We start from the raw sequence: 242,056 nt of genomic DNA on the forward strand, positions 1-242,056 counted from the left end.
TAATTCTTATGCAGAAATTCAATTCGCTTAACATTGTTTCACTTAAAGTCACATTTTTCAGGAACATAACTACAACATTAAGTGAGGAGTTACTGTATCTGCAAAAGAAGCAATATATTTATTCCCTAAGGGGTAAATCCACACTCCAGCAATCAGCCCAAGTGCCTGAGCTGGATGCTTGGTCCATTCTTGGGGGAAAAGCATACTTCCCCCCGCCCCAGGAGGAAAGACTAACAAATGACCCATATAGATCTGCGGATCCTCCAGTCGTACTGCCAGCCTGCCCCTAACACACCCTCTGCACTGCTTTGTATTCTATACATGTCCTTATACTGCCCTCATTGCCTTAGAACCTGAGCACCTTCCAGTAGAGCATTAAGTGATATGACTAATACCTGTCATGTGTGGTTTGTTGTTTCTCTTATCCACTCCTCAGGGAAAAGGTTCCCTGCCATGGATATTCCTCTGTGCCCTGTCTTCCAAAACCCTGCCCCATGCTGCACTGCAACCATACTATTTTCATTGTCATGGGGCCCTCCACACCTGCTGAGGTTAGAGCAAGATTTGCTGTTGTATTCAGGTTCATTTTCAATCCGTGGTCTCAAAAAGAAGAAGTTTTACACCCTGTATTTGGTGGTTTCTTCGTAGGGACCAAGGAAGGCATTCACCAGTGCACTGTAACCACACTATGCCATATATTCCAGAAACTTGCCGTTAGGTCCTTCCAGGGAATACCTTTTCAGTTCAGAAGGCATGCTAGATACATTCAGCAACAAGCAAGCGGCAGCCGGGTATGTGGGAGGTTGAAGGAGAGGAGTTATGGCTGCAGCATTCCTACGCCCCAGCTATTCTCTGGCTGCTGCTTGTTTGCCGCCTGCCAAGTGATGAAAGGCTATTCCCCTTGTAGCTCCAAGCTCAAGCCACTGCTCCTCCATTCCTGCAGCGTACTCGGCCCTGACATAGGGATGAATATAGCATATAGTTTCAAATCTTTTGGTCTTGTTTGGTGGCTTTTGTCAAATCTAAGAACTGTCACCAGCACTCGCAGTGGTTATGTAGTCTGGGGTTAATTCCTGATGCCCTTTTTCCATCAAGTAGTTTTAGGGTACAGTAGATATTGAACTGGAGGACAGCAGACTAAGCTATTACTGACTAAGGTTATGGCTACAGTACTATAATCACTGTATTCATATGGTGCAAATAAGTTTAACTAGCCATTTCAGGGAGCATCTCCATTTTTTTGGCAGTTTAAAATCTCTAGCAAAATTTAAGCCTTCGCTAATAGAATGGAGAGCAAGCTGCCAGCTGTTACCCCTGAAGTGTCAATGCTCCAGGGTGGGGATTGGGTCACTATGCAGACAGATTCAAGGCCTATAGTCCACCCCTCCAAAATGACAAAATACAGGTAGTTCTGCATGAGCTAAATCTGAAGCATGAGCCTCCATTTGCCCTTATTTCTTTCCCCCAAGTTTATTTCTGTGCAGCCAGGAGACCCGCGCCCCCCCCCCCATGCTGCTAGATACTGATGAATGTACTGCTTTGCAAAATATGATGATTAGAGTTTTTAGGATTTCCTAATCTGGTAATTCAAGTCTGTGGCCCAGAAGCAGAAGTGAGAGAGGCACACATACATTTTAGTTGTATCTGAGATATTTATAGAATTCTAATTTCTAATTTTTTTTCTTAATTCTGCTGAATCAGACTCTGAGAATAGGTTATGGGCTTTTTGCGGCCCAATAGCTCCTCTGGTGCTGCATAACTAGGGAGGCTCCTCTTGGGCTATACAGCTGAAGTTGCTCCGTATTCCACTCCTACGTGGAGGCATCTACATAAAGATAATTTTGGCCAGGTATAGTGATGAGAGTCATGAGAATTATTTTGGTACATCCCCATATGCTCTAATGTAATAGGTGTGTTCTCTCCTGGTAGATTAATTGAACTAGGGAACTCAGCCAGGGCTTATTGAACTGAACATTGCCCCCACCCACCCCAGCACCCAAAAGAACTCAGAATCACAGTGGAAAGAGGAGGAGGGAGCCCCACTTTTGGTTGAGGGAGGCCACCAACTACATGATTGGGAGAGAGGGGGCTGGAAGGCAACATTGCCATAGAGAATATTGGTGACCCTTATCCTTTTTTGGAAGGTCCTTCAGATAATTTTCAGTCCATGTAACAGTACTCAGACCCAAACCAATATGAATGTATTCATAAGAACATAAGAATGTCCCTACTGGGTCAGACCAATGGTACATCTAGCCCAGTATCCTGTCTTCTGACAGCGGCCAGTGCCAGGTGCCCCAGAGGAAATGAACAGAACAGGTAATCATCAAGTGATCCATCCCCTGTCGCTCATTCTCAGCTTCTGGCAAACAGGGGCGAGGGACACCATAGCCATTAATGGACCTATCCTTTATGAATTTATCTAGTTCTTTTTTTAACCCTGTTATGGTCTTGGCCTTCACAACATCCTCTGGCAAGGAGTTCCACAGGTTGACTGTGCATTTTGTGAAGAAATACTTCCTTTTGTTTGTTTTAAACCTGATGCCTATTAATTTCATTTGGTGACCCCCTATTCTTGCATTATGAGAAGTAAATAACACTTCCTTATTTACTTTCTCCACACTAGCCATGATTTTATAGACCTCAATCATGTCCACCCTTAGTCATCTCTTTTCCAAGCTGAAAAGTCCCAGTCTTATTAATCTCTCCTCATATGGAAGCTGTTCCATACCCCTAATCATTTTTGTTGCCCTTTTCTGAACCTTTTCCAATTCCAATATATCTTTTTTGATATGGGGCAACCACATCTGCACACAGTATTCAAGATGTGGGCGTACCGTGGATTTATATAGAGGCAACATGATATTTTCTGTCCTATTATCTATCCCTTTCTTAATTATTCCCAGCATTCTGTTAGCTTTTTTCACTGCCGCTGCACATTGAGTGGATGTTTTCAGAGAACTTTCCACAATGACTCCAATCTCTTTCTTCAGTGGTAACAGCTAATTTAGACCCCATCATTTTATATGTATAAAAAGTTGGGATTATGCCTTCCAATGTGCATTACTTTGCATTTATCAACATTAAATTTCATCTGCCATTTTGTTGCCCAGTCACCCAGTTTTGAGAGATCCTTTTGTAGCTCTTCGCAGTCTGCGTGGGTCTTAACTATGTTTAGTAATTTTGTATCATCTGCAAATTTTGCCACCTCACTGTTTACCCCTTTTTCCAGATCATTTATGAATATGCTGAATAGAACTGGTCCCAGAACAGACCCCTGGGGAACACCACTGTTTTACCTCTCTTCATTCTAAAAACTGACCATTTATACCTACCCTTTGTTTCCTATCTTTTAACCTGTTACCAGTCCACGAGAGTACCTTCCCTCTTATCCCGTGGCAGCTTACTTTGCATACGAGCCTTTGGTGAGGGACCTTGTCAAAGGCTTTCTGAAAGTCTAAGTACACTATATCCACTGGATCCCCTGGGTCCACATGCTTGTTGACCCCCTCAAAGAATTCTAGTAGATTGGTGAGGCATGATTTCCCTTTACTAAAACCATGTTGACTCTTCCTCAACAAATTATGTTCATCTATATGTCTGACAATATTGTTCTTTATTATAGTTTCAACCAGTTTGCCCGGTACTGAAGTCAGGCTTACAGGCATGTAATTACAGGCCTGTAATTGCCAGGATCACCTCTGGAGCCCTTTTTAAAAATTGGCGTCACATTAGCTATCCTCCAGTCATCTGGTACAGAAGCTGATTTAAATGATAGGTTACAGGCTACAGTTAGTAGTTCTGCAATTTCACATTTGAGTTCCTTCAGACTCTTGGGTGAATACCATCTGGTCCTGGTGACTTATTGCTGTTTAATTTATTAATTGTTCCAAAACCTCTCTAATGATACCTCAATCTGGGACAGTTCCTCAGATCTGTCACCTAAAAAGAATGGCTTGGGTTTGGGAATCTGCCTCACATCCTTCATGAGTGAGATTTCATGAAACACTGCAGCAAAAGCTTTACTAAAATCAGTGTACTCTATTTCCTGCATTCTCTTCATTCACTCGTCATTTATTTACTGCAGTCACTTCATTTGTTGGACTCATGGGTCTTCACGTTAAGGATTACTCACATGAGTAAAGCTTGCTGGATTGGACTCCAAATTTGTATTTATATCAAAAGAAGCTATCCAGCTTGTCTGTCATGCTTTGTTCTGGTCTTCTGATTCTAGAGGGGTGGGAATTCAAAAGGTCTTAGCCTTGACCTAACTCTGCTCCAATCAAAGTCGATGTTATTCAATGGCAGCAGACTAGATCTAGATGTTCACTGACTTTTCCCCTTACTATTTGATCCATTATTTTGAGGGAGAATGGGCCTTAAGTTAGACTTACCACTTACCAGTTTAATCCTGGCTATGTCAATCTTCTTCTCTTTGTTGTACTTTAGTGCCACATTTGCTTTTCTCTGACTATTTGATGTCTCCCCAGTTCTCCATGGCTTTTAAAAAAATAATTATCAGTGGTTTAATAAATGTATTAGTCCATTTCCTCAACACCTTAGGTGTCATTAATACCCACAAATTTGTAAATGTTCACATTTTCCAAGCATTCCCTTGACTGTTCTTTATTGATAGCTATTCCTACAAGGTATTCATTACTTTCTAATTCACCAAATCGCCTATCTTTATTTTTTATGTTAAAGAGAGATTTTAACAGCAACTCTCTGACATTTCAGAGTCATCATTGATTTCTTCACTCATTATAAGTGAAAATCCTTCTAGTCTAGAATTTTCCCCAATATATTTATAAAAGCCCTTTTTTAGACCACTTAACTCCTTTGGCTGGCATTCATTTTGGCTTTCTGCTGCCCTCAGTCTGGATCCATTTACACAACCAAAAAGGATTCTATATGGGCAGAACTTCCTTGATGGTATAGAAGTGGGGATTGGCCTCTGTCAGCATTATCTTGTCGTCATTAGGACCTTATGAAATTTCTCTGTGGTTTCTCCACAAGGTCTTCGCTCTGCAAAGTTTTAGGATTGGAAGGGACCTATGGTCAGGGATTGAGACAGAGGATCAGACACAATATTATTTCCTGATTAGTCCCAGGATTTCAGTGGGGAAATCTGTTAGGAAATCAATGGTGCTCAAAGCATTATCTCCTGTGGGACTAACAGGAAGGCTGAGCTAATGGCAGCATGACTCCTGCTAGAGCCATTCTCTCAGATGAGAAGGTGGCCAGCAGAGCAGAATGGAGGGCCATCCATCCAAGCAGTGTTCTAGCCCCCATGGAGTCACACAACTGAGAACCCTGCTCATTCTCCACTCCCACAATTCCTTCTCATCAGAAGAGATTCTGTTCTGAGAATGCTGTGAAGCCTCAAACTCTCTGGTCCTTTCCTGCAAGCTCCCACATGGGAGGAACTAATCTGGCACTGTGGCTTTCCTTCTCAAACTTTAACTAAGTCTATATATTTTTGTTGCCTTCCTTTTCTATTTTCAGTACAGTTTGTTTGTTCAATAACCCTGCAACAACATACACATGTATAAACCTTACATACATACATATCTTGTATTTGACAACGGACTTTTTTTACGCACATCTGAACTTTGTTTCCCCCCTGTGGAAAAGGCTATGGGGCTCACTCTAAAAACCTGGCAAATCCTAAGGGATCCACAGGGAGATGCAGGAAGCCAGAACCAACCACTCAAAAGCCCTGCACCTCCACACAGGCTCTGGCATCCCCATCTCTGACTCCCCGACAATAAAGCTTCCTAGGAGTCATGCTACCAGAGACTCATTTCTCACAGCTGTCCCCAGGACTCCTGGGAGAAAACTCCAAGGCAGGGTAGTTAATAGACAGACCATGGGCCAAATCAAAACCACCAAATGCTTCTGAACAGACCGCAGAATCTTTTTTATTTTTTATCATCATCATCATTATTATTTTTGTATTATTTTCTCTGGAGTCTGGATCTTGATTATACCTTGACCACAAAATTTGGACCTTGACAAAAAATATTTGATTACCTCTGCTCCAAGGAAAAGACAATGCAGCATAGGGTTATAAATCTTATCTGGAAATTCTCCAGTTGGCAAGGTACGTCATCCCCTGTCCTCAGCTTGCCTTTTTCTTCTACCTTCTTAGTGTACCCCAAATGGTAGAGAATCTCATATGGGGCCCAGATGAGGGAAGAGGGGAATGATGCAGTGAACACAGCTGTGTCTCCCCTTCTGTACAGGAGGGAAGAGAACTGTATGCAGATGGTCTCCTCCATGCACTGATCTGGTGGGGCGGGTGGTGATTTAATCTGAGCCATGCTATTTGTCTATAGGGTCCTAAATATAAAAGTAAATCCCTAACAGATGCAGTGCTGATGGCACCACAGTAGCACCAAGATCACAAGACAACCATGTTTAGAAAAAAGATTCACGATGAATAACTCAATCTATCCGTAACATCATACACATGTACAAACCTTACATACATACATATCTTGTATTTGACAATGGACTTTTTTTAGGCACATCTGAACTTTGTTAGCACCCCCAAAACAGCTGATTTATGGGAGAGGAAGAGTAAAGAAAGCAATTTCTCACAATCATTTGATGAAAGCTACTTTTAACATGCATTGTGGGAATACTAGCAATTAAAGATGGAAACATTAATCATCAATGATTCAAGTGAGTGGCCTACTCTCAGGCATCCCTGTATGGCCTCAGGGGATCCCTGTAAGTAGCCCTTCACCTCAATTTCCCCTTTCAAGGGGCTTCTTAAATAAACTCCACACAAGCTTTCATGAGTCTAATGACAACAACCCTCCTCATGGTCTGATTTTATTGATATGTTCACAAATAAACACAAAAGTCTTTCACCCCAGTCTTAAACAGGGAGCAACCCCTCCTCCCCAACAGCCAGCTAGCTTGCTCAGTCTCTGCCCATCGCCCAGCAGCTTTCTGCTGTTCTTTGTTTTAAGAGGAGAATCAGGTCATCCCTGCTCAGGTGTGCCTCCTGAGTAACTGGGATAGGTTTGCCCCAGACTTCTAACCCTTAAGGGGCAAACCACCCTGTTAAAGTGACCAACTGCAGTTTTCCAGGTCACAAATTCTGAGAATGAAACAACATCTGCTAGGCATCTGTGTAGTATTTTAGTAGTGGTATGATCTGTAGTTTTACATACTGTTGCCCCTTGGCTCAAGCAGTTAGCCCAGTACCTGGGGCCTTGACAGGTTGTTTCCATTAGGAGGAGAAACTGATAATATGATTTACAATAATATATATTTCCTTATATACAAACAGGATTGCACCAAGGAGCATATACCAAGTCCGGTGTCCCTGAACACAGTATGAACAGATAACAGCAGACACTTTTCTTGTTCAGAAATCCAAGTCTGCCTTTCTAGCAAGTACTGTTCTCAAAAGAAGCTCGGTCTCTTAGGGCTCATCTACACCGGCAATTTACAGCGCTGCAACTTTCTCGGTCAGGGGTGTGAAAAAACACCCCCCTGAGCACAGCAAGTTTCAGCGCTGTAAAGTGCCAGTGTATACAGTGTACCAGCACTGGGAGCTACGCCCCGCGTGGGGGTGGGTTTTTTTAGAGCGCTGGGAGAGCTCTCTCCCCGCACTGTGCTGCGACCACACAAGGCACGCTAAAGCGCTGCCAGTGTAGACTAGCCCTTAGCTTCCATCCCAGGCCATCCTCACTCCTGCTTCCCCTGCTGCTGTCTGCTATGGCTTTCTGGTTCTTTTCTGTTTCTGACACCCACACAAACATAGCTACAACCAATCAATGTCACAGCCCCTGCCTTTGCAATCAGTTCCCAGAGAAGGCACTTCTCCCTGAGTTATTCTTGCTCAGGCCTTCCCATGTGGCCCAGTGCCTAAGCGGTGACTTCTGTTGTTTCAGCTACCTTACTCCATAAAAGACTTCAATTGCTTCTTCCATTTAACCTGAATAAAAGGTGATTAGAATGCCCACCAGCTTTAATGAGGTCTGTGATTGAATAGAGATCAAATACAAGATTGTTGGCAGACATTAACATTTTTCAGCATAATAGTATCTATGGGTCTGATTGTGCTTCCATTGATTTCAACTGGGGCAGGATTGGACCCACTCAATAGATAGCGTAAATTTAGCTCTGCCAGACATTTTATAACAGCTATGGGCCTGTCACTTGTAGGCAAAAGTTTGGCCCTAATTGGTTTTCCCTACATCAAGCCAGCCAGAAGTGACTTCTACACTAAATACCACAACCAGGAACAAAATTAATTTTCATATACAATTTCACAAATGTCAAATTATCAATATAAAATACAAGACAGATTATAGAAAGCTAATTCTCACAAGAGCACAGTAAAATTCAGATTGCTAAAATAACTCAGCCCCAACTTCCATCGGAGACCCTGCCTATACTTTCATGATGCAACCTGGCTTTCATCAGTGGAAGACTTTCATTTCTGCACATATGCCCTGATTTTTCCACTGTCTTCTACCTTGTGTAGTCATTTACATCTGTGCAAAGCAGTTGTAAAAATGTTACTAAATTAAATGAACAGCACTTTATAGCCACCTTTCACTGACTATGCACAGCTGTAAATGTCAACACAAGGCTCAAGGCAGGGGTGAATTGGGCACACACACAGTTGTTGCTAGCAGGGTTCTAGCACAGTCTAAAAGAGCATTGTAAGCAGGAATTATTTTTCCTTATAAGTGAATTATTAGTCATGCTATGCGACAGACTGTCTCCCCACCAAGTGATATATGGTTCCATCTATACTATGAATTCAGCAATATCAGGGGACCTCATTAAAACACATCAGTCCCCTCCAGGGTTCCATTATGCAATGTTGATGAGACCCAGCTGTGTTTTAAGAATTAAGCTCTTTCCCACAGAATGGAACAAGTCAGTGGACAACTATCTTTTAAGTGGGACCCCCCAACATTGCTATATTTGAAGCACTATTTTATCCTATAGTTCCAACATGGTTCTCAGATAAAACATCCCTGTTGACACTACTCAGGAAAATAATGTTAAATCCCTGTTAGCAAAATCCCTGTTAGCAAAAAGCATGTTTAAACATGAGCATAGTTCTGCTCTCAGTGCAGGCACAGCCTAAATATTTGGCCTCCCCCATGGAAGAGAAATGCACACTCCTGACCTACATGAGGAAAAACAGCTGAATTAACCCTCCCATTGTCAACCACCTACAATTAAACCAGTACATTTAGGGCAGCAGAAGTTTATTTCCTAAGTGTGGTTTGTGACCTTGTGCAACCTCAGTGCCTGACTGTCAACTGTATACAAACTAAACATATGGTGATATTGGCAATTACATTTACAAATATGTTACTCAGTTGTTGGGATTTCTTCACTTGCCCCTCAAGAGAAGCACATAAATAAACTGTTTTTCCTTACCGGCTTTTGCTTCCACTTGACCAGCATTTTATTTTCTTGTTTCTCAGGTACTGGAGTCTGAAGGACTTAGACACATGGTTGGATGTTTACCTGAGCGTTTCCATTGTGACATCAAGATTTTGGCAGGATGTCACTATGCTCATAGGTCAACACTGCTGTTTCCCCAAAGGGCTCTGTGGTGCCTTAATTTGCAAGACACAATGTGTGGGTGAGGGAGACACGGGGGGAGGTGTGCACATGGGTTTTACACTAATCTAGCTCCAGTCTCCAGGGCCATTCTGTCTGGGGGCATAGACAATGGAATGAGTGTGCTGGAAAGCAGTGCGGGCCATTTTTTCAAGCTGGAGCATGTGCTTCACCGCACAGCTGCTGCAGTCTGCTAACCTGTGCAGAAGAGGAGTAAAGCCAGGGCACTCAAACTAACAGCCCTGTAGTTTAAACAGCAGGACACTGGCCGCAAGGCATTCTCCGTAAGGGGTCTATGAATTATAACTTACCTCCTTTTTTAGTCCACTGGATTTGGTGGCCCTCTTGGTATGCAGCAAGATTCGTCTATTCCCCCCCGCAAAATGTTGGAGATGGGAAGGCGGTTTGGGGGATAGAGGGATGTTCATGCCTGGATTAGCCAATCCGCACTCAATTTACTTGCACAGGACTCCTGATCTCAAAGAGGCCCTGACCAGCTTTGGGCCTAGGGTTGCCACCTGGTCCGTTTTTAAAGGGTCCGGACAGTTTTTCTCCTTCATTGCTATTTGCAATGTTCCTTTTTTCCCTACTTGTAATTTACAAGTTATTTGTAAGTTATAAGTCAGTAACATCTCCCTCCCCATTGAAACCAGCAACAGCTGCTGCACACATGAGGTGGAGGGGGTGCACCAGCGGCTGCTTTCACTATGGCATGCAGGTCACATAACTGCTGGGAGCATTCCTAGAGTGGCACCTGCATTCCGCTCCATATGCCAGGCCCTCAACCTGCTGGCACAGCCTCTGAGGCTTCTGCTCCTCTCCTTGCCGGAAAGCAGGACACACCCTGTAATGGCATGCTAAATTGTATTTTCCTGTTCAGCCACATGTAATATACCTTAACAAGCTCGCAACAGCTGAGCCATTCTTGGCAGTACATTAAAGGGTCTTATCATGAACAGAACTTAGAGGGAATCTCTGTGACCAGTCCATATCTGGTACAGAAAGCTGACCTGTTAGTAGCAGCCCTGCAACCTACTGTTTATACAGTGTACATGACATGGAGTCAGAAGCAAACTAGTACCACAGTGAACAGAAACAGAAGGAACAAAGCAATAAAGGTTGCAAACAGAAGGAGGGGAAAAAGCAACAAATTTTGCAAGATTTCATTAACATCCCACTGTTCAATGCTCCAGAGAACTTCAGCTGTGTTAAACCTTCCTAATGGAGAGACTGCAAACAGTATTTTGCAAGATTTCATATTACAACCAAACTTCAAAAGGAAACGGGAGATATTCAGGTATGCTCTTTAATTTATGCTATGGGGAAGCAAGCAGAGCATATCTTTAAATCTTTTACCTTTGCTGAAGTTAGTCACAAAGATGACTGTGAAAGGATTATGGCTATGTTTGATGCATGTTTTATATCTCAGATAAATGTGGTTTATGAAAGAGCATGTTTTCACCAGAGAATTCAAGAATCAGGAGAAAATGTTGATCTTTCATAAGCACTCCTGATTCATTGGTTAGAAATTGTGATTTCGGGACAGCAAAACATTAAAATATCAGAGACAGGCTGTTTATTGGGTTAACAGATGCAAATCTTTCACAGCAGCTACAATTGAAGAGCGACTTTACCCTATACACAGATATTCAAATAGCAAGGCAGTCTGAGCTAGGCAAACAGCAAAATCTAGAGCAACTTGGAAAAGCTGAAACTAGCTTAGAAGCCGTATTCTTCAAGCTGGCTGCCTCAAGCAGATTCTGGCAAATTCTTTTAGCCAAAGAGACTTCAAAACTGACTACATTTATCACCCTTTGGAGAGTTTGCTTTTGAAGACTACTCTTTGGGATTACTAGTGCACCTGAAATTTCCAAAGAGAGATGGCAGAACTGTTGGTGAAAAATGGAGTTGTAGTTTTCATGGAGAATATTTCGATATATAGGTCTTTAATGGAAGAACACAACAAACCCCTCCATGAAGTTCTAAGTCTAATATGTCAGCTAAAAAAAAAAAAAGTGCATTTTCAACCTTCCCCAAATTGAGTTTTTGGAACAGACAATAAACAAAGATGGAATCAGTCCTAGGCCTGAGTAAGTAAAAACAATTTGAGAATTGAGTGCACCAATGAATGTGCCAGAACTGAGATACATATTGGGGTTGGTAAATTACCATGGTTGATACCTACAAGACCATCCTACAGTGACAAAATCACTGAATGACTCTATTAAAGTCCAACATATTGTGGTTACAGGGGCCAAATGATGAAAATGCCTTCAAAAAGATAAAACAAATCTCAACAGCTCCAGTTCTCAAGGACTATGATGTGAACAACCCACAATGGCCAGCAAGGATGCAAGCAGCTATGGCCTAGGTGGTATATTGTGTTCCCTCTGAGGTGCGTGGCTGCACAGGAGTCCATCAAAGGCTGCACATATAGGTGAGTGTGTAGGGTGGGTGGGGGCAGTGGAGTGAGGTGAGGGGCAGTGATGGGGGTTTGGGGAGCTTGGGCCATGCAGGGCTATGGGGGAGGGGAGAGAAGCCTTGCCCCAGGGCTGTGGCAGGGAGACAGGGCTCCCTCAGCAGCACTGTCCACAATTTATTAAGCATTGCAATTTATATTAAAATCTGATCTTGGAGCTTACATTATTTATCAGCACTGAAAACTGCTACTTCTCCCACAACCGAACAATAGAAAATGACACATTATTTTTCTTTCTCTAGTATAATTGAGTTGAAATGTAAAATAACTTTTTAAAAATAGCTAACACATTTAAAGAAATACATTATTTCTTTCATTGAGAAAAATTACCTGACCTCTGTGCTCTTACCCTGTGCACTTGGGGCTCGGACTACTTTGTCATAAAGCTACTATTAGAGAAATAATAGTATTAGTACAATTTCTCCATTTGTAGAAAGGAGATGATGATATTTACCTGCTTCAAAATAGTTACTGTGTGGCTAAATCAAATGTATAAACTTATCTGATGGCCTCAGAAGGAAGAAGTGCAAATTATTAGTAGTTTTATTATTACTCCTCCATTAACTGTGGGGGGGGGGGTTATGTGTGGACTGGATGGTTCAGGAAACTGATGGGATATAAAACTTTTGTTAATGAGAATCCAAAGCAATACAACAATATTAATAATAATAGCTTGATATTAATATTATTGTAATGTATTACGTATTGCTTGTCTTTATACTTCCTTCTCTTTTCCTTCACTCCTTTATTCCCTTCAGTTGACTGTATATTTTGGTGTATCTTATCCTCCTTCTTTTTCTTGTTTTCCCACTCACTGCTCCCTCAAGCCTGCACACCCGCTCACACTCACTTCCCCACACACCCACATATCTGTTCACACACACTGTCCCTCAGGCCAATAAAAGGTACCTACTCACACTTTTGGGGATGTCTTTCCGATGCTGGGAGGAAGAGAGTATTTCTTGTCTTTATGAGAGAAGGGGCTGCTGTAGAAAGGTCCTTTTCTTTTCTCCTGGAGGAGAGAGGCATTGAGCTAGATCTTAGGCGTAGGGCACTGTTCTGCACTCCGTTTACTGTGCTTACTTTAGTCTTAGACCAGGCAGTGAGCTGAGTTGCAATCAGCCACACATCATGGGTTCTGCTGGAGATGGGGAGAAAAGGGAGGGAGCTGCAGTTGGAAGCAGGGGAAAGGGAGGAGCAGAGTTGGTCAGTAGTTTCTCTGAGGACAGGAACAGGGAGGAGAGGGCACTAGTATCCTGGAAAGGGCAGAGGGAGGGAGCTTCAGAAAGGAAAGTAATTGTTTGTATTTGTCTCCCACCTGCCATAGGTAGCATCAGGGTCTCTCCATAGAGCATTGCTTGCTCAGGTGACTGGGTATTTTTATCCATATAAACATGTAATATTTTTATGAATGCTTATAAACTCTTGCCTAGTTATATCTATTAGCAGTGAGTTCCACAAGTCAATTATTCATTATGTTAAAACATGTTTCCTTTGATCAGTTTTAGATGTGTTGCTTTTCATTTTGATTGAATGCCACCTTGTTCTTGTAATAAGAGAGGGTAAATAGGAGCTCCCAATTTACCTTCTCTATCCCATTCATTATTTTATGCAACTGTATTATATCCTTTCTTACCTATGCACTCTCTAATCTAAATATTACTGATATTTCCTCGTATGGAAGTTTTCCCATGACTTTCTCACATAATCCGATGAAGTCACAATGGCTCCCAGATCTCAGCATTACCTCAATATTTGTGCTGCACATAACAAAATTCATTCCGCACATGGATGGAAAAAATTAGAGGGAACATTGGTGGTGTATTGTTGCAAAAACATTGATTTGAGTTAAAGCCAATTGTATTTTACTCTCATACACTCACAGAAGCATAAAAATAATATAGACATATTGAAAAAGGAGTGACTGGCAAGCATATGGGCACGTGAGAACTTTTTTTCATATATCAGTATGGATTAGACTCTTATACATCAATAACAGACCATATACTGCTTTAACCCTCATCCATGGAAAAATCCTGAATCAAACACAACGGAGACATCAATGTCTTTTGATAAAGTTAATGTGATTTAACCTGTTTGCTAAATATGTTGCTGGGAAAAATCTGGTGGTAGCAGACACTGTCACGGAGCCCAGCATCTCGTTCAACTACCTGTGAACTAGAAGATGATGATGTAAAGCAGATATGGATGCTATGGACACATACACACCAGGATCAGAAAAGAGACCACACCAGCTACAACAAGCAACCCTGAGACATACACACAACTTTTAAGAAGTTCTAAGTTATATTAGGCTGGCCCAAGTATCTAAAGGAGACTAAGGAAGTGACAAGAGACCACTTTGTGGTACGTGGACAATTAAGTGATTCAGATGGACTCATAATTAAAGGTGACTGCATCATAATTCCAAATGAAATGAGAGGAGAAATCCTAAATCTTTATATCTTTCATGGATCAGGACTAACTAAATGGGCTAACTAGTCAGTGTGGAAGCTGGGCATCAGCAAGGACATAAAGAATGAAGTATCTGCATGTGAACATTGTTTGCATTGTGTTGGTCTGTTAGTTCTGCAATCTTTGATAACAGCACCTCTACCAGACTGACCATGGAAGACACTAGCTGCAGATGTATGCAGATTCAGAGGATATCATTACTTGGTAGTAGTGAACTTTTTTCGGGTATATAGAAATAACATACTTGAAAGACATAACATGTTGCAGTGTCATTGAGAAACTGAAGTGCACTTTTGCTCACTTCAGCATTCCAGAACAACTAATAACAAACAATGGACCACAATTCATTGCAGCAGAACTTGTCATTCCCAACAAAATATGATTTTGATCTTATTACTAGCAGCCCACATTACCCACAAGAAAATGGAAAAGCTGAGAGAGTTGTTCAGGAAAGAAACTCCTACGGCAGGAAGATCCATTTCCTTGCTCTTCAGAGCTATAAATCAGTGCCAATAGTAGTTACTGGATATAGTCCAGCACAACTCCTAGTGGGAGGACAACTCCGAACTACCGTTTCAGTTTTGGTAAAGAACCTATCTACAAAGTGGCCAGCCATGAAGAAAGCTGCCAAATTAGATTAAAAGGTAAAAAGAGCTTACAAATGCTTTGGCATTAGATGTTACTCAGAGAAATGCCAGGTCTAGAACCTGGTGACCATGTTTGTGTTAAACAGGATGGAGAACTTCAGCTGATGTAAAGAAAAAGAACTGACTGCACAGGTCATATGTGATAAAGATCACCAGTGAGGAGCTAAACAGAAATTTTTGACATCTACAGTGTGTTCCTCAGAAAGAACAATCAACCGAGAAAACTCTACAGATAGTGGATGCAGAACAAGAAGAAGACTCAAAGATTCCAAACCAACCAGAAACAATCTTTGCAACTAATAGACAGCCAGATGACCGAGTTGTTACACATTTGGGTCATCTCATTAGAAAACCAGCATGATTCAGAGACACTTAACAGACTGATCCATATTGAACTTTAAGATAGTATGATATTGTAAATGGTAGAAATGTCATACAGTAGAACCTCAGAGTTACAAACACCTCGGGAATGGAGGTTGTCCGTAACTCTGAACAAAACATTATGGTTGTTCTTTCAAAGTTTACAACTGAACATTGACTTAATACAGCTTTGAAACCTTCCTATGCAAAAGAAAAATGCTGCTTTTAACCATCTTAATTTAAATGAAACAAGCACAAAAACCAGTTTTCTTATCTTGTCAAATCTTTTTTTAAACTTTTTTTCATAGTTTACATTTAACACAGTACTGTAAGGTACAGTATCTTCTATATTTGTCTCTGCTGCCTGATTGTGTGCTTCCAGCTCCAAATGAGGTGTGTGTGTGTGGTTGACCAGTCAGTTCATAACTCTAATACTCATAACTCTGAGGTTCTATGGTACTTAAAGGGGGAGATGTAATGGAATGCTAAATTGTACTATGCTGCTCAGAGAATAGGTGGAACCATGTTTAACAGACTTCACCATAAGACTTCACAACACCCATTTCTGGCAGTGTATTAAAGGATCTTATCGTGAACACAGCTGGTGTGTCTCTCTCTGAAAAGGAAGCTCTGTGGCCAGGCCCTATCTGGTACACAAGCCTGACCCACCAGTAGCAGCCCAGCAACCTACTATAGTCAAGGTGTAAATGATAGACCCAAGACTTGCCGGCAGGGTGGAGTAAAGAGTGGGGGTCAGGGTGGGGGAGGCAGGGGCTTCTAGGAGGAGATGGGAGGGGGAGCTCCCTGGATTGAGGCTCCTGGGAGGGAGCAGGTGTAGAGACTAATGGACTGGGGGGTGGGGGGCAGGCCTAGGGAGCACCTGAGAGGGAAACAGGAGGGTCAGGCTGGTGCGGGGGGTGGTGGATGTTTTTTTTCGCCTCTCGGAGGTGGCAACCCTATTTGAGTCTTGGCCAGGTTTGGCCCGGCTGCTACCTATCATGACATATGACTGGTTGGGCAGGCCAAACTTCAGTGAGTAGCACTGTGACCTGGTGCATGGGGCCGCAGCACACTGAGATTTGGTGCCCTAAGCAGATGCACAGGTAGGTTTCGCACCCTAGGCAATTGAGGCTCTTCTCAGCATTCTTCCAGATGTCCATGGCAAACAGAGCCATATAAAAGTAGAAGGGCTTCAGGGAGGGGTCCAGTTTTTCAGGTCTCTTTTCGGGGTTCCACTCATCTTTGATTTGTTCTGCCTCCTTGCTGGCATTGGCATCACAAGCCATCAGAGTCACGGTGTCCTCTTCAGGGTCCTGGTAGGTGGCCATCCTGGCACCCAAGTTCACCCTTCTTCCCAGGGAGAAAAGAACCAGCTTTCCTGCTCACTCAGCTGGCTGGGATGATTTAGTTGGGGATTAGTCCTGCTTTGAGCAGGGGGTTGGACTAGATGACTTCCTGAGGTCCCTTCCAACCCTGTTATTCTATGATTCAGCTGCTGAAGCCCAATCCCACAACCAGCTTTTCAGAGCCCGTCCCTTATTTGTATTCAATCAGCTCAAACTTGTGTCCAGAGCCAGCTGAGACTCAGTGCCCCTTTCCCTGAGGAGCTGGTAAAGTTCTTCTTCTCTGAGCCTTGCCTGCTTGTCAAAGGCCAGCAAAGTGTCTCTGGCTCAGGAGGCTCAGATATCCAATGCACTAACTTACTTGCTCTTTCCAGCCAGTTCCACTCTGAGCAGGAAGACTTTCTCCTATCGCCGTGGGGCCAACTGTGCACCATCAAGTTCGTTTCTAAGTCACATTTCATAAATACATGTGATTAGCCTACTTAGAAAATGTTTCCCAGAGCCAAAGAAGGGGTTAGATTTTTTTTTTTTTTAAATCAGACTGTCATTTATATTTAAACTAAATATTCTATTTTTTTTAAAAAAAAGTCTTCTCTGATCTTTCCCTGCCAGTTTTGAATAATTATCTTATTTGGATATTTTGGGAAAGATTTGGTGGGCAGATCTGATCTCTCAGTGAAAGGTGGATGCGTTATTATGCCTGATGTCCAGTTAAATGTAAAAAACAATGCTAAATCCTGTGGTGACCTGAGGTTCTGAAGGCTATCTGATTGTCTACAGTGACAGGAAGCAACCAAATCTCATTGCAAACCTACCATGTTATTTGGGAGTGGCTGGCACCCATTCAGGTACAGGCATTCATTTTAATACTGAGCTCAAATCTGTTTGTGTGTGTTTAGTGAGCTGCAAACATTCACTTCCAATGGAACCAAAACCCTGGTCCTACACTGAAATGAAGAGGTAAAAGAGGGAAAGGATTGTCATACAGGGTGCTCTCTCCCCAATTCTCAGATCTGTCTATATCTTTCTGTATGAACATATTTGCATTTATAATTGAGTGTCTTGGCAAGCTAACTGATTACATATTAGGCAGTTACACATATTAATAAATGGAGATATTCTAATATTTACAGACTGTATATTACATGCTTTGTTTAGTTTAAGGAAGGTGGGGAGGACCCCAATTTCCATAGCATGAGGGAGCACAAAATTCTTTAATCCAGCCCTGGGGATGTTCCCCTTCTCGACTCAAGTGGATAGTCTGTGTTTGAGGCTCTGTGGGTGATCTAGTTAGGAGCAGAAACTAGTGATAGTCAGGTCTTTCTTTGAAGCAGTATTGTTTATTTACAAAGAATGCACAAAGTCCTGTTTCTCTGAATGCAGAGGGAATCAAATAGCAGGAAACAGATTCTTTTGCTCACAGCAGCAAGAGCACTCTTTTCAGCCTGCACCCTGATCCCAAAACAACTCCCCCCAGCTTTCTTCCGGAGTCAGCCACCACACTGTGCTTTCAGGTGCTCCTTCAGGCTGTCTCTCTTACTCAGGGCTGGTCTACACTAGGAAATTAGGTCAGTATAACTAGGTTGCTCAGGGGTGTGAAAAATCCACATCCCTGAGTGATGCAGTTAAACCGACCTAACCCCCAGTGTAGACAGTGCTAGGTCGAAGGGAGAATTCTCCCCTTGACCTAGCTACCACCTCTTGGGGAAGTGGATTACCTATGCTGTGGGGAGAACCCCTCCCATCAGTATAGGCAGCGTCTTCACTGAACATCTGCAGTATTTTAAGTGTAGACGAGCCCTCAGTCTGTTCTTATCTAGCCTCAGGGCTTGTGTACACTTAAAATGCTGCAGTGGCATAGCTGCACTGAGGCAGCTTCACCACTGTAGCGCTTCAGTGACGTTACCAGATTTGCCCGCTACTTTGGGGTATGCTCATTCATTATGGTTACTCTTCTGGGGGGGGAGGGGTGTTTCTGTAATTCTATTAATGTACTGCTTGTGTCACTTGTGTTTTCATATGGAGCTCTACTTCTCCCTTCTGCAAGTCCCCTCCCAATGGAGCTATCCTGCAGGACCTAGGTTCCCCAGGGCAGGGGTCCTCCAGCCCCAGAACCGGATGAACACACACACACACACAAGTCTGAGTGGACCGGGTCAAGCAGCACTTCCAAGCTGCCACCTTCATATGTCACAGGTTCAGCACATCCCTATCCCCACTTTCACGTTACAATTGTACTGGTAGTAACCCACTTGATGAGAAAACCCCACAGTATTTTTGGGCGCTACAGGGATCTTTAGCTTAGGTAAGAGAAGCGTTGCTGCAGAGTGAATGGGGAAGCTAAAAACACAAAAGAGTAAATTTCAGAGAGAGGGAGGGAGGGAAGCAACCAGGTTAACCATAAAAGTTATTTATTGAAGAATAGTGATAACTACACAATGAGAGCCTAGACCAACATAAGAATTACATTATTAAAGGTTAATACCTGAGGTAGAAAAGAAAACCGAGAGGGATCTCCCCCACTCTATGAAGCTTGAACTGGTTGGGGTTCCCAAGTGATGATGGTAGCTCATGGTCCTGAGTGCTGGAGACTGGCAGAGCCCGCAGCACGATCAGTCAGGAGAAGATGAAATCCCAGTGGAACTGATGCAGAGTTTGGATCCATGCATCAGAACCCTTACCCTGAACATAGGTAAGGGTTTTTGTAAAGAAACAACAATGGTTCAAGGGAGAACACTAGATTTGTTTATGGGTAAACTGATGACTCAAGAGTTTTCTTTCGACTAGATAATAGGAGCTGATCACTCGTGGCTATGGGTGGGGTTTTCTTCCATGGAACTCACAATGCAATTAGGCTGCTTCAGTATTTTGGATATCAATCAAAGATTTATTACTAGAATTGGTCTGATAACTGCTGAGCTGGGTGATTGCAAGCATAGGTTCATTAACATATGGAGCAGAGATCCCCCATGATGCAGTGCTTCCCTGCTTTTCTGGTCCCAGAGTTCAGTGTGGTTCTTGCCTTGGAATCTCTGTTCTCCATTCTGCATGCTAATGGAGATGCCTCCCTGCCCCATCTTTGATGCAGATGAGGCTAGGGGAGTTGCCTTTGTTCTTGTCACCCGTGTCAGGAGGGGTCTAGGTGTGTCTCCCACCACCCTTCACTGCTCTCTGCAAGTCTTTTCTCTGATTGGTTTTGGTTCAAGCAGAGGCTGGGGGTGGGGTGTCTTTCATGAGTCAGACAGGCTGGATACTGCTCCCTGGTTCCCCAAGAACACAGAGATGACTGGTATCAAAGAAGACACTACCTATGCTGACGAGAACGGGTTCTGCCATTGGTGTAGGTAATCCATCTTACTGAGGGGGGTAGCTAGGCTGACAGGTGAATGCTCCCATTGACCTAGCGCTCTCTATACTGGGGGTTAAGTCGGTTTAACTGTATGGCTCAGGGGTGTGGATTTTATCCTAATATAGACCAGGCCTCTGTTTCTGCATGATCTCTCTTCCCTGGCCTCCACACCTACCCAAAACAATACTCAGCCAGTAGCTCCTGGGCAGGTTCATACATAGCCTAAAACAAAAAGGTATGTCTACACTGTGCACTTTACAATGGCACAGCTACACTGCTACAGTCGCACCGTTGAAAGGTATGCAGTGTAACCACCCTTTGTCACCAGGAGAGAGCTCTCCTGATGACAAAATAAAACCACCCCAATGAGGGGCAGTAGCTTTGTCGGTGGGAGAGTGTCTCCCCCCGATGAAGAGGTGTCCACACCAGTGCTTTTCATCATTAAAACTTTTGTCGTTCAGGGGTGTTTTTTTTTTTTCTTCACAGCCCTGAGTGACAAAAGTTTTAACAATGAAAGTGCAGTGTACACATAGCCTTAGGTAGGGCTTATGCTTACAGTTATGTTAATTGAAGGGTGAGTTCACACCTACCAATCTCAATGGGTTTTAACTCACCCCATAACAAGGTTTCATCTGGCTCATAAAAGGGAAAATGGCATGGCGGTCACTTCAAGGTCTGAAAGGTTTTTTTAGTCTATGTTTTAAGGTTTATTTCATATATTTTTGGCATTTAAAAGTTTGTAATGTGCCCACAACACAATACGTTTTCATAAAATCTCAATGGGACTAATTGTGGGTGTAACTGCTTATCAATGAGAGTATGGGGGTCTGTGCACAAATAAATAAATATTTACTTTTCCTAGTACTTGCTTCTTATGAATTCAAGAATAATCCTAGCTTGCAAAATATTTATATTTTAAGGCAGTGAGTCCCCTGATCCTAAACTTTTATAGGTAATGCTGATATGTCCAGCAAAGAAATGCTGGACATATCAGCAAAACCTGTAAAAGTTTAGGATAAGAACATAAGAATGGCCGTACTGGGTCAGACCAAAGGTCCATCCAGCCCAGTATCCTGTCTACTGACAGTGGCCAATGCCAGGTGCCCCAGAGGGAGTGAACCTAACAGGTAATGATCAAGTGATCTCTCTCCTCCCATCCATCTCCACCCTCTGACAAACAGAGGCTAGGGACATCATTCCCCTAGGATCAGGGGACTCACTGCCTTAAAATATAACTATTTTGAGATATATTAAAGCTGCTCTTAAAATATAGTTGTTTTAGACACAGTTTTGAGCAAGATGACATTTCACTTCATATTTTAACTGAGGAGCTGGGTGTGGCTGGCATATCTCATCAGGACCCATCAGCTAATTTGTGCAATATGTATTTCCTTTATCAACATTGTTTGTTTTAATACTCACTTTAAAAAAAGTTGATATGTAACATTGTGCTGCACCACATGAGTTACATTAGTTGCATTATATTATGCAGTGCAATAAAATGTCAAAGGCGCTTTCAAGGTGAAAAGCCATGAGATGACTCATCAACTGAAAATCATGAAAAACCACAATTTCCCCCAAATTGTGGTTTGGAGCTAAATATAGCCTTTAAAGAAAAACAATTTTTTAAATAACCGGCAGTCTGCAAAACACTGTAGATCAGTTGTTCACTACAAAAACTTTTTACTGTTATTGGAGATAGTGCTGTGGATGTTAAAAATATCTTCACTATCTGCAGGTCATTGGTATAACCATATTGTTGTTTTTATGTATTTATTGGTTTTGTATTGTGATCATACTAGGAACCCTGGTCAGGGACCAAAATCCCACTGTGCTAGGTGCTGCCTGTTCTAAAGCTCCAGATTTTTTGCTACACTACTGAAGTATGGGCCTGATCCAAAACCCATTGAAGTCAACTGTCTTCTTTCCATTGACTTCAGTGGGCTTTGGATTTGGCTGTCTGTCTCTTGAAACATTTCCAAAAAAGCCTAAGATAGAACCAGATGTAAGTGTAAAATGTCTGCTGTAATTTAGATTACACTAAAGCTGCATCCTCCGCACCCAGTCATCCCCGCTACAATGGACCTAATCCAGCTACCACTGATGAATGGGAGTTTTGCCACTTCCTTAAATGGAAGCAGAACTGGCCCCAAAATGTGGTAATCTATTTCTGAATAAAGAAACAGGTATATAGACAATTCCATTTCACAAGCTACATGCAGCTATCTATACTGTCTATTAATTTGAGCACTGATTCTTTCTTCAGTTAGACTTGTGTAAATCAAGAGAAACCCCACTGAAGTCAACAGAGTTAAGCAGTGAAAAAATGATGCAAGAAGAGACTGAGGCCCAAAGTTCCTAGAACTAAAATTGACTGTGGGAGAGAAGCTCTGGGGGATGCATTCCCAAAAACTGGAATAAATTACTAAATCCAATGAATCAGGCACCCATATTGTTTAGTTTAAGAAACATTTAATCTTTATTTTAAGGAACCATTCTTGCCTATATAAAATAATGTGGCGTAGGTTCTGTACTCTGCTAAGGTCCTTTTATATCGCCTTATGGAGTGGAAGGCAAATATCGCCGAGCAGGTGTAGCACAGGGTGGTACACAGCTCTAAACTGCTTTCTTGCATGCAGAGAGAGAAGGGAGGTGAGATAATATCTTTATTCGGACCAACTTCTGTTGCTAAGAGAGACAAGCTTCTTCATGCATGCAGTTGGGAGTGGCTGGAAAACACCAGTTATTCTGAGCTATCGAAGAGCTACTCTAACTTATGTCAGGAGGCCACATTGGCCCCGATAGCTGCTCAAAATACGGGAAGTGCAGCATAGGATCTGGCCCTATGTCTTCTTAATGTTATAGTCATCTGCCATTTTAGACTGAGTGCCCTGCATTATACTGTTTCCACTGTAGTGAAATATGTACAGCTGTGTGGTTGATCTACCTATGACCATCATGAAGCTGGATGTATATCTCATGAAGACAGTTGGCTCCAGCCCCTTGGTGGAGCAGTTGTACACATCACTCTGATGTGACCTCCCGCCCGCCCCCCTGCCCATAGAATGGCTTTCTGTCACTAGAGGCCCACACTTCGGGCCCAACTAAATCAACCCCTCAGTATTCATATGCTAGGGTACACAACAGAAAACAGAACACTCTACTCTGAAAATGCTGGTCTAGTCACCACCTTTGGCCAGATTGAGGACATTGACTAAAACATGGTTCGATCCTGTTCGATCTACAGTACAAGACTGATCCATTTTTTAACAATGTTTTGTGCTACTATTTTGTAACTCGATTCCCCAGCAACTCTCTGTAGTGTAGATGGGCCTAAACGGCTAATGTGGGGAAAGAGAGAAACCAGTAGAAAAATGCAAACTCACAGGGAACACAGAAATAGAAGTAAGGCCCCAGCAGATTGAAAACATGCCCACTGCCTGACTAGATCCTAGAACACTTTCTGTTTGGAGGAGTCTGGTTTTTTTTTACTTTTCTGATCAAAAAAGAAGAGAAATGTGGTTCTGATTACTCTGAGCAGTGAATAACTGACCAATGAATTTCCAAGTAGGATTCCATTTTCACATCGCCCAATACAATGTTGTGAAAAGTTAATTGACATGATGTCTACCATCTGCCAAAAATATATATATTAAAAATAGTAGAGAGGATACTGAACATGATTTTAAAATGTGAAACACATGCTGTACATTGTTGTCCTATCAGCGATCAAGTTCCTGGCATGTGTCATTAAGTTGTTAGACTTGTGGGGGTGGCGGGCGGGTTTAAGTAGTCATTCACAGTGATTATGTTTGACTTGAGGAGTGCAGTGTTACAACAAGTGAACAAGAAACTTAGGCATTATTCTTCAATTGTTAGGGAAAGGGGTACATTTATGATAGATTATTCAGATGGTTTCAAATTTTTATGTCCCCTCAAAAAGAAAAATAATTTCTGAAAGGAATATTTCTTACAATGTCTTTAATTTCATGACAACCTAGCCACTTAGAATGCAAAAAATATTTATAGTGTCCAAGCATGTAGAATGCAGATTACAGGACAAAGAGAAAGACAATGGCTCAGCCTCAAAGAAATTACAATCTAATTTTAGATGTGGCATGATGGCAAAGAAGGTAACAAGAAGTAGGGAAAGAATTCGTGAGGTAGGAAAAGGGTTATGCTAATAAGATTATGTGGTTATGTATATTTCTAGAGGATTCAATTCAAAGTTTATATTTTTGTTTAAGTAATGATGATTCTTGAGTCACTTCTTTTGGTCATTGCAGAAGTGAGTCATAAGAGATCTGAATACGCACATAGTGACTTGGAAGTGGGAGATCAGTTCATGTGAAAGCATCACAGTAGAGAAAGACAAGGAGAAGGTTGCGTGAGAAGCAAACAGATGGGGCATTGTGGGCAACTTTAGATTCCTGAAGTTTTTAACTACTGCTGGTGTTCCTGATCAGCAAAAGTACATAGGATATTACCTAGACATTGCCATACTAGATCCGACATTTCAGCAGCAGAGGCCAATTCCTCTGAAGGGTGAAAAATATCTCATCGGCCAGTGGTGCAATTCTATACATTTGCAGAGACATTCCTTCCTGACCTCTGCTGCTCTGAAGCATGAGATTTTATTAGCCCATTTTAACATGTATCATAGGGTTGTCAGGGTTGGCCGCAGTAACTGGCCTCTACCACAGAGGGGCGGGAAGAGCAGCAGCTGCGGCTGGACCCACATGGAGGAGCTGCTCTCTGCTCAGCTGCTGATGCCTGACAGAGAGCAGTGGCTGGCTTCCGGACATAAGTGCTGACATCTACTGGCGCCAGTGGGTGCTCGACCCCCCCCTCTGCCCCCGCCCCCTCCCTGCCCCTATTCAAACTCCTTCCGCAAATCCCCGCCCTGGCCCTGCCTCCTCCCCTAAGCGCGCCACGTTCCCGCTCCAACCCACTCTTTCCTGGAGTTTGCTACAACTGTTTGGCAGCAGCAAGCGCTGGGAGGTGCAGAGCACCCACTAATTTTTCCCCATGGGTGCTCCAGCCCCAGAGCATCCATGGAATCGGCGCCTATGCTTCCGGATCAGGCTCCAAGAGGTAGGTGCTCCCACTGGGGAGGCGGGGGATCTTGTCCGCCCCCCCTTTTGCCCTGCCCCCCGACTGCCCCAGCCCAGACCCTCGCTAGGTGGACTGGTCCCTCCCTGCCCTGGTGCCTTGCTCCAGGGACTGACCCCTGCCGTGTCCCACTGTGCCCCAACCCCTCACTATGGGGACCGACCCCCTCCCTCCACCCCAATTGGGCAGGCTCCGCATCAGCTCCTCTGAGCGTGGCTCTGCATGCAGCAGGCGCGTCCCTGGAGAGGGGGGAATTAGCGCAGGGGAGAGAGGAGTAAGCAGAGGGCGGGGCCGTGGGGAAGAGGCGGGGCAAGGGTGTTCGGTTTTCAGCAGTTAGAAAATCTGCAACCCTAATGTACCACTACAGTTCTTATTATTAGTCATAAAATTACTCATCCTTTGCAGAAATCCTGAGGTGCAACTGACCTATTTGATAGAATGCAGGCCAGGCCCTCAGTACCAGCTATGTGGTCGAACGAATGTTACCCTACAACTCTGTGGTGTCATTGAGAAGATCCTGCAAGGGGTCCTGTACCCAGAGCACCCAGGGGTGGTGAGAGTGCTCAGCACCCCACACCACTGCGTCAAATGCTTGTTTCTGTGAAGGACTGAGCCGGCTTGGGACTGAGCATATAGAAAACATCATCCAAGGCCAGGGGCGGGGAGTTATATGGGCCCACAGTGACCATGCTCCAGGAATATTCTGGGCCCTGGGGGCCCGGCTCCACCACTGTTCGTGGCTGGGTCTCTCCCCTGACCCCGCCTGCCATCCCTGCACGCCTCCCCCGGAGTGTCTCCCAGCCACCCCCAGATAATTTAAAAGCACTCCAGAGCCCCCGGCTGCCACCACCAGCAGTGCAACGGGGCTGAGGCGCCTTCCTGCCCTCACTCTGCCCCAATCCCGGAAGCAGCTGGCACATGCCTGCAGCCCCGGGGCGGGGTGTGTGTGGCAGGGTTGTCTCTGTGCACTGCCCCCGCCCCAAGACCGACTCCACAGCTCCCATTGGCCAGGAATGGCAGCCAATGGGAGCTGGGGGGCAGTACCTGTGGGCAACAGTATGAAGAGACCTCCCGGCCCCTCCCCCCGCCTATGAGCCGCTGCCAGAGGGGTGTGCCGCTCACTTCCAAGAGCTGCCCAAGGGAAGCGCCTCACCCTCTCCCACACCCCAACCCTCTGCCCAGAGCCCAAGCCCCGTCCTGCACCCTAACCCCCAGCCCAGAGCCTGCATCCCAGCTCTCTCTCAGAGCCTGCTCTGCACCCTAACCCCCGCCCACAGCCTGCACCCAAACTCCCTCCCAGAGCCTGGGGGGGGGCGGGGGGTAAGTCTTGGACCCGCTGGGCTCCACCAAAACGTATACAAACCGGCCGCCCCTGGCCAAGCCAACCCCGCTTCAGGCGCCCTCCCAGCTCCTACAGTGAGGTGGCCTCAGCCCCGCAGCTGGGAGCTGGGGGCCAAACTCCCCGGGGTCAGGCGAGGGGAGTGGCGAGCCTGTCGAGCCGGCACTGAGCATGCGCCCAGCGGGGCAGTGGCTCGGGCTCTGAGCTCCCTGGTGGGTTGGCTCCTCCCAGGGTGGGTCCCCCGGGTGAGGCGGGGGGGAGGATGCACGATCTCCCCCTCCCCCCCCCCTCTCCCTGCCTGTGGCCGGGCTGGAGCCTGACAGGGCCCCGCCCAAGCTCCAGCGCTCCCTCCGCCGCCGGCCGGGCTCCGCGCGCGCGCCGAGTCCTCCCAGCCTGCAGGGGGCGCGGCGTCGCCCTCCCTGCGACCCGCCGCCTCCTCCTGCTCGTCGCCGCGCGCGCGAGCCGCCTTGGCCTGGCCCAGCCCAGCGCAGCGCAGCCCCAGGGAAGGCGATGGCGGCCTCGGTGTTCTGCTGCCTGCGCTGGTGCGGGGACGGCGGCGCCGGGCACATCCCGCTGAAGGAGATGCCCGCCGTGCAGCTGGACACGCAGCACATGGGTAAGGGGGCGCGCCCCGCCCCGGGCAGGGACCCCCGCCGCAGGTCCCTTTCGCCCCGGTGGCGTGGGGGTGCGAGCTGGGGGTGAATAGTAAGGGTTTCTGGCGCCCCTGAGCTCCGTGGTTATTATTAATGGTAGGGGTGTGGCGCTTTCCCGGCAAAGAAGCGGCAAGGTGCCCGTGCTTTGCCTCTTTATATATTTTAGGGAAGTCTGTTGTGCCTGCGGGATGTCTTTAGTTCTGTGTACGTGGCAACGTTTTAAAAACCGATGTCCGAAAGTGGTCGTTAAGAGGGCTAGAAAACGATATTTAGAAGAATTCCCCCAAACCCCGAGGGCTGTCCCCGCTCAGGTGACCCCATTACGGAAGAAGCCTGGCTGAATCGTTAGGTGTTACAGTCTTTCACAAAGGTCACCAAACGCAGGGTCTGTCAGATCAACAAGGCAGCAGATTCCACCGTTGATTTGCTTTCGCGGAGAATGCCCTGTCTGGGCACAGTCAGCCTGAGTATTTATTATTATTTTACATTTATATTGCAGCAGCCTCTAAAGGCCACAGCCAGGTTGGGCCCAATTATGCTAGGCACTATACAAATATTTGACAAATGACCGTCCCTCACCAAAGAGCTTATGGTCCAAAGTGATCTTAGTTATATAGTAGTGAGGTTATGGCACAAAAATAAATGATCTCTAAGGCACACAGAGGATATGTCAAAAACAACACATTGCATTTCATTTGGAAACTAATTGCAATTTCATCGTCTCTGAAGTACTGGTGTAATATGATCCCAGCATGAAAATGTTGCTAAATAACCAGGCAGCAGTATTCTGCTCTAGTTTTAGTTCTAAAGCCGGGACTATAAATTGCTGGTCTACCAGTATGATTATGAGTACTTGTGGCACCTTAGAGACTAACCAATTTATTTGAGCATGAGCTTTCGTGAAGTGAGCTGTAGCTCACGAAAGCTCATGCTCAAATAAATTGGTTAGTCTCTAAGGTGCCACAAGTACTCCTTTTCTTTTTGCGAATACAGACTAACACGGCTGTTCCTCTGAAACCTGTCAGTATGATTATGTTGGTTGGGAAGTGATTTTTTTTTTTAACTGACATTGTTAAAGGTACCTTAAACCTATGTAACTTATTACCTTTCCCATATGGGAATAAACTATACCGGTATAAGGGCTTGGCTACACTTGCAAGTTACAGCGCAATAAAGGAGCCCCGGGTGCACTAGCTCACTACCCGTCCACACTGGCAAGGCACATAGAGCGCTCTGACTCCACGGCTACAGCGAGTGGAATAACGTTTGCTGCGCCCCCGCTGGAGCGCCATGGTGCCAATGTGAATGAGGTGTTGCTTTACTGCGCTCTGATCAGCCTCTGGAAATGTCCCATAATCCCCTTAAGTCAAGTGGCCACTCTTGTCAGTGTTTGGAATCGGCTGTAGGTATGCAGAAATGCCCTTGAAAACTCCATTTCTGACAGCCGGCTGCTTATCTCCTCCGAGACAAAGTAACCATTACTGTGGAATGCTGTCTGTGAGAGAGAGAGAGAGAGAGAGGCGGGTGGGGGGGTCTGCTGCTCTCTGAATTTACAAGACAACATGCTGACATGCTCTCAGCCCCCCAAAAACCCACTCTCTCTCCCCCACATACACACAACACACTCCCTTCTCACACCCCACCCCACCCCCATTTGAAAAGCACGTTGCAGCCACTTGCATGCTGGGATAGCTGCCCATAATGCACCACTCCCAATGCCACTACAAGTGCTGCAAATGTGGCCACGCCAGTGTGCTTGAAGCTGTCAGTGTGGACAGACTGCAGCGCTTTCCCTACTGCGCCCTACAAAGACTGGTTTAACTCAAGGGGCTCTACATCTGCAAGTGTAGCCATGCCCTAAGTTACTGTTATAACTGTGTCCATGCAAGGGTATGTTTGCTGCATTAACTATTTTAGTATAGTTAAAGTGGTACAACTTTTGTGCTAAGACAAGGGTGGAGTGGTCTTCCGCTGTAGTCCTGCGTAAAGGGCATTGCAACAAACCAATTAAGAAAGGCCTACTCCTTGCCAAACAAATATTTAAAAAATCATCTTGGCTAGAAAACATCCAGGCATCCTCAGAAATTATTGGACTGGCTTTTGAGGACTTTGTCTTATCTGTGCCTATACTGACATGCTTATTAGAGCTTTTGAGCAAAAATCTTCCACGGGAGAGTGTAGTATTTAGCAGAGCTCAATGTTCTGATCTGTGTGCTGGCAGGTACCTTTTTAAAGGAAGCTCGCAATCAAACCCTTAAAAGGAATCTTACTTATTGATTAATTCTTGGTGACCACAACTCATGAAAAGCCTTCTGCAGAATGTGCCTATCCTTCAGTTCTAGACCAAGAAAAGGAGGTGATTTAGAGAAAGGCATGAGCCCTGCATCCCCTTTCTCTTAGTGAGTGTCTTTCTAATTAAATGATTGTAAGCTATGCTGCTGGGATATTTGAGGAAATGTTGTAATCAACATGCTGCCTTAAAGCCTGAGAGGAGAAATTAAAGAATATAGATTTTAAATAGATGAACTCTAGCTGAAAGATGAACTAGCCTATAAACACATCCTTTCTTTACCTGAAAGCACTGCACAACCTAATTCTGATAGACTAATGGAGCTCTTACTTGGGGTTGAAAGAGAAAATAGTTCTTGTTGTTTAGGGGTTTTAGTGGATGTCTCCAAACTTTAAAAAAAAACAATGTTTTTTGAAGTTTGTGTATTTTATTTGTATATGCAGGAACAGATGTCGTCATTGTCAAAAATGGCAGAAGAATATGTGGCACGGGGGGTTGCTTAGCCAATGCACCTTTGCATCAGAACAAGAGCTATTTTGAGTTTAAAATCCAATCCACAGGTTAGTTAGCAAAATTATTTTCTACTTTAGATTGGGATTTGAGATTTGACTACAAGCAGGCAACGCATCTGCACCTTTGGTAATTAAGTGCACTTCATCTTTGGACTACTACCATGAGAAATAACACACTTCACAAATATCAAACTTTTGTAAGACACTAAACTGTCATCTTGTAAGAAAGATTTGTCATTTTTCTATTTTGCTGCTTTGATTTATTAAAAACAATAGTAATTGAAATGACTAGAGTTGCAGTATTAAAACACTACCATGTTTGAAAACTCTTGTATATATGTTTTTTCAATAAACCTAATTTAGAGCTACTTTCTGCTAAATTCTTTTTTATTTATATTGCATTATGAGCATGTAAAATACTGTGTACATAGCTCTTGTACTTTTTGTCCAATAATATTTGCTGTCTGTCTACATTTATTTGCTATTTTAGAATGGATCCAGATTCTTCTCCTTTAGCTTCTTGTGGGAATGATTCTGTGCTTAGAAATGCAGCAGAGAACTCACAGCTTGGGAGTGCGGGGCTTAAATGTGGTTTTAAGCCACCTTTGTGTCCTCCCAGTTCTGGGCTGGTTCTGGGACTGAAGCATCCCCAGCATAATTTAGACAGCCCCAGGCTGCCGTATGAGCTGCTGCACTGTCTGAAATCACTGGTGTATATATGCTGTGGCCATGACCCCGGCATTCCCCCTATGCCAAGGCTTGCAACTGTGTCCTCAGAGACATCCTTTTGGTTATCTTCTGCCGTTCCTTTGCCCCAGGAATCCTCCCCCAGTGAGAACTGCTGCTCTAATCATTTTAGGTGATAACTGGGTCAGAGTGAGGGCTAAGACTTTTACTCCATAACTTTTATTTTGATGGCTCATAAAAGAAAAACGCTGAGATACAGCATGTTTTGGAAGGATATTTTTAAGTCTGTCTCAACCTAGTGAATGTAATTGCTAATGCTTTTCAAATTAAAATTCACTCATGATATTGCTGTCATTGTGGCACACACCTGGAATATATTTCTTACTCTCAGTGTGAGATTTCAAAAGAAACAAATAAGTGTTCACAGAATATCGTCGTCATATTTTCAGGGGTTTGGGGTATTGGAGTTGCAACCCAGAAAGCAAATTTGAATCAAATTCCACTTGGTCGAGATGTGCATAGTTTAGTGATGAGAAATGATGGAGCTCTCTACCACAACAACGAGGAGAAGAACAGGCTGCCGGCAAACAGCCTTCCCCAGGAGGGTGACATTGTGGTGAGTTTCCTTAGTTCTTGTTAATGTAAATTTGTTGCTCTGTCTAAATAGCTCAACAATAGATGTTTCTGGGATTTTCCAAAGCAGCTTTTGCTGTCAGCACTGTTGCAAGGCTAAAGGGAATACAGTGAATCCTTGTGAAAGGCTAGCTTTCCATGCAAACAAGAAAATTAAACACAGAATTTTATTGAAGCCCTGAAAAGTGAATATCTGATAAAAGGATTAAACCTATTAAATTAATATGCTTGCAGTGCATCAGAAGGTAATATTCAGTAGATATTGAGTTGTAAAAAATGTAGGCTTATTAAATGAGTACTTCTAATATTTCATACTAAAAATCATTATAGAACAATGCAACCCTTCAGAATTGTAATCATTTAGTAAAACATAGTTATGTATTTATCATGAGGTCTTGTGCCAGTAATTCTCCCTAAGTTAGGCATGTTCCTTCCTCACTGTCTTTTCTAATCCACATCATTAGCAGGGGCATAGTTGGAATAGAATTTGGTTCCAATACTTTTTGGGGAGTAATGGGTAGAGGAAAGTGCTGTTCAGGGTCAAATATTCCTTACTTTTCTTCTCCCCAACTCTCTCTCCCTTTCATAGATCCCCCCCACCACCACCTTTTCTGGAGAAGTAAGATAGACATGAAGGGGCTCATACCCTCTTGCCTGCCCTCTTGTTCATCAGAAGTACACTGGCCCTTTAAGTGTTTGCTCTTCTAGCCTTTCAGTTCAGCTCCCACTATCCTCGGATCCTTATGCTGTCTTCCTCCTAGGCGTGGCAGCAGGCCCTTAGAGAGTCCAGTCTTCCTGCTACCTCATGGTGTGCAGGAGGAAGGATACCCATTTAGTCTGGTGGGTTTTCCCCTGCAGTCTCACTCCAGTCCTCAAGAGGTTTCTAGTCCTGCTCCTTTGGTGGCTTCATGCCAGTTTACTGCTGATGCAAAGTAGTCCTGTGCCTGGATTGCTTATTTCAAGTGTGGCAGGTCAATTAACCACACCTGGGGAGGTAGCTATTCTGTCCCTTTACCCCTTAGTGACTGTGACAGAATGGGTTTTATATACCCCATCACAATAGTGCTTCATTGCTACCCACTGCTACTAGGGTTGATGAATTTGCCTATAAACCTGACGGGGCCATCACCCGTAGAGATTCCAAGCTCTTTGTGGCTGGGCTCCCTGCTCAAAGATGTCCCAGAATGCACTGGAGATTGAGATGAGATTGTACCCAGGGAGCACAAGAGCTCTTTGTTGGTCTATGCTTGGTTAGCAGGCAGAGGGAGTGGCCCTAGCAGCCTTGGAAGAAGATTTGTAGCAAAGGTATTGGGATAAAGGGGTTGTATTTTTAGTCAAGCTGGGATTCAATTTAGAAAAGAGAGAGAAAATTAGACTGGGGATAGGGAGAAAAAAATGTTGGAAAGATGAATGAGAGGGACTTGGGAATCTATATGGCTCATGCTCCCTCTCACGCCTCAACACTTCTAAAATATATTTAAAATTACCCTGTATATTTAAAGGGGTCTACTGTATTACTACTTTTTTAACATTATTAGAATTTTTTTTATATACACGGAAGTGTTAAGATTAACATTGTTTCTAATACCAACTTTTTCAATATCTTTTATTAATTGCTGATGTTTGTGAGTTTCATATACATAGATTATTGCCAGGTATCTGAAGTTTAAAAAAAAATCCCCTGCTTAGGTGGCTTGCTTGGGAGAGAATCTTGCTGTGTTGCAGTCTCTTTAAAGGCTCACTCAAACTATTTAGTCTGCAAAGCTGAAGTTAAAACACTTGAAGGATAATAAGTAACAAATGCATTACTTTGCTAACTGCCTGAGCTCTGTAGATTCACAATTTGAGCTAAGTTGGTTAGCTTCTGTTCGTCAGATAAGTCGATTGTTATTGCTGCTGTCCCCTGATTGGATAAGCCTGCAAGCACTTCTGGTGCTTGCGAGTTCAAATATAATTAAATATTCTTAATTATTGACTTTTTAAGCGTCCAGAAAAATGGTCTATTGCATTCTTTTAGGAGACTGTGGTTTATGCCGTCGTATTAGAAACTGCCCATTGTGTCCAGCTAGATTAGCTGTAAAAAAGAAATAGTTGTAAGCATTCTCACGTATATCAACTTGATGATCTTATGTTAACATTTCCTATTTTGCCTTATAGGGTATTACATATGACCATGTAGAATTAAATGTATATTTAAATGGAAAGAATATGCATTGTCCAGCTTCAGGAATCAGAGGGACTGTCTATCCTGTAGTATATGGTAAGTTGGGTTCTCAAACTTTTTCAGTGTGGTCAATCTTAATAGCAATATTCTCTCAAACCACCTATTAGTTTTAGTCCTGTGAATATTGTGTTATTGGGATTCTGGCTGCCAGACACCACATTGGTTAGAATGGGAGAACAGACTTTTGTTAGGTAGCTAACATGTCATCTTCCCATTGCTTTGGAAATGGAGTTACAGTGGAGAGAATTTAGACTTCGGGAGTAGTCACAGTAGTAGACAACGGGTAGTGGTCAATGGCTCCATGTCTAGTTGGCAGCCGGTATCAAGTGGAGTGCCCCAAGGGTCGGTCCTGGGGCCGGTTTTGTTCAATATCTTCATAAATGATCTGGAGGATGGTGTGGATTGCACTCTCAGCAAATTTGCGGATGATACTAAACTGGGAGGAGTGGTAGATACGCTGGAGGGGAGGGATAGGATACAGAAGGACCTAGACAAATTGGAGGATTGGGCCAAAAGAAATCTGATGAGGTTCAATAAGGATAAGTGCAGGGTCCTGCACTTAGGACGGAAGAACCCAATGCACAGCTACAGACTAGGGACCGAATGGCTAGGCAGCAGTTCTGCGGAAAAGGACCTAGGGGTGACAGTGGACGAGAAGCTGGATATGAGTCAGCAGTGTGCCCTTGTTGCCAAGAAGGCCAATGGCATTTTGGGCTGTATAAGTAGGGGCATAGCGAGCAGATCGAGGGACGTGATCGTTCCCCTCTATTCGACATTGGTGAGGCCTCATCTGGAGTACTGTGTCCAGTTTTGGGCCCCACACTTCAAGAAGGATGTGGATAAATTGGAGAGAGTCCAGCGAAGGGCAACAAAAATGATTAGGGGTCTGGAACACATGAGTTATGAGGAGAGGCTGAGGGAGCTGGGATTGTTTAGCCTGCAGAAGAGAAGAATGAGGGAGGATTTGATAGCTGCTTTCAACTACCTGAAAGGGGGTTCCAAAGAGGATGGCTCTAGACTGTTCTCAATGGTAGCAGATGACAGAATGAGGAGTAATGGTCTCAAGTTGCAGTGGGGGAGGTTTAGATTGGATATTAGGAAAAACTTTTTCACTAAGAGGGTGGTGAAACACTGGAATGCGTTACCTAGGGAGGTGGTAGAATCTCCTTCCTTAGAGGTTTTTAAGGTCAGGCTTGACAAAGCCCTGGCTGGGATGATTTAACTGGGAATTGGTCCTGCTTCGAGCAGGGGGTTGGACTAGATGACCTTCTGGGGTCCCTTCCAACCCTGATATTCTATGATTCTATGAGTAGGTAGCTTTCATAAACAGTCTACTTGCTGCAGCAGGGACTTGGGCACCCTGGTCTGTACCTTTTTTTTTAAACTTCCTCATCCTTTCTCCATGCCTAATCCCACACCACTGAAGTTTTAGGCTTCGGTGTGAGGTGACTTTTTATTGCCAGACTCCCTCGCCTGTCATCATCTTTCAAGAGCTGACATAAATTCCCAAGAATTTCCATGCTTCACAATGGATTAGTTTATTGCTATAACACCTGATGATTTGCAAATTACATTCAGGTGACACCTCCATGTTACAAATTACAAGTAATAAAACCCTTAATTTAATGCTATGTATTCATAGGCATCTGAAAGGAGAAATTGCTCTCAACCATTTAATTTATCGATGTTTCAGACCAGAATCGTAGAGATTTTTAAAATAAACTCAGTACAGAAGTTAAATGATGTCATGTATGGGAACTTATAACACAAGTCAAATTCAAAGTTGCTTCCTTCAGCAGCTGAACCCCAGGCACATCTGCACAAATATTAAAGTGTAAAGTCAACACACACATAACACAAGATAGTACTTGTGAGCTCAGTTAAGGCTGCTGTGGGAAAAGCCAAATATCTTGACTCCAGGATATCGAAATGCTTGACCAAAATATTATATTTGGTTTTGTTGTTCGTTCTTTTTTCTTTTTCTTTTTCTTTTTCTTTTCTTTTTTTTTTGGTGGGGGGGGGAGGGTAGGAGGAATTGGAATTGATATACTGCTGTCACATGAGGTGTGGCTTAGAGGAATGTTTCTTTTAAAGACTCATTAACTAAATGGATCTGATTTTTCTGATGAGCAGTGCTACACTATGAAGTATACTTCTCTAAAGCTGCCTGTGAAGTATTGCTGCAGTTAATGATCTGTCAGAATTTCCATTTTAATCCTCTAATACTCCACCTAGAATCAGGCAGAAAGTCTCGTGGCAATATTATTGTTTTGAATGGTTTATTTTTAAAATCCAGGTGTCTAAAAATAACAGTCAAGCAGGGTTCTGATGTCCTAACCTCAGCAGATGGCTTGACACCAAGCAGGGGAATGGGAAGCATGTCATAGAGATGCATCCTCTTTCATGTCTCGCCATTACCACGTTTGGCCTGTGGACTTCCAAAGTAGTGGAGGGGGAAATGAGGGCCCTAGAAGTTGAGGAGAGTTGCTTTAAGGCTTATTAGCACTCTCAGTAAAATTCATAGCAAAACTTTCACTGATTTCAGCGAAGTCTTTTGCAAATCTAAGTATTCTGTAGGAAGTAAACATGATTTGGCCTTCTTGATTAACCAAGAAGATCCTATTTGTCTTTACTGCATGGATGTTACTGATATATTGGTGAATATCCTTTGTGTTTCAGTTATTGTGGACACACAATGTATTGATGTATATAATCTAATTTGGTGTCATGTATAGTCAAAATAAATGCTGTTCTCCTCTAATTATTTTTCTCTTTGCTTCTGTCCTACAGTAGATGACAGTGCCATCTTGGATTGTCAGTTCAGTGAATTTTATCACACTCCTCCAACAGGGTTTGAAAAAATACTCTTTGAGCAGCAAATCTTCTGAACGTCTTCATACTGAAAACTTGCACCCCTACACTGTTATAAAGCCTTTGCCATCTTAAATAAAGCTTCACGTTTACCTGTAGGAAACACATCTGTATTTTTTAGTAAAGTACTTGTGACTGTTGTCTGAAGAACCAAAGTGTTAACTGCAACACCAGAGAATTGTGTTACAAATGGTAGATTTTGACAACTGTTTTGTGATGTGAAAATCAGTGTTTTGGGGCAGTTTTCTGATTTGTATTTGATGTAAATGGAAACTAAAGGGTATAATTGCCACAGTATTAAATGAACTTTTGGTTTCAATTTGAGCTTTATAAAGGGAATAATTCATATGCGTGACAGTATGTTTCCATAAAGCTACAGGGATAGATAGTTGTCTCATGATTTTTCCTGTTCCTTCCCACTCAGAAGTTATGTACCTTGTAAAAAGAGAGCACTGTGCTAATAGTCTGTTTGGATTGCTATGTCCTTGTTTTGCACAATGACTAATGATACGATTGGCAGCTAGATTTTGTTTTTTCTTTTGAAACTTGTAACCTACCCATTTCTAGTTGTTAAACAGCTAATATTCCTCTTGAGTTTAGATAAATCTCATAGCTTTTCATTTGCTTTAAGTGTGACAGAATACTTTTTAGTAACAGTCAAAACATTATTTTGTTGTAAAAAAGCAAACCTAAACACAAGATGTATTTATGAAGACCATCATGCTGTGTTACTCTGGTGGCAGAGTAGGTACAGATTGTTTAATTGTGATGTATACAATGGCAGGGATGGTATGTTGGATATTACGATGAAGCTTTACATCTAAACTGTAAATCAGATTCTTTATGGAATATTTTATTTAAATGTTTTTTTTCTGGAACCAGTAATAAAATGAATAATGGTTAACGTGCTGTTCCAAAACGTGATTCCGATAACTATAAAAGATCAGGTGATGCTTTCCTTGTCATGTATGCAGTATGCTTGTCATGTGTGCAGTATGCACCTTTTCATATTTTTTGCAAAGAAAACCTTTTTGTATATCCTGGTGTGTGGGGGGGTGTGTGTGTGTGTATTAAAAACTTTTAGTAAGATTTTTTTTTTTGGCTGTCCATGGACTAACGCATTTATATGATGAGTGAATGCTGTGATGCCTTTAAATATTTGAGGTTCTTTTATTCTGAACTTTTCAAATACAGCTGACTTTCTCTGAGCCTTTCTTTCGCTTCATAATTTTCTATATTTGTTTAAAGACTTCTCCTTGGCCTCAAAGGCCCAACGTTTCCTTTACCATGCTGTGATCTCCCAGTGCTGAAATTGACACAACAACAGATGATGCCATAAGGCCTAGCTCATATCTAGAGCATGATGCCTCTTCAATAGTATCGTATAAGATTAGGAATATTTGGGGATTGGGGTGAGAATGGAGAGGGTTAAATGCTCTTCCCCTGAAACTTGCAATATTAGCCACTTGTGGAACATTCTTTTGGGGCATGACTGTCTTTGTGCCATATATCAGCTGAGACAAATCATGATGCTTCTGCAATCAAATTTGTCCATTCTTGAAATTGGAAAGGAATTTATTGGGGGGGGGTTGAATTTCCATTCTTGATGCTTCTCCTTTAGTAATGTCTCCATGGTCCTTTGTGCCATGTGAAAGAATAGGAAGATGAAATGAAAGTACTTGATATGGAATTAAACTTGCTGGTATTTTTTGGGGAAGGGAGAAGTATTTAAAGAAATTATAACCACTGTATCTAACTTCAAAGAACAAATAACTAAAAAATGTGTTTTTAATTTATTAAAGAATACTTAACATACAGGAAGCTGCCATCCTGAGTCTGATGTAGAGTAAGACAGAGAATCCAGGTCCTGTTTGAAAGCACAGAGAAGACAGTCTTCAAAATTGTAAATTCTACTTTTAAAATGTTTTGATAAACGTAAGTGTTTAAATCAGTTGTTAAATTATCCAAAAAAAATTAAGAGCTTACTCTTACATCTTAGGAAGTTGCTGATTTCCCGTTATTTTAAATGTAATGTGAATTTTCTGTCCTATTGTACATATGGCTTTCCTCCTCTTATAAAATAACACATTGAGAGTCACTTGAGAACCATATGAAGTAATGGAGAACATTGCATTTACTGTTTGTGAATCTGTCAATATGTAGAAAGAGTGCACTTTTTACCTGCTAACGATAATCTTAAAATACTTTGAAAAAGTAGATGATACTGTTCACCTATTTTACAGGTGAGAAAAGAGGCACAGAGATTAAATGACTTGGCCAACATCTCATAGCAAGTCAGTTGAAGACCTAGAAATAGAACGATGCTTCCAGTCCTATGCCTTGTCCAGTGGAATGGACTGTAATGGATGCCTCTAAAAATTGCTCTGGTAATCAATTTTTAATAATAGAGTTAGCTAAATATTTACCAAGTAGTAAAGGTGTTAACCAGAAAGAATCATCATTGTTTTTAATTGGAAGTGTTAAGGCTTTTCCATTAATTATTGTTTGCACCCATGTTTGTTTAACCTTTGAATGTTCAGACATAGGCAGCCTGCTGTAGCAATGTGTAACACTTTATGCTGTACGTTTTCTAGTCCTTGGCAGCAAAATTTTCAGTTGATAGGTCTGTGCATCAACTACTAAATAGGCTTGCCAGAGCATGTAATCCAGTTTGCATGTTTATCAGCAGCATTCTTATTTATACAGTACGATGGCTGTGTATGGTATTTTGCAGATAAATAAAATGAGGCTCCTATTTCAAGGATCTTAAAATCCAAATTAGATCGCATAAAGTTAGGAAGGACGAATGAGGAGAGGGTTGGGAGGACAAAGATTGTAACAATGTATATCGGGAGATATCAATGTTAAGTATGATGATCAAGATCTGATGCAGTTGTTTGCAGTGAATAATTCAATTAATTGAACCCTTGTTTCTGTTGGTAAATTATCCATGATCTGATTTTCACAAGTTTACTCGTTATTCAATGAAAAGTTTATGCAAACATACTTCAGCTTCTATGAGCCATCAAAGAAGAATTTGTTGTTCATGCTGTTCAATGGGTCTTTCGAGTCCCATGAATGCTTCTACTCCCAGATCCATACAGAGCCTTCAAAGATGGCTTTGCAAACCCTCTGGTGATAATATACCTGAATGAGAGTATATGCAATATTTTCCCTTTATGCAAACTTGCTTTGCAACAAAAAACAAGGAAAAGAGATCTGAATATGATTGATGTGAATGCTTGAATTTTATTCAAATGAATGTTTATATTATTGCGGTGTTATTTCAGCTCTTATCCATCCACACTGTGTTGATTCCTCTTTTCATAGCTGCAATTGATTAAACTGGAGATTGAGATTACAGAAATTCACAAGAGAACACACTACTCCTCTGTACTTGTATTCTTCCGCATTTCTTTACATATCAGCTCACTGTAGACTGGGCAAAATCACAAATTATCCAGATTCATATGCATTTTTGATCTACCTACAACTGTAGTTGCCATTCCTTTTGGCTTTGTATTAACTAAAAATTTAATTTAAATTCACATTTCCTTTAGTTTGTTTACAAAAATGTTGAAGAATAGCTGCAGTTTTGAAGTGAGGATTCATTAGATAATATTTTGGCCAACTAAAGATTGTGGAATCCCACGTAGCTGGAGCTTTCATCTGGCATTTATTGATCAGATTTTATACCTTGACCACTTTCTCTGGCGTACACTCTGCTGACTTGCCTATGACAAGCAATTTTCACCAATTCATCTACATTTTGCCAAAGTTTATTTTGGCCCAGATATACTCCCAAACAAAACTAGTGCAACGGTTATCCATGGTAACATTTTTTCACTGATGAAAAGAACCCAAGTTATCCAATTCCAAGTTCAGATATTTTAAGGCTGAAGGGAATTCAGATTTCCCAGCAACAGAGGTTTTAACATGTTTTGCTCGCCAATTGTACTGGAGCATCTAAGAAATATGACTCAATCTTTGTTTCTTGCAGCTAAGAGCTCTTTTCTGCTGAACTGCCAGACTTTTCCATGGAAGTGACTTGGCATCCACTCTTGCTTACACTGTGAATATAATCTTGAGTTAGACTGTGTGCACAATTCAACCATATTATAATTTTCCTTAACTTGTACTGGAAGTAGAGAGCAGTGACGTTAGATTTATTTATACAGCGTCTCATAAGAACGGCCATACTGGGTCAGACCAAAGGTCCATCTAGCCCAGGATCCTGTCTTCCGACAGTGGCCAATGCCAGGTACCCCAGTGGGAATGAACAGAACAGGTAATCATAAAGTGATCCATTTCCTGTCGCTCATTCCCAGCTTCTGGCAAACAGAGGCTAGGGACACCATCCGTGCCCATCCTGGCTAATAGCCATTGATGGACCTATCCTCCATGAATTTATCTAGAGCAGGGATCAGCAACCTTTGGCACACCGCCTGCCAGGGTAAGCCCCCTGGCGGGCCAGGCCGGTTTGTTTACCTGCTGCGTCCGCAGGTTCGGCCAATCACAGCTCCCAGTGGCCTGGAGAGGTGAACCATGGCCAGTGGGAGCTGCGATTGGCCGAACCTGCGGATACGGCAGGTTGCCGATCCCTGATCTAGTGCTTTTTTGAACCCTGTTATAGTCTGGGCCTTCGCAACATCCTCTGGCAAAGAGTTCCACAGGTTGACTGTGCATTGTGTGAAGAAATATTTCCTTTTGTTTGTTTTAAACCTGCTGCCTATTAACTTCATTTGGTGACCCCTAGTTCTTGTGTTATGAGAAGGAGTAAATAACACTTCCTTATTTACTTTCTCCACACCAGTCATGATTTTATAGACCTCTATCATATCCCCCCTTAGTCGTCTCTTTTCCAAGCTGAAAAGTCCCAGTCTTATTAATCTCTCCTCATACAGAAGCCGTTCTATATCCCTAATCATTTTTCTTGCACTTTTCCAATTCCAATATATCTTTTTTGAGATGGGGCAACCACATCTGCATTATTCAAGGTGTGGGCGTACCATGGATTTATATAGAGGCAATATGATATTTTCTGAGTTATTATCTATCCCTTCCTTAATGATTATCAACATTCTGTTAGCTTTTTTTAACTGCCGCTGTGCATTTGAGTGGATGTTTTCAGAGAACTATCCACAGTGACTCCAAGATCTTTCTTGAGTCGTAACAGCTAATTTAGACCCCATCATTTTGTATGTGTAGTTGGGATTATGTTTTCCAATGTGTATTACTTTGCAGATGAAATTAAGTGTTAATAAATGCAATTTTGTTGCCCAGTCACCCAGTTTTGTGAGATCCTTTTGTAGTTCTTTGCAGTCTGCCTGGGACTTAACTCCCTTGAGTAGTTTTGTATCATCTGTGTATTTTTCCACCTCACTGTTTACCCCTTTTTCCAGATCATTTATGAATATGTTGAATAGGACTGGTCCCAGAAGAGACCCCGGGGGACACCACTATTTACCTCTCCCCATTCTTAAAATTGACCATTTATATCTACCCTTTGTTTCCTATCTTTTCACCAGTTACCAATCCATGAGAAGACCTTCCTTCTGATCCCATGACAGCTTACTTCTCTTAAGAGCCTTTGATGAGGGACCTTGTCAAAAGCTTTCTGAAAATCGTCTGAAGTGTCTCTCATACTAAAATGCTGGAACTTCAGAAGATAATGGCTATTCATGAGAGATTTCAAGGGACTATAATGTTCCTTGAATCTTCTTATACCACAGCCCATCTCACTGATCACAGCGAAGGACATCAAATGTCTAAGCAGCTCTTCTTCCTTGTGACTAAGGGTATGTCTACACTATGAAATTAGGTCAATTTTGTAGAAGTCTATCTTTAGAAAGCGATGTTATACAGTCGATCATGTATGTTCCCACTAAGCACAGTAGGTTGGTGGAGTGCATCCTCAGTACTGTAGCTAGCATTGACTCACAGAGTGGTGCACTGTGGGTAGCTATCCCACAGTCCCCGCTGCCCACTGGAATTCTGGGTTAAGCTCCCAATGCCTGATGGGGCAAAAACATTGTCACAGGTGATTTTGGGTACATGTCGTCTGTCTCCTCTCCCTCCCTCCTTGAAAGCAACGGCAAACAATCGTTTTGCACCTTTTTTCCTGGGTTACCCATGCAGATGCCATAGCATGGCAAGCATGGAGCCCGCTTAGCTCAGCGCTGCTGTTGTGAGCATTGTAAACACCTTGCACATTATCCTGCAGTATGTGCAGAACCTGGCTAGGAACTGCCAGCACAAGGACGATTGTGAGGAGAACATGGACACAGACGTTCCTGAAAGCACAGGATGTGGCAATTGGGACATCATGGCAGCAGTGGGGCAGGTTGATACAGTAGAACCCCGATTCTGAGCCCGGCAAACAAACACAGACTGGTGGGACCGCATAGTGTTGCAGGTATGCAATGATTCCCAGTGGCTGCGAAACTTTTGCATGCGTAATGCCACTTCCATGGAACTTTGTGAGTTGCTTTCCCCCATCCTGAAGCACAGGGATACCAAGATGAGACCTGCCATGACAGTTGAGAAGCGAGTGGTGATAGCCCTGTGGAAGCTTGCAATACCTGACTGCCACCAGTCAGTCGGGAATAAATTCGGAGTGAGCAAACCTACCATGGGGACTGCTGTGATCCAAGTAGCCGAGCCAATCAGTGACCTTCTGCTAACAAGGGTAGTGACTCAGGGAACCCCATCATAGAAAGCCATCCACTATGACCTGCACATTTCCCAAACTGTGGTGGGGCGATAGACTGAACGCATATCCCTATCTTGGCACCGGACCACCTTGCCAACCAGTACATAAACCACAAGGGGTACTTCTCAATGGTGCTGCAAGCACTGGTGAATTACAGAGGACTTTTCACCGACATCAACATGGGATGGTCAGGAAAGGTGCATCTTTAGGAACTCCAGGCTGTTTGAAAAGCTGCAAGAAGGGATTTTCTTCCCAGCCCAGAAAATTACCGTTGGGGATGTTGAAATGCCAATAGTTATCCTTGGGGACCCAGAACATGAGAATGGCCATACTGGGTCAGAACAAAGGTCCATCTAGCCCAGTATCCTGTCTACCGACAGTGGCCAATGCCAAGTGCCTAACAGGTAATGATCTAGTGATCTCTCTCTTGCCATCCATCTCCATCCTCTGACAAACAGAGGCTAGGGACAGCAATCCTTACCCATCCTGGCTAATAGCCATTAATGCACTTAACATCCATGAATTTATCCAGTTCTCTTTTAAACCCTGTTAGGGTTTAAAACCTCCTCAGGCAAGGAGTTCCATAGGTTGACTGTGCGCTGTGTGAAGAAGAACTTCCTTTTATTTGTTTTAAACCTGCTACCCATTAATTTCATTTGGTGGTCCCTAGTTCTTATATTATGGGAACAAGTAAATAACGTTTCCTTATTCACTTTCTCCACACCACTCATGATTTTATATACCTCTATCATATCCCCCCTTAGTCTCCTCTTTTCCAAGCTGAAAAGTCCTAGCCTCTTTAATCTCTCCTCCTATGGGACCCATTCCAAACCCCTAATCATTTTAGTTGCCCTTTTCTGAACCTTTTCTAATGCCAGTATATCTTTTTTGAGATGAGGGGACCACATCTGTACGCAGTATTCAAGTTGTGGGCGTACCATGGATTTATATAAGGGCAATAAGATATTCTCCATCTTATTCTCTATCCCTTTTTTAATTATTCCTAACATCCCGTTTGCTTTTTTGACTGCCGCTGCACACTGCTTGGACGTATTTAGAGAACTATCCACGATGACTCCAAGATCTTTCTCCTGATTAGTTGTAGCTAAATTAGCCCCCATCATATTGTATGTATAGTTGGGGTTATTTTTTCCAATGTGCATTACTTTACATTTATCCACATTAAATTTCATTTGCCATTTTTTTGTCCAATCACTTGGTTTTGTGAGATCTTTTTGAAGTTCGTCACAGTCTGCTTTGGTCTTAACTATCTTGAGCAGTTTAGTATCATCTACAAACTTTGCCACCTCACTGTTTACCCCTTTCTCCAGACCATTTATAAATAGGTTGAATAGTATTGGTCCTAGGACTGACCCTTGGGGAACACCACTAGTTACAGCTCTCCATTCTGAAAATTTACCGTTTATTCCTACTCTATGTTCCCTGTCTTTTAACCAGTTCTCAGTCCATGAAAGGATCTTCCCTCTTATCCCATGACAGCTTAACTTACGTAAGAGCCTTTGGTGAGGGACCTTCTCAAAGGCTTTCTTGAAATCTAAGTACACTATGTCCACTGGATCCCCCTTGTCCACATGTTTGTTGACCCCCTCAAAGAACTCTAATAGATTAGTAAGACATGATCTCTTTTTACAGAAACCATGTTGACTTTTGTGCAACAATTTATGTTCTTCTATGTGTCTGACAATTTTATTCTTTACTATTGTTTCAACTAATTTGCCCGGTACTGATGTTAGACTACCAGTCTGTAATTGCCAGGATCGCCTCTAGAGCCCTTCTTAAATATTGGCGTTACATTAGCTATCTTCCAGTCATTGGGAACGGTAGCTGATGTAAAGGGCAGGTTACAAACTATAGTTAACAGTTCCGCAATTTCACATTTGAGTTCCTTTAGAGCTCTTAGGTGAATGCCATCTGGTCCCAGTGACTTGCTACTGTTAAGTTTCTCAATTAATTCCAAAACCTCCTCTAGTGACACTTCAGTCTGTGACAATTCCTCAGATTTGTCACCTACAAAAGACGCCTCAGGTTTGGGAATCTCCCTAACATCCTCAGCCGTGAAGACTGAAGCAAAGAATTCATATAGTTTCTCCGCGATGACTTTATCGTCTTTAAGTGCTCCTTTTGTATCTCAATCGTCCAGGGGCCCCACTGGTTGTTCAGCAGGCTTCCTGCTTCTGATGTACTTAAAAAAGTTTTGTTACTACCTTTTGAGTTTTTTGTCTAGCTGTTCTTCAAACTTCTTTTTGGCTTTTCTTATTACATTTTTACATTTAATTTGGCAGTATTTATGCTCCTTTCTATTTGTCTCACAAGGATTTGACTTCCACTTTTTAAAAGATGCCTTTTTATCTCTCACTGCTTCTTTTACAGGGTTGTTAAGCCACGGTGACTCTTTTTTAGTTTTTACTGTGTTTTTTAATTTGGGGTACACATTTAAGTTGAGCCTCTATTATGGTGTCTTTGAAAAGTGTCCACGCAGCTTGCAGGGATTTCACTCTAGTCACTGTACCTTTTAATTTCTGTTTAACTAACCTCCTCATTTTTGCATAGTTCCCCTTTCTGAAATGAAATGCCACAGTGTTGGCCTGTTGAGGTGTTCTTCCCACCACAGGAATGTTAAATGTTATTATATTATGGTCACTATTTCCAAGTGGTCCTGTTATAGTTTCTTCTTGGACCAGATCCTGCGCTCCACTCAGGACTAGATCGAGAGTTGCCTTTCCCCTTGTGGGTTCCTGTACCAGCTGCTCCAAGAAGCAGTCATTTAAAGTATTGAGAAATTTTGTCTCTGCATTTTGTCTTGAGGTGACATGTACCCAGTCAATTTGGGGATAATTGAAATTCCCCACTATTATTGAGTTTTTTATTTTGATAGCCTCTCTAATCTCCCTTAGCATTTCATCATCACTATCACTGTCCTGGTCAGGTGGTCGATAATAGATCCCTATTGTTCTATTCTTATTAGAGCACGGAATCCACAGAGATTCTATGGAACGTGTGGATTCATTTAAGGTTTTTATTTCATTTGATTCTACATTTTCTTTCACATATAGTGCCACTCCACCCCCATCCCCGACCTATTCTGTCCTTCCGATATATTTTGTGTCCCATTGATTGTCCTCACTCCACCAGGTTTCTGTGATGCCTATTATATCAATAACCTCCTTTAACACGAGGCACTCTAGTTCACCCATCTTATTATTTAGACTTCTAGCATTTGTGTACAAGCACTTTAAAAACTTGTCACTGTTTATTTGTCTGCCCTTTTCTGATGTGTCAGATTCTTTATGTGAATGTTTCTCGTCTGATCTGGCCCATACTTTTGTCCTCTTTCATCCGCTCCTTCTGACTAAAACCTAGAGACTCTCTATCAATAGACTCTCCTCTAAGAGAAGTCTCTGTCCGATCCACGTGTGCCTCTGCAGCAATCGGCTTTCCCCCATCTCTTAGTTTAAAAGCTGCAGCCTTTTTAATGTTAAGTGCCAGCAGTCTGGATCCACTTCGGTTTAGGTGGAGCCCATCCTTCCTGTATAGGCTCCCCCATCCCAAAAGTTTCCCCAGTTCCTAATAAATCTAAACCCCTCCTCTCTACACCATCGTCTTATCCACGCATTGAGACTCTGAAGCTCTGCCTGCCTACCTGGCCCTGCACGTGGAACTGGAAGCATTTCTGAGAATGCCATCATAGAGGTCCTGGATTTCAGTCTTTTTCCTAGCAGCCTCAAGTTGGCCTCCAGGATGTCTCTCCTACCCTTCCCTATGTCATTGGTACCTCCAGGTACCACGACCACCAGCTCCTCCCCAGCACTACACATAAGTCTATCTAGATGCCTGGAGAGGTCTGCAACCTTCACACCAGGCAGACAGGTCACCATACTGTTCTCCCGGTCATCACAAACCCAGCTATCTATGTTTCTAATGATCAACTCTCCCATTACTAACACCTGCCTTTTCCTAATGACTGGAGTTCTCTCACAATAAGGTTACCTCTCTGGGGAAGGGGATACCCCAACATCATCTGGAAGGAGGGTCCCCACTATGGGAAGGTTTCCCTCTGTTCCCATTGACTGCTCTCCTTCTCTGGGCCTTTCATCCTCCTTAACAGCGCAGGGGCTGTCTGACTGGAGGTGGGACAAATCTACAGTGTCCTGGAAAGCCGCCTCATCATGCCTCCCTTAGCTCCTCCAATTCCGCCACCCTGGCCTCCAAAGTCTGTACACGGTCTCTGAGGGCCAGGAGCTCCTTGCACCAAATGCACACATATGCCACCCGCCCACAGACAGGGCAGGTAATCATACATGCTACAATGAGCGCAATAAACAGGATAGCCCCCGCTCTGCTGCTGGGCTTCTACCTGCATTTTCTCCTACAGTTACCTAGGTTAATGATAGGAGTTTTGTTTAAATCAAGACGTTTTGATTATAGTTTAGTGTAAAGGTTTTAAAGAATGTCAAGTGTACCTTGCCTCCTTCCCAACTCCCTCTCGAAACTCACCTGTTAGTGGCCCCTGTTCACAAAGCTGCCTGGTTGCTTGCTAACTGCTTTATAGAGCCCTGGCCTCCTTGGTAGCCCCACCCCCCGACTAAGGCTCAGCCAATGAACAGAGGCTTCTAGATTTCAAACCTTGTTTAGAAGCTCACAGCTTCCAACTGCCGGCCACAGCACACGGTCCTTCAAACAAACAAACAGACAGACAAACACAAGCTTAGCACACATGTAACCCCAAAACTCAAACACACACTACAGACAGCGACTTACCCCAAGGGTCCCGTATTTGCTCGTCCTTCACCTGGAGAACTCCCTCTCAAAACTCCCTGTTAGGGGCCCCTGGTTGCTCCCTGTTCGCAGCCTACCCCTTGCTCTCATGGCTCATGAAGCCATACACAGGCAGCCTGGACAATAGTAAGGAGCAGTTCAACTATAGGCTGAGCAAGTGCAGAATGGGGTAGAATGTGCCTTTGGAAGTTTAAAAGCTTGCTGGCGCTGTTTGCTGACTAGGTCAGACCTCAACACAATCAATATTCCCATTGTTATTTCTGCTTGCTCTGTGCTCCATAATATCTGTGAGAGTAAGGGAGAGACGTTTATGGTGGGGTGGGAGGTTGAGGCAAATTGCCTGGCGGCCAATTTTGAACAACCAGACACCAGGGCAGTTAGAAGAGCACAGCTAGGCATGCTGCGCATCAGAGAGGCTTTGAAAAAGTTTCATGACTGGCCAGGCTACCGTGTGACAGTTGTGTGTGTTTCTCCTTAATGCAAAACTGCCCCCTTTGTTGAATTTACTTCCCTGTAAACCAATCGCCCTTCCCCCCTTTGACTACAGCTGGCAAAGGAAATAAAGTCCCTATTGTTTTGAATCTATGTATTCTTTATTAATTAAAAAAAAAGTGAGATCACTGACAAGGTATCCCAGGTGGGGTGGGGAAGGACAAGGCCACATTGCTTATTATAGCCACGCTACAAAACAAAGCTATTTGAATGACAGCCTTCTGTTGCTTAGGCCATCCTCTGGAGTGGAGTGGCTGGGTGTCCGGAGCCTCCCCTCCTTACCCCCACCCCCACATTCTTTGGCATCTGGGTGAGGAGGATATGGAACTTGGTGAGGAGGGCAGGCCGTTATACAATGGATGCAGCAGGGGTTTGTGTTCTTGTTGCCTTTCCTGCTGCTCCACCAAATGCCTGATCATGTCCGTTTGCTCCCCCATTAGCCTCAGCATCTCCTCCAGCATATCTGATCATGCTCACTGAATGCTTTCCTGGCCTCTGCCACCGAATGCCTCAATGCATTCAGCTGTGCCCTATCAGTGCAGGAGGACTGCATGAGCTCGGAAAACATGTCATCCCGAGTGCATTTTTTTCATCTTCTAATCTGTGATAACCTCAAGGATGGAGTTGATACGGGGAGCATAGAAACATTTGCACCTGCAGGGGGGATAAAAAGGGAGAGTAAAATTTAAGGTGATACATTTCTGAGAACAAAAGGGAGATTCTTTCACAGTGAATCAAGCAATTCACAACAGACAGCACATGTCCTTTAGGTACAAGGTCGCATTTTGCCTTTTGCATTGAGCGCCTGCCAGTATGGTGACACATCACACACGGCTGGGCAACAGAATTCGGTTTCCAGGCAGCCATTGTAAGCCAAAGGGTATGGGGAGGTTGGCTTCTTCCACCTTCATAACATGTGGGAATGGGTTCAAACTGCAGCGCCCTCCTTTCCCATAACAAGCAATGCCAGTTGGTTTGCCATTTAAAAGGAGGGGCTGTGGTTTTGGGGTGGATGTGCAGCACACCCTTCCCCCCACCGTGTGGCTATTCTCCAGGATGATTCGTTTTAGTCAAGCGCAAACAGACCAGCATGCACGGGGTCCTTTTACTGTTCCCTTACAAAAATTCTCGTATTTCAACCAGGTAACCATGAATGATATCACTCTCCTGAGGCTGACACAGAAAGATAAAGACCAAATGTTGTATGAATGTGACCAGAACACAGGACCATTCGCTGCCATGCTTTGTGCTGCAGTGATTCTAGACTACTTGCTAGGCGTGGGAAAGTGTCCTACCGTGGAGGACGAAATAAGGCACCCCTTCCCAGAAACCTTCTGCAAAGGCTTTCAGAGTACCTCCAGGAGAGCTTCATGGAGATGTCCCTGGAGGATTCCCTCTCCATCCCCAGACACGTTAACAGACTTTTCCAGTAGGTATATTGGCCGTGAATGCATCCCAATTCTTCAGGGAAAATCAAACATTAAACGCTATTGCTTTTAATCCCTGTAGTTTAGTTACAAATGTGCACTCACCAGAGGTGCCTTCTCCGCCTTCAGGATCTGGGAAACCGCCTTGGGAGGGTATTGGCTCCAGGGCGATGAAAAGGTCCTGGCTGCCGGGGAGAACGGATTCTCCGCTTGCCTGCTGCGCAGTCTCCTCCGCCTCTTCCTCATCCACAAAATCCTCCTCCATGTTGCGTGAGACTTCCCCCTTGCAGGTGTCCACAGACAGTGATCGGGTACTGGTAGGGTCCCCCCCTAGAATGGTATGCAGCTGTCAAGGTTCCTCCCCCACTCTGAACTCTAGGGTACAGATGTGGGGACCTGCATGAAAAACCTCCTAAGCTTATCTTTACCAGCTTAGGTCAAAACTTCCCCAAGGTACAAAATATTACACCCGTTATCCTTGGACTGGCCGCTACCACCACCAAACTAATACTGGTTACTGGGGAAGAGCTGTTTGGACGCGTCTTTCCCCCCAAAATACTTCCCAAAACCTTGCACCCCACTTCCTGGACAAGGTTTGGTAAAAAGCCTCACCAATTTGCCTAGGTGACTACAGACCCAGACCCTTGGATCTTAAGAACAATGAACAATCCTCCCAACACTTGCACCCCCCCTTTCCTGGGAAATGTTGGATAAAAAGCCTCACCAATTTGCATAGGTGACCACAGACCCAAACCCTTGGATCTGAGAACAATGAAAAAGCATTCAGTTTTTTTACAAGAAGACTTTTAATAAAAAATAGAAGTAAATAGAAATAAAGAAATCCCCCCTGTAAAATCAGAATGGTAGATATCTTACAGGGTAATTAGATTCAAAAACATAGAGAACCCCTCTAGGCAAAACCTTAAGTTACAAAAAAGATACACAGACAGAAATAGTTATTCTATTCAGCACAATTCTTTTCTCAGCCATTTAAAGAAATCATAATCTAACACATACCTAGCTAGCTTACTTACTAAAAGTTCTAAGACTCCATTCCTGTTCTGTCCCTGGCAAGAGCAGCATACAGACAGACCCAGACCCTTTGTTTCTCTCCCTCCTCCCAGCTTTTGAAAGTATCTTGTCTCCTCATTGGTCATTTTGGTCAGGTGCCAGCGAGGTTACCTTTAGCTTCTTAACCCTTTACAGGTGAGAGGAATTTTCCTCTGGCCAGGAGGGATTTCAAAGGGGTTTTACCCTTCCCTTTATATTTATGACAGCAGCTGATCATAAAAGTGGCATGTATGGGGCTCTGTCCCGGAACAACCATTTGCCTCCTTTGTCTTGTAGTATGCTTGCATGAGCTCATTAACTATCACACAGCACTGCTGTGTGTTCCAGGTGTAGATTTTGGCAAATATATTAGCATTTCTTCTTTTTGATCAGAGTTCTGCCTGCACAGATTCTTCTCCCCTTCAGCAATCAGATCCAGTGTCTCCCGTTCACTCCATGCTGGAGCTCGTTTGCAATTCTGGGACTGCGTGGCCACCTGTGCTGCTGAGCTCGCCATGCTGACCAAACAGGAAACGAAATTCAAAAGCTCCCAGGGCTTTTCCTGTGTACCTGGCTAGTGCATTGGAGTTGAAAGTGCTGTCCAGGGCAGTCACATTGGAGCAAACCGGGATAGCTCCCAGAGGCCAATACCGTCGAATTGCACAACTCTGCATCTGCACTATCCCAAATTCAACCCAAGAAGGTCAATTTTAGTGGTATTCCCCTCGTCGGGGAGGAGTACAGCAGTAGATTTTAAGAGTCCTTTTGGTCGATGGAATGGGGTTGGTTGTGTAGCCACTTTGCTTATAAAATCGACCTAACCTCATAGTGTAGACCAGCCCTAAGTGTCAGACTTTAGGATCTTGTGGGGAGATGCAGACCTATTCTGCAGACTCATCTTGGCAACCAGATCAGATAGGTTTCTCCAGCTCAGGGCCGTAAAAGGCTCTGAAGGAGAGCTAGGAAGTCTGGATGGAGAGCAGGGAAAAAACAGCTCTAGTATGAGCCAGCTCAGGAAGAAATTAGGTGCTAAGGTCTTAGGCTTTTACATATATATAAAGATTTATAGGATGCCAGATTTGGAGGCTTCTCCAGGTTGATGCCTTTTGTAAAAGCTCAAGATAGCACCATTGCTTCACCTTTCTTTCTTTCTTGGTTAAATGAACCACCTCTAAAAAACACAATTGAGCATCTCTAGTCTCAAGATCTCTTTTCAACCCCTTTAGTTTTGAAGCTTTTGTTTGGAAACTGTTGCTATATTTGATGTCAGTAATCTGTTGTTTAATGCCTTTAGTCCCATACCTGTTCCCATTGTGAGGGAGGACGGAAAGGGAGCTAACCTGGAGCTTGAGAGACTCAGGTTCAATACTTTGCTGCACCACGGGCATCCTATGTGTTCTTGGATAAGTCATTTAGGCCTAGATTTTAAAGGTATTTAAGTATGGCTTTGCTCAGCATTGCAAAGCCTGAGTGACTTAAATGTCTGAATCCCATTTTTTAATGCAGTTTAGCCACCAAAGTCCCACTGACTTTCAATGAGACTTTAGACTTCTAAGGGTATGTCTACACTACGAAATTAGGTCGAATTTATAGAAGTCGGTCTTTTAGAAATCGTTTTTATATAGTCGATTGTGTGTGTCCCCACACAAAATGCTCTAAGTGCATTAACTCAGCGGAGTGCTTCCACAGTACCAAGGCTAGAGTCGACTTCCGGAGTGTTGCATTGTGGGTAGCTATCCCACAGTTCCCGCAGTCTCTGCTGTCCATTGGAATTCTGGGTTGAGATCCCAATGCCTGATGGGGCAAAAAACATTGTCGCGGGTGGTTCTGGGTACATGTCATCAGGCCCTCCCTCCCTCTGTGAAAGCAATGGCAGACAATCGTTTCGCACCTTTTTTCCTGAGTTACCTGTGCAGACACCATACCACGGCATACCACCATACCATGGAGCCCGCTCAGCTCACTGTCACCGTATGTCTCCTGGGTGCTAGCAGACGTGATACTGTACTGAGGCTCAGCCAGAGCCTGAATCCCAACACAGTGCACCAGCGGAGAGCGGTTCACAGTCAACGGAAACAGCCCCCTCCCCTACATCGCTTCCAGAGGGACCAAGCATAGGTCCACAATCCAATGAGGAACTGATGTCTCCAGCATCAAGGGAACAGTTCCAGACCGAACAGGAAGCAGATGAAAGCCTCCAGAGAGCTTGGACGGCGGCACGGAGCAACCCACCGCCTCTCAGCTCTTCTAATCGATCCAGGTTTGTTGTAGAAAGAGAACTTTTATACAAGGAAACTCTTTCTGGTGGACACCAGGAAGACTGGCATCCTCAGAGACAGTTGGTAGTTCCAACTAAATACCGGGCCAAGCTCTTGAGCTTAGCCCACGATCACCCTAGTGGCCATGCTGGGGTGAACAGGACCAAAGACCGTTTAGGGGGGGTCATTCCACTGGGAGGGAATGGGCAAGGATGTTTCTACCTATGTCCGGTCTTGTGAGGTGTGCCAAAGAGTGGGAAAACCCCAAGACCAGGTCAAAGCCCCTCTCCAGCCACTCCCCATCATTGAAGTTCCATTTCAGCGAGTAGCTGTGGATATTCTGGGTCCTTTTCTGAAAAAGACACCCAGAGGAAAGCAGTACATACTGACTTTCATGGATTTTGCCACCCGATGGCCGGAAGCAGTAGCTCTAAGCAACACCAGGGCTAAAAGTGTGTGCCAGGCACTAGCAGACATTTTTGCCAGGGTAGGTTGGCCCTCCGACATCCTCACAGATGCAGGGACTAATTTCCTGGCAGGAACTATGGAAAACCTTTGGGAAGCTCATGGGGTAAATCACTTGGTTGCCACTCCTTACCACCATCAAACAAATAGCATGGTGGAGAAGTTTAATGGAACTTTGGGGGCCATGATACGTAAATTTGTAAATGAGCACTCCAGTGATTGGGACCTAGTGTTGCAGCAGTTGCTCTTTGCCTACAGAGCTGTACCACACCCCAGTTTAGGGTTTTCCCCAATTGAACTTGTATATGGCCGTGAGGTTAAGGGGCCATTACAGTTAGTGAAGCAGCAATGGGAGGGATTTACACCTTCTCCAGGAACGAACATTCTGGACTTTGTAACCAACCTACAAAACACCCTCCGAACCTCTTTAGCCCTTGCTAAAGAAAACTTACAGAATGCTCAAAAAGAGCAAAAAGCCTGGTATGATAAACATGCCAGAGAGCGTTCCTTCAAAGTAGGGGACCAGGTCATGGTTTTAAAGGTGCTCCAGGCCCATAAAATGGAAGCATCGTGGGAAGGGCCATTCACAGTCCAGGAGCGCCTGGGAGCTGTTAATTATCTCATAGCATTCCCCACCTCCAACCAAAAGCCTAAGGTGTACCATATTAATTCTCTAAAGCCCTTTTATTCCAGAGAATTAAAGGTTTGTCAGTTTACAGCCCAGGGAGGAGACGACGCTGAGTGGCCTGAAGGTGTCTACTACGAAGGGAAATGTGCTGGTGGTGTGGAAGAGGTGAACCTCTCCATGACCCTTGGGCATATGCAGTGACAGCAGATCAAGGAGCTGTACACTAGCTATGTGCCAATGTTCTCAGCCACCCCAGGACTGACTGAACGGGCATACCACTCCATTGACACAGGTAATGCTCACCCAATTAGGGTCCAACCTTACCGGGTGTCTCCTCAAGCTAAAACTGCTATAGAACGGGAGATCCAGGATATGTTACAGATGGATGTAATCCGCCCCTCTGGAAGTGCATGGGCATCTCCAGTGGTTCTAGTTCCCAAACCAGATGGGGAAATACGTTTTTGCGTGGACTACCGTAAGCTAAATGCTGTAACTCGCCCAGACAACTATCCAATGCCACGCACAGATGAACTATTAGAGAAACTGGGACGGGCCCAGTTCATCTCTACCTTGGACTTAACCAAGAGGTACTGGCAGGTACCGCTAGATGAATCTGCCAAGGAAAGGTCAGCCTTCACCACACATCTCGGGCTGTATGAATTTAATGTACTCCCTTTCGGGCTGCGAAATGCACCCGCCACCTTCCAAAGACTTGTAGATGGTCTCCTAGCAGGATTAGGAGAATATGCAGTCGCCTACCTTGACGATGTGGCCATATTTTTGGATTCCTGGGCAGACCACCTGGAACATCTACAAAAAGTCCTTAAGCACATAAGGGAGGCAGGACTAACTGTTAAGGCTAAGAAGTGTCAAATAGGCCTAAACAGAGTGACTTACCTTGGACACCAGGTGGGTCAAGAAACTATCAGCCCCCTACAGGCCAAAGTGGATGCTATCCAAAAGTGGCCTGTCCCAAAGTCAAAGAAACAGGTTCAGTCCTTCTTAGGCTTGGCCGGTTATTACAGAAGATTTGTACCGCAATATAGCCAAATCGCCGCCCCAATGACAGACCTAACCAAAAAGAAACAGCCAAATACTGTTCAGTGGACCGAAAAGTGTCAGAAGGCCTTTAACAAGCTTAAAGCGACACTCATGTCTGACCCTGTACTAAGGGCCCCAGACTTTGACAAACCGTTCCTAGTAACCACAGATGCGTCCGAGCGTGGGGTGGGAGCAGTTTTAATGCAGAAAGGACCTGATCAAGAATTCCACCCTGTAGTGTTTCTCAGCAAAAAACTGTCTGAGAGGGAAAGCAACTGGTCAGTCACTGAAAAAGAATGTTACGCCATTGTCTACGCTCTGGAAAAGCTACGCCCATATGTTTGGGGACGGCGTTTCCACCTGCAAACCGACCATGCTGCACTGAAGTGGCTTCACACCATCAAGGAAACTAACAAAAAAATTCTTCGGTGGAGTTTAGCTCTCCAAGATTTTGATTTCGACATCCAACACATCTCAGGAGCTTCTAACAAAGTGGCTGATGCACTCTCCCGTGAAAGTTTCCCAGAATCAACTGGTTAAAATCGTTCTTGAGATGTAGAAAATATTGTTAGTCTTTATGTACTTGGTAGTATATTTAGAGATGCATGTGTCTTATTAACTCTGTTTTTCCTAGAGCTCCAGGAAGAAATCCCAGCCAGTGTTTCACCCTAGCTGAGATTTGGGGGGCATGTCATAAATATAAAGGGAAGGGTAAACCCCTTTGAAATTCCTCCTGGCCAGAGGAAAATTCCTCTCACCTGTAAAGGGTTAAGAAGCTAAAGGTAACCTTGCTGGCACCTGACCAAAATGACCAATGAGGAGACAAGATACTTTCAAAAGCTGGGAGGAGGGAGAGAAACAAAGGGTCTCTGTCTGTCTATATGCTGCTTTTGTCGGGGGGGTAGAACAGGAATGGAGTCTTAGAACTTTTAGTAAGTAATCTAGCTAGGTACGTGTTAGATTATGATTTCTTTAAATGGCTGAGAAAAGAATTGTGCTGAATAGAATAACTATTTCTGTCTGTGTATCTTTTTTGTAACTTAAGTTTTTGCCTAGAGGGATTCTCTATGTTTTGAATCTAATTATCCTGTAAGGTATCTACCATCCTGATTTTACAGAGGTGATTTCTTTACTTCTATTTACTTCTATTTCTATTAAAAGTTTTCTTGTAAGAAAACTGAATGCTTTTTCATTGTTCTCAGATCCAAGGGTTTGGGTCTGTGGTCACCTATGCAAATTGGTGAGGCTTTTTATCCAACATTTCCCAGGAAAGTGGGGGTGCAAGTGTTGGGAGGATTGTTCATTGTTCTTAAGATCCAAGGGTCTGGGTCTGTAGTCACCTATGCAAATTGGTGAGGCTTTTTAACAAACCTTGTCCAGGAAGTGGGGTGCAAGGTTTTGGGAAGTATTTCGGAGGGAAAGACGTTTCCAAACAGCTCTTCCCCAGTAACCAGTATTTGTCAGCGGCTAATCCAAGGACAACGGGTGGAATATTTTGTACCTTGGGGAAGTTTTGACCTAAGCTGGTAAAGATAAGCTTAGGAGGTTTTTCATGCAGGTCCCCACATCTGTACCCTAGCGTTCAGAGTGGGGAAGGAACCTTGACAAGTGGGTACACTCTTTCATGGTAAACCTTGCTGTTAACATTACATACATAGCACATGGGCTTTTGTTCTAAGGTCGCATTTTGCCTCCCCCCACCATGTGGCTAGCCCCTCCCCACTCCCCGTGGCTAACAGCGGGGAATATTTCTGTTCAGCCACAGGCAAACAGCCCAGCAGGAATGGGCACCTCTGAATGTCCCCTTAAGAAAAGCACCCTATTTCAACCAAGTGACCATGAATATCACTCTCCTGAGGATAACACAGAGAGATAAAGAACAGATGTTGTTTGAATGCCAGCAAACATACACTGCAATGCTTTGTTCTACAATGATTCCCGAGTACGTGCTACTGGCCTGGAGTGGTAAAATGTCCTACCATGGTGGACGGAATAAGGCTGCCCTCCCCAGAAACCTTTTGCAAAGGCTTTGGGAGTACATCCAGGAGAGCCGCAAATGCCAGGGCAAATTAATCATTAAACATGCTTGCTTTTAAAACATGTATCCTATTTTAAATCGTACACTCACCAGAGGTCTCTTCTCTGCCTGGTGGGTTTGGGAGGCAGCCTTGGGTGGGTTTGGAGGGTACTGGCTCCAGGTCCAGGGTGAGAAACAGTTCCTGGCTGTCAGGAAAACCGGTTTCTCCGCTTGCTTGCTGTGAGCTAACTTCATCATCATCATCTTCCTCGTCCCCAAAACCTGCATCCGTGTTGCCTCCATCTCCGTTGAAGGAATCAAACAACATGGCTGGGGTAGTGGTTGCTGAACCCCCTAAAATGTCATGCAGCTCATCATAGAAGCAGTATGTTTTGGTCTCGGACCCGGAGCGGCCGTTTGCCTCTCTGGTTTTCTGCCTCAGCTCCTTAAGTTTCAGGTGGCACTGCTTCGGGTCCCTGTTATGGCCTCTGTCCTTCATGCCCTGGGAGATTTTGACAAATGTTTTGGCATTTCGAAAACTGGAACAGTGTTCTGATAGCACAGAACCCTATGCAACAATCAGATCCTGTACCTCCTGTTCAGTCCATGCTGGAGCTCTTTTGCGATTCTGGGACTTCATCATGGTCACCTCTGCTGATGAGGTCTGCATGGTCACCTGCAGCTCGCCACGCTGGCCAAATAAGAAATTGAAATTCAAAAGTTCGCGGGTCTTTTCCTGTCTACCTGGCCAGTGCATCTGAGTTGAGAGTACTGTCCAGAGCGGTCACAATGGAGCACTCTGGAATAGCTCCCGGAGGCCGATACCATCTAATTGCATCCACAGTACCCCAAATTCGACCCGGCAAGGCTGATTTCAGCACTAATCCCCTTGTCGGGGATGGAGTAAGGAAATCGATTTTAAGAGCCCTTTAAGTCGAAAAAAAGCTTTGTCGTGTGGACGGGTGCAGGGTTAAATCGATTTAACGCTGCTAAATTCAACCTCAACTCCTAGTGTAGACCAGGGCTAAGGGATGTCTACTCAGCAAAGAAAAACCCGCGGCTGGCCCGTGCCAGCCAACTGGGACTCAGGCTGCAGGGCTGTTTCATTGGTGAGTAGATTTGGGGCTCAGGCTGGAGCCTGGGCTCTGTGGGGTGGGAGGTTCCAAGAGCTTGGACTCCAACCCAAGCCCAGAAATCTACAGAGCAATGAAACAGCCCCACAGCCTGAGCTTGAATCAGCTGGCTTGGGCCAGCCGTGGGTTTTTCTTTGCTGTTTAGACAGACCCCAAGTCATTTTTAAAAATGGAACTTTTAGTCCTTTTGTATCTCAGTTTCCCATTTTAGAGATGGGGATAAGAACACTTCCCTACCTCACAGAGGTGTTGAGGATAAATGTATTGAAGATTGTGAGGTGCTCAGATAACTACAGTGACGGGGGGCCATGCAAGTACCTTAGTCTGTTTTGTCTCTGACTTCTTTGGGAGGAGGATTGGGCCCCTGTTAAGCTGTTTCCCTATTTCAGATCTAGTTTAATTTAGACAATTTTTTCTGGCTACTTGTAAAGTTATACTTCACCATCATGTATTAAAGCAAGGAATGTGCCTATAATTTTGTGAGTGTGGATTGTTTACTCCAAATTTACTGGCTCACTTAGTCATTTGCAGTAGTGGTGCTGTCATTGGTTCTGGGATATGAGAGAGACAAGATAGGTGAGGTAATATCTTTTTTATTGGAGCAACTTCTATTGATGAGAAGACCAAGCTTTTGAACTCCACAGAGCTCTTCTTCAAGTCTGTAAAAGGTAATCAGTGTCACAGTAAATCCAGGGTGGAACAGATTGTTCAGCATAAGGAGTTAACACATGTTGCAAGAAACCATTCAAAATCTCTTGCAAGTGCATTTGGTATCTGCAGAGCAACATTCTATAGATGCAGTTGTAAGTCTATTAGCCCTTACAAGGCTTCCTCTGTGATATTATGGATATCCTCCAATTCACTTTTGAATCCATATTTGGGGCACTGCATTATGATGTGTTTTGATGGTTTGGATGTTCTCACCACAGTCGCATGAAGTGGAGTTTTTTGATTTTCCACTTGGGCATCATCAAGTAGCTGCATCTTCCATGGCTTGTTCTGATGTGGTTCAGAGTGGTCCGAAGTCTGCATGGCAGGTGGAAACTGAGAGGGCAGCTTGTTGAGTTAGTAATAATGTGCTTGTTTGGAATGGTAGACGAGATCCAGACACTTTGCCATTCCCTGACCAGATCCACAGACATGAGGTGGTCACGTGGTCCATAGTGATTTTTGCAATTTCAGGCATTGTTGGGGTATATTATTCATAACCTGCCGGATGGGAAGTTCTGGGTAGTCTTCGGCATGTGTAAGTTCTCATGCTATGTCTCAATGGATAGCTGGAGGTTTGACGTTTGCAGATGCAGAAAGCCACAGTAGAGTTGTTGATTTTAAAGTTCTCATAATGATTTGCATAGTCTGATTCAGCTGCCTATCCAGAAATGGGGCATGGCAGCTTCTAGTCCACATGGTGCACAGTACTCTGCAACTGAGTACACCAGGACCAACGCCAGTGTTTGTAGCACTGGGACACCTGGATCCCCAGTTTGTTCACGCTAACCTTTGAATAATGTTAACACGAGTCTTTGTTTTAGTTGCTACTTTCTTTACCATTTAACTTTACTGTACCATTCATAATGAAACGGGTAATTAACATCTCTGCAGTCATAGGATAAAGGAGAGTTCGTGTAATGACAGTGTTGTAATGAGATATAAAACCTGTGTGTCTCACTGAATCTATGATTTTTGGTGTTTAGCAGAGTTATGAATTTAAGCTCCCAGGCTTGTCTTGAAGGCATTGTGCAGGTTTCTTTTGAGGATGAGGACTGATAGGGCGGATATGGAGTGATTGTTTTGTGGAACATGTTTGACCATGGGTATTAGGGGTTGTCTTTTATCATTTTTCTGTGAGAGTTCATTTGAGAGCATAGTGATTGTCTCATTTCATGCATGTAGTTGTTATTGGGTCATTTGAAGCACTGGGTAAGGTACACCACATATTGTGATAGGCATGTGTAGGACCCATGGATCTTGAAAAGTGTGTTGTGTGGGGTTTTGGTCATTGTGGCAGTGGAGATATGGCTACAGGTTTTGCATCTGTTGTTCTGGCAGGGTCTGGTGCTGCTTTGATTTGCTACATCTTGGCCTGGGAGGAGCTTGCGTCTGATGGCAAGGTTGTGGGGTGTTTATTTGAAGGCCAGAAAAGGGGTTTCAGGAAATATTTCTTTCAGGATGTAGTCCCCATCAAGCATGGATAGTAATTGTTTGATGATACCCCATATGGGTTCCAGTATAGGGTGGTATGTGACAACAAGGGTGTTCAGTCAGTGTTTTGTTTTTTTAACATATATTGCAGCAGGTTCTCTCAGGGAATTAGGGTGGCCCGTTTCATGATGCGATCTGCTTCTCTGGTGAAGTGTCTTATAAATTGTGTTAAGGTGTGTACCTCAGACTTTCTCCTTCGAGCATATTCTGTGGTATCCGAGTGCCTGGCTCTAAATAACAGATTTCTTGGTGTATCTGGGGTGGTTGCTGGATCTGTGAAAGTAGCTGTGGTGATCTGTGGGTTTCTTGTATATAATTGTATGTAGGGTTCCATTGCTGATGCTGGCATGGGAGTGTTCTGGAAAGAGTTTGGTGGGTGGGTGAGTGTATGGTAATGGTGGTGGTTGAAATTGTGGTGGAAATCCAAGGGTGTTTAAGTCATCTGATCAAGGGACGAAAATATCATTTCAGGTCTATCATCAGTTTTGTGTTGCATTTTTCCAGAAATTCTTCCTCAAGGTGGCCCAGCAAGAGGTTGGCATATTGGGGAGACACCTTAGTACCCACGGCTGTTCCCATAGTTTGGACAAAATGGTTGATTGTTATAAACTGCTGCTGTAAGTATTATATGTAATCAGGAGAGTTGGTAAACCAATAGTCTGACGCAGATTTCCTGTGTGACATTTGGCAAGTCACTTAAGCTCTCTGTGCCTCTTTCTGTTGGGTACAAAATGGAGAGAGCTCTCCCATCGGCATAAAAAAACCACCTCCGCCAGCAGCATAAGCTATGTGGGTGGGAGAAGCTCTCCCACCCACATAGCGCTGTGGCCACTAGCACTTTTGCCGGCCGAACATGTGTCACTCTGAGGGATGGAATATTCACACCATGAGCGACATAAATGGTAGTGTAGACATAGCTTAAGGCACCTAAATTTGGGGGTTTCTGAGCTTAAGCACCTTCGTGGACCTGGCTCTTTGTTCTGTACAAGGAAAGGTTTTGTTACTTCAAATCGTTGTGTGGCAAACTTTCAAAAGTGGTCTCTGTTGTTGGGGGTGCCAACTTTAGACAGCTAGAGACTGATTCTGAGAAGTGCTGAGTATGTGTAGCTCTGATTGACTTCAGCTGTACTTGTGAGTGTTCAACACCACCTCTGAAAATGAGGATGAAGGCTGTCTCAAGGTAGGGTCTCAAGTTACCCAGAGTTAGAGGCCACTTTTTAAAATTGGTCCTGTATATCATTTGAAGATTTGAGTCATAGGATTGGGCCTACCATAATCAGGAATGGATCAGCATCCTATCCAAGGAGGAGCATTTGAATTACTTGACTGTCCTTTCCAAGGGAAGAAAGTGGCACACCAAAAAAGTTCCCACAATGTTTTATAGTTTCATTCTTCTTATTTGGTACCAAAGATGGTCATGAAGTAGTTTTGACCATTCGGACTCACATGGCTAGTTTTGGCTGCATTACCTTTACCAAAATACTGTAGTATTACACAGTACCAACCCTAACCCTTCAGTAACACTGTAGGCAGAGGCCCTGTCTACACGAGAACTGGGTTAACATTTCTAGCAAACCATGCTTGAATACACTTAAATGCAGGCTCCGCGCTGGGCTTTAACTTGACCTTTTTAGCACATTAAAGGCAGCAGCCCAGAGCATCAAAGATATTTAGGTTCCTAAGTCCTATTGAAATCAACAGAAGTTTGGGGCCTGAATACTTTTGAGGAACTGGGCCTGCATGTCTTGTCTACACTAGACTTTTGAACATGTTTTAACACCTTAGGGCTTGTCTGTGCTAGAAAGGGTATAGCTATACCTGCCACTCCTCCTAGTGTGGACCGAGCTTATACTGGCAAGAGTTGTTTCGCTGGTATAATTTATACCAGCTCCCCAACCAAAATAAACTATAGAGGCAAAAAGACTTTTTTTTCCTAGTATAACTGTGTCTACACGAGGGCTTTTGCCAGCATGATTGTCAGTTAGGCTTGTGATTTTTCCCATACACACCCCTAACCAGCACAGCTATGCCAGCAGAACTTTTAAGTGTAGACCAGGCCTCAGTCTCGATAAAACCATCTGGTCTACTCACAGTGTTTGTGCTAGTTTAACTATTGAGGTAGTGGGTGCAATTTTTTACCCAAATAGGACTATACCAAGTATATAAAGCCTACGATGTCTTGAATTGGTATAGCCTATTCCCCTTCCCTTATGGAAATAAGCTATAGTGGTAAAAGTACTCTTATACTGGTATACCTGTCCACTTGAGGGGTTTGTACCACTAAATACTGGTATAGTTAAAGTGGTACAACTTGTGTGTAGACAAGACCTAAGGGTGTTTATCAATAGAAACAGTACAATCCACTAGGGCCTGGTTTACACTTAAAACTTAGGTCAACATAGCTACAGTGCTCAGGGTTATGAAAAATCCACACCCCTAAGTGCCATCGCTACACTGACCTAACCCCCAGTGTAGACACAGTGAGGTTGATGGAAGGATACATCTCTTAAACCCTTAAACTCAGGGTTTGAGTAATACATATTGCTTAGCACAGGCCCTCTGTGCAAAGGTGAATTTCACCCTGAAATGGCTCTAGTAATATGACTGATAATGCATACAGATCCAGGATTCTATATGAGTATTTTTTATTTAAATATAGGGACGATTTTCATACAGTGGGCTACATGCAAAGAGGAAGCTACCTTTTTCCCTTCACAACTGCAGCATGTAAACAGCAATCCTGTTGGCTTTCTGTGCTCTACTGTTTGCATCTGCATTTGCAAACAGCATTGCTGTTTTCATCTACATCTACATTTTAACAAATATTTCTAATCACAATGACCAAACTAGGATAGTTATAGAAAAATATCCCTTCATAAACATTACATAATGCTAGAGGAGAATCTTCTTAATTGGCACTCTGATGGAAAGTGAAATATTCGAATTAAGAGACGAGCCTGATAATCAGGGGTTTGTGGGAATACATTGTCTTGGGAGAGATCACTTTTTTTATTTCCTGAGTCACTTTTAAAAAAAGCTTTGTAGAAAACATTTAAGAACTATATTAAGGTACAATCAACTCATTTAGTAGTCCATAATAGAGCACTGACACAGCCTGAAGTGAACAAGGGCCCCACTGTAGGAAATGAATCCCAGCAGATGCTAATTCACACCTGTAAAGTGCTGTGAATAGAGTAGTGATTGTAGAATTCTCCCTTCCTTCTCCCTCTGATTGACCATTAAGGGGTTGAACAAATTTGTAGTGATAGCAGCTTAATGACCTATTGAGGAAAACTTTAAGTGGGAATTGACGCAGGAATGGAGAATGAACAAGGGAAATATGATGCTTCAATTCCTGAAGCAGCAATCAAGAAGCAGTGTGGCTGCAGGGGCCAGGGAAAGTGCTAGTGGCTTTGATTTTTGGCCCTAGCTACGCTATTAATACATCTGTGTTATACAGCCCAGTTTTGCTTCTACAGCGTAATAGATGTAACCATACTTAAGGAATCTCACTAAGGCTTTGACATAGGAACTGTGTTTGTTCCAATTGTACTAACTCTCTCCTAGCTGTGTGTCCAGCCTATACATGCACACTGGGGGTGTGTAAAGGCCCTTCACTGGGCCTCAATCCTCAGAAAGCCTCAGGGGTGCTTAAATCAAAGAGAGGCTCAAGGCATCATTTTGATCTGAATACGAAATCTCCCAAAGTTCTGGGTGTCCAGATGCAGGGGCAGAGTTGGGCAAACATTTTCAGACAAAACCTCTTTTTGCTGAAAAATGCAGATTTGAGTTGACAAACACATTTTGTGAATTCATGTTCAATTTGCCAAATTGCTTCTGTCGAAACACCCCTAGAATGTCAAAAAAGAATTAAAATGTTTTGTTTCACAATTTTCAAAAACAAAATATTTTGATTATTTGATTCAAAATTAGTTTGTTTCAAATTTTACTTCAATTTTATTTTAAACAGTTAAAAAATCAAAACCAAAATATTTTATTTGCTCCTCAATGAAATTTGTGACTTTTCAGTTTGCTGAAAAAATTTAAACATTTTCATTTTGAGTTGACCCAAAACAAATTCTCCAGCTCCTCCAGTTCAGCCAGCAACCCGAAAAATCAGTTATTCTCTCAGCTCTATTACAGGGGTTCTTATCTCCAGTTTTTAGATTGACTAATGAACACCCACTCTGTCAGATGTTATAGCTTATGCTTGTACATCAACCTAGACAATTCCACTATTTAATTTAAAAAAATCCCAAGTAACTAGCTAGCAATTTTCGTATAACACATACTCCAATTAGCAAACCATCTCTTTGATCTAAATGTAGTTAAAGTATAAAGTGGGTGGGTGTACAACTTGTTGAAAAAACATTACTCAGAGTAGTTATCAGTGGGTCACTGTCAGATTATGGGGCTGTATCTAGTGGGGTCTCACAAGGGTCTGTCCTGGGTTCAGTACTATTCAATATTTTCATTAATGACTTGGATAATCGAGTGGAGAATATGCTTATAAAACATACAGATAATACCAAGCTGGGGCGGGTTGCGAGCACTTTTGAATTCTAATCCCATTTCCAAAGGATCGTGACAAATTGGAGAATTGGTCTGAAATCTACAAGATTAAATTCAATAAAGGCAAGTGCCTGGTCCTGCATTTAGGAACAAAAAAATCAAATGCACAGCTACAAAATGGGGAATAACTGGCAAGGTTGTAGTACTACAGAAAAGAATCTGAGCATTATGGTGGATCTGGGGGTTATAAATTGAATCTGAGTCAACAATGTGGTGCAGTTGCAAAAAGAGTTGATATTCTGGGGTATATTAACATGAGTGTCATATATTAAGGGCTGTTATAAAGAAGACAGTGATCAGTTGTTCTCCAAGTCCACTGAAGGGAGGACAAGAAGTAACGGGTTTAATCTGCAGCAGGGGAGATTTAGGTTAGATATTAGGAAAAACTTTCTAACTATAAGAGTTTCTAAGATCTGGAATAGGTTACTAAGTGAGGTTGTGGAATCCCCATCACTGGACGTTTTTAAGAATAGGTTAGACAAACACCTGTCATGGATGGTCTAAGAATACTTAGTCCTACCTCAGTGTGGGGAAGGAGGGCTGGGGCAGGACTAGATAACCTCTCATGAACCTTTCCAGCTCCTCATTTCTATGATTCTACACCTTCAGGAACAAGGACAGAGTAAGTAAATGCAAAAATACTGCTAAACAAATAGGAACTGTCTCTTTACATTGTGGCAGTTTACAAGCCTAAAGGAATGAATCAATACCTGTTGACAATATAAAGCTTACTATTTATAAATGGACTGTGCCATGCAGCCACTGATTATCATTAGACTAATTGAAATAGGACTAAATAAAGCTTCTACTCTGTGTCTGCCTATGTGCTGTTTATCAATAAAGAACTAGCGTTCGGTAATTTCTTTAGTACTATATGCTTCTTTATCACAAAGTCTGCCTTATTTATTGGTCTCTCTCTAGTGACTAAACCAAACTGCATCAACAATGCATGAATTTACTTTCCTGTTTTTCTTAAATTTGTTAAAAGAGCAAACTCTTTTCCATTAATTGCAGCATATTCCTTCAGCTTTGGAATTTCAAAATGGAAAGGTTGCTTAGGGGACGGCATAGGGATATGTATAAATCTGAAAACACATTGAACTCAGAGAGTGAAATAAATAAATGCTCTCTCTGCAAGAGAGCAGTTAGTTTCCAGTAGGAGAACCTGAATCTCACACAAGCTGCATCAGTGTTCGCCCTGTACCACAGATCCTAACATATGCAAAGTAACAAAAACATACCAGCAAACTGCAATGTCTCTAGTACTTCTAATTGCCATCTTCTCCTGTTGCCCTCTCTAGTGTTCTCAAATATGTATAACACCTACTTCTGCTCAGTAGCAGAGATGGTCAAGAATTCTTTGATTAAACATTTTTCTGTCAGGAAATGCCAGTTTGTGACAACTGAAACTCTTTGCGTCAAAGGGTCTGTTTCAACGAAACTTTCATCCGGAAAGATTTCTCAGGTCCAGGATAGAAGTTCTACTCAAATCCAGAGCGAGCGGGTGAAAGCACCTGCCAGCAGTTAAGGCGCACAACTGGGATGTGGAAGACGCAGGTTCAGGTCCCTGCTCCAAACCAGGTAGAGCAGAGACTTGGAGCTCTGTCTCCCACATCCCAGATGAGTGCCCTAACCACTGGGCTATTTGTTCTTCTGTGGTCTTTCTCTCATATTTTTCATTAAAAAAAATCTCTTTCATTCCAGTGTGAAAAAGGAAAAAATTCAAAAATTTTCCAGGGACAGGAAAACAGTTTTCCACCCAGCTCTACTCATCATTTGGCATTAGGAATGATAGCTGCTGATCCACCTCCCTGGTACCATCAGCTCCCCACCCCCGCTGCACACATAGGCTTAGCAAAGCCTCATGTGTGAGGTCCATGCTAGAGGGAGCAGTGGCCAAGCCAAGGCCCTGTGGAATTTAGCTTGTTTTGTCAGCAGCCCCCCTAGAGTCTCAGGGATCTGCACAGTCTGGTGGGAGTCCCTAGTAGTTCAGCTCCAAAGTAGAAGCACTGACAGGGCACCTTGGGGGTGCTCCTGGTGGCCAGAACCAGTGCGGGGCACAGGGCCTTGGTGCAGCAGGCCCTGAACCCTTTTCCATGGGAGAGAATTGGGCAGGACAACAGGAGGGAAATATTGCAGTGGTTTCTTTCCAAAAAGCTCTGTCCTGTGGTTTTTTTATGTGGTGGGGGGAGATCTGGCCCCTTGTCTTATTAGAACAGCTGGTACACCGTGGCATTCCTACTCCTCTCTTCTGTAAGTTATCATTACTTCTGGAGCACCACCGGCGTTCATGGCATCCTCTAAGCCAGGGGTTCTCAAACTTCATTGTACCGCAACTCCCTTCTGACAACAAAAATTACTACATGACCCCAGGAGGGGGGACCAAAGCCAAAGCCCAAGGGCTTCATCCCCAGGTGGGAAGCCTGTAACCTGAGCCCCACCACCCAGGGCTGAAGCCATCAGGCTTTGACTTCAGTTCTGGGCGGGGGGGCTTTGAGCCTGGGTGGTGCAGCTCAGTCTTCAGCTTCAGCTTCATCCCCAGCAAGTCTAATGCCAGCCCTGGTGACCCCATTAAAATGGGGTCCTGACCCAGAGTTTGAGAACAGCTGCTCTAATCGGTGAGGGGTGGCAAATACAAAGCAGGTCCCTGCCCCAGGAGCTGACGTACTAAAGACACCAATAATATCTCTCCCTCACTTTTATTTTTTAAGTGAACCACTTTGTGCCTCAGAGTAAAAGAACGTACATTGCATGGAGCCATCCAACCAGTCACGCATACCCAAACCTGTCAAGTCTCAGGTTCATTTCGTGACTTGTTTCATTGTACTGTTAGAAAATGTGGCTATACCTTCTACTTCTCCTGCTGTGTTAGTCCCATCCTCACCCCTATATTCCTCTGCATCTTTTGCTGCTGAAACTTCCACATAGGGAAAGCCAACATAGGGAAAAAAAACAGGTTAAAGAATATTTAGATAAGTTAGATGTATTCAAGTTGGCAGGGCCTGATGAAATTCATTCTAGGGTACTTAAGGAACTAGCTGAAGCAGTCTCATAATTGTTAGCAATTATCTTTGAAGACTCATGGAAGATGGGTAAGATCCCAGAGGACTGGAGAAGGGAAAACATAGTACCTATCTTTAAAAAGGGGAACAAAGAGGACCTGGGGAATTATAGATTAATCAGCCTAACTTCAATACCGGGAAAGATACTGGAACAAATTTTGAGAGATCAGTTTGTAAGCACCTAGAGAATAATAGGGTTATAAGGAATAGCTGGCATGTCTCAAGAACAAATCCATGCCAAACCAACCTAATTTCCATCTTTGATAAGGTTACTGGCCTCGTGGATGGAGGAGGGGAGCTGTACAAGTGAAATATCTTGATTTTAGGAAGGCTTCGGGGACAGACCCAGATGACATTCTCATAAGCAAACTAGGAAAATGAAATTACTATACGGTGAATGCAAGACTGGTTGAAAGACTACTCAAAGAATAGTTATCGATGGTTCACTGTCAAACAGAGGATGTATCTAGTGGGGTTTCACAGGGGTCTGTCCTAGGCCCAGTACTATGCAATATTTTCATTTATGACTTGGATAATGGAATGGAGAGTATTTATATAAAGCTGGGAGGGGTTGCAAGTACTTTGGGGGAAAAGATTCATATTCAAAAAGACCTTTATAAACTGGAAGATTGGGCTAAATTCAACAAGATGAAATTCAGTAAAGACAAGTGCAAAGTACCACACTTAGGAAAGAAAAACAATCATATACTCAAATACAAAATGAAGAATAACTGGCTAGGCAGTAATACTACTGAAAAGGATCTGGGATTATAGAGGACCACAGATTGAATATGAGTCAACAACGCGGTGCAGTTGCAAAAGAGACTAATATCATTTGGGGAATATTATTAGTGTCTTATGTATGACATGGCAGGTAATTGTTCTGCTCTACTCAATACTGGTGAGGCCTCAGCTGGAGTAATATCCAATTCTGGGTGTCACTCTTTAAGAAAGATATAGACACACTGAGGAGAGTCCACAGGAGAGCAACAAAAGTGGTATGTTTTAGAAAACCTGACCTATTAAGAAAGGTTAAAAAACTGGGCATGTTTAATCTTGAGAAAAGAAGACTGAAAGGTGGACCTGATAACCGTCTTCAAATATGTTAAGGGCTGTTTTAAAGAGGACAGTGATCAATTGTTCTTCATGTCCACTGAAAGTAGGACAAGAAGTAATGGGTTTAATCTGCAGCAAGGGAGATTTAGGTTAGATATTAGGAAAAACTTTCTCACTGTTAAGGTCTGGAATTGGCTTTCAAGGGAGGTTGTGGAATCCCTCTCTCCGGAGGTTTTTAAGAACATGTTGGACAAATGCCTGTCAGGGATGGTCTAGGTATACTTGCTCCTGCCTCAGTGCAAGGGACTGGACAAGGTAACATCTGCCGGCTGGAGCTGAGCCCTTGCCAGCTTTGGGACACAGGGGGAGTGAGGGCAGGGTTTCGGGGGCGGAGTGTGGGCCGGGCCATGGCCTGGGATAGGGGATGCATAGCCTCCCCTGGCTTTCGATACCCTCTGCCCATGTTAATAACATAGTAAAAGTGCCCTGATTGGTTAATAACTTAGATTTGTTATTAAATCGCATGTTTTAATATGCCTGCAAAGAGCCACAGGACACACATTAAAGAGCCACATGCATCTCAGGAGTCTCAGTCTGAGTATCACTGATCTAGTCCAATAGCCTGCCTCTGACATTAGTCAGCATCAGATGAAAGTGCAAGACACCCTGCAATAGGCAGATGTGGGATAACTTACCTCCAGGGAATTTTCCTCCTAGCCCCCAATAATTAGTGCTTATGCCCTAAGGCAGGAGAATTTATATCCTTTTCAAAACTCTTCTTCTTGTTGTTGTTTTTAAACATCTTACTGTTCTATCTGGGTATTCTTGTTATCCATAGAAATGTTTGATCCTTTTCTAAAGTCTGCTAAGCTCTTGGTTTTAATGGCACATCTATTTGCATGGGTCAAGGTGGGCTTTTCAGGGGGCATCAGATTCTGGTTAGAGCTGAAGTTTTATGTTGTGCTGGCAGTTTAATTTAATGTAATTTATGGCAGGGGCACTTAGATGTCCACTTACACACACACACACTTTTTTTTAGGAATGGTGTCCCTAGCCTCTGTTTGCCAGAAGCTGGGATTGGGTGACAGGGCATGAATCACTTGATTATAACCTGTCTGTTCATTCCCTTTGGGGCACCTGCCACTGTCCACTGTCAGAGGACAGGATACTGGGCTTGATTGCCCTTTAGTCTGACCCAGTGTGGCCGTTCTTATGTTCTTAAACCTAAATAAATCAATTTCCAGTGGCAATTAGTGTCACAGACTCCTTGTGTGTTGTGTGAAAGTGAATTTCTTTTAATCAGTTTTGAACTTGCCAGTTTCACTGAGTGTCCCCTTGTTATCAGTTAATGTGACAGGATGAATAGAAGATCTGTCTACCTTCTCCAAAATGCAAGTAGCCACCTGGGTCCTCCTCCATACTGGGCTCCAAGAGTTGCTACCACTTCTGCAGCTGGACCATAATTTTATGAGCAAAAAGGCTAATGTAGATATCCTCTAAGTATCAGAGCCAGGACATGGAGCCATGAACTCCTGCTTCACAACACACTCATTCCATACCTCTCTGATACCCCAGTGAGATAGACAAGCTCCAAAGGCTCACTGAGGGAAAACTGCTCACGCCAGAAGCACCTGCTTCAGTTTCTATACCAGAACAAGCCCATATTGTCTATGTAAATAATGGAGGTATATTTACAAGCCACTGGCAGTTGCACAGGATGCCAGCTGTTTCTCCCAGGGAGTTTGACAGGATCCCTGGTGAATTCTAATTCTGATCAAGGTCCTAAATCTAGTATCATGAATCCCAGGGACAGGAATACCTGAATGTGATTGGGCAGAAATTCCTTTCTCTCAGCTTCTTTGGACTGAGGGAAAGCAGCTGAACCATAATGGTGGCTCAGCAACCAAAGCCAGGTGGTTTCTTTAACCTTAAAATAAAACCAATGATGGGAATGCATAAGAGGCCTAGCGGGGTCAGAGAGGGAGTTGGTATGTCATGTTACAAACAGTAACTGCTAATGAGAAGCAAAGACTGAGTGCTAGAAAAATTAGACTTTGCTATGGACCATGGGTTTGTTTGTTAACTGCATGAGAGCAAACAGAGCTGGGGATTGTGGACTAATTTTAAAAATGCTGCATCATGAAAAACTAAAAATAAAACCAGGAACATGAAAGGCTTTTTTAGCCTGGAACTTCTGCCAAATGAGTCTGGCCTGCTGGGCTGACCCCTGCCTTTCCTCCCAGACCTGCTAGTGTTAAGACAAACATTGGAACACCAAATAGTCAGAGGGGGAGGAAAACATAAGGAACAAAATAGCTGTCTTTTGCAGTTTCTGTTTTCTGAAGCATAAAGATATATTAACTAGAATGTCCTAAGTCTATACTCCCTCCCAAAGAGAGAAGCAATAAAGAAATACTAACAAGCGTGTCGTATCTCCACTGAACATAGATTTGCACTTTCCCAGTTTTCCCCATCTTGAACACTCATTGCGTTCTAAGTAGCTTCATATTTTCTGAAATTTCTATGCACAGTCAGCAACTATGACTTGTGTAGCAATTAACTTCCCTTTACAGCTCATCATTCATGGTGGTGAAGATTTGAATTCTCATACTGTTTCATGTGGTATAAATGCAGATAAAAGAGTTTGGAATGATAAGCTTCCACTAATGGAAAGTGCTAATACTGGCCCCACATAGAGGTAGGAGGCAACAGTAATTAATTGTCCCCTCAGGCTTGCCCTACCTTGCACCCCATTTGCCATGGGCCCTTGCAGCAGCTGGATCGTAGGAACTCCTTGGCCATACCTTCTCCCTCCTCAGCATACCCTGAACATGCCTCTTGCACCAGGGGCTCCTGTGAAGGGAGGGAAATTTATAGCATGCAGCTCTCACTCTGTACCTGATGGACACGGTTCTCTGTCAGGAACTGTAGAAGGAGCACTGTTGCTGCCCAACCACCCTCTTGAGTGTGGTGCAGCTGTGGCTTGCCTCAATTTCCCCTTCAGCAACGTAACAGTGAGATTACTTATACAGCCGAGTCAGGGAGAAGCAAGACATTCGACAGCAGTATATCTCCCTTTAGTAAAGCCTTCTGAAAAGAGAACTTATGCGGTGGTTTAAAGGCTCTTATCTTAGAGCCCAGATAAAACAAATTCCAACAACAAAAGTCTCTGGGTTTCAACTGCAGCCAGGACCGGCTCTAGGCACCAGCAAAGCAAGCTCCCCTTTATTTTATTTTATTTTTTTTTTTGCTTGTGCAGTTGCGCTCTCGGAGCTTGGGGTGGCAAAAAACCTAGAGCTGGCCCTGACTGCAGCTTCTGCTGCTGTTAAGGCCACAAGCTTCTCCACTGCCTGGAGAGCTCTGCAGTCTTCCCCCTGCTTGCTCAGGATCATTCTCAGGTCTCCCTGCCCACAAACCTTTGCAGTCCACTCACTATCCCTGCCCTAGAGCACAGCTCCTATCTACCTAGTTCAACCTCCCTGGAGCTTCCCTCCTCTAGAATTTCCTCTTTTCTCAGGAGCTTTTCCAACTGAGCTCTCCTAAGGGCAAGTTACATTTAAAATGCTGCATCATAGAATAATAGAATCATAGAAGATTAGGGTTGGAAGAGACCTCAGGACATAGGCGCCAACTTCCTCTCGGCCCTGTGGGTGCTCAACACCTCCCACCCCAGGCCCTACTCCTGCCCCACCCTTGTCCCACCCCAGTTCCACCCCTTCCCCCAAGTTCCCATCACTGCCCCACCTCTTTACCGCCTCCTCTCCAGAGAACGCCGCATCCCCACTGCTCCCGGAAAGTCCTAAGCGCCGCCAAACAGCTGTTAATGCAGGGGCAGGAAGTGCTGGGAGGGGGAGCACCGGGGTCACGGTGCACTCAGGGAAGGAGGGGGCGGGGGGAGCTTGGCTACCGGTGGGCGCGGAGCACCCGCTAATTTTTCCCCGTGGGTCCTCCAGCCCTGCAGCACCCACGGAGTCAGAGCCTATGCCTCAGGAGGTCATCTAGTCCAACCCCCTGCTCAAAGTAGGACCAACACCAACTAAATCATCCCAGCCAGGGCTTTCTCAAGCCAGTCCTTAAAAACCTCTAAGGATGGAGATTCCACCACTTCCCCAGGTAACCCTCCTAGTGAAAAAGTGTTTCCTAATATCCAGCCTAGACCTTCCCCACTGCAACTTGAGACCATTGCTCCTTATTCTGTCATCTGCCACCATTGAGAACAGCCGAGCTCTATCCTCTTTGGAACCCCCCTTCAGGTAGTTGAAGGCTGCTATCAAATCCCCCCTCACTCTTTTCTTCTGCAGACTAAACGAGGCCAGTTCCCTCAGCCTCTCCTCGTAAGTCATGTGCCCCAACACCCTGATAATTTTCGTTGCCCTCCACTGGACTCTCTCCAATTTGTCCACATCCTTTCTGTAGTGGGGGGCCCAAAATTGGACGCAATACTCCAGATGTGGCCTCATCAGTGCCGAATAATCACTTCCCTCAATCTGCTGGCAATGTTCCTATGAATGCAGCCCAATATGTCATTAGCCTTCTTGGCAACAAGGGCACACTGCTGACTCATATCCAGCTTCTCATCCACTGTAATCCCCAGGTCCTTTTCTGCAGAACTGCTGGTTAGCCAGTTGGTCCCCAGCCTGTAGCAGTGCATGGGATTCTTCCATCCTAAGTGCAGGACTCTGCACTTATCCTTGTTGAACTTCATCATATTTCTTTTGGCCCAATCCTCCAATTTGTCTAGGTCACTCTGAACTCTATCCCTACCCTCCAGCATATCTACCTCTCCCCCAGTTTAGTGTCATCTGCAAACTTGCTGAGGGTGCAAACTATCCTATCATCCAGATGGGGTACTCGGCTTGATACTGAGACATTGAGCCGTTGATCACTACCTGTTGAGCCCGACAGTCTAGCCAGCTTTCTATCCACCTTATAGTCCATTTATCAATCCATACTTTTTTAACTTGGTGGCAAGAATACTGTGGGAGACCATATCAAAAGCTTTGCTAAAGTTAAGATATATCATGTCCACTGCTTTCCCCATATCCACAGAGCCAGTTATCTCATCATAGAAGGCAATCAGGTTGGTCAGGCATGACTTGCCCCTGGTGAATTCATGTTGACTGTTGCTGATCACCTTCCTCTCCTCCAAATGCTTTAAAATGGATTCCTTGAGGACCTGCTTCATGATTTTTCCAGGGACTGAGGTGAGGCTGACCAGTCTGTAGTTCCCCAGGTTCTCCTTCTTCCCTGCAGCTGTGCCGCAGTAAGCTTAAGGGAATATGCTCCTATGCCAATGGGAGAGCTCTCCCACCAATGTAGTTAATCCACCTCCATGAGCAGTAGTTATGTCAACAGGAGAAGCCCTCCTATCAACAAAGCACTGTCTACATGCAGAATTTTTCCCACCCCCAGCAACACAATTATACCAATATAGGCCTGTAGTGTAGACCTGGCCACAGCCTTTCATCAGGCCCAGCTGCTCCTTGCTTAATTAACTGCCTTCCAGCTACTTAGGGAGTTAACTAGTAGGTCAGTGTTGGTTCATTCTCTTCAATGGAGCCTGTCTCTGGTAGACTGGGCACCTGATTCCCTGTAAAAGGCCAGCCCTGTGACCGACACAAATGAACTGGGGCCCCATTATGGGTGGCCTTCTGAACTGAGTAGGTTGCAGAAGGCTCTGGATACTGGCTATGCAGCTGGGGAATCTGTTTATGAAACACACTGTCTTGCTGCAGAAAGGTATTCTAGCAAGTTGAAGAAATGCCAGGGTGGGAGAGGGTAAAGAGAACAGCTCATAGAACAGAGCTCCCTATACCACTCACACCCTGGAACCCGTATCTTGGACCTGTTTTACCCTCCCTCCCCAGCTACATTGCCTTTAAGACTCCCACAATCCAAGGGATAAAGCAATCCGCTTGCACAGCCTTCTCTATACATTTTAACACCCCATATTTCTTTTTTTTTCTTATAGCCAGAAAAGTGAGTTGAATATATTCTGGGTATCCATTAAGGTAAACCCCACATGGTTAACAGTGTGTAACATAAAGATGTATAACACTGGATTGTTTTAATTTCAGACTTTTCCCTCATTCCACCTTATTTTTACTCCCCATATTTACTTTGTTCCTGAGGATGTCAATATTTAGAGAGCCAAATAAAAGATCAACATATGAATTCATAAATGCAAAAGGACTGTTATTGCCAATAAGATGAAAAAGGGTATAAATAGCGTTCTAGAAAATTATTTAAAATCAAATCTATTTTGTGGGAAATAGGCAATTGGATTGACCATTCTAATGGCAAAGAGATTATGCTGGTTGAAATTAGTATATCCAGATTTGAATTTTCTTATCAAGTGAAATAAACACACAATTTGCTGAGCAATTTGATGTTATCCAAACAAAGTTTGGCTGGAAAAATGGTTTGACAATAATTATTTTCACACAAACAGTGCTATAAGAGACTGAATTTGAACTTTTTGAATGAGTTATGTTATACCTATTTTTAGTGATCTCTGTATTTCAAGATTCCTTTCCCAAATTGAGAGGAGTTCTAGCAAGATTTGAATGTGACTTTATTTAGTCTTATGTTTTCAGATCATACAGTGAGTCTTAGGCCAGATCTACACACCAAATTACCGATGTAACCAAAACTTAGTTATATTGGTACTAAGTCCAGTGTGGATGCTCATAATTTGATTTAATCATGGCTTATATCGGTTTAGTTGAGGGGAATTCCTTACGGACATAAACTAAATAGACATAACAGATATAAACTGAATTAAGGGGGTCCTCACAAGGCTTTGCACCCGTTTAACTAAACACTCCTTTAGTTAAGCCGCTGCAATGTCTATGTGAAGACCAGGCCTCCAGCCCCAGGCCTACAAACCGTTCATGCAGGCAGGCCTCTTTGCCTGCATAGAGCAAGTATAAGATCAAGGCCTTATTGAGGTACACAAGGCTATGCAGACACTCTAATTTCAATTTAAACCAGTTTTATTTCTGTTTTGCTATGCTTACGCTACTTAGCCTATGTTGTCATAGCCCCTTAGTGTGGATGCATGGTATGCAGAGAGAAGGAGTTTTTCTGCCGGCGTAAGAGGAACATTTCGCTGAATGATGTTAGCTATGTTGACAGAAGTGCTCTTCTGTTAACATAGCTGTGTCTACACTGGGGGTTTTGTCACCATAGCTGTGTTACTGGGGGGCGGGGTCCTTTTTCATACCCACCATCACCCTGGGCGGCAGGTGAAGCTTCCCCTTGGGGAGACTAGCCCCTGCCCTGTCTCTTCTGACTGAGGCCCCACCCCCCACTCACTGCTCTCAGCTGCCCTCCCCGTAGTCCTTGAGGGGGTGGACACTGAGAGCTCGGCTCCAGCCAGGGTCAAGCTCTCAGCCCTGGGCCAGGACACCATGGCAGAGCTCTCAGCCCTAGCCAGAGCTTCAAGCACGGATCCCCTCCCCAGTTCCACACACGGCCCCGCCCCCATTCTGCCACCACTCCGCCTCTTTCCCCTGAGGCCCTGCCCTCCGCTCGCTCCTTTCTGCCCCCGAACCCTCCTGCAGCCCCAACACCAGAAAAGCTCTGGGTCACAGCAGAGAGTCACAGCTCCTTCAGCCCTGGGGCCATGGGGAGATTTTTCTGGGGTCCCCAAATTGTCTGGGGCCCATGCAGTAATCTGTGTCCCCCCCGGCCCCTCCCCGGTGGCGCAAGGTTTGAGGGGGCTCAGCCTCCCCCAGCCTCCCTTATGTGCCGCCCATGCCCATCACCAACATAGCTATGCTAATATAAGTTTGAAATATGGACCAAGCCATAAGAACTGGTTTAAGCTAAACTGCAATAAGCCACTCCTAAACCAAAACTAGTGTCCACATAGGGCTTTGCTCTTATTTAAAATCATACTTTTGGTTAAAACAGTGCAATGTTTTCATATAGGCAAGCTCTTAGTGTCTTATCCAGCCCTACTCTCTCCTGTCTGCTCCCACCCAGGGAACTACCCCTCAATTAGTCATAAAATTATCATAAGACTTTAGTTTATTTAGATTTATCAAAAGATAATAAAGATGCCTGTCCTAAGCTCCAGCCACATTTGACAATTAAACATAAAAATCTGCCAAGCAAACAATGATGAAACCTGCAGCAACTGACCAACCGTCACAGCAAAGGGAAAAAATGTAGGGGGAAAATATCCCACCCTCCCAAAAAATCAACTCGCAAGCAACATCTTCCCAAATGACTACAGGTGTCAGATTGCCTTGGGATCCCTTGGCGATTTTACAAGATTACTGGTCAAGGATATATACACACCACAAAACTCTGAGCTAATAATATGTATAGATGGGTGGCTGCCAGATATGCAGACTCAGAGTTACAGAAAAGACAAGAAGAAAAGGAGTACTTGTGGCACCTTAGAGACTAACCAATTTATTTGAGCATGAGCTTTCGTGAGCTACAGCTCACTTCATCAGATGTATACCGTGGAAACTGCAGCAGACTTTATATACACACAGAGAATATGAAACAATACCTCCTCCCACCCCACTGTCCTGCTGGTAATAGCTTATCTAAAGTGATCAACAGGTGGGCCATTTCCAGCACAAATCCAGGTTTTCTCACCCTCCACCCCCCCCCCACAAATTCACTCTCCTGCTGGTGCTAGCCCATCCAAAGTGACAACTCTTTACATAATCAAGTCGGGCTATTTCCTGCATAGATCCAGGTTTTCTCACATCCCCCCCACCCCCATACACACACAAACTCACTCTCCTGCTGGTAATAGCTCATCTAAACTGACCACTCTCCAAGTTTAAATCCAAGTTAAACCAGAACATCTGGGGGGGGGGGTAGGAAAAAACAAGAGGAAACAGGCTACCTTGCATAATGACTTAGCCACTCCCAGTCTCTATTTAAGCCTAAATTAATAGTATCCAATTTGCAAATGAATTCCAATTCAGCAGTTTCTCGCTGGAGTCTGGATTTGAAGTTTTTTTGTTTTAAGATAGCGACCTTCATGTCTGTGATTGCGTGACCAGAGAGATTGAAGTGTTCTCCGACTGGTTTATGAATGTTATAATTCTTGACATCTGATTTGTGTCCATTTATTCTTTTACGTAGAGACTGTCCAGTTTGACCAATGTACATGGCAGAGGGGCATTGCTGGCACATGATGGCATATATCACATTGGTGGATGTGCAGGTGAACGAGCCTCTGATAGTGTGGCTGATGTTATTAGGCCCTGTGATAGTGTCCCCTGAATAGATTTTTTATGGCTGATTTAGAACAACGCTTCCTCAGCTCTCGTCCCCTAAAGCCCCTACTCTACTTGAGCTATATTGATGACATCTTCATCATCTGGACCCATGGAAAAGAAGCCCTTGAGGAATTCCACCATGATTTCAACAATTTCCATCCCACCACCAACCTCAGCCTGGTCCAGTCCACACAAGAGATCCACTTCCTGGACACTACAGTGCTAATAAACAATGGCCACATAAACACCACCCTATACCGGAAACCTACTGACCGCTATTCCTACCTGCATGCCTCCAGCTTTCACCCTGACCACACCACACGATCCATCATCTACAGCCAAGCTCTGAGATACAACCGCATTTGCTCCAACCCCTCAGACAGAGACAAACACCTACAAGATCTCTGTCAAGCTTTCTTACAACTACAATACCCACCTGCAGAAGTAAAGAAACAGATTGATAGAGCCAGAAGAGTTCCCAGAAGTTACCTACTACAGGACAGGCCTAACAAAGAAAATAACAGAATGCCACTAGCGGTCACCTTCAGCCCCCAACTAAAACCCCTCCAACGCATTATTAAGGATCTACAACCTATCCTAAAGGATGACCCAACACTCTCACAAGTCTTGGGAGACAGGCCAGTCCTTGCCTACAGACAGCCCCGCAACCTGAAGCAAATACTCACCAACAACCACATACCACACAACAGAACCACTAACCCAGGAACTTATCCTTGCAACAAAGCCCGTTGCCAATTGTGCCCACATATCTATTCAGGGGACACCATCACAGGGCCTAATAACATCAGCCACACTATCAGAGGCTCGTTCACCTGCACATCCACCAATGTGATATATGCCATCATGTGCCAGCAATGCCCCTCTGCCATGTACATTGGTCAAACTAGACAGTCTCTACGTAAAAGAATAAATGGACACAAATCAGATGTCAAGAATTATAACATTCATAAACCAGTCGGAGAACACTTCAATCTCTCTGGTCACACAATCACAGACATGAAGGTCGCTATCTTAAAACAAAAAAACTTCAAATCCAGACTCCAGCGAGAAACTGCTGAATTGGAATTCATTTGCAAATTGGATACTATTAATTTAGGCTTAAATAGAGACTGGGAGTGGCTAAGTCATTATGCAAGGTAGCCTGTTTCCTCTTGTTTTTTCCTACCCCCCCCCCCCCCCAGATGTTCTGGTTTAACTTGGATTTAAACTTGGAGAGTGGTCAGTTTAGATGAGCTATTACCAGCAGGAGAGTGAGTTTGTGTGTGTATGGGGGTGGGGGGGATGTGAGAAAACCTGGATCTATGCAGGAAATAGCCCGACTTGATTATGTAAAGAGTTGTCACTTTGGATGGGCTAGCACCAGCAGGAGAGTGAATTTGTGGGGGGGGGGTGGAGGGTGAGAAAACCTGGATTTGTGCTGGAAATGGCCCACCTGTTGATCACTTTAGATAAGCTATTACCAGCAGGACAGTGGGGTGGGAGGAGGTATTGTTTCATATTCTCTGTGTGTATATAAAGTCTGCTGCAGTTTCCACGGTATACATCTGATGAAGTGAGCTGTAGCTCACGAAAGCTCATGCTCAAATAAATTGGTTAGTCTCTAAGGTGCCACAAGTACTCCTTTTCTTTTTGCGAATACAGACTAACACGGCTGTTCCTCTGAAACCTGTCAGAAAAGACAAGAGCTTCCAGATAAAACTGGGGGTGTTTCAGAAGAATTTGGGACATACTCTAAGGTTCCAATCATGCATTGAGCTCCGTGTGGGCACAGAGTTCTACCCATGCTGAGCTCATTGCGGGATTGGGCCTAAATGACTGACAGATGGCTTGAGATTGGTACCTTGCACCAAGTGTGGCTACCTCATTTAGGATTTGAGAAAAGAGATCATTCAGATTCAACAGAGACCAAAAGAACATACATTTGTCTTTATTATTGGTAAAGTCCAATTCTCAGTGTATACTAAAGATAAAAGATGACTTAAATAAGTTAAGTTTCAGAGTAGCAGCCATGTTAGTCTGTATTCTCAAAAAGAAAAGGAGTACTTGTGGCACCTTAGAGACTAACAACCGTAGAGATTAACAAATTTATTTGAGCGTTCCACTGAATGCATCCGATGAAGTGAGCTGTAGCTCACGAAAGCTTATGCTCAAATAAATTTGTTAGTCTCTAAGGTTCCACAAGTACTCCTTTTAAATAAGTTAAGTGGCTGGAATGTACTTATTGGACCTGGCTTTTTTGTCTGTGATGATACTCTCTATATGGAAAAATTGAGAAGTATAATTCTTGATGATTTGGTATAACTGTGTCATTAAACAACCTAAAATAAACAAAAAAATGCTTTTAGAAAGTTTATACCATTTCTTGTTACAACCATTTGTCACTTTCTGTCCAAGACCCACTGATGTTTTCTATGCACCAGAAGGGGTCATCATACTGTAACTTATTCCTTGCTAAGTTCATCTAAACACAAACACTGTCAATAGTTCCCTACATCAGCCTCTAGGGGGAACTCAGTCTCCAAAGCCAGGCAAAATTGCGAAAGGGTTTTTGTCATGTAATTTAACAACTGCTATTGCATGCCTGTTCATTTAACCTTTATATCCGATACTGCAGGAAGAGGGATGAACAAATTTAAGACATTGACATTATGTATACTACAGCAATCTTCAAAGACACCCTCATCTCTTTACAAAACTTGAATACATGATTCATGTCCAATAACACTAAACCTTATATATGCGGCTTTGTTCACTGGATCTACAACATATAAAAATTCATGGGCACTGACGTGTGTGCATATATATTAAAACATTAAAGTTAACAGGAGTACAATGAACCTATGTTCATTGCTCAAGGAGGATGATTTACAATGGTTAGGGGAAGCATACCTTTGAATTTCCTGCCTTTTCTGAGACTAAAAATCTCAGTTGTAAAGTTGCATAGTAGTCACGTACCTTGGACACCAGTCCTGAGCTTGAAGTAAAAATCTATTCAATTTTGTAGCATATCAACAGCCTGCTGATTCTCTTGATGGCTGAAAGAAGGAGACGCTGATGATGATATCTGGAATATCTTCACACCTGTAAATATGGCTTCTACTGTTTGGTAGCAAGGAAAGGCAACACTTGAGTCAAAAGGTGGAAGAAATCAACAATCAGAAGACTCCTACTATAGAGAGCAGAGACCCTGTTACCCAAGGCCCACAGACAGCCAGGAGGAGGAAGGGAGACAAAGGCCTTGTCTACATGGGAAAATGCACCAGTTTAACTTAAATCAGTTTTTAAGCCAATATAGTTAAGCCAGTGCAAAAGGCTGAGTAGACACTCTTTGAATCCCTTCACTGGCTTCCCCTTTTCTATAGCATCAAACATTCACTTTCAAGGCCCTTCACAGTCAACCCCCACCATACCTATCATCTTTTATTCTCTCTAAAGCTGTCAATACCCGCCTCCAGCTGGCCTGTGATGCCAGTCTCAGCTGCTCGCTTGTTACATTTTCTAACATCTTCATGCTTTCTCCCAGGCTGCCCTTCACAGCTGGGTAGTGCTCCTTGTAAAAATCTGCAAAGCTACCTACCTTCAAATCCCTCCTCAAAACTCCTCTGCCAGGATGCCTACCCAAAACTTGACAATAGGTAGGCTGCCAGTGTGCAAAGAGCACTGGCTGTCACACTAAGCAGTGCTGTCGTATTGTTTCTTTGTAGTCATCCGTCTGTCTGTACCCATCTGCTATCTCTTGTCTTGTACTTAGATTGTAAACTCCTTGGGGCAGGGACCTTCTTTGGGATGTGTTTGTACAGCCCTGAGCACTATGGGGTCCTGGTCCATGATTATACAAATTATAAATAATAGCCATAATTTTTCAGTTTAATTTAAACCTGTTCCTGGTCAATGTAAACCAAATCACTCTTACGCTGAAATAAGTTTCCACCTATTCTGCTTTATCAATTTAAATTCACATCTTAGGTTATACCAGTGCAAATTTCCTGCTTAGATAAGGCCACAGAAAAATCACTCCTCTGACTCCCAATAAGATCTGCAGGAATGATCTTAAAAAAATTCACAACTGATCTCACTGCGAAGAATCTAACTGCAATGAAATTGACAACCTGTGCACTAATATCTGGGCCAGTTATGTCTTCTAAAATCCAGTAATCCAAATATGCCTTTTAAAAACTAACTACACAGACTTTAACTGGATTCTTTGTTTAGCTATCCTTCAATCTGTTAACTCCCTGCTGTCCAGAGAGTAGTTGGCAGGATCAGGGCCTAAATTAGATTTAAAACAGCAGGGTTACAATATAAAAAGGACATGATAAGACAAGGTAAACATGGAAGATCATGACATACTATTGTGTTTGAACCTATTCTGTTACTAGCACTTAAGTTTTAATTAAAAAAATTAATGCCTGGGACAGTGTCCAGAAAGAGGGCTGAGGTGGATTTAGCAATTATTTTGAAGGACAGATAAAAGACAAATGACTCATAAATGAGAAGATAGCAAAGACAGTTCAGCAGCTGACCTAGGTCTGAGGAAATCCCATTGCTGGCTCTTGGTTTTTTTAGCCTTCAGTATTAATTATTGTATCACTTCACACCAGACAGTGCTTTTCATGAGGGAACTCAGTGCATTCTTTTGCCATGTGGCGCACTGGTGTCCTGAGCAGTTATTGGTGATGTGGACTAGTTCAAACCTACCATTCTGACAATTATTCCGATTGCTGTGTTGTTACATACGCCTATCATCATGGTATCTGTCACAGCTGTGAATGTCCTTTTTGAAGCTTTCTTACCATTTAATCTTCTCTTTTACACATCTACGAGAAATACAACTGTATTTAGAATCCCCTTGGATTGCAATTCAGGAATTAAGGAGAGCCTGTGCAAGGCATCTGCCATATAATTAATTGTTCCACGGCCTTCTTTTTGGGCATAAACTGAAATCCGGATACTAAACAATGTTACTACTATAAATGATTCTTTACATATTTTTAAATAATAATTAACTAATGAAATTACAAGCCCAAAGAGTGGGGGTATAGGGAGGAAATAAATTAAATCTCAGATATTGACTTTTACTTATTAAATATATCAATTAGAGTTCTATCAAATTTACAAAGAAAAAGTTTGAATTTCACCAATTCCCTCTCTCTTGGGTATTTCTAAGGCACCTATCACTGTGATTTCTAATCGCCTACATGGAGATCATTATTACTTTTGACATAGATGTCAAAGGTTAGATATAAGGGGGAAATATGTCTTGAATAACACATGTCCAGCCTTTAATTTCTAATAATCTAGGAGGAGTTCACTCTGACTTCAGTATCCCCAAATTATAGTTATGGTGATCTATATCAAAGTAGCAATATTGATACCTAAGGAAACCTACTAAAGTCTAAGACTAGAAATAAAAATTTTAGCTATCAAACAAGAAACCTTTGTTGAAATTAAGCCTCAATCTTTTGAATATTTATAGTAAACAGAAGTGTTTATAATGTTATTTTTTTTCTAGCAACCCATCAGGTTTATAGCCATCAGTCAACTCAGATTGTGCATACTGAGAGTAGAAAGATCTCCTGCATGACTGTCACAAATATAACCTTGCTGTTATCTTTTGAAGCCTAGATCATTGTTATCTCTTCAAATACAAGGAAGTCTTTTTCTCTTTACACTGATTGAACTGTACCAAAGATTTACCAGGTATTCTCTATACAGCTTTTAGATAAACATTTTTTTTTATCTGTAGCATCCACACTATTTAACAAACTGTTACTTATTATCAGGGACAACAGAAAGGCTAATGGAATGTTGGCAAAGCCTGTGACAACTTTGTGCCAAATATGTGGAATTTCTGTAAGTGGGGAAGCTGGATTTTCATTTTCTATTCTATTTGGCCTTACTCTTATTTTAATATTGAATTTCTGAATGCTGAAAATGTACCTGGTGCTGGACAGACCAGAAGGGAGACAGGAAGTTTAATGTTTAAAAAGGACAAACAAAATAATACTCCAGAACAGTGGAGCAGGGTGAAAGTATAATGGTACCAGAATGTTTTTCTTAAAGGTGACCTGCAAAGGACTTTTTAAAGATGGTGCTTGTACCTCTGTTTGCTTCTTCATGATATATAAAAATGGTATGAAAATTTTTTTTTTTACTGTTTTCCCTCTTCTGCTTGTTTTGTACTTTGGAAATATCAGAAATATCAAATCTGGTCTTCTGTAGCTTTGCTGGACGACATCCCTGGGAAGTCTTGGGTGCGTATTGTGATCTCTAACACCTTAGTTTATTGGAGTGAAGGTACTGAATCTTTGTGCAAAATGTTAATTACTGAAGTTAAAAAGATGTTAACAAAAACAAACTTTAAAGAATCTAAGTGCTCTTCTACACATAGTTTTGTAATAGTTTAACTACATTTGTATTTAAAAAAAACAATTTGAGTTAAATCAGTGCAATCCCCTATTGGGGACACTTCACACTGGAGGCTGGGTCACACCCAATTTAAATCAGTTGTTAATGCCAATTTTTTTTAAACCAGTAGAAAACTATGTATAGATAAGCCCTGAGGGGGAAAAAAAACCCTCCTACCCCCAACCCCTCTCAGTTTCTCCATTCACACACTTGATTCTTGTGATGTCATAATTTCATTAGTACTACGGACATAGCTTTCCAGCCTTGACACAGTGTTGCCTATTCTCATTATATTTGATGTTTTACTTAAAGCCCCAGCAGCTAGTGACAAGTCATGAAGTGAGAATCACACCTTTAATTAAAAAAAAAAAAAGTTTCTAGCCTTCATGGTTGTGGAGAAAAGCTTAAAAATACAATCTGAATGCACTCCAGAGGCTAAAAACCAGAAGGCAAATAAAAAGAATCCCAAATGTATTGTTTTTAAATCTTATACTTTTGACTCAATCACATGATTCTGAGGGGCTTGAGTGAAAATTTTTGAACATCTGGGTTTGGCAACACTGTAGGGGCCTGAATAAGCATGTAAACAAATAAAACAAAAATACCTTCTTCCAGACCTCCTCTATGCATCATATACAAAAAAAGGATAGGTTTCAGAGGAACAGCCGTGTTAGTCTGTATTCGCAAAAAGAAAAGGAGTACTTGTGGCACCTTAGAGACTAACCAATTTATTTGAGCATGAGCTTTCGTGAGCTACAGCTCGCTTCATCAGATGAAGTGAGCTGTAGCTCACGAAAGCTCATGCTCAAATAAATTGGTTAGTCTCTAAGGTGCCACAAGTACTCCTTTTCTTTTTGAAAAAAAGGATACCAGCCCTTTTCCCTCCTCACCTTTCCAGAGCACCTTAGGGTAAATCTTCACTGGAGACTTAACTCAGGGTATCAACACATGGGCTAGCTTAGCCTAGGTGTGAGCAATCACACTGCAAAGCCCTACTGGAGTTCCTGCATCCAGAACTGGTGCAAGCACATTGTGGAGGCCCAAAGCAGGAATATTGTTGGGGCCCCCGCCACAAAGTACTAAAACAGGCAAGCTCTTATAATAAACAGCAAATAGGGGACCCACTTGAGCTACGCAGGGCCCTATGCAATTGCTTAGTCTGCTTATGCTTAGACTGTCTCTGACTGCATCCTCACTGGTGCTGCACTTCCCAAGGGGTGTTGCTAATGCTACTGGGGGCATTACCCACAGTTCTTTGTCCTGCAGTGTGATAAGCCACTTTTGTGGGAAGGTGCTGGAGGATAACCAGCACTCAAATGGTTTAGCCTGCTTCCTCACTGCAAAGGTTTTAGCCTGCAGCCCCAGATGAGCCAGCCAGCCTGCGTTAAAAGCACGACTAAACTTGGGTCAGAGGGTTGTGTGTGTGGATGGGAGGGGTTTGGAGCAACACCCAAGTAAGACCCTGAGTTAACTCCACAGTGAAAAATCTACTCTTAGATTATGCTTTGCTAAGAAAACTAACATTTATAGATTTCATGGGGAAAGCGTGTGAACCTAATACCAGCTATCATTAGAGAGTTGTTCAAAAGTATTAGTGCAAGCCTATTCTAAAAAGTGACTATGTACAATGGTATCACCTTGCTCAACAGATCGGACCATGTAGAACAGACCCCTGTGTGTGTTTAAAGAATAGCTGCATACCTTAGTGACTGAAATAAAACCCTGGTATTATAAGCACTTATGTATGTGCTTAACTCCATGCAAATGAATACAGCCATTGGATTCAGTCAGAATACCTGTGTAGATAGGCGTTTGCAGATAAGGGTTTAAGATTTGACTCCTTTTGGAACTGCAAAACCAATTCGGTTCATAAATTCAGATTACAATAGGTTCAAAAATGAAGTGTCTTTTCTGCCGCTGGACCACATTTTTTGTGTGAATCCCACAAAACCCTGTGATTTGTGACTTCAGTATCCAACCCTTTTGTCTGTCCAACTTTTTATAAACTGAAGTTGCTGAGACTAGGAAATGTTGTCCTCTATTAACAAACAAACAAACAAACAAAATCAGATGGAATATTTTATCATTTGCAAGTTTTAAATAGGCAGCATTGTTACCATGGAATGTCTTTTCAAATGAGCTGAATTTTAGGATACGACAGCTATCTCAAGCTGTGCTTGACACATGCTAGATATTTGTTACTTTAGACATAAATGGACTTGAGTTTATATCCCAATGAGATGCAAAAGGGGATGTGTGCCTTGTAACAGATTCAAACAACACTGCATCAGTCATTCTCTCACAATTTTCTATGCCACCAGAAAGGCTAGTTTTATTCTTTTTAAAGCTTATTCTGGAGTAAACATTAAAACCTATTTGTAGAATGGAAGTTATAAGAATCTATCTTTATTTTTAACACACTTTTTGTGTAATCTTGTTAAGAGCTGTGCAGCTAAATGACCTCAGGCCATGTTATAGATCTCACAAGCCAAACCGGGTCAGGTGTTCAGGTCAATATTTGCATGGGAGACCATTAGGGAAAATCCAGGATTTTTAAGAAGCTGTATTGATTTTGACCTTGTCCTTTCTACAAAAAGGTATGTTTTTACTCAAGTTAAAATCCAAATGAAGGACAGGAACTTGATCTCCTAAGTGCTAACTCATGTGAAAACTACAAACTGCTCTGTCTTTCTTCACCAGGATTATACCTCAAGTTAGTTAACTCAAGGGAGCTAACTCCAGTTAAGAATACACAGTTTTTCTATAGTGAAAATAAGGCCTTCATGGGTAGCCCTCTCAATGGCTACACTAGGAAAAGAAGAAAAGGAGTACTTGTGGCACCTTAGAGACTAACAAATTTATTTGAGCATAAGCTTTGTAAGCTACAGCTCACTTCATCGGATGCATTCAGTGGAAAATACAGTGTGGAGATTTATATACATAGAGAACATGAAACAATGGGTGTGTTTACACACTGTAACCAGAGTGATCACTTAAGGTGAGCTATTACCAGCAGGAGAGCTGGGGGAGGGGGGAAGGGGGAAGGGGAACGTTTTGTAGTGATAATCAAGGTGGGCCATTTCCAGCAGTTGACAAGAACTTCTGAGGAACGGGGGTGGGAGGGTGGGAATAAACATGGGGAAATGGTTTTACTTTGTGTAATGACCCATCCACTCCCAGTCTCTATTCAAGTCTAAGTTAATTGTATCCAGTTTGCAAATTAATTCCAATTCAGCAGTCTCTCGTTGGAGTCTGTTTTTGTATTTTTTTTTTGAAGAATTGCCACTTTTAGGTCTGTAATGGAGTGACCAGAGAGATTAAAGTGTTCTCCAACTGGTTTTTGAATGTTATAATGCTTGATGTCTGATTTGTGTCCATTTATTCTTTTACATAGAGACTGTCCAGTTTGACCAATGTAAATGGCCCCTCTGCCATGACAGGCTGAGGTAATCAAAGCTGACACACACGGGATTGCAACCTCAGGTCTGTGAGTAGCAGCAGTGTATGATTCTAATTTGAGGTGGTGATGGCCTGAGACCCTGATTGAGTGGGTCACTTGAAACCAGGAAGTTGCCAGTTAGCCAGGTAACTGACACATAGACACATAGCCTGAGTCACAAGCAGTGTTGCCAACTCCCATGGTTTTATTAAGTCTTGAACTATTTGGCATTTGTCTTAAAACCACAGTGCCTGGACTCAGGAATACAGGGCAAGCTCAACTTTCATTTAAAAAATGTTTCCAGCTTCCACGATTGCAGAGAAAAGCCTGAAAAACGTGCCCCAAATGCCCCCCAGCAGGAGAGAAATGCAGAGTCTAGGTTGGGGGAGCTGGGAAGGAGACATCTAGACATCCTGCCTGGGTACTGAAACTAGGGGTACAGGGTGCTGCAGCACCCACTGGCTTGAAGTGGTTTCCGTTATACACAGGATTTACAGTTTGGGTCAGTGGCTCTCAGCACCCGCACTATACAAATTGTTCCAGCACTTGCATGTGCTACAAAAGCCTGGCATTGCCAGGGGCAGCTGCAACTCTTGCACCTCCATAGGAGACCGCCATGAACAGCGCGCTGTGTGCACGCCACCGGCAGAGTGGGCTGGGCGACCCACAGCACAGCACAATGCGGCTCACAGAGACTACAAGACCCAGGGTGCCACGCGGCGTATCGTCTCGAGGCTCCAAGCCGCACTGCATGCCGGGGGCTGTAGTCTCCGCCGCTCGCTACTCCGAAGGATTACGCGTTATGCAAATTAGGCGCCCCTCAAATTAGCATAAAGCCACAGCCGCGGAGCCGGGCCTGAAGCAGAGGAGGCGTGTTCGACGCTGTCACATGCCTCGCGAGCCGCGCTCTCCGTCACTCAGCAACGGCGCGTGCCCCTGCTTTCCATCCCCCCTCCTCGCGCTCGTCACGGAACGTCCCTTTCCCCCGCCCTCTCCCCCCTGCTCCCCGCGAGCCGCCGCCGGAGCCGCCTCGCAGTAGCTGGGAGCCGCCGCCGGAGCAGCCATGGCCGAGAACGCCGCCGCCGCCGCCGCCGCGGGCCTGGAGAACCACCGCATCAAGAGCTTCAAGAACAAGGGCCGCGACGTGGAGGTGAGTCTGGGCCGGGCCGGCGGGTCCCGCTCCCGCCGGAGCCGAGCTCGGCCGCGCCGCCTCCTCCCCCTTCTCCTCCCCCTCCTCCGCCCCGGGCGGGCTCGAGGGGAGGGGCCCGCACCCCGCTCCGAGCCGGGCGGCCGGCGGGCCCGGCGGGGGCGCAAGGAAAATGCCCTCCGGGTTTTTCTTCTCCGTCATGCGGGCGCGGCCTGGGGAGGGAGTAGGGAGCCCGGCAGGGGGTGCGCGGCCGGCCGCGCCTCCCATCGCCGCGGGCCTGCAGCCTCCCATGGCGGCCGCCGTCTCCTCGCCCCACGGCCGGGCGGAGATGGGGGGCTGCCGGGCGGGGGGCGCGGTCGCGCCGCTCCCCGCCCCGGCTTGTTCCACATGGGGCTGTGTGAGGGGTTGGGCCTGCCTGGGCAGGCGGCGGGATGCGCCCGTGTCCGTGTGGCCCCCTCCTCTCCCGGCTAACCAGCTGCCGCCTCCCCTCCCTGCCCGAGGCTCAAAGGGATCGGCGGCGCTTGCAGGGGCTGGACAATGGGGCTGGCTGCCTTTTGTGTCACCCCTTCGGGTAGTAACAACACCCCTTCCCCCAAACACCCGGCCGCAGGTCCCTCGCACGTCGGGGCTGGTGCGAAAGGCTGCTCTCTCAAATGTTGTAGGCCTGCCTAGGCCGGGCTATAGGGGCCAGTGGCGAAATTGCAAGGGCCGCTCCCACACTCAGCTGAGCTTTTTTATCACACACATGGTGATGGTCGCTTGCTTTCCTCCTAATTCTTGCTTAAATCCCCCAAAGAAGGTTCTTGAAATGACGGCAGTAGCTTAGCAATGTAGATCTGCTGAGAGTCTCCATCTGCTTACATCAGGCAGTACAGAGGGATATCCTTCCTTAATACACCTTTCAAATCTGAAATGCTGTCTCTTTTACAAAGGTAACTGAATCCCCGAGGATATTGTTTAGGTCTTTTGACTCCACTACCCTTCAATACCATAAGCACCTTTTATTGTAGCCACTGTGAAAAAGAGGAGAAATTCTGAGGGGCTGACATCTGTCCTTTTCTAGCTAAAATAATGAGGAAAATATCTCTCTGAAGTGAAAGTTAATCTAGGATGAAAAAGGGAATGGTGTTCCTCAATTATGTTGCTGTATTTGATGATTATAGTATTTAAATAATCCAAAATAGACTTTGAATTTACACCCTTTTAAGGTAAATTTTGAGTTGGGGCAGAATTCACACCCTTACTACTATTGTTTGGGTGGAGGCAGTGCTTTGCAGACCTGGTTTAACAGGAGCCATGTCTTTGTAAAGATGACATTCAAATTGTAAGCTAGTCTTATCTTAATTTCTGTTCAAGTTGGTGGTGGTAAATCTCCCTTGCACACAATGCTCTTTCCATGGAGAATGCGATCTTTTTACAGAAAGGCTTTCTCTCTCCATTTTTGGGAGACAATTTAACAGTGATAATTAGATTAGCCAAAAATGTCCCACCCTTACACCTAGTAATTGGCCTCTGTCTTTTGTTTTTTTCCCCTCATTTTCAATCTTGGGCTGTATTTTTTTGTTTGCCTCTCCCTCTGTCTTTTTCTTTTTCTTTCTCTCTCCCTGTTGAGAATACTGGCTTTGCTTCAGCAGTGCTGATCTTAAGCTTCTGCCTTCCCAATCACTGGCCTGACTGGTTGAAGAGCAAAGCAGGGGCAAACAGAGCAGTTTCTGCTATGTGGGGACCCTCAGTCGTTTAAAATTGCCTGATATGCAGATGTGTTTGAAACTGGTGACCACTGCGGAGAGGGGATTTGAGGGCTTGTCTATATGGGGAAATAGGCAGGCATAGGAATAGTTATACTGGAATAGCTACAGTGGAGTAACTCCCTCATGTGGACACACTATTCTGGAATAATTACTGTGCTTTGGAAGCCTAGTTATTTCAGAATACAGTCAGTGGAGTTATACCAGAACAGGCTGTATAGACAAGCTCTGAAGTCTTACTTTTCAAGGTGATGGGTCACACTGCTTAGCGCTTGTCAAGTCGAAGGGTGCAGCCATGGTAAGAAAAAGGGTGCTTAGCTTAAACCTGGTAAGGAAACCTGTTTCAGTTCAGCATTGATGCACATACCTCAAAAATATCCTTCTTGAAAGGAAAAGTATAGAAGTATGTAAAAGTTGCTCATTGACACAATTAATTTAAGGTTAGAAGTGTGTTTTAAATGAAACTTAGAATCTGATGGGGGGGGGGGGGCAAAAAGAATCAAAATCCTAGAACATATGGCTTGTTTTTAATGTCCATGTTCCAGTAACTTTGATTGTCATTCTTTTTCTCGCTGTCCAGCGTATCCATCTTGAAGTAAACAATAGAGGTATCCTTTTTAATAGCTCTACCTAGCTAGCTATTAGGCTACCAGAATATCCAGGAGATTATTTTAGAAGAATAGTCCTTGTTTTGCCCCAAGACATTATGTACTTACTATCTGGTGATGCTGATGGATTGAGCTGTTTCTGAATAAAAGGTACTGTTTTTTTACGGGGATGTTCCATTGATTTAATAAACTCTATGCTATACTGGGCAAAGCAATAGAGCTCTGTGTGGGACTAGCGTAGAGAGCCCTGCAGCAGGACTGAGATCCCACAGGACCTGCTGTTATAGTGGGAATGGGATTAAAAATAGTACCACACAGGGCTCTACAAAGCAGTTGTCTCCGATAAGATTGTCGATCTGGTAACTGATATGGTTGAGAATTATTTGGGCTTTGGCAATTGTACTACAACAGAGATGTCCTCCTTTATAGGAGATATTAAAAATGAATGTAGAGTATATTGTTTAAGTAACCCTCTTCCTTTAGCTTCTATTCAACTAATATTATTGAATACTGTAAAATCACTTTTGGTCAGGTACAAAATGTTCTGGCAAACCAATATACTTATTCTTTTCTCAAATTATAATTAACATTGATATTTTCACTGTTGGATCTGCTATGCTGTAAAACCTCTTCTTGTTATAACCTGAGTAGTCCTTACATTTTTTTTTAGGGAAGAATCCTTCTATATGCAAAAGGACTGGTTCTGTTGTACAGCAGGGCCAGGTCTTTGAGAGAGAGCACAGTGGGACTATGCAGTATCCTGTGTACCACAGAGCCAAGTTTTGCAGTCCCACCTCTGTAGGAGAAAAGAAAGGGATATGTTGGTGAGCAGTTGTGTGGCCAGTGGATTCATGAACTGTACAGTCTGCTGACTGCAAAAGGACGGACCACTGGACTGCCCTGGTTCCAGACTTGGGGAAGAATTGTCTCCCTACCCCTGTGCTGGTTGCCCGTGAACACAGCCAATCTACTCAAGCTATGCCCATAGACTCAGAATTTCAACCTATGTGTAGTACTGTTAATATCTCAAAAAAAGTGGTCCTTCCAAAAAATGGATTAGTAACAGTCTAACACCAAATTGTAACCATGAAATTAACGTATGTTCTTTGTTTTATAAACAACAAAAAACCTTAATTGTTGCAAATTGCGCTGTGAAGTACTTTTTAAACATTCTTTTCAGTTTTAAAATATATAGGAAAAGACTCAGATTTTCAATTTCTCAATATATGAGCAAATGCATGGCGTTTGCTTGTGAGAGCCTGCAGTGATGCAACACTTAAGTTGTGTAAGCCTTTTTTGGAGTTTGTAACTTTGCTATTTAAACTGGGCATGTCCTGTAAAGTCTCAAAACCACCTAAAGGTATGTCTACACTAAAAGCATTACAGATGCAGTGCTGCAGCTACTCTGCTCTAGTGTAGACACATGTTATAGCAACAGGAGGAGTTTTTCTCTTGCTGTAGTATATCCACCCCCTTAAGAGGCAGCGGCTAGGTTGACAGAAGAATTCTTCCTTTGACCTAGCAGTTTTTATACTGGGGCTTACTTAAGTTGACCTAAGTTTTAGGTGTAGGCCAGGCCTTGTACTAACAAAGTAATATAAAGTACAAACTGTGATATATTTTAAGTACAATCAAACCTTTTAATTTAGAAAAGCAGTTATAAAACATCAAGTGGACACTGAAATTGCAACTAAACTGACTTTTTAAAAAAATGCAATTTTGATGTTGAGGTTTCTAGTTTGCTCTCTACCTGCAACCCCTGCACCTGTTCCCTCAACCCTATCCTGTCCCAGCTGCTAACTTCCCTGACTCCTGTCAATCCTTTCTTGCCTTGCCTTAACTTCTGGCCTGGTTCTGGTCTGTTACACTCATATTTTTGTTTAGAGCCATAAATAGCACCCATGCACAGTCTCATGGTGTCCTGCCAGTTATTTAAAATTACAGATCACACCATTTCAGTTAGCTCATCCCTTCTACCAACAAGCAGTCATAAATAAAAACATACAAAAAAGAAAACCATTAAAAGAAAGTTACGTAGGTTGCAAAGTAAAATAACAAAACAACCCTTCCTACCCCAAAGTCAGGAAATGTGTGATCTGCAAGGTTACCCATGCACCCTTCTGTGTCCATCCTGCACATTCTATGTGAGGTGGGGAAAAAGTATGTGATCATGTAATTAAAATTGTTACAAAGCATTACATAAGAGGCGAGAATTAAGGTTGCATAGGCAACTATTTAAGGCATTTCCTAACTTTTGAGAGCTTGACTTTGCAACCTACATTTTTGTAACTTTGGAGATTTTTAAAATGTCTCTGCCTTTCTCATGTACAACTGTAACAACCCAAGTCACGAATCAGAAGCATTTGAACCCTGAACTATCTGCCCTGCAGCACAGGTTTCTACCACTTGAGCTACATGATTGACTACATTAGGTGGTAGCAGGAGATGGCTACTTTCCTGGGGAGGGGAATGAGCTGCTGGTGTTACCCCCAGACTCTGGGGGTAAGAGTGAGTAGGAAGAGATTGGTACAGCTGCATTTGGGACTTACAGAGGAGCTCAGCTCTCTCCCCCATACCTGGAGTTCAGGGATTTCCTTTTTCATACAGTGGCTCCAAGAAGGGGCTGGATTGCAGGGGCATGGGAGTGTAGCCTAGAGTAGTTAAGCACTGTAACAGGTTACCTAGGGAGGTTGTGGAATAGCTCTCAAACCTGTTCTTAAAAACTTCCAGTGACAAACACTTGTCAGGGATGGTCTAGATCAGGGCATCTCAATCTTTCTTTCTGAGCACCCTGCATACATGCTATTAAAAACTCCATCGCCCACCTGGTTTTCTGCATATGAAAACCAGGGCCGGTGTTGGGGAGTAGCAAGCAGGGCAATTGCCTGGGGCCTCATGCATCAGCACCGGAATGGGAGGGACAGGGGGGCAGGGGACCATGGTCCTCCCAGTTTTTGAAAGTGGATGGGCCTGTCCTGTCCACTTTTCACCCCCATCCTTTCTTCCCCCGGAGGCCGGGGGGAGGGGTGTGTGTGCTGTGCTGCAGACCATCTATCTGAGAGCAGCGCCTGGCCCATGCCCAGGGCAGGTGGAGGGTCTGCATCTCCTCTCAGCTGCCTGACTGCTCAGCTCTTACAGCTGTGGTTCCGATGCCTTGTCCTCCGGCTGTAACTGAGTTGCGGTAAGAGGTGTGTGAGGAGCTGTGAACCCTCCATCTGCCCTGGGCAGGGGCCCAGGGGCTGCTTTCAGTCCCGCCCCCTTCCCCCCCCCCCGACCCTGGGCAGGTGGAGGGTCCATGGCTCCCAGCCCACTCCGGCTTCTGGCTTGGCTGAGGGTGGGGCTTCAGGCAGAAGGGGCAGGGCTCCTGGCCCATAGCCCCTCCCTCACTTTTGGGAAGGCTCTGCTAGGGCTGGCATCATGCTGCAGGTGCCCCCCTGCAAAGCTACATTGCTCAGGCTTCAGCTTCAACCGCGAGTGGTGGGGCTTAAGGCAGGGGCTTCAACCCCATATGGGAGGGCCTTTGCTTTCAGCCCTGGACCCCAGCGAGTCTAATGCTGGCCCTGTTTGGTGGCCACGCTGAAACCTGCTTGTGGCCTTCCAGGGGGCCTCAGATCCCTAGTTGGGAACCACTGGTCTAGGTAATACTTAGTCCTTCCTCAGTGCAAGGGTGTGGACCAGTTGACCTGTCATCCCTTCTAGCCCTATGTTTCTGTGATTCTGTCTCTGCCATTGTTCTTATGACTCTGCTGGTTTCTAGGTGTTCGCAGTGTAGTGTCTGCTTCAGCTGTTGCAGCTTTGGCAGCTGTATGGGCCCAACTCTTCAGAATGTTTGCTCATGTTCAGTTATTTTGGCATGCTGTCAAAATTTTCCTGCTGATCGGGGCAGTGTCAATTTTTTACACCTTATTAGTCAGCCAAATCTGAACAGAATTTCATGCAGTAAATGAAAGGTATGTCTCTAGATCAGGGTCTTTTTTTCTGCCAAACTTCAAAAGCCTTCTGCAAGCAGTGGAGATGTTAGAGCTTCTAAAAAGGGTTGTAAGAGTATTTTATAATGGAAAGTGTTAAGCAAATAAGTATTGCTACTAGTTTCCCATATAATAACACTCCCACACATGGGAGAGTGAAAAGCACTAGCCACTGATTCTGGCCTCTATTATGTTAAGGGGAACATAGCATCATTACTTCAGCTGATCGCAACTGATACAGTACATCGTCTCAGAGCCTATCTCATGTTGTTCCCAGGGCAATTGGCGTAGATCCCAGAGCACAGGTGTCGTGTGCTCTCTAGGACAAATTGTCAAATGAGTGGCTGCCCTTCTATACCCATTCCCAAATAGATTTAAAATGTAGTCCTATGTAGAGTGCATCTCCAAACATACTGTGGTCTGCTCAGTCTCCCTTGACTCAAGTCTTCAGGGTGGCTTTTTGAGGAATGGATAGACAAGAATATGCTTGTATTTTGAAAGCATGGGGCTAGAAGAGAGCAAGAGGTTAGTGAAGGATAGCTCTTCAGGAGCTTCTTCTCTGGAATGATTCACCCAGTTCTAGTCTACCTCACAAAACAGCTAATAGAACACAGTGGAAAATGTTTAACTTTTCTGCTAAACTAAAATGTTAAACTTCATGGAAGTCAAATCTGCTATACAGTGGAGTCGCATCTTACATGGGGGTTAGGTTCTAAAGTCAGTGCGTAAGGCGAAAATTGCGTATAGTCAAAATTACTCTTGAAAAATCCCTTAAATTGCCCATAAAGTACAGTATACACTCCATCACATTAAGATTGGGATCAGCATCCATAGTGCTATGTATCTGAGAACATAAGCCTTGTGTACATGGCCTTGAAACAGCGAATCACGCTTTGGTTGGGAGGATGGAGGGGGTATTGTGGGGGAGAAAGACTACTTCAACATTGTTATGCACAAACTGGAGTGCCGCAGAGTGGCCAAGAGCATTGTCTACGATCAGCAACACTTAATGCTGCCATCACCCAAGCCTTCTTATTTGGTTGCCAGAACACAGGCAGGAGATTTTTGTTCTTGCCTTTTAGGGCACAGGGATTTGCAGCTCTGTAGAGCAAGCCCAGCTTTATTAAATGCCCAGTTGCATTGCCACAAAACAGTCACATGGTCTTTAGCTGCTTTGAAGCCAGGGGCTTGTCTTTCCGATTTCGAAGTGTAAGTGTGGTTTGGGCATTTTTTCCAGAAGAGTCCAGTCTCGTAAGCATTAAAAATTTGTTCCAGAAGATAGCTCTTTTCTTCTATGACTTTCTTTAATTGTTTGGGGTAGGCTTTTGCGCCTCTTCATTGGCAGATGCAGTTTCACCAGTAGCCTGCACGTTTTTGAGGTTGAAGCAGTTCCTAAAACTGTTAAGCCAACCTTGGCTGGCTTTGAATTCCTTCTCATTAGAAGGCTGTCCCTCTTTGGCAGGAGGTTTGAACAGCACGTAGAGGCTAAGATCCTTTTCTCGCAACATGTTGCCATCGATAGGCACATGTTTATGGCTCATGTCTTCCAGACATAAGTTTAATGTCTTTTCAGTCTTCACGAAAGTCTTATCACGCACCTGGCTCGTCACCTTAGTAGTTATTGGAGCACTTGATGCCATGCCTTGATGAATTTCTCTCTTGAATCTTAATTGCATAGATGCTAGATTCGTTGCGGTCATATCTACGCCCGGTGTTGGAGACCAACATACCATATCAATAAGGCTGACACAGCCAGTTTTTCCTCCAGCTTTGGAACAGATCGCTGTTTCTTCGGTTGAGCACCAGATGAAGTAGTTGGCTTGTGTTTAGGGGCCATGTTGTACAAAAAAATACACACAGTATCTTTAAACACTAGAATCGCACTCAGTGTGGCGAGATGCTCACACTATGAGAGGCACGTGGGAACTGAGATCGACTGAGGGAATAGCAGATTCACGTCTCTCATCTCACGCTCACTCACGCATATGGTCATTGAGTGGAATGGTGGGCAGAATCGCCCGCACTATTTACAGGTATCTTTTTTCTTTTTGCAGAGAGCGTATAGTTGAATTTGCATAAATTAAATACATGTATGATATGACTTACTTGTACTTTCTTTGATTAAAAACATTTCAAAAATAATCTTATGTAAACATTACTTTTTTTCAGTATGTTTAAATACTACTTTTCTAGATTTGCTAGAGGAAGATCTTTGTCAGTTTTTTCTGAAGCTACAAGTGAGCATCTTCAGGTAAAGGGAAACAGCCCCTCATAATGTGCAATGGTGTGAACTGCGTGGAATTAGTTGAAATATGGGATTGACTATATCAAATTCTTGACCAGTGATTGACTAACTCTTGGTAGAGTAGTGACAGATGTAAGGTCTAATAGCTCATAGTCTAAAAAAAGCATACTATATAACTGGAAAGGGTGGAAACGTCAAGTTTCTAATGACATAGCATTTGCTTCTAAATACTGGCTGGTTGTACAATATCCATCTCTAAATCTCATTCCAGTTACTCTTGCTTTTCTCTTTATTACCCACTCAGTTCTAACAACTTTAGCAGCTACTACCTCTACCATCTGGAATGCCTCTTATTAAGTGTAAAAATTAATCTCTAACTCCATTAGCACCCTTTTTTGGCTGGGAGACAGAGTTGTCAAAATTAGTTCGGGGAAAATGAGGTAGTAATTTCTTTCAGGACCAAAAACTGTTTGGACCATTATTATTACAGTAGTCCTAAAAGGTCCTAATCATAATTCTACAGCAACTCTCTCAAATTCTTAGGAAGATAAAGTCCCTATCCCGAAACACATAGATACTTCATAGAATCTAAAAAGACACATGTACAAAGAGCATGAGAGAATATGCAGCAGACAGGTAAAATGGTCAGGCTGAGGACATGTCATCTTCAGTTTTTTTCTTGCTTAATTTTGTTTGTTGGTGTTGTGAGGCCAGGAGTGGGCTGAGTATGACAGGAAGGGAAGTTGTCTGGGGCAGGAGCTGTTTTCTAGGTCAGGGGTTCTCAACCTTTCTTTGAGGCCCTCTCAACATGCTATTAAAAACTCCACAGCCGACCTGTGCCACAACTGTTCTGCATATAAAAGCCAGGCATTAGGGGGTAGTAAGCAAGTCAGTTGCCTGGGGCCCTGCATAGCTAAACTGCTCAGGCTTTGGCTTCAGGCCTAGGTGTGCTTGGGGAGGTGGGGCTTTGGCTTTCTGCCCTGGGCCCCGATGAGACTTATGCCAGCCTGGCTTGGCAGACCCCCCCGAAACCTGTTCACAGCCCACCAGGGGGCCTTGGACCCCTGGTTGAGAACTGCTGTTCTAGGTTACATGTCTGAAGTGTCTCACACTGTGGAACTCTGATACTCGACTGGGGTACCTAGGATCTACTGTAATAGTATAAGTTACAGGCTGGGGGAGAGCAATGGTCTCTGGCTGGGCTTTTCCACACCTCACTGTTAGGGGAAGTCTCTGCACTTCTTGGAGCTGCTGGCTGTGCCTCAGCAGGTGTTGGTCTGCTTCCCCCAGCTAATGTGGCTAGGATTCTGGGATCACATGCCTACTCTTTCAGGACAAGTAAACTTCTCCAACCATTTTGAAACTTTCGATGCAAGTACAGCGTGGCTACTAAAATACAGCAAGCACAAAATACCACCTACATGTTGCACAGACATTTGTATTACATGAGTCAAATTATTTGAGCATTTCTCATTGAATCAATCACCTTTCACTGAAAATTTATTTTCCCCATATTCCATCACTTCTGTGGCTGTTTTTGATAGTGACTTCAACTGCAATTCTGTGTCCATGTTTTTTTATACTGGTGATTGTCAAACTACAGAACAAATGGTCCTCTGAGATAATTGGTGGAAGTTAACACTACCCTTAGTTATGTTTCTTTCTGCTTGCAGACTTGGTTTCTATGTGATAGACTGTCTTTGCAACAAGATCTCAAAGGTTATGCTTTTCAAGAAAATATGGAAGCTTTGCAGTATCGATGTACTCAAAAATTAATAAAAAAATTTCATTGTTGGGTTCCATACTCAGTAATGGATATATCATACTTGTTCAATTTGTTGGGATTTGACAGAAAAAATTAATTTGAAAATCTTGTGTATCTTCACCAGTAGTAACGTTTTCATGGTCCTGATCATGCCTTCAACACCTATGTAATCCTTTAGTCTTCAACGGGCATAATCTGAAGACCAGTGGAGATCAGATATTACTGTGATACCTTGGAAGAAGGCTGGCCTTGTGGCTAAGGTTGCGGGGTGGGATTCTGGAGACCTAGGTTTGATTCCTGCTCTGCTATAAACATCCCTTGGACAATTCACAATCTTTCTGTGCCTCAGGTACCCATCTATAAAATGTTATAATAGTACTTCATAATGCCCCTATGAGATATAGAAGATAAACACAGTAATAGTGGAAAATACAGTAGGGGTGTGTGTGTGTGTATATATATATATATAAAATACACACACAACATGAGAAAATGGGTGTTGCCATACCAACTGTAATGAGACCAATTAATTAAGATAGCCTATTATCAGCAGGAGGAAAAAAAACTTTTGTAGTGATAATCAGGGTGGCCCATTTCAAACAGTTCACAAGAAGGTGAGAGTAATAGTGTGTGTGGGGGGGAATTAGCATGGGGAAATAGTTTTTAATTTGTGTAATGACCCATCCACTCCCAGTCTTTATTCAAGCCTAATTTAGTGGTGTTCAGTTTGCAAATTAATTACAATTCTGCAGTTTCTCATTGGAGTCTGTTTTTGAAGCTTTTTTTTGTTGGAGAATTGCGACTTTTAGGTCTGAAATTGAGTGACCAGGGAGGTTCAAGTGTTTACCGACTGGTTTTTGAATGTTATAATTCTTGATGTCTGATTTGTGTCCATTTATTCTTTTGCATAGAGATTGTCCTGTTTGCTCCTCTGCCATGTAAACTGGCCATTGTTGTCACATGATGGCATATATCACATTGGTAGGCTCGTTCACCTGAACATCTCTGATAGTGTGGCTGATGTGATCAGGTCCTATTGTTGGGTCATATTAAAGAAGTTCTGTATTAAAATCACAAATGAGTTTGATTCCCCATAGTTTAGGTTCCAGGGTATTACTAATTAAGAGGTCTCTTGGTTTTGAGTACTGTTTCTCTCCCTCTGTGTGAAACTTGCAAGCTGCTAATTGTGTTAGTACATTCTAAGATTGAGTCTGTTCTCAAAGCAATTCTTTGTAACAACTACTCACAGAGAGAGACTCAAAGCAATAGTCTGTAACAACAGAAACAGCACCCAAAGACTCCCCGCCCTTTTGTTGTATTCATCTTGCTTTGTTAACGGTTAAATAGAGGATGGATGCTTGGTGTGGATAATAACTGAATGAATGAGCAGGGAATTGCCAGCCTAAGAATCCAATGTCCATCAGCTGAAGAAGGCATCAAGTGGAAATAACCAGAGGACCCCCTGAGGGCAGATTGGAATCCACCCAACAGCCTCAAGAATGGGAGAATCAAAGAACAAGATAACATCTGGCAGCACGGAGCCGTCAGGAATGTGCCATCTGTTGATTCAGCAACAGCATGATGAAGCAATTCCCATAGACTGGCATAGGAAGAAATTCCTATAAAAATGGAGTCTAGAAAGTGAGAACTTTGGGGTCTGATTCTGCAAACCAACTTCCAGGAGCATCAAATGAGCATCTGACAAGGCCCTGCTCCCTTCTCATGTCCAGGCCACCTGGCTGGCCAGTGGCTTGGCATGAGCAACTCTAAGGCTAGTAACTATGATAACAACCTTGCAGAACGTGTATGTGTATGAATGAGTGAATAAATATGAAATTGAATGGAAGTTATAGCTATAACATAACTGCTTACTATGATTCTTTCAGTATTCACAGTAAATGTGGCATTTTGCCTTTTCCCCTTTAAGATCCTGCTGGTTTTTATGTTATTGGTATAACACTATGATGTCCCTTGAATAGATAGATAGAGTTGGCAACGGGCTTTGTTGCAAGGATAGGTTCCTGGGTTAGTGTTTTTGTTGTGGTGTGTGGTTGCTGGTGAGTAGTTGCTTCAGGTTGGGGGACTGTCAGTAAGAGAGGACTGGCATGTCTCCCAACATCTGTGAGAGATGGATTGTCCTTCAGGATAGGTTGTAGATCCTTGTTGATGCTTTAGTTGGGGGCTGAAGGTGACTGCTAGTGGCGTTCTGTTACTTTTTTTGTTGGGCCTGTCCTGGAGTGGCTTTCTCAATCTTTCTTTACGTCAGCAGGTGGGTATTGTAGTTTTAAGAACACTTGATAGAGATCTTATAGGTGTTCCTCTCTGTCTGAGGGATTGGAGCAAATGCAGTTGTCCCTTAGAGCTTGGCTGTAGACAATGGATTGTGTGATACGGTCTGGATGAAAGCTGGAAGCATGTCGATAAGTATAGCAGTCAGTAGGTTTCCAGTATAGGATGGTTGTGAGGTGCTCAGATACTACGGTTCCGAGTGTCATAAGAACCTAGATACCTAGTGTAGGATTGCTAGGTGGCCTCTGAAGGCCTAGTCTCAATACAGTTAGGGCTTGTCTACACTACCACATGGGGTCAGTCTGAGATGTGCTACTTGAATAGTATAGCTGAAGTTGATGTATGTAGTATCTTCACTACAGTAAGTCAACAGCTGACGCAGTCCCATCAGCTCTGCTTGTGCTCCTTGGTCCCGTGGAGTACCGGAGTCAATGGGAGAGCGCTCGGCGGTTGATTTAGTGTGTCTATACTAGATTAGCTGCTGGATTGATTGCTGCCCGCCGATCCTGCGGGTAGTGTAGACAAGCCCTTACATTAGATAGACCAAATTCTGGCCACAGATTTGTTTAATAAAATCTTTATTACTGGAGACCCATGAGATGGAAAGAATACACCTTGACTGATGGAGCCTAGGATGACTCAGTGGGGCTGGCAGTTAAAAAAACATCCGTTTAGTAGCAAATTGAAGGAATTGAATCTAGAAATCCAGTGAGACAATGAATATGGAATCCTGTAATAACTCTTCTAGTCACTCTTAGAATAGACCCACCCTTTAAATTCTGCAGAGAACACTGGCCAGAAACACTTTGGAGGGCACAGAAATTCCTTACCCATGCATTTCCCACATGAGTCTGTCAGGGTAGGGTACTTTCTGTTTGACACAATTTTTACTCATTTACTCTTAGTAATTATATGTAGTAGTATATTATATTCACACTTCTAAGAGTGAATATTAAAATATAAATGTTTATACAATACGCATTTAGATTTGTTACCTAAAGACAAACTTCAAGACATGCACCACTGACAAAAGATGGGCAGTGTGGACGTGAACATCTGCAGTAAGTACTGCAGTGGCTGTAAGTTGACCTAACATAGGTTGACTTAATTTTATAGTGCAAATATGACTTTAGACTCCTAAGTCTCTTGTACTTTTGAACATATAACTGTAAGTATCCAACCCATCCCCCTTCTGCTTCAAAATCCACAATATAACCAACCAACCCATAGCACCATATTCACTTCCCATCCTAACTTTACCAACCAAGCACCTGAATCTGGCTCCTGCTCTTCTAGTGTGGCATCAGAAAAGAGATTGAGTTTTAAGCATTGCTTATTCTCTAGGTGTTCCAGTTAGTTAGTGATGGGGCAGGCTGGGCTGGCACAATGGTTACCATAGTCTCCAGTTCTGTTTATATTGCTGTGATTGGGAGTCTTTCATTACAGTACATTTAAAGTGTAGAATTCTAACCTAAGACTACACCTTGGCTCTGTATAATCTTGATCCTCATTGTAAATGATTGAAAAAAATTGTAGTTAAAATGGAAACAAATTTTAGTTACTGCCAAATTAAACTTGATTTTATGGACAGAATTTAAATTTGATATTGAGCCACCTTTCTGTGCCCAAAAAATGCAATTTTAATTTATTTAAAAAAAAATCTTGAATCTTTACATCTCTTCTCTCTCAGAATGACAAATGAGGTAATATCTGAAGAAACAGTTGGTGACTACTTTAGATACACTTAAAAAGCAAAATTTGTACTGTAGCCAAAGTGGAGGCAAGTGTATGTTCCAGGGGCCTAGAATTCCTATTCTGTAGTCCCTTAAGAATAATCTTGTATGATTTAGTAAAGTCCATATGTAGGATAATCTAAAATGGATTTTTAATATGAATTTTAAATATTTTGTGTACAGCAGTGGCACAAAAAACTTTCTGAATTTGATTCTACACTTAACTATTCCTGGTGCCGTGTACCATAGTTATCCCACACCAGTTTTAAATGGTGTTTGTAACAGATTCAAATAGCTGTCCAAACAGTTTGGCTGGTCAGTATGGATGGGGTCAAGCTTTTTGTATACAAAGTTTTTGGTTTTTGGGGGGTGGGAGGGAAAGGGTTGTTGAGTTCTTTATTCTGTGCCAAGACATTGTTTCTAAACTTGATTCAGTCGTATCTTGAGTGACATACATATTCTATACTACAAACTAGCATCTTCATTTTTAGATTTTTTTCTTGTCATAATTTCTTGTCTAAAAATCTTATTAATACAGAATATACCTCTTTTGCATAATGCAAGTTTAAAAAATAAATCTTGGCATATAGGCTACCATTTCACAAATTGTAAATGTGTTTTTGCTGCAGAATGTCTTAAATTTAATATTTAGGTAAAGGAATAAGCATAATCTCTTCAATCTATAGAATTCAAGTTTAAAGATTCAATAAATCTTAATTCCTATCCAAAACTTCAAAGCAATTTGTTTTCTATGTAGGCCAAGTTCATGACAAATTTGCTTCTGTGGATCTAATGTTGTGAAATAGGAAATGCTGGTGTTGGCGACATGGATTTAAAACTGGTTTGACCTGAACAGGTTATTTCAGAGTAGGATTGTTAGAGCTGACATTTGGTCTCAGCATTCATTCTAGGGGCATCCTTTTCCCCACAAACCTCTGGCCAGGGTTTTGCTGATAGAAAACATTTATATAGGGTTGCTTGGGCTGTTAAATCAACCTATGTTAATTGCTGATATTTTTTTAATCTCAGGATTAATTGCAATTTTTTTAAATTGTCTGCCTTAACACAAATATATTTATAGTGCAGTCAGGAAGGTATAAGGGGTTCACATGGAGATCTTCACATACAGTACTGATAAATCCAGTGCGACTTTTCAGTGAAGCTTTTGTTCTATATGATGGAACTTTGTCTAAACAAAATTAGAGTGGAAATGGTAAGGAAAGACTCTTGTCATGCATGCTTCATGTCAGATTTTAAAGAATATCTAGAGATTGATTCCTGTCCTCAAATAAGAATAATAAAAAAAAACCCTAACCCATTTTAAGTGTAGGCACACCAGATTTTTGTTTATCTCCGTGTCTTCTTTCATTAAAGTTTCTTATCTTGCTGAAGAAAATGCTAAAGAAATAACTTAAGCAATGTTTATTTCAAATTTCAACCTCTACTTTTAAAACTGCCTATTTCAGAGCTTGGCACCTCCCTGTTGAAAAGTTTTCATATTAAATCTTAACATTTTTATAGGTAATTTGTCCATTATAGATACTGAATCGGAAGAGGAAATCTTATTTCTTAGTAGTGATATAAAATGTCATATGGACTTAACTGCCAATTAAGTGTCAGATCATTTAGGATGTCCTCGATGTGCTGTAACATTACTGCTAACTTAAATGAGCACTGTTGTGCCATAATAACACTTGGTGAATAGTTTTTTGCCTCGCTGTGCCTGAGGTGAGCAACTGTAGTATGATGCATAAGTACACGATACCTTGTGCAGTGTGCTCAATTTAGAGACTCTGGGGGATATAACTTTATTTGGATCACTGTTGCTATGCTGAATTTCCATCTCAGAAGGCATAGGATCTAATTACTTTGCACTTTCATACATTTTTAACTTGTCTTGGCAGTGGCTCTGATATAAAATAGAACTATAACCTACTAATGAGTAGGAGAAAGTTAGTTGTAAAATAGATTGTGGCTCATTTTTCAACTCAATCAGTAATTTTTGGGAAATTTGAAAATTTCAGTATCTGTTACAGGAGTACTTGGTCCCTAAGTTTCTAGTGTGACAGTGTATGCATCCTTGAACTCCTCTGATTGGGATGAGAAAAATGTTTTGAGAAAGTTTATGGCAGATATAGAACAAGTGTGTATCATACTGCTGCTAAACTGACAGTGCCTCTGCTTCTAATTTGTAGGTGTAGTGCCAGAAGTATGGTATTCAGACCATGGTACTATCCTGATTCTAGCACTGAGCAGGAAGATCATATTAGTACTTTGAAAATAGTTACTTTCTTTAATATTTTTATGTGCAATTTCAAATTTATCCTGAATCTAGGACTTTTTAGAAAGCTCCTATTAACCCATTGAGTATTTTCAGTAATGTTAATTTGAAGCAAGCATAGATGTCCCCTTAAATAGTGTCCTGGGACAAAAATAGACAAAACAGGAATTAGCCGTACTGCTTTTAAAATCTGTTCAGAGGAATAAACTGCAAACTTTTTCATTGACCTGTAGTCTAATATTTATATTTAAATTATACATGGAGAGATCCAGGTTAGTTCAGTTACAAATAAGTATGCCATTGATATGCATTTGTCACATTGTGTATTTTTTTAAACTGTCAATTATTAAATTAGCTTAAATTTTTGTGACAAGCACTACATATGTTTGTACAATCAGATCTCCTGGGTACTTGCCAAAGATACAACTAGTAATTCATTAAGTAAGCATGCATATATATTTAAATATTAAATCACATTCTTCATTTAATACACTAAGGCACAGTAAAGGGAAGACTTATTGAAAAAATACATTGGATAACAAATTTATATTGTATATCCAGTTGTGCAATATGAGGAAAATATTTCAAATGCCATATTTTACATTTGTTTTTATTGTAAATACTGTATGTTTAAAAGAAGCAATATATCACTGTGGTGGTGAACGGAGGACTTCCAGCTCTTTGGAAAGGTTATCACAAATGATCTACCTTAAATGTGAAGTGTGTTTTGCATTTTAACTTTTTAAACAGTGCAAGCCTCTTTCAAGGCTTTGCATAGTTTATTTCAAGAACGGTTATAACTTCTTGGAGTAGACTTCAAAATTTTGATGTAACTAGACATTTTAGAGACTGTCCAATGGCTAGACTTCTGTTTTGGTTTCTTATGACATGCCTATCACAGTTAACTTCACAGACTCCTGGTTTAGACTTTTAAGGTTTTCCTTCTTCTCTGGTCAGTACTATGTTCGTTTTATAAAAATAAATAAATAAAATGTAGTGAGTAACTAATATTTAGGTGTAAATATCTATACAAGATTCTAGGTCTCAACACACCATTAGTAGTACAACAGAATTCCTGTATCATTAAAATAATTCAAATAGGAACTCAAACAAAAAAAATCCTTTCCACACAGTCTATTTAAAAAAAAAAATCTTACAGCGTGCTTGGAAGGTCACCAAATTCAGGCTATTTTTAATAAAAACAGTGCGTTGGGGCAGGGTGAAGAGCAAGTTCGAGTCCTGGCATTCTCCAAGAGATTGCCTTGCCAGTAGCCACCTCTTTTCATTTTAAAAAAAAAAAGGGGGGGGGGGATTCCAACTCTGGCCACCTCAGCCATAGCAGTATAGCACAGGGAGAAGGGCAGTACCTCAGTTAGAGAACATGCATTGTTTGTGGGAAGCGAGGTCAAAGTGCACTTCATGTTGAATCAGAAAATGTTGAGGTTCGTGGTTGTGTTTAGTTACGGTTGGGGTGATGTCATTAGTATTGGGCAAGTCTGTGTTTAAAAAAAACAAAAAAACAAACAAACAAAAACCTTGTCTTTCTGTGCACATGGTCTTCATTCACTGTAGGTAATTGTTATATGGATCCCAGTGGCTGAGGCCTCCAAGGATGAGGTGGAGTTTTAGATGTGGTGGGCAGAGACCATTTAGATCCTTGAAGATAAAGATCAAGAATTTATAGGTGATGTGGTTGCCGATAGAAAATGGAATGAGCAAAATACAGGGACTTTGTGCTCTTGGTTACCATGTGGCTGAGGAGGTACTCTGCTGTGTTCTGCACCAGTTGCTGTTTTTCAGAGTTGATGTTTTCAGATCCAAGTACATAGTATTTCTCTAAATGAATTAGAGGGTGCAAGAGGCAATATGATAATCAATGATGGGATGCAATCTCTAAGCCAGCTGGAATAGTAGAGTGTTTCTCAGAGATGTTGCTATGAGAGCCCAGTGTCAGGGAGGAGTCTAAAAGGACCCACAGATTGCAGTCTGTCTGTCCATTTATGTACATACATCCTCCACTGGCACTGTGGTAAGCTCTTCAAAGTGCTTCCTTGTACCTACACGCATAACCTCAGTCTTAAGTGGGTTAAGCATCAGCCAGCTTTTCTTGTCTATGTGCTGATCTCAGGCAGATATTGGGATAACTTGATTACAGATGCTGTAAGTTGTGAAGGACAGATAGCTGTTTTACCTGTGTATGGTTAACATTTGAACTCTAGTCAACTTTTTTCCTGGTGGTTACATCTAAATATTTATAAGACCAAAGAGAACTGAGCCTTGTGGCACTTCACAAGGGAGTACTATATTAAACTATTCAAAAAGCTTTCTATCCTTCAGTGTACTTGTTTTCTGCATTCATAATGAAGCTTTTTACCATATTTGTGGGGTATTTTATTTTTTTCTTTAACCCTGTGGTTCCCAAGATCTGTGCTGGGAAAGATTCCAAAATTGATTACATTTTGTTTATAATTGAAGTGCTTTACACTAAGCCCTCTTCTGTTGAAGCTACTCACAGAAAGCTACATTTTAAGTAGCTTAGGAGAACACTGTTTACAAATCTGTGTACACTGTTTTTCTTCATATATAATCTTGATTTTTTTTTTGCTTTGCAGACAATGCGAAGACACAGAAATGAAGTAACAATTGAACTGCGGAAGGTAATTTGATCTGCTTTTGCTTATTAGCTGGAAATTTTCATAATTTTGACATTCATCTATTACTATTGTTTCTACTACAAGCCTCTGTTCAAGGCCCCATGTCCTACAGAGAATATTAGGCTTAAATTGTCTTATGGATTCTAGAAGTATGAAGTATTTCTTCACTTCCCCACTCCTCCTAGTTGTCTTGCCCTGTTGCCTACTTTTAGCTCAGCTCAGCTCAGCTTAGTCAACTTATAGCCATTGCTGTGTGTATTTAATGGGGCATAAAATTCAGTTTAGTATTTCTGCCACCAAATTTTCAATGTACCTTTTGTATTGCAAAGCATTAGAGAAGCTGTCAAGAAGCTGTAAGCTTGAAACTTTGGAACGGAGCAGTTCTGGCACTTCAGAAGGTGTGGGAGGTCTTGTTTTTGGCTCTCAAGCCTGATCTGCAGTACTTAATTAGGTTGACATAAGTTGCCTTGCATCAACCTATTTGTGCATGCGCCTACACTCAGATTTATCTCCAGGTGATGTAAGCACCCTGTCACACCAATACAGTCTATATACCCACCTCCCCAAATGGTGTGGAGCCATGATTGGTCTATTGAGGTCAATGCAGTGCAAGCATAGACACTGAATGACCTGTGTCAACCCTAACTGTCCTCCACCATCAGTCCCACAATGCCCCATTCCCTGCAACAAGTGACTACTCTGGCCACAACTGTAGACTATCTCTTTCTCAGGAGTCAGAAAGCCACCGTACCCCCTCCCACCCATGCCATTTAAAGTCCCCCATGTGTGTTTGTTTTTTAAATGCCATTTTCTGATTGCATACTTTGGCAAGCACACCTAGCAGCTCACCCTTGTGTGCAACTGCCCAACTGACTGTGGTGGGTCCATTCACTAGATGTGGTGCTGCCTGCAGTAGACGGGAGGTATTGGATCTTCTGCCTGTGGGAAGAAGAGGTTTCAAGCACAGCTATAGATCAGTTGTAGAAACATGGACATCTATGAACAGATGGCACATGGGATGCCACCCAACGGGTGTAATGGGAATCGGCAACAATGCAGCGTGAAAGCAAAGAAACTTTTCAGTAGGGAGATCACAAGGCCAACAATAAATGAGGTGGTGCCCTTTACAACAAGCTGCATACCATTCTTGTTGGAGACAAGTCAGCCCTGGGGCCAGTATTCTAGGCAGTAAAGCCAGCATAGAGGCCTGTACGTATCAGTGAGGCTCATTCAGAGCCCAAATATTATCTCTAAATGTGAAGAGAAGTCTGAGGAGGAAACTAAATGTCACTCCTCAAAAGACTGCATAAGGCCTTCTCTACACTACAGAGTTTTGTCAACACACGTTAAGCAGACAATAAAAAACTGGGATAATTAATCACTTGTACATGTTCACACTAAGCTCCTTTTGTCAGCAGAGTGCGTACACTCTTGGTGCTCTAGCATTGACAGTGAGAGCAGTGCACTGTAGGTAGCTATCCCACTATGCTACTCGCCACCTTCTAAAGCTAGGAGTTGTGGGAAGGCAGAATGGATCTCAGTGCATCATGGGTTTGGGTTCAATGTCCCATGCAGTTCTTTGTCCCAACATTCCAGGGACTTCCAACTGCATTTCATGGAATTTTTCAGTGGCCCCTCTTACGTGCCTGCCATCTCAGTCTGAAAGGATGGATCCTCCACTGCTCTCTACTGTTCTGAACACGTCGCAGATGGTCATGCAGTATATCATGAGTACCCAGTCTGAACAGGAATCAGAGTTGCCTGACCTGCTGTGTGCCATGGAAAGAAACACCAGATTACTTTTGTCCTTCATGAAGCAGCTGAATACTGTGGACTCTCATGTTTGGGCTCAGGAAACAAGCATTGAGTGGTGGGATCACATCATTATGCAGGTCTGGGGTGACAAGCAGTGGTTGCAGAACTTTCGGGTGTGGAAAGCCACCTTTCTAACTGGCAGAGCAATAGATGGCACACTTATTCCAGTTTGGCCCTGGACCATCCTGCAATGGAATACATCAATAAAGGGGGTACTCTGTTTTATTGCTGGTGCTTGAGGATCAGCATGGGCGTTTCACTGACAACATGGGGTGGTCCAGGAACATGCATGACACAAGTATCTTCAGGAACACTGGCCTGTATAGAAAGCTCCAAGCAGCAACTTTCTTTCCTGACCAGAAGATTCCAGTTGGAGATGTTGAAATGTCCATAGTGATCCTGAGAGACCCAGGTTACTCCTTACTCCCATGGCTCATGAAGCCTTACATGGGAAACTTGGACAGCAGCAAGGAGCACTTCAGGCTGAGCAGGTGCAGAATGACCATGGTATGTGCCTTTGGCAGATTAAAGGCAGCGCCAGTGTGCTTTTATGGCAGATTAGTCCTAAGTGAGAGAACATTCCCATGGTCATAGGAGCCTGCTGCACACACCATAATATTTGTGAGGCTAGGGGTGAAAAGTTTTTCCCTCAGGGTGGAGTGCGGAGGTGGATTGCCTGGCTGCTGAATTTGAGCAGCCAGATACCAGGGCTATTAAGAGGGTCACAAGCAGAAGCTATTCAAATTGGGGAGGCTTTGAGGCAACATCTTGATACTGAGCCCCAGTAATGTCATGTCATACAGCACTCGTCATGTTTTGTTAACTTGCTGTCTTGCATGAAAATTGTGGTGATTCATGACCAGGATTTTTAGTCAACAAATGATCAAACTGCCACTGTGTATTACTAATAGCAGCAACCACCATGTGTAGGAGACTCTGAAAGATACCCAATCTTTATTAGAGTTTGTTTTTATTAAATGCCAATTAACACACACAAAAGACTTGGTGGGAAGGGTGATGGCAGTGTTGTATCTCATAACTGTGTAAGTCAAGCTGTCATTTTGGAAGCTGTCCAAAGGAGTGGAGTGAATGGAGTATAGAGACATTCCAGGAAGTTGCAAGGAATGTTTGGGAGGAGTTTGGGGCAGGCATGGAAAGCAGTTCTAGATCAGCTGCAGGAGGGGGACAAGCACATGTGTTCTATGTGGGACATGATTAAGGTCTTCAATATCTGTTTGCTCCTCATCACTTTTGTCATCCGCTGCTGACCCTTAATGCACTCCTCATGCTCCTTTCTGTCCTTCAGGGTCTTTTTCCACGTAGTGTTCTTTTTTTTGGCCTCCAGGTATTGTAGCATCTCTCTGAACATGTCCTCCTTGCTCCATCTTGGTCGCTTCCTTTTATCTGGTGGATGCGCTTGGCTGGAGTGTTGGGGGTTCCCCCGAAGGTCATATCTGCAGTAGCACAAGAAACAATACGCAGAAGCATGATTGTTAGTTCACACACAGCATTGAATCGCTATAGTGAAATACACCTCTTAATATACCAATCACTTTCTCACTGTCCTTTGGCAAGCAAACATCTCAGCGAATGCTCTGAATATGGCGAGTTCGGCCTGGGCATTCAGGAAGGGCCAAAGGGTCTAGGTGGTTTTTAAGGGGATCTGTGCAGGTGACTAAGGACAATATTATAAATTCTGCCACTGTTTTCCACAGGCGGGGGTGATTGAAGCTGATATCTTACTCCTGAGAGTATGCAAGGGTACATCTCCTTACACATGCAGTTTCAGATCTGGTTCCTATGCTGTTCACCTGTGTGCTGCTTTGGTCCCTGCACAAGTGATTGCTGAGTGGCGTGGGCAAGTTTCCTACAATGGGAGAAGGAATAAAGCAGCTCTGCCAAGGAACTTTCAGCAGAGGATTGGCAAGTACCTGGAGGAACGTTTCCTGGAGATCTCTCTGGAGGTTTCCCATGAAATCTCAGTGTGTATCAACACACTGTTCTGCCACGCTGCTTAACTGCACAGGGGAATATGGAGCATGCAGAAACACAGCTAGTCTTGCACATTTCTATCCCTTCACCCATTTCTAGAACATACAGAGCAAAGAACATAGTTACCTCTTATAACCGAGCAGCATCAACACAAAAAATCATTTGCCCAGGACTCTCCTTTCTTGCATCATGCGCACCAGAGATGGACTGCTGGGACTGGCCAGACCCCTCCAGAGTGGAAAAGAGGTCCTGCCTCACCACACCACCAGACTGTGATGTGTGCACCACCTATTCATCTACGACTTCATCCTTGGAGTTGAGTCCAATGTCTGCTACCTGCTGCCCCATCAAAGTATCCACTGGGCTTTTGGTGGTGGAGGTGGGGTTGCTGCGAAGGATGGCATCTAGCTCCTTATAGAAGTGGCAAGTCTTTGGCACAACACCAGAGCGACAGTTTGCCTCCCTTACCTTCTGGTAAGCCTGCCTCGGCTCTTTTATCTTCCTACCACACTGCACAGTGTCCTGTTTGTGGCCCTTATCCAAGAAGCCATGAAAAATCTGCCTGTAGGTATTGAAGTTCCTACAACTGGAGTGAAGCTGGGACTGCACAGCCTCCTCTTCCCATAGTGCCAGCAGATCCAACAACTCAGCTGTGCTCCAAGTGGGAGATTGTTTGCTGCATGGAGTCGTCATAGTCAGCTGGAAGATGTGATGTGAGCTCTCCATGCCGAGCGAACAGGAAGTGGAATTTCAAAAATTCCTGAGCCTTTAAAGGAGCAGGGGCAAATGCCTGTGTACCTGGGTGCAGGGCAGTGGAGTTCAAACTGCTGACCAGAGCAGTCAGGATGGGCGTTGTGGGATACCTCCTAGAAGCCATTTATAGCGGCATAACCAACCGCAGTGTCTACGCTGACATTTTGTTAATCTGACTTTGCCACAAAAAGCTCTTGACCTCTTGTAGAGGTGGTTTTATTTTGTCACGAAAGCAGGAGAGTTGTTGGCAGAAGTAGCATTGTAGTGTATACTTCACCACTGTTTTGTTGACAAACCATGACTTTTTGTCAACAAAACTATGTAGTGTAGGCAAGGTCTAAGTCCTTGACCAGACAGGGAATGAGAGATCCAGTGCTAGCCTTGGTACTGGTATCTGCAGCTGAAGTCAGCAAGGGCCCAAGATACAATCTGGAGTGATTTCAATCACCTCTAGACATTCACCATGCCAAATAAATGACTGGTACCAATGCCATATTACTCTACAGCACTGCCATTCAAAGAGGAGATACACTCTGCCATCCTTTTTGCCTGCGTTGGACAGAGATCCTCTTTCTGCTTCCATAGTGACCCAAAGGATGTCACTGGGGAGCCCTTATTCAGTCATGTCCCAGAATGGGGCAGGAGTGGCACTGAGGCAGACACCCTGAACCAAGCCAGTATCTATGAGCATGTCACCTTGCTCACGTTGGCCTTACTGGAACTGTCGTCATGCATCCAGGAGCAGATCCCTTTCCTGTGTTTCCAGAAAGGGTAGGAGATCATGTTCCCAATGGCTTTATTGATTAGGCTGCCCGCATCAGAACCACGTATCGGCTCCCAAGAGCAAGAAGCAATGAAGGAATTACAGCAACCCTTGTCTTATCTGTGGATGAGACAGTGACACCAGCCCTAGCAATTGTTTACTTTAAAGCTTTTTAGGATCTCCTGTCTTGCATTGCAGATACCCTGCATATTGCAGCTGTATTTATATACATGAGAAGTCTCTCTCAATTTCTTTGGTATTTTGACAACCATAATGCGAGCCAGAGTTGCCCTCCTTGTTAATGAATGGATCCTGCAACCAGCCTAAGGACTGTAGCAAATATTCCACACACACACTTCCACCCACTTGGAAAAGAGGTAGAGAAGAGATGTCAGGTGCCCTCAAAGGGCTTTGAACACCTTTTATGCCTATCCAAAACCATGGTCCATGGTTGTTTTGGCAAGACAGGAAAAAATGTGTCCACAAAAGGAACACTGAAGGACAAAGACCCCAGTGAGTTGTAACTTTTAGAGTGCAAGGCATATTAATCAGCCTCTCTCCAGCTCCTGTTGGCAAATAAGCCCTGGTAATTTGCCAAGTACAACTTTCTCACCTGGAAGAATGCAAAATCAAACACCAGAACAGGGATGAGATAAAGGAATATTAAGGAGGGCGAGATGGTTGTGGGAATGTCACTACTGGCAGCCACTGATACATCTGGTACAGCTGCATAGTCCATGGCTGTCACTATGACACAGACCTCATGGCTCTAGGAATCTGGCGCGCTGCACAAGGTACAGGCCACTGTAGAAGACCTGCCTTTCAGGGGAATGGAGCTCTTCAGACAGAAAACAGACTAATTATTCTGCTCCCTTAAGGACTCAAGGTCAACAGTATGGTTCTCGGGGATTTATATTTCAGCCCCCCTATACTAAACATTGCAAGTACCATTCCCAGCAGAGGACACTGTCCTACTCTTGGGGACACTAAACAGAGTATCCTCAAAGGCAGCCCAGGTATTCCAGGGGATGGCCATCTTCCACCTCCTCTGCTAACCTGGCTCCTTCTGAGGCAGCAAATTTGACAGGAGAATTGAGTCTCCCTGGAGCCTGGACCCACCTTCAGGAACCATCTTGCACTCTCGGGGATTGGTGGCCATCATAGCTGACACATGGGCCCTATACGTTTCCACACATAACTCCCTACCTGCCCCCTTCCCTGTTCTTTTTCAGGTACCCTTTTCACAAGAGCCTAGCACAAGCAGAAGTGACCTTATTGCTTCATCTAGGAGCCAGAGAAGAGGTACCTACTGAATACAAAGAAAGAGGCTTCTGCTCCCATTTCTTATCCTGAAGAAAAAATAAGGGACTTTCTTCTCTTCTAGAGCTGAGAAGACTGAACAAATACATATGCTGCCTCAAGCCAGATTAGGTCATCCTAGCTATGTTGCTTAGGGCATGAAAAGTCCTCACCTCTGAACCATGCAGTTAAGCTGACAACTCCCAGTGTAGACAGTACTAGGTCAGTGGAAGAAATCTTTCGTCAACCTAGCTACCCCCTCTTGGGCAGGTGGATTAACTACAGCAATAGGAGAATCTCTCATCACTGTGGTGAGTGTGTCTGCTTAAACCCCTACAACGGCACAGCTGCAACACTGAAATTGTGCCACTATAGCAGTTTAAGTGTACACAGCCTCAGATTCAGGATGGCAACGCTTACCTCATTCATCACATTTCTTCAGGCTCAAGACTGGTTCATGGCTCTCAGCTTACAAGAGATGGCTTCCACATAGCAGTCTATCCGGGTTACAGGCAATACCAAAGATTCACAATGGAGCCTAAATCGTACCAGTATTAGGTACTACCATTGGGGCTTTTCACAGCACTCAGTTATCAAGTGCCTAGTGGTAGCAGGGGTCCATCCTCAGAAGGAAGGCTATTCATATTTATCCTCACCTTGATTGGTTGAGGGCACATCCCAGGAGGAGACAGCTGCAAGCCTGTAATGCCATTTTTGTTCTTACGTGGGTCTCCTGGTCTAATATGAAAATCCTTCTCTTATCTCATCACAGACAGTAATTCAGAGGAGCCTTGACCATGTCGACAAGCACATACTTGCCTGAACATAGATTCCTGTCAATGCAGTCACTGTTAGAATAGAAACATACATGACTATGACAATGCTGATGCATATGGAGTTGTTCAGCTGTATGTTAGTATTGCTCGTGGGGGAATTCTGTGCCACTTTGCATGCACAGAATTTGTCCCCCGCAGAAAAATCCCTTTCTGACAGGGAAGCAAAGGGAAGCCAAAAGAGCGGTCATGCAACCCTCCCAAGCAGTATGTTTTGGGTGCCCAGGACAGCTGGCAGAGAGGTAAATCACTGTGGGGCAGGGGATGGGACTGGGGAAGACCCAGCTGGTGGCTTCTACCCTGCACCTGGCTCAGGTACTAGTCCCACCTGGGCTGGGGAAGATGGGACTACTTCCCCCATGGCATCAGCGGCCATGTCAGACCCACTCCCAGATTTCTCCTCTGGCTCTGCAAACTCCCTTACCCCCCACACTTCATGCACCTCTCTGCTCAGTTGCAGGGGGAGGGATCATTGTACAGGGAGCTGCTCCCCCAACCCCCATGCAACCCTCATACCTAGGGCCTCATGCCTAGCTTCACCCCCTCTGCACCCAGAACCTCTTCCCCCAATGAGCTACAATCCCCCTGAACCAGGACTACCCTGATGAGGCACCCGGATCCCCACACCCTCCCCCAAGCCCCCCTACTCCAGTGTCTGAACCCCCTCACTATTTCCCCCACAGCCAGACCCCCTGCTGAGCCCAACCATCTTCACCTGGCCCCTGCTGCAGCATCCCATTACCGCTGCACCCAGAATCCCCCACTGAGCTGCCCATAACCAGGTTGTCCCACGCACAACCCTCTCAACCCACACCTGGATCCTCCTACACTAAGTCTCTCCACACTTGGATCCTTCCTTGTTGCACCTGCCAGCCGACACCTGATGCACTTGGCATGGAGGGGCAAGGCCCTGGGGTGTGTCTGGGGCAGGCCAGTTCCTTGTTCTGTGTCAGGGTTGGGTGCAGCCTCACCGCTGAATCTGTGTCCGGAGGGGGCTGCACAGAGGTGGGAAATCAGTGGCCTGTACTCCCCCCAATGCCATGCTGGAGCTTCCACATTTATTTGACAAATAAAAGTGCAGAATTTTAAAATATTGTACACAGGTTTTTTTGGGGTGCAGAATGCCCTCAGGAATGTAGTACATACATGATGCTGCCTGCCAGATTTCACCTACAGTTACACCAACTCTGGCTCAGATTGATCTATTCCCCAGCAAAACACCAGACAAGTAAAAATGCCATGGTTCTGCCTCATGTCATTGCAGAGCTGAGATCACAATCCTAGCAATGTAGGTCTGAAAAGGGACCTCAAGAGGTCATTTAGTTCATCCACCTTCCCCTCTCCACATCAAAGCAGAACCAAATATATAGTCTTGCAGCACAATGTAGTAAAATCTTATTCTGTGGGCAAGTTAGTAATAGAAAGGTAGGAGAGGTGTCATTTGATTTGTAAAAATCTGCAGAATCATAATTTCACTGCCGTTATCCTCTGTGGTGTGGTATGGGGGCTTGCTGCCCCTCTGGCTCTCAACTCCAAGTCTTCCAATTGATGAAAATTTTGGTAATTGTCATTAGAAATGGGACAAGTTGGGTATCATTCAAAAGCCCTTCCTCCCACAAATACAATGGTACCAAACATAACAAATCTAGAATAGTTGTATAGATATACATTTGAAAAAAAGTTTAAAAAATGACATTTTAAATGATACTTTAACACAGAGATCTATTGCTTACATAAAGAAAATATTTACCTTCAATAAGCCTAGGGAAGCTAGTCTTGACAGGTACGACTAAAAACATTTGTTAATGTAATCAGTGTCATCGCTGTCTAAGGCAGCACTGCCAAACGTTATCACGTGGATCCTTGTCCACACATCTCCAGATGAGGCTGGCTGCTAGCCAAACACTGCAGGGAGGTGAGCATCTAGTCTTTGCACCTGAACATTTGATTAGCTGAAAGATTGATTTGGGAGCACATGATCTTTCACACACAACTGGTGTGATCAGTCTATTCTTCACGATCCATCCATGCTTGGTAGGGGAGGATGGTTTTGATCTTTCCATTGCCTGAGGATTTGCCCTTTTTTATAGCAGGTATAAATGCAGCCCTTATCAGTGGGAATTTTCCTCCATTTGTCTGCTTTGTGGAAAACATCCACCAGTGTAGCTCTGCATAATGTCATAATTTTGGTCTTTAAATGGTAAACTTTGCATACAAACAGCTATGCAATTATGACCTTGTCAATAACTGTCTGTCATTCTGATCACCTTCAGAGTGTGGAGGGTGACTTTGGAGGCTAAATCAAATGTCTTCCAGTAAAATAATTTGGTCTTTCCAACAGTTATTTGTAGTGGTATATTACACATATGTAGCACAGTTGTATGTGTTGGAAACCTGCCTTTCACTCAAGCCACTTGCACATGCGGTTTTGCAATAAAATGACAGCCTTGTTCTCTGTTTGAATACTGTCATATTTGCTGGTGAGTAAGTCACCATGACCACCGAAACACTATTTAAAGTAGTAGTACAGGTCATGTGGGATTATTTTTTCGAGTTTGGCATCAGCTATGGATCCCTGCAACTCCCATTTACTGCAGGACAAAATGCTTTTTCATAAAAATTCAGCAGCTGCAAAGATCCTTCATATTACTGTTGATATCAGCACTTTCTTTTGATAGCCCCATGTCTTTTGCAGCTTTTAAGGACATGCGTTGTGATTCATTTATGCAGCTAGGATTGCTAAAAAGTACATCTGTATCCCACAGTTCATCTTCAGTAAGTGCTTTAAGAGCCTTTCTACTAAGCATTTGTTCCTCTTCAATCCTGTTCAGAGCACATATTTCTCTTAACTTCTGCTTCAGCCATCACCACTACTTTCCCATCCATTAGAGCCTCTGTAAGGCAATTTATGAACTCCACAGTTTGCAGCAGTAAAATCCGTATTTATTTCTGTTGCTTTTACCTGTTGACATAACACATTAGATATTCTTAGTGTAGCACTCAATATATGTCATATGCTTCGAAATCTTTTGGGTCAATACATCTACCTAATTTTAATTCCATGAAACGTTCTCACTAAGAATGACTGTTTCATACAGTTTCTCATCTGTCTCTTGTTGAAATTGTGCTTAATGGATGCCTTTGGGATTCTGGCTTGCTGCAGAAGAAGCAGCTGTTCGTCTCAAAATGCAAGCCATGGGACCTAGTATAAGGCAAGTCTTGCCCATGGCTGGCACTTATGCCAGCATCTTAATTTTTTTTTTGTTTTTTTTTTTTCCTGATGCTCACTAACCTTGCCAAATTCTGTTTCTGGGAGCAATTGTAGCATGTATGGTGCCACAGAGCATTGTGTTTAACCAGTCCCTCCATGGTGATATTCACCAAAGATTCAGCTACTGTTGGTACTAATCTCCCCATTGATGTGTAAAAATGATAAAGACTAAAGTAAAAACCAGGATTTTGTAATAAATTACTTTTGGAGTGTAATTATGGTACATGAAGTATGTTATGTAACTGCATAGCATTTGTAGTGGGATTCCAGTAATTTATGGCTGGATGCTGATGTCTTAATCAATGCCTTGTAACTCTTTTTGCATAATAAAGATGATAATCAGTACTGTTGAACCCCTTCTTCTTTGTTTTGCTAATGATGGCAAATCAATTTGAAGTACTCCTTTGATTTGTAGTATACTGTAGCATTAAAAAACTTAATGAAGTATCCTTTTCTGAGCATTAACTGATAACACAGTATTCTCAGTTGAGGGCCAAAATTTAACTTTGTAAGGGCGGCATGTTTGATATGCCCGTGTTAAAGTATAATTAAAACACAACATAATTGTTCTAGATTTGTCATGTTTGCTATCATTGTATTTGTGAGATAAAGGGCTTTTGAATGATACCCAAGTCAAGCCATTTCTGACTGCATTGTATTGTCAAAATTTCCACCAACGGAAGGATCTGGAGCTGTGAGCCAGAAGGGCAGCAAGTCCCTTGAGCCACACCCTGGAGAGTAACACCATTGAAATTTTGATTCTGTGTTTTTTTGTTTTTTTTTTTACAAATCAAATGACAACTCTTTCCTTTCTGTCACTAGCTTGCTCACTGAATTACACGTGCTCCCAGACTACTCGTGATGGGTTTGTCTAACCCAGTGGTTCTCAACCTGCGGGCTGCTTGCAGACCAATCAGCACACAGCTGTGGCTCATGTGACATCCTCAGGGCCGTACAGGTAGTTTATATATTGTGTGGATACGGCCCATATAACACAGAGAAAGCTGCATATGCAGCCCACAATGGTAAAAAGGTTGAGAATCACTGGTCTAACCTGTTCTTAACTTCCAATGGCAGGGATTCCAAAATCTCTCTTGGTTAAACTATCCTAGAATTTAATGTCCTAACTATAAGGGTAGTTTTTCCTAATTAACCTAAATCTCCCTTGCTGAAGACTAAGCTGATTGCTGCTTGTTCTGTCTTTTTTGGATGTAGAGAACAATTGGTCACTATCCCCTTTGTAATAGACCTTAACATACTTGAAAGCTGTTATCAGGTCCCCTCTGTCTTCTCTTCTCAAGACTAAACATGCCCAGTTTTTTAATCTTTCCTCATAGGTCATGTTTTCTAAAGCTGTTATAATTTTTTGTTCTCATCTGGACTCTACCCACTTTGTCCACATCTTAAATTGTGGTGTCAAGAACTGGACACAGAATTCCACCTGAGGCCTCATCAGTCCCAAGTAGAGTGGAACATTTACTACTTCTTGGGAGTTGGTCCCTAAATGTATTCCAGTTTAATAGGACTAAAATGGGAGGCCCAGATAATCTCCACCAAAGAATATTAAAGGAACTGGCACGTGAAATTGCAAGCCTAGCAGCAGGGATTTTTAATGAATCTGTAAACTCGGGGGTTCTACCCTGTGACTGAAGAATTGCTAATATAGTTCCTATTGTTAAGAAAGGAGAAAAAAGTATTCTGGGAAACTACCAGCCTGATAGTTTGACCTCCATGTAGAACTTGCAAGAGTTGAGAAGGACAAACTATAAGGGGCACCAATAGTCGAATCTTTAATTAGTTTTGCTGCCACTTATCACAGTTTGTAATACAGACCTTCCTCCTGCTGCATGCACAGCTGACGCTTGAATCAGGGTGCAGTGTGCCATAAATGTGTGGCTAGATCACCAAGTTGCAGCTTTGCAAATGTCCTGAAATGGGACACCCGCTAAAGATGCTGTAGAGGCTGCTTGCATTCGCATGGAGCACACTGTAACAGCCCTGGGAGGGGTAAGTTTTGCTATTTTACTGCATTCCAATATGCATCCCAAGACCCACTTAATTCCCTGTGAGGGTATAGCTTAGCCCTTTGCTCTTTCTGCTATGGATGCAAAGAGCATCAGAGACTTCCTTATGATCTTGGTTCTTCGCAGGTAGAACTCCAGGTCACATCTGAGGTCAAGGAAGTGTAGTTTCTTGTTCTCAGGGCAGGCATGGGGTTTCAGAAAAGACACAGGTAAATGAATTGACTGGTTGATACGGAATTCAGACAACCTTTAGGAGGAATTTGGGATGTAGCAAGCACTGTTCTTCTCCTTGTAGAATACTGTCCGAGGAGAGTATGCCATCATGGCCGGTAGCTCACTGACCCTTCTGGCCAAATCAGTGGTTACTACGAATGCCACTGTCATGGCGTACATTACCATAGGTTCAAAGGGCAGGCCTCTGAGAGCTCACAGGATGAGGTTAAAGTCCCAGCAGAGTGTGGGTTTGATAACCAGGGGGAAGGTTCTGATCAAGCCTTTCATAAGCCATACTGTGTTAGGGAACATGAAGATACAGTATCCCTCCACCGGGGAAGGACTTGCAGGCTAGGTAGACTGCTCTGAGTTCCAGCAAATGTATGTGCAGTCTAGCTTCTCATTGTGTCCATGTACCCTGGGCTGTGTGGTGGTCCAGGTGGGCACCCTATCATGTAAGGGAGGCATAAGTCACAATGGTGGCCCTCAGTAGGGGAGGGGTGAAGGGGGTTATTACCAAGACCTTCGATGCATTGGACCACCAGGCAAGAACTTTGGAAGGAAGATAACTCTGGAGTCAATGTGGTCCCGGTCGGCCTGTGGATTAAGTGGAGCCAGGCCTGGAGGCAGAGCCATGCGGCAGTAAGAGGGAACTGGAGTAGTGTTGATCCGCACCACCCCTTATATCCTCATTCAGGAGCATGAGGGAAAACACTGTGCATGTGTGAGTCAACAGACACTGCTTGGAGAAAACTTCTGGACTCGAGCACATGGCACGTATAGATTCTCTCAGACTTTAAGGTCAGAATGGGGCCATTGTGATCTAGTGTGACCTCCTGTACATTGCAGGCCACAGAACCTTACCCACCCACTACTGGAATAGACCCCTAACCTCTGAGTCACTTAGTAAAGTCCTCAAATAATGATTTAAAGACTAAGTTACAGAGAGTCCACCATTTATACTAGTTGAAACCTTCAAGTGACCCAGGCCCCATGCTGCAGAGGAAAGCAAACCCAACCCAACCCTCCCCTCCCCTAGGGTCTTTGCTAATCTAACTTAGGGGAAAATTCCTTCCTCACTCCAAATATAGCCACCAGTTAGATTGTGAGCACGTGGGCAAGACCCACCCACCAGCCACCTGGAAAATAATTCTCTGTAGTAACTCAGAGCTCTACCCATCTAGTGTCCCATGCATTATATGCATTTCCTTTGTCTATAAAAAAAAATCAGTTATCTTTTCAAAGAAGGAGATCAGGCTGGTCTGGCATGATCTATCTTTTGTAAAACCATGTTGTATTTTATCTCAATTACAGTTTACCTCTTTGTCCTTAACTACTTTCTCTTTCAAAATTTCATACACTGACTTCCACAAGATGAGCTACCTGTCAACCACGTGTAGAATATACACTTGAAGGAGAAGAGGAGGTTATTTACTCTAACTGGAGGTTCTTAGTCATGCATGGTCCCTATATGTATTCTATTACCCACCCTCTTTTTCCGTCTGCTTTCGGCTTGATTACATTGCAGTAAGAGGAGGAACTGGAGTGGCTGCAACTCACACTACCCCTTATACTCTTGTTTGCTAGCATGAGGGGAGACAGTGTGTGTGGGTGGGTCAAAGGGCACTGCTTGGAGAAAACTTCCAGACTCAGGCACATGGCATCCATGTACACCCACAAGTGCAGATAGGGACCACATCTCTCCAAGAACCTCCTAGTTACAGTAAGTAATCTCCTCTTCCATGTCTTACATACTATGCCCCAAAATAGTAACCTGTTTTTGCAAAGGCATCACATTGTCTCATATTCAATTTGTGGTTCACTATAGCCCCCAGATACTTTTTCTGCACTAGTACTGCCTAATCATGATAGTGACAGGATCCCAAGAATGTGTGGGGAGGGGTGCAGTTCTCACCCTCCACTGTGAAGACTTCAGTGGTTGGAGAGCCCACATGGACAATGGTCATATGCAAATGACTTGGTCCTGAGAAGACTTGGGGCTCCAAGTCATGGTCCTGGAGTGCAGGACCATCAGGCTAGTCTGCATGACTTTCTTCCTGTTCAAAATTCTACAGAGTAGATCATGATGGAAAACCTCTCTGTGATGCACTACATCACCAAGCAGGGGGAGACACGCCTGTCTAACTGTCAGGAGGCCATCAACTCTGGACATGGTGCTAGTGACCTGGGATAACCAGGTAGTTCATCTTGTGGAAGTCAGCAACAAACAAATATGAAGAGATCCTCAGCACACAGTCTGTAGCCAATCACGAGTGGTCCCTATGAAATTCTATGATACAGCCTAGATTTCATCGTAGAGAGGTTCCCATGATAGACCTGTTTGCCACCCAGGACAATGCCAAGTGTCAGTTTGTTACATAGAGGGCATGAGCCTGGGATCATTGCCAGGTGCCTTTTTTCTGCAGCAGAGTCCTGGATGCCTTTATGCCTTTCCATCTATATCCCCCGGTACTCATGGTAACTTCCAAAATCAAGAAACAAAGCCACTGTTCTTCTCATGGCTCTGTCCTAGCTGAGGCAGTTTTGGCTGACAGACCTGCTGCAGATGTCCATTCAACTGACGATCCTGCTCCCAGACTGTCATACACTCCTGGCACTTGACAGCCTGGATGTTTGTTGGTTGAGTGCCAGACATAGACTGCTCCAGACACGTCGAGAGATCCTGATACAGAGCAGGAAGACTACCACCAGATAACTCGTTAATCAGAACGGAAGGGCAGCTGATTGGTGCCGGTCAGCAGCACCTGAACCCTGTGCAGGCTTCAGTACTGCAGTCCTCTGACTGCTTGCTGCCTTTGTAATGTTCCAGCCTCTTCAGTCTACTGATTCATCTTGCAGTGAGCTTGGCTTACCGTCTGCCTGTACAGTTGTTCTGGATTCTCATCTAATGGCATCAAACTTCCTCAAGGCCCTGTTAAATGCTTAGTCACCGGAGAACCTGCAGCTGCCTGGAACATCAGCATCATCCTCTTGACTTATGGGCTGCCCTTCGAGCCCACTTATTAAAGTGTTCCTAACTTATTTTTCCTCTGAAGACTCTTCCTAGCTGTGGTTGTTTTAGCCAGGAGGAAGAGCAACTGCTGAACACTTATGGCTGTGACCCTCCCTTCACGACACTTCATAGGGATAAGGTGGTGCTTAAACCTCACACCAAGTTTATCACAAGGTGGTCTCTGAATCTGATGGAATTCCATCAACTTGCCTGTTTTCTTCCTGAAATCCAGCTCTTGGTTGGGGAGAAGTAGTTACATACACACACTGGGTGTTTCAGCAGTATGTTACATTACTACATTGACAGAACAAAGCATTCTATCTCCCATTTTATTTCTGGCTGCTTAGAGGGCCAGGCCATCTGATCACAAATAATATTTAAGTGGATAACACAGTGTATCTTGCTGGGTTACTAGTTGACTGGTGTACCTCTTTCACTGAATATCAAAGCTCACTCCACCAGAGTTCAGGTGATATTCTTGTTCTGCTTTAGGAATATACCAATTAAGATCTGCAGAGTGGCAATGTGGAGTAACCAACTGACTTTTATCAAGCTTTAGGCCTTGGACTTAGCTACCAAAGCAGATGTCAAGTTTGGAGTGATATGACAATCTTCTAATGGAGCTGATACTCCCCATGCCACCATCCAGGAAGAGTGCTGTCCCCAACAGTGGAATCTAAACTGACAGATACTTAAAGGAAGAACAATGGTTGGTTACCCTACAGTAACTGAGGCTATTCAAACAGTTGTAATCCACTGTGGATCTCACAATCCATCTTCACTTTAGGAGTTCTCCACTCCCATGGGACTGAATTGCAAGGAAACTGAGGGATTATCCTGGGTGCTTCTCCTTTATGCCCTTGCACAGGACCATGAGGTGTCACAGGGCACTTTCATGGTCTCAATGTACACTGCTGTTCAAAATAATCTGATCTCATGTGCATGAGATTCACACTAACAACATCTAGAAGAGCCACAGTTAGTGCATGGTATGTAACCGTTTTTTTTCACATCTAAAAAACTACTTTGCTCACTACAAATAAGTGATTACCATCACCAGTCCTGTTTTTGCAGGCTAGAAAATAGATGCCTCTGCTTCTGTTAAATTTAGAAAGTTCATTTTCACTAAATTCTTTAGCTGTTTCTAGTCTGATCTTCCTAGCTTATGTTTCTCTGGCAACACTTGGAGAAAATTAGATCTAATTTTCTCCAAATATATAGTTTTCTTTAAACACTTTAATGCAATCCTCATTCCCAAATTAATAAAACTAATTAGTGTAAACACCGGTGGGACTTTCAGCCCAGTTTTGAGTTGGGTCCTGAGACATGGAGAGCGATAGAAATATGGCCTTAGCCACTTTTGTATCCTCCTTTACGGCCCAGAATTTGGAGACCAGCCCAGAGTATTCAAAGCACACTCCACTGCAGCCATGTTCCGTTCTTTCCCAGGGAGCACCGCTACACTGGGGGCTGAGTGGGAGGGTGGCATAGGGCTCTGTGCCAGCCCTAAGCTGGTGGGGTAAGTCCCAAACATCATGAGATTCCCTGATGAGGAAACCTGTCACTGGAGTGGCATAAAGGAGACAGATGCAAGCCTAGTAATCCACAGCTTGAATTTTGAAGGATCTGACGGATCAAATTTGCAATAAACAATCTGTTTACTGAAAGGGAAAATCCAGGTAACTTAATACAAATATGTTCTTAATATTGTTTTCCGAATTCTCAGATTTTAGTTTATAATTTCTTGAATCAAAGAACCTGAAAGAAATCACCATCTAAAGAAAATTCTGAAGTTGTCTCCCAATTCTTACTTCCTTTACATTTTCCTGCATATAGGTTCTGAAACAAAATACATACTTAAGTGCCATTGAAATCAACTCAGGGCTGGTTTTGAGAACAGATGCCTACTTTTCATCCCCATCATGTGCCTTTTGCTTAAGGTCCTCCAATTCAGCAAAGCATTGTGGCTATATTGGGGCCTTAAACTGGAGGCACACAATGGGGATGAAAAGTAGGCATATGCTGCATTTAGTGCTATTTTCTTTACCATATTGCTGTATGTAAACCTTTTCCTTTTTTTTTTTTTTTTAAAGTTTCAGTTGCAGAGTCTATAAGTGGCAGCAGAACTAATTAAAGATTCGACTATTGGTGCCCCTTATAGTTTGTCCTTCTCAACTCTTTGCATCTTCTAACAAGGACAATCACAGCAGAAGTTGGCCAGAAAATGTATGGAATGTTGAGTCTTAGTGTAGCCTACTTCTCTGCCTTGAGGTTAAGCCTGTTACAGCTTCACTGCTTATGTTTCTTGTAGTCTAAATGCACGTGGGGACCTTCCAGAGATGGAGTTATGGTTGAGTGAACAGAAATAGGAATTCTCGTCTGTGTTCTGCCTTTTAATAAAATATAAATTAAAATTCCAATAAAAGGTATTACCTCATCTACCTTGTCTCTGTTAATATCCTAGGACCAACATGGCTACAACAACACTGCATTCTGCATTTCAGTCACAGTGGCCTTGTTTACACTGCTGGTGGTTGCTCTCTTGTAGGCTTCCATAGGTGAAGCTGTATCAGTGTTGACAACAGTAGGGAATTTTTGCAAACTCTCTCTACTGTAGATAGGGCCAGTAAAGGCTTTCCCCATGAGTCTTTATGGGTGAGTTATAGAGTAATCCATTTTATATTGCATTGGTCAGAGGTTGGGGTGGGCCTAAAATTAAATTAATGTGTTTATAATACAGCAGGATGTCACCTATGGAAGTTTTAGTTTAGTTACAGGAAATATTATGAAAGAGCTACAATTAGCACCAAAATTTAAGCTTTGCTTGGAAGGCCTTGCTTCGTGTCAGTTTTCACAGACAAGGATCACTGTCACTGGAATTGTAGTCATTGGAATTGTAGTCACTGAAACAGAAAAGAATTACTGGCATGAATTGATTCTCTTTCTCTTCTCCCCCTGCCTCCCCAAATACCTGCCTCTACTTCTACTTTTTCCTGTCTTTGCTTCCTGTTTTTGATTTTTGTTAAAGTCCAGCTGCCTCAGTGAGTGTATTTTGCTTTCTTGGAACGCAGAGAAGTTTTGTGTAAGAGTAGCTCATGGTGTTACCAACCAAAAGTTCAAAAATCACAAGCCAGGCCCCCTACCCCCCCCATCATGAATTCTTTTTCAAAGATTATTTTGTGGGTCATTTTTTAATTCCCCTTGCTCAGCCCCAGTGTGAATGTTGCACCCCTCCCAAATTTGTAAAATAATATTATTCTGGCCCCCCTGGAAGGAACTCATCCAGCTTCTTCCCTAAACTCAAAATTAATTCTGTGATTTGCCACACAACTGGCTCTTGCCCTTCAGTGCACATCTTGCATTGCCAGGGGCTCTTGATCCCCTTCTCCCATGCCTGGGAGGGTAGTTGCAATTAGGTTCTCTTCTCTCTCTTCCTAGGTCTCGTGGGGCAACATCAGGTTATTCATCCCCTTTTCTCTCTCTTTCCAGGCCTGAGGGAGGACAGCTCCATGGGTTCTTCATCCTCTTTCGCTTTCCAATCCTGCTGTTGCACAGAGGGGGAGGGGAGGAACAGAGGGAATATTGACCCATTTTTCACAGGCAAGGGGAGGAGCAGTGCTGCACTGAGTTTTCTGTGGCTTCTTCCTTCTGCCCCCCTTGTGAGAATGGTGTTAGCTGCTCCCTCTTCCTTTAGGAGTTGAGGAGTTTGGAGGTAGCATAATGGCTTGTCTGCCTCAGGCTACAGCCCTGATTGGATTGCTCTTTCCCAGGAAGTGGGGAAAGCAGCCAGTCAGAAGGTTGTTTTTTCTCTTTCACTCTCGATCGTGCTCTCTCTCTCTCTCTCTTCCTCCCTCCCCCCCATGCACAGGGCTGGAAACCACATGAAGATCTGAGCTGCTTGTGTCCTCATGGGACTGGCTCCAGTAGGAGCCAAAATCTCATTATTAATTATGAAATTGTGAGAGTTAGCAACACAGCTCAAATGCAGTTCTCTAATGCTGAGGATGCAAAAGGGAGATGGCCTGGTGATCTCATGGTAGCACATCAGAGTTCAACAGCAAGCTTGATTTTTTTGGTCCCTGTGAAGACAGAAACTGAGAACACTGTGGCTCCAACTCCTAGCCATTCTAGTGCCTGTCTGAAGCAGGTTGAAGGAGCAACAAAGGACTATGGAGAGAATTCTAGAACTGTCCAACTCCATAGAGCCTGCATAAGAATAAGCTCTTTAGGATAGAGAGAAAGGGCGCCTGAGAAACCTACCACATCCCCTAAACGATCTGTCCTTGCCACTGAGCAGGGGAAACAGCCTTCCCAAATCAGGTCTTTCATGCTGTTCATGATTCACACAAGCAGTAGGAAAGACAGTTACATTTACTCAACTCAAGAATTGCCAAGGCTGAAACCAAGTCAGTGTGGTATTAGTATCTGTTTAAAAGGATATAAGCAAATACTTTGTCAAAAACTAACTCAGCCAAAGAGCAGCACCATAGGCATTTGTTGCTTGCCTAGTGTAGAAACGTTTGACACAAGCCTGTATGTGGACTCAGTCCTTTAATTTGTGCTTAAAATGGCTTGTGTGCACAATGCCCATTTTTAACATTTTCACAATTAAACCTCACAAAAAAATTTTAAACACTCAGAGCCTGTCTGCACTACAAGAACCGCCATGCTTTTGATTTTCTGTCATTATAGAGCCTGTTGCTGTGGCAGACAATTTTGCTAGGTGGATGGTTCTTGTAATGCAGATAAAACCTGACTGGGGGTTTTAACCCTGAATTATAGCCTGGGCAGAAATTAAACCATGTTAGTATGTTTGTGAAAACTGTCCTGGGCCTCCTGATTTGTGTTTGACATGTATACAGGTTATGCTTTCCAAAGCACAACTAGCCTGGTTCTTGAAATAGAATTGGGTTTTCTAACGGTAGTGTCACATGAACTGCAGAGGAAAATAAACTTGCGCCTTTTCCAAAACACTGTGATGCATAAAGGAGGGTATTTTCATTTTTGGGGCTTGTGTTTCGTTCCCTGGTTGGAAAAGCCTTAACATACTGTTATTCCCCCATCCCAGTTGGAGAGTGGAAAAGCTATTCTGTTCATGTACAACTTATGATGATGTTCAACTTGAGTTGTCTAAAGAGTCCTCCAACCAAAGAAAGGGAAATAATGTCATGATTTTTCTAATGTAAAAATCAAATACAGAAAACATCTAAATAAAATCAAGCCTGAACTATCTTTATGCATCATAAATAAGGGAACAGTCACCATATCCATTAAGGTGTGTATAGCTGTGATGGGAGCCCCAGGGTACAACCTCGAACTGTGGGACTACTGTTTCCCCCTTAATCTCCTAGCCTAGGCTGGCTCTCACAATGCTTTGCTCTAGTGACAAGCAGCAAACACCTCCAGGCGCAGTTATCACTCAGCCACCGGCATGCAGTAGCTGACCCAGCTACATTGCATGAACACTCTTCAAGCCTCTAATGAACTGTATGCAAGGAAACACTAGCAAGTCTCCCAAGCCCCCAGCCTTGCACTCCAGAAATATACCATCAGGCGCTGCTTAAGACCGTCTTTTGAACAGTGCAAACTTATTAATTAGGTCACTACTTTGTCAAAGGAAAGTGGACATGAATCAGCCTTTGTAAACAGAACAGATTTCTGAAGTACTTTTGATAAACTCACTGGTAAGGATAAAACATTAAAATAAGTTTGACTACAGAAAGATAGATTATAAGTGGTAAGCATGAAAGGTCAGAGTTAGTTACCAAAGAAAATAAAAAGTAAACATGCAATCTAAATCCTAAACCTTATTAGACTAAGCAGTATTTGCATCAAGAAGTTTTTCTCACCCCACTGGATGTTGCAGGTAGGTTACAGCCCTTAATACACAGGCTTTCCCTTTAAGCCTGGGACCAGTCTCCTCAGTTCTAGTGTCTGTCTTTCTTGTTTCCTTCAGCATAAATGGGGGAGGAGAAGGGTAATCTCATGATGCCACTGTCTCATTTTATACCCTCAGTCCATATGCCTGGAAAATACTAGCCCAGGCATGTCCTGGTGGACCTTGTTAAATCAGGGGATGTCTACACTGGCAAGTTTCTGCACCACAAGTTGTACCACTTTTATTAAACCGCTGTTGCATCACCACACTGCTACTTGTGATAGTGGAGTGCATCCACATTAGAAGCTCTTGCAAGGGCAAAGAGAGCAGTGTATAGCTATCCCACTGTGCAACTGGCCACAGGGTGCTTTGGGAAGGATTTGCAGTACCTCATGGGGCAGGCACAGTGTCACATGACGCAGGTTTCCCAATCCCATTGTTCCATGGGCATCCTACTACATTGTTAGCTGCTTTTCAACTGAAGTGTATGGGGGGCAGAGTGTGTAACAGGGAGTGTGTGTGTGTATGGAGGGGAGAGACTATGTTTTGGGGGACAGAGAGTGTGTCAGCATACTGTCTTGTAAGTTCAGACAGCTGCAGGAAGCAACTAGTTCTGAGGCAGGAGGAGGGGGGAAACCACAGCTCCCGCCTCCGTCCCCAGCTCTCTGCACAGCAATCTCTCTTTCTCTCTCACATACACAGACACAGACACGCGTTCCTGCACCTGCCTCTGTGTTCAACAGTAGGAGCATTCCACATTAACGGTTTGCTTTCTGTCCCAGAGCAGATCAGCACCCCATGCAATGGCTGTCAGAAATGGAGCTTTGAAAGGGGAGGGGCGCATGCCTCCAGCGCAGCCAAGTTCAAAATAACAAGCAGAATGGCCACTTGAGGGATTATGGGATATTTCCAGAGGCCAGTTGATTGCTTTCTGCGCTGTAATATGTTTACACTGCCAGTATAGCGCTGGAGCCTCTGTGCTTTAAGGTTTATGACTCGTCAAGGTGGTTTTTTTGCTGCAGCTGAGGAGTTTCTGCACACTAAATGGCTTGGCAGTGTGTACACCTCGGGAGTTACACCACAGAAAGCTATTTTACTGTGCAGTAACTTGCCAGTGTAGACAAGGCCTCACAGAGTTGAGCAATCCCCATTGTGTGATGCTTGTGCAACTCTCATACAGAATTGTATGTCTCTTGTTTACAACTCCCTTGCTGATTAATGGTCATTTAACGCCCACCTGGGTGTGGGTCACTTCCTTTGTTGTCACTGGAGAACTAGCTGGGGGTGACTCCCAAAATCACAACATATTTCAATAACCATACAGCAGAATCTCATAATTTCATACACACTAATGATATGCATATTTTGACAGAACAGTGGGTTTCAGCACATCATGACCTTTCATATGGTATCTTACAAGGCATGCTTTGTATGAAATATCACAATGACATATGAATGATGAATATGGGGGTTACAGGGTGCTCTTTTGAGGTATAGTGTGACACCATAGCATCATCGTTTGGAGGGGAGAAAGTGTCTTTCTTTAATTGCTTGCATAATGGGGAATCAAAGTTTTTGGAATTAAGACAGTGCAGTTTGCTTGTTAAATATTTAACCCAAAATGAAGATGGAAGTATAGTACAGTTGCAGGAAACTATGCACAGAACAAAAGATAGACCATGTCTAAAATGTGGAAGAAATAGTTTTTTCTGTGGAAGAGAGTTTTTTTCTGGTGAATAAACAAACTTGGAATAAAAATCTCAACTACAGATAAAACATGTTCCTTTGGCATAGTCAAAACCTTTATTTGAGTTTTTTCCTCATCATATAAAGATAGAAAACTTAGATGATAAAATGTAGTAAGCAAGCTGATTAATCAGACTGTGAACATTTTGTGGATGCTTTAACATTGAAAATGCTGCTTAGTCAGAGAAGCTCTCTGAGTAGTTACTAAATAAATCACTATGTTGCAGGGTACTGTTTTGTGAGTAGAAACTGTTGTTAATGCTGCAGTGACCAGGGTCTGTCAGTGCCAGTGTGTTGGAGCATGTTTGCTTACACCTAGGATTAAAATAGATGTAATCAGGATATCTGAGCAGCTTGTAATAGTCTTATTTACAAACTAATTTTAGTCTTATTTGACTAGGACATCATTATTCATTTCCAATTTAAGTGACTGTTGAGGCAGAGCTATGTGTGCTATAAACTCCATGTAAAATATTGACATTTCAACTGAAAGGTGTTAACTATCTATTTTATGCAATGGATTGTAGTATTTTGTCATGGTTCACAAGATACATGCTTATATATAGATTTAAATCTATTTTAGCGTGAGACAAAATGAGTGACTTACAGCTGCCCTAATGTAAAACCAGTCTGGAGTTCCAAATCTCTTTATGTAAACAATCTTATGTAAATATTTTTAAAGTACCTCTGTTTGACTAGTCTGTATTGATAAGCATTAAAGTGTCTTTAATATCTTTAGAACAAAAGAGATGAACATCTTTTGAAAAAAAGAAATGTCCCTCAAGAAGAAAGTTTAGAAGACTCAGATGTTGATGCTGACTTCAAAGCAGTAAGTTGCTTGATTCTGAATCTGCTTCTAAAACTTAGTTTCTTTGGTAGTGTCTAGAAGACGTTTGTTCTGTTATTCCCTTGAGTTTGAGTCTTATGTTCATTTTGAAATTGCCTGAAGATGGACAGAAAAGGGAAATCCAAGCAGGTACAACTCCAGTGAAGTAGTGGAGTGGCACTGTTCACCATCATTCAGATGTTTAGTCGACAATGTTTCAGCATTAAATGTCATTTTAGTAATTTGTTGCTAAATGATCTCTCTTTCTTTTCAAGCAAAATGTAACACTAGAAGCTATATTGCAGGTATGTTAAACTTAATATCTACAGTTTCTTGAATTCAGAATTTAAGTCTCATTTGATGGATTTCTGAATTTTTTATTTGTGTATTGCAGAATGCCACAAGTGATAATCCTGTGATCCAGTTGAGTGCTGTCCAAGCTGCAAGGTAAAAAAAAAAAAAAAAAGCAACATGTACACAGTTGCGACAAAAATTTTCCTTAATGAAGTTATGTACTCATCTGTCTTATTTAATTTTACAGAAAACTGTTATCGAGTGACAGAAATCCACCTATTGATGACTTAATAAAATCTGGAATTTTACCAATTCTGGTCAACTGTCTAGAAAGGGATGATAAGTAAGTATACATTTTTTTCTTTTCCACCTTTCCTCAAGTTTTATGATTAAAAGGCAGCAGTATTTCAGATGCAAACTTATGACCATGTCCCACGTATGCTGTGGCAGAAATTCCACAGCAACATTGATCTTGGTTGCTGCACTCTTCCCCTGGCTGCCTGTTTCACCAGCCTACACTTTTGGCTCCCTTCACTCTTTCTGCAATATGGACTTCAGCTCTGGCTCCACTGAACACTACAGGGAGCATGTGCTGCTATCTAACTTCTCTTTATAGGGAAAGCTGGAGAACAAAAGGTAGCTGCAGGCAAGTCACAGCAGGGCAGAGTTCAGAGGGATATGGTGAATTCCTTTGCACCTTAGAAAAATGCCAGATTCCACAATCACAGAATCATGGAGTCCATGGCTCTGATTGGGGAGTTGAGGCAGTCCATAAACCCTCAGCTATTTTTTCAGACTCTCTTCACTCTCAGGCAGGCATCACTGCATTTGTTTACACTCACTTTGAGTTTTCAAGGTTACTTCTGCAACCATAAATTAGAAACATTTTTAAACGCAAACAGATTTTGGAGTTCAGTTCTGCAGCTGCAGAATCATAGAATACACAAGGCCCTGCTTGTGACTTGCTCAGCAAACCATCTATTATAGAAATGCCTGGTAACAATTTCATAATTAGTGTTGCATTATAAAATAGGCTATCAGTGCCCGTTTTTCTGCAAAAGTAGATGTCCAACTGGTGTGACATTTCACACAGTTCATTTTTGTCCTTTGAATTTTCAGTGTAGTTTTTATATGGCTTCTTCGTAAATTTGTAGTAGGGAGTCTTTGAAATTGGACTCTGGATGAAATTTTTCTTGGGCAGTTCTCTTATTGTGATCCATATCTTTTTAAATATTGTCTACAAAATTTGAGTAGGGATATAGATCTGATGCAGTAGGTAGTTAAAAAATTAAGTTGGAGTTAGGATCATTTTTAGCTGCTCTTCGTGTTATAATTGAAAGTTTATGCACTGTACATACAGACCTGACTGATGGGGAGAATAGGGAACTGAGTGCACAGAAGCCTGATTGATGGAGGTTGGGTGCACGTAAAACCTCCACCAGAAGCCATGATTTACTGTCACTTTCTCTTACAACAGAAGCGATTATGCACAGCTATTATCTGTTAGCAGATGCTCTTTTTGTGTCCACAATACCCATTCTTTTCCTACACCACCTCCAATTAAGAATGAACATATCTAGGAAGCTATTTCACAAAAAACTCCAAGAAGCAGTTAGGGTTACTACCTGTGCAACATACCTGAAACAAATCAGTGAAAGCAAGGAAATGAAAAGTTAAGTCATCTAATAATACATACTCTGTACTCCTGCACCCACAGGCACACATCTTACTATTATCAGAACTACCATACCATGCTCTGCAACCTTAATTCTGCCCCCTTGTATAAATGCTAGCCCTCCATCACTCCCTTTAACCACAATCTACACACAACTCTTTACCAAACTATTACTGTGTATTTGGCTAGACACATGTCAGATGCAACATGTGTGGTCTCAGGGAAAATAAATACATACACTCTATATACACTCATATTCCTAATTGATCCACAGAGCTTCTTTAACAGGCTTTATTTATATTCCCCTGATCTTGTTGGTGGAAGTGTGATGGCATTTTACTGGCAATCAGTGATATGGGACAGACCAGTTCTGTGATGCTTTTACACTGCAGTGCTCCTGTGACAAATTTATTCTGCAACTTTCATCCTTTCATTAATCCCAACAAATGGGGTCCGTTGTAGGTGTGCGCGCTCGCTTGCTCTCTCTCTCTCTCTCTCTCACTCACTCACTCACATAGTTGCCAGGACTGTGCTTTATATGACCAGACCATCTGTTTGGTCCAGTTATTCTGTAATTTAGTGATCATAAATGAGCTGTTTATGTTAGGCCATCCAAAGTAGTCCATCTAGAGATGATTATTTCTAAAAATAAGTCAAAGCTGAAACTGTGCTGTTTATTTTTCTTCCTTTCAGATTTCTTCTTTTTGAAAATAAGAAATATGCAAATGTAAAAAATGAATATAATATATATCTAATACCTTCTAGATCAGCAGCTCTCAAACTTTAGCAACCCAAGGACCCCCATTTTGATCTAAAATTTTTCATGGATCCCCAAGTCGGGTTCTAATTTTCCCCAGGGGTGCTCAACCCTTGCTCAGTCCCAGGCCCTGGCCCCACTCCATGCCTTTCCCCAAGGCCTCACCCCCACCCCACCTCTTCCTGCCCTTACCCCTCCTCTTCCCCACCTCTTTCTGCCCTTCCCTGAGCGTGCCCCATCTCAGCTCCTCCCACCCCCCTCCCAGCGCCTTTTGCACACCGCTGAACAACTGTTCCTTGGCGTGCGGGAGGCACTGGGAGGGAGGGTGAGGAGTTGATCAGTGGGGACAGTGGCCGTGGACGTGACTCACGGACCCCCTTGGAGCTGGACAGGACTCACAAACCCCCTGGAGTACCCTTTTGGACCCCCAGGGGTCTGCGGACCCCAGTTTGAGAACTGCTGTTCTAGATAACTTACAGTATTTTACAGTGAAATTACCAACACCGTGTTAGCCAATGCAACCAATGTTTTTTCTACCACTTATAGAAAAAAGCAAACTAAACCCCACAATCCCCACTGAAAATGTGGCAAAACCAAGGACCCTTGCATCTTGCTTTCAAACATTCACTCTGTTGCACAGAGAGATTATGGGCATTCCATAATGGGTGTTCTGAGAGCAGCCTGCTTCTGTTTCCTCACGCTACTCTACAGGACAAACACATTGAGCTGACCAGCCCTAAAAGACTTCAGTTGCAAGTTAAAACCTGAAATGGTCTGTATGATCATTTAAGATGTTACATGACAGTTAATTTTCTCCCCTGTATTGTCAGTATCTACTTTAACTGTGTACAAACTCTTGTTTTTGAGCCTAACTCTCCCCCCAACCTAATAACTTTGGACTGAATTTATGTAGTGATTTCAACAAGGGCAGGAGGGATTTGAAGAAGTTTGGTTATTTTTCTGGTATTTGCTCCCTGGGCCCTGTCATGGGCTACAAGAATTGCAGAGGCAGCACACTCATCCCTTGGGGAAAGATAATGGACTTCTCCAACTAATTAAGGAGTGACATGGCAGGGATGGAATCCCTGGCTAGAAACATGGTGATCAATACAATAAGTATAGCATGTGTGGTGGGGAGGAGTGTTGCAGATCTTAAAGATATGTAAGACAAATGCCTGCAGGTTTTGGAAACGGCAAATACAGTCCCATACTTCTGCATGCTTGTCACCCTCTTGTCCGACCTCTGTCAGCTCCACAGGCCAATCATAGCTGCTTCATGTGATTAACAGCTGGTCCCATAGCATGTGGAACAACTAGTGCTCCCTTCCACTTCACTGGAATGCGTGGGGTTAGAGCATGCAAAGTCGGAGCAGGCTGAGGAATAGCAGCTCCTGCCCTTCCACTCCCCACCCAGTGAAGATCCCCCAGTGATGTTACCTTCCCCCCAGGCCTCAGATGGGGACAGAGATCACCTAGTGCTGGTCTCTCCTCCCTCCCAAAGCTTAGGGGAAGGGGTATTTGTATCAGCTGTGTGTGTGGTGGGCTCTGCAGTGTGTGTGGATCTGTCAGATATGGGGAGGTGCCTCAGTTGTGGGGGGTGGGGAGGACAGACTCAATTGGCTTGTTTTCAGCAGCGGTAGGTAGTAGATGAGGCTTTGGGAAGTATACTTTTTTTCCCCCCCCTTCTGGCCTCTGGATGCTTACTAGACCCACCCAAAAAAACCCAACTACTAGTATTTAAAAAAGTCTTGTGTAGATTTTTTGTTGTTCCTTTAAACTTCTCAAGACTTCTGAAATGACTAGTCATTTGGTTTTTTTTAACTACAAAGCACAGTGTTAAATTCTGCACTTTATATATATATATATATATATATATACACACACACACAGCTAATAGCAGTAGAGGGCAACCATATAATAGCCTAACAAGCACATTTCAAATTACTGCTAGACTTAATTTTGTTTGTTTGTTTTGTTTTTTTACAGTCCTTCATTACAATTTGAAGCTGCGTGGGCACTGACTAACATAGCATCGGGCACTTCTGCACAGACCCAAGCTGTGGTACAGTCAAGTAAGTGCTAAAAGTTGCTCATTTTTGGGATATGTGGATGTTGCTGGGTAAAGGTGAAAAGTGTCTTCCATTTGGAATTTTATATTAAAACCATGAAAAAGAAATTAGTAGAAAGGTGCTAGAAATAATAGTCATGCTTTTGCTTGTAACCCTTAAGGTATTTCCCAACAAGGATTAGTATTACTGGGGGGGGAGGGATAGCTCAGTGGTTTGAGCATTGGCCTGCTTGTGAGTTCAATCCTTGAGGGGGCCATTTAGGGATCTGGGGCAAAAATTGGGTATTGGTCCTGCTTTGAGCAGGAAGTTAGACTAGATGACCTCCTGAGGTCCCTTCCAACTCAGATATTCTGTGATTAGGAAATTGAGGCCTGAGTATGGAAGGTTGAAGAGTCATCTTATGAGCATCACAGAAACTGTTAATTCTTTGTCACTCTTAAAAGATATTTCCTGAAATTGAGTGCTGTTACTCTCCACAGGACTAGAACTAGAAGGCTTAATAAATAATTATTCCTACTTTAAAAGATGCTATAAATGTTATAGTTTTAAAAATGCTTTTAAATACAGATAGCTGTGTCGTGGTTGCACAGTTGAAGTTAGTCAGGAAATGTAATTGTTGAAGATTTCAAACTGAACCTGTGCTCATGTTAAAGCTGCTATTATCTAGAATTCTTGTGCTCATCATGACATCCTTATGTGTTATGTCATAAGCAGTGATATATGAAGTTGTGTATTTAAGCAGAGTAATAAGAATAGGAAATCCGTACATATGACACAGCCTAATAAATGGTTTCATGTACCTGACCACTGAGAGGCATGAGGGGAACATGTCCTCTCCCAAAATCTGGTTGGATTTCCTGCTCAGCTAATACCTGGCAGGGAAAATGCAAGGGTAGCATCAGTCCTGGTGTCTACTGTACTTTTAATGCGAGGGGAAGGGAAAGTGACTCAGGTGTCAATAGCTATATTTAGTTTCAGGAGAGAAAATGAGAATGAAAAGTGCAATGTCTGGAGCTTCTGCTGTTTCCACAGGAAGAGAGGGGGAATAAGAAGCAAAACTGCCTCTGAGCTGCTGCTCTTTTAAGGGGGATGGGGAGTGAGGGAACAAAGGGTGCCTTGCTGCTGTTGTAGAAGGAAAGAGGCTGTGCTTTTATTTTGCTCTAGCCTAGGTACAGAAGGAGCTAGGAGGCTGAAGGCTGCTGGCAATCAGAAGAGAACACCAGAAAAGGGGCAAAAAAAAGAGATGGGGACCTGTAATAATTGATTATTTTAAAGAGGTGAAAACAGGGATGATTTTATTGATTTTTAGAGGGGCAGATAATGCATGCAATGTAATTTGGAAGACAGCATTAATTTTGTTTAGGAGAAGAGATGCATTAATTTGCTTGGTGGGAGAATACATTTTGTGGGGGGAATTTGGTGTGGAGAGATTAATTGAGCTAGAATTTATTTATTTATGGGGCAAAGATATGGAGGGAATAGCTGACTAGATGTGACTGAATGTGAGGTTGAGGGGGATGGGAACTGAAGGATTTGAATTACTTTCCTGCAGTTTGGCCTGTACCTTCCAGAGGAAAAGGGGGAATGAAGGGGTAAAAATGGTAACTGTAAGCTTCCCCTCCCTGCCTATCTCCCATGAGCCCAGCTACCCTTTCAGCTGCAGCTTGTGTCTCAGCAGCCATGTTCATTTCTTTCTTTGCATTTTGGTGGGGGGTGAGGGTAAGAGGGTGGTAGCTATATTAGTCTCATAATTAGAGATTTTCAGCAGACAGTGGTGGTTTAGCCACAAGCTGCAGCTGAAAGGCCAGCCAGGCTTGTGGCAGACAAGATGTAGAAAGGAATTAAGTCCAAGGAGTCTTTTTTTTTTTTTTTAAAGTTAATAAATATATTCAGAGTATCAAAGAAAAGGTGTTTTTAACTTTCCCTTGTCCTTCCACTAGGAACTGCTTTTCATAGTCAAAAGGTACATTGCATAAATCCCTCGATCAATTTTTAATATTAAATTAATGAGAGAAAAAAGGAAAGGAACATAAACTCTGGCAAGTCAAGTGTAAAAGTTTATTTAGGTAGGCAAAAAAAGAATTTGAAGAGCAACTAGCAAAAGACAAACTAATTTAAGTACATCAGAAGCAGGAGGCCTGCCAATCAGTGGAGGCAGTGGATGATCAAGGTGCTAAAGGATCACTCAAGGAAGACAAGGTTGTTGCAGAGAAGCTAAATGAATTCTTTGCATTGGTCTTCATTGCAGAGGGTGTGAGGGAGATTACCACACCTGAGTCATTCCTTTTGGATGATAAATCTGAGGTACTCTCCCAGATTGAGGTATCAATAAAGGAGGTTTTGGAACAAATAGATAAATTAAACAGTAATAAGTCACCAGGACCAGATGGTATTCACCCCAGAGTTCTGAAGGAACTCAAATATGAAATTGCAGAACTACTAACTGGGTATGTAACCTATCATTTAAATCAACCTCTGTTACCAAATGACTGGAGAATAGCTGATGTGACACCAATATTTTAAAAAGGCTCCAGAGGCAATCCTGGTGATTACAGGCTGGTAAGCCTAACTTCAGAACCAGGCAAATTGGTTGAAACTATAGTAAAGAACAGAATTATCAGACATACAGATTAACACAATTTGGGGAAGAGTCAGCACTGCTTTTGTAAAAGGAAGGCATGCCTCACCAATCTATTAGACTTCTTTGATAGGGTCAACAAACATGTGACACGGGTGAGCCAGCGGATATAGTGTACTTAGACTTTTAAAAAGCCTTTGACCAGCTCCCTCATGAACTTCTCTTAAGCAAAGTAAGCAGTCATGGGATAAGAGGAATCAGTAACTGGTTAACGGATAAGAAACAAAGGGTAGGGATAAATGGTCAGTTTTCACAATGGAGAGAGTGGTGCCCTGTAAGGAATCTGTACTGGGACCAGTGCTGTTCAACATATTCAAAAATGATCTGGAAAAGGGGTAAACAGTGATGTGGCAGACGATACAAAGTTTGCAGATGATACAAATATAGTCAAGATAGTGAAGTATAAAGCTGACTTTGAAGAGCTACAAATGGATCTCACAAAACTGGGTGACTGGGCAACAAAATGGCAGATAAATTCAGTTCTGATAAATTCAAAGTAGTACACATTGAAAAACATAATCTCAACTATGCATACAAAATAATGGGGTCTAAATTAGCTGTTACAACTCAAGAAAGAGATTTTAGAGTCATTGGGTTAGTTCTCTGGAACATCTGCTCCATGTATAGCAGCAGTCAAAAAAAGCTAACAATGTTAAGAACCATTAGGAAAGGAATAGATAAAATGGAATATATAATGCCAGTATATAAATCTATGGTACACCCACACCTTGAATACTGCTTGAGTGCTGGTCTCTCTATCTCAAAAAAGATATATATTAGAACTGGAACAGGCACAGAGATGGGCAACAAAAATGATTAAGGGGTATGGAATAGCTTCCATGTAAGGAGAGATTAAAAAAACAGGGACTCTTCAGTTTGGAAAAGAGAAATGCAAGTTTAGAATTTGCAGTGTTGTCAAAATTGCAGAGAAACCATAAAATCCCAGGATTGCACCTGCAGTTTTTCTCATGTCTCAATGCTAAAACAGCTTTTTCAAGGATTTTGATACTATTCAGTGAGATAGTTCTCATGCAAATTATCCCAACAGGCTGTTTGCTGTCAGGCTAGACAGAGTATATACAGTGATTTTACAAAAAGGGCAAGACTTAGATGCCAACTGTGTGTGCTCAGTGATTTTTCAGTTACTACTTCTTCAATTGTCTTTTTCCAAGTCTAGTAATGTCTGTAGACCTTAGAGTTATTTCCATTCCGGGTGTCAAACTTCAGCTATTTTTGCTCCAGCTCTATTGAAAATAAAGTATAGTTAAACTTTACACTTTTTTGTGGAAGAAACAACAAAAAACCCTCTAATTTTGTTCTTTAATTACTTAAACAGATTTTTGCAAAAATTCACTTTCTGTTGGAGGGCAGATGTGAAACATTTCATCCCACTTCTAAAAACACAAAAGTTGTGCTATCAAAAGAAAAAACACTTACTTGATCCTCCCCAGTCCAGACATGCTGGCTCCGTGTTCCAGCAGAGTTCTTTCATTGAGCCATTGATTGTAAAGAAAGGCAGGCAAGAATATTCCATTAAAAGTAGGACCCGGTGATCCAGGTAGGACTGAATGTCACAGCACCCTAGGGAAGTGAAGTTTTTAGGTGTCAGTGTGTTAGATGTCCCTCATATCTGTTGAGCACTGTTACTAATCTTGAGGCAACTTTAACAAATTCATTTGCAGTTCGTCTTAACTACATGGAATTTTTCCATAGATTTTGTTCATTAAGCTGTTCAAATTTTTTGGTTTACTACTACCTCATGTTAAATTATCAATAATAAAATAATTGTTGTGTTCACTAATAATAAAAATTTTAAAAAAATGTATATTGCAAATTTTCTATTTAAAAACTCACTTTAATTTTCTTAGCTTTTATTATTTTAATGTTTACAGCACTCACAAGAGAAAATACTAACTCATTCACCAGCTTATTAATCAGTTTTAGTTTGCCTGATGGGACTACATGATAAAGTATGATAGTGTGCAAATTAAAAGTTTTCCATTGAGACTCCTCATGCTTTCAAGGAATGGGTTGTGTGAGGCGAAGTGGATGCCTCAGGGGGAATAGTACCAATATGAATTCTTAAAGAGGTGGTTTTTCCAGGTCATGGTTTTTGAAGCACATTGTCAAGGCAGCATGGGATGCTTATGTTTGTGCTCTGGTTATGCACCTGGTTTGTGGGTAAATAGAAGATCCAATTTCCAGGATGCTGGACTTTGTACCTTTAACTTAAAATTTTGTTTAAATGTATTGACTCCCACCTTTTGGGAGGGGAGGGGAGTTTAGGTGCAGGGATCATTGTGTAACATTTGGTTATTTTCTGAAAAGAAACATTTTTGAGAATTTATGTATAGTGCTAACTTAAATTGTGAGGTCTTAATGTCAGGCAAAGTTATGGAATTATATAAATGTTTAATAGTAATAGACTAAAATAATGTGTACGGTTTCTTGTGTTCCACTAACAGAGCCGAATCTTTTCATTCTATAGATGCAGTACCCCTCTTTTTGAGACTGCTTCACTCACCACATCAGAATGTTTGTGAGCAAGCTGTTTGGGCTCTTGGAAATATTATAGGTAAGTGTTAACTGTATTTTCAGAGGTACTTGAAATTAAATCAGGGGACACATAAGAATTTTAGATTCTGACTTTTGAACATTGGCATTACCATATGAGACTATGTTTCCTCTGTATTCTCTGGTTTCATATAATTTTCCACATGGCAAGAATCCATATGTATATACTAATTATTAAGTTTGGAGAGTTAGTGACTTCATTTGCCCTAAGAAATTTTAATATCAATTTTATGCCTCCTAAAATATTTGTATTAAACAACGGCTTTTGGTACTAAACTTCTGGTGAGGAAACATAGAATATCAGTATCCCAACATAAGTCATTGCATACATTTCAAGGTTTTCCATCTTTAATGTAATTTTTTTTAAAACAATTTTCATTTCTGTAGGTGATGGTCCTCAGTGTAGAGATTATGTCATATCACTGGGAGTTGTCAAACCTCTTCTGTCCTTCATCAATCCCTCCATTCCCATCACCTTCCTTCGGAACGTCACATGGGTCATTGTAAATCTCTGCAGGAATAAGGACCCTCCACCGCCTATGGAGACAGTTCAGGAGGTAAATAATTACGATAGGACTGATTTTTAAACCTTATCTTTGGGCTACAGGACAATTTTTTTTATGCTGCTGTATGTGCTACAGAGTAATGCATATTTTATGATACTGCCTGGTATTAATTACCAATTAATAGAAGTATCAAAGTGGTCTATTTATGTAATCTAATTGGAGGTTATAACTAAGCTAATTATACCATTTGAGAGGGTGAATACTCACTAATTAGTCTTTGGAAAATATGTTGAAATAGACTGTTAAAAAGTGAAGACTGTAGAAAGTGTTAACTTGCAGAGTTAGTTTAATTTGCAGTTTCATACTTCCACCAAACAAGAGACTACTACAAACATGGTTCTGTACATACAAATAGCTATTCAAATGAAATTACTTCTAATTATGTGAAATGTAAGTAAATTAGTAAGTGGATGTGTCATTTTAATATATATTTAAGTTTTGAGTACTTATCAAAAATATATAGTGTCAGTGATATGTCCCCATTTTAAAACGGAAGCACCTGAAAATACTTGACTACCCAGATATATGTGGGGCGGGGGATGCAGACTTGAAGACAGTTTCTGCCAATTGTAAAAAGAGGGATGCTGTTTTACTGTGGATCATACTACCAACCTATTTAAAGCTCTACTTTGTTTACAAATATATTTTGATGTCTATAGTCTTTGAAGCAGTTTGAAGTATCATTTTAGTGCAAAATGAAATACGATGGAACTTCAGAATTGAGAGACAGTACAAGCAGAATACTTTGGTTTAAAAGTGAGAATTTACCAAACAAGAGTTTTATGTATTGTTGTAAGAGTGACTTTGCTCTGGCTCTGCACAAATGCATGTAAAAAAACCCCATTTTATCTTGATCCTAGTAACTTCCCATTAAGTTTGCTTGTTTTCCCTGAAAATGTTCTCTTCTCTCTCACTCTCCTTTAAAGTATAGCACTGCTGCAACTTTATTTTGCATTTGTACAAAATTCCTGCAAAATATTTAATTTTTTTATGACGTTTGAGTGAATGCCATTTGTTAGGAAACATAGGTGTATAATACATGAATAAATCCATACTGTTCTACATGTCCTATTGTAACTTGCTTTTACACAGCTGATGTTACTTTGTGATGGACAGGTGCCACTTTAATTATTGATAGTTTATTTTTTTCAGATTTTGCCAGCATTGTGTGTTCTTATATACCATACAGATATAAACGTAAGTAAAAACAAGACAAATACCTTAAAATTTTGAGTATTTGGATATTTTTTCTTTGTTTCTCTAGAGACAAAAATGTTTATGGATTGTATTTAAATGGTAAACTTGTTTTGTATGTTAACATGAGTATAATTAAGTAAACACACTACTGTCAGAATTTTCATAATGATAGATTCCGGTCAACAGGAGAGTAAAAGGGGAAGCACAAACATTATTTCTGAAATTTAGAACCTTTTTACCCTTTACATAGTAACTATGTACACAGAAGTTAACTGTGTAGGTTGCAAAGTCAAACACTTGAAATTTGTGAGATGCCAGATTTACGTTTGCCTGTGCTCCCTTAATTCTGCCTCTTGAGTGTCCAGTTTATGAAATGTACGGAGCACAAGTCCGATGTGAAATACAGTTATGGTCATTTAATTAGACTGTATCATAAGATATGCAGAAAGAGGCAGAATTAAATTTGCAAGGGCGGCATAAATCTGGCCTAAATTTCCTAACTTTTGAGTGCTTGACTTTGCAATCTAAATAACTTAACCTAGGAAATTGTCTACAAAAACCTACTTTTTAAAAAGCAAAGAGGTAAATTCTGTTGTGCAACTGAAACAATCCATCATTCATACTCTTTAGGATTTGAATACCAAACCTTCAGCACTGCAACACACACTTGAGCTCCAGAAATAACTACATTACCTAGCCACAGGACACAACTGCTATGCCAAAGGGAGGAATGGGCTGCTGGGGCAATGTGCTGGGTCTTAGGAGGAAGTGTGGCTCTCTTCCCGCCCCGGGCTTGGGATAGCTCCAGTTTCTTACCCCTTTTCGTGCCCCTGGTGGAGGGTAGGAGAAAGGGGACATTAGGGCTATGTGTTGAGTCTGGGAGGTGGTTCAGCAGTCCCTAGCACAGTGATGTGTAGGTGCTGCCGCTGTTTTGACAATGGGTCTGGCTCTTTTGAATGTTCGTGTTCAGTTAATGTTTTAGCATGTTGTCAACATTTGCATGGAACACAAGTGAGAGATGGGATATTGCGACTTCACAGTTTATAACTCAACCAAACCTAAACAGAAATTCAGGGGGCAAAGAAAAAACTTCTCTAGTTCTGTAAGATTTCTCAGCCAAATTTCAAAGGTCTTCGGCAAGCACTGGAGAGGAGAGAGCTTCTCAAAAACAAAAGGTTGCAAGAATCTCTTTAATGGAAAGTATTAGGCACCCTAAATAATAGGGGTCACTACGAGCTCCATCTATAATATAAATAATCTTTTATCCAGAATAAACCCAGTGTATTAATATGTGTACCTATATTCGTGCATCCTTCACAATTAGGATTAAATTCACTTATTACTAAATGTTTACTAAATTCACTTATTACTGCAGTGTAGCAGTCTCAAATAGACTGCTGCAGCTGTTTAAAAGCACCAAGTAACATTGCACAACAGTTTAGAACAGGAGGTGAATAAGACCTCTTCTAACTAAAATTGCAGTGAGAATTTTAGATCGGAATTAGACTAGTCCTCTGGCCTCAGTGCTCAACTCTTAAAACCAACACATGGTCTCTCTTAATATGACCATAAGGCAACTTCTGTCTTAATCAACAGATAGTAACTCCAGCAGTCATCCTCGGAAAGTGCTGGGATTGGTTCAGTACTGTCTCAAGGGAAGAGAGATCCACCTGCAGAATCACTACGGCTATTTCATCACCTAGGTTTTCCTTGATTGTCTTCCATTGAAATACTGACCAGGCCCAACTGTACCCCAAAAAGTGTTTTGGTTTTTTTAATTAACCTCCCCCCCTCAAAGTTTGTGAAGAAAACATGTGACACATTTGAACTGTTGATGGAACAAATGAGCATCTATTTCACCATTGTAGTTGCCATCATAACATTCTAGCTAACTGTTTGTTTCTCCTGGTAGCATTTCTGAGCTCTCCCTATTGCTAAATTGCATGCTTTTTTAAAAAAAAGACTTGTGGAGTGTTGATCACACAATTCAGATGCAGTCTTGCACTCAGTGTGTAAGCTGTCTGTTCTTTTCTGCTTCCTGCAGATTCTTGTGGACACTGTTTGGGCTTTGTCCTACCTAACAGATGGTGGTAATGAACAGATACAGATGGTCATTGATTCAGGCGTTGTACCTTTTCTAGTTCCCCTTCTGAGCCATCAGGAGGTTAAAGTTCAAGTAAGTCTGTTTTTTGTTTTCTTGATGGCACTGAATAATAGTTTTAGTAAGTTATGTGTCCTGGGGAAAAAAAAGTTTGAGTGGTGAGACTAGCATTTACAATCATGTTAGTTAATTAGATTTAAAAAAGGATCCCAAAGGCAGTGTCCCTACTAGGAAAAAAAGGTATGTTTTTGAAATGTGTTACTATCCTTGTGTAGATGGGGAAACTTGTATTTTAATGTGTTTATTGGTGGGGGTCAGTCCAAGGCTTCCTCTCCTAAGGTCAACCCCTGCTAGCTAATGCAAATTGCCATGTCTACACTACACAAACCTAAAGTGGGAGGAGGTGATGGTAAGTAGTGAACTGGGGATGTAGTGAGGGTGAGAAGTGATGTTGGGGGATTGGGCCCTGATACATTAATCCAAGGTTTTTGGTATAGATATAGGTCTGTGCAGGTCACTATGGTCTTGTTGAAAGGTCTGTCAAGCCCTAGTTTAGTTATAGGAAACTCTTCAGATTAAATTCTTTTCTAATATGTAGATATTTTTAATATAATTTCCATAGCCTTCTGTTGAAGGTATATGTACAGTCTCTTGGTGTGACCCTTGTGTGTAAAAATGAGTACAAGTTGTGCAAGAATGATACCCATTAAAGTGTCTTCCATTGAGTGGTTGTCAACTTCACATTCCTTTTTAAAAGTATAGTGAGACTTGTGGTACCAAAATATTTTTTACTCAATCAGTGTTTTTATGTTTTGTCTTCTATAATCTGTAATGCATTTTTCTCCAGTCTAATCTTTTTTTACTCTTGCCTTATCCCTAAATTTTCAGTCTGTTTTGTTCAATGATGTCCTGAGACTCTTGGCTCCTTATCAGTTCTCCTGCTCTCGTACTTTTGTTGATTCTTCTTTTGAGCTTTCAAATCCCAGACATCTTTTTAATTTTTTTTTAAATTATTAAAAATATTAAATTATAACAAAGCAGATCTTCAGATAGCCACATCATTAAGTCTTATAAATGTTCTATGGTAGAAAAAACTTCAAGTTGATGAGAACTTAGGAAAATAAAAGTAAAACTTGAACATGTTAGGTATATATGATATGACACATAGTATTCATACATTAACTTACCATAAAGAATATATAATGAACAATCCCTACACTTCACTCTAATCTACAAAGGTTTGATAGATCATTTAGTAGGGCATCAGAAATAGATTACCTAAAGGGTCATCTTTTTCCAGTCTATTTAACTTTGAGACTGTTTGTAGCCATTGTTCTAGCAAGGGCGAAAACCTTCAAGTTTTCCTGAATTTTAATCCTCTGTTATTTGGTGCATGCAATACTTTGGGTATAGGAAGAAGAGTGGGTGATGTATATGCTGATACTTAATCCTGGAGATAAGTATGGTTATTTTGGGACCTCTGAGTGCCAAAATAAACTCAGATGCTATAATCCTCTTTAGTAAGGAGAATTGGTATTGCCATGTAGAAGGTAGGGAAACCAATCTAGTTTAGCCAGCTCAAAAAAAAAAAATGAATATTTTTAATATGTTGTCAGTTGTAAAACATTAATTACTTGACTAATGAATAAAGAGCTAGACCCTACTGAGAGCAATTTGAGAGTCAGTACTTAGTAGGAAGGGGAAAAATGGGGAGTTCTGAGTTGAATAGCTGTCTGGGGAGATACAGAAAAAGCATGGGAACATTGAATGTAACTCAGATCAGACCTCTGAATTAATTGGTCTTCTCAGTCACCTTCTCTTTCAGTTTTAAGTTCCTTAATCTTTCAATAACTTTGTAATCTTGCACTCTCCTTGACTTTTTCACTCAAGAAAATATTTGTATTCTGCTTTTTCACTTTGCGGAGAGGTAGTGCAAGAACTCCACCATGCACACACGCAGCATATTGCTGAGCATGGTTTTGAAGATACAATGCTAAATTATATTTCGGGAAATGACTGGTTTAAAAGGACACTGTCATAGTTTTTTTTAGTGATCCTTGTTTTACCGCAGGTAATATAAGGCATGCAGTAATGACTTATTACTTTTTTTCTTCAAATGTAGACAGCAGCGCTGAGAGCAGTTGGCAACATAGTAACTGGTACTGATGAACAAACACAAGTTGTTCTCAACTGTGATGTTCTCTCTCACTTCCCAAATCTTCTGACGCATCCAAAAGAGAAGATAAACAAGGTATATTTTGGTTTTATTTTCATTTTTGTTTGTTTCTAGGTTCACCTTTTAGGTTAACAAAACAAAATATCTCTCCTTTTGTAGCACGTGGCAAGCAGAATTTCCAGCTACTTTTTATTTATTTTATTCTTTTTAACTTTAGGGAATAGTTTAAAACAGTTTAAAGCCTTCCATTAATAACCACATCTGCATAGTGGCCACAAACTATTCTCTTGGAGATATGATTGGCAATCCCACTTAAAGGGACTACTTTAATAAGAGTGTAAAATGTTGTCTTTTCACATAAAAATGTTACTTCTGTAAAATTTTACAGCATATAAATACCAAAGGTGAGTACCTGTAGAAGAGATGTGGTTGGAACTCCTCTACTTCAGACCAACAGCGAAAGCAATATTGAAACCTACACACTTTTTTTTCTTCAGTTTTCACTCCTGGCAGACTTATTTATATAGTGCCAGAGGTGTGCACAGATTTTATAAGACTGTGTGATCTGGTGGTCTGATCCACAACTGAGGAAAATTAAAACCCACTCAAACCAGTTGCACAGATCTAGTTCCTTTTTCAGGGCTTTCTTTAGAAGCAAATGTAAAGCAACCCAAAACAGATTTACTTCCCAACAGGGCTGAAGATAAAAAGCTATCTCCAGAGCTTCACAGCCCTCCTCAATAGAAGCTTCCCATTGTGTGCTCTTACTCACTGTTTGTGGCCCCCTCCCAGGCCTTCTGCCTGGCAAATGGAAAGGCATCTCCTAGCTCCTTGGGAGATGCTGGGTCTCTCCTATTTGCTCTTCTGCTTAAGAGGCAGGAAGCCTTATATCCAATTTCCTCTATGGCACATGGCTAGGAACAAGCATGTGACCTGAAACTACTGCTCCCAAGTGTAAGGGCCCAAGGGCTGTAACAGGCGTACAGGGACACGCACAGTGGCTCCAGTACCCTATTGTACATCCTATCTGTTTCAAGGAGCTTGTGATCTAAAGATACCTATCCTAAGTGTAATCTTAGCATTGAAATACAGTACTTCGTATCACTATATGAGAATTGTGAGCCACCTGCATTGCAGTTAATATTCATAAATAAGTATTATCACTTTCAGTTGAGCCCACAGGAAAAACAAATGTGCCCTTCAAAATATTATAATTACTAGCGTATCACTCATCCAGCACTATAATATTTGCTCTGCCACCTTCCCAGTTTTGGCCCTCTGGAAAGTTTTTACCTATGCTTAATTTTGGCAATTTCAAGACAGTTACCGTTTATAAGTAGCATATCTGTTAGTTCTGCTAAGATGGTTTCCTGAGCCTCATCTGAAGAAAGGGAAGGCCATTCTTAGTAATTGCCCAACATAAGTGTCATTTTAAAGGGAATATGGGGTTTTCCTTTTTTGTGGGGGAGGAGACGGAGGTAGAGGGATTTTTTTTTTTTAAAGGGAGAAGAGAGCTAAATGCTTTCTAGAAGCCCCATTTTTATACCAGGAATAAATCATACCCTCGACTGTGGCATCTGAGGGGCATTCTAAGGCTTCTGACAGCAACTGGCATCCTACCAGCTTCCACTGCAGGATGTGTAGAGCAGAGGGAACCCTAAATGTTGACCACTAATGCCGACCAAACCATTGAAACTTCTCCATATTGCTTAAATCAGGAGCGGGCAAACTTTTTGGCCTGACCACATCAGGTTTCGGAAATTGTATGGAGGGCCAGTTAGGGGAGGCTGTGCCCCCACCCCCTATCTGCCCCGCCCTTGCTTCTCATCTCCTCCCCCACTTGCCCCAGGACTCCTGCCCCATCCAACCTCCCCCCCCATTCCCTGACAGCCCCCCCAGGATCCCTGCCCCATTCACACACACCCCCGCTCCCTGTCTCCTGACCGCCCCCAGAACCCCTGCCCCCCACCGCCCCATCCTACCCCCCCTCCTTCCTGACTCCCCCCCCCCCCCCCCGTTCCCTGCCCTCTGACTGTCCCGACCCCATTCACACCCCTGCTCCCTGACCACCACCCCAAACTCCCCTGCCCTCTATCTAACCCCCCCTTCCCCCTTACTGCGCAGCACAGAGCACTGGTGGCTGGCAGCGCTACAGCTGTGCCGCCCAGAGCATTGTGCCAGTGTAGTGTAGTAAATTGCTCTCTGTAACTGCTACCAGTAGCACATTCCTAAGCAGAGCAGTTTAATACACTACACTGGCAGCATGCTGAGGCGGGGGGGGGGGGGGGGGGGGGACAGTGGGGGAGGGGCCGGGGGCTAGGCTCCCAGGCCAGGAGCTCAGGGGCCAGACAGGAGGGTCCCGCGGGCCGGATGTGGCCCACGGACTGTAGTTTGCCCACCTTTGGCTTAAATAGTCCTCATGGGGAATGGAGAAAGTGCCTCTGCTAGGATGGGAGCAGTTAGTTCCCTGCCGATCAAACTGCTTGTTTGAGGTTACTCAGTATGCAAACTACCTTCTTTATGGGAACGATCACTGGGGTTCTGAAATCCCATTCCCTCCCTCTGAGACAGGCAAGCTCACTCCAGCTAGTGTGAAGCACCACCCCCACTGTTCCTCAGACGTTCTTGTCAACTGCTGGAAATGGCCCACCTTGATTATCACTACAAAAGGTTCCTCCCCCCGCGCCCCCCCCCGCTGTATTAGCTCATCTTAAGTGATCACTCTCCTTACAGCGTGTATGATAACACCCATTTTTTCATGTTCTCTGTGTATATAAATCTCCCCACTGTATTTTCCACTGAATGCATCTGATGAAGTGAGCTGTAGCTCACGAAAGCTTATGCTCAAATAAATTTGTTAGTGTCTAAGGTGCCACAAGTACTCCTGTTCTTTTCACCCGGAGGAGAGCAGACCTGTGGCCTTCTGCCCAGCTTCCCTTTTTCTGTCACTGCCTTTGGTGTTTTCAGGCAGACATGGATTCCTCTGCTTTGAAGAGAAGGGGAAAGACAGCCTATGCTTCCTTTCCTCTCTCGTTCCAGCTTTATGTCAGTGAGCTTCCCTGTTGTGTGTGCAGGAAGTGGAGAAGTTTGGGAGTTAATGGGAGGAAGTAATCAGAGCCTTTCCTCTGTTATGGTTACTTATGTTTGTTTAGGTGTGGGTGGGGCGGTTTGTGCTCAGTAAGCCCTGTCTAACCCCGCTCTGATTCCCCCTCCACCAAAAAGACAGGTGAATGGAGAAAAAGCTTCCTATCTTTCATGATACATACACTTACTCCCTCCCCTGTGTTATCTGCAGGGGAGCTCCCCTGGTGACTGCCCTTCTGCTCCCTCTAGCCCCTGCCAATTGCTAGGAGCCCTGAAGGAGTTCTCTCTGACATATAGCTGCAGTTACTGGGCTGTATCCTACCTACTTCTTGCTGCTCCCAGGAAGGAACCCCAGGAGCTTCTTAGATGTCATGACAGGGAGTGGGGTTTATTTCTGGCTTTATTTAAAGGTGGCCTTAACCCCCTGCTTAAAAAAAAACCCCAACAGTCTACATTTGGCAGCTAGTAACCCGGAAGAGAGTGAGGCTCAGGATACAGCTGCTCCTAGGAAGGAACCATATGAGCTCATTATTTTGAGCTTTGAGTTATTTTTCCTTTTACAAAAGGCCCGTCTAGTAGTGTTCTCTGAATCTGCTATTGGAGTTCTTGGGAACTCTTCCCATATAGCCCTTTTCTTTTAACCAAGAACTGTGTGATTTCCTTGAGACTTTGTTCCGCTGCTGAATCACCTGGAAGAGATAACTGAGCAATATGAGGATTACCTGTCTGCCCAGCGAGGGGGGCTGTCAATGAATTGCACCAACACCACTCCATGGTCCAAGAGGACAATGGAAATAGGAACTGAACCCAGGTTTTTTTGTGTCAGTGCAGAAGACTGCCACTGACTAAATATTGGTTATTTCATTTTCAAACCTCTGCGTGCGACCCTCCCCCCTTATAAATTAAAAACATTTTTTTGTATGTTTAACACCATTATAAATGCTGGAGGCAAAGCGGGGTTTGGCGTGGAGGCTGACAGCTCGTGACCCACTGCATAATAACCTTGCGACCCCCTGAGGGGTCCCCACCCCCAGTTTGAGAACCCCTGGCCTATATAGTTTGCCAGATTGAAAATGCAGTCACAGAAGCCAAATTTACTCTAGAGCTCACTGAATGCCTCTGAGGGCTTGTCTTCACTACTGGGACCTAAGTCATAACATAGCTGGAGTCAGCGTAGCGTAGGTCGATTTACCCGGTGTCTTCACTGCACTGCATCGATGGGAGACGCGCTCCGGTCAACTTCCCTTACTCTTCTCAGAGCGGTGGAGTAATGGGGTCGACCAGAGAGCGCTCTGCTGTCAATTTAGTGGGTCTTCACTAGACCTGTTAAATCTACCCCAGCTGCATCGATTGCAGTGTCATCGATGTCCCTGTAGTGAAGACCAGCCCTGATTTTTTTCAGGGAATAAGTGTTTCTCAGACAAGGAACACATGGTGGAACAGATGGATGAAGAATTGCTCGACTTATTTAATGTTTTATTTTTGTGTCATTGCAATTCATATGTAATGCTTTTTAGCCATGTATAAAGACTTAAATTATTTCTAAAGAAAGGTGGTTTCTCATTTTGTCTGATTGTAGGAAGCAGTTTGGTTCCTTTCCAATATCACAGCAGGAAACCAGCAACAAGTTCAAGCTGTAATAGATGCTGGACTAATCCCTATGATCATACACCAGCTGGCTAAGGTCAGTCAAGCTGTCAGTTACGCAAGTTTGTCATCATCTTTTTATAAATCTGACACAGGGAATATCTGAGTTAATAAGCTTTACAGATGGATGCTTGCTAATTTTAATGAACTATCAATTTTACCCTTCAGGGGGACTTTGGAACACAAAAGGAAGCTGCGTGGGCAATTAGCAACTTGACGATAAGTGGAAGAAAGGATCAGGTGCGTGTGGCTGACTTTTCAAGTTGTTTTTAAAATGTAGTGTATTGTAAGATGAATCGTATATAATTCTGAAAGCATTTTCCCCATATTTAGGTTGAATATCTTGTACAACAGAACGTAATCCCACCATTCTGTAATTTACTGTCAGTAAAAGACTCTCAGGTGGTCCAGGTGGTCCTGGATGGGCTGAAAAACATTCTGATAATGGCTGGTGATGAGGCTAGCACAATAGCTGAAATTATAGAAGAATGTGGAGGTAAGATTTTATTTGTTACACTTTTTAAAACTTTTATTTGCTATGGATCACTTTGTCTTCCTTCTTCAGAGCCAATGCAATACTTAAGGCAGTGTTTCTGAAATGTGGCCACCGTGACCACATGTGGCCCCCACTGGATTTTTTTGCTGCCACAACAACCTCCTAGGCAGTGATTTGGTGGGGGGAGGCAAAGCAGCGGCCCCTCCGTGCAGTGCCCAGCTGTTGCTGGCACTGCCAGCGGGATCAGCACACTCCACCGCAGTCTCCTCAGGGGATCTGGGCAGCGCTTCTGGAGACACATGGGACTGGTGTACATGGCACCGGTGGAGCCCGGGACTTTGCAGGCAACCACTGAATTCTTGACCCACTTTTCTGGGGGTGGCGGGGCTCAGGCCTTTAGCCCCAGGGCAGTGGCAAGAGTTGGTGGCTGAACTGAGGCCACCAAAAAATGTGTTGTAAGAACCCCTGACTTACAGCCATTGACACATACCACATAACACCAGCAGTTGGGCTTTATGTAGTATTGAATATGTGGATGAAAGTGTCAGAAAGGGAAAAAATACATTACCTTGTAGCCATTGTGGCTTTTTTCTATTCAGTGAAACTTATTTAGAGGGATTTTCATATTGGAGGACACTTGGTGGCAGAGTGGGGTGAGGACATACTTCCACAGACCAGTATATTTCAGTAGTAGCTTTCTGTATCTTTTTCAGATTTGTTTTAAAGAGAGCGCTATTTCCACCCAACTTCTGCCTGTGCTTTATCCTGCAATAAAACTCATGGTTTTGCATCACTCCATTGCAGTGGGAATGAATGTCAGTATTTTGACTTCCCTGCAGAATAAAGTAGGAAGAGAAGTTGGGCTTGAGGTAGCAAGTCCCTGTTAAATCACAGACCAGCAATTTAGATATGATGGCAAGTTAATTTTTCAGAAGCAAGTTAGAGATAAATGAATGTCTTTAAAAAGGTTTTTCCCATGTACATAAATTTCTTGCTCCAAACTGAAGTTATGATTTTAAACTACTTTAGCTATGACAGGTTTCAGAGGAACAGCCGTGTTAGTCTGTATTCGCAAAAAGAAAAGGAGTACTTGTGGCACCTTAGAGACTAACCAATTTATTTGAGCATGAGCTTTCGTGAGCTACAGCTCACTTCATCAGATGCATACCGTGGAAACTGCAGCAGACTTTATATACACACAGAGAATATGAAACAATACCTCCTCCCACCCCACTGTCCTGCTGGTAATAGCTTATCTAAAGTGATCAACAGGTGGGCCATTTCCAGCACAAATCCAGGTTTTCTCACCCTCCACCCCCCCACACAAATTCACTCTCCTGCTGGTGCTAGCCCATCCAAAGTGACAACTCTTTACATAATCAAGTCGGGCTATTTCCTGCATAGATCCAGGTTTTCTCACATCCCCCCCACCCCCATACACACACAAACTCACTCTCCTGCTGGTAATAGCTCATCTAAACTGACCACTCTCCAAGTTTAAATCCAAGTTAAACCAGAACATCTGGGGGGGGGGGGGGGGTAGGAAAAAACAAGAGGAAACAGGCTACCTTGCATAATGACTTAGCCACTCCCAGTCTCTATTTAAGCCTAAATTAATAGTATCCAATTTGCAAATGAATTCCAATTCAGCAGTTTCTCGCTGGAGTCTGGATTTGAAGTTTTTTTGTTTTAAGATAGCGACCTTCATGTCTGTGATTGTGTGACCAGAGAGATTGAAGTGTTCTCCGACTGGTTTATGAATGTTATTTAAGAATAAATGGACACAAATCAGATGTCAAGAATTATAACATTCATAAACCAGTCGGAGAACACTTCAATCTCTCTGGTCACACAATCACAGACATGAAGGTCGCTATCTTAAAACAAAAAAACTTCAAATCCAGACTCCAGCGAGAAACTGCTGAATTGGAATTCATTTGCAAATTGGATACTATTAATTTAGGCTTAAATAGAGACTGGGAGTGGCTAAGTCATTATGCAAGGTAGCCTGTTTCCTCTTGTTTTTTCCTACCCCCCCCCAGATGTTCTGGTTTAACTTGGATTTAAACTTGGAGAGTGGTCAGTTTAGATGAGCTATTACCAGCAGGAGAGTGAGTTTGTGTGTGTATGGGGGTGGGGGGGGATGTGAGAAAACCTGGATCTATGCAGGAAATAGCCCGACTTGATTATGTAAAGAGTTGTCACTTTGGATGGGCTAGCACCAGCAGGAGAGTGAATTTGTGTGGGGGGGTGGAGGGTGAGAAAACCTGGATTTGTGCTGGAAATGGCCCACCTGTTGATCACTTTAGATAAGCTATTACCAGCTTCATATTCTCTGTGTGTATATAAAGTCTGCTGCAGTTTCCATGGTATGCATCTGATGAAGTGAGCTGTAGCTCACGAAAGCTCATGTTCAAATAAATTGGTTAGTCTCTAAGGTGCCACAAGTACTCCTTTTCTTTTTACTTTAGCTATGTTATTCTGTGACCTTGTTTGCATTTCACTCTTGGTATGCTACTCTAATGTGGAACCACTTTTAGCATGCCAAGATGTACAGTGTCTGTATGGGACAAAGGATACAGAAATGCAGAAACTTTGCTTAACTGAGTGCTTCACCTAACTTACATAAAAGGGAATGGGATTGCAGCAGCCCTTGAGGCTTTTGAGAACAGGTTTGAGTCTGAGTCATCATTAAAGTGGGTGGCCCATGGAAACGAGCTGTGCTGAGACCTGTAGATTCCACAAGCCACACCTCTGTCTCAAAGATGAAGATGACAACTTTGAAAGAACATTCTGGGTCATGTTTGGAAACTAGGCTCCATCGTGACCATCCTTGTTGTCCAGTTTGTCTTGAGGTACTAATGTAGGTAAAAGCAGTATTTTCTTATGTCTAAAATGCTAACCCAAAGTAGCTACTAACAAACTTCATTTTAACCTGGTGAACACTTTTATTCCTGCTGTCGTTTGGCCAGGTTTAGAGAAAATTGAAGCCTTGCAACAGCATGAGAATGAGGACATCTATAAACTAGCATTTGAAATCATAGACCAGTATTTCTCTGGTGATGATGTAAGTACATTAAAGAATGCTCTGTGTGAGATTATGGATGTATGAAATATCTGGTGTGAATGCTTTTGTACTCCATACTTTAATTTAGTAACTACATTGTCAGCATTACTTCAGTCATCCCCCTTTATGGACATGGGTTGTTCAGAGGATATTTTCCTATCTTTTTCTGTACAACTTGTCTTAATTAAAAGTTTAAGATACTTTTTCAACCCTCCCTTCTCCCTCTGTAGTTTCCTTCCCATCTGTGACTTCTTTGACCTGTCCCTGCTCCATCTTTTTTATTCCTTTCTTGCACCAAGAAACTGCCTCAAACAGACATTGACTAAGACGGGCAATTCATTTTTGCCTAATAAACCAGTCAAAGCTAGCCCACACTATAACACCTTCTTCTAAAGTTGAACAGTTTATCATTAGAAGAAAATATACCTGCAAATCAAGTTTTATATACTTTATAGAAAAATAGATTTATTTTAGATATTATGATTAACACCACACTGTCCTTAAAAATTGTTAGATGCCAGCAGTTCTCCTTCAGATTACTACTCCAGGCCTCACATGTCCTGTGTAGAAGCCATGGAAACGTTCAGAATAGTAAAACTGTTAAGGGGTGCATGTATAATCCTAGAATTCAGTGCCAAGAAAAAGAGGTCCCTACCCCATTACTCCCTCAGTTCCACACTTCCTACTGGCTTTAGTTCTGTGACCACAAATCTGTTTTCACTGTGCAGGATTAGTTGGCACAGATTGAATCAATAGTTTTTATGGTGATCAACATTTTCTTGGACATTTTTGTCCTGAGTGGGATTTGTTATAATTGCAGGTATAGCAACAGTTGACTGCTTGGTGATCTTGTTCCTCCAAAATATCAGTTTCCAACAATCAGATCACCATGAAATGTTAGCTCAAGATATGTTTACTCAAATGACTTTGAGGCTTCTTTAGAAGATCCACTGTGGGATGAAGTCCTTCCTGTTGGAGTGCTTGGTGGAGAGAGGAGCTTTCTCCTGGAGATTTGAGTGGATTGCTTCTACAGTCTAAAGTATCTGAGTTGGAGGCCCTACGACCAGACAGAGGATCCAAGACTTTTGGGTCTGTCCTCTGGACGTAAAGCAACTGAACTGTTACAAGGAGGAGGGTGAAAAATTGTTCTCAATCTCTGAGGATAGGACAAGAAGCAATGGGCTTAAATTGCAGCAAGGGTGGTTTAGGCTGGACACTAGGAAGAACTGCCTAGCTGTCAGGGTAGTTAAACACCAGAACAAATTGCCTATGGAGGTCATAGAATCTCCGTCACTGGAAGTTTTTAAGAGCAGGTTAGACAAAACACCTGTCAGGAAAGGTCTAGTAGTTACTACTTAGTCCTGCCTTGAGTGCAGGGGACTGGACTAGATGACCTGTTGAGGTCCCTTTCAGTCCTACACTTCTGATTCTGTGATTCTATGCACCTCGGATTATAGGGAATCCTGAGTCACTGTCCAGAGTTTCTAAAAAGTGTGTAAAAGTTCAAGGGATTTATTTGCATGAGAAGCACCAAGATGTAAGTTAGTTGTATCCAAAGGTTTGTTCAGGTCCAACCCTGCCTAGTGCATGCATTTCTTGAAATCCTGGGATGTCGGAAGCATTTACATTTACGGAAGATACTGCTACCTGCTTCTTATTTACAGTGTCACCTGAAAGTGAGAACAGGTGTTCACATGGCACTTTTTGTAGCCGGCGTTGCAAGGTATTTACATGCCAGATATACTAAACATTCGTATGCCCCTTCGTGCTTCGGCCACCATTCCAGAGGACATGCTTCCATGCTGATGACGCTTGTTAAAAACATAATGCGTTAATTAAATTTGTGACTGAAATCCGTCTGGGAGAATTGTACGTACCCTGCTCTGTTTTACCCGCATTCTGCCATATATTTCATATTATAGCAGTCTGGGATGATGACCCTGCACATGTTCATTTTAAGAATATTTTCACAGCAGATTTGACAAAATGCAAAGAAGGTACCAATGTGAGATTTCTAAAAATAGCTACAGTACTCAACCCAGGGTTTAAGAATCTGAAGTGCTGTCCAAAATCTGAGAGGGACGAGGTGTGGAGCATGCTTTCAGAAGTCTTAAAAGAGCAACACTGAGATGTGGAAACTGCAGAACCTGAACCACCAAAAAAGAAAATCAATCTTCTGCTGGTGGCATCTGACTCAGATGATAAAAATGAACATGCGTCAGTCCTCACTGCTTTGGATTGTTATCAAGCAGAACCTGTCATCAGCATGGACACATGTCCTCTGGAATGGTGGTTGAAGCATGAAGGGACATATGAATCTTTGGCACATAAATGTCTTGTGATGCCGGCTGCAACAGTGCCATGCGAACGCCTGTTCTCACTTTCAGGTGACATTGTAAACAAGAAGCGGGCAGCATTATCTCCTGAAAATGTAAACAAACTTGTTTGTCTGAGCGATTGGCTGAAGTAGGACTGAATGAACTTGTAGGCTCTAAAGTTTTATATTTTTATTTTTGAATGCAGTTTTTTTTGTACATAATTCTACATTTGTAAGTTCAACTTTCATGACAAAGAGATTGCAGTACAGTACTTGTATTAGGTGAACTGAAAAATACTATTTTTTTACAGTACAAATATTTATCAAAAATAAATATAAAGTGAGCACTGAACACTTTGTATTCTGTATTGTAATTGAAATCAATATATTTGAAAATGTAGAAAAAAATCCAAAAATATTTAAATAAATGATAATCTGTTATTTAACAGCACAATTAATCGCATGATTAATCGTGATTAATTTTTTTAATCACGCCATTAATCGTGATTAACTTTTTAATCGCTCAACAGCCTTAGTTTAAACTCCTTATTCAACATCCTTTCTCAGGTATTCTCCTACAATCTGCAGCCTCTGAGAGATTTGTCTGGTCGAGCTTTCTCTTTATATCTTTTGGATAAGGGGTCGATAAAGTTAAGCCATTTTGGTAGCAGCCCTAACTTTGGGAGTGCCAGTTACCAGGCATGGGCCTATTGTCTCTGCAGGGAAAGAGTCTGAAGTTTCTGTCCACTAAAAGTCAGGTGAAAAGATGTTTGTATTTCAGATTCTGCAGGTAGTCTTTAGCAATGACTAATGGTTTTGAGGTAGTTTTGGTTGATATCAGGTAGGTTGTGTTCCAAAGTTAGTGTCAAAATGGTTTAACTTCTGTGGGTACTGATGCATTTAATTCAAAACTAGATGAGATGGGGAGAAGTTAAACCAACAGGTCTGTGATTAAAGTTGCTGGGGTTGCCTTGAGCATCTTTCAGAAGGAAGCACTCCTCCTTAGAGTCCTGAGGTATACCACCACCATTATTTTCTGGGGTTTCTCAGACTCAGTTAAAGTCCTAGTGTTGGAGACCCCAGGGTATAGCCATGAATTAAGTCGAGGGGATGGAAGGCCATAAGGGTCGAAGAAGTCTCCCTGCTGTAGGCTTAAGGGCTTCTTTTCAACCCCCCTTAATAGAACTCAGGCCTGGCTGGTTTAAGTAAGCTCTTTTGCTCTTAAAATAACGTTGCAGCTGTAAATAATGCCTCATAGTATAAGGTTTGCTGATGCCAAGTTAAAAATAACAAAAAAGACAGCTACAAGGCCAGACAAAATGTGCTAGTTGTTTAAGTTGCTAAAAATGCTTGTTAAAGGTTGCAAAAAATAAACATTGTTATAACCCATATTAAAAAAAGCAAAGCATTTATGCAAAGCTTTAATTAACTAATGTATAGTACAGTAACTAAAAAATATAGAAGTGTATATATAATAACCTGCTCTAATGTGCAAAATTTAAAATTTCTCTCCCTGTACCTTTCTTTAAAATTCCAAATAAACTTTTCTGCTTCTCCACCCCATTGTGTTTATTAAGTAACACACACCAGGCAACAAACCCCTGCTGTTGTTTGCCTCTGGGCACTGGGTGCCGGCAACACTAGGGTTAGACATTCTGGAAAATCCTTTTTTAGCCATCTGACAAATATCGTTAGCTTCAAATTTTTCAGCTTCTATTTCAGCTCTTTCAGAGCAGCAGTTTTGAAAGTGCAGGAGGACCTCAAGACAGTCCTGACTTCTGCACAGTTTAGGACCATTTGTGCTGATATTTTTAGGCATAGAAGTTAGCCTCCAAGTGGTTGGATCCTCGCAGTCATAGACTATGTGATCCTGTGGGAATTCTGCACCAAAAAAATAAAAATTCTATTCACAGTATTTTGAAATTCTGCAAATTTTATTTGTCAGTAAATAAATGTGGAGGCTCCAGCATGGCAGTGGGGGAGCGCATGCCACTGGCTACATGGAGATGGAAGATCACCTTGTAGTGCTCTCTTCCTCTTCCCCAGACACGGACTCAGTGGTGAGGCTGAACTCGCCTGCCCCAGAAACATGTCGGGGACCCTTCCCTTCTGTGCCTGGCGCAGTAAGTATGGGCAGGCAGGCTCAGCCCGGCAGGATCCAAGTACAGTAACTCCTCACTTAACGTCGTCCCGCCTAACATTGCTTTGTTGTTACATTACTGATCAATTAGAGAACATGCTTGTTTAAAGTTGCGCAGTGCTCCCTTATAACGTCGTTTGGCAGCCGCCTGCTTTATCCACTGCTTGTAGAAAAAGCAGCCAGTTGGAGCTAGCTGGTGGGGGCTTGGAACCAGGGTGGACCGGCAGCCCCCCTGTCACTCCCCTAAGTTCCCTGTGCAGCAGCCTGCCCGGCAGGCTATAAATTTGTGGGCAGTTCAGCTGTCCCTCCCCCCACTGCTGTGTGCTGCTCTTGCCCTCTGCCTTGGAGGTGCTCCTGGGAGCCTCCTGCTTGCTGTGCGGGGGGCGGGGGCGAGAGGGGTGCTAATGTCAGGGTGTTCTCCGCTCCTGTACCTCATCTCCACAGAGCAGAGGCGGGACACGACAGGGCTGAGGACGGAGCTTACTGGCAGCAGCTGCTGTCTCAACTTGCTGATCTACTTAAAAAGGCAATGTACTTAGAGTGGGGTCAACGTACTTAAAAGGGGAATGTGTGTCTCTCTCACACACACACTGCCATGCTGTGTCTCCTCCCTCCATTCCTGCTGCCTTGTAGAGTGTGAGGCTACATTAACAACAATGTGTTAGCCCTTGAGGGTTCAGCCGAGTGCTAGTTCATCATTTAACATTCAGGCATTCCCTGGGAAATACCTCACCCTCTGACTCCACAACCTCAACCAAGCTTCACAATCATCATTATTGTGTACAGTATTAAATTATTTGTTTAAAATTTATACTGTATGTGTATCAGAGGTGCAAGTAAGCCAGTACGGTCCAGTACGGCAAGAGCCGGTACACCGTGCCAGACTGGACCAGCTTCCCCAGACTGGCGATTTAAAGGGCCCAGGGCTCCCTGCAGTGGCCGAAGCCCCGGGCCCTTTAAAGCGCTGACAGAGCCCCGGGGTAGTGGCGGCAGGGCTCCGGCGGTGATTTAAAGGGCTCGGGGCTCCCAGCTGTGGAGCCCCAGGGCCTTTAATACCTGGGCCCTTTAAATCATGATTTAAAGGCCCCACCTCTTCTGGTTGAGGCCACACCCCCTGCTCAGACCGTTAAGTCCTTTAAAGTTATTTTCACCCCTGGTGTGTGTGTGTGTGTGTGTATACATACATACATACATACATACATACATATATATATATATATATATATATATATATATATATATATATATAAATTCCCTGGAACCTAAACAACCCCCCCCCCCCCACACACACACACACATTAATTCGTATGGGGAAATTGGATTCACTTAACATCGTTTCATTTAAAGTAGCATTTTTCAGGAACATAACTACAACATTAAGTGAGGAGTTACTGTATGGAGGGTCTTGGTGTGGGGGATCCATGTGCAGCAATCTGGGTGCAGGTGGCCCAGTAGAGGGTCCAAGTGCGAGAGGGATCTGGATGCACAGGGGCTCGTTGCGGGGAGATCCAGGTGCGGAGGCAATGGGATTCTGCAGGGGGGTCCAGGTGAAGGTAGTTGGGGCTCAGCGGGGTGCGGGGGTGTCCAGATGCTGGGGGGAATGGGGCTCGGTGCAGTGGGGGTCCAGGTGTGGGGGGCTCATCAGGGTGGTCAAGGTGCCTATGGGTTGGGTCTCGGTGGGGTGTGGTTTGAGTGCAGGAGGCTCAGTGGGGGGTGGTCTGGGTGCAGGGGCGGGGTCTGGATCGGGGGGGCGCTCAGGTGGTTCTGGGTGCAGGGGTTGAGGCTCAGCAGGGTCTGAATACACAGGGGTTGGGTGGACGGGGGGTGATCTCTCCTCCCACAGCTGAGGAGTGATGGGGGCAGGAAGCGGGGATGGGGTGCAGAGCCAGGGGAGGTTTCTGGAGGTGGATCTGCCCCACCTGCTCTGTGCAGGGGAAATGTGCTCCTCCCCCAGCCCAGTCGGGACTAGTACCTGAGCCCAGCGTAGGGTAGGAGCCACTGGGTGGGGCTGGGGAGGGCTAGATACAGGGGGGCTCTGGATGCAGGGGGTAAGGCTTGGCAGGGTGGGGGTTCTGCATTGCCTGAAATGACATACCTGCACTGCTGGGGAGGGGCAAGTGACTGCTCTTGCAGCTTCCCTTTTGCTTCCCTGTCAGTCATTTTTCTGAGAGGAAGCAAAGAAATCTGCGAGGGACACGAATTCTGCAGAATTCCCCCAGGAGTAAATAGGACAATGATTCAGTGGATTGTGTTTTGGTTTTTGGACAGCTCTGTTATAACTTTACTGGATTTTCAGTGTCAGTATGTCTTAGGGTCCTATGAGGAGCCACAAAATAAAGCTAGACAACACTCTTCAGGTGATTATTTATAACAAGTAACTATCAAACCCAAAACAATATTCTGTCCCTTTTAAGGACTAAGGCAAACAACCCCAGCCCTCTAACAGGATTACACAAATGAGGGGAAAAGAAGCTATGCTTAGCTCACCTGCCTGACAGCACTAGAGCTCCCAGCCCAGAAGCATCTTTTTATTTCTTTCCCCACCCCGTGGAATGTCTTCTACTCCCTTTTTGGAGGAGACTGGAGGCCACTGATTCTCTCTGTGCTGCTAACCCTACATTATTCCCTTGTAGTTCCCTGCAGTAGAGCATGCAGCTGTGGTCCTTTTCTTCAGAAACCAGACTAACCCTCCCCTGACTTCCTAAGGGATGACAGACCCCTTGTACTAAAGAAGTATCAACTGTGGCGTGCTTCTTCATAGAAGATGACAGTGCTGCTAGTTGTAGTTCAGTCACACTTTACAAAGCATTGTATCAACTCTGAATCCAGATTGGATCCTCAGTTTGGGAAAGTGCTCCAGGTCTTCTTAATTAGCACTCAGCTTTTCTGCTGAGGATTGTTGCTGCTTCTGCAGAGCTTCATTGGGATCCATTAAGAGTAATAAGTATTGTCATGAAGGAGAAAAGTTATTTGTCAGTAACTTGTTCTCCAAATGTATTGCTCTGCAGATCAACAGACTTTCCTCCTCCCTCTCTTTAGGAGTTAATGCGTTTCCTGAAGTAAAGAGGAACCAAAGGATTTTAGGAGTCAGCACTCCAAAATCCTAAGGCCTTGTCTACACTACACAGTTTTGTCAACAAAAGTCAGCTTTTGTCAATAAAAGAGTGGAGGTATACATGCTGAAACACTCCTCCTGCCGATGTAACTCCCCTGCTATGCCGACATAATAAAACCACCTCAACGAGGGGTGTTGGGCTTACATCAGTATTGATAGGGCGGCACAGTGTCTGCGTAGATGCTGGGAGCCGGGGCAAGAATGGACCCCGTACTCAGCTGGGTGCCCCGGGCGGCTTCCCCCCCTCCCAGCAGGGCAGCCAGGCTCCCGGCAGGGAGCTGTCAGCAGAACCGAGAGACCAGGCTTTCCGCTCCCCACACTCCCCCTCTTAGGTCGGTGAAAATACTCCTGGTGAGGACACACACCACTGACCCAAGGAGGGTAGTGTGAACGTCAGTCACCACAGTAATTAATGCAGTGGCTCTAAGTCAACCTAGTATAGGTCGACTGTATGCTGCACTGTATGCTGGAAATCAGATGTACATAGTGTAATGCTGTTGACGGTTTTAGCCTTCACTAGAAACAAAATGTTACCTGTGTGCCTAACTTTAAAACTCAGAGAGGGGAAACTGAATCATGGTTCTTCTACACTGATGGTTTGCATGCGACACCAGTAAGACAGCTTAAGTTTGTTTCTTGTGTAAAATAATATAGTATATTCAGCTGGGAGTTTGAGAAGTTTAAAAAAATAAATCACTCTGAAATAACTTAACTTAGATTCTTCAGAATCCAAGAGAAAATACTGATTACCAAAAGAAAAAAAAAAGAGGGAGACAAGAATTCCTATCAGCTATAGATAAAAATCAGTTTAATACAATTGGTAACCCTGAAAAAAGCACAAAACTAGTTTTTATATTTCACTAGTAGTGATTAGCTGATATGACTAGAAAGCTGAAATTTCAGTCTTAATTTTGTAGTTGAGTCTTTGCTGTAATTGAGTGGTAATGCAATCAATAAGGATTTGATGCATCTGTTTCCTTAATGGCATTAGAGCAAAGCATGATTTTTCTTTTTTAAAAAAGTTATATTGAATTGGCTAAAATTATTAGCATTTCACTTTTTAGTAACAAAAATTTCAGTTGGCCAATATTTATGAAATATTTATGCATCCCTGTATGTGAAATGACTTGTATAAGGTGTTGGGTTTGTATGGATTACTTTTTATTATATCTTTATAGATTGATGAAGATCCCAGCCTCATTCCTGAAGCCACTCAAGGAGGTACTTACAACTTTGACCCAACAGCCAATCTTCAAACAAAAGAATTTAATTTTTAAGTTCAATACAGTGCAGCTTCTCTGTCCCACACCAATACGAAGCACCACCAAATGGCTACCAAGTGAAAAAAAAAGGCTCCAAGACACACATGCCTCCTCGTTTTGATGCTTCTAAAGCAAGCCGTGTATCGGTCACTTTGCAGTTGCCAAAAGTCACTATCACGTGGACTGTAAATGCATATGCATGATCTCTTAAACTGTTTTAAAATTCTTTTTAACAGTCCCAATTACCTTCTTTTTTTGCCTTTTTCCCTGGTGCCACATGCTGACAACCGCAATCTGCAGTTTTGTTAAGAAAATTTCATAGTGGTGGCACATCTGCTTTCCACGGAAAAGTAACTTCTTTGGGAAATGGTGCGCTGTGGATCAAGACACTTTGGTATGATGCATACATTTTGGAAGACTTTTCAGGGGCACAGTTTGGTCTGAGCCTCCATCGTCCTCCACAAACATATTTTCATATACTTTATGTGGAAGAATAGATTCAAAAATGAAAGCCAAATGAATTTCATTGGTGAAACTGAAATAAAAGTAACTTACACTTGGCAATTGATTAAACAGTTAAGTTTAAAAAACAAAGTACTTCATCTATCAGTAATTGATGTGTGTTCATTAACTGCCTCAGAAACCAGGGTTGGAGAATGAACTGTAGATTTGGACTGGTAAAGCTTTTGCCGTTATACCTAATTTTTGAGAACAGCAAGCCCTATTTGACCACTCACTTCAGCCTGTGTGTTCCTGCTGTTTTGAAGTAATCAGATGCTGTGCATGGTATTTTACCTGAGCTACAACCTGTTATGGACTTGAACTTCTGTTTAAGCTGAAAGCAAGAGTCCTTGACTAGAAAAAAAAAAAAATCTGTCCAAAACCGCGCATTGGTTAAAAGGAAACTTGCTTTCAACTTCCAGTAGTCAGTATATTTCATTTTAAATTGATCATTGGATAAGGTTGATTTATATTGGGTTTAAACTGTGGAGCTTTCATGTTTACTGTAATTTAGTCTTAAACTATTTTTTACTTAGTAACCAGTGCTTATGATGATGTGGTTGGCAACAAACCAGCAGCTATTTAGAAGCATCATAAAAGTTTCATTCTTGGAGTATTGGAAGAGTAATTCAGAAATGAGTCTAAAACCATATAGTACATGATTTAAAAAAATTACAAGCTAGTTGATGTGTGAGGCTGTTTAGAAGCTGCAGTTTTTCAGAATAAGCCTGATATGCAGCACACATTAAATAACTTTATATAAGCTGGTAATATGAGAGGTCGTTGCTTTTGGAAAGTCGTCTGGCCCAGTTATTTTCAAAGGGATTTGCTTTTGGTGGGGTGAAGATGAATAATTTGAAACTCTGTAAGCTATCACACAAGCTGGTTTTGTTGCCATTGTTTACTGGGTGTAATTTCCCAATGCATTGATGTGAAGGGATAGGAAAATCTAAACTAATTTAGTTATTGGATGTGGGTTGTATTTACTGTGATGAAGATAAGGACAGATGCCATCAGAGCTTTGTGGATCAGCTGTTTTTTTTCCACGGATGAACAACACATAGCAGGTGTGCATTCATTAAATATATATCTGCCAAGGTGGAGCCACTTTAAAGAGCGAGCTGTCTTGTATCTTAAATAGATACAAGTGTATGTTTAAAATGCAAGATTTTTACTTGCTAGATAATCTGTTTTAATATAGTGGTTTGGCCTCTGATTATTTATAGGTTTTATAAATTTTAGAATCAATTTCTCTTTAAGGTGGCTCAGATTTTTCAACTCTTGTGCACATAAAATTGAGTTGAAGTTCATTGTGCCTTTTTTCTTTTCCCAAAAGTTGAGTTGAAGCTTCATATGGTAACTGCATCCTAGTCACATACTATAGTCTAAAATCTTTAAACTGTGTGGTGTTCGCTAAAACTAAACAATATAAAGTCAAAGTTAGTAAGGTCACAAAGTTTTGTGAAATTAGAGTTCCAGCTGATGATGATGTGAACAAATCTTCCCCCTCTTAATTCTCAGTTTAGTTCTCTATATGCCATATAGACTGACAGTTACCCTTTTCAGCCTGCACTCGCTATTTTCCTACAGATTACATAAAAATTGAGATTACATTCATGATTTTCCATAACTGTGAAGATCTAATTTTTTTTCTTGCACTCAGTGCATCACATTAAAAGTGAACATCGAAGAAGTGAGTAAAGCACTACAAAGCATTTGCTCATTTCTTTCTGTTGTGACCTTATCAGCTTTTGATTGGGATTGCACCATTTCATAGTTAATAAAGGAAACCAAGTATATTGCTGCACTTTTAAGTTTTCAGAAGTGTTTAAAAATTGCATTGTTTTTATTATTTTTTTAAACTATCAGTTAAAATAGACTAAAACGTTCTTTCAGAAGAGGCATCTAAATGTGTTCCTAATTTTGTATATGGGCTTAGGTTTTGTAACCAATAAAAAGCTGCTATCAAATACTATAAAACATGCAAAAACTTATTTTGGAAACTATCAAACTGTCTTTTCAAATTGATTTAAGGGTTTTTCTGTCTTTGACCAAATTTTATCTAGTAGAACTCCACATCAAAGTTTGAAGTATGTTACTTAAACAAAATAAGCTAATACAGTAATCTTTGAAACTTTGAATAATGGTCTAGTGTGGAGTTTTATATTTGCTAAAGAGTTGACCATCTAGTGGAGGAAGGTTGTGTGACACTCATAGTAAGTGGTGTGAAGGCAAAAGTGGTGCTTTTCAGACTGCCAATTTCTAGCAGTTTTGTAGTTACAGAGGAAGAAAATTGCAGTAAAGCTAAAGGCCAATTTATTCTGTCACTTGTCTGAGTCAAATGGCATGTGTATGTGGTATACATATATGCTAAATTAGGGAATAAATTACAAATCAAATTGGGAAGCAAGCAGACTTTTTCATAGCACTTTTTTTTTAACACTGTAGCCTGCTAGAACTTCCAGAAGACTTCCTTTCCAGGTTGCAGGTATTTATGTTCTACCTGCTTATTCATCATTGTCTTTTAAAGATTTATAGGCACAAAATGTATAGGCACTATCTTATCTTATTCTTTGCATGGTAGGCTCTTCTGTAAATTTTTCCCTTCGGCTTTAATACTTACTAAATTCAGGCAAAAGCTAAGTCCCATTTTCAAAAGTGATATAGGTGCTGGGGACCCATCCTTTTCACTTTGATTTTTGACAATGTGACCTGGGCTATTTAAGTCATTTAGGTGCTTTTGAAAATTTTACCCTATAAACTGTTAACCATACAGCTGGTTCTGCTTACGAAAATTTGAGAGCTACTAGGTTAGGATTTGTTTTGCAATTTTTTTTAACCAAAATGTCTTGTATCTTTTACAAAGCATCTTACAAGAATGTCTTCCTTTTCTTTTTCAAGGTGACGTAGCTCTTCAGTTTTGCTTTATGGATCTGTTAAGCAATGGATGTGTGAGGAGATGCATTGACAGACGTGTTTTTTTCTAAATCTCAGAGGAGTTTGTCAAGTGGTTCAGGCCTCAAATTTGACCTACTTATTCTAATCTAATGCAGAATATTTAAAATAGATATTAATTCCATTAAAAAGCTTTCTACCTAAATAGCCAAGTTCAGTTGAGTTCCTCTGTTAGTGTTGCAGTAGAAATGAACCTTTTTCTGAGATACTGATTATACTTATGCTCACAAACATAAATAGGAAAAAAACGATGTATTAAACTGGAAACAGAAATATTTGCAAGATGAACATTTAAAATTATTAGGATGGGAGTATATTATCCAAGTTTCTAAAAACAGTATGAAATCACTAGAGGTTGTATTTTAACATTCTTTGCTTTTGAGAGACAGCTGGCAAATAGAGATCATCAGATATACAAAATATTTTGGATTGTCTTGTCTTTGTAAAACTAGAACATTTAGAGTTGCTTTGGTTTTGCTTTTGATGAAGCTTTACCATAAACTGTTTGGTGATATACTTAAATGCAGTAGTTGAAGTAAATATATGCAACATCCCAGAAACTTTATTAGAAGAATGTTAAGGTTGCAGTGTCAAGTAATGAGAATTTAGGTTGGGTGTCCAAACTTTAGTTCTTCTCCCTTGTCCATATGCATTAGGATACCGTCTTTAACTACACGGTCACATACTGTATTTTTCCACAGTGCCTCAGTTAGTGAATTGCTAAACGATTCAGTGTTTCTCTTTATCTTCCACATTCAGAGTGTGGCCCTGTGTTTTATTTATTGCATGCCATACAAACCTTGCACTGATTACATTAATTTCCTTATGGTGTTTCTGTGGTACTCTCAGCCATAGTATCTGCATGCTTCACAAACATTAACTTAATCTTCACAACACCCCAGTGAGATTAGGTGGTGGTGTTATCTCCATTTTACAGCTGGGGAACTAAGGCACAGAAATAGGCTAAACTTCTTTAGCCTATAGACTTTTTTCTAAATCACTAATTTTGGATGCCCAGCTTGAAACACCTAGGGCCTGATTTTTCAGAGTGCTTAGCATTTATATAGCACTTTATATATTCAAAGCACTGCTCCAGTCAACTTCAGTTGCATCTGTGAGCACTCAATACTTTAACAAATCTGGCCCCAGGTATGTCATGTTGGGCATCCAGAAAATGGGGAATACACAGTGAACACCTGTGAAAAGTCCAGTTTAAGTGACTTGACTAGCATCACAGAGAAACTCTGGCAAAGGCAGGGATAGAATGCAGCATCCAGGGCAACATTCGGTTGCCTTAACCATGAGACTATCCTTTCTCTTCCAGCAATCCCTTGCTTCAGTAACTACACATCTTCTGACTTCTGCACCAAATGAAGCAGGGATCCTACAGACAAGAGCTTCTTACAGCACCCTGATTCATTCTCAGAGCACCTCTGGTCTGCTTCTGTTCCTATCCATCTCTGACTCCTGCAATTCTCTATTCTCAGTTTTCCCCTAATACATGTCATTCCTCTACATTCCAGTATAGCAGCCTTCTCGCTGCCTTGATGTCAGCAAAAACAAAGCAAAGGAAAAAGTGTCTCTGCTATTGGTTCCAGTGCCACCGTGGCTGCCGGGCCACTGTGAGAAGTAATTGCAGGGAAAGTCCTCTTCAGTCTCTGCAGTCTTGGGATAGAGCATGCTCAATTGCTCTGTGGGAAAGTCAGGCATCAGTCTGGCCTGAAGGAACTTTGGGGATGGAGCATTCTTAGTGTATCTGGAATCTTGGAGAATTTATCTACCAGTCTTTCAGAAGACTCATCTCTACTGAACACAGGCAAACAGATTTTTCAGAGGCTTATAGCTTGACCAAATGTTGGCAGTTTTTTGTGGGCACAGAAAAAGGCACATCCCTGTCACCAGAATCACCTCCTGCCAAACTTTGTGCTTTGGAACAGGGACTTGGAGGCCTGCTAGAGCTTCCGAATATAACAGCTGTAAGAATTTGTTTTTACACGGGCAAAACAATGTTTTCCCCATAACCTTTTTTAGCCAAAACATTTTAATTTTTCCTACAGTTACATGAGAATCTCAGTTTTCATTAAGTTTTTTGGTTCTTATGATTGCAGAGAGAAACTTGAAAACATTAACCCTAAAAGCTCAAACTGCAAGACAGACAAATCCCCCAAATGTAGTATTTTTTAAAATCTCATTACTTTTCATTAAATCTCGGGGGGAGGGGTTGGGACCTGATTCATGATTTTTTGTAGGTTTGAGGTTGATGATACTGTTTAATCCTCTCCAAGCCAAAAAAGTGATCTTTCCATTTCTACAGTCTGATACACTTTACCTGGAATTCTGGATCACTTGCTCATACATCAGCGGGAGGCTGTAGGCACTGAAGGTTTTGGCACTAAGGATTCCTGATATCTTCTGCTTTTCCTTGTTCTCATTCAGAGCCGGTCAAAAGAACAAGCTGCTGGAATGTGACCTAAACAGTTTCAAAACTCAGTCTGAACTTAGAAACCAAAGTGGTGATGGAAGGGGCAAAAAGTCTCAACATTTCTGAGTGCTGCTGGTCTCTGTCCTGAGGGCTGGTCTACACGTGGAGTTGTTCCTGATAAACTCCGTGTGTGGACACTTACTGTGGAATAAGTGTGTCCATACATGGAGTTAATCAAGAAAAACTCCATGTGTAGACAAGCCCACAGCTGTCCCCAGGACATCTAACTGTTAAATGAGGAAGTCTGTTACATTTGTTAGCAAAGGACTTTCAATGCCAAGTAACACCTTGGACAAGCCAGTATAGTAACCTACAAAAGATGTAACTTCTGTTTAATGTTTCAGCAAAAGATGTAACTTCTGTTTAATGTTTCAGCAAATGGGTAACTTCTGCTGGCCACCCAGTGGTCCTCTGCTGTCAGTCAGCCCAAACCTGGTAAAGGCTTTTGAGATTAGAGGGTAGGCTGGTGCCCTCAACCAAACCACCTCAACCAAACCACCTCCACCTAAGCAGTGCTAATCTTACACTACAATCACTGCTGCTCTGCCTCCCAAGTGTATTCCTTCTACATTTTACAGATCCTTTTAGAAATGACTGGGAAAAGTTTCATCAGCTATTCACCAAGGACAAGATCTCTGGAGACAAGATGGGTGAGGTGTAGTATCTTTTATTGGACCAACTTCTAATACAAAGATACTCTAATTTTCATCTTCTAATAAAAGAACCTTGTCTTTAATATCCTGGGACCAACATGGCTACAACACAGCAACCAAGATCTCTGGTCTGACAATCTATTCCTCTCCCACTCTGCTAGCTGGAATCCCTCAAACCACGGTGAGTATGAGTCTGTTTGGGTTTTTTTTTTTTTGTTTTTCCAGAAAATGAGGACCCAGACTCACCTATTCAAGGAGTTCTTAACTCTTTTGGCTTGAAACCTACAGAGTGGCAGTCGTCTCATGATCCACCATATTCTAGGATTTGGGTCCCTGGAATGACTAGGAAGTTTTCTGGGTGCTGTAGGATGTAGGGGCTGGGTGTAGGGCTGCTGGGTATTGCTAGGATAGGTGTGGGGGTTGAAATTAGGATTATTGTTGGAGATAATTTCCTCCTTCTCCCTCCACAGTTCTTTGGCTGCACCATTTACAGAGGTGGTGAAGTACTCTGCAATCTCAAGCAGCACTGGCTTGCTTGCCTCACAATTGAGTGTTCTGTGGGAGGTTGGAGGAAAGATGGGGGAAGAGCTCCACAGTGATTGGATTTGGGGGGGAGGGCAGGGAGTGGGATGGCAACAAGAGTTAGTTTTTACCTCAGGAGATGAGGGGTATTACACCCCCGCCTCTCTATCTTCTGGCTTTCTGCTCTAGCTCCCTGCTTTGCTCTCTGGATTTTGGCCTGCTGCCATTGTCGGCATTGGTGTTCAAGGCTCTACCCTTCTGTGCCAGCCAATCAAAGACCTCTTCGCCATCAACTCATTTCACTTCCTCTGAATGAGCTTGGGGAGGAGGGAATGCTAAGTAGCCAACAGGGGTAGGAAAATGCTGTAACTGCTGAGGAGCAACTAGCTTATGTATGAGATACTAGGGATAGGAAAACTGAAGCCTGGGGAGGGTGGACTAATAGTGTGCCCACGGCACGGCTGGGAGGTGTAATTCCTAGTTCGGGTAGCTATACACACGCTAATTTGGCTCAAGCTACTGCCTGAAACTAGTAGTGTGGCTGTTGTACAGTCAGTGGCTGGGGTAGTTGCCTGAGTACATACCATGGGGTTGGACAGGATTGTATGTGGGTGGCTTGCCTGTGCTGCCGCCCATGTAGCTGTTGCTACAGTATATTATCCTCCCATTTATCCTACACTAAGCTCCCCATATTTCCACAAAACTAATGATCATAGTAGAATATTTATGAAAACGAAATATTAGTAATACTTTGGGTGATGACCTACAGAGGATCCTCTCTTCTGAGAGTACTGATGGTAATTGTGTATGCTAGCAGCCTTTCACCATAGTTGGCTTTTGTTGACCACCCTCCACAGAACTTAGCTAAGTTGGGAATCTGCTTCTTGACAATGAGAGCAGTCTGACTCCAACTGAGAGTAGCAAAGATCAAACCTGTACGACTCTAGTGCCAGCCTTGCCCAATCAGGGCTTGAGCTATTGGAGTGCCTGGCCTTGAGGTAGTGTTCTAGGTTTGTCACCCTACACCCCTTTCTAAAGAACTCGAGAGTCGAGGTATCTTTAGTCCTAAGTAAATTTTTCTGGTTCTCTCTATGGGAAAGACACTTTTTTTTGGGCTGGGGAGGTGGGCCACGGCATGCGATTGGTTGGTCTCTTAAAACCTGCCTGGCACATGGTGACCACACAACCGGTCTGCTGGGATGAAGGTATGAGGTACATTGCAACAAGCTGGAACTCAGGTATTGAGATTATTGTTCAGGGATTTCCTGATCTGCAAAGCAGTTTTAGTCTGGCCAATACCCCAATTGGTGGTTTAGCTGAAGAAATATGGATGTGAGCTGAATCCTAATCCGTAGGAGGAATAATTTCGTTTTTACCTGGGAAGAATTTGGAGCCATGGCGCAGCCTCCTTTGGTTAAAGATGCATACCCCCAAATTGGGAAATTCAATCCATAGTTTAGGGCTTCCTGGATTCCTTGCTGATACTAGCCTCTCACTAAGAGTTTAGTGCTTCTCATCTCTGGCAGGCTAAGAGACTCCATCCAATCATGGACAGTTAACAGCCCAGTTATTCAGGCTCTTGTCGCCTCCCAGTTGGACTACAGCAGTCATGAAGTACCATGACTACCTGGTCATGAAGTCATCAGCCTTAGAAAACTCCCAAGTGGCACAAAAAAACGATGAAGTGAGCTGTCGCTCACGAAAGCTTATGCTCAAATAAATTTTGTTAGTCTCTAAGGTGCCACACGTCCTCCTTTTCTTTTTGCGGATACAGACTAACACGGCTGCTACTCTGAAACAAAAAAACCTACTACATCTTTCATCATCAACCCAGGTTTATCACAAGCCCATCAAACATTTCTGTCACTCTCTACCTTGGCTTCCCATGAAATAGCAGGTCAAGTTCAAGGTCTTGTTTCTTACCTTTAAGCTGCTGCGTGGTGCGGAGCCAAGTGCCTACAAGATTGCTTAGCTCTGGGATGAAGAATCATGGTTGTCAAGTCTGCTTCTCAGGCACAAGGGAACTTTTACCACATGGGTAAAGCTCATCTAGGTCAGACACTTTTTTCTCACGGGTTGGTTTGAGACACTGGAATGAACTCCCACAGGAACTAAGAATTGTCACAAATTTCACCACCTCCCACTCCAAGTACAAGGTATGTTTCTTTAGCCTGCCTTCTCTAACCCCCACAAAACTGTGTGTATATTTAAAAAAAACTACCAAAGCAAAACCACACTATGATGCACTTACAGCCCTCCCCCTGCAGAAAGGATGAGAATGACTTTTGTGTGACAGATGTTAATTGTGGTCCTAGTTATACTACTGTAATATGCGCAATAGTAATGAAAGTGGTATATGAATTGATATAGAACAGGGTACAGCAAATCACCCTGCATGTAGTCTGGGCTGCTACATAGTTCTCCCAAGGGAGTTCCCCTTTACTTGTTGATCCTGGCCCTGACATCCAGCTGGAGCCATCCCTCTTCAGGCCTAGTTGGTATCTATGTTGAATGCCAGATGCTTCAGCTTTTTGCAATAGCTATGGTAGTACATAGGGGACTAAAGTCTGGAACCATGGTCAACTTGTACATATTTTCCCACTGGGCCATTCCTTTACACTAGGATTTACAAGACTTGAGCAGATAAGGCCAACACCACAGTACACTACTGTTTGGCCCTTTGTGCCTTGTGTTTCCACATCCAAGTTAGTAGACAAATATGGTTCCTTCTAATTTAATTGCATTGCCAGGTCCTCTATCTTGATGAAGGCATGGTGTGAGAAATTAACTAATGGGATTTTAATTCCAGGATTAATGACACCTCATAAAACTTCTATACTGTATTCTTGCATTTGGAAAACTGCTTTTGATGGCAGTGTAACTCCTTTAGGACCACCCTCTGCTCTAAATTTGTCTCCTACTAAAATGGCTTGAAAGGGCTCTGGTACCCTGATAGGCAAGGCCTCTGCCCTCAGTGACAGTAGGGGAAAGTCTCTCAAATCACCTTATTTACTTAATGCTGGCTATGTGAAAGGAGCTTTCTAAACTCTCATGGACCCTGCTCTGAGGAGCTCACAATCTAAGGACAGACACACAGAGAGGGAGGTTGGGAAAGGGGGAACAAAACCAGGCAAATTATATACAACTAGATTCACTTTAAGCAGTATGGCAGGAGTGGGTCTTTAATGAGGACTTAAAAGTGGACGTTGCAGATGAACTCAGGAGCATCAATAGCCAAGTGAAAAAAATAACTAACAATTAAATGGCAATGTATCAAATATAAAAATTAGAATATTTTCCTGCCCTAAAATAAATGTTGGGCCCTAAGTCTAAAGCATTTATATTACTCTTTTGGTCTACCACAAGCTGAACTGGAATACCTAGTTAACATGCAATTACATTGTCTTTCTATTTGGTTAATGGAAAATAGAAGCATAAGTTGATGGCAAACGTCTGAACAATTCATTAGATACAGATGAAGAGCTAGTAGGATTATGACACAGAAGGTACCTATAAAATGAAACTTGCCCTGAGGTGAAGTGAGTTTTGTTCACTTGAAAACATCTGGTACTACTGGAGACAGGATACTGGACAAAATAGACTTTGGGTGTGATCGAGTGTGGAAGTTCCTGTGTTTAGTTAGAGTGGCTATCCTAAAAGAAACATACTAGCTCAATCACAAGGTACTGGGCTCAAGACAGGAATGGCTGGAGAAAATTCTATGGCCTGTGTAGTGCAATTTCTGGTCAGAGACAAGCTCCGTCTAAAGCTTGTATTCCAGACAGTGGGAGAAGAGTCCTTTTAGCCTCTGATTGTCAGGGCCCCGTTTGCTCTGCCACAGCATAGCAGCCTCAGTTAGGCATGGCCACTGTGACAGTCTGACAGTCTCTATCACCACACATTGTCCTTTTTCAACTCCCCAAATAGAACGCTGCATTCTAGGGCCCCTGTGACTTCTTTTTTCTTTATGGTTGAGTTTGACATTACCAAAGGCAAACTGTATGAGCCTTCCTGCAGACAGGTAGTGACACCCCAGAGCCACCTTCCTGCCCAAGGCAGCTGGTGGGTGCCCATAACCCTAACACCTTCCCCACCATCTGTCTCTCTCTGCCCAAGGATGAGACAAGGTCACAGTGATTTCCCCCTGCTTCTCTGTGCCAGGGGCTGCCGCAGGCTGGCCGTGCCTGTCTCTCTGTGCCAGGGGCTGCCGCAGGCTGGCAGAGCCTCTCTGTGCCCAGGGCTTCTGCAGGCTGGCAGCAATATTCCCGCCAATTTTTGACAGGCCGTGTGCGCGAAAAAATTCTTCTGTGCAAATTTTTGTGCATGCGGTGTTTCATCATGTGCGGGGGGGGTTTAGGATCTGTGTGCAGGCCACAGCTGAGAGGGAACAGTGGCTGGCGGTGCCTCCCCGCCTCTCTGTGCCCGGGCCTCCTACAGGCTGGCAGTGCCCCCTCCCCGCGTGCCCGGGGCTGCCGCAGGGTGGCCCGGCCCCGCCCCCGGCCCTGGCGGTGGCCGCTCTGTGGGCTGGGCCGCCGGCCGCGTGGGGTGGAGCCGGGGGTGGCAGCCGCTGCCGTGGTGAGCGCGGCATGGCCGGGCGCGGGTCCGCAGCTCCCCCGCTGCTCAGCGCGGCGGCGGCGGGCTCGTTGGCGGTGTGCGCGCTGCAGCTGGGCCTGGCCTGGGCGCTGGGCCGGAGGCTGGGCGGGCGCTGCCCGCCGGCGGATCGCTGGGTGCTGGGCTGGCTCTGCTACGACGTGCTGGTGCATTGCACGCTGGTGAGTGCGGCCCGGGCCGGGGGCAGCCCGCGCGGGGCAAGGCTCGGGGAATGGCCGGGCCCACAGTGGGGTAGCGGGAGCCGGTGCTGCGGGAGAGGAAGGGGGGCTGTTCTGGGGCATGGGGCTGGTCAGAAAAGGGGGCGCCGCGGTGAGGAATGGGGGGGACGCGGCTTCCCTAGCTCAGCCCAACACAGGCGGGTATGAACCAGACCCAGCCTGAGGCAGTTGCCAGAAGCACTCTCCCCCTCCCCCTCCCCAGAAACAAAACACAGCTGCCCCCCGCGTGGTAAATGCACCCCCATGTCTCCGCGTCATGGGCAAACTACTCTCCTGGCGCAGACGCTGCCTCGCACTATTGCGGCTCAGTACTGGGCGTTCAATATTTCAGCGGCCCGCAGACACAGGCAGTAACTCCAGCTGTCAGAGGGCTGGTTCCTACTTTATCAGTGGCCATGGCCCTATAAATCTGACTACCCTGGGCAAGAGTTTGGAAGCATCATGGTTTGCTGCTGGTCTTACAGGTCCTCAGCCTCTTGAGTCACTGAGGCTTCTGGTAGGATTTGATCAGTTTTACATTTTTAAATACTTCAGAAGCCAAGTCAATGTGCCCACTCGGCAAGCTGTACCGGACAGCCGTGTGGGGGGAAAACCTGCTGCAATCTTTTTTTCACAAGAAAATTAAGACCACCCAGTGGTGGTGGAACTTGTAGGCTGTGTCATCTTCTTAGGGCTTTGTAGCTGCTCTGTCAGTTTCAAGTCAAAGTCAGAATTATTTGTTTAATTGATTAGAAGAACTTAGTGAAAACTCAGTTTTTCTCCCAGTTCATCCACAGAAAGATTACTGCTTCACTTGATGTTACAGAGAAATCTTAACTCTTGCTGAAATTTAGAGGGTAGCTGAAAACATTTAAGTGAAACTAGTTCTTGTATCCAGCCAAGCACTGGAAAAATCACTGTGTGTTTGAGATTTGGACCACGTATGTCCTTTGTAATCAAACAGCCTTTCACTTGTCTCAGGAAATCAAAATGTTATATTCAGCTCTTTTATCACGTCTGGGACATCAACCACAACACATGCAATCAGTTTCTTTGCGCTTCTGCAGCACATCATGACTTGCATCACTAAGTCCTGAGACAGACCCATGAATCCAAGCACTGGGCAATATCTTACGGGTGATGGGCTCACTTCAACAAATGCATCTTGCCCATAGCACATAATTATGTCCTGATTTTCAAAAGTCTCGCTGACTTCAGTGGGAGCTGAAGTTGCTCATCACCTTTGAAAATCAAGCTGTGAATGTGCAGGGCAATGCTCCATTTAATACTGTGGACAGATTTTATACAGAGTTCAGACTTGGTTGATATCAATATTTTACACATCTTTAACAAAGCATCCTGAAAACTTTTCAGCTGACAGTCAGTTGCTTTCACAGAACTCCACCTGCCATCCTACTAGTTCCAGAAAGTGGCTTTGATCTCATGACAACACGCTCCTTTCACATTTGCTAGTGACATGGTGAGGAAATGCACAGATTGTAATGATGGAGCAATTTCTGAGGAATGTTATCCATCACTGTCAACTAGGTTCAAATTATGAGCAAGCACATGGGACATAAACATCAGAAGAATGTTTGTTTATGTAAGCCTGCACTGCGTCTTTCAGTGATCCCCTACAACCTGTACTGCGGGCCATGAGATTGGACACTGCTCTGCCCCTCTCCTTTCTTCCCCACAACCTGATGATGTTGGCTCCCATCCCTTCCTTCCTTTTGCTCAGGGCTGAACTACTGCGTGGAAGAGGTAGTAAGTGGAAGCTGGCAGTCTTCTCTGAGTTCCACCTAGCCTGATCTAGGCTATGTTTTCTAGGTATCTAACTGCTTTCCTCATTAATTAGATTGGCAATAACATAGTCCCTAGTGGCCTTCATAGAATCTCTCTCTCTCTCTCGCTCCTTTTTTGGGGTTATAGAAATTTCTGCTTGGGGAGGCAGTTGTTGTGAATATAGATTCAGAAATTCCAAGGCCAGAAGGGACCATGGTGATCATCTAGTCTGACCTCCTGTATAACACAGGCCATAAAATTTTCCCAAAATAAACCCTAGAGCATATCTTTTAGAAGATACATACATTTAAAAATGGTCAGTGATGGAGAATCCACCATGACCTTTGGTAAATGGTTCCTATGGTTAATTACTCTCACTATTACAAATGTATGCCTTATTTCTAGTTCGAATTTGTCTATCTTAAACTTCCAGCCATTGGATCATGTTATACCTTTCCCTAATAGATTGAAGAGCCTATTATTATATATTTGTTCCCCATGAAGATGCTTACAGACTGTAATCAAGTCACCCTTTAACCATCTCTTTGTTAACCTAAACAGATTGAGTTCTTTGAGTCTATTGCTATCAGGCATGTTTTGTAATCCTTCTTGTGGCTCTTCTCTGAACGCTCTCCAGTTTATCAGCTTCCTTCTTGAATTGTGGGCACCAGAACTGGACACGCTATTCCGGCAGTGATCACACCCGTGCTAAATACAGAGGTAAAATAACCTCTCTACCCCTACTTGAGATTTCCCTGTTTATGCATCCCAGGATCGCATTATGTCACCGACAGAAACTCTTTTCTATCCCTTCATTGTCTAGGAACCATATCTTCAGCCCTCTCAAAAACCCCAAACAGATGTTTCTTGCTATATGACCAAAAAGTCATCAAATTTGGGCTTGTTGGGACCAAGGTGAGGAGCAAGTTCCAGAGTCTTGGAGCCCTCACAGACACCCTTCCAGCCTCCCCAACTGTTATAACAAAGGAGATCTCAGCTTGAGTGCCTCTCCTGATAGCAGCTGTGATGGCACAGCAGAGGGAGAGAGGCGATCCCTTGGATAGGCCAGTCCCACCACTTAGAGCTTTGTGAGTCATAACCAACATCTTAAACTTCACAAAGAGGCCAATTGGCAGCCAACACAGATCCTGGAACACTGGTGTCATGCTCCCAGTCTGATATCCCATTCAGTACGTGAGCTGCTGCGTTTTGAACCTGTTTCAGTCTCCAAATGGTTTCCAAGTGTAGCTCCACACAAAGCACAGTGCAATAGTCTAGTCTGGAGGTAGCAAAAGCCTAGATAACCGTTAAAGTCTGCGTCCAAAAGGACAGGTCAGAACCTCCTAGCAAGACACAGACGGCAAAAAGCTGCCCAGGTTACTGCTGTAATGCTGTTGACACACTGCAGCGTGGGGTGTGTCTAAGAGCATTCCTTCCCTGCGAACCCTATTCCCTAAAAGGACTGCTTTTATGTGTGCAAAAGTTTTCATGCTCATTCAGTGCTTGGCACCTCTGCTGCAGGTGTAATTTTTGATGGTTTTTGGGGTAGGTAACAGATTAAGGTTCCTTGCTTATTCCCTGTAGACCTCCAAACAGCAAACTGATTTGTAATAACTTCCTTGCTGGCCAGGTTAGAGTCAAACCAAGGGCTTACAGATGAAAGGTTCCCTATTTCATTCGTAATCCCTTGAATCATCTCATTCCCTTCCCCTCATTCCTCTTTCTTGTGCCCCCTCAGAGCCTCTCCACCTTCTTGGACTGTTTCATCAGCTGCCAATAGAGGTTGAGCTTATCAACATTCAAATAAAAACCTAAAGATAAATACGATCGATTGGGTCTTCATAGTGATCGCTGCTTCTCAGTTCAGTCCTGTCACATAGTGACAGTCCTTAACAGCTGCAGCAAATTAAATCTTTGGATGGCACACAATCAGCATCCTTGCCCATTTTGTCCGAATGGAGACAGTACTGTGTGAGATGCATTGGCAGGAATGGTAAGTAAAATATTTGATATATATGGCCTGGATCCTGGCTGATGTGATGCTTAAGCAAACTGCTGCTATGAGAAGCCACCTGTCTTCTTGTATGGTGTCATAAATATAAAGGGAAGGGTAAACCCCTTTGAAATCCCTCCTGGCCAGGGGAAAGCTCCTCTCACCTGTAAAGGGTTAAGAAGCTAAAGGTAACCTCGCTGGCACCTGACCAAAATGACCAATGAGGAGACAAGATACTTTCAAAAGCTGGGAGGAGGGAGAGAAACAAAGGGTCTGTGTGTCTGTCTATATGCTGGTTTCTGCCGGGGATAGACCAGGAATGGAGTCTTAGAACTTTTAGTAAGTAATCTAGCTAGGTATGTGTTAGATTATGATTTCTTTAAATGGCTGAGAAAAGAATTGTGCTGAATAGAATAACTATTTCTGTCTGTGTATCTTTTTTGTAACTTAAGGTTTTGCCTAGAGGGGTTCTCTATGTTTTTGAATCTAATTACCCTGTAAGATATCTACCATCCTGATTTTACAGGGGGGATTTCTTTATTTCTATTTACTTCTATTTTTATTAAAAGTCTTCTTGTAAGAAAACTGAATGCTTTTTCATTGTTCTCAGATCCAAGGGTTTGGGTCTGTGGTCACCTATGCAAATTGGTGAGGCTTTTTATCCAACATTTCCCAGGAAAGGGGGGGTGCAAGTGTTGGGAGGATTGTTCATTGTTCTTAAGATCCAAGGGTCTGGGTCTGTAGTCACCTAGGCAAATTGGTGAGGCTTTTTACCAAACCTTGTCCAGGAAGTGGGGTGCAAGGTTTTGGGAAGTATTTTGGGGGGAAAGACGCGTCCAAACAGCTCTTCCCCAGTAACCAGTATTAGTTTGGTGGTGGTAGCGGCCAATCCAAGGACAACGGGTGGAATATTTTGTACCTTGGGGAAGTTTTGACCTAAGCTGGTAAAGATAAGCTTAGGAGGTTTTTCATGCAGGTCCCCACATCTGTACCCTAGCGTTCAGAGTGGGGGAGGAACCTTGACATATGGTATGTCTGTCTGTCATGTCCAACGATGACATCATGGCAGCTTGTGTCTTCTTGTATCGTAGCACAGGCCCTGAATTCCTTCCCTCATCTCTCCCAGCAGAAAATCAGTCTGTTCACTAGGGTCATGTGTTTAAAATGCAGGTCATTTTTCAATGTTACTAGAAGTTTAATATTGAGATCAGGTATTTTTTAATTGATTTTGTTTCACCAAGAGTGCCAATTGCAGCATATAAATAAAATATACCACAAGTGAAACGGCTAGATTTGTTTTAATGAGGTCTGATGACAAAGTGGGCAATGGGTTGACATTGTTGTGTTGGGATATATACACCATCCTACCTCTGAAGGGATTAATGTGGGCCTCAAAGGCCAGTAAACCCACCTTGTTGCACCTAGAGGATTAATTAAAGCCCAGCTGAAGAAGGAGTTGGGTGATGACTATAAAGAAAGGGGGCTGTAGGGAGAAACTCTCTGGAACTAGAGAGTGGAGAAGTTAGGAGGGTAAAGGATGAAGCCCAGGGAGAAAGTTGGCCCTGGGCTCCTTCCCTAAGTAGAGAAGTCTGGTAGGAGAGACACAGAGCAATATGGGAGGTAGAGCAGGCTGCAGTGGTGTGCAACCCTGATAAAAGGGTAAGGTGTGGCAGGTGAGAGAGACCTGGCAGATGTTCAATGGAGGAACAGAGCAAGGGAAATTTGAGACATGAAAGGCCAAGCCTGAGGAGGGCAGAAGTTGGTTTGTTTGTACTTTTGGAGTGGGATTTATTAGGGGATTCTATGGGAGATCCTTGCGAGTCCTGGCTCTGAAAAAAGGGTGAACTTAGAGAGGCTGTGAAAGAGACCTGCTGACAGGCTACGGTAGGAAGAAGTCCAGGGAGGCAGCAGAAGGGAGTCGCTCGACGGAACAGACAGTGGCTGGAAACCACTGTAGCGGGGTGACCAGGGTTTCCCTACCAGCTACTGGTGAGGTGACAGCCCCTGAGATGGGGATAAGCTCAACTGCGAACCCTGAGAGGAGGGTGTGAGGACAATAGGGCTGAAGACCTTTTGTAAGGATTATTGTAGGATTCTCTATAACCCCAGAAGGGGTAGAACTAAAATGCAAACTGGCCAGAGGCCCAAGTTGCGAGAAGAGGCAGATCACCACAGGACTGGAGCAACCATCAACAAGGGGATGTACCAGCAGTGAGCCAACCATTCTACTATTGTCCTTTTCCGGTCTCATAATTTTATTACTGCTTGAGTTTTGTGTGGCTTATGTGACTTAGCAATACTAATATGTCACTAACATATCATTAGAAAAAAATATTTAGCCAAGGGGGTTTTAAAAATATTAGGGGGGCAGGGATATAGGTTACTAATATATGCACAAGGGACTAATAATGCTTCATTTTAAGTAGAACAATTTGCTTGATCAGTTTTTGCAATTGGCCCAATATCTGCTTTAAAACGCTTACAACCCTATCCCTCTGTTTTTCTGGATTCCTTTTTTAAAATACAGTTTATTCTGTGTTCTTGTTCAGTTTTGCTAATGAAGATGCAGCTGCTGCACAGAATTGTGTTTAAAAAACAGGGGTCCCTGAGAATAGGAACCTCAGGTCGAGGGGTGCTTTACCATGTCATCAGAAATTAAAGACCAGGTCTGTGAACTTTACTGACAGGATTTCTCATCATAAAGACTAAACTAAACAATCTAATCTAGGAATTTATATGGCCTCCATCACTGTAGTACCTGAGCACCTTATCTGAGAGTCCGTCAAAAACATACTTAATGATAGATTTGAAATATAATCAAATTATGCAAAAAAAAAAAAAAACCCTCAAACCCTCCTGTGTTAAAGCTGAGAGTGGAATGATGAGAGTTTTGTGCTTTTTCAATAGTAATTCAGCCATATTGTACATGTTGTGTTTTTTGTCTTTGCTGTTGGGTACACGGGTTTCTCTTTGCTGCTTTCCTACTTATTATGTTCAATATGGATGGACTGAAGATTGGGCATGGAGAGTCCGAGAGTGCTGCTTTGCCTTAGATATGGTGATGTCCTGTTCTTTTGCCAGCCCCTGTGACTTTCTCTTCCTGCCTTTCTGTCTTTGCAGCAGGTGGATGAAGAACAGTTGCTGATGCAGTTGTGCCTCTCTCTACTGTGTGTCATAGAATATCAGGGTTGGAAGGGACCTCAGGAGGTCATCTAGTCCAACCCCCTGCTCCTCATTCCTTGCAAGAGGATGGAAGAATACTGAGCAAAGTGGTTGGGAGGTCAGGGTGGGGCCAGGGCCCAGAATGGAAAATTGTGCATCGTTGTCATGGCTGAGTTACAAATCCAGTACGTTTTTCCAAATCTGCCAGGATGCAACCATGTGTGTTTATGTTTTTTTGTTTGTTTGTGTCAAACAGTCCTAATGAGGAACTCTTTCACCTCTAGAAAACCTTCTTTAATCCAGCCCAGGTTGTAATTCCCTAAAGGTGTTCTCACGTGAAGGTTGTTCAGTGCCTTCCGACTGTAGAATGAACTGTTGGTCTCACTGCAGTTCCTAGTGGACAGATATCACAAAGATGAACACCTCATCAGATAATTGAAGATAAATGAACTATCCTATGCTATCTAGAGGTGATCCTTCCAGAACAGGGTTGCAGCATGCTGGTACAGCTCTGCAATGAAGCCTGCTCTTCTGGTGCCTGGACTGTACTGCTCTGAGCAGAAATAAACACCTTCATCCCGCAGGGCTGCCAACCTGGAACTTTGCCCAGTGCCACATTTGACAGAACTGTTCCCTCTTGTCTCTTATTGGTGTTCTCTCCAGAGGGGCTGACATGGCGTTCCCTGTTCTTGTAGTCATCGGTATGATCCCCCGCAACTCCAGAGCTTTTTATATAAATACATTGGTACTACTCCTAACCACTGGACTTAGCTCTCACCAGAATTGATTATTCTTAGAATTTATTCATAGGGTAACCTTTTTTTAAATTGTAACTAGAGTGAGGTCAGGTAGTAGTTCATACCCTTCATGCTGTTAGTACAAGGATAAAATTGAAAACAACTTTATATTTTCAGGGAGATTTCAGAGGCTGCTTGTCTTTCTTTGCTGTCACAGTCTTTGATTCTCTTACGTTCTTATGCTCTGTAACTTTCCTTTCTCCAACTCCCTTTCACTTCCCTATCACTGGTCTTCTTACAAGCTTTTCCTGGCTTACTATGAAACATTCCTGGCTAACAGTTAACCATCTCTCCTCCTTTTGGTGCCACTGCACTCCTGTCAGAGCTCTCTTCCTTCACTCACCAACTGAATACTGGAATACTTTTATGTTTTCTGACTGAAGGTGTGACATAAGTGCACGATTATATCATAGTTGACTCTGGATCTTGGGAAAGTGGGTTTTGTAGCCAGTTGAAATTTGCAAGTTTAAATGTCTTGGTTCTGATGTCAAATTTGTTGGACACCCACAATGTGTTTGCCTAGGGGGCTTATGCATATGAGGGAAATGGAAAAGAAGTGTGGAGAGTAGACCTAAAATACTACAGTTGATGCTTTACAGCTCGAAATGGTCCTATTTCTTTAAACAGAGGGGTCTCAGGCACTACAGGATTACTTGAATGCATGCTGGTTGATTATTGTATAAAATGCATTGAAAGGCATGTCCAGTATGTGGCACTGCTGAGGTGTTTACACACCGGATTTCTATATTTATTAATAGTTTCCTTATCTAATCTATGACATTCCTAGAATGTCCTACACCATATTCTGAGTGCTAATATGAATGTTGTCTTGCTTCAGTGAAATTAGAACATATTTCTGCCTTGTTTTCCCCCCTTAGGAGGGCCCCTTTGTGTACCTGTCTTTAATAGGAACAGTGGCAGAGTCAGACAACATATTTGCCTCTCTGTGTAAGTATCATTTTCATTTAATGATGGCAGGAGTACTTGTCAGGTGTAGGGGTATTGGGTGTGGTGGCACAAGGAACCGTAGGGTGCATATGTGGCCCCAACAGATATTGGTAGCCAAAGAATCCAATTTCATATACACAGTAAGAGTGGATTTCATATAGACAGTCACTCAAAGAAGAACAATTGTTTATTTTTATGTGTAGGGAAAGCTTTGAGGAACCAGAATCTCCTGGTAGTTTATATCCAACATTTGGTTTACTTTATGCCCCGATGGCGGTCTGGGGGAATGTCCCCTTTAGTCCAAATCATCTATTCCAAAAACAAAACCCAGCAACCACTCTGCCTTTGAGAAAGTAAGGAGGAAAAACCAGCATTACTAAGGTCTAATGTGATTATACCATAGCCTCTGAGTTTCCTCTGCAGTAAGTTTATGCTGCTTGTGATGACATATGAGTGGCTAAAAACACACTGCTGGAGCAGCATCTTGAAGAGACTAATGTTTAGGCTGATTCATTGCTTGTTAATTTAATGAAGAGAGCAACATCATTCTGATTTCACATCCGCTCCCTCTGTGATGAAGTCTAAAGCTGACATTTTGGGAACTTAATGTATCTAATTTTCTTGATATTTGTTCTTACTGTAAAGAAGTCTTGTTAGTTAAAATGCAGCATCTGTGACCCTTATATCATAATAGGGCTACAGAACAAAATGACAACTTCTGTTTTTAATCTTTTGTTTTGATAAGCGGCCTGATCCTGTCATCTTTGTGCACCCAAAATGCATGGCTTAGAATGGGAGTCAGGGTGAGACAGACAGGACTATGCCAATTTTCTTTTCAAAACCCTTTATGCTTGGGGCATCTGTACTATACTTCAAAACAATCCCAAATATGGTTGTGTCTTCGCAATGCTATTTTTGCAGACACCAGTCCATATTGTTAATAAACATACTATAGCATGAACTGATAAAACTGAATAATTGTCTTTGCACTGCAGAAACTAACACAAACTTGTATATCAAACAGCATTAGTGAACTGTTCTGTCATTCTAACTCAATACAGACTGTCACTCAAGGACAGCTTGACTTACTTGACTTTTGTTTCTTTAAAGATTGTTCTGTTCCCTCCATGATGCCAGTGTGTTATATCATTAAATATTGAATCCTATTTATTGAATATCTTTTCCATTAGGACAGTTTTTTAATTAGAAACTTCTGCATCTATCCACCTAGGTATTTCTGTGGCCTTCATCACCATAGTATAAGAGAATCTGCCCTTTCAACTCTAGGGGAAATTATTTCTCTGTCAATTATGGTAACTGGCTCTGGCTCTGTAGACAAATGTGTGCAGTCCATTTGCAGTTACTGTCTTATTTAAATGTTGATTCCTTATGGATGTAAACTAGAAAAGGAGTCCAATTCTTCCCTCATTTAATATAGCTAGTACGGCTGCAGGTGTAACTGAAATCAGAATTTGGCTGGAGCGCTGTAAAATATAAAACTAATTTTAAGGTGTTGGGGGAAATAGCTGAGTTCTAGAAACAAATCTTCAGGATTTGTCTAACCACAATTATCCCCAGTGGTTAACAAGCTTTTTCATTTTCCTCATGTGTACTTTAGGAATAAAGACAGCACAAGAAAAGTCTTTTTCTAGATTTCGGTGTGGTTTTTTTCCTCTATAGAAGTTACCTGATGAACATGGACGCCTACGTTCAGGGAAAAATTTCCTTTGAAAGAAATCTATATAATCCATCACTTGAGCAAACAAACAGTGGTAATCTCATTTCTGAAACACTTGGATGCTCACCTCAAACATCATTTCATAAAGTAAAATTTTTAGTCACCTAAGTCCATTGGGTGCTTAGGTGCTTTTGAAAATGTTACGCATAATCTTCCATCAGTGCAGGGGAGCAATATTGTCTGTTCTCCCAGACTAAGGAGTTATCTTCTTGAATTGATTATACCGGTAATAGAATTAACTGTTATGTTAAATTTTTTAGGGAAAGAATATGGAAGAGCAGATGCAAGGTGGCTTTATTCTGATCCAACCATTGTGTCTCTGGAAATACTAACTGTTGTTTTGGATGGCCTTCTAGCTCTGATCCTCATTTATGCTATTATCAAAGATAAGTACTACAGGTAAGTCCTGTTAGAAATCCAACAATTACTTGGTGCAAAGTACATGAATAGAATAGATTCTTGCATCAGTATGTTGGCTGGGAAAAATTGTGTATTGTAGAAAACTAGGATCTGAAGTAACACTTGGGCTATTGGGCTGCCTTCAAGCTGCAGAAGTCTGGGACACAGGAGAATATTATGAGAGATGACATTTGACTGTGCATCTTTGTGTGCTGTGCAAGAAGTTGCTTAATCTGTTTCTAGCGAGTATTTCAAGGACAATTGTAACAGTAGGCAACCATGTTCTACTAACTTTATATAACCTGAGCCTCCACTCCAATGCTTTAGCACCTGCAAGGGTAGAGCCTGCAGCCCCTAGATGAGTCCCTTTTGCTGATTTGAGATGGTTGCAGGACAGCTATCTCCACCTGATACCTCCTTGAGAGCAGAGGATCTTTCACCCCTAGGAACATGCAGGCAGCAATTGTGACTCCCGGATCAATCAAGAGATCCTAATTATAGTGTCATTTAAACAATGTACTGTCTTAAAAGAGATTACTTTTAGTCCCACCTGGGCACAGCTAGAGGAAGGTGCCAAAACTTAAGCTACAAAGATGAAGGGTGGGTAGTTATGTTCTTACTTGATATTATCGGTGTCTCCATTCATAGCTGTTCCTTGGAGCTACCTGCTAATAGTAGCCTGAAAGTCAGTGATCCCTGTTCTAAGATGAGACTATCTGCTTTTTGAAGGGAAACCCAGTATTTCCAAATACTGTCCCCTCCTGCATGGGTACCTAGGTCAGTTAGTTTCACTATACTTTGGTTTGGAGTATGTGCAGTCTTGTTTTTCTTCGTTTCCCTCGTTGGAGTCTTCAAGCACAGAAACTGGTGCTGGTCCCTGTGTGTATTCCACATGTGGGTACACGTGCACTTCATGCTCCTGAGACTGGAGAATTGGCAAGTAGTGTCCGTTGGTCCACTCCTGTACCCTGGCATTCCTCATGCTCAGTACCCAGGGTATGAGGTAAGGTGAGGTGTGGCCTGACGGCCTCCACAGTTCCTTCCCACCACCACATGGGCTGAGTTGGAATCCTCTGGGTCCAAAGCAGCTTTATCATCTTACCTGTAAACATATTGTAAATAGTTCTTAGAATTTTACTGTTTTTAGTGCTTTTCTAGTAGCTTTTTAGTTACTATAGAGTAGTTTTTCCCCATCTCAGGGACCCTTCCCGCTCCCCTCTCTACCCCCAGGAGAAGGTCTGTGCCCAGAGTTCTGGGGTTTAAGAACCGTATCTCTGGCCCACGTTCCTTCTCTGCCAGCAATAACTATCCACGCTGTCTTTATTGCTTGGGGAGGCTCGCATCTCTGCCAAGTTCAGCTTCTGCTGCTCCTTCCCTACCCAAACCCAAAAGGGAGGAGAGCTTCAGCTGAGGATGCAGCTCATGGAGAAAGCCAGGAGACCCCAGTGAGATCCAGGCTGGGAGGATCCTCCTGTACATCGGCCTCAATCTACAAGCAGCTTCCCTCTGAGCACTATCTCTGGAGCAGAGGCCAGGTCTGTAAAGTCTAAGGACTCATTGTTTCCGGCCTCTCATTAGGCTAAGGGGCACAGTGATGTACTTCCCCAGTGCACAAAATTCTCTGGCAGACAATCTCGGCAGACACTGCTCCACAGACCACGAGTGGGAGATTCACAATTCAGTCCTAAATGAAACCTTCACTCAATGAGGAATGCCATCCTGGGACCTGTTCACTTCCCAGAAGAACAACCTATTCCTCTCCAGAGTAGTACCAGCTCAGGACTTCTATCATGAACAGAACATCTGAGGTATGCCTTTTCTCCCATTCCACTGCTCCTCAGGTTCTGGGGAAAATTTGCCATGAGAAAACATAACTCTTTTTTATTGCACCCAAGTGGCCCAGACAAATTTGGTTTGGTTCTGAACCTCCTCAGAGTGTCAACCCACTCTCCCATCAGCATTCAATCCTTCCCACTTCTGCTAACTCAGGAGAACAGTGGGATAAGACATTCCAATCCAGACTCTATGGACCTCATAGCCTGGTATTTGGATGGGCGTCAAATCTAAAGTGTTCATGTTCAGAGGTCATTCAAGCTCTTCTCAACCATGCCAGAAAAGACACTACCAGAAGATATATCTAGCTGCATGGAGGCATTTCTCTATCTGGATGCAACCGAACCAGTTCTTTCCAGACACAGCAGGTGTTCCTGCTATTCCAGACTACCTTATCACTCTCAAGACATCGAGCCTTTCTATCAGCTTGCTTCAGGTCCACCTAGCAGCTATCAGTGCCATCCACCCTCTGGTAAAGGACTAGTTTAGTTTTACTCACCTGATAAGAACCAGATTCCTGAAGGGTCTCTCTAGAACCTTCCCGCCAGTAATGCAACGCCACAATGGGACCTCAATCTCGTTCTCTTACTAATTACAGAACACCCTTTGAACCCTTGGCTATGTGCTCAATGTTCCATCTGTCTGTGAAGGTCGCCTTCCCTGTCGCTGTCACGTCAGACAGGAAGGTGAATGAACTGGCAGCGCTCGTGGCCAACCCGCTACACACCATATTCCATAAGGAAAAGGTTTCCTTTTGCATTCGCCCAGAATTCACCCCAGAGGTGTAATCTCCGACTTTCACATCAATCGATCAATTCACTTACCGGTATTCTTTCCAAAACCCGATGCTTCCAATGAGGAGAGGAGGCTTTTTTTTTTTTTTTACCCCTCCATGTCAGACGAGCTTTAGGTTTTACCTACAAAGAACAGAACCAATTAGAAGAACACCTGGACTTATTCATCCCTGTAGCAGAGTGATGATGGGAACAAACGTTATCTGCTCAAAAGCTGTCTAAGTGGATCTTTGGCTGCATCATCTTCGCTATCAGTTAGTCCAGCTTCCTCCCCCAGATGGGATGAGGGCCCTTTCCACTAGACCACAGGCAACCTCAATGGCATCCCTTTGAGAAGTACCTATACTGGACATTTGTAGGGCGCCTACCAGGCGTTCCATCCACACCTTCACAAAGGATTACACTTTAATCCAAGCCTCTTCCACAGATGCAACCACTGGGACAGTGATATTACAGAGCTCTGTACTGCCCACATTCCTGCACCTCCCTCCTGTTCAAATACTGCTTACCAGTCATAGTCAGCCACATGTGGAATACGCATAGGGACCAGCACTTGCAGAAGAAGAAATGGAGGTTACTTATTTCGAACCTCCAGTTACAGGTGTTTGGTCCTGATCTGTTTGTATTCCACTACCTGCCCTCCATCCCATCTGCTTCACATCACATCTGGATTTGTGGTAAAGAAGGAACTAGAGCAGAGGGGGACAAACTACAGCCCGCGGGCCACATCCGGCCCACAGGACCCTTCCCTCTGGCCCCCAAGCTCCTGCCAGGGAGCAGGGTCAGGACAGGCTTGCAGAGGAGCCAGCCCAACTTCCCGGCAGCGTGGTGAGCGGGGAGAAGGCTACCCCTGGCCCCTCCCCTTCTGCTCCCTCCCTCCCTCCTCACAGTCACCGTTCCCCCTGCACCTGGACAGCGTGGCTGCAGCTCCAGCTGGGTGGCACGGCCGTAGCGCGGCCAGACCTGGTGCTCCACGGCCAGGGGGAGTTCGGCGTTGGGGGAGGCGAGGAGCAGGAGGAGTTGTGGGGGGGGGGGTCAAGGGGCCTGGGCCCTGCTGCCGGAAACAGGGGAAGAGCAAGCCAAGGCCCCCCTCCACCTCCAGCATGCTTGGCCCCTGTCCACAGCAGCCAAGCCCAGGCAGGGAGCGAGCCCTGCCCGACTGCCAGGGAGAGCAGCCAAATGAGCAGGGGAAACGCACAGGGAAAGGACTGAGCCTCCCTTTCCCTCACCCCACAGGTAACGTGGGGCGGGGAGAGCAGGGAAGGTTGGATAGGGGCCTGGGGGGACCGAGGGGGGGCGGTCTGGGGGTGGGGAGCAGGGGAGATTGGATAGGGGCAGGGGTCCTGGGGGTGGTCAGGCACTGGGGAGCAGGGGGGATTGGATAGGGAACAGACATCCCGGGGGGATGGTCAGGAGGCAGAGAGCAGGGGTGTTTGGATAGGATGCAGGAGTCCCAGGGGGCAGTCAGGGGTGGGGAGCAGGGGGGGTTAGATGGGGGTGGGAGTTCCAGGGGGCTGGAATGGGGGCAGGGGCCAGGCCACACCTCGCTGTTTTGGGAGGCATAGCCTCCCCCAGCCTTCCCTACCTGGCCCTCCATACAATTTCTGTACCCAATGTGGCCCTAGGGCGAAAAAGTTTGCCCACTCCTGAACTTGAGAAATGGTCAGTCTGCACCTCCCCTTATACTTTTGATACTGAGCACAAGGAAGACCAGGGCGCAGGTGTGGACCAATGAAAGCTATTTGCCAATTTTCCCATCTCAGGCACATGGAGTGCATGCTTACCCCCATGTGGAATACAGGTAAGGATCACACATCTTGAAGAACCTCCAGGTACAGGTAAGTAACCTCCGTTTTCTTCTTAGAGTCTTCTCAGATTGAAAGTTATTTGGATAAGAAAATAAATAATGGGTTCATGTATATTTATATACACACAAGCACCTTGAATTAGGTATAGCACTATTGCAAAACTTCTGTTTGCCAGACAGTCAGTCCTGTCTACACGACAAATTCAACAGTGTTGAGAACCTTGTTACCAGGGCATGTTAAAAAGTTTTATTTTGTATGGAATCTAAATGTGGTTCTTTAGTATAGCTAGAAGCTGGGGCCTAAGCAGCACTGGTAGATTAAGCATATTTCATCCACTGATGGTGGCTTAGTAAACTCTGTGAGTTTAATGTAAACGTTGCTTGTAATGATTAGCAGACCAAAAAAATTATCTGGTTAAGTTGTACAGGTTAAAAAGTATATTGGTGCTTTGACTGACTCTGTCTGGCAAACAGAAGGATTGCAATAATCACTCACACATGGCATGGGCATAGCGACGAGCACTCGAAGAAGAAATGGAGGTTAGTTACCTGTAACTGGAGGTTCTTTGAGATATTTGGTCCCTATCTCTATAATGTGAAGCATTATATAAGTGCTAGCATAAAGTGGCCAAAAGTTTGTTGACAATTTTTTTCAATGAAAACTGCTGTTTTGTTGACACCAAAATATTTCTTGGAAAAACATAGGGTTTGACAAAAATTTCAGAAAGAATGTTTCTCAGGTCTAGGATGGAATTTTTGGTCAAAACAGGGGAGAAAGACTCCAGAAAAAGATACTCACCTGAGATGAGATCCAGGTTCATGTCCCTGCTCTACCTAATTCGGAACAAGGACTTGAATTTGTGTCTCCCATGTTCCAGCTGAGTCCCCTAATCACCAGACTATTGGCTATTCTGGGGTGGGTTTCATGATTGTTTTGGGGAAAAAAACTTCAAAGGTCTCGTTTTTGTTCTGCATCAGAACTAAAATACATTTCAAAACATTGAAAATTATGTGTGAAACAATTGGTTTTCTGGACAACACTAATTTTTATTGCAGTTGCCTAATTGTTTGTTCTTCTTCCTCTTTACAGGCATTTCATACAGATTACATTGTGTGTTTGTGAATTATATGGTGGTTGGATGACGTTCTGCCCAGACTGGCTCATTGGAAGTCCTAACCTAAACACCAGTAACTGGCTTTATCTGTGGGTCTACCTGGTATTTTTTAATGGCATATGGGTAGTGATACCTGGACTTTTATTGTGGCAGTCTTGGTTAGGACTTAAGCAAATGCATCGTGAAAAATCAAATACTAGAAAGAAGATTAGATGAAGATAAGACCACTTCATTAACCCCATTAATTGAGAGATTTTAAATTGTGAGTGTAAGCAGCATTATTGTTTTTGCAGAGACGCAATCAACTGTTCATCTTTGTAGATCACATGTAAATTTTGTTGTAGGACATTGTATTTCAGGCTGATCCTTTCTTAAGAGGAGGAAAATAATTTACATAATGAAGTATATAAAAGTACTCAAACCATTTGCCATATTATTACACTGCATACAATAATAAACAATATATTTTATAACAAAGTGGCGTGCAGATCTTTTTCTTTTATTCCCTCCTCAAAATAAAAATGTTTTTATCCCGCTGGAATCCTTTAACTGCCTGAAGCAAGCAAGCAGTGAAATAATCAAGTTGGCTTTAAGACCTGATTCCACAGCCCTGTTCACCCTTCAATCTCCAAGTATCATCAAAGTTCAGAGTTTCATTTATATCTGTAGCAGATTGTTTCTCATATGTCAAGACTCTTAGCAACAAATTTTTACTTATATGGAAAAGTATTAATAATGCAATCTGTCTACTTAAGGTATTAAATCTGAATGAGAACTTGCTGCTTTATCTGTGCCTCAGGAGAGGGTTATGATAAATGCCCTCTGCCTTTCCTTCCCTCCTCCCCACATCCCTCTAAAAATGTCTATTTCACAATTTAAACAGACCTGACTGGCTCCAGGGATGTATTTGCTTCTGGGTGTTGAGACTGCATATATGATTTTACCTTGGATTAAACATTTCAGGTGCTGGTAAAATTTTACCTATACTATATTCCGAAAATGTTTCCTCTATTTGATTTCATCAGTTTCATGTTCACAGATTAATTCACAAACTGTGGAGACTAGATAAGCAGCAGCATTCTTTGATGCAACAAACAGCTTATAACAAACAAATGAGTCATTTAGTTTGTTCAGAAAAATCCATATGCTTTACAGAGGGTATATGGAAGAGTTTTACCTTCTTTTCTTTTTCCTTATCAGGGAAGGAAATAAAGTGTGTGATATCTATACATTGGTGAATATGGCTCACTCTTTACAGGAGGATAATAGAGGACTTTGCCATGAGCCCCATGGAAAGGGAAGCGTATTATTCCAGTGTTCCACAATGTGCCGGGAAGCTGAGGCAGGACAGTGTATCACCCCAAGTGCAGCTGTTCTGCCTGGCTTATAGGGAGGCGGAGCCAAAGCTCAGTCCACTCCCCACCCTTGCGAGCCCACCTGAAGTTGCTGGTGCAGTGGCTCTGCTGAAGCTGCTTCCCCTGTCATACAATGCAGGTAGACAATGCAGTGGAGTAAAGGGGCACCGTACTTCCCCGTGCAGGCCTGCAGAATGGGTTACGAACTAGCCCCAGATAAAGAAAAATCAATCCACTGGGCATTCTTAGTTACAATACTTTTTAAATTAGATGGTGGGGTTTTGTCAGTTACTTTTAGACCACATTGCTCTTTATTACTCGGTATGTTTGATATGTACACTTGAGCAGGGTAACTTGTGTCCAGAAAAGGATTATTTTTGGAAGTCCAGGCAATATTTTAAGTGCATGTAAGGACACTACCACCACAAAACATTTGTTGCTAAATCCTTTAGTCAAGTACGTCTGTCCCAATAACCAGGCTAACTGCATCTCTGACCTCTCCCTGCAGCGGGCCCCCATCAGGTCTCCAGCCGCTGGCCATCACCTCTCTTGGGGTAGACTCGTGATTCTCCCACTCTCAGACCAGGTCTTGAGCTGCTAGACCCTGGTACTAGCTGTGATTTCCTCAGCAGGTCTGACTTATCTTTAGTGCCTGCGTTTCTGCCCCTCGGGAGCTATGACCAGTAATACCCGTTGACCAAACAGCTTTCTCAAAGCACTGTATTGGTTATTTAGAATCAAAGCATTTCAGAGAAAAACATCTTAAAATGATAGCCAGTCTGTAGGCATGCCTGCCTGCCCCTAAGGCTTACCACCTCCTGGAAGCTGCAGAAGGGCCCAGCTCCTTCAGACATTGCCTCAGAACCTGTCTCTGTGTCCATGTCAGTCTGTTCCCCACACAAACAGCTCACTGGCAGCTCCCCCTCCCTCTCTCCAGAGAGTCTTTGTAGCCATGTAGTGGTCTTTTGATTTCCTCGGTTCCCAGCTTTGGCAAAAAGGCTGTGTGTCTTTGGGCTGGAGCCTGGAAGTAGCATCTTCCCTGCTGGTAGCCTGTAATTGCCCCCTAAGTGTATGTTTGGGAGGCTGCTTATCTAGACCCATTCTGTGGCTTTTCTGGGGGTGGGGTTTCCAACAGCCTGCTCTTAAGATAGATTTATACACTGATATAGGAAAGTCCTGTAACTCAATTTAGCTATACAGTGACTGTCTCATTAATACCATAGGTACCTGGTCAGTAAAATTATTATACATTAGTATTACTAAATTACATCCACCACTGCTACTACTGCCCCACTCAGAGAAGAGTAAAAATACTCTATGATGCTCTGTTAGAAATAATTCTCTTTCGTCGAAACTCATGGATTATTGCTGTGAGGTATGGACGTCACTGAGTAATAAAGTGAAGGATAGATTGTCTCTTAGTTTAGTGGGTTTAGTTTTGTTTGGTTTTAACTTATCGTAGTCTCTGTTTGGGAGGTGGTGGGAAATTGCTTGTTTAAAAAATAATCTGATCTGTGTTGCATTCAAGAAAATAGTTTGTTAAAGTTTTGCTTTTAAAAAAAAAGGCAACTAAAATAGCTCAAACTATTCCAAAGGGGGGGGGGGGAATAACTATCAAATCCGTGTATACACTGGAAAATTTGCATAGTGTCCCTTATCAACAGCATTACAAAATCCTCTATGGTGTCTCAAAGGGAAAAAGCAGAAAGGGATTTTTAAAGTGAGACGTGTTTCCAAAGGAGGAAGAGTCCAAACAGATGGTGTTGCACATGGAAGAGCAACTCCACACACTGCAATGCCTTGGGGAGTCGAGAAGAGAAGGGGAAAGCACACAGGCCGAGACTGGAGGAGAAGAGAGAATGAGTAAAAAGCAGGTAGCGATAGAGAGGCAGGTTGGAGAGCATTAATCTGAGAGTCAAGGAACTAGGAAGTGAGAGAGACTGATGTGGTCCTTCCAAAATACTGTATAGCTGACGCTTCACTTCTCTGTGCACTATGTCCCTGAGGGTATTCCAGGGAGTCCAAGGGCCCCGCTGATCAACTCCTCCCTCTCCCAGAGGCTACTGAAGTCAAACCGGGAGATTTTAGGTGCTAAAAGTCCGGCAGTACAGTGGGGCTAAGGCAGGCTCCCTACCTGCCCTGGCTCCGTGCCACTCCTGGAAGTGGCCGGCACGTACCCTTGGGGGGGGGGGGAACGGGACAGAGAGTCTCCGCGCACTGCCCCCGCCCCACGCACTGACTCCACAGCTCCTATTGGCCAGGAACTGCAGCCAATGGGAGCTGGGGGCGGGTGGTGTCTGTGGGTAAAGGCAGTGTGTAGAGACCCCCTGGCCCCCCCCAGGGGCCGCTGCCAGAGGGATGTGCCAGTTGCTTTCAGGAGCCACCCCAGGTAAGCCTGTACCCCTCACTCCCTCCTGCACCCAAACGCCCTGCCCCAGCCTGCTGAAAGTGAGTGAAGGTGGGGGTGAGTGAGCGACGGGGGGGAGGGGGAATGGAGTGAGCAGGGGGGAGGGAGGGGCGGGGCCTTGGGGGAACGGGTGGAGTGGGGGCAGGGCCTGGGGCTGAGCAGGGAGGCTTAGAGGTCCCTGAAAATTTTTAAATCAAAATGGAGGTCCTCAGGTTGCTAAGGTTTGAGAACCGCTGCACTATGCATATGCCCTAACATTCAAACACCCTGGCCACAAGAATAGCCTGGTAGGTGAGACTTCAGAGATCCACATGCACCTCTTAATGCTAATATTTTAGATTCCCCAAAGATTCTGGTGTAAACAAAGGCAGTAACACAGCCTGGCTATTTATGGCTGAGGATGGCTATCATTAAGAACGGCACTGTGGAAGGTATTTGAAATGCACAAGATGATTTACTGGTCCTACAAAACAATAGTGTTGGACACTGAGTGGATGGATTTATTGGAGATACCCAGGGGTCTTCATATTAATTATTTTTATAAGATGTTAATGGTAGTAATCAAGAATTGCAGTCACCTTTTCTGAGATGTCAGTTAATTTTTACTAAAATCTACTTAGAGGAAGATGATTTACTGACTGTAAAGCTTTAAAGTCCTGGAACTATTTTTAATATAATCCTTATGCACTAAGTATATTAATCCTGTGAAAAACAGAGGGATAAATATTTTCAATATATTTAATGGAATAAAAGCACTTCCAAATAATGGTTTTGTTTCGTATAATTGCACGTTTTATTTAGCAAATTGAAGATTGAGAGCCATAAGGAATAAGTCATAAGAACTGTTCATGGTAATAAGTACTATAAATTGTTATATTTCTGCTAAAGGAAAAATATCTTGTTTCCTAAAGTAAATAATTGCTCATAACTGCTAAAATGGTGTGTGATTTGATTCTAAGAGACATTTTTGTTTGTTTTTAATCTATCAAGAAGATAATCTACAGTTCAGAATAAAAGTCTGGGGTAAGGGTGACAAAATAACCTAGTCAGGTGGCTAGTTATATATCAAACTCCACAAGTCTCATGATAATGATACTTTTAAAACTTTGGTAAAGTGAGTGACTATTTGATAAAATGATCAATCAATTTTACCACTTTTGATGAAAATTACAATATTGTTTAGATAAAGGCTCAATCCTTTTTTGTGAAAGCCAAGATTATAACAGGGTTCAAAAAAGAACTAGAGAAGTTCATGGAGGATAGGTCCATCAATGGCTATTAGCCAGGATGAGCAAGGATGGTTTCCCCAGCCTCTGTTTGCCAGAAGCTGGGAATGGGCAACGGGATGGATCACTTGATGATTACCTGTTCTGCTCATTCTCTCTGGGGCATCTGGCATTGGCCACTGTTGGAAGACAGGTTACTGGGCTAGATGGTCCATTGGTATGACCTAGTACAGCCGTTCTTATGTTCTTATCCTGCTCCATTTGAAGTCAGTAGATGTTTTGACAATGAGGCCCTGAGATGGCACGGGCATGGTAAAACAGTTAGCAGAAGCGGGATCTGACATTTAATACATTTTTACATTGCAAGGGAAAATGCATCGGGGGAAAAAAAGCAAAGTATATGTTGCCACTTGGGCATGTTATGAACCAACACAATGCAGATAAATTCAAGAAGTGCTGTAAATCAGCTCAACAATATGAATAGTAAGTCTCAAGAAAAATCTCTAGACCAGAAAATGAAGCTGGTGATAAGTCCCATGACATCCTCTGAGACAGGAGACGCTGTCAAGTCACTGCCTAGAGGGAAGTGAGAGTTTTTTCTGTAAGCAGGATGTTGATAAGTCAGCTTAAGATGCTTAAGGTCCCCACTGCTGGGAAAATAAATCGGCCTCCTACATGTGGATTTACATATTTAATCAATGTGCCTTATTAAAAACCTGTTCCTGCTTCCATTGGCTTCAGCACAAGCAGATCTGGCAACCTGAGCTGGGTTTTTAAACATTCATCTAATGGGACCTTCTGTTTTTCCTTTAGTCACCAAAAAGAAAAAAAAAAAGTAATTCTGTAAAGTTGTATTTAACGTGCATAACAAAAGCCAGTGACTCTGTCCTTGAGCTGCTGTCAGTCTGTAATTCACAATGTTGAGTCTAAGGGCCTGGCTACACTTGCAGATGTAGAGCCCTTGGAGTTAAACCTGCCTTCGGAGAGCACAGCAGGGAAAGCGCTACAGTCTGTCCACACTGACAGCTGCAAGCGCACTGGCGTGGCCACATTTGCGGCACTTGCAGCGGCATTGGGAGCGGTGCATTATGGGCAGCTATCCCACAGAGCACCTCTTCCCATTCTGGCGCTGTGGCTTGTGGGAAGGGGGCGAGGGGGCGGGGCATTCTGGGTCCTGTCCCAATGCCCCGTGATGCATCGGTTCGCATCCCAGCAATCCCTCTGCTTCCATCCACGTTTGGTGCCATCTTTCAATGTTTTTTGTACTGCGCGCTCTATCTTCCCTTTTGGACTGCGGGAATGGAGCCCGAACTGCTGAGGAATATGTTGACGAGTCTCGTCAGCACGTCATGTTTGGCAGTTGAGTTATTCCTTAAGATCCAAATTGACAGTGAGGGCTCCGACAATGATATCGACGCGAGTAACGCACACGACACGAGATTGCTTGTGGCATTCATGGACGTGCTCACCGCCATGGAACACTGCTTTTGGGCTCGGGAAACAAGCACCGAGTGGTGGGATCACATCATCATGCAAATCTGGGATGACGAGCAGTGGCTGCAGAACCTTCAGATGAGAAAAGCCACTTTCATGGGACTGTATGATGAGCTCACCCCCACCCTGCGGCACAAGGACACGGGATTGAGAGCTGCCCTGCCAGTGGAGAAGCGGGTGGCTATTGCAGTCTGGAAGCTGGCAACTCCAGACAGCTACCGATCGGTCGCTAACCAGTTTGGAGTGGGGAAGTCAACCGTCAGAATCATGTTGATGCAAGTCTGCAGGGCCATTAATCGCATCCTGCTCAGAAGAACCGTGACTCTGGGTAACGTGCATGACATTGTGGCTGGCTTTGCACCAATGGATTTCCCTAACTGCGGAGGGGCGATAGATGGGACACATATTCCAATTCTTGCACCAGCCCACCTAGCCTCTGAGTACGTTAATAAGAAGGGGTATTTCTCTATGGTTCTCCAGGTGCTTGTGGATCCCCTTGGGCATTTCATTGACCTTAACGCAGGCTGTCCTGGAAAGGTGCATGACGCACGCATCTTTCGGAACGCTGGCTTGTTCAGGAAGCTGCAAGCCGGGACTTTTTTCCCAGACCAGAAGATCACAGTAGGAGAAGTCGAAATGCCCATTGTGATCCTTGGAGACCCCGCTTACACTTTAATGCCGTGGCTCATGAAACCCGACACAGGGAGCCTTGACAGCAGCAAGGAGAAGTTCAACAACAGGCTGAGCCAGTGCAGAATGACTGTGGAGTGTGCTTTTGGACGTTTAAAGGGCTGCTGGCACTCTCAGATGCTGGACCTGGCTGATGACAGCATCCCTGCCGTTATATCCACGTGCTGTACCCTCCGTAACATTTGTGAAGGGAAGGATGAAAGATTCACTCAGGCATGGAACTCGGAGGTTCAACACCTGGAGGCTGAATTTGAACAGCCACAGAGCAGGGCTATTAGAGGGGCCCAGTGCGGGACTGCAAGGATTAGGGATGCCTTGAGGGAGCAATTTGAGGCTGAAAGCCACCAGTAATGTTTGGTGCCCTGCACAGGAGTGAAGTGCAGCGATTCCAATGTTGTCAGGAATCTGTGTTTGCTAAGTATGATACACTGACTTGCAGTGTCTATTGATTTCCTGGGCTAAGGTATCTTTTACTTTATGCAATAAATAATAAAGAATGTTTTCAAAGCCAAAAAATCCACTTATTGAAAAGAAAATGCATTTATTGAAAAGAAACACAACTGCTTGGGAAACAGAAAGGGCAAGGGGGTGGGGTGGGGAACGGTTCAATCACAGATTTGCATATGTCCTGTTATCATACACAGCCTTCCTGTCTGAAGTGCTGTGCAATGAGTGCTGCACTTCAGGATGGTTATACTGCATGGTGATGGGGATTGAGTGGAGCGGGTAAGGGTCGTAGTTTTCCGGGCTGAGTGGTGAAGCTACAGGTGTTGGAGGCAGCTGGTGGCGATAAGAACCCAGATGTTGGAGATAGTGGGTTGGAGGTGACATGGGGGCACAAGGGAAAGAGCTTTGGGATAAGGGCTGCAGGGTGGGGCGGGGGGCACGGTAGTGCTCCGCCTGCATGGCTACAAGCGCCTGGATCGAGTCCGCTTGGTGCTTCATGATGCTTATCAGCTGCTCCGTGCTTTGCTGCCGGAGCTCCTCACTTTTTTACCGCGCTCCTCATTCTGCAGGCGGATCCTCCTTTCACTCTGTCTCCACTCCTACAATTTTTGATTCCCGTTAAGGGACTGCTGCATGACTTCAGGTAGCATGTCGTCTTTGCTTTTACGTGGCCTCTTCCTAATTCGTTGAAGTTTTTCGGCCGGTGCTAACACAGACAATCTCAAGGTTGTATCTGTAAAGGCAAAATGCAACAGTTAACAGAGGCAGCATTGTTCACACCAGACAGAGCAATAATTCCCCTGTACTTTCAGGGCAAGCACAGTCTACATAATAGCATAATTTGCCCGTCCCAAAGTGAGCGCACATAACTCCCGGGAGTCCCAAAATGGGAGTAAGCACAGGGTCAAGGGGGACTGATTGTTTCACGGCCATACTGTCCTCTAGGTTTCTGTGCCTTGGGGAGAGCCAACAGCTGCAGGGGCCCCCTATACTGAACTGTCTCCACATTTTCCACAGGAGTTCGTCCTGGAAGATATCTCACTGCTGAGAGTGACGTGGGAAGCGAGGGAGGGTCTTCTACTACAATGCGGCTTTTGCCCTGGCCCATATGTAGCTTGCCTGTGTGCAGCAATGGTCCCCCTGCCCCTCACGGCACAGTGGCGCGGACAAGTTAGCCTTATTGGGACAAGGACCACAGTGGCTCTCCCAATAAACCTGCGGAAGTGCATTGCCCAAGTACTGGCTGAGACTTTGAAGAGGCCTATTACCGCGATGTGAGAGAGCACATAAACGCCCTATTCCACATCTAGCCATGCTTGCAGCCCTAACCCTCCTTGCCCCAAGAGCCTGCGCCAAATAACTTCCTTCCCAAAATAAAAGCTGCTTACCGGGAACCTCCTCTGGTGTTTGTCCTTCCCCAAGCACCAGCCGCCGCGACTGGCTACCTTCCTCCTAGCTTGAGAACAGCTCCTGGTTGCATGCATCTAGGGATGCTGGGGTGTCTCCCTCCTCCTCAGCACCCTCGCTCCCGCTTTCCTCCTCCTGCCTTGTTGAACTGGGCTCTGAAGTGTCCATGGAGGTACTGAGAATGGAGGTGGGGTTGCCCCCAAGTATCACGTCCAGCTCTTTGTAGAAACGGCAGGTCGTGGGGGCAGCACCGGAGCGGCTGTTTGCCTCGTGGGCTTTGCAGTAGGCATTTCGCAGCTCCTCCAGTTTAACCCTACACTGCAGAGCGTCCCGCTCATTGCCCCTTTCCAGCATGTCCCTTGATATCTGCCAGAAGGTATCGTAATTCCTATGGTTAGAGTGCAGCTGGGACTGGACAGCTTCCCCCCCCCCAAACACTGTTGAGGTCCAGCACCTCGCCATTGCTCCATACTGGGGATCGCCTGGCACGTGGAGGCATGGTCACCTGGAAAGATTTGCTGAGAGCACTCCATGCCTGGCTGAGCAGGAAGGGGATTTTCAAAATTCCCAAAGAATTTAAAGGGCGGGTCTGACGGTTGGTCACCTGAGGGCAGGGCAGTAGTGTTCAAAAGGATGACCAGAGTGGCTAGAACAGGCATTGTGGGACACTTCTGGAGGCCGATCAGAGCGCATTAACAGAACAGGGCATCCACACTGGTGCCGCGGTGCTCCAGCGGGGATGCATCAAACATTATTCCACTCACCGAGGTGGAGTACCAGGAGCGCTCTAGCCGTAGAGTCAGAGTGCTCTACATGCCTTGCCAGTGTGGACCCGTCATGAGATAGGGTGCCCGGGGCTGCTTTAATGCACTGTAACTTACAAGTATAGCCAAGCGCTAAGTAATGCAGAGGTCTGAGCAGTCATGATAGTGCATTGCATGCGACGAGTGCTGCAATATCCAAGTGACAGCAGGTGGATTGAAGGTGGTGCTTTGGCTTGAGAAGGAGATACAGAGCCTTTTAGTGTACCTCTAGAACATTGATTCAAACACAGCCTACATCAGTACCTGGAAAGGTAACTCACTACCATTCAATGGCTATTGGGTGGCTTATATGAATTGAGCTTGGTGATCTAAGGGTAGTTGCCAGTGTGTGTGTGTGTGTGTGTGTGTTTCATCCTCATAAAAACCACCACCAGAGCACTCCAGTAAAGATCAAGGCCCCATTGTGCTAGGCACTGTAGAGTTGATTCCTGAAGGTGTGTAGTTGAAGTACACTGGCAAGGCAGCATGGGGGGTGAGGGGGGCTGCACTTTTCCTGCCAGTAAGGCCCCTTGTATATGGCAAAATGGAGGATTTCAGTCTCGCGCTGTCAGGCTAGTATCTTTCACAAGCACAAAGAGGAGATTCCCTTGGGTTAACCAGTGAAGTTTCACCTTTCCTGTGAAGTTCTGTGCTCCTGTTTTTTTTTTCTTTGGGCCACAACCCCCAATGGGAAGAAGGCCAGCTTCTGGAACAGCAGCACCTAACTCCTGCAGTGCTGAGGAATCCTTTTCCCAGCCAAGTGCGAGTTGTGGTATATGGAGCTACATAATTAGTTTGAAGTTTCCTGGGGCCGTGTCTGCACTGACAAGCTTACAGCGGCACAGCTGTTCCGATACAACTGTGCCGCTGTAAGATTGCTCGTTTAGCCGCCTTAGGTCGACGGCAGGGGGCTCTCCCAGTGACATAATAAAACCAGCTCAGTGAGCGGCGGTAGCTATGTTGGCAGGAGAGCATAGAGCACACGAGCGCTTATGTCGGCAAAACTTATGTCGTGGTGGGGGGCATTTTTTCACACCCCTGAGCGACAAAAGTTTTGCCGACATAAGTGCTAGTGTAGACTTGGCCTAGGAGTCTGCTGGAAGCAGCTGCAATTTCGTGTTCAGTCCAGATACAGCTTACTGTGCTCTCATGGTAACTACGTTTGTTTGATGCTAAAATGAAATGAGTGTTTTAAACGGACAGCGTGTGGCTGCTGAGTGTCTCTGGAAAGCACGTACTTCCCTGGTGAAATCTGACAGGATCAGACTGTGAAGTAACTCAGATGCAAGAATTATAGTGTTTTATTCTTCTTAAACACTTACTCCTCAGAAGGCCTTCAAATACTAATAACTACCCTGTATTTTCTCCAAGTGCCTTTTCAGGTAGTTCAGTAAAATTGTTTATCTGGTGCTTGATTTGAGTTTTCACTAGGAGTACAAGGGAGAAGCCGTGTGGTTTGTTGTCTGTAGGGAAACGGTAAGAAGACATGGACGCAGAGCATACAGTATAATAAAGAGGGAGTAAGAGAGAATAGAGCATAGTGTGTGAACATTCAGTAGCTGTTACTGTGTCTGTGTCAATGCCGGTTGTGTGCTTGGCACTATACAAGCCACAAAAGCAAAGCCAGTCTCTTCCCTGAAGAGCTTACAGTTGAGAAGCCAAGACACACTTTGAGACAGTTGTCTGCCTATGAGAGCTTCCCCTCCTTCCAGATCAGTTTTTTAATTTACCGCTATCAGGTGAGCTGCTGCGCTGGGCTTCTAAGAGGTGTAGTACCGGAGGGGAGCAGGCTCTGGGGGCTTTAAGGCACCTTTGCACTCTCCCAACAACAAGCTGCTCCAGGGGTCAGAGTGGCCCTTACATGATTTAAACAGCCCAGCCTAAGGCTTGTTTACACAGGGAAAATGGCCAGCAGAAATAAAGCTATACCGAGAGTCACTTTTGTTCCAGAATAGAGAATCTACATGGAGAGTTACACTGGCATAGATATAGACCTAGAATTATGTTGCTATTGTTCTGCCAGTCAATTCCCTCATGTAGATAGGCCGACAGGGACAGGCTGCTGTAACCCTATGTCAGCAGCTCTGTATGATATGGCCCCATGCCTGAAACATCCTTTCAGCTGCACACCCCTTCAGCCATGCCCCTTACAGCAGGGCTTGGAAAGGGGCCCTCAAAAGGACAACCTGAGGCTGTCAGTCTCAGTTCTTGCTCTAAGGGAATTCGCTCCCAGCTGTTCCCTACAGCTGTAAAGCCCCTTCCACCCTTTTACCTGGTGTTAAGAGGCTGGAGTGCGGAGTGAGAATCTGACCCATTGTGTTCAGATGGCTGGGTAAGGAGATTGAGAAAGAGCCACAGTGACAAGTGGAAGCTAAAATGATTCAGTTCGTATCTGAGGTCTCAGTGATCTCTTCCGTTTATTGGAATCTTGCATTTACAAGCAACAATGGGAAAATCAGCCTGTTTACAGTAACTGCAGTTTCAAACTGTTCTTAAGACCAAATCCTTCACATGATCATGTGTTTGTTTGTAACATAAAGCTACAGCCTTGCCTAGAACACAGGTTCACTATGCATTTCAGAGCAAGTCTAGTATATGGCACTCTTACTCATAGCAACAATCATTTATTCCAAATCAAAACTGGGCCATTTATGTACTTTCACAGCATAGCATATACTATGCCTTACATTGTACAGTGTGGCTGAAAATTCTGGCATGTCTCACTAGGAAGGATTTCTGTTAGGGGGGATTTCCCATCAATGATCTTGTGGCTAGAGCATAGCTCTGGGAGTCAGGTGGCTTCTTGTCACATTATTTAACCTGACCCCAGTTTCACCTTCTGTAAAAGGAGGCAGATAATACTGCCTTACTTCCCAGTAATCTTCTGAGGCTTAAGTCATTCATGTCTGTAAAATGCGTTGAGGTGATGAGAAGAAAAGTGCAAGCTTCTTTTTGGTTTTGCCTCATGTGTATGTTCCTCTTTGAAACTTGCTGATTCCAGCTGCCTAATATTCTTGGGTTGGGGTTTCCCCCCCGTTTTCTATTGATAGCATAATAATCTAGTACAAGCTAACAAACACACTAAGGTTTTTCATCTTAATCAATGTGGTTTTGGTTTGGTTTAAATTTCCAAGTTTAACAAAAGGTTCCATGTTGTTTGTATGTGCCCTCGCTACAGGAGTGGCTCCACAGGGCCACTCTTCAGTGTAAGAGTCAACGGAATCAAACAGAGACTTTCACTACATAGCTGGGGCCTGATCCTGAAATGTGCCCAGCAGTACCTGACAACTGCTGAGTACTTCAACTCCCACTGAAAACAGCAGACGTTAAGGTCCTCTAGTCTAGACTATCACCCTGCCTTTTCTACAGTACATTTTTAGTGTTTTGTCTAGTCTAATTTTAAAACACCCAATAGACAGGTCTCCTAGCACTCCTCTTATCAGACTAGTCCACCGTCTAATAGATTTCAGCATCAGGACATTTTGAGATGGATTAGAGCTCTGGTGAGCACGCATCTGTTCCTAGCATTTAAAACTCATCACAGTGCTCATTCCTGCTTGATTTTCTCAGGTTTTAAATTAACCCAAGGACAAGCGATTATCATTTATAGTCTTGTTTCAATAAAAATGAAGCATGTCTAAATACATGTCAAAAATGATACACAACAGGATACGCACAAATCCACACATACGTTCTAAAAACATAACACACAACCTAATCCTGATCACGCTTCAGTGGCCCAGCATGGTGCTCACAAAGGACACTGCTAAAACCAATTGCCAATGAGTTGTTTAAATTCTTGTGCTTAATTTCTTCTGTTCAGCCATTCTCCTTCCATTCTGCTCTGTTTCAGATCAATAAACATGTGCTATAAGTTGTAAGAGAAGTGGAACTGAGGTCATTCAAATATATCCCCTCGGGGACTGTTACTCTGCACTGAGTGCATCTGAGTTTAGAGGAATACAATAAAGACTGACCCCAGCAATATCTTCTTCATCAGGTCAAAACCCATATCCAGAACGCATAGAGTAAGACGTTTAACATGAACAAAATAATAAATGTCCCCCAAGTAATACCTGTAGTGAGAGCTGAGTTTACTGGTGCAGCAGATTAGGAAAAACTGGCAAGGCAAGGTCAAGAACATTGCTGTCCACAAATGCAGCTTTGCTAAGGGGGGTTTCTGATGTGATTTCATGCTGCAGTAGAACTATGGGATATTTTGGAATATTACACATGCCATATGGAGTTCCATTAATCATACCAGGAGCAGAGGGGGTATTTCTGAGATGAACAGAGTGCTGAGGGATTACTAGTGGAAGAAGTTACCTGATTTTCCAGTTTCATGCTCAAGTTGCCCCCTCCAGTCACGTCTGAGATTAAAGACATCCTCATCACTGGAGTGGCGCATAGACACATTCACTGGAATTCTTATCCCGGCTCTTAAGAAGTCCTGCCAGGGCCATTAAGGCTTCCCTCAGCCCCTCGCCAGTGTGAGCACTGCACCCTCTCAGCTCCCAGCTTCGGCCACTGAACCATTCGAGATTCAGCATCTCCCGCAGCTCTGAGAGAGACAGGGACCTTGGCAGCTCCTGCTTGTTGGCCAGAAGCAAGACTGGAACCCCTGTCATGTTTACGTTGTTCAGAACTTTCTCCAGTTCAGCCATTGCCTCTGGCAGCCGGGTTTTGTCGGCACTGTCCAGCACAAAGATGAGAGTGTCCGTGTCTTCCAGATAGTCCTTCCAGCTAGTGCGGAGTTTGGCTTGGCCACCCACATCCCAGAGAGTCACGGGTAGATGACACGGGGTTTTCAGAGACTCCACATTGAAGCCCACTGTCGGGAAAGTCTCCACAACCTCGTTGCTCTTCAATTTAGACAAGATGGTGGATTTGCCAGCAAAATCCAGTCCCAGCATCACCACCCGGGCGTCTCTTTTGTACCAAGCCTTGGAGCTCAAGGTCCCCATTGTGCTGCTGCTGAAATCTTGTTGAAAAATTGTAAATAAAAAATTATTCCTTTCCAAAGAGAAACATTCTTACTGCATCTAATAATGGCACTGTCTGGTAGAGTGACTAAACTTTTGAAAGGGGTGGGGTTCAGCTGGCCCCCAGCCCCTCTGTCTGAGAGAATACTTTGGATTCACGTGTAATATTTGCTGCAGAAAGAAACAATCAGCTTCCCTGCTTTCCTTTGTAGCTAAAACAAGGTGAGTGATATTATTTATGAGGGGTGCAGCAGAGCTTGAAATAACAAATGGCCTCTGTGTTCCTGCTTTGCTGTCTCTAAATTCCATGTTCAGCTGCAACCCAAAACTGCCAAGGGTTAGGGGAAAACAGACCTTTTAAGGAGAGGTGACAGGATTGTGTAATCAGTTTCCTCCTCATGTTGCACAGAAACAAAACTGATGTTTTGTCCACCAGCCTCTCCAGGGGAAATCCACCCCCACCACAGGGCAGAGGGAACTGAATTGTTGCACTTGTGACAATCAGAGGCTGGTAGGTCATCACTTTCGAGAACAGCAGCCAACGCAGTGAAAAGGCTTCTGAGCCACTCTTAAGTTAAGGGAAGAAAAATAATCTTCCCCGTAGTAGCGGCTTTCACCAGCTGCTGTGCAGACAATAGAAATGGAGATTTAAAGAAATATTTAAATGATATTTTAAATGTCTCATTGAAATGCAGCCAGCAAAAACCAAGAGGTGGAAGGACTAAAGTGCTTTAGAGTGAATCCCAAATGAATGAAACATGGGTCAGTCTTCTATGGCAATAGCAAATACTACTTTATCACAAAAACAGTACATTGTGTAGCTAGACAGACACAACCTGAGAGTGATACATACCAATAGAGCGGTAGGATGAATAGGAGGAGATTTTGTGGTACTTGAATATCTTGCAGAGGCACTCAGACAAGAGCTGCTCTTTTCCGCCTGGTGGTTGTGCAGTACGCCAGCAAAATAGATCCTTAAACTGTGGCGGGACCTGCACACTAACAGTCTGGTCAGATACACACAGGACAACGCAAGCCAGGCAGAGAGATTGTAAATCTCTGGTTATTGTGTCAGCAGAGAGCTTGTGTCTCTAACCACTTGACCTAAACACAGAGAAAGAGACAAGCAGGAATTTCATTTTCTTTTCTATAACCCCCCGAGCATCTTCCACGTTCCTGTGAAAGCTGCAGATATCATCTGATGTTACCCGAGTGAAGGATCCACAATACAAACCACCATTTTTCTGCGCAGCCAGGCTGGATGATTTTCATTATAGCCTGTGGAAGTGACTCCTTGATCAGCTGTAGAAGTCACTGGTGAACAATGGTAGGCACTTGCCCCCATTGGGGCTGCTTGTGTTGTCTTTGCAGCACTCATGGCCGCTGGTGGTCTGGTGATTAAGGCACCGATCCTCAAAAGTACTTAAGTCTTGCTTCACTCAGCGTTGTAACCTCTAAGCAGTCTGCTGCCCAGTGGAGTCCTCCGCCTCGAACCAGGTGCCCAGGCATGCCATACAATGCATGGGGAGAGTTAGATGCCTAAGAAAGGGATCCTCAGAAACTGACTAGCTGAATGGGGAGCTGCCTAAGCTCACCAGAACTGAAATGGAGAGGAGAATGGCTTAGGCACCTATGCAGCTGTTTTGGCATGTCTGGCTGATGAGTCTCCCTCTGCTCAGGATCCTCAGCCACGAGCCCTCTCCTGGAACTAGGCACCTAAGCCAGGTCAGTCACTTAGGTAACCCATGTCCTAGCAGTCAAAACAGGCTCTGTCTCTCTCACGTGTGATAGCTCTCTCACACTTGCCCTATGTTTCTGTGTGCCCACAACTGTCTTTTGTATGCTGTCTTTTGTGCTATGCCTCCCCTAATGGTGGCCTGCACCCAGCCCTCCTGCTGCAGGGTCTGACAACTATCAGGTCTTATGTTACTCCTGGGGGAATTCTGTGTCACTGAGCACGTGCAGAATTAATGGACCCTCCAGACCTTTTTCCTCTGCAGAAAATACATTCTGCTGGAGAGGCGCTGCAGTTACGCCTTTCACCCACCAGGGGATGCTGTGGCACCAGAACAGAGGGCAGCTGAACAGCTCACTGTAGCAGCCAGCAGAGAGTCTGTGTTCCTCACAGCATCCTGTCCACAGGGCCAGGTGAGGAAGCACGGCATATGGTGGGGGACAGACTGTGGGGGGCATGGGGCTGCTGCGAGGGATCACATAGACTGGAGTTCAGAAGGGCTAGTGGGGGGGACAGACTGGGGTGGGAGCTGAATGGGAGTGGGGGTGCAGGGACACTGTGGAGCAGGGGGATGCAGGGCCACATGGTGATAGGGGATGGCTGAGGGGGTGCAGGGACACAAGGGGATGGGGAGGGATGCATTTGGATAGGGGAGGGAGTGCAGGGACACCGGGGGGAGGAGGGTGGCTGAGTGGGGGTGCAGGGACACATAGGGATAGAGGCAGATGTGCCTGACTGAATGGAAAAGGCTAGGGATCAGTCAGGGTCTGCATGGGGGAGGTTTCCCTACTCCCTAGCAATTCCTCCCGTCCCCCCCCAAAAAACAACAACAACAAAACCCTGTTCCATACTTCTCTCACCCACACCCAATAACCCTCCAGGTTCACTCCCAGGCTCCTTCCCTGCACTTACTTCCCTCTCCCTCAGCTCTTCCATTACCCCTGACTCCCCCAAGCCTTTGCACTGCTTCTGAGGGGTGTGGGAAATACGTTTCTATATTGCAGTTTAAATTAATTATTACTCAGAGTTCTGTATTAACATGCCTAGTAAAGAATCTATTTGTCAAAAACATTTCCTGGATCTTTTTTGTTGTCTGTATTGTTACAGACATACTTGCTGATAGGTATTTTGAAACAAATTACCAAAATAATTGAAACTGGCATGGTTATATTGTGTTATTTCTGACAAATAAAATATGCAGAATTTTAAAATATTGTGCGTGGAATTTTTAATTTTTTGGTGCAGAATTTCCCCAGGAGTATTACATGTGCCCAGAGCACACCTACCAGTTCGGCACTGGTGAGATTGGCTTTCCCCTGCTTAGTGTGAGAATCCTACTGTGGGGCCTCTGGGACGTCAGCTTGAGCGAGGGTTCCAATGTGCTCATTAGCTGTGTGGAGTGGTGTCAGGGCTTAAGTGGCTTTGCAAATGCTGAGTGGCAGAAATGTAGGCACCTTAGGGATTTAAGCAGCTATAGGATTAGCTAGCAGTCAAGTAATGGGTTTGAAAATGTCGGTGGCACCTAAAGAGGTAGATAGGCCCAGAGCCTAAAAGGCACCTAAGAGAGTAGAGGCTAGGAATGAAACCCAGATTTGATGCAAAGTACTGCAGAGGACTATAAGGCCAATCAATAAATATTTTGTTAAATGCTAATGGATCTGGGGATACAGCTCTTGGTACTTACGTGCTCCTATCCTCTTCATTCCTGCACATCTTCTGTGTGGTTTGATGGTATATATGGTACAAGTTCATTCTATCTAGCTAGGTTTATGTAGCATTTTATAAGTTCCTCTAAGGAAGCTGATATACACATACAGTAAGTGAGGGTGCGGTTTCTACAAATGCATGAATAACTGAGTATTGCAAATATGATGCAATGGGTCTCTATTGCATCATCATCTGGTATGCTATGGAAATAGGTATCATCTGAAATATGGGGGGAAATAAATCCAGAATAGCCTATACAGATGTGGGGAAGACACTATACAAAATGATATTGTATCAGAATCTGCTTCATTATATATCGTCTCTCCCAGCAGCAAAATGCAGAGCATAGGGTTTAAACAGTACAGCGATGGGCCTTTGCCACAAAGTTCAGATCTGGAGCCAAACACTCCCCAAGTTCAGGGAGTGGCGACATGGATCAGGTGTCACCTCTTGTAGAGCCAGATGCCAGCTGTGGAAGTTTTGAACTGGATCCAGACTTCCTAAGGTATGGGGATATTAGTATCTTAGAACGGGGTGTGGTCTGAGAGAAGCTTTCAAGGCTGAACACACAGACAGTATTGTGAACATCATCTCCCCAAGAAGTATGATGAGCAAGAGGAGTAATCAATAGAAAGCAACCAGGTGGAGGGCCTGGCTCTAAATTGCTTGCCCCAATAACATGCTCTCAGATGCCATTTCAACTGAATCATGGTATTTTTACTCTCTAAAATTCAGAGTGTATTCCCGTTTTTAGGCAGTTTCCAGAAGATAATGGGAAGAAAGTGTCAAAACAAATTTCAAAGTTTCAACTACCTACCCTATCTAATGATATGCTCCCTCCCACCCACACATACACAACTGTAGTATCTGACCAAATGTGGGAGTGTTCATGAAACCCATGTCTTACATTTGCATGTGCAGCAGCTATTCATGAATTTAGCATTTCATCCAATCATGGCACAGAAACATTACCCCGGGACGTGTTTGGTGAGTCACCCCAACCAAGCAGCACAGCTCAAATTTTAAATCCGTCCTATTGAACATTCACAGCAAATTGTTCATAATAAAGCCATAAACTAGGAAATCGCACCCCCTAGAAACATCATTGAATAAAGTGGAGTAAATCTCTCTTTGCTGGCAGGTATCCTGCGAGAACACTGGATAATTAATGCAACTCTGCAGCTCCCCTGTCTGCACTTTCTTAGCTCTTTGTCCCTGGGCTGTTGCCTGTTCTATCCTTGCCACTCACGCCAACCACCTGTGCACAAACCCACCCTGCACAGTCTATTCCATCCCCATCCTTTGCCTTTTTCATATCCTTTGTAAGGATCCAGAGGCCTGGAACATGAGTCTGCAGGGCTCCAGGTGACTAACGCTTCCATGCCACCATCTGGCAGCCATGGTAGACCCACAATTCATGCACTATCAGCCCTGGGGGGAACTAAGCACCACAGGAAGTGCCACCCATGGAAGACCCAATCAGCAGGCCCACTATTTAAGCATGGAAGGTGTTCCAGGAAGCTGTCTGTGTAACCTAGTCCCATACAACAGTCCCTGCTTTTGTTCCCTGCTTCGGACTCCAGATATATTCTTCGGGTCTGATTTCTGGCTTGCCTTCTGACTCTGGCCCTTGGCCTGATTCCTGATCCCTGACTAGACTCCTGCTGTCTGACCCCTGTCTCTGACTCCTGATCCTACTCACTAGGTCGGAGTGCCCACATCCCAGGCATGACACCTTTCTCCCATGGACTGCCACACAGAGTCTGTTGTGTGATCCTGCCCCCACCAGTGTTCAGAGTGAATGCACTACTCTTGTAAGTTTCAGAGTAGCAGCCGTGTTAGTCTGTATCCGCAAAAAGAACAGGAGGACTTGTGGCACCTTAGAGACTAACCAATTTATCTGAGCATAAGCTTCTGTGAGCTGCAGCTCACTGCATCGGATGCGTGCAAGTCCGGCGGGTCACAGAACTCCCACTCCACAATAAGGCAACTTTTTTCTTTTTTTAAACAACTATTTTCAAGGAACAAAGCCAAGGGAGAGCAGTCTGTGGAGAGGGTTTGGGTTTTTTTTGTTTGTTTGGGTTTTTTTGTTGTTGTTTTCAAAGGGGGAGGAAGAGAAAGCTCCTGCTTCTAGAGCAGTCAGTGTTCCTGCACGAGCCTGCAGATCCCGTTGCCGCATAGAAGGGTCGAATGAGCTCATTGCGATGTCTGGTCAAGGTCCTTTGGTTGACTTCCAATTGTCCATGATGGAAGGGCTAGTTGGGTGGAGGGAGAACCCACCCTGGGAAATGGAGCTGGTGGGAGGAGGGGCAAATACAATCAAGTCTTTCTGTATCAGTTGGGTTTTTGTTTTTAAAACGCATCCTTGTATCCAGAATGGGTGAAGTCAGCTGGGTCAGGAACGTCAGCGGTTCCGCAGGCCGACTTGACAGGGAGCCTAGTAGCTTTCCAAGCAGGCTGCGTAGCTGACCCGAAGGGGTACATGTCGGGGGGGGGGGGGGGGCTGCGTAGCGCATCTGATGAAGTGAGCTGTAGCTCACGAAAGCTTACACTCAAATAAATTTGTTAGTCTCTAAGGTGCCACAAGTCCTCCTACTCTTATAAGAGTCACTTTGCAGGAACAGCAGAGCACTTTGGAGCAGAGTGGCTCAGTATGAGGTAAACAAAGATTGGAGGAAGGGGGATCTGCAAAGCTTAATTTGTGCCAGGGCTTGTCAGGCCTGAACCCCAGCACCTCCAAGCTTGTCTGTTCATAGCTGTGGCACCTTTGGGCTTGCTGCATCAGTTATGAATCTAAAAACATTGCTTGAGCCCCGGCACCTCTTTCATTACAAATTAAGCACTGGGGAGCTGGCATGTTGGAGTGAGACAGTAGAAACATACAGGGGAATGGAGGAAAAGTCCCTAACAGAGATGCACCAGCTCCAGGTGGATACAGTCAGAAGCAAATACTTTCTATAATATATAGTTACATGTCTGTTAAAAAATAAATAAAAAGCAGATGAGACCAGCTTTTCCTGAGTCTAGACAGACATCTGTTACCAGAAAAAAAAAAGTTATGCTATAAATCAGAAATCCCATCATTGTGTCCAGAAGGGATCACTGCTACATTCAGTTGCTCCTGTGAGGCATTATTTTCCTGTGCTGCACATCCCAAGGTACATAGGAACAGAAACTGCCATAGCTAATATTGATTAAAAACCAAAGAGGGAAAACTCTGATATTTACATATGATTTTATTTCAGTTTACAAAAGTGTGCTGATCCAGTGCTCTGGCTCACTGATATTCATTATAAAGAACAACAAGTAAGCCCAATGGCCTAAAACCAGAACCCCACCCATCTCCTCCAGATCTCTCTGTAACCCTACTAAAAAAGCCTGAGGAGACAAGTGGGACTTGCAGTATGAAGTATGGGTCAACAAATATACGCTTTGGAGAACTGACAAAGGAAAGTGAATGGGACAATTGAGGATTCCTCACTGAAAACATTTTGTTTCCTCTTCCCTCAGGGTTAAACCATGAGGCCCTAAGCATGAATTCCTCAATTGATCTCTGCTACTGTGCTCTCACACAGGGAGAGAGACAATCTGAGCTAACCAGCACTGCTCTAAGAATGTCACTGGAAGCCAATGCTGATTGTGGAGCACAGGGAAGCTACGCTGCTGTCAAAAGCTTCCCAAAAAAATCAAGGCAGAAGCTTCCAAGTAGGAGCTAATTTGCTCTATAGATAAACAGTTACTACAGCTCTCTCTCTCTCTCTCCATTCAAATTTGCAATGACGATTGCATCAAAAAGGAACATTAATGTCAGATGAAAGCTTAGTTTTACTAAGAATGAAGCCAGCTAATAAATTTTATCTTAAAATGTGAGCAGATTTTCCTCCAACAACTGATTATTTCTTCACAGATGATGGTATTTTGCCTTACATCCAAAGAGCTCTAAGCACTTTACAAAGATTACCCAAGTGATTTTCACAACACCCTTGTGAAGTAGATATGGAGAAATATGGCAAAGAGTTGCAGAGGGGTAGCTGTGTTAGTCTGTAACAGCAAAAACAACGAGGAGTCCTTGTGGCACCTTAGAGACTAACAAATGTATTTGGGCTGTGGGTTCTAGCCCAGGTGCCACGAGGACTCCTCGTTGTTTATGGTAAAGAGTGATTGCTTTCTCCTTTCACTGTCACCTCAGGTAGACCGCTGCTGATTGCTGTATGGTGTAACGGCTGCAAAGGAGATAATTATTTAGGATGAATTAATTTCTTTTTGAACTAAACATACCTTTTATTAAGAACATATTTTCATTATAATCTGTGAATCTGTAATTACCTAAACGGTCTGGAATTTGGCCAGGACACTGGTTCTCTCTCTAGACTTGCACATCCCAGCCATGTCCAAATTTTGCTGCTTCTTCCTACATAACATATCAAAGCTCCAGTCTTCCGATGAAGTGGGTTTTAGCCCACGAAAGCTTATGCCCAAATAAATTTGTTAGTCTCTAAGGTGCCACAAGGACTCCTCATTTTTTTTGTTGATACAGACTAACACGGCTACCACTCTGAAACCTGTCCTTTCTCTCTGTCTGTATCACCAAAATTCTCATCCAGGCCCTATAGTCTCACATCTTGACTACAGCAATCGCTTCCTCTCTGGTCTTTAGTGTCACAACTTTGCCTCCTTCAGGTCCGTTCAAAACTCTGCTGCTAAGATGATTGTTCTTGCCCATTCTGATCAAATCACTCCTCCTCTCTCAGTTCCTCTACTGGCTTTTCCCTGCACAATGCAGCCCTTCTGTGTCTTTTTGCTCTGTTATCTTGTCATCAACTCCAGCATATCAGATTCCATCACTTCTTGTCTCTTTCTCCTACAAGTACGTTTCTGCTCTTTTCCATGCCATCCATCATACACAGAGTGCCTTCCTTCCAACCTAGTATACCTTTCTTGAAATTACTTCAGAATCACAGCTACCATGATGCCTACAGCATGTCTCCATTAATAGAACAAACAAATGTTCTACCCCCCTACAAATTGTTCACACAAGTAGCCAATGCCAAAATGTGCTCAAATTACCTGTCATCCCATCCTCCCTCACCTCTCCCACCAATGGCTCACCCATCTGTTGCATCTTGTCTTAAACTCAGAATGTAATATCTTTGGGGCAGGGATAGCCTTTTGTTAAGTCCATACAGCTCCCATTAAAATGAACCCTCGGCCATTTGGGGCGGAGGCGGGTCCTCTAGGTGGCATGGTTGTAATACATAGTTGTATCCATAGCCACAGGAGACAGACAGGGACCTCTTGATTTAATGTCTGAGGCTACCTCAAGCAGAAAAGCAATGTCACCTAGCCCAAAACTGCTGCCCTGCAAATTCTGCATTGGGTATGAGTAAAACCAATGAAGTTTGCACATGCTGCATAAATTCTGTCTCAAATATAACACTGTAGCTGGCATTCTTATCCACTCTTGTGCAACAGGATGCACGCAGCCCTATAGTGTATCAAGGAAGTCTTATTTATTTAGTTAGCTAGTTAGTTAGTGTTACTATCACTACTGCTTAGTTTGAAAGGCCCCTGCCCCAGCCCCGATCCCCCTCCTGCCCTCCTGCACCCCTCAATCCCAGCCCAGAGCTCCCTCCTGCACCATGCACCAAACCCCTCATCCCCAGCCCCACCCCAGAGCCCACATCCCCAGCCAGAGCCCTCACCCCCCACACACACCTTACTCCCCTACCCCAGTCCGGAGCCCCCTCCTGCACCATGAACTCCTCATTTCTGGCCCCACCCTGGAGCCCTCACCCCCTCCTGCACCCCAACAACCATTTTGTGAGCATTCATGGCCCGCCATACAATTTCTATTCACAGATGTGGCTCTCGGGCCAAAAAGGTTGCCCACCCCTGATGTAGAGAGTTATCCATAGATAATAGAAATATCCACTAAAATGAGAATGCCAACCCAATTTTTAATTCCTTCTTGACCAATAAGATGGAAGGAAGCAAACACATGAGACTCAGTGTTAAGAAACTGCATTTCTTCTGTTTTACCACAGAGTGTCACCCTTATTCCACATATTTTTCAATGAGAAACAATCTCTAAGGGGTAGGAAAACTGTACTTTAAAAGGAACCAGTTTCATATTTCAGTGACTCAGACCTTGTCTACACTACCGTTTACTTTGGTATAATTTACGTCACTCAGGAGTGTGAATAAGCCACACCCCAGGCGACATAAATTAGACGACCTGAGAGCCAGTGTAAACAGCACTATGTCAACGGGAGAGCTTCTCCCACTGACCTAGGTACCGCCTCTCGCAGAGGCAGGAGTTATTAAGCAGACGGGAGAGCGCTCTCCTGTCACCGTAGAGTAGTGTAGATGTAGCCTCAGAAGAGTGTTCATTCTAGAGATCAGCTGAGACCCAGGGTATCCTTGCTCCTCACCTGAGACATATGGCAGGGGTTAGGGATCACTGTGAGATTGCTTCACACATTCCTCTCACATCACTCTCAGAGTTCGGATGTGCACCTGCTCCTCCAGCGCTTTTTCCTGTGGTTGTCTCACAGGGATACATCCTCTCCCCCATCCTGTTCAATGTCTTTATAAAGCAGCTTGTGAAGATTATGAAATAGGATGGATTAAAATGCCAGCAAGATTACCCTCACTTCTACAGCATTTTCATATCTGTCTCAGACAGCACCATCTTCCAATTATGGTTGGGATCTGCAACTGGATGAAGATTAGCCGGTTGAATCCTGGAAAAACTCAGGTGACACTGGCTAGGGAATAGAGAAACACTTTAAAGAATTTGCCACCGTTATTACTTTATCCTTAGAGGGTGTCTGCCAGTCCATAGCCTTGATGTTCGCAGGGACTCCTCCCTGCTTCTGGATACCCAAATAGCCATGGACACAAAACACACCCTTTTCCATCTACAGCCCACAAAAGATTGTGTCCTCTCCTGTCCTGTTGAATTTGGGTCTAGTCATAGTGATTCACACATTCATGATCTCCAGGCTTTATTATTGCAACATTCTGTACTTAGGTGTGAAACGGCTGATTCAAATTGCCTTTGGGCTTCTGGGTAGAATTCACTATGTTGATATTGACCTTTAAAGTCACAAGTGGTTTGAGTCTGGGTAGCCGGGAAAGCATCTTTCTTCTAGTACCATACTGTTCCCGCGGTTGTCAGCAGAGTCATAAGCTGGAGCTCTCTCAATACAGGAGCTGAAATATTTGAGCTGAATTTAGTTGAGGTTCTAGCTGCACTTTTCCCCACACTTTCTCCTTTATGCCCTCTCTATGTTTGTGGCCCCACAAAGTTGCAGGACCTACTTATCAACCTCCTCCTGGTGCTGGCCAAGATGGCCATCCAGCAATCCAGAAGGAGGAAGCTCAGCAGAGAGGTTTCCTGCAACTGTGGGGCCTACTTCTGTTCTTTAGTCATCTCACATATCTGGGGACACTTCCCCTGGGCTGCATCCAGTCACTCTTCAAACTCTGGGCACTATCCGGGGTTCTCTGCTCAGTGTCCCCACCCGATTCCCTCATTTTACACCTAGATCCTCACTCCTGTATGTGTTTTTCCATATCTGTCCCCTGCAATCATTTGTCTCCTAATTCCTGTGGCACCTCCCTCATCTGAGGGGGGGCAGGTCCTTAGTGCTGGTAGGCTCCATCCACTGCTTGAGGATTCAAACATGCATTGAAAACAGCCAGTCTTCTGCTCACCACTAGTACTGTGTTTCCTAGCCTGCCTTATGAGACCTCATCAATAGAGGTAGGGTGGAAGCAATCCCTTTCCTTTTTCAAAATGGTTTATTCTAGGCTGTTCTAATTCCAGATAGCAGCTTCTCCATTACAAAAGAGCTCCTTTGGGATATTTGGTGTGCTCCTTCTTTCTCTGATCCTTTCAGATAATTTAGGGCTCTGGATCCACAGGTATAAATGCAGAGAGAAACGTAAGGGTATGCAACTCTGTATTAACTACCACTTAGCAAACAGACCAGAATGCTTGACGTACTATATATAATGGAGAGAGAATTGTCCTTCTAGTCACTGAGGCAAGAGGCAAGTTCAGACCTCAGGGTCTTGTAACTAGAGCCAAGGAAAATGTAATAGAGGTTTTAAAAATCTCCACCATTTTCCCCTCAAAGACCACAATCTTCCCACTCAGAACTTGTTTTTTCTAGGAAATTTTATCATGCTTCATCATGAACACAGGGCGCTCAAGTAGATAATACAATGCTAACCATGACTGGTCAGGACAAAAAGAGAAGGTGTGTTCATCATATATCATCTAATTATGCTGGTGTGAAGGTATAAGGGATACCATTCCTCTGGGGTCAGAGGCCTGCAGCTGATTAGCTCTTCATGGTTGTGTTTTAACATAACATTTCCTAGCAAAGACCAGCTGTTTGCAAGATACTATTGTTACTCATCCCTAGATATATTCCGTTGAGGTTAGTGTTGAGTTACATTGATTGGATGGCATGAGAGCCTGTATCACCACTCCTTGTGTCTCCTCCATGGCTAAACAGACAGCTTCATTTTTTTCAGAATTGTCAATTTGTTATCAAACTTAATCAGTATGAAATTCACATTCAGGCACAAAGGAGATATGGAAATTTTAACAATATTATAATAGGCACTTTTTATGCATCATCAAAGCTTTGCATGGAACTTCATAGCCAGATAAAATTATAGGTACCAGCTGGCCCCTCTGAGTCCCATTTTAAATCCCAAAGAACAGCTTGAGTGCCAAGGCTCCTCCGTTTATAACTCACATAAATCGAAATGTTGTATCCTCTTGTCCTAAATACAAACCAGACCTAAGCGGAACAGAAAACGTTCCAACCAGATTTTAGGTGGGTCCTATTTCAATCCGGGTTAGTCCAAAGTCATGTACAGCTCCTAAAAACACAGAGCCTTTCCTATGTGCGCCATGAGACTATGAAAGCTAAACATACTTCGGTCCTATTTCCACTTTGAGGCCCTAGGAAATTGCCAAAGGATCCACAGAGATGCCTTGCCTAGGGCTAGCCTGGAATATATCATAAGCTCTACTATGTGTTGGTACTAAAATCAGATGGTGTGCATTTTTTTGAAAAATGATCGCCTGTTAATATGGCATGATCAACAGCCTGAGCACATCCCTTTGATTTCTGAGACCATGTCTATACTACAGAGTTAAGTCAACGACCGTAAACCGCTGTAATTACATCACTTGTGCATGTTCAAACAACACTCATTGTGTCAGCAGAGCACATCCACAGTCGGTCCTCTAGCACCGAGAGCAGAGCACCATGGGTAGCTATCCCACTGTGCCAATCGCCACTTTCTCCCACTAGGAGTTCTGGGAATGGATTGCAGTGCATCTTGGGGACAGGATCACCGTCCCATGATGCAATTTTCTCCATCCCATAATTCTAAGGGCTTCCAACTGCATTTCACACTGTTTTTCAACTGCCCCTGTAAACCTTCTGCCCGCCATCTCTGCCTAAAAGCATGGATCCTGCACAACTCACCAGTCTTGTGATAAGTGTTATGAACACAATGCGGCTGATCCTGCAGTATTTCATGAGCTGAGAATCTGAACAGGAATCTGTGCTGCCTGCCCTGCTGTGTACTATGGAAAGAAACGATTCAAGATTGATGTTGGCATTTATGAAGCAGCAGCTGCACACAGTGGACTGTGGTTATTGGGCTCAGGAAATAGATTGTGATGCAGGTATGGGATGATGAGCAGTGGCTGCAAAACTTTCATATGCACAAAGCCACCTTGAACACTCTGCAGAGCTCACCCCTGCCCTGTGTCACAAGGACATCAAAATGAGAGCTGCCCTTACGGTGGGAAAGCACGTGCTGATCGCTGTGTGGAAGCTAGCAACTCCAGACTGCTACCAGTCAGTTGTGAATCAGTTTGGAGTTGGGAAGTCCACCACAGGGGTTGCTGTGATACAAGTTTGTAGGGCTATTAATCACATCCTGCTACGAAGGACTGAGACTCTGGGCAATGTGTGGGAAATAGTGGATGGCTTTGTGGCAATGGGATTCCCTAACTGCAGTGGGGAGATAGATGGCACGCATATCCCAATTTTGGCCCCAGACCATCTTGTAATGGAGTACATCAACAGAAAGGGCTATTTCTCCATGGCCTTGTGGTGGATCACCAGAGTCACTTCATGGACATCAACGTTGGGTGGTCAGGGAAAGTGCATCTTCAGGAACACAAGCCTGTATAGAAAGCTGCATGCAGGAACTTTCTTTCCAGACCAGAAGATTCCAAAAGGGGATGTGGAAATCCCAGTGATCCTGGGAGACCCAGCCTACCCCTTACTCCTGTGGCTCATGAAGCCATACACCAGAAACCTTGATAGCAGCAAGGAGCGCTTCAACAACAGGCTCAGCAGGTGTAGAATGACTGTAGAATGTGCGTTTGGCAGACTAAAGGGTCGGTGGCACTATCTTTTTTGGCAGATTAAACATCAGTGAGGAAATTATTCCCATCGTCATAGCAGCCTGCTGTGCTCTGCATAATATTTGTGACACCAAGGGGGAAAACTTTCTGCAGGGGTGGAGCATTGAGGTGGATTGCCTGGTGGTTGATTCTGAGCAGCCAGACACCGGAGCTATTAGAGGGGCTCAATGATGGGCTATTCAAATCAAAGGGACTTTGAAGCAGCATTTTGACCATGAGCCCCAGTAATGCATCCATCTGCAATGAATTGAGCCAGACATTGTTTACTTGCCACATTGAATGCCTCCTGTAATGATTTCTGCTGAGCATTAATTGTCGTCTGCAAATGTGCCGATTGCCACTGTTTATGAATTTCTGTTGCAACCACCCTGCGTAGGTCACAAATAATCACGGTCTTTGTAAGACTAAATTTTTATTAAACAGCAATACACAGATCATGGGTGGTGGATAGAACCCTCCCTGTGGGGAGGCTATCCGCCCCTTTCTCCCATGCCCTCCCCATGGCCGGAGCCCCAAGTTTCCCCACCCCACCCCCGCATGAAGAGGCCTCTCCCCTGGCCGCAGGAGCCCTGGGCTGGCTGAAGTCCTGAGCCCCCTCCACCTGCCCGGAGGAGCCCTGGGCCACCTGCAGCGCCCCCACACACACCTCAGCTGGAGGAGCCCTAGGCCAGCCTCAGCCTGGAGTGCCACCCCCACCCCCCGCTTGGAGGAGTCTAGGGTTGGCCAAAGCTGCACCATGCCTCCCCCTCCCTGGACCCAACCCGCCCAGGGGAAAAGCATCCATTAGAAGATGCTTTTGATACGCCCCATGCAGGTTCTGGGGCAGCTAAGGAGGTAGTATGTGCCTCCTCAACCACCCCGGAACCTACATGGGGCATATTAAAGCAAAAACGTCACCGCCAAACCCTGGAACCAGGGGTCCAGCAGCCATGACAGCGCTGGGGGAGGCAGAGCCTCCCCTGGCCTATTATACCCGCAACCCATGACATAGATTAACATTTCTTACAAGGGACATGACAGGAAGCAGCACTCTCTGAAGTGGGGAACTCACAGCTGTGTGGAAGTCCAGCTGTCGTTATGGAAAATGTCCCTAGGGGTGGAGCGCAAGGGGTACTGTGACAGGCTGGGAATGTGAGGGGAATGTGTTAGGGGAGTTTGGGGACGGCAAGGAAGGCAGTTCTTTTTGGGCTGCAGGGGAGTCGAGCATGCATGTGTTCCACCTGCAGCACAAACTGGGACCTCAGCGGCTTTATTTGGTCCTCTGTGAGCTTTATTATTCACTCCTGACCCTGTATTATCTGCTCCTGGCCCAGTCTCCTCTCCTGGCTATCCATTTCTAGTTTCTTGTTTATTGCCTCTCTCCATGCTGTGTGCTCACTATCAGCCTGATCTGACGATTGCAGCATTTTGCGAAACATGTCCTCCTTACTCCTCGGTCGCCCCTTATCTGATGGAGGCACTCTGCTGGTGTGTAGGAGATGGCCCTGAAGGGCACATCTGCATAAACAAAAGAAACAATACACAGAGTCAGTGTTGTGTGTGCACTCACAGTCTTGAATCATAAGAGTTATATACACCTCTTTCTCACTTTCCGTTGGCAAGCATGCATCATGGCCAGAGCACTAAATATGGTGAGTTCAGCCTCCAGGATGGGAGTGGTGCAAGATGGGACAAAGGGTCTAGGTAGTTTCAGAAGGGGATCAGTACAAGTGCTAATGGACACTATGCTGAATACTGACACAGTTTTACACAGGTGGCGGTGATCGAAGCTGAAATCACACTAAGGAGGGTAACTGAAAATGCAAGGGCGCATCTCCTGCATGTATGCAGCTTCAGACCAGGTCCGTATGCTATTTTGGTTCCTCCAGAAGTAATTGCAGATTGGCATGGCAAAATTTCCTACAATGGGGGCAGAAACAAAGCAACTCTGCTAAGGAGTCTTCAGCAGAGGATTGCAGAGTATCTGCGAGAAAGTTTCCTAGTGATCTCTATGGAGGATTCCCAGGAGATCTCAGTGTCCATTAACAAACTTTTTCACAGGGCCCTGCTGTATAGGGGAATGTGAAACAGGTGCGAACAGTACTTAGCGTTGTTAACTTCGATCCCTTCTCCCACGTGCACCATGTAACCAAATAAAGGATACCTTTACCTCATCCTACCATGCACTATCAAAGAAAAATAAGTACTTACTGGAGCTCCCCTCCCTGCTTCAGGAATGTCAGAGCCGGACTGCTGGGACTGGCTAGACCCCTCTGGAGTCACAAAGAGGTCCTGGCTCGCCACGCCACCGGACAAGCCTGTTGTCTGTCCCACATCCTCCTCCAACTTGGCCTCTCGTCCATCACTTCATCCCCAGGGTTGACTCTGCTGGCTGCTGCCTCCGGTCTCCCACAGGTATCCACAGGGCTCTTGGCTGTGGAGGTGGGGTCGCTGCTGAGGATGGCATGCAGCTCCTTGTAGAAGTGGCATGTTTTTGGCACTGCACCAGAGCAATGGTCGGCCTCCTTTGCCTTCTGGTACGCCTGCCTCAGCTCCTTGATCTTAGCATGGAACTGCTGCATGTCCCTTTCATGCCCCTTCTCATCTGTGCCACAAGCAATCTGCTCATCAGTGTCAAAGTTCCTATGGCTGTATCGGAGCTGTGACTGTACAGCCTCTTCTCCCCACAGATCCAGTAACTCCAGTGTACTCCACATGGGAGCCCATTTGCTGCAGAATGTCAGCATGGTCAGCTGGGAAGATGCAATGTGAGCTGTCCACGCTGAGTAAACAGGAAGTGGAATTTCAAAAATTCCTGGGGCTTTAAAGCAGGAGGGGCACATGCCTGTATACTTGGCTATAGGGCAGCAGAATAGAAACTGCTTACCAGAGCGGTCATGATGGGAATTGTGGGACACCTCCTGGAGGCCACTTAGGGCGACATAAGCAAGTGCAGTGTCCACACTGACACTGCATCGCTCTAACTTTGTCAGAAAAAGATCTATTCTGCTCGTTGAGGTGATTTTATTAGGTTGGTGTAGCAGTCAGTTAAATCAGTGGGAGGAACATTGTTATGCATACACCTCCACTGTTCTGTCCACAAAACTGTGTAGTGTGAATAAGGCCTAAGTCTACAATCCAACAGTGAAGTCTGTGCAGGCAGAATCCTGTGCACATGCAAAGCTCAGTGCAGGACTGGCACCTAAATCTGATAAATAAGAAGGGAGGCTTCACATCAGAGCTACAAAAATGGAGAATTGCTTTTACACTGTAGTTTTGGTTTCTACAGGGAAATCAAGAACAATTAGTGGCTTTTTGATCTGTTTTTATTTAATGAAGTTTAAAAGCCATTATTTACAGATCATGTTTATTTCTTTGCTAAAAGTTTGTATAAGTGTGAGGCTTGCTGTGTCTGTGAGAGACAAATATAATTGGCTACAGCCTGGCAGGAGTTATGTAAATTTTCCCTTCAAATCACTAGTAATGTACTTCAATTGGGATCCCAAATACTAGTGTAATTACAGTCCCAGGTCCCTCATGAGCAGAAGCTAATAATCATGCAGTGGTTTTGGATGTGGACTAGGATAAAAACACAACATTAATTTCTGATCTCCATTATACCAAGCTCTTCACAATGGCGAGGGTATCCTAGTTTTACAGGAATAAAAGACCTATCTCACTCCAAAATCTAGATCCTTGGTTTATTTGCCACACTTTAAGCTTAATCTGGGAGAATCTCTGTGTATATGACAAAGTGCATATATTCAGCAGCAGAAAATAGCAGATTAAAAAGGGGGTAAAACATTTGTTATCCCATGTGTGACCAAAAAGCATGGGAGTGAAAAAATAAATAAATTCTTGGAGCTATGGAGTAATGATGGCAATGAGGCTAGAAGACCAATTTAGGGAGCAAGCATAATCTTGGTAAATCGACTCTTTCAGAAAGGGACAGTCTTTTTGTTGTAAATGTGTACAGTGCCTAGCACAATGGAGCATAGGCTCTGCTGCTTTACAAATAGTAAGTAGGTTGTGTCCTTTTCTCTTGGAGGTGGAACTTCCCAAGGTTAGACTATTGCAGTGCACTCTATATGGCAGAACCTGGATTTGGAGACCTTCACGGCATCCTGCAACATCCACCTACTTTCCATAGGGAAGAGGGTTTGATTGGGAGCTCACTGAAGGATCCAAGAGAGAAGGGGCTGAGAGAAGGTTGTAGAGGTCCTTCTGTCCTTTAAGATTTACAGGTATAGCTCATGTTCAGATGTCCTGTTTCGTGAGCTGTATTACAATGATTATATTACATCTACCTGCTGCAGAGTATCTTACATCTTCCTCTGAAGAATCCGGTACTGGTTGCTGTCTGAAACAGGATACTGGACTAAGAATCATAGGACTGGAAGGGACTTTGAGAGGTCACCTAGTCCAGTCCCCTGCACTCGTGGCAGGACTCAGTATTATTTAGACCATCCCTGACAGGTGTTTGTCTAACCTGCTCTTAAAAATCTCCAATGATGGAGATTCCACAACCTCTCTTAGCAATTTATTCCAGTGCTTAACCACCCTGACAGTTAGGATGTTTTTCCTAATGTCCAACCTAAACTGCCCTTGCTTCAATTTATGCCTGTTGCTGCTTGTCCTATCCTCAGAGGTTAAGAAATTTTTTTTCTCTCTCCTCCTTGTAACAACCTTTTACGTACCTGAAATCTATTATCATGTCCCCTCTCAGTCTTCTCTTTTCCAGACTAAACAAACCCAATTTTTTCAATCTTCCCTCATAGGTCATGTTTTCTAGACCTTTAATAATTTTTGTTGCTCTTCTCTGGACTCTCTCCAATTTGTCCACATCTTTCCTGAAATGTGGCGCCCAGAACTGGACACAACACTATAACTGAGGCCTAATCAGTGGAGAGTAGAGCGGAAGAATTACTTCTTGTGTCTTGCTTACAACACTCCTGTTAATACATCTCAGAATGATGTTTGCTTTTTTTGCAACAGTGTTACACTGTTGATTCCCAGATCCCTTTCCGCAGTACTCCATCCTAGGCAGTCATTTCCCATTTTGTATGTGTGCAACTGATTGTTCCTTCCTAAATGGAGTACTTTGCATTTGTCCTTATTGAATTTCATCCTATTTACTTCAGACTATTCCTCCAGTTTGTCCAGATCATTTTGAATTTTAATTAGGGCTGTCACTTAATCACAGTTAACTCATGTGATTAACTCAAAAAAATTAACTGCGATTAAGAAATTTCAATTGTTATAAGTGCGATTAAATATTTTTGGAATTTTTCCTACATTTTCAGTATTGATTTCAATTACAACACAATACAAAGTGCTCAATTTATATTATTTGATTATAAATATATGTACTGTAAAAATGATAAACAAAAGAAACAGTATTTTTCAATTTGCCTCATACAAGTACTGAAGTGCAATCTCTTTATCGTGAAAGTGTAACTTACAAATGCAGATTTTTTTTTTTTTTGGTTACATAACTGCACTCAAAAATACAACAGGGTAAAGCTTTAGAGCCTACAAGTCCACTCAGTCCTACTTCTGCCAATCGCTAAGACAAACAAGTTTGTTTACATTTACGGGAGATACTGCTGCCTGCTTCTTATTTACAATGTCACCTGAAAGTGAGAACAGGTGTTCACATGGCACTTTTTGTAGCCGGCATTGCAAGATATTTACATGCCACGCTAAACATTTGTATGCCCATTCATGCTTCAGCCACCGTTCCAGAGGACATGCTTCCATGCTGATCATGCTCGTTAAAAAAAGAATGCGTCAATTAGATTTGTGACTGTACTCCTTTGGGGAAAAATTGTATGTCTCCTGCTCTATTTTACCTGCATGCTGCCATATATTTCATGTTATAGCAGTCTTGGATGATGACCCAGCCAGCACATATTCGTTTTAAGAACACTTTCACAGCAGATTTGACAAATGCAAAGGTACCAATGTGAGATTTGTAAAAATAGCTACAGTACTCAACCCAGGGTTTAAGAATCTGAAGTGCTGCCCAAAATCTGAGAGGGACGAGGTGTGGAGCATGCTTTCAGAAGACTTAAAAGAGCAACACTCTGATGCGGAAACTACAGAAAATCAACCTTCTGCTGGTGGCATCTGACTCAGATGATGAAAATGAACATGCGTCAGTCTGCTCTGCTCTGGATTATCATCAAGCAGAACCCATCAATAACATGGAAGCATGTCCTCTGGAATGGTGGTTGAAGCATGAAGGGACATATGAATCTGTAGCACGTATGGCACGTAAATATCTTGCAACACCAGCTACCAGGGGTGGCAGGTTTGTAGAAATTTTGGTGGTGCCCAGAACCTGCCCCCTCCCAAACTCCACCCCCCACCTGCCTAAGGCTCTGGGAGGGAGTTTGGGTGGGGGGAAGAGGTCTGGGGTGCAGGCCCTGGGCTGGGGCAGGGGATTAGGTTGCAGGCTCTGGGAGGGAGATTGGTTGCTGGGTGAAGGCTCTGGATTGGGGCAGCAGGTGAGGGTGATTAATTTTTTTAATCACTTGACGACCCTAATTTTAATCCTATCCTCCAAAGCACTTGCAACCCCTCCCATCTTGGTATCATCCAAACTTGATAAATGTACTCTCTATGCCATTATCTAAATCATTGATGAAGATACTGAACAGAACCAGACTCATAACTCATCCGTGTGGGACCCCACTCGCTGTGTCCTTTCAGCATGACTGTGAACCACTGATAACTACTCTCTGGGATTGGTTTCCCAAACAGTTTTGCACCCACCTTATAGTAGCTCCATCTAGGTTTAACTTCCCTAGTTTGTTTATGAAAAGGTCATGCGAGACAGTATCAAAAGTTTTACTAAAGTCAAGCTATACCACATCCATTTCTCCCCCCCCCCCCCAAGACTTGTTACACTGTCAAAGAAAGCTATCCGGTTGGTTTGACACAATTTGTTCTTGACAAATCCATGCTGACTGTTACTTATCACCTTTTTATCTTCTAGATGTTTTGCAAATTGATTGCTTACTTATTTGCTCCATTATTTTTCCAGGTACAGAAGTTAAGCTGACTGGTTTGTAATTCCCTGGGTTGTCCTTATTTCCCTTTCTATAGATGGGCACTATATATGACCATGGCATTGATTCCATCTATAGCTGTATTATGCCTAGAATTTCAAACAAATGCAGTCAGATGTTTGAATAAACAAGCAATGGCCAATACTGCCCTATGCACTTAATTGTTAATAACACACCTTCAAGCTGAATAGACATCCAAATTGTAGTACTAGAGATTTCATAGGCTATGTCTACACTACCACTTAAGTCGGCAAAATGTATGTCGCTCAGGGGGTGTGAATATTCCACCCGTCTGAGCGACACAAATTACGCCAGCATAAGTGGTAGAGTGCACAGCACTATGTCAATAGGAGAGCTCCTTCTAGTTTGTTTTCAAATATTTTCTCCCTTCTACAACAAATTTGAAAAAGAACCACAAAAGTGTTATTTTGTCCAAGAATGCTCAATAACATTGTATCATTGTATTAGCTGAACGTTTTGACACCTTTATTCTTCAAAGAGATGTTTAGAACAAGTGAAAATCCATAGGCCATCCTACAACAGCTGGGTAGCTACAGGTATGGGGGTGAGTGTACTGAGCCATAAGCTGCAGCAGTGAAGGGACATGCTACTCAAGATGTGGGGCAGGTGGGAATAATCATGTTGCTTGCAGGGAGGGTACCCCTATTTCACCCCCTTATAGGACTATGATACATTTTGTAAAAAGTATGCCCTATGAGGTATCATTTTAAAACATATTATTTGCTGATCATTATGGTTCTGGTAAAATGTGTGGCTGTATGTAAAATCCGATTTCACTATATGATATTACTAAGCCATGTTTTGGAGGGCAGTCACACACCAGTTCCCCAGAGACAAAAGGCTAATCAACGTCTCAAGATCAAGTGGACCATCATCTGATTCAGTGGCCAGTCTTCCACAGGAAAGAGGGTGTAGGCAAAAAGTCTACATTTTGATAAAGAAGCACCTTAAGGTTCCTGTCCACACAGACTTTCCCCAGATGATTCTTATGCAAGACAAAGTGCTCTTAGAGGAGAGGGCAGACACCCCAAATCATCCTTCCCTTTCTCTATACTAATGGCATCAGCACTTGAAAGGAAGCAGCACGGGGAAGGGGGGAGATCCTGACTGAAGGATTCAGCCAGTTAAGACTGTTGGAACTTATGGTGAGAGAGACCTTTGCTTAAAATTCACTTAGCTTGTTAAGTTAGATATTAGTTGCATTTTACCTTTTTATTTAGAATCATAGAATTTCAGGGTTGGAAGGGACCTCAGGAAGTCATCTAGTCCAACCCCCTGCTCGAAGCAGGACCAACCCCCTACTAAATCATCCTAGCCAGGGCTTTGTCAAGCCTGACCTTAAAAACCTATAAGGAGGGGGATTCCACCACCTCCCTAGGTAACCCATTCCAGTGCTTCACCACCCTCCTAGTGAAAAAGTCTTTTTCCTAACATCCACCCTAAATCTCCCCCACTGCAACTTGAGACCATTACTCCTTGTTCTGTCATCAGTTACCACTGGCACAGTCTAGAGCCATCCTCTTTGGAACCCCCTTTCAGGTAGTTGAAAGCAGCTATCAAATCCCTCCTCATTCTTCTCTTCCGCAGACTAAACAATCCCAGTTCCCTCAGCCTCTCCTCATAAATCATGTGTTCCAGTCCCCTAATCATTCTTTATTTGTAATCACTTAAAATCTATCTTTCTGTAGTTAAAACAAATGTATTATCTAAACTGGTGTGTTTGGACTGAAGTGTTTGGGAAACTTCATTTGGGATACCCGGATTTGTGTATATAATTTTCTATTAATTAAATGATGGACTTCATATGAGCGTGTAGTGTCCAGAAGGTTGCTCGGAAGTATAAGACATACATTTCTGGGGGAAATTCTGGGCCTGGGAGTTTGCTCGTGCTGCCCTGCAGTGAAATTCAAGAGTTGCTGGCTACCGGACTTTTACAATATAGCTGAGTGATTTACATGTTGGAGGCTGTGTGAGCAGACCAGGAGTGGTTGCTCTCTCAGCTGAGCAGTGAGAAAGGCACCCCGCGTTGGAGAACTGAGGGGACACAGCTCTCCATCACTCCAGATTGCATCCTGGGGTATGTCACTGGGTTCTTAGTTTTAGAAAATGTTAACTTTCTAAGTAAGCAAACGCAATGTTGCTGATGCTATACGACGTTGCTGAGCTCCGCTCGAGGTCGAAGGCTGCTAACTTATCACTGCAGAGGAAGCCAAGCCTCCTTCAGTCTCTTTGCTCTTGCCCAGGCTGTTTGCATAGCAACCCCGCGCCCAGCAGGAGAGCTGTTCCGGGAGTAGGAAGCGCCGGCAGACAAAGCCGGCTCAGTGCAGCCCGCTTTCCCCACCGCAACTCCAGCCGCAGGGCAAAGGGCTGGCCACAGCCAAGCCCTGCCGTGCGACGGGCCCTTCCTGACCGGGGCGCCCAGGGAGATGGCGAGCGCCCCTCTGGCCCCGGGGCTGCCGCGCGGAGCGTCTGAAGGGCTCCGGAAACACCACCTGGTAGGCGCCCGCCCCGCCCCGCCCCGGGCTTCCCCCACCCGCCCCTCCAGCCCGTGTCCCCCCCCGCGGGGACCTGGGGGCGCCCCTCCCCGCCGGGCGAGCGCGGGGGGAGGGGCCAGGGTTACGCGCCGGGCGCGCTCTGCCCCTGGCCAGCTCGCGGGCTCCCCGCGCGGCGGCGGGGGCGCGGAGACATTGCTTCCGGGCTCCCGACTACAGAACAACCACGGCGCATGCGGAGAGGCGGTCCGTTACGCTCTTGCTTTAAGGTTTGTCAGAGGCTGACACCGCCGGCCAATCAGAGCGCAGCGCCTCAGTCTCGTCCGCTTCTGAGGCCGGGGCAAGCACCCAATGGGCGGTGAGAGTGGGCGGGACCCGTCATTCTCCGCGTGAGACCCCGCAGAAGGAGTTCGGTTCCTTGCAGCCGGATCCCGAACAGGGAAAGGGGCGGGGTTCTGGGAGCACGTGACGAGTGTTGGGTTTCTCGCCCCCTCCCGTCGCGTGATCTGGACCGGTCGCGGCAGCGTCCCCCAGGCTCTCAGCCTCCTGCTCCGCGCGCTGCCGGGGTGGCAGCTTCCAGGTGCCTCGTGGCGGGTTCGGGGCAGCAGCGACCCTGCCCCCCGCCGCGGGCCGGGGCTCGGCCGAGCAGGACGCTCCTAGCTCATTTTCAGGTATCCGGCGGGGTGCGGGCTGCTGCGGCTTCCTAGCGCCGGTAACGGGACCGGCCCAGCGCCGCTGCTAACCCGCGGGCGGCCCTGAGCAGGGATAGTAACTAGTGGGGGGGGGGGGGCCCTCTGCATGCAGCACAAATTAATACCCCCCCTCCCCACCTCCAGGCTGCTCGGGGTCCTAAGCAACAACTGCTTGGTTTGCGTTTGTGTAGCGCTGGCTGCGGCCGGGCCGCGCTCTGCCCTAGCGGGGGTTTCGGGGTGGAGGGGAAGTCTGGGGTGATGGTGGGGAGAGCGTGGGAAAGGGGGGTGACTGGGCGGGTAGCCCCTGAGGTCAGAGCCTTTGACCCCGGGTTGCTCTGTGTGGGGGCTGGTCCTTGCCTGGTGCCTTGTCCATAGCTCCCTCCTGGCCTTGGCTGCTCTCCCCAGAGGTGGCTGCATTTCGGCGCTGCTGTGCTACGGCTCCCGCGGGCCGGGACCTGGTTGTTACAGATGCTCCGGAGCGACTCCCGGGCGGGCGCCGCGGTGGAGCAGGTTGAACGGCCTATGTCTGGCGGGTCAGCGCTGGAGGCGCCTTTTCTCTACCTGGGGGTTTGGGTGGGTTGCACCTCCCCCCCCAAACTTCTGGGGGAGACATGTAAGAGGGGGTGTTTGCTTTGGATCTGAACTAGTTCTTGCTGTTTCTTGGGTGCTCCAGTAAAACTTAGGAAAAAGGGGAATGAAAAACAGTTTACAGAGCTTTGTGCTCAAGCTCATGGGTGAGCAAATATCTGTTAATGCACAGGGCTCTCTTTGAGACTGCCACAAAAGAAAAAGCAAGAACTTGGGTTCGTGTGATATAGTTGACTTAAACCCTGAACTCCATGACATTCAAATTGAAATTAAGGCTGATGCTCTGCCTAGGGCACTGCAGCTATCCTGTATTGTGTAGCCATTTTAGCATATATGGTATGTCAAGCCATGCACTGTTCTGATATCTCCCCCATAAATAGAGAATTGTGCTACCTTGGATATAACAGGAGTGAGTTAAAGATGAAGTGACAGCCTTTACCCTTTCACTGCACTGTAAGACTGAATGTTCTTAGAGTTTAAAATACTTGTTTTAATTCCTTGCACTTTTTTGGAACGTGACTGTCTTATGAAATCTCTCATGTTTTTCTGGGGTGTCCTCCACTTCCCTCATTGAACTTTAAGTACTGCCCTTTCTGTTCTCTCCTGCCTCCCACTTTACCTTTCTCTCCATCAAGGACCTCAGTTCTTGAACCCTTCTTTCTTCAGAGAACTCCACAGGATTCTTCAGTACTTGTTAATGCATGTCCATAGATGGATGACATAAATAACTTCTTCACCCTTAAGGGATGAATGTTTTATGACTGCAGTACTCTTAATTTATAAAGGAATAGGCCAGCAATCAAACTGGGATTAGCTGGATGGCATTGCAGAACACTAGTAAGCCAGCTTCTGGCAGAAACCTGAGTAATTCTCCAGTGATTACCTGAAGGAAAGATCAGGAAATACTTAATGTGTCAGAACACACTACTAGAGGAATACATATAGCACCTTACAGGCTAACCAATTTATTTGGGCATAAACTTTCGTGGGCTAAAACCCACTTCATCAGGCTCCATGCATCTGACGAAGAGGGTTTTAGCGCACAAAAGTTTATTCCCAAATAAATTTGTTAGTCTGTAAGGTGCCACAAGGACTCCTTGTTGTTTTTGCTGATACAGATTAACATGGCTACCACTCTGAAACTTGTTACTCTAGGAATGTTTTCTGAAAGGAGTAGGTACCTGATTCGGTACCGAAGAGAATAAAACTGGTAATTAGTCACAGAAAGGTACTTGACACTAGCAACCATGTTATTTTGCTGTGATAGCTATATTATTCAGGTTTCAGAGTAATAGCCGTGTTAGTCTGTATTTGCAAAAAGAAAAGGAGTACTTGTGGCACCTTAGAGACTAACCAATTTATTTGAGCTCAAATATTTATGCTCAAATAAATTGGTTAAGCTATATTATTATTATTATTTCCAAATTTGAGTAGTAAAGATAATGAAATATGTCATAATTTAGAGTATTGCTGTTGTATAAGATAAAGAAACCATTATATTTACTGTACAGACTCTGAACTGTATTAGCCAGTATAGAAGCATATAACTTTTTCACCAAAGAGCCATATAAGAGTGTAGGGTTACAAAAGTCCTGGGAGGTTGTTCCCTTGTTCCTGGTATGCAAGCGTCTTAGAATCATAGAAGATTAGGGTTGGAAGAGACCTCAGGAGGTCATCTAGTCCAACCCCCTGCTCAAAGCAGGACCAACCCCAACAAAATCATCCCAGCAGGGCTTTGTCAAGCTAGGCCTTAAAAACCTCCTAAGGATGGAGATTCCACCATCATAGGATTCTTACTCTAATCCTATGAGCACAGATGCTTTTTAAATGAAATAAGTGTTTGCTTTCTATAGTGCTGGTACTTAGATTGATAACATGCTTGAATTTTTCATTTATGCTGGAAGTTTCCTTCCAACACTTTTTCTTCCCCTAGCAACTATCACAGTGTCTGCTAGCTAAATATTGTTGTTCAGCTCATCCTTCTTTCCTGCTCCATGGAAATAGAGATCTAATTTCTTGAGAAATTTGGACTTTGGACATTTCTGTAATAAGTCTGTCTCTTCAAGTGACATCTGTGATGCAGTGGTTGTTGACCACCGCCTTCCATCTCTTGCAGTCATGACAGAGTTGTAAAACTTCCACTCAGGTGGGTAATTAAGGTTTTCAGATCCTTTCTAATGTAAACCCTTAGTCTAAGGAACAGGATTTTTTTCCCTCATATAAAGGTTTTTGGGATCCTACTTTTAAAGAATCTTAGTATAGGAGTGAATGCAGAGATGACATTTGTATCATTATAGCTTTCATTGCACATGAAAGGATCCTAACAAATTAAATATAAAAAGAGCCTTGTCTCTCCCTCATATTTACATAGCAGAGGCTAGGAGAAGTCATGGAGCAATGCAAAAGTTTTTGAAGGAACGTAACATAAGAGAGGGGTTATTGCACCCTTCTAAATTTCAGGTAATTGTAAACAAACACCTGTACATTTTGAGAACCAAATCCATCATTGATCTTCTTGGGAAAACAATCCATAGAAGGGACAAACAATAAGTTTAAAATTACTTCCTCTGTGTTTAGCCAAATTGAAATAAATACTGTCTTAGGAGCTGTTTAGGATAATTGGGCTGCTTCAGAAGTAATGATGAGTCAGCTAAACAAAAATCAGCATATTGTAGCCATAATACGATATAAAAATGTTTGGCATTCAACATAGTACTTAAGTACTTTATATAGTTAAAGCTGTTAAAACAGTTATATCTGTTTATAGATAATAACCTAGGATCTAATGCTGACCCCATTTTATTTATCTATCTATCTATCTTGCAGTTACTCAAGGCAAATAGTTAGGAATGTTTAATCAGTGTAAAATTAACAAACTTCATCTCCACACTGGTCAGTGGAGGATATTTAAAAATAAAGTGGCAATGTGCAGGGGTTTAAACATATGATTGTATTCTAGTAACTGCCTTTATGGTAAGGCTTATGTTTGGAACACAAAAGAGCCTTAGACCAAACAAGTACACTTGGAAAGAGTATAAATTAGTGGTATAGGAGAAATTGCACACTTTAAAAATATCTGATTCAAATGTCTAATGGCAATCTTTGTGTTCTTATTGCTCTTTCTTTATGTTTAAGTTGCTATTATAAAATGGCAAAAGTAAGAAATGCCATACGTGCGAGACTGACCCTCTTTAAGCTTGAATTTTCACATTTTTGTTGGTGTATCCCTACTTAATTCTTTTTAAAAATTGGTTAAGTTTCAGTTACTGCACTTGCTCTTGAGTCCCACTGCCAACTCGTACGGTTTTACAACCAGATTTTCATATTTTTGTTTTGTTCTGGGTTTTTAAGATGTTTCTCTCCCCTGTTAATTTATGAAAGACCTACACAACTAGAGGAAACTGACTAAAATTCCGACCCTCCCAATTTTTCTCTGCAGATGCAGGGCTTTGACTATAGGAACAACAGTTGCAGGATTGGGGTGCAATTGAGGGAAACAGTGGAAGTGGATATACCAACAATACACTAACAAATGCTCAAAGCATATAAGTTTTAAGACTAGAAATGTTTTTCTCTAAACTTGTTCAGTTTGTCCTCTTGGGTGTGTTACTTGTAATGATAGTAGGTACACCATTTTCATGCAGAAGTGTGTTTAAATTGATTGTGTCCTTTTAAGTATAGTTTAATTAATCTCTATTATAAAATAATGTTAGGAATAGTTTTAAAAAATCAGTTGAAAGCATTTTGTAAATATTTCTGGCATTGACTTTGTAAGGGGATGGAGAGGGAATCCTAACTGCCCAAATGATCCTTCTGCACATCCGTGACAATCAGCTTGCAAAATGTTGTTGTGAAAAGTAAACTAACGAGAAGAATTCATGAGCAGTTCAGTCTTTTCAGATTTGTTCAATCTGTACAAATCTGGATATCTGGGTTTTTTTTCCCTCCCCAGATGTTAATAAAGATACTGGATTTAGCTTCTCTGATGTTTTTTAAATTTTTTATTTTCAGGACAATGTGTAAACGCTTCAGCTTTATTCCCCGGCAGTCTCCTCCTTTTGTTTGGTGAACACTTTTGTTCATTTGTTTGTGTTTCAGTGGAGCTGAAATTACCATGGCTTTTTTGTTTTTGTCCTTGTTTGAGCACTAGTACATTGGATCATTTCAAAGATGTCATCACAGCCCTGGGAATGGAGTGAATGGACTTATGCTCCTTCTGCTGGCTAGTTCTGCCATAGTGGAACACAAAGCATTGCAGGTCCTGAAAACTTTTACTTTAAATTGTTTGTTTGTCAGTGGATCAGATGACAAGAATGAAAATGGATATTTGGAATCTGGAGGACTTTATCATTGCTTGCCATCAGTTTGATCTTTTGAGAGGGCCTAGAATGAAAATATTAACTTGTTCATATGCTATTTTTCCAGGAATATTTTGGTACAGTAATTTTTAAAATGTGCGCTTCAGGTGCGATGCTGAATCTGATACACGGATGAAGTTCAGAATCTTCCTAGATCCTCCTTAAAACTGACCTCTGCCATGATGCCTTCAAATCCTGTCATGTCTGTTTTCACCTGTTGTGTCTTCTCTTATACTTAGAATATAAGCTCCTCAAGGCAAGGACTGTCTTTATGTTTGTATAGTGTTTAGCACAGTGGACTGAGGCCTCTAGGGGTTGCCACAATACAAATAAATAATCAAACGTTACATTTCTGATGAAAGTGGACCTGGAAAAGATCACCAAATAAGGTAGTTTTCAGAGTAGCAGCCGTGTTAGTCTGTATTCGCAAAAAGAAAAGGAGTACTTGTCGCACCTTAGAGACTAACAAATTTATTTGAGCATAAGCTTGTGTGAGCTACAGCTCACTTCATCGGACGCATTCAGTGGAAAATACAGTGGGGAGATTTATATACATAGAGAACATGAAACAATGGGTGTTACCATACACACTGTAACCAGAGTGATCACTTAAGGTGAGCTATTACCAGCAGGAGAGAGGGGGCACAGGGGGGAACCTTTTGTAGTGATAATCAAGGTGGGCCATTTCTAGCAGTTGACAAGAACGTCTGAGGAGCAGTGGGAGGGAGAGGGATGAACATGGGGAAATAGTTTTACTTTGTGTAATGACCCATCCACTCCCAGTCTCTATTCAAGCCTAAGTTAATTGTATCCAGTTTGCAAATTAATTCCAATTCAGCAGTCTCTCGTTGGAGTCTGTTTTTGAAGTTTTTTTTGTTGAAGAATTGCCACGTTTAGGTCTGTAATCGAGTGACCAGAGAGACTGAAGTGTTCTCCAAGTGGTTTTTGAATGTTATAATTCTTGACGTCTGATTTGTGTCCATTTATTCTTTTACGTAGAGACTGTCCAGTTTGGCCAATGTACATGGCAGAGGGGCATTGCTGGCCCATGATGGCATAGATCACATCGGTGGATGTGCAGGTGAACGAGCCTCTGATAATGTGGCTGATGTGATTAGGCCCTATGATGGTGTCCCCTGAATAGATATGTGGACACAGTTGGCAACGGGCTTTGTTGCAAGGATAGGTTCCTGGGTTAGTGGTTCTGTTGTGTGGTTGCTGGTGAGTATTTGCTTCAGGTTGGGGGGCTGTCTGTAAGCAAGGACTGGCCTGTCTTCCAAGATCTGTGAGAGTGATGGGTCGTCCTTCAGGATAGGTTGTAGATCCTTGATGATGCGTTGGAGAGGTTTTACTTGGGGGCTGAAGGTGACGGCTAGTGGAGTTCTGTTATTTTCTTTGTTGGGCCTGTCCTGTAATAGGTGACTTCTGGGTACTCTTCTGGCTCTGTCAATCTGTTTCTTCACTTCAGCAGGTGGGTATTGTAGTTGTAAGAATGCTTGATAGAGCTCTTGTAGGTGTTCGTCTCTGTCTGAGGGGTTGGAGCAAATGCGATTGTATCATAGAGCTTGGCTGTAGACAATGGATTGTGTGGTGTGGTCTGGATGAAAGCTGGAGGCATGTAGGTAGGCATAGCGGTCAGTAGGTTTCTGGTATAGGGTGATGTTTATGTGACCATCTCTTATTAGCACCGTAGTGTCCAGGAAGTGGATTTCTTGTGTGGACTGGTCCAGGCTGAGGTTGATGGTGGGATGGAAATTGTTGAAATCATGGTGGAATTCCTCAAGGGCTTCTTTTCCATGGATCCAGATGATGAAGTTGTCATCAATGTAGCGCAAGTAGAGTAGGGGCTTTAGGGGACGAGAGCTGAGGAAGCGTTGTTCTAAGTCAGCCATAAAAATGTTGGCATACTGTGGGGCCATGCGGGTACCCATAGCAGTGCTGCTGATTTGAAGTTATACATTGTCCCCAAATGTGAAATAGTTATGGGTGAGGCCAAAGTCACAAAGTGTTATCCTGTTCCACAATTTGTCGTAGTATGGATGGATTCTGAAGGATGCGCATTCATCCCTATGCTTTCATAGCTGTGTAGTTTCCTCTGGGCTGTTCCTGCAAAAATAAAAATAATAAATGATTTACGCAAAGAGCCTTGCACAGGAATCTGAGGTTGTATTTAGAACATGGTGAGGGGTGGGACAAAAATAATATATTGCAAATTGTCTACATAGAACATAAGAACGGCCATACTGAGTCAGACTAAAGGGCCATCAAGCCCAGTATCCTGTTCTCTGACAGTGGCCAATGGCAGGTGCCTCAAGGGGAGTAAACAGACAGGTAATCATCAAGTGATCCATGCCCTGTCACCCAATCCCAGCTTCTGGCAAACAGAGGCTAGGGACACCAACTAGTTCCTGGAAGGTTTGCTTCACCCACTGTCAGAGGATTCAGAAACTAAGTGGGACATTACTTTGATAACAGGCGTAACTATAAGCTGACATCTTTCCAAAACAAGTTTTTATTCCCCTGTATGGAAGTTTTATACTATCTTTAGAGAGGAAAAGGATGGACCTGTGACCAGGTTGGGAATTAATTTTCCTTCAACAACAGAGGAACTTGTAGTGTACAACTAATAGAAACTAACAGAAACAGTTAGGTGCTCTTAAAGCTGTCAAAGCAGTAGGTCAGATAGTGTGAAATAATGAGCTTTAAAATAAGTTTGATTAATTTAGGCTTAATCAAAAACAAAAAGAGCCCCTGACATTAATGTAAAAAAATGCCAATTCATAACAAAATACTGTAGCAAACTGCACCATCTACTGGCAATAGCTAACCACTGCAGTGACGTGGGTGTGGGAAACCCACCATAATAAAGGGTACTGTACTCTCATATCACCTAGCAGGCAGGAAGCCGTTAACTAGGACATCTGTAAATTTTTAATTGGTCACTATATTTCAGAGAGATTTGAGGGTTGTGAATTGGTAAACACAATTTCATTATAGCAAATGGTCATGAAAGAAACTAGAAAATTATAGGCAAAGGATTCATTTGTGATGGGAGGGGAAAAAAATTCTTGAAACTAATTTAATTTAAGAAGAATAATGGTAAGCCTTAGACAATCACACTTTTAGAGAGAGGGAATTTATATTTGAATAACCTGCTGGAGTTCTTGTTAAATACAACCACTATGGATGA

General features: G+C 43.5%; 5 protein-coding genes across 11 annotated transcripts in view; 4 read left to right on the top strand and 1 right to left on the bottom strand.

Moving 5' to 3' along the window:
- The first annotated feature begins 27,142 nt into the window (after nucleotides 1-27,142).
- On the top strand, nucleotides 27,143-37,484 carry SPRYD7 (SPRY domain containing 7). Its single transcript, XM_048849561.2, has 5 exons — nucleotides 27,143-27,326; nucleotides 30,097-30,213; nucleotides 31,302-31,468; nucleotides 33,643-33,745; nucleotides 36,500-37,484. The coding sequence occupies exons 1-5, from the start codon at nucleotides 27,221-27,223 to the stop codon at nucleotides 36,595-36,597; spliced, it is 591 nt and encodes a 196-aa protein (XP_048705518.1). The 5' UTR covers nucleotides 27,143-27,220; the 3' UTR covers nucleotides 36,598-37,484.
- Nucleotides 37,485-89,515: 52,031 nt separating this feature from the next.
- Nucleotides 89,516-169,131, top strand: KPNA3 (karyopherin subunit alpha 3). Its single transcript, XM_048849573.2, has 17 exons — nucleotides 89,516-89,761; nucleotides 109,008-109,052; nucleotides 133,389-133,478; nucleotides 133,751-133,780; nucleotides 133,870-133,922; nucleotides 134,017-134,112; nucleotides 138,188-138,273; nucleotides 143,397-143,483; nucleotides 143,870-144,039; nucleotides 145,201-145,245; nucleotides 147,290-147,421; nucleotides 149,469-149,597; nucleotides 154,186-154,290; nucleotides 154,422-154,493; nucleotides 154,587-154,749; nucleotides 157,722-157,816; nucleotides 166,567-169,131. Exons 1-17 carry the CDS (start codon nucleotides 89,675-89,677, stop codon nucleotides 166,663-166,665), a joined length of 1,584 nt encoding a protein of 527 aa, XP_048705530.2. The 5' UTR covers nucleotides 89,516-89,674; the 3' UTR covers nucleotides 166,666-169,131.
- Nucleotides 169,132-178,317: 9,186 nt separating this feature from the next.
- On the top strand, nucleotides 178,318-195,419 carry EBPL (EBP like). The gene is made up of 4 exons (XM_048849587.2): nucleotides 178,318-178,535; nucleotides 187,187-187,256; nucleotides 189,255-189,393; nucleotides 194,918-195,419. The coding sequence occupies exons 1-4, from the start codon at nucleotides 178,350-178,352 to the stop codon at nucleotides 195,156-195,158; spliced, it is 636 nt and encodes a 211-aa protein (XP_048705544.2). The 5' UTR covers nucleotides 178,318-178,349; the 3' UTR covers nucleotides 195,159-195,419.
- A 12,972-nt stretch (nucleotides 195,420-208,391) lies between these two features.
- Nucleotides 208,392-210,701, bottom strand: ARL11 (ARF like GTPase 11). Its single transcript, XM_048830946.2, has 2 exons — nucleotides 210,607-210,701; nucleotides 208,392-209,752 (listed from the first exon to the last, which is right to left on the bottom strand). Exon 2 carries the CDS (start codon nucleotides 209,733-209,735, stop codon nucleotides 209,163-209,165), a length of 573 nt encoding a protein of 190 aa, XP_048686903.1. The 5' UTR covers nucleotides 209,736-209,752; nucleotides 210,607-210,701; the 3' UTR covers nucleotides 208,392-209,162.
- A 22,321-nt stretch (nucleotides 210,702-233,022) lies between these two features.
- Nucleotides 233,023-242,056, top strand: part of RCBTB1 (RCC1 and BTB domain containing protein 1) — a 49,609-nt gene continuing 40,575 nt past the window's right edge. For 3 of the 7 annotated variants that reach the window (XM_048849630.2, XM_048849611.2, XM_048849620.2), the window contains exon 1: nucleotides 233,649-233,899. Coding sequence is in view for 2 of the 7 variants with exons in the window: in XM_048849601.2 (XP_048705558.1) it covers nucleotides 233,163-233,231 (69 nt within the window). In the remaining 5 variants the exon portion in view is untranslated. Of the gene's footprint in view, nucleotides 233,232-233,648; nucleotides 233,900-238,747; nucleotides 238,767-242,056 lie in introns of those variants that run through there. The other 4 variants (XM_048849601.2, XM_075128399.1, XM_048849658.2 and 1 more) reach the window with 4 other exon arrangements.

This window comes from Caretta caretta, chromosome 1 (assembly GCF_965140235.1).
Source record: "Caretta caretta isolate rCarCar2 chromosome 1, rCarCar1.hap1, whole genome shotgun sequence".
Classification (NCBI taxonomy): Eukaryota; Metazoa; Chordata; order Testudines; family Cheloniidae; genus Caretta; species Caretta caretta.

Excerpts from the sequence above, each read along its gene's own strand:
- SPRYD7 (XM_048849561.2), top strand. The coding sequence starts at position 27,221 with ATGGCGGCCTCGGTGTTCTGCTGCCTGCGCTGGTGCGGGGACGGCGGC. Across the intron at positions 30,214-31,301 it reads GTTTAAAATCCAATCCACAG|GGGTTTGGGGTATTGGAGTT; the intron begins GTTAGTTAGCAA and ends TCATATTTTCAG. Across the intron at positions 33,746-36,499 it reads TGTCTATCCTGTAGTATATG|TAGATGACAGTGCCATCTTG; the intron begins GTAAGTTGGGTT and ends TCTGTCCTACAG.
- KPNA3 (XM_048849573.2), top strand. The coding sequence starts at position 89,675 with ATGGCCGAGAACGCCGCCGCCGCCGCCGCCGCGGGCCTGGAGAACCAC. Across the intron at positions 145,246-147,289 it reads TATACCATACAGATATAAAC|ATTCTTGTGGACACTGTTTG; the intron begins GTAAGTAAAAAC and ends TGCTTCCTGCAG. Across the intron at positions 149,598-154,185 it reads CAAAAGAGAAGATAAACAAG|GAAGCAGTTTGGTTCCTTTC; the intron begins GTATATTTTGGT and ends GTCTGATTGTAG.
- EBPL (XM_048849587.2), top strand. The coding sequence starts at position 178,350 with ATGGCCGGGCGCGGGTCCGCAGCTCCCCCGCTGCTCAGCGCGGCGGCG. Across the intron at positions 178,536-187,186 it reads TGCTGGTGCATTGCACGCTG|GAGGGCCCCTTTGTGTACCT; the intron begins GTGAGTGCGGCC and ends TTCCCCCCTTAG. Across the intron at positions 189,394-194,917 it reads ATCAAAGATAAGTACTACAG|GCATTTCATACAGATTACAT; the intron begins GTAAGTCCTGTT and ends TCCTCTTTACAG.
- ARL11 (XM_048830946.2), bottom strand. The coding sequence starts at position 209,735 with ATGGGGACCTTGAGCTCCAAGGCTTGGTACAAAAGAGACGCCCGGGTG.